The sequence below is a fragment of the Hemicordylus capensis genome, chromosome 1 (assembly GCF_027244095.1).
Source record: "Hemicordylus capensis ecotype Gifberg chromosome 1, rHemCap1.1.pri, whole genome shotgun sequence".
Lineage (NCBI taxonomy): Eukaryota > Metazoa > Chordata > Lepidosauria > Squamata > Cordylidae > Hemicordylus > Hemicordylus capensis.
In genome coordinates, this window is record NC_069657.1 from 315,156,873 (window position 1) to 315,445,230 (window position 288,358).

The 288,358-nt window shown below is 43.7% G+C and overlaps 4 protein-coding genes, 1 long non-coding RNA gene and 1 other non-coding gene across 14 annotated transcripts; 3 read left to right on the forward strand and 3 right to left on the reverse strand.

Annotated features, from left to right (window-relative positions):
* Positions 1–3,688: 3,688 nt before the first annotated feature.
* SLC35A1 (solute carrier family 35 member A1) lies at positions 3,689–32,904 on the forward strand. 3 transcript variants are annotated; one of them, XM_053287300.1, is made up of 9 exons: positions 3,689–3,973; positions 6,671–6,714; positions 13,380–13,557; positions 22,943–23,102; positions 23,982–24,134; positions 25,285–25,351; positions 28,052–28,228; positions 30,190–30,324; positions 31,803–32,904. In XM_053287300.1, exons 3-9 carry the CDS (start codon positions 13,421–13,423, stop codon positions 31,931–31,933), a joined length of 960 nt encoding a protein of 319 aa, XP_053143275.1. In that variant the 5' UTR covers positions 3,689–3,973; positions 6,671–6,714; positions 13,380–13,420; the 3' UTR covers positions 31,934–32,904. The 3 variants fall into 3 exon arrangements, with proteins under 3 accessions (XP_053143275.1, XP_053143274.1, XP_053143273.1); XM_053287299.1 differs by lacking the exon at positions 6,671–6,714 and having other exon boundaries at positions 3,699–3,973; XM_053287298.1 differs by lacking the exons at positions 3,689–3,973; positions 6,671–6,714 and adding an exon at positions 6,816–6,845.
* On the forward strand, positions 24,572–24,706 carry LOC128341381 (small Cajal body-specific RNA 24). The gene has a single exon (XR_008314386.1). It is a non-coding gene; the product is annotated as a small Cajal body-specific RNA 24 (non-coding RNA).
* A 1,403-nt stretch (positions 32,905–34,307) lies between the features above and the next one.
* RARS2 (arginyl-tRNA synthetase 2, mitochondrial) lies at positions 34,308–65,658 on the reverse strand. 5 transcript variants are annotated; one of them, XM_053287295.1, is made up of 21 exons: positions 65,464–65,658; positions 62,878–62,951; positions 61,054–61,155; positions 59,432–59,515; positions 58,639–58,736; positions 57,900–57,955; positions 54,758–54,841; positions 53,201–53,277; positions 52,143–52,301; positions 49,487–49,593; positions 46,959–47,045; positions 46,689–46,749; positions 45,563–45,639; positions 44,873–44,997; positions 42,910–42,977; positions 42,680–42,789; positions 40,020–40,118; positions 39,011–39,085; positions 36,098–36,161; positions 34,671–34,754; positions 34,308–34,445 (listed from the first exon to the last, which is right to left on the reverse strand). In XM_053287295.1, the coding sequence occupies exons 1-21, from the start codon at positions 65,492–65,494 to the stop codon at positions 34,359–34,361; spliced, it is 1,809 nt and encodes a 602-aa protein (XP_053143270.1). In that variant the 5' UTR covers positions 65,495–65,658; the 3' UTR covers positions 34,308–34,358. The 5 variants fall into 5 exon arrangements, 4 of the variants coding, with proteins under 4 accessions (XP_053143270.1, XP_053143269.1, XP_053143272.1 ...); XM_053287294.1 differs by having other exon boundaries at positions 61,054–61,159; XM_053287297.1 differs by lacking the exon at positions 61,054–61,155.
* A 56-nt stretch (positions 65,659–65,714) lies between these two features.
* On the forward strand, positions 65,715–149,276 carry ORC3 (origin recognition complex subunit 3). Of its 3 annotated transcripts, none has more exons than XM_053287291.1 (20): positions 65,715–65,909; positions 74,764–74,815; positions 87,037–87,134; positions 93,450–93,594; positions 95,127–95,231; positions 97,257–97,411; positions 99,531–99,667; positions 103,094–103,253; positions 105,261–105,374; positions 106,323–106,456; positions 112,490–112,553; positions 126,472–126,588; positions 128,901–128,975; positions 132,074–132,227; positions 135,729–135,808; positions 137,016–137,113; positions 137,764–137,905; positions 146,183–146,299; positions 146,768–146,841; positions 149,047–149,276. In XM_053287291.1, exons 1-20 carry the CDS (start codon positions 65,886–65,888, stop codon positions 149,150–149,152), a joined length of 2,151 nt encoding a protein of 716 aa, XP_053143266.1. In that variant the 5' UTR covers positions 65,715–65,885; the 3' UTR covers positions 149,153–149,276. The 3 variants fall into 3 exon arrangements, with proteins under 3 accessions (XP_053143266.1, XP_053143268.1, XP_053143267.1); XM_053287292.1 differs by having other exon boundaries at positions 65,718–65,909; positions 128,901–128,980; positions 132,094–132,227; XM_053287293.1 differs by lacking the exon at positions 87,037–87,134 and having other exon boundaries at positions 65,716–65,909.
* Positions 81,545–124,183, reverse strand: LOC128341155 (uncharacterized). The gene is made up of 4 exons (XR_008314236.1): positions 124,080–124,183; positions 100,587–100,757; positions 83,437–83,698; positions 81,545–81,677 (listed from the first exon to the last, which is right to left on the reverse strand). It is a non-coding gene; the product is annotated as an uncharacterized LOC128341155 (long non-coding RNA).
* Positions 149,277–154,595: 5,319 nt separating the features above from the next.
* Positions 154,596–170,656, reverse strand: AKIRIN2 (akirin 2). Its single transcript, XM_053287301.1, has 5 exons — positions 169,740–170,656; positions 158,048–158,188; positions 157,008–157,157; positions 155,854–155,925; positions 154,596–155,341 (listed from the first exon to the last, which is right to left on the reverse strand). Exons 1-5 carry the CDS (start codon positions 169,945–169,947, stop codon positions 155,331–155,333), a joined length of 582 nt encoding a protein of 193 aa, XP_053143276.1. The 5' UTR covers positions 169,948–170,656; the 3' UTR covers positions 154,596–155,330.
* Between the last annotated feature and the right edge of the window lie 117,702 nt (positions 170,657–288,358).

Below are 288,358 nucleotides of genomic sequence, written 5' to 3' on the forward strand. Positions count from 1 at the left end.
ACCCAATTGCAATGCGTACAACATCTGAGGGCAGGATTTAGCTAAAAATAATTTAAGTGCTGCTGGAACAAATTGAGCACCCACCTGATGAAAATAGGATTGAATAGCTGATGAAGATTTCCGTGCATTTGGAGAGACATACTGCAGATGTGCACTATGTCCCCTAGAGGCCTAGGTATTTAAAGGTCTTAACTTGTTCCAACTTATGCCCATCCAAAGACCAATTCAAGGTCTCTGGACATTTTATTTATTTATTATTTATTAATTTATTAAACATATTTCTATATCACCCAAAATGCACGTCTCTGGGTGGTTTACAACAAGATAAAACATTAATTAAAAACAAAAACAAGAAATTTAAAACACAACAATTTAATTATTTTTTTAAAAAACACACAATAATATTCTAGAACAACATTAGAAACAATCAAAACAGTATCAGTTAAAAGCCTGGGTGAACAGATGTGCTTTAAAGACTTTTAAAAGATTGTCAGAGATGAGGAGGCTCTTATTTCATTAGGGAGTGCATTCCAAAGCCTCGGGGTAGCAACGGAGAAGGCCCATCCCTGGGTAGCCACCAGACAAGCTGGTGGCAAATGCAGATGCACCTCTCCTGATGATCTCAATGGGCGGTGGGGTTCATAATGATGAAGACGTTCTCTTAAATATCCAGGGCCCAAGCTGTTTAGGGCTTTATAGTTATAACTAACACCTTGTATTTTGCCCAGAAACATATCGGCAGCCAGTGTAACTCCTTCAATACAGGAGTAACATGGTGTCTCCGAGATGACCCAGAGACCAGCCTGGCTGCCACATTCTGAACCAACTGTAGTTTCTGGACTACATACAAGGGCAGCCCCACATAGAGCGCATTACAGTAATCTAGTCTGGAGGTTACCAGCAGATGTACCACTGTTTTGAGGTCATCTATTGTTTTGCAAAAGCTAAGATTTTAGTCTTACTATAATTAATTTCTAGGGTGTATTCGTGGCCAAAAACAGCCAAGGAATGGAGCTCTCTATGAAGGCCTACAGGGGTCTGAGAAAAAATCGCAGTGTCATCCACATATAGCAAGATATTAACCTGCCTATTGGTTAGTTTTGGTGGATGGAAGGACGAATTAGCTATATAATCTACAATATAATTGAAATATTAATTGAAGAGAGCTGGAGCCAGAATACAGCCTTGCCTCACTCCCTGATACATGGGGATTTCTTTAGTGAGATTTCCAGCAGACCTACAGCGGACCTTCAGACATGAATTCCTATGTAGCTTATAAATCAAAAGAAGCAAACCATGGTCAGTTGTAGAATTTACTAACCTCTCCCATAACTTATCTCTTGATATTGAGTCAAAAGCCGATTTAAAATCAATAAAGGCAGCATAACGAGTAGAGAGATCAATTAGAGTATTTCTCTGCTAGGTACTGTAAAACTAATGCTTGATCAATAGTAGAATAACTGGCCCTAAAACCTGCCTGCTCATCAGCTAATGGACCAGGTTTCACGCTCCGTGAGACCCAGTTTGGGGCAGTGAGCGGGAAGAGCAGGCTAAGCCCGCTCTCCCTGCTCATGATTGGCCGCCCACATGATTGCCGGCTCCAAGACAGAACCAGCGGGGGCTGGGGAGCTCGGGGGCCATGCAGCCCCCGGAAGCCCCAGTATGCCTTGCGCGAACAGTATGCGCAGGGCATCCTGGGGAGGGCCCCGGAGCCGGGAGGTGGCTTTTCGCATCCCCTCCGGGGGTCTACTTGTGAGTACACACGGCGCAAAGCCACACCACGGCTACTAGTGATTTTGAAAACCAGGTTTGCGGAGCAGGGGTTCTTGAGCAGGTTACCCTTTCTACCTTCTAACTTCGGGAAAGTCATAGAACATAGATATCTCACTTTCCACTTCCTTTGATCATTTTATTTTGCAGCTTGAATTGATAGAGCTGAATTGATAAAAAACTGTTTTAAAAAACAACAGTGTATTTCCTCCCAGAGCTATTTCCATGGCTGTGGTGGAGTGGTGTGTGAACTGTGAGGGAATGCAAAGAGGTAACAATGGATTGTGGGAGAGAACTCAAGGTAGAGTGAATCCTTATGAGGAAGCACAAGCTGGTGGCAAGGGTCGCTACAAGCTATATGAGGCATTGCAGGGCAGGAGGGCAAATAGACTTGCGAAGGCATGGTATGGCAGCGATGAGGTGACAATTGTACATACCAGGGAATACAAGGAGAAGGTAAGATGACCAGGGTCTTGCGGTGGCATATATGGTGGTGCCATATAGCTTTTGAACACAGATGTTTTATATCAGATGTATTCTGCCCAAGAATGGGAAGACTCCACTTAACCAGCATGAGTAAGCTCTTTCCCATAATATCTAATCAGATTTTCCATTTTAAAATGCCTGAAAATTCTGTAATCCAAGAAACCTTTGGTTTAAGATGAGAGTTAAGATGCTTTACATTTTCACTGGTACTCTTAAAAAAATAGAAATTGCAAGTTAAAGTGCCCACCTTAACTTCCATGCCATTTAAGCTGTAAAGACATTCTACAATCTGGTATATGATGATGGCTTTAGAAATGAGGCTCCGTGCACCTACACTTTGCCTTGATCAGATATGGCATTAGGCAGCAGTTCATCAGGGGCATCTCTAGGAAGTGATTAGAGAAGCTGTACCTGCTAAAAGTATGCCTGGATGCATCCCTTCCCAGCCCAAAGTCCAACTGAAAGACCACAGCAGAGTGTGCGGGCATGGAGTCCAATTTTGAAAGTCATCATATACCAGACTGTACAAAGTCTTTACAGCTTATATGGCGGAAGTAAAGATGGGCACCTTAATTTGCAATTTCCATTCTTTTTAGAGCAGGAATGAAACTGTAAAGCACCTTAATGCTCATTCTAAACCGAAGGTTTTTGGATTACTGATTTGAACCTTGGTCCCCACTCTTCTTTCAATAGGAAGTTTTCCCCCATATAGCTGACCAGGAGTAGAGCAGCTGCAATCCGAACCCGCAGAGAATCATGGGCAAGAGCGGCTTTTCATCTCTACTAGATTGTTCTCTTTCGCTGGAGTGCTGCGGGAGTCAGAGAAAGCAAGCGCAGGTTTGATTGTTCCATTCCATAGACACATAAAACACGAGACTCTAGCGCCCCCTAGACTCCGATATAGAGTAGGCACGCCGTGGATCTGCCAAACACGTTTCTGCCTGAGCGTGGCCGGAGCAGGATTGTCGCTATCGGCCCCAGGCGGCCGTATTAGCCCGCCGGCAACGTGAAAGGGCCATATAACAATAGCAGTTAATAGCAATATTATATCGGGTTGCCAACGGTCTCGACCTCGTTCTCTCCCTTCCCGCCTGGGGATAACAACACGGGACCCAAGAGCAGAATTGTTGTAAGCAGTTCTCATCTTCTTAACCCAACAACTCCCCTCGAGGGCAGCAATACTGGGCAATTTATTTATCTCTTCTTAGGGCGGGGAGCATTTGCAGGGCAATTTTTTTTAACTTTTAAAAAACGGATAAATCACTTTTCCACAAAAAAGACGTGGATTAGAAAAAAATCATCAATTCTTTTGCTTCTGTTTTTCTGGGGTGGGGGTAGGGGCGGGTATGATGCAAGAGTAAAATCCTGGATGTCTCTTTGATCAGCTGCAACCCCCTCAGCCCCACTTTAATAAGAAGGGTCCTAACGTCAGAAACAACCAGGGCCTAGTAGGCAGCCAAAGGAGCTGTTCCTCTATCATGTTCCCTGCCGTTCTGGAGGACGATCTTCCTGCGTCATTTCCCGTGTCGACGGCCTTCGTCATTCCGGCGGAAGAAATGAAACGTTTCCTGACTTTATGGTTGAATCCTGCGAGTGCTGTCCGCTCTAGGCAGTCCCCACTATTCTCTCTATGCTGCGTGGGGAGGAGGTGAGGTGGCGCGGGCTTCTAAGCTCGCCGGCGGATTCCTTCTCCTGGATACCATGGCGCCTCCGAAAGGTGAGCTTGGAGGCACCTTGTTCCCTACTCCCCTTCCCCAGTCGCACCTTAAGGGGGGCGGGAGAGCCTCTCCTGGGAGTCGGCTGCTCCACTCATGCTTTCACGTGCGTTGCCCCTTGTTGGGAAATTGGGATTTCCCCGAGGCTCATAGTTGGGCTTCTCCATCGGGTTACTCTGACGGGGGAAGTGAAGTTCCAGCTCAGCCATAGAGCTTCTGCTTTTGCATGGAGAAAGAGGCAGGTTCAGTCCCTGGCATCTATCTCCACGGAGGGAGAGACTGCTGCCTGAGTCCTGTCGGGAGAGCTGTGGCCAGTCAGAGTAGATCCTACTGAGCGAGGTGGACCGATGGTGGTCTGACTGACCCGGTACAGTCTGATGGAGAGCTTCCCTAGCAACATGAGAGACCGTAAGAAGGTACAATCAAGCTTGATTGATTGAAACCTCACTGCCTGTGAACTACTCAGAGCAGAGAGGATATGAGCATATCAGTCCTCTTTTGCTAGTCAGAAAGGATGGGGGGCAGGGATAAGCCCCCCCCCCTCTGCACTTGAAATGCATAGCTAATTGGGGTATTGGGAAATTAGCTTCCATGAATCTGCTGAGAGGATTCATGGGCATCAGGGCAACAAATCAGTTACCCAGCCCAGTTTTGAGGTGGGTTGTGGGTACCCTTCTTGAAGCCTCATGAAGAATCCCCCTGGCCTTCCCCTCTTGTGAACCTGAGTGTCGTGTGACCCATGTAAGTATTGGACTCTTGAGAGAGACAAAATCCATCCATTAATCTAGGGGTAGCTTATATTAACTTTTCATAAAAGTAGGTCTGCACTTGTGCATGTAGATTTGTATCTTTTGTATGATTGTGTTAGTGCCTTCCCTTGCCCACCCTAACTCTAATCTGGAAGCTGATCACTGCCTCTTGTTTCAGGTACTGTACATATCTTGATCAGATCAGATCAAAAAGATGGAGCAGACATGCCTATATTACAAGTGTGTGTGTGTGTTGTGAAAATGTACTGTTAAAAGTAATTTTATAACCCGGTCTATCTTTGTGGTATTATTTGGTGGCTCGGGGTGGTTTAAAATTATGCTTCCTCCCCTTTTTGAATATTTGGGCCAAAATGTTATTTACATACAGGACTTGTTATTTGTATTGCCAAGGATAATGTATCTCTCTCTCTCTCATACTATTGTGTATATTCATACTTTTGTTAACATTTAACTGAATCTGTAACACAGTTGTTCTGGAATACCTTGTGGTTTGGGTTGATTGTGAATTATAGAAGGCTCAGGATCTTATTGACCTATATCTAAGCATCTCTCATGAAATTTATTTTTCTTTACACACTTGTGGAAATAATTTGTTTTTACTGCCTTTTCACTAGACAGATAATAGCCCATCAGCATTATTTGGTATTAATACACCAAATAATTCAGAAAGGTGCCTGTAGGGCTTTGAAACCACTGCTAGATTGTGATGAGAGTCATGAGTTATTTTTCTAGAGCATTTAGGGAAGGTATAATGCTTTTTGTGGGAAAAACTGCTGATCTCAATTTTGATTAAGTTCTTGTTTTCCTGATATTATGCTTGGAACATAAAGCTCAAAAGCCCTGTTCTTAGTGTGCACATCCTGATAACATCACTACATTTTATACTTAAACAAATATTAGAACAAATAGTTGATGTCCTTTAAGAATGAATGAGATTTTATCTCTACCAGGATGTGTTTCGTTTATTATCCAGGTAAGGCATAGGAATGCCTATATAATTAAGAAAATTAGGTTTTTCAGCATTCTATGAAGCCTGAACATTCTATTCATCATAAAATCAAGACAATTTGTCTTCTCTGTAGTGGATTTAGCATGGAAATCTTCTTGTGAATGATATAACCCCTGCTAACTTGGCAAAGAGACACCTTTTAATGTGGTGATTCTCTTTATTGAGCAGGGGGAGAGTAACTGGCACTATCCACCCTCAGCACAGTACCTCCAGTGACTGTTGCTGGTGTCTATCTTATGTTGTTTTTAGATTGTGAGCCCTTTGGGGATAGGGATCCATCTTATTTATTTATTTATTTTTTCTGTCTAAACCGCCCTGAGCCATTTTTAGAAGGGCAGTATAGAAATCGATTAAATAATAATAATAATAATAATAATAATCTGACCAGATTTGAGAATCTTCTGGTGAAGAATGGCTGAGTTATTGCAGTTATAAATGTTTGCTGTGAACCAGATACCCTCATCTTTACAACTGGTTTTTGCCCCCCAAAAACATAGTTTAAATTTCTTGTTTTGGCTGTTTAGATTGTCAAGAATTGAAGGATGTTGCAGGAATGTGCCTTTAACTAATTTGGTGACTCTCTGTGTGGCTGAAGTTATGATATTTTAAAGTTCTAATTTTAAGTCACTCCATAGTTAGTTACCATAGTTAAATAATTTACAGCTCGTGCCTTTTGAGCAGATTAAATTCACCTTTGTTGAACCAATTTCCAAAAATGAAAATGGCTGTCAATGGAGTGAGTAAGCTGCAGCACTATGCATTTTCAAATGGAGGGGTGTTCGTGTATGGTGTGCCTCTGCACTCTCTTACATGTGGTTTTCTACAGCATTTGTAAGTGTATAGAGTGGTGCTATCTGTGTGTGTATGTATGATGTGTTGCCACCTGTCTGTGCATGATGGACTTTCTCTTGGTCTTTCAGTCCCAATACTCTTCCTCGGCAGTGTTGAAGGGACAACTCTGAAGGTGAATCCAATGCAATATCAAGTTTAATATGATGTATGCTTTTAAATCTAAACTCTCAGTTTTGACAACCAGCCTCCTTCATAGTTTATCTTAAATTGCAGAGTGCAATCCTATGCATTATAAACAAAAACGTAAGTCTGCTTTTCAAAATTTATAGCTTGTTTTAATTCTGACAACCAGCTTTGTGCAAAGCTAATCTTCAGCACTAGAATCCAGTCTTGTGTATCTTTAATCAGAATCCAGAAAACTAATCATTTAAGCATGATCGGATAATCAGACTTGATCCACTGGTATATTTGCAATATCTACTTAATTCATTTCAAAACTGAGCTAATCTGCTGCAAAAGCCAATGGTTTGCATTGCAAATAGGATGTTCTGCGATTTCATCTAGGTAAAGTGTGCTGTCGAGTCAGTGTCAACACCTGGCGACCACAGAGCCTTGTAGTTTTCTTTGGTAGACTACAGGAGGGGTTTACCATTGCCTCCTCCCACGTAGTATGAGATGATGCCTTTCAGCATCTTCCTATATTGCTGCTGCCCAATATAGATGTTTTCCATGGTCTGGGAAACATACCAGCAAGGATTTGAACAGGCAACCTCTGGCTTGGTAGTCGTCACTTCCCTGCTGCACCATACCATCTTCTTTTTCTTGCTGACTTGTGTTTCACTTTATAAGACAGACACTGGTTGACATCCTGACTAACGAAGCACCAGCGCAAGAGGAGAAGCACTGGTGTAGCCCCAGTGTTTCTGAAGAATTCCAGACTAATGCAGCACAAGTGCTAGTCTTGGGGTGGGTGGGTTGGAATTTCAGCAATTTCTCCTTCCCCCCAAAAGCCCTCTGTGTCATCCAAAAATATGACCCTGAGGGCTGCACAACCCTCAGGGACATATTTTAGTAGCGCAGAGTGCTTCCTTGGGAAGGGGAGGTCAGCAAAACTTGCCTCAACTGCTTCGCCAGCAATGAAGCTGAATTAGTTGAACTTTTCAGAAGCACCAGTGCTTCATTAGGATGTCAGCTACTTGATCCAATGCCTGACTGTCCTTAGGCTTCTCTCTCTTTTTCTTTCTCTCTTTCTCTTTCTCTCTCTCTCCATAAATTAGCTTACCCCCCACCCCTACATGCTGTTTATTACAACTAATATATACCATTCTCTCTAACTTGCATGAAAACATATAAGGAAAGAAGGGGATCAGTGTGCAGTTAGGTGGCCAATGCCCCCATAGTTTCCTGGGCATCAAGAGTTGCCTCTCAAGTGAAAATAGCACTTAGCAATAGCACTTACATTTATATACCGCTCTATAGCCGGAGCTCTCTAAGCGGTTTACAATGATTTAGCATATTGCCCCCAACATTCTGGGTACTCATTTTACCGACCTCAGAAGGATGGAAGGCTGAGTCAACCTTGAGCCCCTGGTCAGGATCGAACTTGTAACCTTCTGGTTACAGGGCGGCAGTTTTACCACTGCGCCACCAGGGAAGAGGACTGGGGCTGAAAGACCAAGGGAAAGTACAATTTCCATGGTTTTTTGCGCATTGGTAAATTTGCAAGCACATTAACTCTTCTCATAAGTCAAAGTTCTGTTGGTTCTAGAATATTGCTGCAGTTGAGCGATGTATATACATTGTATCTTGGGGAATGTTTACACAGTCAAAAGTGTAAACTCCCATAAAGGCATAAAGTAAACTCCCATAAAGGCATAAAAATTTGCAAGCACATTAACTCTTCTCATAAGTCAAAGTTTTGTTGGTTCTAGAATATTGCTGCAGTTGAGTGATGTATATACATTGTATCTTGGGGAATGTTTACACAGTCAAAAGTGTAAACTCCCATAAAGGCATAAAGATGAACGACAGGGCTTGGTATTACACAGCTGTATAGAAGTAATGTATTATGATTCATGTATATTGTTAACTTGAGAGAGAGATAACTTTATTGAGATAAAGCAAATCGACAATCTCATGCAAAAAGTAATTATCCCCAGCTTGACAGCCAGATTTTTTGATGATGTCTGCTCCACTATGCGTCTCTCTTATTATTAAGCGGATGTGCCAGTCTTGTTGGTTCGGGGAAATGTATGGGTGTCAGATGAGGGGCCACTCTGAAAATATCCTATTAACAGGGCAGCAGAGGTTAATGACAAAGGGGCAGGGCTCCCAACACCAGTAGAAAGGCCATTTTTACTCATGGCTACATCCCATGAGTTAGGGATTGACACTGGGGAGAATTACTGAATAAGTTGTCCAGGATAGACTTTTGGGGTGAGTTGTGAGGCCAGGACCTCTCATATGGCCTTCTAAGGACAGTGCAAGCAGCTCATCCACCAATCACCCCTGCTAACTTGGCAAAGAGGCACCTTTTAATGTGGTGATTCTCTTTATTTAGCAGGGGGAGAGTAACTGGCCCTATCCACCTCCAGCGCAATACCTTCAATGACTGTTGCTGGTGTTGATTTTATGTTTCTTTTAGATTGTGAGCCCTTTGGGGACAGGGATCCATCTTATTTATTTATTATTTCTTTGTGCAAACCACCCTGAGACATTTTTGGAAGGGCGGTATAGAAATTGAATTATTATTATTCTTGTTTACACAGTCAGACAGGTGTTATTGACTGGTTTGTTTTATCCAGACATCGAGTCCTTCCCAAGGACCTGGGATGCCAGAATTTTATTGTCAATGGTTATAGATATCGTTGCAGAATATAGGCTGTTCCCAGTAAAGCTGCTTTTTGTAATTGGCTGATGGTGATTTCTGTGGCCCCTATGGTGTTGAGGTGCTCTTCAAGGTCTTTTGGAACTGCACCCAGGGCGCCAATTACCACTGGGATTATTTTGGTCTTCTTCTGCCAAAGCCTTTCAATTTCAATTTGTAGATCTTTGTATTTGGTGATTTTTTCTATTTCTTTTTCTTCTATTCTGCTATCCCCTGGTATTGCTATGTTGATTATTTTGACTTGTTTTTCTTTCTTCTCAACTACAGTTATATCTGGTGTATTGTGTGGCAGATGTTTGTCTGTTTGTAGTCAGAAGTCCCATGATATTTTTACATCTTCATTTTCTTCAACTTTTTCAATTTGATGGTCCCACCAATGTTTGGCTACAGGTAGCTTGTATCTTTTGCAGATGTTCCAGTGTATCATCCCTGCTACCTTGTCATGCCTTGGTTTGTAGTCAGTCTGTGCGATCTTCTTACAACAGCTGATCAGGTGGTCCACTGTTTCATCTGCTTCTTTACAAAGGCGGCACTTGCTGTTTGTTGTGGATTTTTCTACTTTTGCTCTGATTGCATTTGTTCTTAGTCCCTGTTCTTGTGCAGCCAGTATTAAACCCTCTTTTTCTTTCTTCAAGTTGCCATTCTTAAGCCATTGCTAGGTCTTGGTGATGTCTGATTTTCCACTTATATTGTGTAAATATTGACCATGCAGGGGCTTGTTTCTCCATTTTTCTGCTCGGTTCTTGACTTGTTCTTTCTTGTAGGCAGGGTGGATTTGATTTAAATCATGATTTAAATCACTAGCAGGGTGGATAAAAATTAAAAAAATCTGATTTAAATCAAAAAAATCCATTTTTTTTTATTTTTATCCACCCTGCTAGTGATTTAAATCGTGATTTAAATTAGTTTGATTTAAATCAAATCCACCCTGTTTGTAGGCCTGTTTTGTTTCATTGGTGTTGAATAGTTTCTCGTTATTGACCATTTGAAGTGCATCTTCTTCACTGTCCTTTATATATTCTTCAAGGCCTCTTTTCTCCTCCTCTACTGTTTGATGGACTTGCAGGATTCCTCTTCCACCTCAGCTGCGAGGGAGCTAGAGCCTATCTACATCACTGCGGGGGTGCAGAGCATGATTGATGGTCATGATTTTCCTGGTCTTACGATCTAGTGTCTCTAGCTGTGCCTGGGTCCAGTCTATTATTCCTGCAGTGTATCTAATAACAGGTATAGCCCAGGTGTTTATGGCTTGTATGATGTTCCTGCCATTGAGTTTGGACTTGAGGATTTTTCTAACTCTCCTGATGTATTCACTTCCAATTTTTCTTTTAACTTCAGTGTGTGCGATGTTATCAGCCTGGAGAATGCCCAAGTATTTGTAAGGTTCTTTCTCTTCCAGGTTCTTGATCTTGCTTCCATTGGGCAGTTCTATTCCTTCTGTTTTTGTTATTTTTCCTCTGTTCATTATTAATGCAGCACACTTGTCTAGTCCAAACTCCATTGCTATATCACTACGGAATATACAGACAGTGTTTAGCAGTGATTCGATTTCTGACTGGGACTTTCCATACAACTTCAGATCGTCCATGTACAGCAGATGGTTGATTTTACTGGATGTTTTAGATGTTTGGTATCCGAGGCTTGTTTTGTTTAGTATTTGTGAAAGTGGGGTCATGGCGATTACAAACAATAGAGGGGATAGCGAGTCCCCTTGGAAAATGCCTCTTCTAATGCTAACCTGTCCAAGTGCCTCACCATTGATTGTTAACTGTGTACTCCACATGCTCATTGCTTTTTAAAATAAATATCTGTATGTTTTTGCTGATACCATTTGTTTCTAAACATTTTAGTATCCATGTGTGAGGCAATGAATCGCAGGCTTTCTTGTAGTCAATCCATGCAACACTTAGATTTGTTTTTCTTCTCTTGCAATTTTCTAAAATCATTTTGTCAATCAGCAGCTGGGCTTTTGTGCCTCTGGTGTTCGGGCAATTTCCTTTCTGTTCAACTGGAAGCTGTTTGTTAGTTAATAAGTGTTGCATCACTTCATCTGCTAATATTCCAGTTAATAATTTGAACATGGTTGGCAGGCTGGTTATCGGTCTATAATTACTTGGAACTGCACCTTTTGCTGGGTCTTTCATAATGAGATGAGTTTTCCCAGTTGTTAGCCATTGTTCAATATCACCGCCTTTCATAATGTGATTGAACTGTTTTGATAGTTGTTTATGAAGGCTTGTTAGGTGTTTAAGCCAGAAGCCATGCAGTTCATCGTCGCCTGGTGCAGTCCAATTTTTAATTTTCTTTGCTCTTTCACTTATTAATTCTGGTGTTATTATTATATCTTGCATTTGTTGGTTACATTTTTTGACCTCTTTCATCCAGCCTGCTTTTTTATTATCTATTGGATTGTCCCATAATTTCCGCCAGAATTGCACTGTTTCTTCTTTATTGGGTGTTTCTACGTTTCTTGCAGTTTCTCCTTCTATGCTTTGGTAGAAACGTCTCTGATTCGACTGGAATTGGAGATTCTGCCTGTGTTGTGTAATTCTGGCTTCATACCTGCTAATCTTCTTTGACACTGCTGTTATTTGCTGCTTTATGATTTCCAGGACTTCTCTAATTTTCCTTGAATCGAGGTGGTATTTTTGGATCAGATACTGTTTGGTGTTTTCATTCTTCAGCTTCTTGTCTTTCATATCTTTCAATTTACTAGCATCTGATCTAAGCCTGGAGATTTTATTTTCTAATCTAATCTTCCATTTAGGTGATGTGCTTTCTTTTTTGACAGGTCCACTGATCTTATATCCGAGCTCTTGTGTTGTTATTGTTGCTGCACTGTACATTAGTTGGTTTCTTGCAAATTATTGGTTGTTACTTCTGCAAGTGCAGCATTGACATCTTTTAATGCCTGAGCAAGTTGTTTTTTGGCAACTGTTTTTAGAGCGGGAAGTCGTACCCTGGTGGTTGTTTGGTTCATGTGCTCAGTTATTTTTTGCTTTAGTTCTTGTTGCTTTTCTGTTAAACGGCATTTGGGTTTTTGAGGTGAAGGCAAAGGGGAGGTTGCCTGGTTTTGATTTTGAAACAGTTCAGCAACGGTGGTATCCTCTATTTCCAACACCTCCTCCATCTGCGCCTGAGCAACTGCTTCAGTTGGTGGTAATTCTTCTTCCATATCTTGAGCCTGTGTTGCTCTTTGCAGTTCTTCCAGCTCAACTCCTGTGAATACTTTATTTCTTATTATGAATCTTCTCTGGTCTGCTAGCCTTTGTTCTGTTATTTCTGTATCTGGATGCTTCTCTTTCCAAATTTGGTACATTCTTTTTAAATAACCTCTTCTAGTTGGACAAGACTTGTAATAGCAGATCATGATTTCCTTGTTGGCATTTTTCGTATATTTTTTTTCGGTTAAGCGACGTTTCTTCCAGTAGCTTTGCTGTCTCCAGCCCTGGTTGCTCAACTAAAGATCCTGAGTCCTGTAGCCCACTTGCCACCAGATGTCCAGGGACTATAGCACCTGGCGTGGTCCTTGTTGACCTGAGCGACGACCGATCCGGTATAGATTTATTAAAGTTACATCTCACCATATTGTTGATGGGAGAGGCATTATTATTATTATTATTATTATTATTATTATTAAATCTTGCTCCAGGAAAACAGGATTAAGGGAGGCTGGAGGAATTTTAAACAGATCTGATAAATTAATAACTCTGCCCTGCTTGACTCTTATAACATTGCATTATACAGTAATTGCTGCTGCACAAACCTTTACAAGACTACTAGTGATGCTTCTGCAGCAGGCCTTCCATACTTGGGGTCTAAGGACTCTGCAGCTTTCAAAGCTTTGTTTGTTTTCTAAGATCAGAATGGCAAATGTTGTGTGACTAAAACTATGCTGTCAAGATGGTTTTGTGTTCTTTGTCTTACAGAGTGATGCTTTTGTTTTTCAGAAAATGTCAGTTTGCTTTTTAAGTTGTACTGCTTGACGGTGATGACCTTGGTGGCTGCCACGTACACAGTAGCTTTGCGATACACAAGAACAACAGGGACAAACCTGTACTTTTCAACCACAGCTGTGTCTATTACAGAAGTTATCAAGTTAATCCTGAGTTTGGGCATTTTAGCAAAGTAAGTATGGAGGCTGATTGGCATCCTGTGGTTGGTAGTTTCTGTCTTTCTGAATTAGCTTATTTTCCATGCCACTTGCTATCTTTCACAAAGTTTAGGTTGGGGGGGGCAGGTAACACTTGAAGATACTTCTCTGAAAATATCCGTTTCAAAGCATGTGCAGGCATGCAAGTCTTAGTTTCTTTTTCCAAATCTCTCCTCTGAACAGCTCAATAGGTAGACGTAATGTTCTGTGTGTATTTTGGCTAAAGTTCAAAATGTCAGCATGGATTAAATACAAAATCTTGACTTGAAGTTATTCAGGTCAGTGTAGATATGATTCTTCAAACCATTCAAGAAGAACCTGTATTCTCACAAAAGGAAATAAAACAGTATAAACTAGGCACTGAAGGATGAGAAGGAACCCTCAAAAGCAGTTCTGCTACGCCCTTTCTATAACTTGCATATGATAGGAATTACTCAGAGTTCTGAGTCGGATGTTACCTGTGTCTCAACGGTAACTCATACAAAGTATACCCTTGGTATCCAAGGCAGAAAATTGAAATGGCTCCTTTCCCATGGTGGTAAAAATATAAGAATCAACATATTTCTGCCTTTTCATGGTCCCACAAGATCTCTTGCTTCATCTTGCCCAGTCACAGGGCCATACCTATGGTTTCACTGTGTCACTATTGTGCCATGGAATGCGAACTGGTTTTGCTACCGGAAATGGTCATTGCGGCATCATTTAATTTGGGCACTTTCATCACTAATCTCTGCTCTTGTTGTGTCATGTGGTATGATGGCAGTGGTACAACTGTAGCTAAGAAATTCTCCAACTTTTCTGACTCCCAGAACCCTGAGAAGTCCTCATGTTGCTTGTGAAACTATAGATTTGTCACACGGGCTAGAATTACATGTGACAGTGGCAGATCTTTGTGTTTATCTGTTCTGATTATGAATAAAGTGAGACAAGGGAGCAACGTCTGATTTTTTTTTTAAAGGCAAAAGGGGCATGGGGGTGCAAAAGCCTAACCGTCCATCCTGGCATGACTGGTTAAACCTGGTCTGGGACATGCTTGGATTAATCATCTATCTATTTATCTATCTAAATGTGTCCCGGCAGCCCAGCTGATTGGCTGAGCTGCAGAGGTGCCTGATTGGCTGGCGCACCCAGGAGAAAGGACAATTGGTAGGCCCGGCCTGGCTGCGATGGGTGGTGTGAGGGGCAACGAGGCGAGGAGGAGGACCGGGCGAGGAGGCGGCAGTGGTGGCGGGCCCCAATACTGCGGGTACGGGGAGAGGTGGCCTGCTGCAAAGACTGGCACTCGGCCCCGCCGGAGACTGAGGGGGGGAGAGGTAGCCGGCCCCAAAGAGCGCACAGATGCTCTGTGCAGGGTCGGCTTGTATTAATTAAACTGACAGATTCTGTCAGGATTCAAAAATGACAAGTAGATGACAAATGTGTCTATAAATTTATCATACTTTTATACTGCCTGATATGCACATCTCTAGGAGGTGTGCAAAATTTAACACAATATTTAAAAATCAGCACAGATTAAAATACATGAAACAAAAGTAGCATAAAACAAAAACAGTAGCCTGAAACAAATTATTAAAATTAATGTATCATATATAATTAATTCGCTAAGACGTACCAGTGGCTAATCCCATGTTTGGCAGCTCTTGTGAGGGTTTGTGAGTGAGCTGCTGGGAGTGGGAGAGGAAAGTAGTGGTGATGGTAAAGATAAGGCCAGTGGGCAGATGGGCGGGGAGAGAAAGCGGTGGGGTGGGGGAGGGAAAGCTGTGGGTGGCTGCAAAAAAAGGTGGGTGGGCGGTGGGAGGGAGAGAGGAAGTGGCAGGCAGTGGCAGCAGCTGGCCTGATGGCTGTCCAGAGAAAGAAAATGGCAAGCGGGCAGGGGGGAGAGTGCCCAGACAGCCTAGCTGCCACTCCGACAAGACGGGCCGAGCAGGCGGCAGAGAGGGTGGCGCAGCCTCCCTCTTGGGGCCTGCCTGCCAGCCAAATGACAGATCGGGCCGCACTGGGGCTCAATGAGGCCTCTCTGCGTCTGCACAGAGATTCAAGGAGATGGTGCAGCCTCCTTCTCCGGGGCGAGCAAGGGGAGGGAAGGACGAATGGGTGGCTGGTGAGAGGGTGTGGGGGGGAGCCAAAAGCTGAGTGCACTAGCCCACAGATGCTCTGTGTGGGTTCAGCTAGTTCTAATTAAAAGCCTGTGAGAACAGGTGAGTCTTGAGGGTCTTCCTGAAAACAAACAGAAAGGGAGATGCTCTTATTTCAGCAGGGAGCATATTCCAAAGCCCCGGGGCAGCCACAGAGAAAGTCCAGTCCTGGGTTGCCACCAAACAAGCCAGTGGCAACTATAACCAGATCTTTCCAGAAGATTGTAACAGGCAGCTGGGTTCATGGTAAAGGAGGCGCCCTCTTAAACACCCTGGATCCAAGCTGTTAAGGGCTTTATAAGTAATAACCAGCACTTTGTATTTCACCAGGAAACTTATTGGCAGCCAGTTTAGTTCCCTTAAAACTGGTGTTATGTGGTCCCTTTGAGTTGTCCCAGAGACCAATCTGGCTGCCGCACATTCTGTACCAATTGTAGTTTCTGGACAACATACAAAGGCAGCCCCATGTAGAGTGCATTACAGTAGTCAAGCCTGGAGGTTACCAGCATATGTACCACTGTTTTAAGGTTATTTACCTCCAGAAATGGACGTAGCTGTCGTATCAGCCAAACCGATAAAAAGCGCTTCTGGCCGCTGCCTCAACCTGAGAAACCAGGGAGAGCTTTGGGTCCAGGAGCACTCCCAAGCTACGTACCTGATCTTTCAGGGGGAGTGTAACCCCATACAGAACAGGCAGATCTAAACAATCTCTCGGGTCCCGACCCCACCACAGTCAGTACCTCCTCATTTGGATTCAACTTCAGTTTGTTATCCCTCATCTAGCCCATTCCCACCTCCAACCAGGCATTTAGAGAAGATATGCCATATCCTGATGAGGTTGATATGGAGAAATAGATCTTGGTGTCATCAGCATATTGATAACACCCAGCACCAAAGCTCCTGATAATCTCTTCCAGTAGTTTCATGTAGATGTTAAAAATCATTGGAGACAGTATGGAGCCTTGTGGAACTCCACACTTTAGTTCTCGATTTGCAGAACAGCAGTCTCCAGGCAACACCATCTGGAATCTACCAGAGAGGTGGGAATGGAACCACTGTAAAACAGTGCCACCCAATCCCACCTCCCTCAGGCAGTCCAGAAGGATACCATCGTCGATGGTATCGAAAGCCACAGAGAGCTCCAAAAGGATCAGCAGAGTTACACTCCCTCTGTCGATAGCCAGTTGGAGATCATCCATCAGGCCGACCAAGGCAGTCTCAACCCCATAGCCCACATGGAAGCCAGTTTGAAATGGGTCTAGATAATCTGCATCATCCAAAACTGCCTGGAGCTGAGAGGCCACCACCCTCTCAATCACCTTACCCAACCATGGAGGATTGGAAACAGGTCTATAACTAGCTAACTCTGAGGGATCCAATGCAGGTTTCTTCAAAAGTGTTCTAATAATAGCCTCCTTAAGATAAGGAGGCTTCCTGCCCTCCCTCAGAGAAGCATTTATAATATTTACCAAACCCTCTCTGATAATATTATTACCAGATGAGATAAGCCAAGTTGAACAAGGGTCAAGAGAACAGGTTGTAGGACACACAGTCCGAAGCAGTTTGTCCACTTCCTCAGGAGTCCCAAACTGAAAATGAAACCATCTAATCCCATAAGAGGAGTTGCTGGACACCTCTACATTAGCTGTAGAATCCAGCTCGGCCCGAATCTGAGAGATTCTATCCACAAAAAAGGCATTAAAAAGTCACAGCGAATGACCAATGGTTCCAAGTTTAAACTCAACAGTGAGGTTTTTTGGTTTTTTAAAAGTACATACTAGCCCCCTCACAACTCTAGACAGCTCATCTGGATGTGAATTTGCAGAAGCAATGCAGGCAGAAAAGAACGGCTTCTTTGCCACCTGTACTGCCAGAGCATAGATCTTCAAACATGTTCTGTGTTGTGCCCGATCAGACTTGCACTGAATTTTCCTCCACTTGCACTCTAGTCGTCTACCTCGCCGCTTCAGTTCCTGTAGTTCATCCGAATACCACTGGGCTGTCTTTAAAGCAGGTAGGAGGGGATGCTTAGGAGCAATTGCGTTTACCACTCTAGTGAGTTCATTATTCCACGCTTGCATCAGAGCATCAATGGAATCACTAGCAGAGCCAATCCTGAACTCTTCCAAGGCTTCTTGGAATCCTAATGGATCCAATAACCTCTTCGGGTGGACCAGTCTAAAAGGCCCTTCACCCCTACAGTGGTGGGTTGTGGCTGTAAGTTCTACCTTAACTGGATGGTGATCCGTCCATGACAATGGGGAGATTACAGGAGTCTCCACCCACAGAACACTACCCTGATTAGAGCAAAAGACCAAAATTGAGCGTGTGACAAGCATCATGTGTCCAGAGACCAGTTGGGATAGGCCCACAGTTGTCATGGCTGCTATGAACTCTTGAGCCACCTGACAACCCGGTCCCAAAATGAACATTGAAGCCCCACCACCACAAGCAACTTGGGCCGCTCCAATGCCAACTCAGCAACCAGGTCCGTCAGCTCAGTTAGGGACTCCACTGGGCAGCAGATTGGTATACCAGCAGAAGTCCTCGTCTATCCCTGGTCCCTAGACTCAGGTACACAAATTCAATATAGACCAAATCCATGGCAGGGATCCTGGTAAGGGAGATGGTATTCTTATAGACCACAGCCACCCCACCTGCCCACCCAGTGCCCATCACATCCTCTCACCTGCTCCACCATGGAGTAATCCTCTGGGAGAGGCTGGGTCCAAACTGGACCACTAGCCTCTCCCGACCAGGTCTCCATAATACATACCAAGTCAGCTCCTTCATCTATAATCAAGTCATGGACTACCTCAGATTTATTTCGAACCGACCTGGCATTACAGAGTAATAAGGTGAGGTTCTGTGGGTGGGTGGCATTGCTCTCCGAGGTCAAAGGTGGTAGGCCTGTTGGAAGGGGCAATAGCAATTAAATTTTTGAATTTCCTTCCTCTGTAACAGCCCATTGGCCTACTAATGCCGTATCTTCGATTCCCCACCACCATTGGTATAGCTGCCCCAGAGTCGTCCCCCACTTCCCCATCTCTGTTCAACTTAAGACACATACCTGTACCAGGCCTAACTGAGGACTAGATAACGATGAAGTGACTGCTTCCTTCCAGCAGTCCAAGACATTAGGTTGGCCCCAGCCCTCAGTCCCACCCCACAAGGCCAGCCCTCTTTCGTTGCCATGCCTTGGTGCTGCTTGCCCTTATAAGGGCCAGGAGTTCAAAAGCCTGACTGCTGTAGCTCTCACCTACTGTCAGTCAGGCCAGCCCTCCCAGGTGCAAGACATAACAGCACAATTAAAGTGAGCTAACACACCAGAGAGCAGCCTGCAAAAGGGTGAAGCACACAGGAGCTGTTGCCAAAAATCCTTCTTGCCCATCCAAGAAGGGGGGTGGGGGCGCAGATGAAACAGGCTGCTTAACCCCACAACGTGCCTTCAGTCACCTATAAATGGAATCTTTTATTTCTTAAGCCACCTAATGGCACAGCGGTAAATGACTTGCCTAGCAAGCATGAGGTTGCTAGTTTGAGACACCTATGTTGGACAGCAGCGATATAGGAAGATGCTGAAAGGCATCACCTCATACTGTGCAGGAGGAGGCAATGGTAAACCTCTCCTGTATTCTACCAAAGAAAAATCACAGGGCTCTGTGGTTGCCAGGAGTTGACACTGACTCGAGGGCACACTCTATCTTTATTATATTTCTTGAGGAATGACAAAGTACATAGTAATGCTCAATGATTTGTGTTAGTAGGTATAATTTAGATGAAGTAAAAAAATGAAATCTGTCCCTCTGGCACATACCTGGCTCTGTCTATAGCACACACCTGACTTATCTGTCACACCTGAAAGTCACTCCTGCACACCCTAACTCTTTATAAAGCTGTGTCTCTACTTTAAAGATGCTAGCCTACCTGGAAGACTCCATATTCTGGGGAGATCACTGAGTGGGAGGCTAACACTTAACACAAACCAATTGCCTGTTCAGAGCTCCACACACTCATTGTGGATGCACATGTCTGAACACTTGTACATGTAAGAAGTCCCAGGATCTGGCTGTTTGGATTAATAACCAGTGACTTTAGCCTGTAGGCATAATGTTTAAACATTGGTTGCTCACCTTAAACATGGTGAAGCGTTATATCCAAATACCTAAATCATGGTTAAAGATTGTGAAACCACGTCCTGAAGACAGTCTGCAAACCATGGTTTGCTTTAACCATGGTTAAGTGTGAAATCTGCACTGAGCAAACCATGGTTGCCAATTTCCCCACACTCTCAGCCTCTCAACTTGCAAGAGAACAAGTAGGTCCCACAGGTGTCTTTCTCACTATGTCCCTTGTGGGGAAATGATTTAGTTACTTTCTTTGTAAAGCCAGTAAAGAAATACAAGCAGCAGGAGGGTGGGGACTAGGAATGTGCACAAGCTGTTCGTGCACTCCCTTGTGGGGCAGGGAGGGGTACCTTTTAAGATGCAGGCAGGGAGCTCCTTATGTGCTCGCCCCCTCCCCCCCGCCGGTGCTCGTTTTAGGAGCAGCTGCAGTGCTGCTTCCTGCCACCCCGTGCGGTGTTGGTGCACACATGGCTGGGGTGCATGCGTACCAGCCATTTGTGTGGGCAGCAACACATGCTGACCATGCAAACGGCCAGCGCATGTGCACCCCGGCCATGTGTGCACCAATACCGCGTGGGGCTGTACGAAGCAGCACTGCAGCCTCGCAGGGTTGAATCTAAAACAAGCACCAGCGGGGGGAAAGCGGTGGGGTGGGGGTGAGCAGGTAAGGAGCTCCCTACCTGCATCTTAAAGGTACTCCTCCCTGCCAGTGTTTGAGCTTGTTTGGCACTTGAAAAGGGAAGTGCCGAACAGGCTCATGCTCATCCTTAGTGGGGACTGAGGGAATGCTTAATACCTGGGCTCTCTATGTCCAGAGTGAAGCATGACTCAATCCCTAAGTGGAATTGCGGGGCGGGGGGAGTTGGCCACCCCTTGCAAGTGACAACTGGCTTTTTTGTTGTTGTTAGTGCTTATTTCAACTCTGTAATCATTTTGTTCCCCCTGCAATTCTGGAGACATATGAAACATAGCATTTCTAGTGGTGTTGATTCCAAATACATAATTACTGTCCAATCAAAGTCAGAAATGATATACTGATTCTTAGAATTAAGTCTCAGAAAATTAGTTTGAACAAACACATGCAAGTTTGGGCCTGGATTTTTTCATATACAGATTGTGACATACAAATGCTGTCCTAATTACAATTACAAGAGCTGGACTTCAGCCGAAACTGCTATCTTGCTGTTCCACAATATTTTGCTGCTTGCACTTAACTAGTCTTTGGTGAGAGCTCATCTTCTCTGCAAACAGTTGTCTACACATTATATATTGCATGTTTTGAACTGTGTTTATTCAGCTGAACAAAGAAAATTCGTTGTCATAAAAGGAATGGGCAGAATGGTGACTGAGGACAAATGTTAAGTACAGCAGGACCCTGCTTGTGTTGAATAGATTAGAAGATGGTTCTGTCTCATACAAGACAAGGCTTTTTTGGTAGTACCATGAATTATTGCAAAGGTGATTGTTTGTTCCTCAAATAGGCAGCTGCTTCTGGAACATATATAGAAATGGGGGAGAGGAAGGGGGAAGAGCATCTGGGTGTGTGAGAGCAGAAGGGTGTGCATCTGTTCCCCCCTCTCTCCCTAGAGATATATTGTTCAATTGTTCTGTACATGCACCATTAGTCTGGATGTCAGTCAGTGTTCCACCATCTCTGTGGGCACTTGCATCAAAGGCATGGGAAGGGCATGTGCAAGCCTGGCTGTTTAGAGGGCCATTAGAGGGCATGACAGCCAATACCTCTGTTGGCCAAGAGGTGAAGGCCAGTGTTCCCTCTAACAAGGATTCCCAGATGTTGTTGACTACAACTCCCAGAATCCCCAGCTGCAATGACTTTTGCTTGCAGATTATGGGAGTTGTAGTCAACAACGTCTGGGAATCCCTGTTAGAGGAAACACTGGTGAAGGCTCAGGGTTTCAAAAAGGGCTCTTGGCCTAATCATGAAAGCAGCATATACATTTTGCCGTAATTCTCATTATACTATTAGAATCCTCCAAACTGAGCTATCAGTGTGGTTGAAATGTTTCTTGGAAACTCTACACCTTGCTCTTGTTGCACACTTCCACCAGTGCCTGGGGCTCATCTTATCCATCTCTGATTGAAAGAAGTGGAGATATATTAATAGCAAAAATCCCTATGTGTTCAGATTCATGCTACAATTGTAAGAAAATTATTTTTCTTAAATAAAAATTAAAAATGTCTTCTCTTCCTGGCTCATGTTGCATCCTAAAATTTCATATTCTAGTGGAAAAGCCTTTAATTTTATCTTTATATGCTGCCCAGCAGTATGTTTGTTTACATCTTCTTACTCTCACAGCAGCACAAGTATCTGTTGTTGGACTGTCAAGTATCCTGCCGTTAGGCGCAGAACAAGGAAGCATTTTGCAAAAGGCTAGTTCAAACGAACAACGGCCACTACACACGGTAATGTCAGAGGCGCAGCAAAAACACACCCATCCCGACATCAATAAAGGATGTGCAGGGTTTTGTGTCCATGTAGAGGGACAGGGTTTTAAACAGGGTTAAACATGGTTTTGTGTCCATGTAGAGGGACGATTCCAATGAACACCCCTCACCTGCAATTAAACCAGGGTTAAACAGGGTTAAACCAGGGCAGGGTTTAACCAGGGTTAACCAGGGTTTTGTGTCCATGTAGAGGGACGATTCCAATGAACACCCCTCACCTGCAATTAAACAACATGCCAAGATTGTGTCAGCACTTCCTCTAGTGATGACGGGATGGGTGTATTTTCACCACAGTCCCAACATCATCATGTGTAGTGATCTCTGTTCGTTTGAACCACCCCAGCATTCTCTTTTCCCTTCATTTGTTTTCTGTGTCCCCTTTCTGGAACTGACATTAGTGAATAAATTAGTGACTGGTTTAGGAAAAGCCGCTCTCAGCAAGTTGGCTGCTTTGTATTGAATGCAACTAGACGTCAACTCAGGCCTGCTTTTTTCCTGTGGTCTCACGGTGGGGAATTGTGAGAACAGGCTTCTCCGTAGGACTATTTCTAGGTAATTCCAGTTCTGTACTTACTGATTGCTAAATAGTAATGGTAATACTTGTCCTCAATTTTTTTGTTTCTTGTTTTTAGAGAGACTGGAAGCCTGGGCAGACTATTGACATCTTTGAAAGAAAATGTCTTGGGGAGCCCTAAAGAACTACTCAAATTAAGCATTCCGTCTCTTGTGTATGCTATTCAGAACAACATGGCCTTCCTGGCTCTTAGCAATTTGGATGCAGCAGTTTACCAGGTAATTGCTGATGTCAGGGTGAAAGCTGAGAAATCCTCACCAGTGGTTACTATTCGGGTGGGTTCAGTGTATGCGCTCATCACTCAGCAACTGCAACATCAAGTGATGACTTGCATGTGTTGAAACAAACAATGTTGCAGATAGAATTTTTATATTACTTGGCATCATTTCCAACACAGGACTTTTTAGTGGACACAGTTCACATTTTCAGCTGCAAGGCACTGAAGGAAAAGCCATCAAGTGGTGTGTGCGCACATGTGTAAATCTTTCCTGATTGCTGGGTGTTTGGGTCAGTAATGGATGATCTGGCAAGAAAGCTGCACTTCTGAAAAACAGTAGAGACAGGTTGACACTTAGCAACGAACTGACTGCATACCCTCACCCTAGGATTCTTTGCTCAGTTATCTTACAAAATTCATTCTGCAAAGGAGCTTTGCAAGTCTTTGATGTTGAGTATGTGGGTCTCTTAGACTGCTTTGAGGAAATGTCAGACTGATCATCTAACCTAGAGCCAAATATATGCTTTGGTTGCACTCAGGTGGACTGAGAGTCAATCTACCTATCTTCCTATTATAATTTCACATATGTAGGCCAGTCTAGACAGATCTGTTGTCATTTTGGATGGAATGGTCATTTTAGGTTTTGTATGGTTTATGATGTCCTGTTTTTAATACAGTGGGGTGGTAAAGACGCACAGGCATAACGCTGCTCATCCAACGGGACTGAAACCCTTTATGCGTATGGAAAACTTCTGGAACAGTGTGGCATGGGGGAGCTGTAGCAGGAGAGGGAGATGGCCTTGCAGGGGGCCCTCTGGATCTGAGCCAGCCCTTGTCTCTTACTGAATAAAACATGCCCCTTTTTCTCCCTTCTCTTCAGGTGACCTATCAGTTGAAGATTCCCTGTACAGCCTTATGTACAGTCTTAATGCTGAACCGCTCTCTCAGTAAACTGCAGTGGTTCTCAGTCTTTATGTTGTGTGGTGGAGTCACGCTTGTTCAGTGGGAGCCAGCTCAGGCGACAAAAGTTCAGGTAGGGGTTGTTCTCGGGAAGCTTTCTTCACAGCTGGCTTCTGAAATCCAAAATGGTTCTATATACACACACGATAGATTGTTTCAATTCATGATGATTGCGGAACCATCGACTGCATACTTACTTTAAACCTTCCAGCAGTAAAGAGTCTGTCGCTATGAGAGAGATGTCTGCTGAGTTATGGGGAAGTAGAGAGACTGGACTAATTTGTTGTGTCGCTTCCCTTCATCAACCTGAAATAGTGTGGAAGTGAGCAAGAAGAAAACCTAAGAAATACATTTGCAAGTCACAAATAGCTTTTGATAGACAGAATCCACATCAGCACAAATACGTATGTAAATGTGTACCCACCCCAAAGAGGATAGTTTTGTTACTGTATGTCTGCTTTTATAATTGCATGCTTAAAGATACGTCTGCTCGCTGCCATTTCTAATGTATGGATACTTGATGTTTCTTTCAGTGTTACCTTGTTTTGTGGTGACAGCTGAACAAAAGTATCCAATATTAACACAGGAGCTATCTGTTCATCCCTGGAGAGTTAACAGGGTTGGATCGTTCCACTTCTAACATGTATTTAAAAAAAAAAAAAAAGGGAGAGAGATTGAGGGTGAGGGAGGGCCATGGTCTTGCCTTCTTCTAATGTATGGTAGCTTTTCTGGACTGAGAAGTTCCAATATGTACATAATTTGTTGTGTGCTTCAGTTAATCGACTAAAAGTCTTTGCTTGGCTTTTAGTTGATGATAAATTAGGAAATATTGTCCTGTTAACAGTATATGTCCATAACCACTTTCTTCTTACAGCTGACCAGAGAGATAGTATTTATTGATTTTAATAACCAGACCTCACAATGCAGAGATGAGAACTGCACTTTAATTAAAAGAGGAAGAAAACAAGGAGAAATGTGGAAAATATGTGTGCTGTTGGAGATTTTTGCCTTTCTGGTTCTTTCCAGAATGATTGTGTGAGAGATTCCAAAACCATGGGTGCACAGTAAAGCAAATTCTGCAGTTCATCTTGCACAATGGAGGCAAATGAGTGTCTGGATGAAACAAGAGTTTTGTGGCCATAAGATGATGCTCTGGGTGGGCCTTTGGAAGCATCTAGTGCCAATGCAATTGCATATAAACTTCCTTTTTGTTCACTCTTTAGGTTGAGCAGAATCCATTGATAGGCTTTGGTGCGATAGCTATTGCAGTCTTATGTTCAGGATTTGCAGGTAAAATGCACTGCACAGTTATTTTCAGGAAGCAGGAATGTACCTATAGCTTTAGCCAATCTGGTGCCAAGTGTCCCCTGTTAATGACACCTTTGCAGTCTAGGAGCCACTGCTGCTCCGCTCCTTCCTGTGCTGTTAAGCTAACTCAAGAAGCTGTGGACCATCTGGGAAGAGCCCAAACAATGACTTTTCCCCACACCAGTGTCACTCCGCATACCTGACACTGGAGCAATGCTGGCATGGGGAGGAGTCAAAGTGTGGCCCTGGGCAGCTCAGGTTACCTTTTGTGGTGCGAGAAGGAGCTACACTGCAGCAGTAGCCATGCAGCCCAAATAACATAGAAAAGGAAGCTTCTCTCATGTTGAGCTAACTCTCCATTCCATAGAACAGCTGAGCTTGTGGAGTGCTCCATCCCCTGTTAAACAGATGGTTACTTGTTGTGGGGACTGTGGGAGAGGGAAGGAAGTAGGGATGTGCATGGAACTGGTTTGGAGGCCCTGCATGGGCCTCCGAACTGGTTCGATTGACCGGCGGTTCTACCAGTTCGAAGGTGGGGGGGGGAATACCTTTAAGGGCGAGGGAGGGTGCCCTTACCCCTCCCGCCACATTTTCCCCGCCAGTGTTACATTGAATAAGTCCCTGCCAGAGTGGCAGCGTACCTCCCTGCCACCCTGATGTGGTCCTCAGCCGAAAGTTAAAGGACGTACCAGGTGCGCACATTGCACTTGCTCGCACGTCGGGCAGGCTTGCTCACCGGGTACTTCCTTTAACTTCCGGCTGAGAAGGACACCAGGGTGGCAGAGAGGTACGTTGCCACCCCAACGGGGACTTATTCAGTGGAGTGCTGGCGGGGAAAATGCAGTGGGAGGGGTAAGGGCACCCTCCCCCACCTTTTGAAGGTATTGCCCATTGCCCACCCACCCACTCCGGCTCTGTGCACATCCCTAGAAGGAAGTGCCTCGGCTGAGGGTGAGGGAGCAGTGGGCAGAGGGGCTCCATGGGTGTAGCAGTGGGCTTCACCAAGCATGCCTTCTCTGTCCAAAAGAGAAAGAAAGAAATTTGAGCCCTGATGGTTGTGGAATTGTGTAAAGTGGATCTGGAAACCAGCATGAGGCAATTCTGTTCTGTGGGGCTTGTCATAATAAGTACTGGTTATATATTACATAGTATTTATTACTGAGTTAACCAGCAGTTTCTCAACATGCAGAATTATGCCATTATGTGTTTTTGTTTTATAAAATGTATTAATTGCCTTGACATTAAAAATGCCCAAATGTTCATGTGAGTTCCTTATTTATCACTGTAAGTGTAACTCTTACATGGTTGGACCTAGCTTCAGTCATTCATGCTTTACTTCAGGGGTAAGTCTTGGTTCTCCAGCTGTTGTTGAACTACAACTCCCATCATCCCCAGCCACATTAAATAGTGGCTGGGGATGATGGGAGTTTTAGTTCAACAATAGCTGGAGAACCAAGGTTGCCTATCCCTGTTCTAGGTACTTCTAGCTTAGATTCCTGTATTTCACTTTATATGGAATTGCAAGTTGAAGGCAAGTTCAGCTGATCCAGAATGCAGCTGCCGGGGTTTTCTTTGAGGCATGGGATCAGACTATATTAGGCCAATGCCACTGATTACTGTCAGTTTCTTTCCAAGCTTTATTCAAGGGTTTGGCTTTGACTTTTGAAGCCCTAAATAGTCTGGCACCAGGGTATCTAAAGAACTGCCTCTGCCTTTACAAGCCTACCTGAGGACTCTAGTCTGTCCCACAACTGAGGTCCTTCTCAGCGTTGCTCTATTATCAGAGGGAGGTAGTTATTCCCAATGGACAGGGCCCTTTTGTTGTGACAGTGGTAGAATGTCTTCCATGAACAGGTGTGCTTGGCCCCATCACTGCCCACTTTGAGACAGGTCATCAAGACTCTTCCCTTTTGGCAAGCCTGTCAGCATTAGGGATGTGCATGGAACTGTTTCGGAGGCCCTTTATGGCCTCCGGATATGACTGGAAGTCTCCAACATGCCTGCGCCCGTGCCAGTGAGTGCAGGCGCATTGGAGACTTCTGGTCATATAAGGAAAATGGGGGGCAACGGGGCAGCAGGGAGGTACGCTGCCGCCCCAATGGGCTTGTACAAAAATGGACGCCGGTGGAGGGAAAGCGGTGGGAGGGGTAAGTGCACCCTCCCCCACTCTTAAAGCAGCACCCCAACCGCCTTCGAGCCTCCATGTCGCAGTTGTGTGCACATCCCTAGTCCAGATTCATTGCATCTATGCAGTATATTTAAATCTGCTGCTGTCTTAAATGAAGTTGTTTGTTGTTTGTTTGACGTTTTGATTTACATTTTTTGTAAGCTGCCTTGATTGTATAAGTGTACAGAAAAGTGGGTAAAAGATGTAGAAATAGGGAATATTACAAAATGAGAATGAAGGCTTACTGAAAGTGAGGACTGAGAGATATCTGGCATGTTTTCTGCTTTGCAAACACTGGAAAGGATTGTATTCAGCTAGGCCCATTGACTAGGCCTTTCAGGTACGCTTACTTCAAGATACACTATGGAAGTCCTGTTGCCTTTCATAATCTAGCCCCAAAGCTTTGAAGCGTCAGAACCACCTTCTCTCTGTTCTTTTCTGCACTTGAAATGCTTGACTTATTTCTTCTCCTTGATTAAGGTTTTTCTCTCCCCCTGCCCTTACACTCTTTTTAGGTGTATATTTTGAGAAAGTGCTGAAGAGCTCAGATACATCTTTATGGGTCAGAAACATTCAGATGTATCTCTCTGGAATTGTGGTGACCTTGGTTGGTGTTTACGTGTCAGATGGACCTCAAGTAATGGAGAAGGGTTTCTTCTATGGCTACACACATTATGTCTGGTTTGTCATCTGTAAGTATGTGCAGTGTTTGGTCCTAAACTGTAGTTTTCTGACTCTTGGGCCAGGGGTGTGCGATGTCAAATTTGTTAACCTATGGGACAGAGCAGCACTTGTCTCATTTATAGTGGTCTCTTGTTCTTCAGTAAGTGGTTTGGAAAGGAAAATATTTTAGTTCCTCAGTGCTGTCCGAAAGGAGCATGTGATTTTCTGTCTGTTTCAAAAGTGGCTTTGGAAGAGCACAACACAAGTTGCTGAAGGGGCCAGTTTATATGTCAACCTGTTAGCCTCATGATGCTGGGTGCTTTAGTGCACAACTGGAAGTGGGAAGGGGAAGTCCTGGGACACTTCTTCATCAGCATTACAAAGCCAATTATGCAAATTGCACACAATCTATATTGGTCCTAATAATCTTCCCTATTGTAGTTGGGAGAGTTCCAATTAAGGTTAATTCTTTAGGTGTCTGTCAGCTTCAGGGATCTGATGGTGCTGTATAAGCACAACTGATCCCTGAAGTTAACCAGTGTGGTTCAAAATCATTAAACACTCCTGTTGAACACTTGCCCCAGAAATAATAATACTTCTAATGTACACCTTCTATGGCTCTCTGGTCAGTTCCCTCTAAAGTGTTAGGATGCTTTGTGGATTTGGTACTGTGGTGGAGTGGCTGTAATCCATAGGTATAACATCCTGCCCCCAATCCACTATGGATTGCAGTTGTAATCCTTAGGAATAATATCAGCCTTACTAGGATACCTATGAGAGAATCAGTACACATTGAAACTGTATCGAGGCCTCGGGACCAGGGAGAGATTGGCATTCTGTTGGTGTACTGAGTATCTTGCTGCCCAACAGAGTTCCTGGCCAGAGTGAGCGGCTGCAGAGTTGGCACTGGAGCCACCTAGGGGGTGGTGGTAGGACTTAAATGTCCACTTCAGGACTGGTTTGTCATCTGCAGCTCAGGATAATATAATACTCCTGGACCCAAAGCTTTCTCTGGTTTCTCAGGTTGAGGCGGTGGCCAGGAGTGCTTTTTATCAGCTTTGGCTGATTCGTCAGCTACGTCCATTTCTAGAGATGAATGACCTTAAAACAGTGGTACATATGCTGGTAACTTCCAGACTTGACTACTGTAATGCGCTCTACGTGGGGCTGCCTTTGTATGTAGTCCGGAAACTACAATTGGTACAGAATGCGTCAGCCAGATTGGTCTCCGGAACAACACGAAGGGACCATATAACACCAGTTTTGAAAGAACTGCACTGGCTGCCGATATGTTTCCGGATGAAATACAAAGTGCTGGTTATTGCCTATAAAGCCCTTAATGGCTTGGGACCAGGCTGTTTAAGAGAGCGCTGCCTCCTGTCATGCACCTGCCTGCCTTTTGCGATCTTCTGGAGAGGTCCGGTTGCAGTTGCCACCAGCTCATCTGGTGGCGACTCAAGACCGGACTTTCTCTGTGGCTGCTCCAGGGCTTTGGAATATGCTCCCTGCTGAACTAAGAGCATCTCCTTTTCTGTTTGTTTTCAGGAAGACCCTCAAGACTTTCCTGTTTTCCCAAGCTTTTAATTAGAATTTTCATAATTTGTTTTATATTGTTTTTATCGTATTTTATGTATTTTAACCTGTGGTTTTAATTTTGGGATTTGTACACCGCCCAGAGATTTACATATCAGGCGGTATAAAAATATGATAGATAGATAGATTAGATAGATATGTTAAGGCCAGCGCTAGGTTTGGAGGGGTTCTGGAGGAAGGAAGTGCCATTCTAGAACACAAACAATGTTCAGATGATGCTGTGGCCCATACAGCCCTAATATGCAACTCCTTCCATCAGCAAAACTACATGCAGAAAATGTATTTTCTTTCTCATTGTCTTAAATTGGCATGGCTGCAGCTTTCCATACCAAGCCATGGAAACAAGACAAAAGACATTTGACACTTTCTTAACAAGCGCCTCTCCTTTGCTTCCCAGTTCTTTCCAGTGTTGGAGGCCTCTACACATCTGTCGTGGTTAAATACACAGACAACATTATGAAAGGGTTTTCTGCAGCAGCAGCCATTGTTCTCTCTACGATTGCATCAGTCATACTCTTTGGCTTACAGATAAGTATGTGGCTTGTGGTTATGGTTTAAGTTGCCTTGTTGCCCCAGTTAATTGTTGTGGTCCAATCTTCAGAGTTTCGCTGGCAACCATGTTCAGGCTTGCTTGAATGACTGCTCTGCTGTCATATTTGTTTGGTAGTGTTTATGCTGGTTTTACAACCTAGTGAGGGCCGTCTGCTGGCACAACAATGTAGGCTAACCATGCTGGGATGGCAGCCACCCACTCTTGACAACTGTGGTAAGGTGAAAAAACCAAGTTGGAGGTTTAAGGTGCTAAGAATAGTTCTGCTGCCATCAGATAAATGGTGTTCCTACCCAGAAAGTGAAGATAGTCTGCATGTTAATACTTAGCTTAGGTTCTATGGCTGTAACTTATGTTTTAGCTCTTAGTATAATGTGTGTCCATCACTCCAGTGTCTAATACAAAAAAAGTACATTCTAGCAGAAGATCAAGTTTGCAAGTGAATCTCACACCTTAGGGTTTTTGTTTTTAAAAATTTGAGCCTTCATTGACATCCACACATGCTCCGTTTTCTTTTATTACACTGTGGGGAGGCAATAGAAAAACAAAGTTGACAGTGTTGTGGGAAAATCTGCTTAGTGGTATCTAGTATTAAGGAACATTCTATAAAGGCAGGAGCCCAGTCATCCAAAAGTGATATCTTATGTCTCTGTGAAGTAGTAGTAACTCAAAGCGATAGGTACTTGATTATATTTTGAAAATGTCACATGGGACTGAATGTAGTCTGAAATGGGCAGTTTTGCTCTTGACTGGGGATACCGCAGCAAATCTGAATGGGCCGTTTCCATTGTTAGTTGTGCTGGGAAAGATCTTGGGGTCAACATAATCTTAATGGCAATTATACATTTGAGCTGCTGTTGAGTTTCTGAGCCCAGAATATTTGTTTATCAAAAAGTCTGCAGTCCCAGGTAAGTAGGGAACCGGTTAACAATGGGGCTGTATGAACAGCTTTGGTCTGTGACATGTAAGCCTCTATGCCACTCAGCATTTCGTGACCCACAGCTGCCTTGTCATTGAAAGGTAGCTTGTTTGATTTGATATCAGATACAAAAGCTGCAGTGGTTGTTTCACACATTGCACTCCGAGTGATGGCTGTATGTGAACTCAGCATACAAGTCCTCATTTATTCTTCCTTAGGGTGTCTGTCATGTCCGAGATATTTTCACGCTTTGCCAGAATGTTGTATTAACCATATTCAGTCAAAATGTGATGGTGATAAAAAACAAAGCTGTTGCTAAATCAGAGGCTATTTCCTGTCAATTAAGACTCTCCCCTCTCCCCTCAGAAGTCTTAATACATCCATGATCTATTTGAGAAGTATCAGCTCAGTACATGCCAGATTGGCTCTCAAACAGATCAGTCACCTGAAGCAACAGAATAATTAGTCTTCAGAGTGAACACACTCTGAAGTTTTTCATTGGATTGGCGTGTGTTAAACTGTCCTTTATTTTCCCTTCTAGCTCTAATCTTCTCTCTTGGTGCCCTCCTTGTATGCATTTCAATATATCTGTATGGACTGCCTCGACAAGACACCACAAAAATCCAGGCAGTGGAGATGAAGGCGTCAAAAGAGAATCTTCTTAATGTGTGACCTTTGCGATCATGAAGAACAGAAAAGGCAAAGTAGAGAAGAAGTGGACATGAATGTCTTTGCTTTGCTTAAAAAAAAAAATTAGCCTTAACTGGTTATGGAAGATTCTTCTGCTTGAACTAATAGTGAAGCAAATGGTGAAAATAAAGGTTTACACTGGAGGATGGATGGTTCACTCAGCTGTGAAGCACTGTTTCTTGTAAGGATACGTCCCATTATTGGGTTGGACTATGAAGATTTGGCTTGCTAAAAAATGAAGGAATTGAATGTGTAGCTATAGATGTATATTATATATAAAATAAAGAGGGGATGCCATTGGAATCTACTTTGATGAACCATGTGATATGAATTCTCTTTGCAAGCAAACATGTCTGTTATTTGAGCTCTTGCAAGGAGACGAAGCTCCATTTACTAAACTGGAAACTAAATGTTAAATATATCAATGCGATACCTTTTGTGTTGCAAATAACACATTTTCCTTGTGAAATGTATGTGCCTAACCTTAAGATACACCCAGTTGCTGTAGTGCTCTTATGATAAACTACTTGTTGCAACGAGAATGTAACTAAGGTGACTGTAATAAACCAAGAAATGGGGGTGGGGGAGAGCTGTGCACACATTTTAAGTTGAAATGGATTCTGCGTCTGTAAACTTTAGATATGCTGAATCCATGACTTCAATAGCAGTAAGGGGGGAAATGCAGCTTATTCTTCTTTTAAGAGGAATTTTTCTATTGTGATAAGGATTTTTATAGTTTTTTGTATGACACTTAAGCTTTTGTTTCACATCTGAGAGTGCTAAATACATTTTTGCATCGATTAGGTAGTACCCTGTGCCATTTTGGTTTGTATTGTTATCAGATATAATTCAGGAAAGGGAACAATCACTACACTATCAACATCACTTATGTACATTTATTTTTTATCAATGTGAATCAACAGTGACAATAACAGGACAGTGTTTTATTTAAAGGTGTGAAGTTTTTCATTTAAATGTATGTGTTTTTCCATGAGGAATAAGTAGTTTGTGTAGCAGGTCTTCTGGGAGAGAACCAATTTACAATCACAACTGGGGGGAAAGGCAATTATTTCTAGTTAAGATTCACAGCAAGTATCTTGGTTATGGCTCTTACTGAACAAACAGCTATAGAACTATACTTTTCAACCCATTGTGAAGGGTAGACTGTAAAAGGAAGCAAAGTTCCTTTGAGTCAGCCAGACCCTAACCCTGTTCAAATCTCTGCAATTGCTGAACCTCTGCTTACCTCAGCTTTTTTTTTACCTGAGCACAGCAGGTCAAGTATGGCAGAGTTTGCTTTTCTAGGAGCTCTCTCTTTATCTTAAGACAGAGAGGCCCATGGCTGTCCATCTTTCTTCTAGCTTCCTTGGCTAGAGTCCGGCTGCACACTCTTGCTTTGAGCTGAACTTAGGGAGACTCCCTGTGACAAGAGTTTGAGAATGTAAAAGTTTTCTCTTTTACTGCTGAATTAGTAAAGGTTCTTGAAAAGGTTTTTCCTGCATTTCCATACCTTGAGAATTTGTGCTAACAGTAGTACATTTTAAAGCCCCTTCTTTATTGGCTCAGTTGCTCTCCCTCCTTCACTAGGGTTGAGGGGGAAAGCTGTCATGGCATGTACTTTGCTGGGCTCCTGTTATAAGACATTGTTGCTAGGTAAGTTCTGTTTCTCCTACCCAGCTCCCAAAAGGACAGTGCCCTAGGAAACTGATTTGCAGTGCTAAATAACATCTAGAAAAGAACTGCCCTTGCCACTTCAGTGGCTGATTTTCAGTGCCAAAATGAAGACTGGAGTCTTTGATACAAAGTAGCATAGCACCCTTAAACAGACATAGAGGTTTAAGGGCTGATTTTTCACATAGGGCCCTTGGAGCTTGTGATGCAGGAATGGCTATAGTACTCTGTGCATTTTGGTATGGAAACATGTCTCGTGAAGTAAAAGGTAGCAGCTTTCAATAGTGGTTATCTGGAACACTCATTCGTTTGGCTGTTCCCATTAGAAAGTACACTGTTAAGTGTGGATTTGTGTGTTGGAAAATATAACAAAGAAACTAGAGTTGCACTTCATGAAGTAGTACAGGTATAGAGGAAATAAGCCTGTGAATATAACTTCCAGTTTCACAGCAGATGAAATTCATCGTGGTTTCCCATCTATGTTGTGGTTCCACAAAGCCAGGTTTTTCATCTTAAGGGGTTCATAAATAGCAGGAGTACCAGCATTTTAATGGAGATATTATGGCACTGGTCATTAGTATAAACTAGAAGACTATTTCATAAATATCTTCTCTGAACTTTTCAAGTAATCCTTAAAGGAATGAAAACCTAAACAATATATGGCAGTGAGAACAGAACAGCATGACAATCTTCAAAATAATTTTATTTTCGAGCAGGCATGAAGGAGGTCTTTGTACTACATTTTATTTACAGGTGTGATTCCTAGAAGTTTCATTCCATTAGCCAGAACAGAGCGTACAGCCTGGAAGAGACAAATTCTTGCCTTCAAGAAAGGATGGGAAGATAACAAGAGAGAGAGAGAGAGTTAATATCAGCTCCCTTTTAAAAATAGCTTAAAGTGTGAGAAGTTAAAGATTTTTAAATGCATTTTAATAAAGGAGGTATAAAATGCTGAAGATTAAGAATAAACTTTTCACCAACAGTCATTTCTTATGGAATAATGAAGAAACTATCCACCTGTACATCTGTTTAAGTGTGCCTCACTTACTAGCCACATGCATAACTGGTAATTCTCATCACTGTGTGGGTTGCGTCCAGCATGCTGTCTCTCTGTATCACGTTTTTTCTGTCTCTGAAAATACCAGTTTATTGTAACAAGTGTGGTACATAAAGTGGATCAGGGGAATGCTACTTGCAACACCCACCTGCATTTCATGCATAGCTGTGTGTTAAAAGAACTGTAACAGATGAAGCAAGCCTGTCATATTCATTTGAATCTTAAGTACAAAATTGAAGCGTCATAAAAATGTTGACGTAAGACACCCAGATACTTGAGACACATACACAAAGCATTTTAACATGTATTAGGGGAAATTTCTTTTCAGTAGAGTTGCAATAAGTTTAATTGATTAATCTGCCAATTATATTAAAGTTTGAAGATATAATCCCAAACAGGCTAACATGATGCATATTCTAACGGAGCAGTAAAGCCACAATGAGGGTGATAAATGCCCACAGCTGCTGGGTTTTAAAAGTATCAGGGCTTATCTCACAGCTTTGCTGCTGCCCTACACAGAGCCTTACGGCTCCACTAGACTATGCAATCATGTTAGACACAATTACTAGAGAGTTAGCCCTCTTGAATAGAGACTTCTCGGCAAACATGCGTAGGATTGTATTGACCTGTAGGAGCCAATTTTTTTAAAGTCAGGTCTGAATGTTAATGATTCACTTATAAAATCTGAGGCTGCCTTGGTTCTGGTGTACTACTGAAATAATACATTCCGGAGATGGTATTTTCTTCCAGCAATGGCTCACAGACAGTGCAGTGAGCCACCTGTCTAAGCAGCAGACACCGTAGCACTTTAAACGCTGCTGGCATGGCTTGCAAAGGTGGAGTGGCTCCATGCCTGTCTTCACACTCCCACTGCCTCCCCCATTATTCCCCATGGGAGTAGCAGCGTGAATGCAAGGATACCTTCCTTAATAGCACGGAGCCTCCCTGCCTTGGCAAACTGTGCTGGTGGGGTTGAAAGTGCCCCAGAAGCTGTGAATACACTTCTCACTTAGACACGCGGCTCGCTGCAAGGCATACGAGTCATGGATTGGCAACTTTTTATTCACTTCTCTCTCTCACTTGCATATCTGCCCCACAAGGATACCTATGGATACCTGCCAGCCCCTGGCTTCTAGAACAGGCTCTTGATCGTTTTATACTTATGGAAATGGAAGATGCTTCCATTCTAAGCAATTCACTTGGTTTGCACTAGGGCTTTTTACAAAATGGTTTCATGGGGCAGGCACTTGGTGGCTGGATATAAAATGGTTGCTTTTAGCTGAACTTTATATTAGGTACCAGCCCAGAATCAGGAATAGATTTTAAAGTGAAAAACAGTAAGTCCAGAACTGACTCCTCCCCAGGTTGCACTGCTCAGGACTAATGAATTATATTCCAATGATGACTGGTTACATTACCTCTGCGAGTTCCGGAACACTGCCTTTCACAGGTAGCATTTTATGAGCTGCAGCTGCTAAATGGCTAAAACAGAAACAGGCAGGGTTGAAGCAGACTCTTGAAAGGCGGCAAACCAAAGTGTGTACTTCTGGGGGAGAAAGCCCCTGGCGCTCACAGGCTGCACTGGCGACAGGAGCCCTGCCCACGCTGCAGTGTGCACGTGCGGGTCAATAGTGTCAGAGCCGCTCTGCTGTGGTGTCAAGATGCACAAATGCAGTATGGGGCAATGGCTTTGTGGTAGAGCCTCTGCTCAGCATAGCATGCAGAAGGGCCCAGCTTCAATTCCTGGCAGCATCTCCCAGTGGGGCTGGAAAAGAGACTCCTCCCTGAAGCCCAATGTGCTGACTAGGGATGTGCACGAAGATCTTCGGTGCCGACTGGGGGGGTAGCACTTTAACGGTGGGGGAGGGTGTACTCACCCCTCCCGCTGCATTTCCCCTGCCGGCGCGCTGTCGTTTTGAAGCCCCTCGGGGCGGCAGCATTCCTCCCTGCCGCCCCGTTTCCCCCGTCGGCCGGAAGTGGCCGGAAGTCGCGAGCGTGCTTGCGCCCATCGTGCGTGCGCGCGTGCCCTTCTGCCATGTGCGCATGCACGCACGACGGGCGCACACGTGCTCGTGACTTCCGGCCACTTCCGGCCGACGGGGGAAACGGGGCGGCAGGGAGGAATGCTGCCGCCCCGAGGGGCTTCAAAACGACAGCGCGCCGGCGGGGGAAATGCAGCGGGAGGGGTGAGTACACCCTCCCCCCCACCTTAAAGTGCTACCCCCGTCGGCGTTTTGGCGCCGAAACTGCCCCCAGCGCCGAAACGTTTCGGAGGCCTTCATAATGGCCTCCGAAACATTTCGAACACAAGCCTAGTGCTGACTTAGAAGAAGGCAGCTGCCGACATTCCTACTATGGACAGCCTGCCCCACCACTGGGTTTGTGCAACGTTACAGCAGAGCGGCCCTGCAGCATGGGCGAGGCTCCTTTCACCCAGGCCGCCTTGTGCAGTCTGTGAGCCAGAAGATGAAGAGCTTTGGTTCTGGAAGAAGGGCAACAGCCACAGGCAAAACAGAGAAACACAATGTGATGGAATTCCTGAAGGCCTATGCCTCTAGGGCTGGTTTGACTTCCATCAACTATTAAAACAATAGCTTGAAAGCACTAAAGAACGGTTCCAGTCCCTCTGATTTTTAAAATAAGTTGTACATTAACAGCCTGTTAATAGCCATACAGTATCAAAGAGGACAGTGTTTCTGCAGCCTCACTTTTCAATTACATTAACACTATGTGCCATTGGCCTCAGTAACCAATCAGCCCATGAGAGGCCCCCAGGCAAATTGTCTGCGTTTGAATCAGATGAAAGACTTAACAGACCATTTAAAGAATGACAGGTTTTTCTTGTTCGGCTGGATTCAGATTCTAGAACAATGTGCTATGTGAGAAACGGCTCATTGAAATCTGGGGAAAGAAATGTTTGAAAGAAGGCACACCTCGAGGTTTTCAAGTCTGATTCACTTGACTAGGGAGCAAGAGGTTGCTGGTTCGAATCCCTGCTGGCGTGTTTCCCAGACTATGGGAAACACCTATATAGGGCAGCAGCGATATAGGAAGATGCTGAAAGGCATCATCTCATTCTGCACAGGAGATGGCAGTGGTAAACCCCTCCTGCATTCTACCAAAGACAACCACTGGGCTCTGTGGTTGCCAGGAGTCGACACCAACTCAACTTTACTTTAGTGTTGTAAAGTGGTTAAGAGAGTGGGCTACAAACCAGGACTTCCCTGCTTCAAATCCTGCCTCTGCTAAGTAGCCTCAGGCAAGCTACTTTCAGCCTCAGATGAGAAAACAATAAAATAATAAATATGAAGCACTGTACAAACCAGGCGCAGAGGGATGCCAGCAGTGGCCCAGGTTCTGCCTGCCGCCGCCCTAGCCCCACCCTCTGCACCTGACGCAGAGAGCAGTTAGCCACGCCCGTGTCCAAAGTCAGATGTGGGGGCGTGGTTTAGCTCCCAAACAGGGCCGCACAGCCCCATTTGGGAGCTAAATTGGCCAGTGCTGTGTTCACAGCGCGGCCAGAGTGGCTTTCCCTGCCTTTTAAAGGTGGGGTGAACCGCTCTGGGCTGCACTGCACAAGTGGTGCTGGCTGATTTAGCTCCCATGCGGCCCCATTTGGGAGCTAAACCACACCCCACATCTGACGCTGGACTCAGGGGGCGTATCAGGGGTGCGAGGCTTGGCCCCTAAGGTGCAGCGGCCTGAACCCGTTTGCTCACTGGTGGCTCTGTGCCTGGTACAGACACTAGATGTGATGATGTAGCATCCAAAGAAAAAAAAAGGTAATGCAGTGTTCAGATATAATGAATTCCTTGTGTCCTCAGTGAACTACAGATTTAGGACACAGGCTGGAGATACAAAAAGCAAGACCCATGGCTTGTTTCAGACTGAAGCTGAGAATTGGTCCGTATTCATTATTACATAAGGCTCCTTATGTTGAAGACTGAATTCTTAAAAATAAGAACTGAATCCTATTCAAACCATGTCATAGGAACATAGGAAACAGCCATATACTGAGTCAGACCATTGGTCTATCTAGCTCAGTATTGTCTTCACAGACTGGCAGCGGCTTCTCCAAGTTTGCAGGCAGGACTCTCTCTCAGCCCTATCTTGGAGAAGCCAGGGAGCAAACTTGAAGCCTTCTGCTCTTCCCAGAGTGGCTCCATCCTCTAAGAGGAGTATATTACAGTGCTCACACATCGTCTCCCATTCATATGCAACCAGGGCAGACCCTGCTTAGCTATGGGGACAAGTCATGCTTGCTACCACAAGACCAGCTCTCCTCTCCTTGTCCCCACCCCCACTCACCCTGGTTTGTGTGTGGCTCTCACCTGAGTGTAAGAAGATAGCTAACAATATGTTTGGGCTGAAGATCTTGAGAAGACTGGTAAAGAACCTCATCATATCTGAAGGGTGAGAAAAAGAAACAGCTGATAATGTTTCAATTAGAAGAGTTTGATCAAACAGCAGGCCTTCTTAAGATATATCTACACTACAAAACCTAGCATTCCAGTTCACCCGCCCCGAGGCCTGGGAACTGTAGTTTAGGGCTGTGCATGGAATTGGGTAGGGGTGGCTCAAAGGGGTGGTTGGGGGGGGTAGGACTTTAAGAGCGGGGGAAGGTGCACTTACCCCTCTTCCCCTCTTTGGCTGGAAGTACCGGGCACGCATGCGCACACTGGGTGCACGTCGCGAGCTTGCGCAAGGCTGTCTGCTGTCTGTGAGTGCGTGAGCACAATGTATGCAAGTAAGCTTGCCCGATACTTCTGGCCACTTCGGGCCAAAGAGGGGAAGGCGCAGCAGGGAAGTACACCGCCATCCCGAAAGATTTTACAGGACTCCAGCGCTGGCGGGGGGGAAAGCAGGGGGAGGAGTAAGTGCACCCTCCCCGACCCTTAAAGTCCTCTGATACCCGCTGATGAACATTCAAACCGGCCAGTGTTCGAACCTGTTCGGAGGCCCGTAAAAGAGCCTCCCAACAGGTTCGTGCACATCTCTACTGTAGTTTACTGAGGCAGTTGAATATTCTCTAGTATAACTATGAGGGATGTGCAGAATGTGCCAACTGCAGAAATTCCTAATCGCCTCCCCTTTCTCTTCTTTGCAGATGGCTCATTGAGAAATAGTTTCCCAAAATATAGCAGAAGCAGAGAGGGGAACTATAGCTCCCTATGCATGTGCGACAACCACTGGGGCAATCTTTTTGGGAGTTTTTAAAATAATATTATTTATACATAGAGGGGAAGAGGGAGTGAGGGAGGGGATTGGGCTATGTCCAAACTAAGAGATGGGGCGGCGGGGGTGGGGGTGGGGTGGGGGGTAGGGTGGAATCTCAAATACCTGAGAAGATGCTGAATCAAGGAAATAGCCTGTGGGTCTTGTAAAAAGGTAGTGTTAATGTGGGACACTTGACTGACCGTTCCACACACCTCTTCTAAACTGGGGGAAGAAAGCAAATGTTGCATCAGAAACGTAAACATCAGAACACCCATGAGTCAAGCTGCACAAGTAATTATGAAAGCTAATTGCACCAATAGTCAATATTATCATTTCATTCAACAGAATTTATATTTTGCTGAAACTGTACTGAAGGAGACTAGGAATCCTAATCCCAAGACTAGTAACAGTAGCTGGAACGTAAAGGGCTACTTTAAGTATGGCTAGATCGCTTGTGCTAACCCACTGGAATGTTTTGCTTTCATTTTTTTCCTTTGAACTGCAGTCCACCATGACATATCAAAAAGTGTGTTAGAAATTCCTCTAACTTTAAAAAGAGGCTGCACAATATTTTATTACAATTTACAATGTTTTTATCCCACCATTCATTTTGGAAAAAACACAAAACACCTGAAGAGGCTCACATCAATAACCACCACCTTACAATAAAAGTGAACATAACAAATAAAAGAAAGTAGTAACAGAGCATAAGGCATCTATCTATCTATGGTGGAGTGGTTAGTGCTGGACTAGGACTGGGGAGACCCGAGTTCAAATCCCCATTCAGCCATGAGACTTGCTGGGTGACTCTGGGCCAGTCACTTCTCTCTCAGCCTAACCTACTTCACAGGGTTGTTGTGAGGAGAAACTTAAGTATGTAGTACACAGCTCTTGGCTCCTTGGAGGAAGAGCAGGATATAAAAATGTAAAATAAATAAATAATAAACAAATAAAAGCAGCTAGACAAATATTAATAGTTAAGTAGCCCAACCGGAAACAGAATGGACTTCAGGTGATATCTAAACTACAGCAAAGGCAGGACAAATGAATCTCTTGGGGCAGGAATTCCATAATCTAGATGCAACAAAATGTGCACAAATAACCACACCTCAGATAGATGTGGGAATTGCAAGAGGCCCTCCCAAGATGATCTTAAGAGTCGGCAGGCTCATAGGGGAGAAAACAGACTTAAGTACCTGGGTTCACTTTGGGCTCTAAAGGTAATAATCAGCACTTTATTTACAATAAAGCGTGGAAACAAATCAGAAGCCAGTGAAATCGAAACAGGAGAGGAGTTACAGGCTCCAGAAAACTCGCTGCTCCATTCTGCATTCAGTGCAAACTCTTGAAGCTGGAGTTTCCAGATTAGGGGTGTGCACAGACCATATGGCTCAGTTCAGTCCAAATTCAAACCAGTCTGTTCCACAAACCAGCTAGAACCAGTTTGAAGCAGTTCACGACCAAACCGCTTAAACCAGCCCCGTCTGCAGCAGTCTGGTTCGCAATTGAACCATTTCTGCACATGCCTATTCCAGATGCTTTTCAAAGGCAACCCCACAAAGCACACATTATAGTAGCTCAAAATGGCCTGGGAATGGACAGGGAGGATTACAATCAAAAGTTCTCTCCAGCTTATAGAGCTAGTTGCATGGTTTTTCTGAATCCTCACCAGTTTTAGAATCAGAGCTATGACTCTACATTTTTGACAATTACAAAGAAAACAATGTCCTTTCAGTCATCAGTTTTAAAAGAGAGGCTATAGAGCATGAAATTCTTAAAATGTTTTGCAAAAGATAAATGGTTCATGTATCTGAAGTACAACTGACAATTGTCAACAATAAAACCAGCTTTGCCTCAACTCTTGTTATGTCTTCTGGGGGTTGTGTGTGTGTGTGTGTGTGTGTGTGTGTGTGTGTGTGTGTGCATGCATGCATGCATTTCCATGGTTGCGCAAGTACCCATGATGCAATCTGGACTTTGTCAAAGCCGGCTTTTAGGCATCACAACACGACTAAGGTGGGAGCTAAATGCTGACCCTTCCCTTGTTCCAGAAAGCAACTGCCTTGAAAAAAGAAAAATTGCCTGCAATATCACTCGCTAGTGATTGAGCAAGCCACTCATTAATTATGAGAAAATAGATATTTAGGAAGGAATTAATAACAGCAGCTGAACAACTGAACTCTGAAACTTCCCTCCTGATCCTATGCTTAACCTAAATGGGACAGGATCTCAGTTTAATGCCCTTATGCCTGTGAACGAACCTTCATCACCTTGTTGGACTGGCACAGCATGTAAATGCCAGTTCAAGGGACTTAAAATGATGTAGCTGCAGAAGTGCTTTAAGGTCACTCATGCCTTTGCACAACTTCCAACTAGGAGAAAGGATGTGGTATGGGATGGATGAGGCAAACAGCAATGTCAGGTGGCAACCTCATCCATATTCCCAAGTCCCCACCTTACATACTGAAAACATGCACATACTGAACACATGAGAGTTAAAACAAGGTTATATTTAGTCTCGGCTTAAAAAAAAAGGGGTGTGTGTGTGTCTCAGAATTATTCTAGAAGGTGCCAGAAATTCCATGCCAGATTCTGCAACCTGTATAAACTAAGCAAACGTGTACATTTGCTTTTGGGGGGGTATTTTTCCTAATGTGAGTGTATCCAATCTATCAAAGAAGGCCCATATGAAAGTGTCCTATGCAAATAAACCTTATTTGTAATTCTTTTGCATCCTTATTCAAGTTACAATAACAAACATTTGCTTCAAAAGCTCCTCTCACCTGTGCAGTCTGGCGTGCGTGTATTGTATGAAGACGCCCGTGTCCCCTCGGCTTTGGAGAACACGCTCCCAGCTGAACTGATAATCAGATGACAAGAGACCCCTGAAGTCCTGAAACAGTAAGTTGTGAGAGCATTACGTAGTTCCTTTTGTCATCATCACATAACATTTTCTCACACAGAGGAAGAAACAAAAACAAAACAAAACACCAAGCTGATATCTTTAACAGACCTGAATGATAAGTGCTGCAAGCCCAATGCGTTCAATAGTCTCAAGAGTGTTGTCCACTTCTTTGGTTGCTGTGAGGATGAGAGGCAAAAATGCACCATCTTAGTGTAAAAAGCATGCATGGGATGACGGCAGCACAGATATCAGAGGGTAGGTCCTTTAGTGGTGTAATAGATTTGTTAGGACTGGTGTAAAAACAACATTTCCCAATCTTCAAATCATGATTAAGAGATCAGGAATATTCCATCTGCACCAGCTCTTCAAAGCTCAAAAAGAGGATTTACAAATCCTCTACATGCTTACTCAGGAGTAAGTTCTATTGTGTTCAGTGGGGCTTACTGTCAAGTAAGTGTACATGGGATTGCAGCCAGTGATGAGATGACAGGAAGGGGTTAAATCCCATACTGAGAAGAAACCTGCAGCTGTGTCTAGGACCCCCCCTGGTGGAGACAAGCTGTTGGAGCAGCTGGAATCTTGAGAGTCATATTTGGCTGGTGGAGTGTGTTTTGTGATGACACACAGAGTGTGTGTCTGAGATACAGCCTGGGAGAAGGCTGGGCTGAGGCAAACCAGGGAAATTTCTTTAAAAATAAACAACAGTAGTAATTCTAATATATGAGCTCTGGGAAGAAAGTTAGTGTAAAACCAGACTCACAGAAGGTTTACAGCAGAAGTAACTGAAAGTAAACTATATTATCAAAGAAACTGTTCTGTAACCAAGCGCAAGAACTACTCTGCTTGTTAAGGAGAGAAGCATGCAAACCTCAGCAACTGTAAATTAATAAATCTTTATTGTTTATTACTGAAATAGCCAAGGAGAGTGTCTTCGTCTGTACCCCCATGCCTATAATGTTTTAAAATTTTAAATTGTTGCAATGTTTTAACTTTTTCTGTTATTTTGTTTTAACTAATGTTTCAACTTTTCTGTTGTCATTTATTTTGTTTTGTTGTAAACTGCCCAGAGACGTTAAGTTTTGAGTGAATACATTAAATAAATAATTAATTAATATATCACTGCGTTATCAAACCTGAAGACCTCTATCAAGAGAGTTCCTGATTATTAAGAGAGCATATATGGTTTCTTTGTGGAAGTGAAACAAGATCCTGTCGAGAAGATTAGAAAATAAAAACTTTAAAGAAACCTTAGAAAATACACACAAAATCTACCCCCTCTCATCACACAGCCTAAATGACTTAATTCTCAAATGGTGGGCTGTAGAAACATTTTGGATGGACTGTGAGGCAAGACCAGTAATGAAGAGCAACATTTTGCCTTATTTCTAGAAGATGCTTCACTTCTAGGACATGGATTTTCTGTAAGATCCCTACTGCCCATTAAGATCATAATCAGAAGTCCATTCCCAGGTGTCACCAGTTTGCCTGGTGGCAACTTGTGATCGGATCATCTCAGTAGCCACCCTTAGCTTGTAGAAGGCACTCTGCACAGGAAGATGGTTATCATCCCTGGAGGCCTTCAAGAGAGCAGTAAATACCCACTTTTTAGTTTGACTCTGTAGTATTTAAGTGGTTTAATGAGTTTTCTATTAATATTTTTAAGTGGTTTAAATTTTTATTGTGAACCAGCCTGAGCCAAATTTGGATGGGCGGTATATAAATGAAATAAATACATAAAGAATCTAGGTGGGCCCTGGACAAAAAAAACAAATCCATTGATGGATTGATTGTCTGCTTTTGCCTGTCTCAAATAAAAGCAATACTGACAAATGATGTCTGCATTTGACTGGAAAGAACTAGTATTTCCTTTCTCAGTTAGAAATATTTAAAAAATAACTGACACATATGCGTTCAGATACGTATCTAGCACATTAAAGGAGAAAAAATGGCTGGCTTTAACCAGGGATTGTGGGAAACACAGATTAGAGTATGTTACCCTGGGTATGGAAGAAAAACAGGAAGGCCTGACATTGCCATTTGCACAAGCATTCTGTTGATAAAAATAACTAACTTTTTGAAGAAGCCCTTTTTTCTAACACCATAGAGCAAGCTTCATCCAAAACATCTTCAAGGAAAACCACCTCTCCTTTTCGTGTCTTCATCCCTTGAACTCTCCCAAATGGCACATGCTGGCACCTACATCAAAGACAGATGGGGTCAGACACTGCAGTCATCCCATCTCTTCCCATCTTTTACCAACTCATAGCTCAATGATACCCCAGCCCTGATTCACTGTGCCCCAGCCTTCCAATCCTGGAAAGAATCACCTCACGCTTACAGCATTTGTCTGTGCAGACAAATACTGTAAATAAGTTCAGCCCCGGAGTGAGGCTTTTGAACGCATTAGCACCGGGACTTACAGGCACATTCTCAGGACACTATACTCAAGTACAGAATCCCCTTTAAAAACAAACAAACCTGAAGAGCACTCAAAACCATACCCCTCATTTTGTGCAGCACTAGGTTAACAGGAGAAGGGCTGCATATTCACAAAGCACTGTTCACATCCATGAGACGAAGATTTCTTGTGCGGCTCAGTGGGTGCAGAGGAAGGAGCCATTTCTAGTGGGGCCTTGCACAATGAATAAACTGCCTATCCTTGCATTCAGAAGACTGGCTTGTCAAAAATTGGTTTCCTTTCCAAGTTAAAAAAAAAAAAAAAGCTATCCTAGTCCTGTTTTGTTTAAAAGAAGATACCTACCTTTCCATCCATTCATAACCCAATAGTTTCAGTATCTGGAACATTTGTTGAAAATGAGGGGTCTGGCTTTTATCTGTCTTGGAGGAAGAAAAATAATACACTCAAGAAACAGTCATTAAACATACTAGTGTCAAGAGAGATAACACCTGCGTTTGTCATATCCAAGGGAGGGGCGGGGGATATGACATGAAAAGTGGACTCGTTTCACATATCAGAGAGCAATTTTCTAAAACAACCTTTGAAAAATCACTGATATGCAAGATCAGTGCTGAAAAACATCCAATATTCAAAGACTATCCAACATAGGAAGCTGCCTTATACCAAGTCAGATCCTTGGTCCATCTAGCTCAGTATTGTCTACTGTGACAGGCAGTGGTTCTTCAAGGTTTCAGGCAGGAGTCTTTCCCAGCCCGACCTAGAGATATGGGGAATGAATCTGGGGCCTTTTGCATGCCAAACAGATGCTCTGCCACTGAAATGTGGCAACTCTAAAAAATAAAACACACCTTAGAATGGCATAAGTGCCACCTGTTGGAACTGCAAAAGCCAACGTTCAGAGTTAGTTGAGTTTGTATTTGTTCATAGGTTATAATAAAATACAAAATATATATCACCACACAAATATGATGCATTATAAAAATCAATGGTCAGCATCTAGACTAATCCTATGTTTTCAGCTATCCCCTCTTCCCTCTGCAGTCACCTGTGTCTTGAAATGATTTCCTCGAGGGTCCCCCTAACCTTCATGGGCACAGTTTCGTGAGACATAGGCAGCTGCAGAGGGAAGCAGGAATCAATGAAAATTGTACCTTTCCTTGTGCAATGGAATACCCTGACACATCAACGCAGGTTTAGTCTGGCTGTTGGCCATCCATCATAACACACTCTACTACACATCTGGCTAAAAATGTTTGGAGTGCAGAAGCAGCACTAAGGCACAGATATAATTCTTTCAACTACATTCCCGTTTCTACTCCATTAGCAAGAAAGTAAAAGAGTTCCACATGAAAAACTGAACCATTTAGGCATCAGGCCAAACCACAATAAAGAAGCTTAAACATGGTCTGGTATAAAGTCTGAATCCATAGTTATTACAGAAGCTGTAAGGGGATCCTGAATTACTTACCACATATATCATAGTGTCAGGATTATATTTATTCATTCGGTCTATAGCAGCAGCAAGATCTCTAGAAAAGAAATATTGAAAAAGATATTTGGACTACTGCCAAAATGAAATGTAAATTCATCACTTGAAATAGCTGCTATAAATCCTCCTGCAATTATGATTAGCCACCAGTAAATGTTCTGTCATGTTCTACATGACAGAGATTCTGGTCTATAAAAGAGGCTAGAAGTATTAAAATATAAGAGCTGCTGCTAAGAGAAAAATACCTACCTTGTTAAGTAGAGTGAGGTGCCATCACTACGCATTACAGTACATGGGTCTCCTTTTTCAGAAAGGTAAACAATTCCTGTTCCTTCCCTTAAAAAGGTGAAGAAAAGGCACTGAAGAAATAATTTGTGACAAACAGCTGAGTATTCATTTTTAAAAATACCAATTTTGACAGCCACACTTGTTTGTCAGTAAAAATATGTAATAAATCCTTTGAAACCCAGACACCTTAGGAAATAGGGTTGTTCAGTGACTGACATGCAGACTAAGTTACTCAATAGTACTACACAGGAGTTACTCTAAGGACAGGGCCACCCTTCCATGAGGCAAGGTAGGCAGCAGGTTATTGGGTAAGGTTGCTATCTTCCCCAGATTTCTGGGTATTTACCAGATTTTAAACATGTTCCCCAGCACCCAGTTAGACCATTACCTTGCCTGGATTACCAGGTTTCATTAAAAAAAAAAAAAAAAAAAGCTAAGTTCTAGCCCTTGTAGAAGCAGAGTTAAGGAGCAAAACATGCCGTCACTATTCTGTTCAACCACTGGACTTAGAGAAAGGCAGGTGAAGCACAGGAGGCTGGCTGGGAGAGGTTTACACAATAAATAACCCCCCCCCCCGAATGTTGGCTTTGTTTTTTGTCAGTAGGGGATCTCTATAGGATAGGCGAGAGGATAGCTTGATTTTTATGTAAATCATTGCGTATCTTAGTATTGTAATGTTTAAGGTTTGTAGCTTTATAGTGCAATCCATTCTGTGCATACCTACTTAGAAGTAAATACCATTGGTTTCAATCAGATTTTCTCCCAAGTAAGTGTGTATAGGATTGCAGCTCAATGTATTTGTTGTTCTGTTGCTGCCATTAATATCGCAAACTTAGTTCAGTTTTTCCCCTTAAAGATATTATTTTGGTTTTGTGCTTTTAAAAAAAATATTGTTGGTAAGATATGCAGGGCAAATACAAATCAACTGGACAGTGGATCAGTTAAGTTGTAAACTGCTCAGAGATGTAAGTTTTGGGCGGTATAGAAAGATTTTAAATAAATAAATAAAGTAGGTTGCACCAATTTGCCTAATATGCAAATTATTTGCAAGCTAATTTGCATAACATGCAAATTAGGGTAGCCAGATTTGAAGAGCTTGAATATGGCAACTCTATTATTGGGGCAGCAGTAAGGTGGCAAAATGCCCTTCTCTCTCTCTCTCTCTTTTAAAAGAAGAGTGGGGGGTGGGTGCACACAAGGAATGTGGTATTTGGCACCCAGAGGCCTTAAGATGCCACTGCTAATGGACTGCCTTGGAGTAATTCAGCCTGGATGTCAGTCACTCTTCACAAACAGCGTCAAGCACTCACTTTCTCCAGCCAGGTCCTTGTACCGCAAGCTCACTCAGCATCGATATTAGCATTCCCCCATTACCACCTGCCGACAGATCCCCAGCACTAAGAGATTATAGATCACCACCTAATGAAGACCCAGAGTATCCATGGTCTCCCTCTGCTCAAAGATCCCAAGGGAATGCTCCGTGAAGGACTCCATCAACTTACAGGGAAACCTTGCTATTCGCAGAACCACCACCTGTGGGTTTTTTGTATCCACGGGTGTTTAAATTGACATCCGTTTTCATTGTCTGCAGATACGAAAGGGTTACGACCCATGTATCCGCAGTTCCTAGAGGGCCGGAAGTGACCACAGAGGTCACTTCCAGCTACCATTCTGTTTACAGGAGCCGTTTTGTGGCTCATTTCTTTCTTCTTTTTTTTTAAGAGAAATTTGATTTTCTGTGTGATTTGTGGGGGGCGCATTTTGAGCTTTTGTGGGCATTCCTGGGCACATGCAGACCCCACAGAGCACAATACAGTAAGCAATTTCATGTTTTTAGCTGGGTTTTTTAGCATTTCCCCTTCACTCTGGAACCTAACCCCACATTTCCAATTGGCATAATGCCCCGTTACTCATGGTAGTAATAAGGTTTGCCTGTATTTATTTTCTGGGCAGACTAGCCAGACAGCAAAGGTAGCATATGAGGAGGTGGATTGTTTACTATTTCTTTCAGACCTTTGGGGTTCATAAGTCTGAGGTGCTATTTACTTACATGGTAGAAGTATTCATAATACAAGCTTAGTTATCCAAAACAGTTGAAAAATCCAAAGCCAGCGTGGTGTAGTGGTTAGAGTGCTGGACTAGGACCAGGGAGACCCGTGTTCAAATCCCCATTCAGCCATGATACTAGCTGGGTGACTCTGGGCCAGTCACTTCTCTCTCAGCCTAGCCTACTTCACAGGGTTGTTGTGAAAGAGAAACTTAAATATGTAGTACACCGCTCTGGGCTCCTTGGAGTAAGAGCGGGATATAAATGTAATAAAATAATAATAATAATAATAAATAAAGCAGACAAGAGAGAATACTTGATAATGAAGTGTTATCAACACAACACTACTCATAGTACAATATGGGAGCTCAACCATTTTAGGAAAAGTGATAATGGAATATGGTTCAAAAGCTATACAGTAAGCCAAACAATCTGTTCATACTCAGTTTTTTTAAGGAATCCTTTTCGGTCCAACATCTTTAGAACTTCCTGACACTTCTCTTGATAGAATGATTCTCCAGAATATTCATCAAAGCACACTCCCAGACGCTGAAAGGTTGCACCAAGATAAGAGGAAATCAATGTTATGGCGAGGCAAATGCTACTCTGTTTCTTTCAGGGTCTGCATCACACAGGGGACTCTGAATGAAGCCAGGCAAGGTGGACATGTGAAAACAGCATTTTTATCTAGGTATATTTTATAAAAGAAAGAGAAGAGGTTCATTAGATTTAATCTGTTTCCATATGGAACATTTCACTCTCTGGTACTGGGATGCTGTGGTAATCTGCCAGATCAGATTTTCAGTGTGGATACTGTTATTCCACAGTGGACAATCCCTGAGACCACAAATTTCCCTTTGTGCCAGGTTAAAAAAACCAAAAGATGGCTGGATGTGCAAACTAAGGGAAGAGGAGAGGGAGCAGTGCAAAATAATGCATAGTGTGGGCGTTTGTTAGAATTGCATGTTTTCTGTACAGCACATGTATGGACGTACATTGGGATGTGTGTTTCCATCCACATTCTGCCCAACTGCTTTTTTCAGGGGGGGGGGATCCACTTATGCAGAAATTCTTCTAAAAAGCAAGGACGTCCAAGATACTCCATGGATAGCCAAGAGTTTGGGGAGGCAAAGTAGAAAACTATACAAGTAAGGGAAAAGTTTCTCACATCCCTCTTCAACTCTTATTGTATAGTACATATGCTGGTAACCTCCAGGCTGGATTACTGCAATGCGCTTTATGTGGGGCTGCCTTTGTATGTAGTCTGGAAACTGCAGTTGGTCCAGAATGCAGCGGCCAGGCGGGTCTCTGGGTCATCTAGAAGAGACCATATTACTCCTGTGTTGAAAGAACTACGCTGGCTGCCGTTAAGTTTCCGAGCAAAATACAAGGTGCTGGTTATTCCCTATAAAGCCCTAAACAGCTTAGGTATTTAAGATAACGTCTTCTTCACCATGAGCCCCATTGCATGTTAAGATCATTGGAGAGGTTTGTCTGCAGTTGCTACCAACTCACCTGGCGGCTACTCAGGAATGGGCCTTCTCCTTGGCTGCTCGTGGACTTTGGAATACACTCCCTGTTGAAATAAGAGCCTCCCCATCTCTGGAACCTTTTAAAAAGGCACTCAAGACATACTTAAGGCACTCAAGACATACTTGCCCAGAGATGCAAGTTTTGGGCAATATAGAAATTTGTTAGATAAATAAAAGCATGCTAGTCTACCCTGAACATTTTCCTCTGTTAACAAAGCTAAAATTCTTATCTACAGTCAAATTAGCTTTCCTTATAACTGTAAATGATCATGTATCATTTTATCTGAACTAAATTATCTATAGGTTGCAATATCAAGTTTCCTCTTCTTACTCATCTATTCTCTATATATGTATAATTATCTAAGGCATACCCATGGCTAACCCTGTGCGTGGCAGCTCTTGCAAGAGTCCGCAAGCAGAAGCACCTGATTGGGCAGTGCGGATTCCATATGCAGATAGGGAGGAGGAGCCTGTGATGGTTAAGGTCAGTTGGAATACAACTGTTACTGGTCGGAAGATGTTCTTGATTGTAGAGGAGAGGAATCTATCTATCTATGTAAAGATAGTGGGCAGGGGTCTGCAAAGAGAGAGGTCATGAGGGAGTAAAGAGCCCCTTCAGGAGAAGGAGGCTGCCATTGTGTGAATTAGATGAGGAAATACAATCTTTTAACTCAGGAAGGGAAAGAGAGAGAAAGGAAGAAAAAAAGAAAGCAGGGCAAGAAAGACAGAGGGGAAGACTGAGTGGAGGAGAGAGAAAGAAGGGAAGGGAAGAGAGGAGGAAGGAAGGGCAAGGGATGGGCCCAAGGCTGTCAGCAGCCTGAGGAGAACGAGTGGCCATGGTGGCAGTGACGGCAGCAAAGAAGGGTCCAGTCAACCACTGCTGCTGTTTGGGGATACCAAGGCCACTGGTGGAGGGAGGCAAGCAGGCATGGGACAGGCCCGGGGCTGTCAGTGGCCTGAAGGTAACGAGCGGCCATGGCGAAAGCGAGGAAGGGCCCAGTCAACCACGGCTGCTGCTCCTGTGGGGAGGAGCAGGAGTGGGGCTTGGGTGAGGGATAGGGGCTTCAGCTTGGCCAATAAGCACCAGCAGTGCTGCAGCCATGACCAAGAAGGGTGAGGGAGATGGAGTGAAGGGATGGTGGAGTGACCAAGAGGGGTGAGGGGGATGGAAGCAACCGGATGGAGGAGGAGGAGCAGCAGGAGTGCAGCTCAGGTGAGGGTGGAAAGATCTCTGAGGTGAGGGGGGCTGTGGCAGGGGGTGAGGGGAGCTATCAAGTACTAGCGTGCAGATGCTCTGCATGAGTTAATTATCTCTTGGGACTGCAGTGTCACATAAATGTAAGGCTCACATTTTGAAATGCTAGTGGGGTTTATGGCAAAGGCACATCTCATTCAGAATTTCAAAAATGTCAAGCTTTGCATATATTACTAATACACAGGTACAGATCTGCTTTGTCACTTATTAGTCATGTGCATAAGAGAGAGAATTGCTTTTTGTGAGAATCATTGTCACCTGAATACAAGCAATGGTTTATGATAATTGAGCGAAAGGATCAAAGTCTGCACCTTGTATATCTGGACATATTCTTCAATGCTAACATCTCTAAAATGCTGCCACAATGACACTTCTTGTTCTTCACGTGCCTCTAGTTTCCTAAAGAAATCTTGTGCCAGCTTTTTGATATTTTCATCTTCTGCTGATGCTTTGTTGACCTGTACATAGACCTAATATACAAGACCAATGAAAAGACCAATTAGTATCAGTTAACTTCAGTCGGTATGATGAGCTAAGTGCCCCCTCCCCATCAAGAAAGAAGAAAGAGCCATAGCTCAGTGACTGAGGACATCCCTTGCATGCAGAAAGTCCCAAGTTCAACCCAAGAATCTCCAGCTAAACAGCTCTCAGACAGCAAGACTTGGAAAAAACTCTGCCTTAGACCATGGAGAGCCATTTCCAGTCAGAGTAAACAATACTGGGCTAGAGAGATTAATGGTTTGATTCAGAATAAGAAAGCTTCAAATGTTCAAGATAAAGGGTTTCATTTAAAGTAGCATGAGTGTGAGGAAGCTCAAGAAAGCAGACTTTCACTTAAATGAAAAGCAGAAGGTTTTTCTGAGAAGATGACTTTTCTTTCCCTTAATCAAGATAAAAAGCAGTTTCATGACGTGCCCATTTCAACAAATCACGTAACAAAAGTTGAATGTGGTTGCATATAAGACTCTGAATATTGGTCCTTATAAAAACAGATTCCACACCCTCCTTCAGTGCTGGGAGGAGAGATATCTGACCTTCATTCTATGCACTGTAAGTAACATTTTCTGCCTTTACACAGGCACAAAATCTGACAAATTTTCCTAAATCTAACAGAGATTAAAAGGTACAAATAATGTGAGAAAGTTTATTCTATGAATAGAAATAGCAGTGATTCTAGCAATTCCTCTCTTTTTTTAAGCACCATGAAAGCCTTCCATTTGGGTCAAAGACTGATGGAATAAAAGTCCAGAGAAACTTTAAGGAAGTGCTTTAAGGCTTTATGGTTTCAAGAACAATAGTCACTCACAGTATACAAACATATTAGTTTGAAAGAGCTTCATTAAAACAATTTAATTAAACATTAACGTACCTCAAAGAGATGCTGTAAAGGATTAGATTTCAGCTTTTCTTCAGAGCCAAACCATTGGAAGCCAGCTCCCAACAAACCTAGAAAAAGAAACTATTTAATAGTCAATACAATTGTTGTTACAAAAAAATAAGAAAAGAAAGAAAGAGAAAGACTAGCATGAATTGCATATTGATAACAGTCCTTTTTGCAAGAAAAGTTGATTTAAAACAGAGATGTGTGTTTTCCAGACATTCTTCTTCCTCATTTGCATCAAATTTGCAAATTTTCCTGATGCCCGAAATAGAGTGTGATTGTGGTCTGATTTAGCATAAGTTGACCTATTTAACAGAAAAACACTGCCCCTGTGGGTCTGGTCAGGTGGAGGATATTAATCATTAGGTATTCTATTGCCCTTGGTAAAAGTCAATCTGATATAATACTTTAAGACAGATTAACTTTAGGTGTTCCGTTACGGAATGTTTGATATTTCTTTTGGCAGATTTATTCTCCTATGCCACCCAGCAGGTTGCTATTTTCGCCTTCTTATCCATGAAAACAAGGGAAAACATTTATCAGTAGTAGGCCCTGTCCTAAATAATAATTTCTGTTTCTTTAGGATGTCTATCTTGTGGTATATGGTGATTGTGATATGTACTTTTCCATATATATATATATATATATATATATATATATATATATATATATATATATATATATATATGAATGAGAGAAACCTGTGGTTACAACAATAAATATCTGACTGACAAATAGAAACACTCCACCATGTTACCCTCCTGTTTACCAATCAAATCAAGTGTGTGAGATTACTGCCTCACACACTTCCTAGGGATAATCACCCGAAAAACCTTAATTACAACTTCCAACTCACCAAGCTTATCTTACATTGTATTGGCATCCATTCACTGGGACTGAGAAAGTTAACAGGGCGGAGGACTTCACACAGTCTTAAGAGTGAGGCAACTAATGTCCAAGGAGGGAAATTCAGAGCAAGGAAATATGCAGGAGGAACAATCCAGGAGGAAGCAAGGCAGGGGCATTCTTAGAAACTAGATCATCAGTAAAGCACCTGACTAGCAGAGCCTATGTTCTGAATTTCCCTCCTTGGACATTACAGTTGCCTCACTCTTAAGACTGTGTGAAGTCCTCTGCCCTGTTAGCTTTCTCAGGAGAACCATCCAATATTCTCCCCATAAAAAGACTCAACAGGTCAGATCATAGTTGACCGAGTGAAATGAAGCTCCTGTAAGAGACCTTTCCCCACCCCTTCTCCCACAGGAGACTCCTGCAAATGCTATCCTGAGGAGTAGGGACCTGCAGGAAGAAGGTGGGATGGGGCACGGGGGAACCCCTGGAAACCAGGTGGAAGCACCTTCGGCAATACAGATTTTTTATGCAATGCCTACTTTTTTATGCAAAGTCTACTTTCGTACACCTGAAATAATCACTGGCACTCACAAAAAGCATATTTTAAAAATATGTAAGGAGGCTCACCAGTTCAAAATATGAGAAATCCAGACAGACTATAGCATAAGAGGAAGAGAGGGGGGAGAAACATACCAAATTGCATGCCCCAATCTCCAAGGTAATTTATTCTTGTAACTTGATGCCCAATTGCTTCATTGAGATTTGCTATGAAATTTCCTGAAAATAAAACACAATAATTATTGATCCCAGCAGTAAGCTTCTTCCAAATACTTTACACAATCTTCATTTCAGTTTTTTACATTTTTATGTAACCCAAACTCCTATTCATTCTCCATTATATCTAACAAACAGAAGTGTCCTATGAAGTGTTTTCTGATGAAGTCCTAAAGAACTAGATCTTCAAGAAAGATAATTCTTTATTTGTGTGTGTGTGTGTGTGTGTGTGTGTGTGTGTGTGGCTGTGTGTACACTGAAGATTAAAACTCTTCATTTTCATCAAGTTCTATTTATCCAAAAAGTACAATGACTTAATAACTCCAATCCTTTGTGAAGCATTCTCTTATCCCCAACTTAGAAACAAGTAAATGGCCACAAGAATGTTATTACTCATTTATTATATTTATATACTGCTCAGCTGACCGGAATCTTCGAACTGGTTTACGAAAAGATTAAGCAACAAGGTATCAAGGGTGGGAGGAAAGACACTGTATCTGTTGCTCACATGCAGCTGAAACTCAATATCACAAGAAATAAATAGGACAAATGGGAAAGGAGTGTTAGCACTCATCCTAACAGGGTGGGATGACCCTAACTTCTATTCTAACAGGGTGGGCTACAACAGTCAGATAAATAGCATTACTACATATAACAGATCCAATGCAGTTCTCTCTTTCTGGAATGCTTCATACTAGAATTGGCCTACATACCACACAGTAACTGTGGATTATTTCTGCACTGCCTGCACTGCTGTGGGCACTTAAAACAAAAGTTGCAGAACAGCACTACTGCACAAATGCAGAAAAACTGCACAAACACAGTTATGTGACACTATGGCCATTATTTCTAATTTTGTGTTAAATGCCTGCAGGAGTATAAGCAGTGCAGAAATCATCCATGGGACACTGCATGGTATGTGGGCAAGTGTGTCTAAGCATATATTTCAAATACACAATGCTTGACTGTTCCTAGAGCTTTCTTTTTGTGATATTTGCACTGGCTGTTGAGATATTCAAGCCAGCTATGAATGCATACATTACAGTTAGAAGGCTTTGTAGAACCTTCATATACCACCTAGAGATATACATATCAGGTGGTAAATAAATATGATAAATAAATAAAATAAATATAGCGCACCATCAGGAAAAGACAGACTTAAAAGACTTAAAACTGAAATTGAATCCGGATAAGACGGAGGTACTGTTGGTCAGTAGGAGAGCCAATCGGGATGAGGAGATTTTACCGGTTCTGGATGGGGTTGCACTCCCCTTGAAGGAGCAAGTACGCAGCTTGGGGGTACTACTGGACCCGGCTCTGCTTTTGGAAGCTCAGGTGGAGGCGGTGGCCAGGGGTGTCTTTGCACGGCTTCGGCTGGTGCGCCAGCTGCGTCCCTTTCTCGAGAAGGCAGATCTGGCCACGGTTACCCATGCCTTAGTCACGTCGCGGCTGGATTACTGTAACGCGCTCTACGTGGGGCTGCCCTTGAAGAATATCCGGAAACTGCAGCTAGTGCAAAACGCGGCAGCGAGGGTTTTATCCGGAGCTGCCCGTTGGGAACATATCACCCCCATTTTGAAAGAGCTGCACTGGCTGCCGGTTCGTTTCTGGGTCCAATTCAAGGTGCTGGTTTTGACCTTTAAAGCCCTAAACGGTTTGGGCCCGGGGTATTTGAGGGACCGCCTGCTCCCAAGGGTTGCTGCCCACTTGACAAGGACATCTGAGGGGGCCCTGCTCCGGGTGCCGACAATGAGGGAGGCCCGGCTGTCGTGCACTCGGGACAGGGCCTTCTCTGTTGCTGCCCCCAGACTCTGGAATGCTCTCCCAGTGGCCATTCGTTCCTCGGACTCCATCACGGCTTTTAGAAAGCTTTTAAAGACTTGGCTTTTTACCCAGGCTTTTACATGATCGTTTTCTACTGCGGCTTCTCTGTGTTTTTATTTGTTGTATTGTTTTTATGCCTGTTTTTATATGTTTTTATACTTTTAACATGATGTTTTTATTGTCTTTTTACTGTATGTTTTTAACTTTTGTAAACCGCCTTGGGGTTATCTTTTTAACGAAAGGCAGTATATAAATGCAAAAATAAATAAAAATAAATAAAAATAAATAAAAAGACAGAAAAGTCCTATCTTTGTGTGCAACTGGCCTTATCCTATCCTCCCATTACCAGATACAGTGTTCAATACATTTTTTTACTGCAGCTACTTCCTATAATTCACATCCCACTACACTGAGACTGCCTCGGAAATAGCCTGGCTCCTGACTGAGGTGTCACCATCCTGTATGTTATGAGGCAAGACAAGAGAACAAGGAAGCACAGGAGGAAGGCTCTGGCTTGTCGAACCTCAGAACAATTTCCAGAAAGCAGAATTGAGAAACAGAAGAGGAAGTGCAGAGGATGGAAGCCTTTCAGTCCAAAACCTATCGGCACCACCAATCCCATGTTGAACTTTCCATTTGGGTAATTACTAGCTGACCACTCCTCAGTTATTCTACAAAGCTGTTAGTAGCTTAACCAGTTGGAGAGTGATTGTCTATTTAACACTTTTAGTCCTGCTGTTTTAGTGTGCATTTCTTACTTCTAAATTTTTTGGGGGATGTCTTGTTTGAAATTGACTGTCAGCTGCCTTGGATGTTTTGGAAAGGTGGGTCATAAATCCTGAAAAGAAAGAAATATTTTTGGGCCCACTTTGCAGGCGGCTTAAGACGTTATTTCATTATGCCTGCTCTTCCCCCAATAAACTCACAGCAACTTACATGTGGTTCTCAGATGGTATTCCATTCCAGTAACTTACAAGGTCAACCCTGCTTAGTTTTAACAGTAGAATAGTGTCATGTGCCTTTAGCCCACTGTTGGGGCCTATTATTGATGTTTTGGAAAGTCATAAACCCATTGTTGGGGCCTATAATGGCATTGATATCTAAACCCCAAACCATCAGAAACAGGGGGATAAAAAACAGCCCCTACAAGCAGGTCAGTCATTTGTACTAGCCTCAAGATCGTCACCATTCTGGAATTTCTTTCTTTTTAAGAAACAGTACTTTTGTTATAACTTACCTATTATTGTAGAACGCAAATGTCCCACATGAAACTTCTTTGCAATGTTGGGTGAACTGCAACACATATCAACAGTTAAGAACTTGCTTATTTCCCTCTCATCCAAAGGCGGCACACATGCACAGAGTTATCAAACTGCCATCTCCCAAACAAAAGGGTGTTTATGTTCACCTCATGAAATTAAAAGTATAAAGAAAAACATAATGGACACACTAACCCATGAAAATAATTTAACGTAACAAAAAAACAGAACATTTCAAAAAATCATAAGGCTGTGGTTTATGAGGCTATGTAAGATATATTTTTATGAAATTGTGTTGCTGTTTATGTTATTGCTTGTAAGCTGCCCTGAGTCCTACGGGAGTAGGGAGACATATAAATCTAATAAATAAAATAAAATAAAATAAAATAAGAGCTGGAAGAGACCAATAATCAATCAAACCTAACCACCTGCTCTGAGACAGAAAACAAACTAAAAATCAATCTCTAGGCACAAGCACAGGGAAGTCAATCTGTGGAAAGGTTCTCACAGAGCACTCAGGTGACTTGCAGATAACTTGAGCCAAACCACACACTGTAGGGGAAAGAAAAACCCCCAATCAATTTAATCCCATCAAAGTCAATGGATCTATGTTGGTTTATAGCCAAAGACATCCGCATACCAGACTGCAGGCTGAAACATGAAACATCGAAGCCAATTTAGTAAAGTGCTTCAAAATAGCTAAGCCTATGAACTCACCTAAACTCAACTAGAATCTTTCTTTTTGGCAACTTTGAGAAAAGTTCACTTCTTATTCCATACTGTGAGCCATCTTCAAACACGTGCTGCAACACTGTCTTAGGAAGCAAGAAAGAATATACAGAGAAAAGTATTTGTTAACCATAAAGAGCCATTCTGGAACAAGTTAATGCCTATCAGTCTTGTTTGAAAGCGTATGTACTTTCCCCTTAAAAAGTTAACCACATTTCTCAAACCTGTCATTCAAACAATCTCAGAGGTATTCTTTCAGAATAGTGCTATACATACACTTAGTTCAAAATTTTAAAACTGGAGCTAAACTTTAGCATGCTTAAAATGAGGATTGCACTTTTTTCTTCACAAACACATAAATCTAAGCTTGTTTGCCACAAAAATTCAATTGGACAAGGATGAGACTCTGTATGCCTATGTGCACCAGGCATGTTCACTCATTCGAATTTAGCCAGCAAGTGAGCTGGTGCTTTGAGTATTTCCTGTTCAATAAAGACTATATTCTTATGTGAAATAAAGTGCCAATTAAGTCAGAGGGATTTTCTTCCAAGTAAATATGTAAGGCGTCAGTGGCCAACATCCAGAGCAGCCACTGATTGGGGGATGCCGCGGAGCTGTGTCCCCGCACAGAACAGCTGCTTTCAACTCAACTAGAGCAAGGAGCTTCTGCTACTGTATCAGAGGTTGGGATGTAACCCACAGAATCCAGATTTTGTATATAAATATTATCTTTTTTACATTCAGTAGCTACATTCCCCGTGAATACAACATTGGTTCTTACCTTTACTAATAATTCTCGATCTATTGTGAAGTTTACTGTTCCTTCACCTGTGCTGATTTCCTTCACAACTGTATCACATTTTAGCTAAAATAAAAACACACAGACTACAGCAGATTAGGCCATAAACAAGCAGCAAGATCTACTTGGTAAGAGGTTTTAGTACTGTAAGACTACCATTCATATTTGTAAAACCAAACTATTATGTATCGAGGTGATGATAGCTGTTTCTCCAACACAAGTAGATTTTAATTACATTCAAAGTGAGGTTCAAAAGTTTGTGTGGCACTTCAATGCATTGCTTAAAGATGAGAATGACATGTCCTTTACATGATTAACGACATGAACACTACTGGGCAAAGATAATGCTTTGTCCACCGAGTTTCACAATGAGCACTGGCTAGCATCCATAGCAGAATGGCACACATGCCGTTGTGTGAGTGGAAGCCATTTTCCCTCATCCTCTCTTATTGCTGCAGTCTCCCAGGTCACCAAAAAACCAAAAAGCTGTTCCTGAGGCCTGAGAAACTCTTGGGACAATCTCAGATTCTGCACAGGTGGTTATAATAGGCTTGAGCCTGAAATGTTTCAGAGCCCATTATAAAGGCCTCTGAAATGTTTAGGCTCCGGGGCCCATTTCGGTGCTTTGGCGCCAGCGGGGGTAGTTTTTTTAAAGGCGGGGGAGGGTGCACTCACCCCTCCCGCAGCATTTCCCCTGCCGACGCTCCATTCAAGCCCCTCGGGGCGGCAGCATTCCTCCCTGCTGCCCCGTTGTCCTCACTGGCCAGAAGTAGTGATCACGCATGTGCCCGTCATGTGTGTGCATGTGCACGGCAGATGGGCGATGCGCGATTGCTACTTCCGGCCACTTCCAGCCGATGAAGACAATGGGGTGGCAGGGAGGAACACTGCCGCTCCGAGGGGCTTGAAAAGAACAGAGCGCCGGTGGGGGAAATGTGGTGGGAGGGGTGAGTGCACCCTCCCTCGTCCTTAAAGAACTACCCCCGCTGGTGCCAAAGAAACTTCGGGCACATCCCTAGGTTATAATAGGTGTGTGGGTGGGTGGAATTCAGAGAAAAGGAAGGAGCTTTGCACTGGCAGAGCACTGGATGCCACCCATTTAAATTAGTAGTTTAGACTCTACTTTGAACACACCCACATACAGATCAGCGCAAGTTTGTTTAAGGGTGTGTGTTAGTAATGTGACCACTTCCTGGATTAACCACCCCGAGCAGTAGTGTACTGGAGGGGCAGGGTATAAATATCTTAAATAAATAAATTACAATTTTGTCTTGGTGATCCTAAAACCTATGTCAAGAACTGGGCAGAAAGTAGAATCTAAGGTGCATCAGTGCTAATATGTGGGTTTGCTAGATCTTCATCTGAGATACATGAATTGTTGTCATTAGTAAAGGAGTCTGGCTCAAACATCAGCCAAATAGTCTTACCAAATAGCCATCTGATCATATGCACCTACAAAGGTAGTTGCCTACAACCATTTTTCTGCTGTTTCCTTGAATGCATTTTAAAAGTACAAGAAGGAAAAAGTAAATTAGGAACCAGCCTTAAGGCTATGTTTTCTTCCGTTCAATCTCATAACCATCTTCTTCTGTAAAATTAAATACCTTCTCCGCCAGCCTTTCGGTTTGAAGTTGAATATCTGACCTTGAGTAATTGTTTGAGTTGGCATTTAGGACAGAGCTCACAAAGAACTGGAAATCACCAGACTGCCTAGGAAAAAATAAATAAGCAAAACTTGAGGGAAAAGCTTCAGAACCAGCTGTTCCTCTGGATCGCAGCAGAGAGTCCATTAAAGGTGGCTGGAGCTACTGGGGACAAGTTCAAAACCCAGAAGTCCAGAAATGGCAGATTATGTGTATGGCTGGTGATATGTTGGGCTGAGCTCAGCATCCTAAGATCTTCAGCCATCAGCTGCACTGCAGGCATTTGCTTGCCTACGGACACCAAAGAGAGCCACCCCATTGGGGGAGAGTCAAGGAAGGTTAGAATGAGCATGACAGTCTATAGGTGCCCAGAACACCACCAAGGAAGAGAAGGGCTGGGCACACCACAGGTTAGTGAATGCAAGAGCCTGATGAAATAGGGAACAGGAGGAGTGGGGAATTGTGAGCTGGGGGAAAGGAGGGAATGTTTGAACTTGGTTGGTTTTGGAAATTCTGGATAGTGCACAAACCAAGGCATTTTTATTAAAAGTGTGGGAAGAGTGTTAATGCTCAAGGCGATTGCTTTGTTGCAACTGCAAGACCATAAAAAGAAGAATAAAAAGAGATAGGTTGAATTTTGTGTATATTTAGACTGTGAGCCTCAGGGAGAGAGGCTAGTTTTTCACATTGTATACAGGCACCAAAACAGATCTTGAGTGGGTCATATTCCTTTTCTTCTAGGACAGCATAAAAGGAGAGAGCCACAACTTATTCTTATTTAAGCTTATTCTGAAACAAGTCTCACTGAGTTGAATGAGACTTACTCCCCAAAGTGTGCATAGGATTGCAAACCTAATCCTTGAAACCCAATCCTCTACAGAGTTAGGCACAAGACATGCCTAACTTGAGCCCTTTGATTTCAACAAGTGTAGGTATAGTAACTTTGCACAGAACTGTAATTTTGAAATGCAAGTCTATGTATCTTTTGTGAAATAAGTCCACTATATTCATTGGAGCTTCTAAGTAAGTGAATTCTAAGGATTTCAGCCTTAGTGTCAGATACAGAGAAGGCAATGTTTGCCTATCCAAATATACAACACTTATTTGTACTAGGCTTCACTCTGGGAAGAGCAGAGGGTTTCAAGTTCCCTCTCTGGCTTCTCCAAGATAGGGCTGAGAGAGATTCCTGCATGCAACCTTGGAGAAGCTGCTGCCAGTCTGTGTAGACAATACTGAGCTAGATGGATCTATGGTCTGACTCAGTATATGGCAGCTTCCTATGTTCTATTATATAGCATGCCACCTAATGGCACAGCAGGGAAGCAACCTGCCTAGAGAGCAGGAGGCTGTTGGTTTGAATCCCTGCTGGTTTCCCAGAATATGGGAAATTCCTATATTGGGCAGCAGCGATATAGGAAGGTGCTGAAAGGCATAATCTCATACTATGTGGGAGAAGGCAATGGTAAACCACTTCTGTAATCTACCAAGAAAAACACATGGCTCTCTGATTGCCAGGAGTTGACACTGACTCGACAGCACAACCTTTCTTTCCTTTCCTCTATTATATAGTAAAACATTTATTGTAATTTTAAGGTTTTGTTTACACACACACACACACACACACACACACACACACACACACTCAAGCACTTTGACTTAAACACTACCTTTGAATTTTAATCATCACTTTGTTCAACTAAATCCTGAATTCCTCCACTATTAAGCTTGACAAAAAGCTTTTAAACAATTCAAGTCATTAGATAATATAAAAGGTAAATGCACTACCTTTTTTTGGACACTGGAACAGCACTTATTGACTTTACCAAGTTTTCTGATGGCACCTCCAGAACACGTGAAAGCTAATTTGAAGAAAAGAACAAAATCAGTCAGAAAGAAAGAAATACATTTACGGCACAATGTCCTTTAAAATGTAAATCCCATGGAATTCAGTGGCGGACATCCAGAGCAAGGAACTGCATGTAGAAGGGTACTGCTGCGCTAGCCCAAGAGGATGTCTCAATTGCGCTAAAAACTGTGGTTCCACAAGAGTACTATTATGCTACAGGGCTCATGAACAAATGTCCCCCTTGAAATAAATTGGAGTTCCGCAGTGGTACAACTGTGACATAAGCACACTTGCCGTTGTGCAATACTACTTTGGCATGCCAGTTCCAGCCTTAGCACAACAGTTTTGTGCCAGTGCAAAGTCCTTCCACAAGCAGTTGGTTGCTCTCATGCAGGATTGCAGCCTTAAGCAACAACAATACTGTTTTTATGCATACTGTTGAGTTATCTAAATAATATTATTGCACAAGACTCTGAAGATTACAGTTGGGAAAGGACATTTTCCTCATTACTGTGCATTTTAAAATTATTGTATGTTATTTTAAAGTTATAGAAATTATTTTAAAATTATGGTATTGGTCACTTCGGGGATCTGTGAAAGAGAGCAAAAAGTGGGATGTAAATATGTAAATTGATAAATATGTAAATATTTTAATATGTTAATTGATAAATAAAATATGTATGCTGATCCATGCTGATGCTGCAATTTCACATAGATACAAGAGTTCTAATGCACATGTGCAACTCCCACTCCCACCTACAACTCTACAAGAGCTTTCCCATTCATTTCATCAGAAGGGACAACTCTTCCAATACATGCCTTTGTGCAAGTTGAACCAGAAAGCTTGTCTGCATGCAGTAGCTGTGTATGTGCATCAGAATGCACACAACTCTGGCTCATGAATCCATACTGCAATCAACATGCCTAGAATCATGCTGTATATCTAGAATTAAGTCCCACTGTGTTCAGTGGAATTTACTCCTAGTTATGTGTCCATAGTATTGAAGTCTAGAACTTAGAATTTTAGCACACCCTATACCCAAAGTCTGAAGATAGGAAAACTTTGAGGGGGAAACACAACCAACATATTGCAATGTCTTACCAAAAAATATGATGCTGCATAACATCATATTATTATCTGAAAGATTTATTATTTATTTATTTAATACCAGGGCAACTACGGAGAAGGTGCGCTGCCAGATGTGCCGGTGGCACCCGCAAATGAAGATAAGAGTACTAGCTTTAAGGAAGGATCTAAATGCAGTATTTTCATAGCAGTCATGGCTGTCCTTCGTACAACTGTGTTTGAGAAATTTCCTGTTCACAGAGAGCATGCAGTTGCATAAGAATGTTCTTGCACAACTGTGTCCACACTGTGCTACTACTCACAGTAGGACGCAACAGCATTGGCATCCGGCGGGGGCAAGAGGGTGGATTAAGCCAGCCCCACTGAATTCAATGGGTAATTTATCAAAGAAAGTTGGGTATAGGAGTGCGGGCTTTGCCCCCAACTAGAAAAAGTTCTGTGGATGCCCATGCAAAGCAGTTCCCACAGTGCCCTTGGCACCTGCAGGATGCTGCACAGCAGTGCCATATGTAAGCCACTGAATTGAATTAGCCCTATTCTCAAGCAGGGCAGCCCTTCTATGAGGCAAGGTGAGGCGGTCACCTCATTGGGGCACCAGTGAGATGCCAAGATGCTCACCTGTTTCCTATTTCAAGGAAGAGGAGGGTATGTACAGGGAGTGGGGCAGTGACATTTGACTCCCTACTTCGCACATGTAAAGGGCTCCAGCCATCACTGCTCTGAAGTAAGCTTGCTTAGGACTGAGCTCCGAAATCTGGACTAGTGATCCAGACAAATATCCAATAGTCCACGGGTAGTTAACCAGAGGCTCTCTAGCTGTTGATGAACCACAACTCCCAGTATTCCCAGTTGCAGTTAGACGAGTTGTAATCCAAGAACAACTGGAGAGCCTGTGGTTGACTACTCCTGGACTATGGGATATTTGTCTGGATCATTAATCTTGGTATGGCTGCCAGCAAAGTGACTTCTGCTGACCTCGAGTGAGGCTGAAAGAAGCTTGCCAAGGAAGGGCTAAACTCTGCCTTTGGTCCGTCCGCGTGCAGCACAATCATCTTTGTTAACTTTTCAATCCCACTGTGGTCAATGGGGCATGGGGCTCCCTCAAGAAAAGGGGGTAGGATTACAATCTTGAAGCTTGAGCAACTCAAGGAAGGATAAATGATCTCTGTGAGCCACGGCTTGGTCCAGTCTGGACCTTCCAAGATCTTTCCCCAGCCCTTACGAAGATATATATTGCAATTTGTGAAATGCATTTGGACTCTGCTGTTGTCTCTACTTCTCCCCCACCCTCCAGGCACTTCGCGCCGGGAAGGAACAAGAAATCTCATCCAAGATGCAAAGCAACCAGCTGGGCGAGCCCAACTGCACTTGGAGGACAAGGGAAGTGAGTCGTCAATCCGAACGGAGAAATACATTACTGGAAAAAGGGAATCAATACCTGAGCCGCAATGCTTCTCCGAAAACGACATGCCGCCATGCCTTTTATTAAAGTGGCACCCCCACACTCACTCCTCCTTCCACCTTCGCCCCCCCCGTTTGTTGCTGCTCACGGACCAGCCCACCCCTCCAGCCGCAAGTTGGAAACTACCAAGTTCCGTCTGGACTGGAAGGGGCAAGTGCTGAAGACTTTCCCCCGGGAAAGGAGAAGATTCACGTGACTAGGTGGAGCAAAGGGATTGGAGCATACGATATGACGGGACAGGAGGCTACGAGAGGAAGAAGACTGCTGTGCTGATGTAGTACACAATTGGATCCCGGAAGTGCACATGCGTTTGGTAGTGCCGGAAAAGCGGGCTTCTTGAGTCTCTTGCTGAGCTTTGGTCGGCTAGCTTGGTATGTTGTCGGGCTGAAGCCGCCGCCATGAGCACGTGCTCAGTCTCCAAGGTAAGTTAGAAAGGGGCGCGGGGGGGGGAGAGACTTCACGAAGTCCACGCGCGCACCTGGCTGTCGTGTGGGTTTGTATCGCCACGCGGAGAGCTCTCGCTGTTGCGTAGCCCGTTAAGCAGTAACTATTTTTACAGTTATTATGTCGGTTCCGCGAAGGGCATGCGCACATTGGTTCAGTGAAGCCACTTCCTCCCGTTTTCCCATTAAATGGGTTGAAGGAGCCAGTATCGGCATGATGATCAGCCTTATTTCGAGATGGGATAATTGCCAGACTCTCCAGATAGGGGTGCCGTCACCCGCCAGCATCCGCTCCTACATGCGACAGGCAGAATATTCAACAGTATAGCTTTTCCTTATATAAAGATGCAGTGATGGAATACTTCATCAGCTGCACATCTGGCTTGCATGCAACTACTAAAGCTACTGAGCCCTTTCCATGGTTTGTTTTTTAAAGGCAGTCCAGTTCACGAAGTAAGGTGCATTGTATCTGTCTGAAAACAATCCATGTGTTTATAACTCTGCCATTTTCCATCCTCATTTGGATACAAATTTGTTTCGATTGATAATAACACCCCAAATACAAAATAGGCTAGGTTAGGTGAGGAGGAAAAACAAGCAAGCCAGGAGTAAGGTGGTTTAAAATTCATTCTGCATTCAAACTGGTACAGACTGTAAAAAAGATCAATGAAGTCACATAAGTTCTGCTCTATTGTACAAGAACCTTTTCAGCAAATAGTACACATACAGAAGCTGGTGCATGGAAGTTCTTGTTTCTTGAGATAAATGACCTCAGAACAGTAGTACATCTGCTGGTCACCTCCAGATTTGACTACTGCAATGTCCTCTATGTGGGGCTGCCTTTGTACATTGTATGGAAATTGCAGTTTGTCCAGAATGCGGCAGCCAGGTTGGTCTCTGGGTCAGCTTGGCGAGACCATATCACTGAAATGTTTCTGGGCAAAATACAAGGCCTTGGTTATCCTCTATAATAAAAGCCTTGGGTGTGCGCCCGTGTCTCCCTCGGCTGTTCTGGGCATGCGGCCATGTTGGCTCCCGTCCGGGTGGAGGAGAAGCGGGGACCGGGGAGGGCAGATGCGGCAGCGGCGGGACCAGCCCTGCCGCTGAAACGGCCGCAGGCACCGGGAGGAGGAGAAGCGTCGACCGGGGAGGGCAGCGGCGGGACCGGCCCTGCCGCTGAAACGGCCGCGGGCACCGGGAGGAGGAGAAGCGTCGACTGGGGAGGGCAGAGGCGGCAGCGGCGGGACTGGCCCTGCCGCTGAAACGGCCGCGGGCACCGGGAGGAGGAAAAGCAGGGACCGGGGAGGGCAAATGCGGCAGCGGCGGGACCGGCCTTGCCGCTGAAACGGAGGAGGCGGCAACGGAAGAAGCCGGGCCCGAGTCGGCGGGGGAAGCCAGGCAAGGCGCTGCCGCACGGGGAAGGAGGCAACGGAAGAAGCCGGGCGAGGCGGCGACAGAGCCACCGCCGAACCGGGGGAGGGGAAAAAACTAACTGCCACCAAGTCCAGAACAGCCGGCAGCCCACATTCATCCCCGCAAGCCGCCATCTTCAAACCCGCCTGCCGCCGCCTCAGACCTATATTGTGCGGCCACACCCCCGCCGCCCGCCCTGGAACCTGCCACCCTCCTCCTCTTCCACACCAGAGCCCAGCTCCAAGAGCGACAGCCCCGGCCAGGCTCTGCGGTGGCCTCACACAGACCAGTAAGAGCTGTACGGCAGCCACCGTCGCCTCCCATCCCCTCAGGCTTTGCATCAGCCGGACGGCCAGCTGCTCCAATTGCTCTGCTCCAACTGCTCCAACACCTCCTGCTCCTCCTCTTCCTCCTCCTCCAGATCAGCCGCGGGAAGGGGAGCGCCAGGCCATGGGGAGGGGGGCGGATCCAGCCCGGGCGAAGGAGAACCATAGGCGGCGGTGGCGGGACCAGCCCGGTCCCGTGAGGGAGAGAAACGGCAGCGACAGGTCCGGCCTGGCCATGGGGAGGGGAGAGAGGACGGGGGCGGGGCCAGCCCGGGCGAGAGAATAGGAGAAGCGGCGGTGGAAGCGGCCCAAAAGTCCAAAACAAAAGTTTGCACTAAGCACAAAACAAAACAAAACACAGAGCCGCAGACTCTACTAGCACCCATTATTTTAACAGGCTTAAAATTACTAGTGACCTATAAAGCCCTAAACAGCTTGGGTTCTGGGTATTTAAGAGAACCTCTTCTTTGCTATGAGTCCCACCGCCATTGAGATAATCAGGAGAGATTCATCTGCAGTTGCCGCCGACTCATCTGGTGGCTGATTGGGTATGGGCCTTTTCCATTGCTGCCTCGAGGATTTGGAACACGCTCCCTGCTGAAATAAGAGTCTCTCCATCTCTTAAACTTTTAAAAAGGCAGTCAGGACAGCACCCAGACTTTTAATTAGATACTGTTTTAATAGTTTGATGGTTTGATTTCAATAGTTTGAAATTTTAAATTGTTTTAATAATGTGTTAACCTTTTTTCTTGTTTTTGGTTTTTTGTTCTAAACTGCCCAGAGACTTGTGTTTTGGGTGGTATACAAATATGTTAAATAATAATAAATATGTAGTTGATATTTTGCCTGAATCTGCTTATTTTATTTGTATACTGCCTTTCAGACCAAGGTGTCTCAAAGCAGTTGATCTACAGTTAAAAATAAGTTTTAAGTACGGTTAAAAACCAAAAGAATAATGTTTCTCACTGTAGCGGATGGTTATTCTTAAAACTGCAGTAAGCCTGATGTAAATAATTTTCAAGAAAATAGCCACCAGAAAGAACCTGGTAGCAGAAGACAGTTGCAGTGTCAGGGCTCTTCCTTTGTTGGACCACAGAGCTGTTCCTGGCTGCCATCTTCTCCATATCAGCCCTAAGCAGCAGCAAGGGCCGAGGTGGAGAAGATGGTAACAGTCCTCACCACTGCACAGATGTTTTAACCACTGTGGTAGGCCCCCAGGAAAAATCTACATCTGTGATGATCGTGTTAATCAGGAAAGGGGTGGGGATAATAAAATGATATAGCATCCAGTTTCTGATGCTTGTTCAGACATTCTACAAGGAAGGACAGTTGTAGTTCCCAGGAGGGCTGAATTTGTTCCTTGGGCCAAACTAGACAATACACTGGTTGTGGGGTTGGGGTCTGCTCTCTCTCTCTCTCTCTCTTTCTCTCTCTCCCTCCCTCCCTCCCCCCCATCTATTGATTAAGTGCCATCAAGTCGGTGTCGACTCTTAGCAACCACATAGATTCTCTCCAGGATGATCTGTCTTCAACTTGGCCCTTAAGGTGTCTCATTGGTGCATTCATTGCTGTCGTAATTGAGTCCATCCACCTTGCTGCTGGTCGTCCTCTTCTTCTCTCTCCTTCAACTTTTCACAGCATTATGAACTTCTCAAGGGAGCTGGATCTTTGCATAATGTGTCCGAAGTAGGATAGTTTAAGCCTGGTCATTTGTGCCTCAAAAGAAAATTCTGGATGTATTTGTTCTATGATCCATTTGTTTATTCTTCTGGCTGTCCAATCCTCAAAAGTCTTCTCCAGCACCAAAGTTCAAAAGCGCCAATACTTTTTCTATCTTACTTCTTCAAAGTCCAGCTTTTACATCCATAGAGTGTCATGGGGAAAACCATTGTCTGAATGATTCTAATCTTTGTAGGTAACAGACACGTCATGGCATCTAAATATCCTTTACAAGGCCTTCATTGCAACCCTACCAAGTGCTAGTCTGCGGCATATTTCTTGACTGCTGGATCCTTTGCTGTTGAAGGTCGATTCTGAAAGGCCGAAGCTACCCACTATTTCAATGTCTTCATTATCCACTCTGGGGCTGGTTGCTGTACCTGTTGTCGTTAGTTTAGTCTTCTTTACATTTAGTCGTAGTCCCATTCTTTCACTGTGCTCCTTGACTTTCATTACTAGAGCTTGCAGATCATCCACATTCTCAGCTATCAGAGTGGTGTCATTAGCATAGTGCAAGTTATTGATGTTTCTTCCTCCAGCTTTAAAACCACGCTCATCTTCTTCCAATTCAGCTTCTCTCAGTATATGTTCAGCATATAAGTTGAATAAATAAGGATACAGCCTTGTCTTATTCCTTTGCTGATCTGGAACCAGTCTGTTTCACTATGTTCTGTGTGGACTGTGGCTTCCTGTCCTGTGTATAGGTTTCTCATGAGAACAATGAGATGTTCTGGGACGCCCATTTTCCTAAGGCTGTCCCACAACTTGTCATGGTTGATACAAAGGCATTTCTGTAGTCAATAAAGCACATATTGACTTCTTTTTGGTATTCTTTGGCTTTCTCATCCACACACACACACACACACAGTAGCTATGGAGCGCTCCAATTCAGAAGGGACTGTAGCAGGGAAAGGCTTTAACCCCTTGCTTCTGCCATGGACCTGATCCGGAAGGGACATATTTGAAGCTGGCCACACAATCTCTAAGAAGAGGCGAATGCTGTAGTAGGACAGGTTCCCAACAAAAGCCCAATTCAGGCATCATAAAACTAGATAAAAGGTACCCATGGTGGGTTGAAAACAAAATCATGCCAAGTAACTCTTACTGATACACTCCTTAGCCATGCCCATATATGCTGGCATTCAGCGCTTGAAGCAAATGCTGAATTCAGGGAACTCCAGGAGTGTGGGACAGGGCTAGCTGATGTGCTCCAGTTTTCCACTATGCTGTACATAAAGCCACCTAATGGCATAGTGGGGAAATGATGACTAGCAAGCCAGAGGTTGCCGGTTCAAATCCCTGCTGGTATGTTTCCCTATATTGGGCAGCAGCGATATAGGAAGATGCTGAAAGGCATTCTGTCATACTGCATGGGAGATGGCAATGGTAAACCCCTCCTGTATTCTACCAAAGACAACTACAGGGCTCTGTGGTTGCCAGGAGTCAACACTGACTTGACAGAACACTTTATGCTGTACATAGTTCTGTAATGCCTGACTAGAGCTATAGTGTTGCCCAGAGCATTTTTCACATATGACTTATAATACAATTAATGACAAAAAGCACAGCTCTCTGGATCCATCCACACCCACATATACATCATGCCAGTGATGAGCAAAATGATGCCCCATATAATATACCAGTAGGTGAGGCCTGTTGTTGACTGGGCAAAGCAACCTTCTGTAGATTGCACTGATAGGAAAGCTCAAGAAATTAAATATATATTCAAGAAATTAAATATAGGAGAGCTGGTCTTGTGGTAGCAAGCATGAATTGTCCCCTTTGCTAAGCAGGGTTTGCTCTGGTTTACGTTAGAATGGGAGACTACAAGTGAGCACTGTTAAGATAGTACCCTTAGGGGATGGGGCTACTCTGGGAAAGCATCTCCATGCTTGCATGCAGAAGATTCCAAGTTCCCTACCTGGCTTCTCCAGATAGGGCTGAGAGAGACTCCTGCCTGCAACCTTGGAGAAGCCTCTGCCAGTCTGTGTAGACAATGGTGAGCTAGATGGACTACTGGTATGACTCGGTATAAGGCAGCTTCCTATGTTCCTATGTAATAGAATCTATCTGTCTTATATCTATCTATCTATCTATCTATCTATCTATCTATCTAATTCTCTTAAACGTACCCGTCATTAAGCCCATGCGTGGCAGCTCTTGAGAGAGTTCGCAAGCAGCTGCTGGACTAGTGATGGGGCCAGGGAGAAAATAGGGGCGGCGGTTGCCGGGAGCAGCAGCAGCAGCAGCAGGTGTCAAGGTCTTGACCGGACTTGGCTGCACGCTGTCGACATATAGTGATGAATGTTGTTTTTCAGCAGGGAGTAGCCGACTGACGACATGATATATAGTGCAAGCCACGAGAGCTCCCAGCTGGCAGGGATTTAAGGCTTATCAGCCCTCTGCGTTTGCTTTTCCTAAGAGTCTCTGATTGATCCCTGCGTCTCGTGACACGCCGCTGTTGGGGGTTCGGTGGGGGTTGGTTACATAGCTCTTCTTCCGATTGGTCTTTCACGATTTCTGCTGCCTCAGGTTGTTGTGCCTGCTCAGAGTCATTATCCACAGCTGTTTCATGAACACTGACAGCCGGGCTCTGCCCCTCAGACACTCCTGCATCGCCTGGAAAGTTGACAGCTTCCCCTTCCTCCTCACTGTCGGAGATCGAGGGCGTGACAGCAGGGAGCAGCGGCAGCAGGGGGCGGCGGCCTCCAGGAGCGGCGGCAGCAGGGGGCGGAGGCAGCGGCAGCAGGGGGCGGCGGCTGCCGGGAGTGGCGGCAGCAGGAGGCGGCAGCCGCCGGGAGCAGCGGGAGCAGGGGGCGGCCTGGCCGATGGGAGGAGGCGGCCACTGCTGGGAGTTGGGTGGGCGGTAGGAGGTGGCGGGCCAGCTTTCTGGCCAGTCTGCCAGCCAGAAAGCCAGGGAGGGGGGCGGATAAGGAGGAAGGAAGAGAAGTGGGCTGGCCAGCCAGGAGCAGGAGTTGGTGGTTGGCTGGCCTGGCCGCCAAAAACAGCAGGGGGCTGCTGCTGCCGCCGCCAGGAAGAGGTGGCAGTGGGCTAGCCTGGCTGCTGAGAACAGGAGGCAGTGGCCTGGCTGGCGCATGGAGGCAGTGGCCCAGCCTGGCTAGTGGGAGGAGGTGACCACTGCTGGGAGTTGGTGGTTGGAAGGAGGTGGCTGGCCGGCCAGCCAGAAAGCCAGAGGGTGGAGAAGGGCGGGGGAGAAGAGAAGTGGGCTAGCCAGCCGGCTCAGCTGAGAGCAGGAGTCAGTGGTGGGCTGGCCTGGCCACCGAGAACAGGAGGAGGAGGCGGCGGTTGCCGGGAGTAGGTGGCAGCAGGCTGGCCCGGCCGCCGAGAACAGGAGGTGGCGGCAGCCTGGCTTGTGTGAGGAGGTGGTGGCCCGGCCAGTGGGAGGAGGTGGCTGCTGCCCAGAGGTGGCGGGCCGGCTTTCCGGCTGACCTGCCAGCCAGAAAGGCAGGTGGGAGTAGAAGAGAAGCAGGCTGGCCAGCGGGCAGAATGTGGCGGGGGGAGGCAGCTGCAGTGGCGGCCTGTAGCACAGATGTTCTGCACTTGGCCCAGCTAGTTTTATATTAAAGTGCTTGCAAAATGGAAGTAAAAGAACAGATTAAAATTTGTAGGATTTCAACTTCAGACATTCATTTTATTGAATAATTAACCATGTGTAATAGTAGCGTGTTGTTTTTGTTGCTGCTGCTTTGTATTTTATCGTATTGTGTGTATGTGTTTTTAAACTTTAATTAGATTTGTATTTTTATATTCCATTTTAATATTTTTATTGTCTTATATTGTGTTAAACGTTTGTAAACCACCTTGGGATTTTTTTAATGAAAGGCGGTATAGAAAGTTAACAATAAAATAAATAAATATGAATCTGAGAAAGATCTTCTGCTTCTTTTGGGCATGATGTTGTTTTTGAGTTATTGATCTGATTAATTAGTGTTTAATAATCTGTTGAGAACAATAACAGTTAAAATATGGTGGCTATAGGCAGAATTTCTTCTTCCAAAAGTTAGCCTTTCGCCCAGCATATGCACTATACAAAGCAATGCAGTGAGCTACTTTAAACAGTGGCATTGTTTATGCAAAAATTGGTATCTGTAGGTAATTGTGCAGTATATGACTTTATTTTGCACAAATTCACAAACTCTTCACAAAATACTTAACAGAGATACATGTATGGTGAAAAACCTTTCTAGTTTCTGCAGCTTTAGCTGTTTAGAGTTTTCTTCTCGTTCATGCTTTGAAGCCTGTGTTCTCTCACCCTATGACTCCTGCATGGGAGCACAAATTAACATGAAGAAAACAGGAGCAAGCTTGCCACCCCACAGCAGCTCCTTCCCTGAATCTACATGATAAAATGGGGTATCATTTTATACAAGAATCATTTATGGGAGACCCCACAATTGGTACAAAATGTCTTTGCCACACTTTCAGTTATTTTGCGGGAAAGCTTACAATATTTTTTAAAAATCGAGGTGCTTTATCCCATAACTTCATACAGACTTTTAAAATACTGAAACTTCTAACAGTTTGGTGGTGTGATGTGAAGGTGTACAAATGTGTGGTTTTTGCATATGAACAGTTGCTCTCTGGGTAACAGAGAATGTCTGTTTTGAAGCACATATTGGGGCGCAGGAACACCCTTTGTGGGGCAAGCCTGCAAACTCCGTGGAAGTGGATGTAACCAATTTGTCTTTCTTACTCCCGTTTAAATCTCCTTGCTAATGTTAGGATAAAGCAACCATGTCAATTTTTCTCCATCAAATGTTGAAGATAATTATATTTAGTTTAATGTTATTTTCATGCCATCTCCCCAAAAGTCCACATGGAGTTCATACTGTTGTGAGCTGCTTTGAGCAGTAGTGTGCTGGAGGGGTGAGGTATACATCTTTTAAATAAATAAAACTCCTTATATTAAAATTATCAATTGATTCTGTTTTGTTGTCTTTTTGTTAGAATGTTAATTGTCTAAAGCCGAAAGGCAGAATTGTATATAATACAGTAAGTATAATACAGTAAATAAAAAATATAATACAGTAACTAACTAACTAGTTTATAATAGCATGCACATTGCTTAGTGACTCTGTGCAAAGTTGGAAACATCTTTAATCAAGTAGAGAATGGTGCTTCAGGTTGAAAGAAGACTAAACAGATCATTGTACTAGCATTTGCAGGTTGCAAAAGGAAGTGAAGCGTGGAGAAGCAATTCCACTTGGTAAATTATAATGGCCATCAAGGGAGTTCAGGGTTAATCCATGTTAGTTCAATATGGCATTCAGTTATTGTCTTATCCTACAGTTCCTTATGCCGATCTTGATATAATCAGTAGTGTCAGTGTTCTTCTTTTTCTTGCCACTCTTTAGGGCTGCTTTGTGTTCAAGCCAAAATCTAAGAAGAGAAAGACATCCTCAGCAGGTTAGTATATGTGGATGTGCATTAGATCCTCACTCTTTGATACTTCAGATTGCATTGTATAATGGCACCTTATTTGTTTCCCCTTCTGCTCTGATATCCTTTTATAATAGATAATATAACATCTCCCATGGTGTCTGGGACAAAGAGGCCCTGTAGTGGATCAGGTCACAGCATAAGCTGAAAGTCTAATGGAATTCTGCACTTCTCAGTTTCATTGTTCCCAATGTTAACAGAATATTGAAAAACTGTCACTCCCCCAGCTTCAGCCCTGTGAATTATTGATGAAGGTCCTTTTTAAGGCAAGGTCAAGGTAGACAAGTCATTCTCCTTTGGAATTTATTTTCAAGGCACAACATTCTTTCTCTGTGAGCAGAAATATCTGAGTGAGCCTGTGGAAATGCCTCTGTCTGCCCCTTCCTCATCCCATTCACTCAACTCTAATCCTGCACCCTTGTCTCAGCTACATGATCTTGTACAACATGACAAGTATGCTTTCAGCCTCAGCTTCCCATTCTAAATGAGAACTTTCCGTGAGCTAAGGGCTCATGGTGAGTGTTGAAGGATTTTGTTCCACAAACTTGCTTTGTGGCCTTGGGTGAGTTACTTTCGGTGAGCCTCTGTTCCCCATCTGCCAATGAAATAAGGAGAGTTGAAGAGGCAAACATATCCATTTTAAAGTATTTATTGGACATGTGGGCCATGTCAGTGCAGAAGGTGATGTTTCCTCTGTCAGGAACCTTCAGTAGCTTTCTAGGTGCATTTTTAGTTTTTTCCAACACCGATCTGCAAAAAGGGGCCTCTCTGACCAAAGGTTTACTTTCTCTGTGTTGCTATGGCTTCTCTATTTGGATTTACTGAATTATAATTAAGTATGCTGTATTATTGCCTTTTTCAGGAGCAGTTAAGTGCTATTATAGGATACTGTTAGTAAAGCATTTTCTACTTCAATCTGTTTCTTTACAAAATATTTTTGCCGGCGGGAATGGTAGAGGAAATGGAAAAGATAGGTGGGAGGGGGCTTCAGCTTACTAAGCTGGGGCAGGAAGTTAGAATGAGCTGGGTGGGTCACCAGTCACAACTATTTGTTCTATGGGGCAATTGCATTTTTCTTTGCCTTTCCTGTGTTTGCACAGTGGGGGGACTTCCCTTCCGTGGTCCCCACTACTTGCCCTAAAATCCAACCCATTGTAGAAGATAGCCATCTTTTTAACTAACAAGGATTCGACAGTACTTCTTCTTTAACCAAGGAAGTTTAAAAACAAACAGTTGTAGTTGTTGAATAGATTTGTCAGAGTCACTATTCATCATTATTCCTGTACTGAGCCTGTGCTCTACCCAGACCCAGTGGTGGCTGGTACAGGGAGATGAGGTGGGGCGGTAAACAAGCCTCAGGTGAGGCTCATACTCTTTTCTCTTGCCTGATTCTGGCTACCTTGTTGCGCCCAGTGTAGCATAATGTTCCCGGCCATGGTGTTATCCCCTTGCCCCATGGACTGGTCATTTGCTGGGTTGGAAAACTGGGTAAACAACCAGCTCATGGGCAAGGGGTTAATGCTGTGGCATACTGTATTTAACTATCAAAGATTAGGTTTTTTCCAAGTTCTTTGATGTTAGAAATCAGGGGATAATCTTAAAAATTCAGTGTCCTCTTCCTTTTGAGTAAATATTGTTATAGCCTGTATTTAACCTCTATTTTTTTTAAGAGGCTCGTCTTAAATTTAGAGTTGTCTTGTATTTGGGTAAATACAGTAGTTATTTGGTGCATAGATTCCTGCTATAATTATATCTAGATAGTCCAAAATCCCTTGTACTACCATCTATATTTTTTTGCACTTTATGTAGTTTTAATGGGAAATATTTGGCTATTTCTATCATAACCATTTTGGTCTTAGTTTTTGCTGGAACATGATATACTTACCCTTTCCAAATGATCTTAAACTATTTCTCCTCTTTATCTCATATATGAATTCCAGTTTGGGAACAAATAAAAAGGCAGAAGAATTACAGTAACTGTATGAAATTAGAAATATGCACATTTGTATTAGGAGCTACCTGGCTTCTTGTGGGAAGAGCTTCAATATAAGAAATAAAAGGGAACCAGATTGTCATTGAATTGGTATTCATATGTGGGTCTCTATCCTGCCTAACTTTTTGAGTTAGCTTGTTCATAATAACGAATTCTCGCAACTTCTCCATAAGAACAGCCCTGCTGGATCAGGCCCAAGGCCTATCAGGTCCAGCATCCTGTTTCACACAGTAGCCCACCAAATGCCTCTAGGAAGCCCACAAGTAAGAGGTGAGGGCATGCCTTGCCTTCTCTCTTGTGCTCACCTGCAACTGGTATTTAGAAGCATCATGCCTCTGTGGCTGGAGGTGGCCTATATCCACCAGACTAGTAGCCATGGGTTCATTGATTTTTTTGGTGGGTTATTGAGCTGTTTTCCACAGTCTTGCAGTGCAGCTCCTTCAGAGCTTCCTCTTGGCAGCAGTGTAACACTCAATTAATTTGTATCCCTCTAGTAGAAAAATGCATCTAGTAAATACAGGTGAAACTCGGAAAATTAGAATATCGTGCAAAAGTCCATTAATTTCAGTAATGCAAATTAAAAGGTGAAACTGATATATGAGACAGATGCATTACATGCAAAGCGAGATAAGTCAAGCCTTAATTTGTTATAATTGTGATGATCATGGCGTACAGCTCATGAAAACCCCAAATCCACAATCTCAGAAAATTAGAATATTACATGGAACCAAGAAGACAAGGATTGAAGAAAAGAACAATATCGGACCTCTGAAAAGTATACAGTGTACTGTGCTTGATTGGCCAGCAAACTCGCCTGACCTGACCCCATAGAGAATCTATGGGGCATTGCCAAGAGAAGGATGAGAGACAATGAGACCAAACAATGCAGAATTGCTGAAGGCCGATAATGAAGCATCCTGGTCTTCCATAATACCTCATCAGTGCCACAGGCTGATAGCATCCATGCCACGCCGCATTGAGGCAGTAATTGCTGCAGAAGGGGCCCAAACCAAGTACTGAATACATATGCATGCTTATACTTTTCAGAGGTCCGATATTGTTCTATTCTTCAATCCTTGTCTTCTTGGTTCCATGTAATATTCTAATTTTCTGAGATTGTGGATTTGGGGTTTTCATGAGCTGTACGCCATGATCATCACAATTATAACAAATTAAGGCTTGACTTATCTCGCTTTGCATGTAATGCGTCTGTCTCATATATCAGTTTCACCTTTTAATTTGCATTACTGAAATTAATGGACTTTTGCACGATATTCTAATTTTCTGAGTTTCACCTGTACAAGTGGTGATCTGGATTGTGGTCTGTTGCCATTTGTAAGTCTGGGGTTCTGCGCCTGCACAGGACCTCTCAGATGGATTCTACGAGCTCCTTGTAGAACCCATGCTCTGCCTCTTGCGCTCAGCACAGCTGTTTATTTTGGCAGTTTGGGCGCCCCCATTCCCTCAGTTCCTTTCCAAGCCCCTTAGCATTAACTTCGTTTGGTTTCTGCTGCTCAGTTTTTCAGTTAGGTTCTGTGAATAAAGAGATTGGATTGTTATTTTCTGGCTTTGTGACTTTTGACTGGTTTATGGCTACTCTTTTGCTTATTGGATGTCAGATTTTATCTGTTTTTTGGCTTATTTGTGGAACTGGTTATCCAAGTGGACACTAAGAAAATTTTCAAAAAATGTGTTGATTGTGGCGGCAAGTTGCCACTCACTGACCGCCACTATAGCTGTCTTTTTATGTTTGAGTGAGAAACATAATAACTCAACTTGTAAAATCTGTACTTCGTTCTCTCGCCAAACTCTGAAGAATACAGCCCTGCATCTTCAGGTTTTGTCATATGAGCAAGCACTTCGACCACCAACACTGACTCAATCTCCATTGATGTCATTGTCAACATTGAGATCAATGTTAGGGACAGTAGCAGCTGCACACTCTAAACCCTCAACATTGGGTGAGGCTTCAACAGACACAGTTTTAAGCGCTTGATGGACATACCAAAGAGCTCTTCCTCATCATCACAGGAAACAGAAGAAATGCAAGATGTCAGACGAAAACCAATCTTCTTCATTGCCAAAGAAACACAAGGAGAAGAGCAGTGCCTCGACCTCAAAGTCAATGGTCAGCATGCCATCCCCGACTGCTGTTGAGTCATCAAACTCGAGGTCGACATCGACACAGGACCAACTGCCCAATTGTCAGCTACTGTACCATTGTCGATGTCAAGATCTGTCAGCACTCCATCTCCGACTGCTGTACACTTGTAGACATTGACACCAGGAAGATCAACTATCCAGCCATTGACACCAAGCAGGGATTTGACATCTGTATCAAAAGAATGTCACTGTCGACACTCTTCATCCACTCAGGCACCTCATCAGTCTCTGTCACTGTCTGTGACTGGAATGCCTTGGCAATCCCCCTCAGCATCAAGAGAGGGCACCACTTGACACCATTGGGTTGATGTCTCCTATGGGCTCTATCACTGACATCATAGTGCTGAGGAGGCGTTGGACCGTGTCCACCAAGACATTCTTTTTCCTCTTGGATTCTACAGAGAGTACCCCTCCAATGTCTACCTTTTAAAAGTCTTTCTGAGTCAAAGCTTGGACATTGACTCTGATTTGGATGGAGGGGACATGTCCATCCCAAAGACTCTATCCATGTCTCCAGAACACTTTGTCTTCTCGTCCTGTCACTCATTTTACAGCTGTCCTCTAAGGTGGTGATGCTGGCAAGTCCTGTTTTCAACCTGAACCTCAATGCAAATGTATCCAACAATGGGGATTCTCAGTGAGTTATGATTACACGGCTGTGCCAAGGCTTCCTAGCTACTGGGAAGGCCATAGGGAAATGTGTGGCGCTACTTCCCCAGAACTTCCTTATGATTATGAGGAATATCGTTTGTGGAAGGCAATGGAAAAATTAGACATGTGCAATTTCATTCTGAGGATCCAGGAGCCTATGCTGTTTGACAGAGTTTCTCTCTTTAGAGCCCCGGCTCTGATAGCTAGCAATGCTTCAAGTCTGCCTCAGACTCAAAACTTCTCTCTCTCCAATTTTGACTTCCACTGCTTCAAGACTGCATGTGTATACACTTGTCTAACCCCATGCTCCTACCATTACACAGTCACATCAGCCACAGGATGACATAGCTAACCCAGCTTCACCTGTCACTGCCCCTGATGTGCAAGTGGAGAGCAGACTTCCTTTAGAGGATATCTTGGCTCTTCAACTCCGGAATGGAGTCAGCATGCACAGAACATCTGTCAGATCCTTCACCAGAGGAGAATGTTCAGCCTATGCCTTCAATGAAGAATTGAAGGTGTATCACCTGCAAATTTCTGAAACGGCTGAGGCCTTGGGCCTTGAAATCAAGAAACAAGGATCCTGTATATGACATTATGGCTTCCTCTCACTCTTCTCAACCAGTGGTACTCCCATTGTTGCCTGTTATGTCTAAGGTGGCACAATCTGCTTGGGAGGTGCTCCAGATGTCTACACCCAATTCTAAGCACCTAGAATGGCTGAATCGGGTATAGGAGACAGATTGCTCATTTCTAGTGAAGCAGCCGACTCCAAATTCATTAGTAATTGACTGTGCTACTTCTTCTAAGTTGGGTCGCCATCATGCAACTCCAGCTGATAAAGAGGGACGGACAATTGATGTCATGGGCCACAAAGTATATTCTACCTCTTGCCTGTCTATACAGATTGGCAACTATATTTATGGGAGTGTGTAGTGACAGGTCCCTCCTCTCCTCCAAAGAGTAACCAGAAATGCAGATCCTTGAGAGACAGGATTGCAGGAAGCTTGATTCTCCTCAGGCTCTGGGTGAGTTTTCAAGGAAAAGGGGATTTGGCATAGGGAACAGTTTGTTAGTCAGATTTTGCGTTAGAAACTTAAATTTCTTTTGTGTGTTTTGCATATTCCTGAAACCGTTCTATTATTGTTTACCTGTAGCATAACTAAGCAAGAAACACTAGATTTCGCCCATCCATCCAGGGTGTTGCAAAAGATTCTGTAAACTTTTAAAGGTGTTTTTGTGTTTTCTTACATCCATGTTCTTTGTACCTTTCTGAAGCCTTTTGCTGCCGAGGGGCGGCAGGGAGGTATCCTGCCGCCCCAAATGCTTACCAAAAAATGTGCACCAGCGGGAGAAAACTGGTGGGAGGGGTAAGTAACTCTCCCCCACCCTTAAAGGAACCCCCACCCTGGTGTTCGAACCGCCCCATGATCGGACCGGTCTGGAGGCCTGTAGAATGGCCTCCGGACTGGTCCGTGCACATCGCTGCTAATCAGAGGACTATAGGCCACCTCCAGCCTCAAAGGCAAGTTGCCTTTGAGTACCAGTTGCAGGGGAGTAACAGCAGGAGAGAGGGCATGCCCTCAACTACTGCCTGTGGCTCCAAGTGGCATCTGGTGGGCCACTCTGTGAAACAGGATGCTGGACTAGATGGGCCTTGGGCTTGATCCAGCAGGGCTGTTCTTATGTTCTTAATATGGGTGGTGGCAGCAGCCTACAAAGATACAGGAAAGTTCTGAGGAGATGCCTTGTTCAGAAAGCATGGAAGGGATGATTCAGCTTATTTCTTCACCTCACGTGGGCTTGCTCTGAGACTAAGGCTTGGCAATCCGCTACAGAGTGGTTATTCCAGGATGAGAAGAATTTGATACATGAAGAACTCAGTTTGCAAGTACATTTATTAAATCAACCAGCATTACATGCCAACAGCTGAGCACTGCCAGACATTTGTCAGAAACTGAGTCCAGAGCTATGTCAACTTCTGTCTTTATCTGTCGACGTGCTTGGCTTCACTCGTTAAACCTACAGAATGACATGAAGGAAAAGATTGAAGGATTGCCTTTTCATGGCAAAGGTATTTTTAGTGAAGAGACTGACAACTCCATGGAAGTGAAAACAAAATCTAAATATACAGCAAAATCCTTTATGTCCTCTACTATCCAGTCTTACTTATCATCTTGATTCAGGCCTTCTGGCCATCATAAATAAACCTGCAAGCCCAATGAAAGACGGGTATTTAGGAAGCCTTTCCGTCCATACCAACATAGGTCTTATGGTCATAAAATAAAACAGGAGTCACTCAGTAAACAACAGGATCGCTCTAAACTGTGTCTCTGATGTTTGAGCCAGTCTACCGGTTCCGACTTTACCTGCCACTTCCATCAAACGGACAAGCTGTGCACCTGCATGGCACCTTATAACACCAGACAAATGAGTTTTGCTCATTGTCTATATGGGTTATGCGATAGAGTTCAAATACCTTCCAGTTTATACAGGCATATGGTACACGCCTGCAATGACTACTTTGTTGGAGGAAGTGAAGGTTTTGTTGAAAAGGGTGCCCCTGTACGGTGGACATATCAGAGAGAAGGTTTCTACTATTGTTCTTTCCAAATTCCAAAATAGGATAGTGGGATCCTCTCATAATGGACTTGAGATGGTTCAACAAGTATGTCCATACCAGGAAGTTCCGTATGATAATGTTGCAAGAGATCCTTCTGCTTCTTTTCAAAGAGGAGTGTCTTGCAACATTGGATCTAAAAGATGCATATTTCCATATAGGCATGAGAACATAAGAAAAGCCTTGCTGGATCAGGCCCAAAGCCCCTCTAGTCCAGCATCCTGTTTCACACAGTGGTCCACCAGATGCCTCTGGGAAGCCCACAGGCAAGAGCTCAGGGCATGCCCTCTCTCTTACTGCTACTCCCCTGCAACTGGTATATAGAGGCCTCTTTCCTCTCAGGCTGGAGGTGGCCTATAGCCCCCAGACTAGTAGCCATTGACAGACCTGTCCTCAGTGAATTTATCTAAACCCCTCTTAAAGCCATCCAGGCTATTGGCTGTTAGGACATCTTGTGGCAGAGAATTCCATAGGTTGATTATACACTGTGTAAAAAAGAACTTCCTTTTGTTGGCCCGAAATTTCTTGGCAGTCAGTTTCCTGGGATTACCCCTGGTTTTAGTGTTATACAAGAGGGAGAAATATTTCTCTCTGTCAACTTTCTCCACACTATGAATGATTTTATAGACCTCTATCACATCTCCCCTCAGTCATCTGTTTTCTGAACTACCCCCCCCCCCAAGTTCTTTGCCTTGTAGGAAGGTGCTCTAGGCCCCTGATCATCTTAGTTGCCCTCATCTGCACCTTTTCCAGTTCTACAATGTCCTCCTTCAGATATGGTGACCAGAATTGCACACAGTATTCCAAATGTGGCCACATCATAGTTTTGTATAAGGGCATTTTAATATTAAAGGTAATGTGTGCCATCGAGTCAGTTTTGACTCCTGGCAACCACAGAGCCCTGTGGTTGTCTTTAGTAGAATACAGGAGGGGTTTACCATTGCCTTCTCCCGTGAAGTATGAGATGATGCCTTTCAGCATCTTCCTGTATCGCTGCTGCCCGATATAGGTGTACCAGCAGGGATTCGAACCGGCAACCTCTTGCTTGATAGTCAAGCATTTCCCCACTGAGCCATTAGGTGGCTCATTTTAATATTAGCAGTTTTATTTTCAAAACTCTTCCTAATGATTCCAAGCATACAAGAGGACCGCAGAAAGTACCTCAGATTCACCATGGGAACTGCAGTGTTCCAATACAAGTTGCTCCCCTTCAGATTATCAGCCTTCCAAGGGTGGTTACGAAATGCATGAGTGCCATCATTGCTCATCTGAGAGCAAGGGGCATGGCAATTTTTCTGTCCCTCAACGAGTGACCCATTGCAGCTCTGAACAAAGTTGAGTTACTTTCTCAAACTTGGGTATGTATTTTGTTGCCTCAATAACTTGAAGATTCATGTGAATTGGGCGAAATCCCACTTGGATCCTGTAAAGAGGATAATTTACATCAGGGCAGTTCTAGACATACAAACAAAAAGAGCATACTAAACAGAAGAATGCTGCCATCTTATAAGGGACAATTCACAGTTTCTGGACAAAATCAACACAGAGAGAACATTACATCCAAAGGTTACTGGGACTGATGGTCTCTTGCAACTCCGTGGTTCAATGTGACCATTTGTGGATGCACACCCTCCAGATGTGGTTCGTTTTGGTGTTCAAACCAAACATAGACAACCAGCAAAAGAATCTTCTTATTCTGGACTTGGCCCTGAGATCCCTAACTTGGTGGACACTGGAAAGGAACCTACGGGAGGGTGTGTCATTCCAGACTCCATCTTTGACAGTGTGGGTCACCACTGATGCTTCCCTCTCTGGTTGGGGGGCATACTGTGGGAAATACCACACTAAAATTCAGTGGACAGCACAACAAAGACAACTACATATAAACATCTTAGAACTCTTGGCTGAACTTCAAGTACTAAAATTGTTTCTACCACTACTGCAGGGATGGATAGTCCAGCTAGAACTGGACAACACCACAGCAATTGCTTTCTTGAACAGACAGGGAGGAACTGTCTTCCGGTACCTCTGTGCACTCACTATATAATTGTGGAATGGGTACATTGCTGATCAAATTCATCCAATTGCCTTGCATATAAAGGGCACGGAGAAAGCCCTAGCAGGCGATTTGAACAGATCAATAATGAGTTTCCTGCAACATGAGTGGGAAGTCAATCCAAAATATTTGTCCAAGATCTTTGATTTGTGGGGGACTCCTTCAATCGACATGTTTGCAACATCACAAAAGAAGTGCCTCAAGTACTGCTTTAGAGTGAGGCAAGGAGCCCTCTCCATGGGGGATGCTTTTCAGCTGTGTTGGGCAAAGGGTCTCCTCTATGTTTCCACTGTACCCTATACTGGGCAGAGTGATAGCCAAGATTCTAAGGGAGAAACATCACATTCATTCTGCTCACCCCCTGGTGACCATGCCAGTCATGGTTTCTGCTGCTACTTAGACAATCAAATCATGTGTTCTGACGTCTGCCACACTGTCCAGATCTTCTGTTCGCAGCACAGGGGGAATGTACTGCATCCCAGCCTAGAGACTCTGAAGCTGACTGCATGGAGAGTAGGCTTCTAGACAAGATATTTTTAAATGAGTGCAAGTAATCTACGAGACATAACTATTCTTATAAGTGGAAGCGTTTCAAATCCTATGCTAATCTTCAAGGCTTCAGACCACACAAGGCTACTAGGGATGTGCATGAACTAAAAATCTAACTAAACATGAACTAACTAAGCATGAACTAAAAATCCAATGTGCACCAGGGTGGCAAGGAGGTGCTGCCGCCCCGTGGGATCATTTCTAAACAGTGCTGGTGGGGGAAATGGGAGGGAGGGCTGCTTCTTAAAGGTGACTCCCCCCTCCACCATCGAACCAGCCACTGCCAGTTCTGTGCACATCCCTAGAGGCTACTATTAGACAGGTGTTACTGTACCTGGCAAGTTTAAAAAACACAGGTTTAACTAATGTGTCAGTGAAAGTTCATTTGGCTGTAATTTCTTCTAAACATTCTGGCTTGGATGGTAGAATTGTTTTCTCCCATCCTGATTGCAAGAGGTTTCTCAGGGGGCTAAATAATCTTTATTCTCTTGTCAAACAATCCATGGAGCAGTGGAGTTTGTCTTTGGTATAATCTACTCTGAGAAGTTCCCTAATTAAGAACTTCCACTTTGAAACTGGTTACTTTAAAGACTGCTTTTCTTGTAGGATTGAGGATGGACAAACCTTAAACTAGATTTTTTCCTGACAAGGTGCTAATGAGACCGGACCCTTCATTCCATCCAAAAATAGTTTCTGACTTTCACCTAAATCAGGACATTGTTCTGCCTACTTTAAAAAAAGAAAAAAAGAAAAAAGAATTCCATCTATGCTTCTTGAAGGATCTCTGTATGCTCTGGCTGTACGGACTCACTCCTGTTTTATTTAGAAAGGACTAAGCATCTTCATAAATGCAAACTGCTCTTTGTAGCCTATAAAGGCAGACTTAAAGACCAATCTATCTCTCATTAGCGTTTGTCTAGCTGGCTAGTGGAGTTGATCTTGTTAGTATATAAGATACAGAAGGTAGACCTCCTAGGACTACAAGGAAGTTCTGCAAGGTAGAACTACAAGGTTGACTACAAGTTCAACTAGGGCATATGCCACTTCTGTGGCACATTTATCAGGAATACAGATAGAAGATATTTGTAAAGTGGTCATCTAGACAGCCATTTGTGAAACATTGTGCTGTTGATCTTCGCTCTGCTGCGGAGGTGATTTTTGGGAGGAGTATCCTAAAGAGAGTATTGCAGTATCTTCCTTCTCCCTCTGTCTGGGAAATCTTGCTAAACTCCTGGGTTTATGAATGGTAATGGATCATGAGCCAGATAAACAGGTTACTCACATGGAACTGATGGTCTGGTAGTGATCTGTTGACATTCATAAGCCTGGGGTTGTGTGCCTGCGCAGGACCTCGCGGGTGGATTCTACAAGCTCCTCACGGCACCCGTACTTCGCCTCTCGTGCTCAGGGCAGCTGTTTATTTTGGCAGTTTGGGTTCCATTCCCTCAGTTCCTGAACGACCGCCATGAGAGACAATCATTTCAGAGGTTCTTGTCATAGGTAAGTACAGTCCTTATGTTGTATAGTTTGAAATAATAGATATATAAATAGCTGACTGCTGCAGGGAGGACACAACTGCAACTGATGATCTGGTAGTGATCTGTTGACATTCATAAGACCCTCCCATCCTCCCCATAGCAGTCAGCAAATGATAATGATAATGATAATTTATTATTTTTATTATTTTTATTATTTTTATTATTTTTATTTTATTTTATTTTATTTTATTTTATTTTATACTACACTACACTACACTACACTACACTACACTACACTACACTACACTACACTATACAACACAAGAACTGAACTTAACCTATGACAAGAACCTCTGAAATGATAGTCTCTTGCAGTGATCATCCAGGAACTGAGGGAATGGTGCCCAAACCACCAAAATAAATGGCCCTGCTGAGTGTGAGAGGCACAGCACGGGCGCCATGAGGAGCTCGTAGAATCCACCCACAAGGTCCTGCACAGAACCCCAGGCTTATGAATGTCAACAGATCACTACCAGATGTTTGGTTACAGGTGAGCAACCTATTTATTATTCTCTGCAAGTTTTCCTTAGTTCTCTCTCCTCAAGCATTCTCCTTAAGAAAAGCTCTATCTTACCAATACTGAGCCCTATTGTTATCTCTTTCTCCCTTGTTTTTCAGCTGACTATTTTAGTGAAGGCAATAATGACTCAGAGGACAGTGGGCTACGATTTGATACTTGTCAGTTGTTATGGAAACAGATTAAATGTGAAACAGAGGTGAGTGCTGTCACTTTTAATGGTAACTATGAGACTGGTTTTAAGTCGATCCTGTCTTGGCTGGAGCAGAGAGCGTAGAAAATGTTCCGTAAGGAAATAATAAAAATACTCAGATTTTTGCTTTTGTTTTGAATGTGGGTGGTGAAGCAGCAGCAAGACTTTGAGCTGTCAGCGTTGTAGGGCTGCACAACGTGGACCCTCCTGCAGATTTTGGCCTACAACTCCCATAATCCCTGACAATTGGCCACTGTGGCTGGGGATTATGGGAGTTATATTCCAAAACAACTGGAGAGCCAAAGTTGTGCAGCCCTGATTTACTTCTTCCAGTGGTACAAATGGTTAAGGCTGCAGTCCTAAATGTGAGTACTTGGAAGGAAATCTTACTGCCCTCAGTGGGAATTACTTCTGAGCAAACATGTTTAGGATCAGATTGCAATGCTATGCACTTATTCAGGAGTTGGTCTTACTGAGGTCATTGGGAATTGATTCCAGATCCCATAACAAATAAGTGTGAGCAGGTGAGGCAGTGAGTTGGTCATTTATGTGGGCATACTTGGAGGGCCTGGGAAAGATCTACTCGGTTTAAGCATTTCATAAGTTCTCTTGCATATTTCTGTTTATAATTCCTCCTAATGTCTAGCCTCAATCTGCCTCCTTGCAATATCAACCCACTGGTTTTACTTTTGCCCTCAAGAGCAACAGTCCTTATGTGACAGCCCTTCTGATACTTGAAGACAGCTATGATTTCTCTCCTCAGTCTTCTCTTTTCCAGGTTTGCATGTGCTTTCAAAACACGAATGAAGTCTTTTATCTAAAAAGAGGGTGGCTTTTACAGAAGTGAAAAGGTTTCTGTTCCTTTAAGAGCTGCACAGCTGGGCAAAAATTTAAGACACCCCCCCCCATCACTGCTATTGCAATTTTTAAAGGCAAAATCTATTGCTGATAAAGGCAGTGGGGTGTTCAATCCCTGATTCAATATTTCAGTACAGAATTCTCTGAAGCATGGCATGCCAGTCCAATTTTTAGTCAAAGCAGGCAGAAGTTTATTGATTAGTTTCTCAATACAAAATAGCTATATAATTCTGAACGAAAATATAATACTGGTACTGTATTTTACTTTAGTATCAGCAAGCTTGAATATTCCACACAATTACCAGAACTGTGGGACTGTCTTTGAGTGACCATAGCTTCTGTTCTCTGGATAGCTAATTTGGTGCACTGGGAAACCTGTCATAGCCAGAAGGTGCTCCTTGATCTTCATGATACTGACATCTTCCAAAGATCCTCTAAATAGTGTTCAAACTGTCTAACATGCAAAGCTAAGTCGTAAATTGTCATTCTAGACTATAGTTTTGCATAAATTGTCATTCTAGGTTATAATCTGACTTGAGACTGTTCTGTTCTGAGTCTGTACTGAAACACAATTGCTTTGTATTTCTTGATGGGAGTAGGTTTTTGCCTTAGAGTGTGAACTCCCATCTCAGGTTGTTTTAAGCTCTTGGCTACATGTTGCTCTCACCCCTGGCTGATAGAAGCAAGATAGATTCTGCTTGTATTAATACCTAATATCTGTCTAATAAAATAGATTATAATATTTCAGTGCTTCATGTGCTACTTAAATTCTCTTTTGTGGGGGAAACATTCAGACATATAGGAAATCTGGGCATCAGTGTTTTAATGCTTGTAAGTAGAGATGTGCACAAGACAGTTTTGCGTGGATTGGTTCAAATTCAAACTGACCTCAAACCGGAATGGGTATGTTTGGTTTTCATTTTGCTTGAAACCGCCCCCCCCCCACCCGCGGTTCAGCTCTAATTCGAGCCCAACTCGAACTGGTCCTGAAAGATTCTACATAGGGTATAATGGGGACTCTAATTGGCCCATTATTCCCTATGCAGAGCACCTAGGGGCACAAAACCAGGGTGGATGGTAGGCACCCTTGGTTGCTAACTACCATAGCAAGTCCAAAGTGATCGGACACTCCTGTGATTTTAAATTATTTTTTGAAGATTTTTTTATTTTTTGCATTTCCCCCATAGGGAATAATGGGGATTTGAGACTGCCCCATCTGCCCCCTTGGGGGTGCCTGGGCACCCAAAGGGGGTTTGGGGGCAAGGCAGGTCTGGCCACAACTCCTGGGAGCCCCAAGCTGGTGGGGTTCATGGGTTTTTAACTTTTTTCCCCTTTTATTTTTGTTATCTCTCCAGTGCATTCATACTCCATTAATAAGAAATCCAAACTGTGTGTCCTGACTTAGTGACTTTTGTGTGAACTCGTGGATGCTGTTCTGAATAGAATCCTATGAATGCATTGGAGAGATTGCAAAAATAAAGAAAAAAAATAATTAAAAAGAAACCATGAACCCCACCAGCTTGGGGCTCCTAGGGGGACTTGTGGCACAGACCTGCCTTGCCTCCAAACCCACTTTGGGGTGCCCAGATAGATGGGGCAGCCTCAAATTCCCATTATTGCCTATGGGGGAAATGCAAAATATAAAAACATCTTCAAAAAATCATTAAAAATCGCAGGAGTGTCCATTGCTTTGGGGTTGCTGTGGAAGTTGGCATCCATCGGTGCCTACCACCCACCCAGGCTTTGTGCCCCTAGCAGGCCGCAATCCAACAGACAGTGATGCAACTAACAGACACTAAGCCACAAACCAAAAAATAAGCACAGAGACAGACCTGCTTGTACAACTGCAAAACCAAGAACACCAAACCAAAGACTCCTACAGCCACAACAAACACCTGGCAAGACTCTATAGAATACAGCAGCAAAACCAACCCAGCACGCAAACTGCAAAGAAAGGGCGAGGCAAAAACATTGGACAAAAAGAAATTAAAATAATGCACGTTGAGATTCTTCTCCTCCTCGTTTCTTTGTGCATGCGGTGTATGCCTACAAGGAAAATCTGCCTCAGACTGGCAGGTCCACACATCTTTGCTGGAGGCCACTCAGGCCCCTGACATGTGTTGGCACCCGACCACTGTGCCAACAGTGCATCATTGGTAGTGCAAGTGTGTGTGTGTGTGTGTGTGTGTGCGTGTGTGTGTGTGTGCGTGCTCGAACTTAAGAGGGAAAAGAAAAAGGGGGGCCTACATACACATTGCACAAATACATTATATACAAGTATATATTTTACACACATCATCCATCTGTACGGAACACAGCTATACACAGACACCAACTATCTCTGCACAAACCAGAGTTTCCAAAGCACTATATGCATGTGCAACCACACACACCCTGCACAACACTTCTACACAACAGCAGCTATACAACATCGTGCTGCCTCCCCCCCGCAAGAAAGGTCACCTATGTACACATTCAAAAATCTACGTATTTACAAATTTACACATTTACAAATATACATATTAACAAATCTACACAGTGCCGCACTGGCACAACCGCCTAGTGTTTGTATGTCCACGGCCCCCCGAGTGCTGCTGGCCAGGTGGAATCGGGGGTGTTCAGCATTGGTGTGTGTCCAGTTGTTATGTCACAGCACTAGTGGCATGCTGCGACACAGTACAGCTGAAGAAAGAGGTGGGGAGGGTTGGGATGAGCAGAAGCTGTTGCCGGGCAGGTGACCAACAGCATCGGCCGACCATGGGCCAATCACTCGCTCAATATCCAGCTCGTGCCAGCTCAGCAGGGGGAGGATGACCTTGAGGAACACCAACTGCTCCACCAAGCCAGGGTCCAACCAGGACCGAACGGGTGTTACCACATCACTAGCACATGAAAACACCTGCTTGCTCTGGATGCTGGTTGTGGGGCAGGAGAGGAGGCGCACAGCCAAGGGTGTCCCTCACAGCCATGTGGAGCGTGTGTGCCATGAGTGGATGTTCACACACTCCATCACTGTTTCTACTGCTGCGGTGATGTTGGAGCCATTGTCTGTCACAATGAAGCCCTGGGTGAGGTGTGGCAACCCACCTATCCACTCCTCAGTTTGACGGCAGAGTACGGCTGCCACCTCCTCCTTGATGTGCTTGACATCCAAAGTCTCCACTTGCAAGATGGCCCACCTGAGCCAAAATGCAGTGTGGGATGCATTGGAGCCATAGGCAGCACCAGAGGTGCTGGGCCCCACCACTGAGCAATTAGGGCCACGAAAGCAGTGTGCATTCCACTCACACTGTTCCAGAGATCAGTGGTGAAATGCACACTGGTGCCGGCCGGCGCTGCATGCAGCATGGCTGACACAAGCTCTCTGTACTTCACATACAGGGAGGGAACCACAGTCCAACATGGTTCATGAGGGGATCATGTAGCCGGGCACAAGCATCTGGATAATCCGGTGGAAGCTGGGGTTCTTGGCCACCTGAAACAGTTGGTCCTCAGTGGCCATTATCTCCCCATGAGGTGGGTGAGGAGACGTGGGACCACATGACCAGGACGCTTCCTGCCCGACGCTGACTGTGTCCACCACTTGACTGGCAGCATGCCCTGCTTCAAGGAAGCCTTTGTACGCCCTTGTCAGAGCTAGTCACAGACACACTAGGGGCATTTGTGCTGCCCACGGAGTCAAGGAGATCTGGGTGACGCAGCCACATTGACAGCTCAGATCCCATCAGTGTATACTTGACGTTGGGGTTTTTTATCCCAATGAGCATCACTTTTCACTTGCCAACATTGAACTGCATTTGCCACTTTGTCACCCACTCCCCCAGTTTGGAGAGATCCTTTTGGAGCTCCTCACAATCCATTTTGAATTTTTTGTTTAATTTAGTTAATTTTATTACTTTTAGTGTATCTTGTGTCTATCTTATTGTTGTGAGCCGCCCCGAGCAGTAGTGCACTGGAGGGGTGGGGTATAAATATTTTAAATACATAATAAATAAAGAACTCATTTAGCTTCTCTGCAACCTCCATATCCTCCTTAATAATCCCTTTCACTCCCTTGTTGTCTAATGGTCCAACTGCCTCCCTGGCAGGTTTCCTGACGTATTTAAAGAACTTTTAAAATCTGATGTATTTAAAGAAGTTTTTGTTATTCCCCTTGATGTTTTTAGCTAAATGTTCCTCAATCTCTCCTTTTCGCCTCCCTTATTGTCACCTTGCATTTCTTTTGCTATAGTTTGTGTTCCTTTCTGTTCTCTTCATTTACACAGGCCTTCCAATTTCAGAAGGAAGTCTTCTTCCCCTTTATGGCTTCCTTGACTTTACCTGTTAGCCATGCTGGCATCCTCCTCAACTTAGTGGTACTTCTACTTTTGGGTATACAGTCTATCTGGGCTTTTAGTATTGTGGTTTTGAGCTCCATGCATTCTGGAGTGAAGTAACTCTCCTGATTTTCCCTTTCAGTTTTCTTTTCACCATACTCCTCATTTTGGAGAAGTTTCCTCTTCTGAAATTCAAAGTGTCTGTGTTAGACTTCCTTGCTGATTCTCTGCCCGCATGTATGCTGAATTTGACCTCACTATGGACACTGTTCCTTAAGGGATTGATGACACTGATATCATGCACCAGATCTTGGGTACCACTCAGGATTAAGTCCAAAGTCACCTTCTCTCTGGTTGGTTTCATGACCAACTGTTCTAGGGCACAGTCATTCAGCGTATCTAGAAATTTGACCTCTTTGTCATTACCTGACTGAATTTACCCAGTCTATGTGTGGGTAATTGAAGTCACCCATTATTACTGTCCTGCCTCTCCTTGATGCCTCCCTGATTTCTTTCTGCAACTCCCAGTCACTGTCTGCAATTTGATCCAGAGTGTGATAGCATGTCTCCAGTAGCACATTTCCTTTCAGGCCTTTCCTTTCACCACTCGTGCAATAGGGTCTGTGGAGTTACAGGAAGGATTCTTCCCGCTCACGGATGCTCACTTAGGAATTCAGCCAGTGTGTTTGTATTGTTTTAAACAAGTAGTTCTGCTGAGAACCAATCTATATATTTTCCTATCCCTACAACTGTTCCAAATTAGGTTCAGATCCGTCAGGCAGTTCACAAGTTAGCCCACTTGTGCCTCAAACGTTTACGTATCTGCCATCTTGAATCGGGGTGGATGGCATCATCACAAACTATGCCATTGCGGTGTCCTTATGTGTTCCTACAGCTGTACCCAATTTGGTTCTTACTGGTCCAGGCATTGTGAAGTTGATAGGGGCAGGTGAGACACACACACACACACACACACACTCTCTCTCTCTCTCTCTCTCTCTCTCTCTCTCTCTCTCTCTCTCTATGCCAGGTGACCACATAAGCTTACTTTCCTTAAGGAAAGTAGGCTAAAAATACACTGAAAGATGAATAAGTATCTTCAATTTGATATCTAAGCAAAAGCTCTGTGCCTATTATTTTTAAACAGGAACTACAAGATGACCTGAATAAAAAACTATTTGATAGTTTGATCAGATATTTGAGGCAATCTCACTCGGATTTCAAGGAGAAAAAAACAGAATGGGCTTGTCGGATGAAGTCTAATGAAGTTCCTACTGCAGCTCTTGTTCTAGGTAATGCTTAATCTAGCATTTTAATTTATTGTATATTAAATAATATTAGCTTTAATATTAGAATGTTTACCCAGCATTCTAGTATTTAAAAAAAGGAAACTGTGAAAGCCTAATAACAACTATTGAAGTCAAAAGTCATGATTTTTTTTTTTTAATGCTGAGCATGAAACTAGATGTGATGGTGGGAAACCAATGGGTTGTATACTAACCTTGTGCTCTGGGAACAAAAGCTCCTCCTGTGAATGGAAGAAGCTTTTGTTCATGGAACACGTGGTGGTGGTCATTATTTACATATTACTTTGAGATAACAAGAAACACTGGAAGTCTTATAATAGCTGTTGAAGTCAAAGCCGTTCACTGTACAATAAAAAAAAATCAATAGTTTAAAACTAATTTAAATCACAGAATCATAGCAAATGGAATGCTTTCTAGAAAAGAAATGTTCTGATTTGTCATCTAAAAATGGCCAAGGAGAGGGACAAGTGGATCTTCCTAGGAAAGAGTGTTTCACAAGGAAGGTGCCAGCATCAAGAAAGCCCTGTCTCTAGTGCCTGCCAACAAAATTTCTATCAGTGGTGAGCTCTTGGGCACTTCTGTGGCTGATCCTAAAACCTGTGCAGGTTTGTATAGGAGTAAACATGTTTTAAGGTAACCTGGTCCCAGATTATCAGGAGCGTTAAAAATTAAAACTAGCACTTTGAATCTAGACCACACGCAGATTGATAACTCTGGAGATTGTGTGTATTTTATAACTCTTCCTTACATTGTCCCTTTTATTTTTGGTGCCACCAGTTATCTTAGTTCCGCTCTAGGCATGGGATATAAAGACAGCAAGATAGATTACAACAACAGATCAAAAATCTAATGATCACTTATTAAAAAGAATATCTCATGCATATGATAAAATATTTACTTATTGCAGGATATAACTGAAAATTGGTTTGGTTCAGGCCTAGCTAAATAAATACAGCAACAAAGGAATGTGGTAATAATTCTGAATTAGGTTGCTCCTCTATGTCATATAAATAGCAAATTTCCTTACTCTAAACTCATCCCTTAGTGCTCACAGAACTTAGGTACATCTTGACATGAAGTCTTATGAGGACCATCCGAGCTTCCTCCTACACCAATTTATCTGACATAGAGATTGATTTTACTGTCAGAAAAACAAAATTTATAGAAGCATACAGTCTTTGGGTACATAAGCTGGATAGCTGAGGAAAACATCAGCTTTCTAACCTCTATAAATGCCAGAAAGCACACTTATATCACCCTTCATGTCTTTAAAAAATTATGCTACATATCAGCAGTTGGCAGCCATGGACTAAATCTGCCCCTCTTGAGTTGTACTGTTTATCACCCATCCCATTTCCAAGAGAGATTTAACAGCAAGGCATTGACTTTGGTATGATACCTTGACCCATCACCCTGGTCCTACAGTACCTATTTGATGGCAAGCAAGGTACTCTGTTCCCAACATTGATCCTCATCTTACATGGAGATAGCATAATTTTGGCACCTCTTTCTCCTAGGTGTAAATGTTACGGACCATGACCTAACATTTAAAGGTCTGTCAGAAGTTCTTCAAGATGAAGTTACTCCATTTGTTGTGTCTCTGAGGTCTAAAGAATGCCAAGGTAAATGTTGTAATAACTTGAAAAGGTGTTTTACTATCTGCAGTATTGATGTGAAGTATGTATTGCATATTTTTGGTTACTGGTCATTGACCATAATAAAGATTTTGATTTGATAACTTGAAGAGGCTTTTTCAGTTGATAAGTGGCATCAATAGGGAAATAGACATGGAAGGTGCTATATTCAGGCCTTTCCATTGTTGGTCCTGACAAAGATTGTTTCCAGTAATGTGTATTTAATGGCTGAGCATTTGATTGGACCCATCAATTTTCTGTGAGATTCTTATATCATTTACATTTGAAATAAAGCATGTGTGTATGTGTGTGTGTGTCTTTTTTAAAAAAGGCCTTCCAAGTTGCTGTTTCTTGTACTAGAATATACAGACAGTGTGGAGAAATATTTCTTTAGGAGCAAAAGTATATGAACATTAATTAACTTTGAGACATTCTTGGGAACATAGGAAGCTGCCAAGACAGACCATTGGTCCATCTAGCTCAGAATTGTCTACATAGACTGGCAGCGGCTTCTCCAAGGTTGCAGGCAGGAGTTTCTCTCAGCACTATCTTGGAGATGCCAGGGAAGGAACTTGGAACTTTCTGCATGCAAGCATACAGATGCTCTTCTCAGAGCAACCCCATCCCCTATAGAGAATATCTTACAGTGCTCACACATGTAGTTTCCCGTTTAATTGCAAACCAGGGTGGACCCTGCTTAGAAAAGGGGGACAATTCATGCTTGGTTTCTTCAAAACATATTTATAGTTGGTTTAGTGTGTGTTCATTCCTAGAAATTAACGGTTCTTTTACTTAGTTTGGAATGGAACAGCAGGGCAGTCTGATAGCTGAGTGATCATGCATGTCTTATCCCAAATAGAGCAGCCAGTGGCAGCTAATTCTGTTCATTCAGTCAGGCCAGCAACAATGCTGCTTTGGAAGGACTACTTGAACACAAAGGAGAATATTCTCTGTAAGCAGGGAGGTGGGCATGGGGAAGATGAAGACATGTGAGAGATGAAAGACAATTTGTACGTAGATATATAGATATCAAATATGTACATACCAGTAGCAGCCGATGAGCAGTGCTCCGGGGATGGGGTGGTGAGGGTGGGGAAATACTGCTGTAAACAGTGGCAAAGCTGCTTGTTGCCAACCTTATATCCGTGATGCTCTAAGGGATGTAGGTGCCCGACCTGGCATTCCATGGGCAGGCTGTCCTGCCCCTGCTTCTTCTTCTTATTATTATTTTATTTTATTTTATTTTATTTTATTTTACATTTATATCCCGCTCTTCCTCCAAGGAGCCAAGAGCGGTGTACTACATACTTGAGTTTCTCCTCACAACAACCCTGTGAAGTAGGTTGGGCTGAGAGAGAAGTGACTGGCCCAGAGTCACCCAGCTAGTATCATGGCTGAATGGGGATTTGAACTCGGGTCTCCCCGGTCCTAGTCCAGCACTCTAACCACTGCACCACGTTGGCTTCCACACATGAGCAAAGACCATTTGAAGGGTTAGTATGGCACAAACCTGTACTACACATTCCAGGAGTGGCAGTACCCTTAACAAAACCCTAAGGTTATCCTGACTAGGGCCTGTGCCATTCCATTGTTGCTTCTAGGGGTACATGTAATCTTGTAGCATTATTTAGTGTCTTTTCCCAGCCTCGCTACTTGAGAACTTTAGCTGGAGATACTGCAGACTGATCCTGGGACTTTAACAGGCATGCCATAGATTCTATCATTGAGTGATGGTGTGTTCAATTATGCAAAATAAGCCAATTTTATGCAGACCTGCCTAATTTGAACAATTCCAGCTGAAGAATTTGGCTTTCCTTTGTAGTAGGTTTTGTATTACTTTGGTTCCTGCTGATGGTTTGTTTGTTTAGTTTTGGGGATCCACATGTAAAATTTCACAAATGAACAGGTCCTAAAATTGGATTTTGCCTAGACAAATACAGTTCTCCCCTTTTCTCCTTTAGAATGATGAGCAAAAATTTAGAATTTTCATTATGGTTTATTTGTATTGTGAAGGTATAAAACAGCTGATGCAGAAGCTCATGACTCGACTGATGGGCTGCCATGTAGATGTGGACTCATCCGAAGAGGAGGAACCTTCTGTGATTTCTCCCAATAGGATACGCTGCTCTGTGACATTTCTTACTGATTGGTACAGAAATGTAACCAGGGTAAGCTACAACATTGCTAATGTGCATGCAATAGCAGTCTTCTGTTTTTTATCTACTCTGAAATTTCCCATCTTTCCCCCTTAGCTGAATATCTTTGTTCAGCACGTCATGGATTTCCAGAATGCATTCAGATGTTTTACCTAAGAAGAGAAATGTTTTGCTGGGTAGAGATTCAGAAATTCCTTTAGGGAATTGATTACATCCATATAAGTCTAAGAAGATGGAAGAGCCAATTCACAGAATTATTTTTTTAGCATTCCTTAGACTAAGATATTACAGGAAATTGATTTCTCATGGAGTTTAATAACACACACACACACGTGTGTGTGTGTGTGTGTGTGTGTGTGTGTATAAAGATAACGATAAAACTTAGGCATGTATGTGCATACATATGTGATGACAAATTCTTTTTGAAAGGTCAGATAGTGTTGGAATTTTAATTGGTAGTGCATAAATGTGCTTTGTTTAATTACTTTGGCTGACATCCTGACTAATGAAGCATGCATGCTTTGAGGGACTGTGGGCGCATGGCAGGAGCCCATGTTCAACGTCCCCTTTCCTCTGTTGTGCAAGAACTATTAGACTTTTGAGTGCTGCTCACACTCTTGAAGAGCTTGGCAATATCGGAAACGTGTCAGTGCTTGGAAGTCTAATGGCTCGTGCGCAACAGCACCCGTGCAGGAGGAAAGGGGGAGTTCCGTGAAGTGTTCCCTCACTTCAATAGTCGGGGTGTCGCTCTGTGTTTTGTTTGCACTTGTTGCTGTTCTGCAGCATTTAATAGCTAAAGATAAACTGATTATACGAGTGGAAGATGCAAACAATTGCAAAGGGAGGGAAAGGTATGCAAAAGTATTTTCTCTCTACAGGTAGCCCTCGTTATTTGCGTGGGTTCCATTCCCACCAATTTCAGTGGTTAACGAAACTGTGAATAAAGAAACCTTAGCCCTATGGAGTTAGGTTCCTAATCACAATGAAGTGTGCTGAAAATCACAAGAAAAGCAAGGGGAGCAGAAATAAATACAGTACCTTGCTCTCCAGCAATGCCCTCTAAACTTCCTAATCTTCCCATTTTTGTTCCTTTTTGAGGGTTTGTTTAGTTGTTGTTTTTTAATAAAAGAGCCACAAAATGGCTCAGCACTACAAAATTGTGGCAGGAAATGATGTCAGAAGTCATATCCAGCCACTCAAGAACCGCAGATAGGCAAAGATAACCCTATTTTCGCCCCATTAATAAAGAAACTGGGTCTCTATGACCCAACTGTGGATATGCCAGACCGCAGGTGCCGGGACCATGGGTAATGAGGGCCACCTGTATTTTCCTCTCCTGCACTCCTGCTACAAATCAATAATTGGATAATGAAGACTGGACTCTGAGAATAGCCGCATTCAGATATTATGTCGTATGTGTGCACAGTTGTCTGTACACACATGCATGTTTGGGGGTGAATGACTGTGCATGCAGTCATTTAAACATGAACCTGGGTATAAGCTCTTTAGAGTGCAGATTAGAAATAGGAAGTGTACTGCTGTATATGCATTAAACAATGTGTGAATAACTTTGTCTGTACAGGGTGGTATGTATGTACACACCCTATACACAGATTGTACAAGTGTAGAACTCTGTGTTCAGGAAAGGGGAAATTGCACGAGGGCTCCTGGTCTAGACAGCTGCATGCTGCCTTCTGCTGCTGGGGATATTCCCTGATATAGCAGGAGGTGAGCGTGTATGCATGAACATCCCAGCACCATTTCTGGGAGAGGTGAGGGATTGGTCCCATCCCTCACTGCCATTTTGCAAAAAGATAGGAGACTCATCGGTAGACTCTCCTTCCTAACCTTTGAGGCTCCTGGGATGTCAAAATGTGGACATCTCCCCTTACAGATAAAAAGAGTGATCTTTGATTGCTTCATGAGTCCAAACCATTATCTGTTGCTGCAGTCCATCCTGTTAAGGAAAAATCACTCTACTAACCATAGGAGGCGATGCCTCTATCGTGAGCAAGGTTGAAGTATGCACCTTCAGACCAGACCCTGGAATAATATTTTGGATAGGAAGTTCAAGATTTACTTACATTGTTCTCAACTTATTTTTCAACATAATTTTCAACATGATTTGAAGAAAACTGATATTGGTACTTCCTGCCAAAAAGGAGCATCTCCATCCAGACACTGGGAATCTCCTCCAGTTGTGGTTATTTTCAAGGACATGGAAAGTTTCACTACCAAAGTTCTGCAGGACTTTATAATTATCAGCAGGTAATATTTCTGGGGAGTGGAGTGGCGGCTACTCTGTTCTAGTACATGCTTTGTAGGAAATTAATTGAAAATCTTTAATTCTGTTTGCTTTGTCTTTACTGTTATCACAGTAAGTAGAAATGCAATTAGAACTACTTGGTTTTGCCTGTGAAGATTGTATTATAGGATGGGAGGGTTCAAGGGACAGTAATAGACATGAACAATTCAAGTACAAAAGTAGATGGACAACTTAATCCTATGCATTTTTTGTTTTAGAATCAAGCCACTAAATCCAATAGAATTTGTTCTCCAGTAATTGTGCATATAGAATTGTAGCCAGAAGATTGTTAAAATACATACACATACAGAGTGAAAAAATCCTGGTATCTGTGTACGCTATGGCTTGAGTTAAAGTGGGAGCTTGCTGAGCAGTGATGTAGAGATCAGACAAATAATAACTTATGAGAGAGAAATTGCTCATATATCAACATTTTAAAAATGTTTTAGTTTTGATGCATGACAATCATGTGGTACTTGGATGCTTTAAATCCGTTTGTGAAAGCACAAGTTTTCAAAACAGGTTGTGTTCATGGTCAGCAAACGTCCATAAAGAAATATTTGTTGCCCACTTTAAATGTCCCTTTTACCAGGGTGACAGGTACTATGTGATCCATATGTGAACAACACAAGCACAGAAATTAATTCTGAGCACAGAATTCTGTATCTTGAAAATCTCAGGTTTTGTTGTTAATAATAGCAAGTTTCTAGCTCTTAAGACTATGAAGATAGTTTTCAAAATACGTGGGCAATACTGGGGACATTCTCAGAGGCCAGAGAGTTGTGAGCAGCTTTTTCAGGAATAAGGGGTGGAGTTTCAGTCCCCTGAAAAATATGATTTGGATTGTGATCCATTGACCCTCATAAATATGGGGTTCTGCACCTGCGCAGGACCATCTGGGTGGAGTTAGCTCCTCGTGGTCCCGAGAACCGCCCGCTGCATGTGCCGTGCGTCCGTTGATATTGGCGGTTCAGTGCCATTTCCCTCAGTTTCTTTCCTACTGCCAAAGTGCTTGCATCTTAATAGCTGTTGCTCCTCAGGAAGTGATTTATTCTGTGAGAGAAACATAATAAAATCATTTCATTGACGTTTTGATAAATGACCTGTGACTGCTTTTAAACTATTGGAATTGGTGTATTTGGAATTGGTGCATTGTTCAAAGAATATTTTTGCAGGCTATCCACATAAAGGGGACAGACAACACTCTGGCAGATGCATTGAGCAGATCTCAAGTTCTGCTGCATCCGCACAAATGGTCCATGAATCAAAAATATCTCTTGCCAATTTTCAGAGCTTGGGGCACACCCACAATAGACTTTTTTTTGCCACCAGGGGAAACAAGAAATGCAATCATTAATGCTCCAGGGCAGAGATAGGTCTGGGTGTGAGAGGGGATACATATGCCTAGACACAACGTTACTTTTATATGTTCCCACCTTACCCTTTGTTGAACAGAGTTGTGGCCAATATACTACAGGAAATGGCTTGATTTACTCTGATAACACCATGGTTGCCAAGGCAACCGTGGTTTCCTCCAGTATTCAAACAATCAAAAGGCATATACTGCAGGCTGCTTCAGTACGTGGATCTTCTATCCCAAGAAGACGGGCTTGTGTTTCATCCAAATCTAAGAACAGAGCCACCTAATGGCGCAGCGGGGAAATAACTTGCCTAGAGAGCAAGAGGTTGCTGGTTCAAATTCCCACTAGTATGTTTCCCAGATACATACCAGCAGGAAATGCCTATATCGGGCAGCAGCAATATAGGAAGATGCTGAAAGGCATCATCTCATACTGCGTGGCAGATGGCAATGGTGAACCCCTCCTGTATTCTACCAAAGAAAACCACATGGCTCTGTGGTCACCAGGAATCAACACCGACTCAGTAGTGCAACTTTACTTTACTCTAGCTGCAACATGGTCTTCTGAACAGACAGTCTTAAAACATTATGCGCCATATCTTTGCTCTGCTGCAGAGGCAAACTTTGAGAAAAGTGTTATAAAAAGAATACTACAATAGCTTACTACATCTTCCCCTGATAGGGGAAGCTTGCTAATCTCCCATACTTATGAGGGTCAACAGATCATGATCCAGATAAACAGGTTGCTTACCTGTAACAGATGATTTAGAAGTGATCCGTTGATATGCATAAGACCCTCCCTGCCTCCCCGCAGTAGTAAGTGATATATATGATGCCACTGGTGGAGCCACCATAGTGCGAATGGGTCCGAATAAGATGGGCCGTCGCACTTCAGGGGCCGTGCCTTGTGCCCCAGACGTTGGGTGTGATTTTCTTACAAATGGAGTGTGTGGCCCCATTTGTGAGCAAACCACGCCCCCTGTGTCTGACATCAGACACTGACATGTATGGGGTGTGGCTAGGGGGCCATGGTGACAAGCTGTACCCAGGCCCCCGTTGGCCTCCCTCTGCACCTGTATGAAGTGCTACTTAGCTTTCAACTCACTGTTGGCTGTCACACAATTTGTCGGCTGTCAAGAAACCAAGGGAAATGGCCCCAAATCACCAATATCAACAGAAGTGTGGCACGTGGAAGGGGCGGTTCTCAGCGCCATGAGGAGCTAATGTACTCTACCCGGATGGTCCTGCGTGGGCGCAGGACCTAATACTTATGAATGTCAACAGATCACTTCCAGATCATCTGTTACAGGTAAGCAACCTGTTTTTAGTCCTCCTAACCCTAGCAGAAGCAGGGTTAAGATATGAAAATAAACTAATGGAAATTGTCCATCTTTACATGATTTAAAGAATTCTGCCTTTTCTGATGCAAAATATTAGCAGAGAATACATAACCTTGGTGGTAGTTATTGCTCTCTCAAATGTTTTTAGCCATGATTTTTGCTCAAGATCTGTCTCTATGGGGGGGGGGATTGTTCAGCATTTCCCCAAATAATCTACCTGTTCAAATATATACTGTTCAACTAGTCCAAGCCTATACAACTTATAGCCATCAAAGGTTATAAAGACCTAGCCCACTAGCCATGATATGGTTACCACCCCGCCCCCCAGCACTTGATAAACCTTTTTGTTTCTCTTCTGGAACTGCAAAAAATAAAAATAAGTATGTTGTCTTGCTGCTACCAATGCATTGCTGATGAACTGTGTTCAGTTTGTTAGGTTGTACAGGCATTAGCTTTGGTCAGGAAGATTTGTAAAGGCTACAGTCTATGGGAAGACAGAACAGTAGGTTTTACTTTTTGGATTCTCGAATGAAATTGCATGCTTCCTCATCTCATTAGTATTTTACCACTATGTTCATAAATTCTCTGAGCTTAGAGATCCGATTATAATATTTACATCTGATTCTTGGTTATACACAAGGTAGCTTAATTTGTTTTTCTTTCCTTTTTCCCTCTCCCATGTGTCTTAGTCAATGTATGTGTGAATTTCCACTGGTACTCATTTTTGGAATTGCCACCTCTCCAATGATTATACACAAGTTACTTCCTCACTCAGTTTCCTCTATGTTGTGCATAGAACTCTTCCAGTCTCTTTCCTGCAAAGAGCACTTGGCTAAAGTAATTGACAAGGTAATTGCCTTTATTTATGTAGAAAGAGAAATGTGTCATATTTATTACAGTACAGTAAAAGTCAAAACTGTCTATAGCTATTATTTGTTATAGCCTTTTAAATGACTTTGATATATTCAGAAGATTTCCTAGAGCAGTGGAGTGAAGAGCATTGTGAGGCCACACTACTGAGTTTGAACTGTCAGGGTAAACATCCATTCATTTCAGTGATTGCTGTAGAATCCATAGTTGCTGTAGAATCCAAATTTAGGAAATGGTAAAAATTTGGTGAAGAGTCTATCTGATACAGTGAATGCCTGGCAATATAAAATGCCAGTAAGATAAAATCAATCTCTTTTAAAAGTAGAAGTAAATATTTGTGGTAGATGTTAACTTATCTAATCGTTTGTGCTAATCGTTTACTGTCAGGTCAATCAAATTCGGTGGTAAACCGAAAGGGGTATAGAGGGCCATTTGTTTTATTTTTTAAATGGAAAGGGCCAGGGGCGTAACTATACTAGGGCAAGGGGAGACAGTTGTCTGGGGGCCCACTGCCCAAGTCACATGACTGACTCCCCCAGCCGTGCACCCGCCCGGGCTTCCTTCAGTTGTATTCATCCTCCGAAATTGATGCGAGTGTTAAGACCTGGAGCTACCAGAACAACATGTCTTTCTCTAGTACCATTAAATGACTTGCCTCGTCCTCAGTTTACAAAACCTTTAAAAAAATAATTTAAGATGATGTTCTATTGTAGCACATAGGTGTTATCACTATTCTTTACTTCATGAGCTGAGCTTCAGTGAGGGAGGGGGCATTTTAAAATCTTGTCTCTGGGCCCATTCCAACCTTGCTACGCCCCTGGAAAGGGCGATAGTGTCATAATAATTTGTTCTATTTTGTAAAAAGGCACTTTTTACATTTTTACATTGATTCAGTAGAAATATGAAGAACTGATGGGACATTAAAATGCTTAATTGTGTCTTTATCATACCAGTTTGTATGCAGTCTAAGCCTTTGGGGTGGGGCAAGCTAGATATTTAGGTAATATACTTTCAGATATAATTATTTTGCTTTCTAGAATATACAATAATTTACTCTTGCGATTCCATTTTAGCCTTTTCAGGAGAAGGCTTGTGAGATCACCATGTGTGCCTGCATGTGTATGTGTCTCTAATAACGGTTGTGTTTACAGTCAGATACAAACCAAATTTACAGTACATGGGAAGGGCCTTGCGGGACCCTAATAGGGGTATTTTTATTTTAGTTTACCTTTTTTCAAGATGATGGCCAATGGCCACTCAAGGAATAAGTACCACCCCTTTAGAACTCATGTATTTACAGTCTTGATACAAACCAAAATCATAGTACATTAGAAGGTACCATGCGGGATTCATTACAGTCCTCCATCTTGAAAACAGATGGCTGTCACACACACACAGCACCTCCCCTCAGAATTGTATTGCGGGAAAGAACACATTGAACAAACAAGTCTGATGTCAAGAATGGTGATCAAATACTAACAAATGGATTTCTTTCTAACCCCTCGCTGTAATTTGGATGTTGAAAGAAGCAGAAAATAGCTTCCATTATTTCTAATTAGAACTACTTGTGATACCTTGACATGGTCTTTCAAATGGACTTCATGGAATACTTTCCACATTGATTTGTCCACCATTGAACCCCTACATGTAACTGAGAATCTGGGGGCATGTTCTAGCACACACATGCACAACTTATATAGAGCTCTGGCCAGGCCTCTCGGGCCTCTCAGTTCCCCTCATTTAAATTGAATGTGTGCTCTAGAAATCTCCCTGTACTTCCTTGCACTTGTATATTGTATGCAGGGAGTTAGTGGTGGAATTCAAGGAAGCTTGTTTGCAATTTCTGAGCTTCTTGAGAAGCCTGTGATTAGACTTCTGAGGAATCCCAGGATTCCATGGAAAGTGGTTGGGAAAATGCTGTCCAACTGGATGTTGTATTCTTTTTGTGAAGATTAACATATTATTTCTTTCCTCTCCCTCCTTCAGCTAATTCTGACAAGCCAATTTCCCTTTAAACTTGGCGAGAAAGTTCTACAAGTGCTAATAAACATATTTTTGTATCATGATTTCTCTGTTCAGAACTTCATCAAGGGATTTCAGGTAAGCAGTGGGGATGGCAGTTAACTAACTTTAGAATGTGCAGAGAGGTGCTGCTTGTTCTGACCCACTGCAGATGACATCATAAACCTGTTTCTGGACTAGACTGCAGGTGGAGTGTCATGTGTTTGACTATTTATGTGCGCAGTGAAGCAGTCTTAGTGAATGTTCTATAGATTTGTGATCTATGATCAGCTATATATAGCCCCCTTTTCAGTTGCTTTTAAAGTTGCTCTTCAGTTATATACCCCCCTCCTTAGTTGCTTTTAAGGCCCTTCTCAAGATCTGCCTGTTTCGCCAGCCTTTGCCCTTTAATTTTTTTAAATTTTGTTGTTGTTGGTATTATTGTTCATCATCTTTGGAGGAGACGATATATAAGAAGTTTTTAATAAATAAAAAAATAAATGTTGGTTTGCCAAGTAATCCATCATCTTGACCTGAGTTCAAATTCCCATTCAGCCATGAAACTAGCTGGGTGACTCTGGGCCAGTCACTTCTCTCTCATCCTAACCTACTTCACTGGGTTGTTGTGAAGAGAAACCTAAGTATGTAGTAGACCACTCTGGGCTCCTTGGAGGAAGAGCAGGATATAAAATATAAAACAAACAAACAAACAAACATAAAAAAACAAACAGAATGTTTTATAGTTACAAGTCTGATCACCAAGGAAGCTGATTATGTATCATAGGAGTGGGGAAGGAAATGGAAAAGAGAAATGGTTGATTATTGGTCACTGAGAATAATTATTAATTATGTTTTCTTCTAAGGAAACAAGTGATTTTGCAACTTAATCTACAGCCATATTAAATTGTAGTGCATATGTTTCTGTTTCATTTTAATAATTTAGTATAATTGATTTATTTTACCAGTGGCTAATTTGGTTTGTTTTGAAAGTGAAACCTCTAAAATCTCAGAGATCATTATACAGATTGACTATCTTGTCTTTTACAGCTATCTCTTCTGGAGCATTTTTATTCCCACCCCCTCAGTGTGCTGTGCTGTGAGTTCCAAGAAGCTAGGAAAAGAGTAAAATGTTTATCACCAAGTCAATGTGAAAATATACGAAGGCTAACATCTTTTAGAAGGTAAAATAAGCTATAACCTACAAATCTGTTTTAGTTGAAATTCTTTTAGAATTCAAGTTTGTGAATGTGATGATAAGAGATGTAAAATTTTGAAATATTTTAAGGCTTATGTGGGGGGGGGACCCTGAAATTTTGGGGAAATCAAAATATTTGCAATACTCCTTTTGTATCATATTTACACTTACTCCTGAGCTTTTACTATCTGCAGTAGGCCTTTTGGAACATCTGCCCCCTTTGACCTTTTTTAAAAAAAAAATCTCTTCACATAATCAGCAGGGTAATAGATTGTTTATTTCACAATAGGATGATGAAAGACAGTGTCTCAGTTCTTTGGGTTGAGAGAATATCTCTAAGATCAATTGAGGCAAAGTCAGGAGGAACATGGGAGCTTAGGAAGCTGCCTTATGAGTTGGACCACTGGTCCATCTAGCTCAGTATTGTCCACTCTGACTGGCAGCGGCTTCTCCAAGGATTCAGGCAGATGTCTCTCCCAGCTCTATCTTGGAGGTGCCAAGGATTGAACCTGGGGCCTTCTGATGTTCTACCACTGAGCTATGGCCCCAATTCCCAGGGTTCTGAAAGCCCCGGGGACATGTTTTTGGGACAGCTGGTTGCAGAGGAAAGGGTAGATTGCTGATGATCCCCTCTATGGGCACACATTGAAGTGTTCCCCACACACAACTCTTAATTTGGATTTAGGCCACTTTTTCTTTTGCTTAGGAACACTGCCAGGCAGAGGGGCTAGACCAGGGATTCTCAAACTTGGGTCCTCAGGTGTTATTGGACTTCAACTCCCATAATCCCCAGCCTCAGTGGCCTTTCGTTGGGGATTATGGGAGTTGAAGTCCAATAACACCTGAGGACCGAAGTTTGAAAATCACTGGGCGAGACAGATGTTTTGGGAAAGGGAGTTGCATAATCTGAGCACCACAGTGGAGAAGGTCCTCTCTTATGTATTCACTGATCATACCTCTGATAATGGAGGGATATGGAGCAGAGCCTTCCTCAGTGACCTGAGCAGGCGGGCAGGTGAGAAGAGACAATTCTTTAAGTACCCTGGTTACAAATTATGTATTATTTCTTGTTTACACAGTCAGACAGGTGTTATTGACTGTTTTGTTTTATCCAGACATCGAGTCCTTCCCAAGGACCTGGGATGCCAGAATTTTATTGTCAATTGTTATAGATATCGTCGCAGAATATAGGCTGTTCCCAGTAAAGCTGCTTTTTGTAATTGGCTGATGGTGATTCCTGTGGCCCCTATGGTGTTGAGGTGCTCTTCAAGGTCTTTTGGAATTGCAACCAGGGCGCCAATTACCACTGGGATTATTTTGGTCTTTTGCTGCCACAGCCTTTCAATTTCAATTTGTAGATCTTTGTATTTTGTGATTTTTTTCTATTTCTTTTTCTTCTATTCTGCTATCCCCTGGTATTGCTATGTCGATTATTTTGACTTGTTTTTCCTTTCTTCTCGACTACAGTTCTATCTAGTGTATTGTGTGGCAGATGTTTGTCTGTTTGTAGTCGGAAGTCCCATAATATTTTTACATCTTAATTTTCTTCAACTTTTTCAGTTTTATGGTCCCACCAATTTTTGGCTACAGGTAGCTTGTATTTTTAGCAGATGTTCCAGTGTATCATCCCTGCTACCTTGTCATGCCTTTGTTTGTAGTCAGTCTGTGCGATCTTTTTACAACAGCTGATTAGGTGGTCCACGGTTTCATCTGCTTCTTTACAAAGGCGGCACTTGCTGTTTGTGGTGGATTTTTTGACTTTTGCTCTAATTACATTTGTTCTTAATGCCTGTTCTTGTGCAGCCAGTATTAAACCCTCTGTTTCTTTCTTCAAGTTGCCATTCTTAAGCCAATGCCAGGTCTTGCTGATGTCTGATTTTCCACTTATATTGTGCAAATATTGACCATGCAGTGGCTTATTTTTCCATTTTTCTGCTCGGTTCTTGACTTGTTCTTTCTTGTAGGCCTGCTTTGTTTCATTGGTGTTGAATAGTTTCTCGTTCTTGACCATTTGAAGTGCATCTTCTTCACTGTCCTTGATATATTCTTCAAGGCCTCTTTTCTCCTGCTCTACTGTTTGATGGACTTGCAGCATTCCTCTTCCACCTGAGCAAAAAATAACTGAGCACATGAACCAAGCAACCACCAGGGTTCGACTTCCAGCTCTAAAAACAGTTGCCAAAAAACAACTTGCTCAGGTATTAAAAGATGTCAATGCTGCACTTGCAGAAATAACAACCAATAATTTGCAAGAAACAAACCAACTAATGTACAGTGCAGCAACAATAACAACACAAGAGCTTGGATATAAGATCAGTGGACCTGTAAAAAAAGAAAGCAGTACATCACCTAAATGGGAGATTAGATTAGAAAATAAAATCTCCAGGCTCAGATCAGATGCTAGTAAATTGAAAGATATGAAAGACAAGAAGCTGAAGAATGAAAACACCAAACAGTATCTGATCCAAAAATACCACCTAGATTCAAGGAAAATTAGAGAAGTCCTGGAAATAATAAAGCAGCAAATAACAGCAGTGTCAAAGAAGATTAGCAGATACGAAGCCAGAATCACACAACACAGGCAGAATCTCCAATTCCAGTCAAATCAGAGATGTTTCTACCAAAGCATAGAAGGAGAAACTGCAAGAAACCTAGAAACACCAAATCAAGAAGAAACAGTGCAATTCTGGGGGAAATTATGGGACAGTCCAACAGATTATAATAAAAAAGAGGCTGGATGGAAGAGGTCGAAAAATGTAAGCAACAAATGCAAGATCTAATAATAACACCAGAATTAATAAGTGAAAGAGCAAAGAAAATTAAAAATTGGACTGCGACAGGCGACGATGAACTGCATGGCTTTTGGCTTAAACATCTAACAAGCCTTCATAAACAACTATCAAAACAGTTCAATCACATTTTGCAAGGAGGTGATATTGAACAATGGCTAACAACTGGGAAAACTCATCTCATCATGAAAGACCCAGCAAAAGGTGCAGTTCCAAGTAATTATAGACCGATAACCTGCCTGCCAACCATGTTCAAATTATTAACTGGAATTATAGCAGATGAAGTGATGCAACACTTATTAACTAACAAACAGCTTCCAGTTGAACAGAAAGGAAATTGCCCAAACACCAGAGGCACAAAAGCCCAGCTGCTGATTGACAAAATGATTTTAGAAAATTGCAAGAGAAGAAAAACAAATATAAGTGTTGCATGGATTGACTACAAGAAGGCCTTCGACTCATTGCCTCACACATGGATACTAAAATGTTTAGAAACAACTGGTGTCAGCAAAAACATTCAGATATTTATTTAAAAAAAGCAATGAGCATGTGGAGTACACAGTTAACAATCAATGGTGAGACACTTGGACAGGTTGGCATTAGAAGAGGCATTTTCCAAGGGGACTCACTATCCCCTCTGTTGTTTGTAATCACCATGAGCCCACTTTCACAAATACTAAACAAAACAGACCTTGGATACCAAACATCTAAAACATCAAGTAAAATCAACCATCTGCTGTACATGGATGATCTGAAGTTGTATGGAAAGTCCCAGTCAGAAATTGAATCACTGCTAAACACTGTCCGTATATTCAGCAGCGATATAGCAATGGAGTTTGGACTAGACAAGTGTGCTGCATTAATAATGAAAAGAGGAAAAATAACAAAAACAGAAGGAATAGAACTACCCAATGGAAGCAACATCAAGTACCTGGAAGAGAAAGAACATTACAAATACTTGGGTATTCTCCAGGCTGATAACATTGCACACATTGAAGTTAAAAGAAAAATGGGAAGTGAATACATCAGGAGAGTTAGAAAAATCCTCAAGTCCAAACTCAATGGCGGGAACACCATACAAGCCATAAACACCTGGGCTATACCTGTTATCAGATACACTGCAGGAATAATAGACTGGACACAGGCAGAGCTAGAGACGCTAGATCGTAAGACCAGGAAAATCATGACCATCAATCATGCTTTGCACCCCCACAGTGATGTCGATAGGCTATACCTCCCTCGCAGCTCAGGTGGAAGAGGAATGCTGCAAGTCCATCAAACAGTAGAGGAGGAGAAAAGAGGCCTTGAAAAATATATAAGGGACAGTGAAGAAGATGCACTTCAAATGGTCAAGAACAAGAAACTATTCAACACCAATGAAACAAAGCAGGCCTACAAGAAAGAACAAGTCAAGAACCAAGCAGAAAAATGGAAAATAAGTCCCTGCATGGTCAATATTTGCACAATATAAGTGGAAAATCAGACATCACCAAGACCTGGCAATGGCTTAAGAATGGCAACTTGAAGAAAGAAAAAGAGGGTTTAATACTGGCTGCACAAGAACAGGCATTAAGAACAAATGCAATAAGAGCAAAAGTAGAAAAAACAACAAACAGCAAGTGCCGCCTTTGTAAAGAAGCAGATGAAACAGTGGACCACCAATCATCTGTTGTAAAAAGATCGCACAGACTGACTACAAACAAAGGCATGACAAGGCAGCAGGGATGATACACTGGAACATCTGCCAAAAATACAAGCTACCTGTAGCCAAAAATTGGTGGGACCATAAAATTGAAAAAGTTGAAGAAAATGAAGATGTAAAAATATTATGGGACTTCCGACTACAAACAGACAAACATCTGCCACACAATACACCAGATAGAACTGTAGTCGAGAAGAAAGGAAAAACAAGTCAAAATAATCGACATAGCAATACCAGGGGATAGCAGAATAGAAGAAAAAGAAATAGAAAAAATCACCAAATACAAAGATCTACAAATTGAAATTGAAAGGCTGTGGCAGAAAAAGACCAAAATAATCCCAGTGGTAATTGGTGCCCTGTTTGCAGTTCCAAAAGACCTTGAAGAGCACCTCAACACCATAGGGGCCACAGGAATCACCATCAGCCAATTACAAAAAGCAGCTTTACTGGGAGCAGCCTATATTCTGCGACGATATCTATAACAACAGCAACAACATTGACAATAAAATTCTGGCATCCCAGGTCCTTGGGAAGGACTTGATGTCTGGATAAAACAAACCAGTCAATAACACCTGTCTGACTGTGTAAATAAATATTAATAATAATAATAAATTTATTTATTCATTTGATTTCTGTACTGCCCTTCCAAAAATGGCTCAGGGCGGTTTACACAGAGAAATAATAAACAAATAAGATGGCTCCCTGTCACCAAACGGCTCCCAATCTAAAAGAAACATAAGATAAGACTCCAGCAACAGTCACTGGAAGTACTGTGCTGGGGGTGGATAGGGCCAGTTACTCTTCCCCTGCTAAATAAAGAGAATCACCACGTTAAAAGCTGCCTCTTTGCCAAGTTAGCAGCGGAATTTAGCAGTTAGCAGGGGAAGATGCGGTGGATGTGTTTGAACTGGTATTTGGGGACTGTGAAGAGTTGGATGCGGGCTAACAAGCTGAAATAAAGTTGAGAAGACAGAGGATCTCCTCGTCAGGAGAACTGCTATTTTAGAGATGGTGTAGCAGCCTGTTCTTGTTGGGGTAGACACCCACCCACCCCGCACAAAGGAGCACAATAGCATCTTGCAGGGAGTCCTTTAATCCAGCATTACACCTGGATATCCATTTGTCTGTTGTGACTCAGGGAGCTTTTGCCCAACTTTGGTTGGTGTGTCAGTTGTGCCTGTTGCTTGACCAGTCAGAACTAGCTAGAATGATTCATGCCCTTGTTGCATCTTGATCGGATTACTGTAACGTGCTCTTCAGGGGCTGCCCTTGGAGACCCCCCAGAAATGTCTGTTCCAAACTCAGGATCAAGACTCTTAGACCATGCAACACTGGTTCATGGTTACCATATTGGTTACCAGTTCATTTCTGGGTGTAAGCATCTTGAGAAGCAACAGGCTTGGTACATAAATGTAGGATTCAGATCTAAAATATCATAATTAAGTGATTTCCTGAAGCAAGTCATTTTTTAAAATGTTACTGTATGCTTTTCCATTTTAGAAACTAGCTTTTCCTTTTCTTATCTTAGATTTGTGGAAAGCCAAGCATCAAACAAGCAGACCGTATTGTTGACAGATGATAGCTGTTTAAAGGTGAACCCAAATTGATTTGAGCTTGGAAAATCAAGCTCTGTCTCTGGTTTTGGTAATGTCTTGCCATGGTCAATGCTGTGTATGTCAGCCAAATCATTTGAACCTAAATTTACTTGCCTATCTGCTTTTGTTACCACAAAAATTTCCAGCTGTATTTATTACTATGAATTATTATTAGCAGTAGCAAGATTCCCTTCCCAACCAAAGAGTTTTCTGGAATAAAACTGCAAAAGTGAACTTGCCAGCTATTTCTGATGAAATGAACTCCTGATCCCAGCGATGTTAGTTGTGAACCCAGACCCAAATAATGACAGGACATGTGCAGCTGGAAGAAACTAGGGCCACTTTATTAAATAATTACAAACCTGCAATGAGGAATTGAACTAATGTGAGGGTATCATCTATGTGGGGCAGTCTCATAGGAGGTCTGACCACAGGAGGGCGAAGGACTGGGCTTTGATTTCTTTATCTGCAGTGGCTGACATTCAGCTCAGGCTAATGTGTGTTGTTCAGAACCACCTGCGCTGCTGCAGGCTTCTAAAACAAAGCCCGTGGTGTTTCCAAATGGGACTGTTGCTCTACTACGTAAACTTATTGTTTTCAATGGACATAGTGTCACACAGTTGTGATTGAGAATTTTGGAGGAGTAGCAGAACAGCCCTGTTCCACTGCACTGCAGGCATTGTTATAGCGCAAGAGGTTCAGAACCACCCACATTAGCCTGCATTAATGAGATCGGGTGGAGCTCACTCCCATATTGCATTGTACTTGGGACCTCCTGATTTGAGTGTTAACTTTCTGCATATGGTAAGCTGTGACCCTTGCTTGACCATTCAGACCTAGCTAGAATGATTCATGCCCAGGATCCTATGAGAGTTTTGGAGAAAAGTTAAAAAATTGTTTAAAACTGCCCGCTTGCCCACTTCTTTTGAGGGTTGGGTGGTAGGTAGAACCCATCATGCCCTACCACTCAACCTACTTTGGTGTCCCTAGAGCTATCCATGGGGAACAATGGGGTGTTTCAAGTCTCCCTATTGTTACCTATGGCTGAAACACTCGAAACATGTCGGGTTTTTGTCAAAACAGTCAGTTGGACCACTTATTTTGATGAAACATTTCAGTCCTCTGTGATTTGTTTCTATCACAAAACAAACAAACAAACAAAATGTTTTGTGCACATCCCTAGCTTCAAAGACTACTGATATTAACAACATTATTTTTAAAATCACTTAAAACCAGGGTTGACTAAAATAGATTAATAATAATAATAATAATAATAATAATAATAATAATAATAATCTATTTAAATTGGGTTTTTAAAAATCAGATTTTTTTGTTTAATTCAGATTTTTTAAATTTAAATTAACTTTAAAAAATTCATAAAGCACCTACGTCAATGATATCATCGTGAATATTAATCATAGCTTTTAATTATCTTCTATGAACATGTTAACAGCAATATATAGGGATGAGAGGTAACAGACCTCATCAGTTCTATTCTGCAGCTGGTGTACAGGCAGCACGCACATACAATCAAGTCCTTGCTTTCCCCCCAGCCAAAGACTCAAAGTGCAAAGACAAAGAAGGACACTGAATGAATACAGGATTTGGAGAGATGGGGTAGATCTGAGCAAGGAGGAGGAGTCTGGATATAAATGCACAGGATGGGTAGGATAGCGGAATAGAAAGTGAAACCAAAAGTGAACAGAACATATTCATGCAGTCCTGAGGAAATTTTTCCTGAGTGCATTGTGCATGGTAGAAGAGAAACACCTATTCATGGCAGCGGGCTGTAAGAGAAACCCCATTTGGGAATATTTTAATGAAGTCCCTCTACCTGTGGGTAGGACAGGCATGTGTGTGAAATGCAAACAGTGCAACAACAAACTGCAAGGCCTGGTTACCCAAGTGAAACAGCATTATGAAAGTATGTACCTATTATAGTGTGTACCTACCTTCTAAAAATGAAACCTACACCTATCTCTAATTATGTATTAGGTTATTAGACAACTAGAATGTACATTTATAGAAAATAATTATTAAATAGAATCTTCCTGACTAGTAATTTAAAAATTGTGATTTAATTAAGTCCTTCTGAGAAACAATTTAAATTGTGATTCAAATCAAATCAGCTCTGCTTAAAAATGGTGAAAGCAGCCTCCAGAGTGACATCAATTCACCTCTGGAACTTCCTTAATAGATTGGCAACAAAAAACTTAACATGCTCACTCAGAAATAAGCCTCACTGTTTTTGTTCATATGTAACATCAAACCATAGTTTGGTTCTATATTAACAAGTCTTGTGCTCCATTTGCTTTGATTTAGTGAGTTACTTCCTCTTTAGAACAAACCACAGTTTCATTGAATTCAGTGAGGCTTATTCCCTCCCCCCCATCCCAATTCAATAAGATTGTGCCATTCTTCTGAACTGCCATTCTTCATTCTTTAAGAATTTAGGAAATTCTAAAGCAAAGGCAAGGAGTGGGGGGAAACATACTCCAAATTATGCAGAATGACTAAAAATATTTACTTCTAATAGGCATAAAAATGTTGTTCTTCTGTTTAAGAAATGAAGGGTTCTTTTTGAAAGATCAGCTTGCTCCTTTAGGTCCACAGGGACTTGAATTCATCTTGACCTGCTGAAAAGTATTAATCTGCAGAAAACCAGGAGAGCAGCAGACAGTTGTAGTAAAAGCAATGATGATTCAGTGCCACATCTCTCCAACGTAGATAAAGCTTTCATAAAACTGAATTAAGTCTTCCTTCTTTGGGAACTGTCTCATTTTATTTGAAAGTTGCAAAAACAGTTGAACTTAATAGAAAAACCTGTCAAATAGAAGGCTGAAGCACAAAATGATCTGTCAGATGTATCCACTAAATTTAGAGGAACTGACAAACAAGTGGATTTCCTTCCTAAATCTGCAAGGGTGTGAAGCTTTCCAAAGTAAAATTGTGTGATGAGAGGATATATCCTCAGATTAGATACTTCTGCTAGAAGCCGAATATATGAATTGCCTCCTCAAAATACTAATATCCATCTGTGAATTACAAGACATTTTTGCCAGGTTGCTTTGCTATGGCACTCTGTCTTCAGTCTCCGCCAAAGATGTATGCAGTTTGTTGTTCCCAGTAGGATGAAGGGTATTAAGGGCTTGACTATCTGTGCACATACTTTTCATTTGTTTATCTTTACAGAAAGAACTATGAGGCCTATTGTAGCCAGGAAGAAATTGTGTTGAGTTTAGGATTTATCAGCTAAACTCAGGGCACAACTTATTGGTGTTAAACTGAGGATATCTTGGAAACAAATGATGTTACCATAGGATGCTGCTGTTAAATCTGTTGATTAATCTGTTTAGATTCCTCCTGCAATTAACTGTACTAGAAACACAGTCAAATAGAAGTAATTTTAGGTTTATAAACACAGAATCATTTATTTTAGTCAACAATTTTGGAAATCATTCAGTGTGAATTCCTCATACAGGTTGTGAAAATTGCTGCAAAATCCAGAGGTGTTTGGAATTGTGTTTTTCAGATATTTTAAAATTTGAGTCCTTTCTCCCTCAGGGCCATTGCTTATTGCTTCAAAATCAATAAATCAGCTCAGCACTATTAATATGTACTTTACAGTCCAATGGTGTTCATGTTACTTGGAAGTAAATCCCACTGAGTTTGGTAAGACTTGCTCCCAAGTAAATTTGCCTAAGATTTCAGCCTTTGAAAAAGCATGATTACTCTTACATTTAGAAGCTTTCATAGCCCACTTCAGATATTCTCTCCTGTTTAGGATAGGCCATTTTTCAAATAGCTTCTTCTATTTAGGACTTCATTCTTTTTGCCTTACTCAGAGTAGTAGGATTTTTTCAGGGTAGAGACTGCAGTGCTGTCAGGCTGGTATAAAATGATAACAGTAACAGAGTGTTATGTTCATTGTAAGCTTTCTGTTGGGCTTCTTACGTGTACCCGTGGCAGAATATATTTTAAACAATAGTACTTTCTTCTTTGTGTACATTTTCCTCACAGGTAAGTAGCATTCCATGAAGGATTTGGCACTATATACACATTGTTTTGAATGAATTTGAGAATGCACAAAATATTTAATTGATCACTCATGCTGACCATCTACTCTAAAGTATATAGAGTATACAGTATATAGATAGTGGTTTATTGTTAAATAAAATAAAATGCCAGCTGCATGGGGTCCCAGTTGAGATTGTGACCTTGGCACAGAGGCGGGTTGTTAAATGCTTATCCCAGCCCAGTTTCCTTTATTGTTCTTTTAATCAGTTGTGTGGATCCAAAGATCTCATTAGTGCTCCTCAGACATGTTAAAAAAGCAAGGAGCTATACTTGTGTACAGCGTTCCTACGAGCAAACCTGCAAGCCCCATGTAGTGATAGTCAGGCTTGAGAGAGGACTAGGCTTCAGTTAGAGTAACTGCTTCTCCAAATAAGGAAGAAAGCCCAGAAGAATCAACCCCCTTTGGCCCACTCCAGAGTGAGGAGCAGGGTTTACTGACAACATCCTACAGAGGAGTAGGGGAGGGGTGTGTTAGGTTCATTTCTTCTCTGGATACCTCTGAAGGAAGTCTGATCAGCAACTACTGTAGGAAAAGGGAAGTTTAACAGCCTTGGGCTGAGAATCAACAAGGAATTTTTACCTGGAAGTAAGTAGGAAGGATAGAGAGCAGTTTAGCTAGATGCAATGGGGAATTTATTTTGGTGCTTGGTTCTTATAGTTCCTGGGGAAGGGTTTTACTAATTGAAGCAGTGATTGTTGATACCTCTACAGTTTTCTTTATCATCCAATTATTAATAAATCCCTGTTATTGTTAGACAGCTCAGGAGGGGAGATTTTTTTTTTATCTGTCCCAACTACAGCAGAAGTGCACAGGTAAGGGATCACTGCTAATTAATAGTCTGGAGACATGAAGTTAAAGTTCCAAATAAAATAGTTTATTTACGAAATCCATCAAGGAGATAGATAACACCTACAAGCTTGGTTGCTAGCTTCATATAGGAAGTGTATCTGCAGAAGAGCAGAGGAGGTGTGCTTTGGCTCTTTATCATCTAGCCTCCTTTGCTGGACGGCGTGGAGTCTCTCAGCTGCCTCCCCCACTCTTGGTCTGCTGGCCGGGACAACTCAGACCAGCACAGCCCTGCTGCCTGATTGGGAACCTTCCTTCCTCCAAGTGCCTGAACTAACATCACCTGCAGGCACTGATGGATTATGTCAGTCTTGCCCAGAATCCTTCGTGAGAGGAAGGACTCTGGAGACTTTTTAAGGAAGGGGGCTGCTGCCGGCGGCACAGCCGGAGGCACAGCCGGCAGCCAAAGGGGGCCGGCCTTTGGTGCCGGCCTTCAGTGTTGGACTGAAGGTTGGGTTATACTATTTTCAGTTTTGCTGTTTGGAAAGTTGTTGTTCTAAGTGTGCCAGCTTTGTTATTGAGACTTGGTTGAAGTAGTTGTAATGTGTTTGGGTTTATCTGGAGATGGGGAGACAGGGGGCGCCTCCGTGGAATGCGGGGCAGCTATTCCGGTGGTGGTGGGGAATAGAAGAAGTAATGTTGGCTGGTCAGCAGGCCGTTTCAGGGGAAGGGGAGCCAGAAATTTAATAGCCCTTCCAGCTGCCCTGTCAGCTCTTTGACCTTGGGGAGCACTGCCAACAACCCGTATAGCCTTACCTTGCTCCTTTGCAATGCCAGGTCGGTCCAAAATAAATCTGAAGTCATCCATGATTTGATTATGGATGAAGGGGCCGATCTGATGTGCATCACCGAGACTTGGTTGGGGGAGGCTGGTGGCCCAGTCTGGTCCCAGCTTCTTCCTCCAGGGTATTCTGTAGAGGAGCAGGTGAGGGGACGTGGGTGGAGAGGTAGAGTGGCTGTGGTCTATAAGGATAACATCGCCCTTACCAGGGTCCCTGTTAGGGTATCGGACCATATTGAATGTGTGTACTTAAGTTTGGGGACCAGGGAACGATTAGGACTTCTGTTGGTGTACCGATCGCCCTGCTGCCCAACAGAATCCCTTACTGAGCTCATGGACTTGGTCGCGGAACTTGCATTGGAGTCTCCCAGACTCTTGGTGCTGGGGGACTTCAATGTTCATTTTGGGACCAACTTCTCCGGGGCAGCTCAGGAGTTCATAGCGGCCATGACAACTATGGGCTTATCCCAAGTGGTCTCTGGATCGACGCATATTGCAGGTCACACACTTGATTTGGTCTTTTATTCTGATCAGGGTGGTATTCCGTGGGTGGGGACTCCTGTGATATCTCCGTTGTCATGGACGGATCACCATCTGGTTAAGGTTGGACTTACAACTACCTCCCACCTCCGCAGGGGCGAGGGGCCTATTAGAATGGTCCACCTGAAGAGGTTATTGGATCCAGTAGGATTCCAAGAAGCCTTGGAGGGATTCAGTGTTGGCTGTGCTGGTGATCCTGTTGATGCCATGGTTGAGAATTGGAACAACTTGCTCACCAGGGCAGTAGACACGATTGCTCCTATGTGTCTCCTCTGACCCGCTTCAGATTTTGCCCCTTGGTATATGGAAGACCTACGGGGGCTGAAGCGGCAAGGTAGGCGACTGGAGCGCAAGTGGAGAAAGACTCAACTCGAATCTGACAGATTACAACATGGAGCACATTTAAAGATCTGTGCTCAGGTGATACGTGCGGCAAAGAAGCGGTTCTTTTCTGCCCATATTGCCTCTGCGAATTCACGTCCAGTGGAGTTGTTCAGGGTTGTGAAGGGACTAGTGTCTCCCCCCCCCAACCAGAATTTGGAATCATCAGTTACCTGCTGCGATGTGTTTAAAGAATTTTTTGCAGATAAGATCTCTTGGATTCGGGCCGACTTAGATGGAGACTCCGCAATTAATTTGATGTCTGAACTGGAGGTGTCCAACTATTCCTCTTATGTGATTCGACTGGGTCAGTTTCAGTTTGTGACTCTTGAGGATGTGGACAAGCTGCTTGGGGTGAAGAGGCCTACCACTTGTCCTCTTGACCCTTGTCCAACATAGCTTTCGATCTAGCAGGGAGGCTGTTGTAGGCGGCCTGGTGGAAATCATAAATGCTTCTCTGAGGGAGGGCAGGATGCCTCATTGTCTTAAGGAGGCAATTATTAGACCTCTTCTAAAGAAGCCTGCATTAGATCCCTCAGAGTTGAGCAATTATAGGCCTGTTTCCAATCTCCCATGGTTGGGCAAGGTAATTGAGAGGGTGGTGGCCTCTCAGCTCCAGGTGGTCTTGGAGAAAACTGATTATCTAGACCTATTTCAAACTGGTTTTCGGGCAGGCTAGGGAGTGAAGACTGCCTTGGTCAGCCTAATGGATGATCTCCAATTGGGAATTGACAGAGGAAGTGTGACTCTGTTGGTCCTTTTGGATCTCTCGGCAGCTTTCGATACTATTGACCATAGTATCCTTTTGGAACATCTGAGAGTGTTGGGGTGGGAGGCAATGTTTTACGGTGGTTCCGCTCCTATCTCTCGGACAGACTCCAGATGGTATCGATTGGAGATTGTTACTCTTCCAAATCTGAGCTTAAGTATGGTGTCCCTCAAGGCTCCATACTTTCTCCAATGCTTTTTAACATCTACATGAAACCGCTGGGAGAGATCATCATTACAACTATGGGATTCATTGGGGGGGTTTAGTGCGGGGTTCAGCAGCACCCTGCAGGAATGGCGGGTGCTGGCAGGTAGACATGATTTATGCTCATGTTGTGAGCATAAAGCCAGCGAGCCCAATGAGATGAGCGGGCAGAAAGAGGGGTGGTGTGAGAGAGAGAGCTGCTCTGACAGGAGGCCAGCCAAGCAGCCTCCTGGGCGGGCACCAAATATGCATGGGGAAGAGCATGCTGGAGCGGGCCGAGAAGTGGGCTCAGCCCTCCCACCATGACTGCGGAACACAAAAGAGCTTGAAGGCTGAGGCGGGGGGCGGGGATTTTTTGCGTGAACAGGGCCTGTGGGGGTGGGGCTGTGTGATTTTTAAAACATTTAGGGCCCCTTTAGAACATATGCTACAGCCCCCGCACTAGTTTAATCCGGCCCTGTCTGCTCCGCCTCCCTTGAACCAGAATTTGGAGTCATCAGTTACTCACTGTGATGTGTTTAAAGAGTTTTTCGCAGTTAAAATCTCTCAGATTCGGGCCAACCTAGATGGAGACTCCACAATTAATATGATGTCTGAACTGGAGGTGTCCAACAACTCCTCTTATGCGATTCGACTGGATCGGTTTCAGTTTGTGACTCCTGAGGATGTGGACAAGCTGCTTGGAGCGGTGAGGCCTACCACTTGTCCTCTTGATCCTTGTCCAACATGGCTTGTTCTATCCAGAGGCTGTTGTAGACAGCCTGGTGGAATTCATAAATGCTTCTCTGAAGGAGGGCAGAATGCCTCCTTGTTTTAAGGAGGCAATCATTAGACCTCTTCTAAAGAAGCCTGCATTAGATCTCTCAGAGTTGAGCAATTATAGGCCTGTTTCCAACCTCTCATGGCTGGGTAAGGTTATTGAGAAAGTGGTGGCCTCTCAGCTCCAGTCGGTCTTGGAGGAAACTGATTATCTAAACCAATTTCAATTCAAACTGGTTTTCGGGCAGGCTTTGGGGTGGAGACTGCCTTGGTCAGCCTAATGGATGATCTCCAATTGGGAATTGACAGAGGAAGTGTGACTCTGTTGGTCCTTTTGGATCTCTCGGCAGCTTTCGATACTATTGACCATAGTATCCTTTTGGAACATCTGAGAGTGTTGGGGTGGGAGGCAATGTTTTACGGTGGTTCCGCTCCTATCTCTCGGACAGACTCCAGATGGTATCGATTGGAGATTGTTACTCTTCCAAATCTGAGCTTAAGTATGGTGTCCCTCAAGGCTCCATACTTTCTCCAATGCTTTTTAACATCTACATGAAACCGCTGGGAAAGATCATCAGGGGATTTGGAGCTGGATGTTACCAGTATGCTGATGACACCCAGATCTACTTCTCCATGTCAACCTCTTCAGGAGTTGGCATATCCCCTCTAAATGTCTGCCTGGAAGCAGTAATGGGCTGGACGAGGGAGAATAAACTGAAGGTGAATCCAGATAAGATGGAGGTACTTATTGTGCGGGGTCAGAACTCTAGAGACGATCTTGATCTACCTGTTCTAGATGGGGTCACACTTCCCCAAAAGGATCAGGTTCACAGTCTGGGAGTACTTCTGGATTCACACCTCTCCCTGGTTTCTCAGGTTGAGGCGGTGGCCAGGTGTGCTTCCTATCAGCTTCGGCTGATACGCCAGCTGCACCCGTTTCTCGAGATCAATGACCTCAGAACAGTGGTACATTTGTTGGTAACCTCCAGACTGGACTTCTGTAATGCGCTCTACATGGGGCTGCCTTTGTACGTAGTCCAGAAACTTCAGTTGGTTCAGAATGCGGCAGCCAGGTTGGTCTCTGGGTCATCTCGGAAAGACCACGTTACTCCTCTATTGATGGAGCTACACTGGCTGCCAATAGGTTTCTGGACAAAATACAAAGTGCTAGTTAAAACTTACAAAGCCCTAAACGGCTTAGGCCCTAGGTATTTAAGAGAACGTCTTTTTTGTTATGTGTCCCACTGCCCATTATGGTCACTTGAGGAGGTCCGTCTCCAGCTGCCGCCAACTCATTTGGTGGCTACACAGAGACGGGCCTTCTCAGCTGCTGCCCCAAGATTGTGGAATGCACTCCCTACTAAGATATGAGCCTCCCCATCTCGTGACAATTTTAAAGAAACTTCTGAAAACACATCTCTTCAACCAAGCTTTCTCAGCTTTTTAAAACTTGTTTTTAAATTGTCTGGCTGTTTAATTGGTGTTTTATGATGTTCTAATTGTTAATTATTTTATGCAGTTTTACAATTTCTGTTTAATTGTTAATTGATTTTAATGGTGTTTTAATGTAAACCACCCTGAGGCTTTTGGAAGGGCGGTATAATTTTTTAAATAATAAATAAATAATAAATAAATAAGTGGGGAAGGGAGAAAAAGGAAGTCTCTTTCTCTCCAGGTGAGAGAAAGCATGGTCAAAGGGGAACTGCCCATACTGGCTGCCTCTCCTAATGCCCCTAGTGGTAAGTAGGGTTGTTGGTGCTAAGAGCTGATGCCATGCAGAAGCTGCATCTCCAACAGTTATAGAGTGTCACTCCTTATTGGGTTTTGCCCTAGTTACATGCTCTTGAAGGCCTAAGACTGGTCAAGCCTTTCTTGTAAGGAGGGGTTTTCCACTTTACTCTCCCAAAATATTCCCTTGGAATGCTGAATCTGCTCATATAAAAAGGTGGATGGCAGCCTAACCAGAACTCCTCACAAATAGAGGAGGGATTTTGTATATCCCCCACTTTGATCATTATACCCCACCTCCAAATTGATGTGCTCAGAAGTGTTACCAGAACCGCCCCAGAGCACTGGCTAGATGCTCCAAATATACTTTTGGCTTAGCATGGGAAATTAGCTTGGCTAGAGAGAGCAGTTTGGTTCCAGTATCAAATTTGAGCAAATGTGGTGTTTTGGAAAAGATGAGGAGACAGAAATACAGTTCAGAAGTTTTATTAAGAGTATATGGGGGTACAGAATACAAAAATTCAGTTAGGTACAGCAATAAATCTTAGCTGATATTCTAGGCAAGAATATGGCCAGCAGTAATTTAGCTTGAAGTCAGGGGCGTAGCAAGGTTGGAGTGGGCCCAGACACAAGATTTTAAAATGGGCCCGCCCCCCCCCCAAAGTCCAGGGCCTCCGCACACCCCAGGCCCCCAAGGATTTAAGTCTGATATTCCAAAATAAGTATGCTGCCTGCAAATACATTTCACTGAATACACACACACACATCACAATATATAGTGATATATATTGAGTACTATACATTTGTATTACTTTTAATGCCTAGAACACACTAGAAAGATGAATTATTAAAATGGGCCCCTCGCTGCAGATTAGCAAAGGAGACTTTCAACCATGCAGGGTGAGCCTATGTTTGTTTTCCCAGAATTCTGAACAAATTCAGTCAAGTTTGATTCCAGGAGGTTTTTCACATGGGGCTTTTAAAGCCTTTTAACAACACACCTCTCCTTTGGAATGGAGGTGCTGCATTCACATGTTGGCCAGATTTACCCTGAAGTCCCTGCAAGTTATTGGGGAGCAGTTCAGACACAAGAAAAATGAAATAAAAGCACCACACATGCTTCACAGTTCTCACTCAGACCTTCTGGGTTGCAAAACAACTTGAACATAAGTGCATTTATAAATGAATGAATGAATAAATAAAATTAATAAAATACTGTTCCAGAAGTTTTTGCAATTTTCTGCCATGAAACAAGCCACTTATAGGACTTTTTAGATAGTTTTTTTTAAGTCAGCAAATTTTCCAAGCTGTTTCAAAATAAATATTCAGAGACTTCTCGGTCCCTCCCCCCCCATCCAAGCCCTATGGCAAGCAGATCCCTATATATGGGGGGGGGGGGGCGGGAAAGGTAACCACAAAAAGGAGTTCACACTCTACCTGGCAAATGCTGGTCTGGGTTAAGCAGGGCAGCAGGGGGTCTTCTGCTGCAGAGAACACTCTGGCTGCCTCCTCCTTCCTGGCTGGCTTGGGCCCTACTCGAGTTCAGGCTTCACTGCGGCCTACACGGAGGCCTCAGTGGAAGCCCCGCCCACCCGCCGATCAGCTGAGAGGCGGGAGAAAAGGAGCTCTTTGCAGCTTGCCTGCTGCTTCGATTGTGGGCCAGCAGAACAAGCAGGAGAGACGGCGAAGAGGGCAAGTGGCTGAGAGGCTATGGGGCTGGGCAGGGGGCAATGGGGAGTCACATGAGGTGCCTCTGGGGTGCCCCTCCAGGCAGTGGGGCCCCCAGACAACTGTCTCCCCTTGCCCTATCATTGTTACGCGCCTGCTTGAAGTCCTAATTAGAAATCAGTTGGCTTGGCTAAGGTGCTTAGACTAGAGCCTGTCTTAAGGCTTGCTGTGGAAAGTACTTGAAAGCAAGGAGACTGAAGGGTGTGTGTGTGAGGAGGCTTAGAAGGGGAAGAGGTTAGTTTATCAGTCCTTCTTGGTTTAAATTGGTTCATTTGTTACACATAAGCAGAAGTTTCCTCATGAGGAACAAGCAGAGAGTCGGGGAAGGGAAGTGAAAAGCAAAGGGCTCCAACTCGCTAGTACGAGAGTCCATAAGATAGTGATTCCGAGATGCTGGGTTCAGGACTCTGAGGCCATGTGTGTTGCTAAGGGCAGATATACTCAAAATCATGCTTTGAGGCAGGAATTGAATTGATCAGGGTGGTTCTCCTTCCCTGTAGGGCAAGGAGAATCTTGCAAGACAATTGCCCCATGCTTTGCTCATGCTGAGCGACCAGCTGTGGGTCTTGCCAAACCTAGGCAGGTGAAAAGTTCACCATAAGGACCATGATCCCGTGGCCTTGGGCTGTATAGCCATCCAAAGTAATACAGATTATTATTATTATTATTACATTTATATCCCGCTCTTCCTCCAAGGAGCCCAGAGCGGTGTACTACATACTTGAGTTTCTCTTTCACAACAACCCGGTGAAGTAGGTTAGGCTGAGAGAGAAGTGACTGGCCCAGAGTCACCCAGCTAGTTTCATGGCTGAATGGGGATTGGAACTCGGGTCTCCCCGGTCCTAGTCCAGCACTCTAACCACTACACCACGCTGGCTCTAGATAGAGCCAGATAGATAGAGCTAGATAGATAGAGGGGTGCTCTCTGGGCTACCCTGAATCAGGCTGTTGGCCGACAGAAGCCCTACCCATCTGTTGTCCATGCTTAAGGCATTTGTCTGAACAGGCAAATGCTGAAACTGTGGACAGATTCATTCTGTGATCAAAAGGCTGGGAGATCCCAGGTCCTCTAATCACAGAAATAATTTGTCCATGTTTTCTTAAGACGATGCTGTAAGCATGGACAGTGGAGGTGTAGGGCTTCTAAGCACATCAGGATGGAGATGGGGCTTGCGGTTATGGTCTCGGGACACTGTTGCAAGCACAGCTCCCTGCTTTTAAAAAATCTGAATAGAGCTTGTGTGTGTGTGGAGTAAGCATCTGTGAGCATATGAAAGGTCAAATTTGTTGGATGTCCCCTGAATCTAACTGCACTCTTCTTGCCATATTGCATGCTGCTCTGGAGGGCCCCCGGGCCTTCAGGTGTAACTTCAGAGGATGCAAGGGGCTCCAATGAAATGAGGGGGAGGGGCACAAAAGGTCCCAGTGTTCTCAGGGAAAAGCCTTCCAGTCACAGAAGAGGTTTTGAAACCAAGCCATAATGCTTCTTATGGAAGAGTTCAGAAAAGTAATACTGCCACTTGTCTTATCAGAAGGCAACTGGTAGAAACCTTTGAGTAACTGGTCTCCATTGATTAATTTCATGAAGAGAAGATATAATCTTGGCATGAATTTATATTGTGTTTCTTGTTCTGTGAGACTGCAGTAGATTTTGTCTCTTATTCAACTGTGATGAGACAGTATTTTTGTGTGATTAATCTCTTTCTGAGAATTGGTAACTTCCCTTTTTTCTTGACTTTATATGTCTCTGTTTAAAATGCAACCTTTTTTAGCACTAAAAGCCAGAGCCAGGCTCCAAAACAAATATATCCTTGTACTGCTAATATCAGAGGATCATAATTGCATGCCAGGTTTCAGAAAGCATAAAATTTAAATTCATAATACATTTAGGTTAGTTTTTATTTGCCTTATAGCTTTTAACACTATTGATATATTTCCCAAATGTTTCTCTTGAGCACAATAAAGTTATATTTAAAAATGAAAAAAGAGAGACATTGCATATTCCAGCATAACTGTACAGTAATGCTGTGGACTCCCTGTTGTATGTGCATTCCTGCCGTGAGTAACAGATACATTGGGAATGTTTTCATTGTCATTTTAGGAAACAGTGCAAACATTGCTGCAAGATCTGCATACTTATCATAAAAATTATTTCCCAATTCTACGGTGTCTTCATGCTTTTATGTCTTCTCTTCCAAAGTACCCATTAGGCAAACAGGTATGTACATATTCCTTCCATACATTTTCACATCTGGATACATTTTGTACACTGCCTAGAGATGTACATATCAGGCGCTAGCGGTATAGAAATATAGATAGATAGATAAATTTCCAGACAGTTTGCAGACCTGCTGTTGCTTCTCCACTTTCAGGCCAAACACTATTACAGAAAGTCACCAAATTACAAACAGGTTGTGATCCAAAAGTGCAAGTTGCATGTTCATAACTTGGAACGCATATAGTTCCCAAGAATGATGACTTGTTTGTATGTGTGGCTTGGTGTTTATAAGGTGGGGACTTCCTTAATGTAGCATTTTATGGAGCTTTGTTTGTAAATATGGGTGTTTGTAACTTGGGGAGTGCCTGAATAGCAAATTTATTTTTGCTCCATGTTCTAATGTTAATACCATCCAATATATTATGTACATCCTATATATATCCATGTCCAGTTTAGTGGCCATCTTGACTCTTGCCAACGTTCTCCATAGTCTTAGGGAGCAGTATACTAGCTGCACCTTGCCTCGCATGGGGAGGAAATGGGAATGCGATCTTCATTTCCTTCCCCTCCCCACAAAAGCCCTTCCAGGAATATGTCTCTGAGGGCTGCATGACCCTTAGGGACATATTTCTGCCCATAAAGAAATATGTGGGGAGGGGGATGCATTGCCCTGCCTCTCCCCACACACTGCACAAGTCTACCAGTTCCCTGTGAGAACTCCACAAGTCGACCAGCTTCCTGTGAGAACTCAGCCCTTGTAAGACTGCAGAGAATGGTGGTCTCTGAAATTAACTTTGTCAGTTTTGGAGTTATATTATTCCAAATTGTAATTTAACTGTCTAGTTGCTTTGACTCCCTCCCAGAAGTATTATGGATTGCTAACTGGTTGAATGACAGAAAACAGAGGGTAGGTATAAATGGAGAGTTTTCACAATGGAGGGAAGTAAGAAGTGGGGTCCCCCAGGGATCTGTACTGGGACCGGTGCTTTTTAATTTATTCATAAATTATCTAGAAGCAGGGGTTAGCAGCGATGTGGCCAAATTTGCAGATGATACCAAACTCTTCCGGGTAGTGAAATCCAAAACGGATTGTGAGCAGCTCCAAACGGATCTCTCCAGACTGAGGGAGTGGGCGACAAAATGGCAAATGCGGTTCAGTGTTAGCAAGTGTGAAGTGATGCACATTGGGACGAAAAACCCCAACTTCAAGTTTATGCGGTGACAGACCAGGAGAAGGATCTTGGGGTTGTGGTGGACAGCTCGTTGAAAGTGTCGACTCAATGTGCGGCAGCTGTGAAAAAGGCAAATTCCATGCTAGGGATCATTAGAAAGGGGATTGAAAATAAAACAGCTAACATTATAATGCCCTTATACAAAACTATGGTGCGACCACACTTGGAGTACTGCGTACAATTCTGGTCACCAGATCTTAAAAAGGACATTGTTGAACTGGAGAAGGTACAGAAGAGGGCAACCAAGATGATCAGGGGCCTAGAGCACCTTTCTTATGAGGCAAGACTACAACACTTGGGGCTTTTTAGTTTAGAAAAAAGACGACTGCGGGGAGACACGATAGAGGTCTATAAAATCATGCATGGTGTGGAGAAAGTGGAGAGAGAGAAATTCCTTTCCCTCTCACACAACACTAGAACCAGGAGTCACTCCATGAAATTGATTGCCAGGAGGTCTAGGACCAACAAATGGAAGTACTTTTTCACACAACGCGTGATCCACTTGTGAAACTCTCTGCCACAGGATGTGGTGACAGCCAACAACCTGGATGGCTTTAAGAGGGGTTTGGAAGACTTCATGGAGGAGAGAGGGCATGCCTTCAACTCCTGTCTGTGGCTTCCATCAACATCTGGTGGGCCACTGTGCGAAACAGGATGCTGGACTAGATGGGCCTTGGGCCTGATCCAGCAGGGCTGTTCTTATGTTAAGTAGACACTGGAAATTGCACTTCTGCTAGAGGATAGGAAATCATAACCTAGGAACAGTGAGGCTTGTGTAATTTGTACTTTAGACCTACACATACCCACAATTGTTACTTTTCGTTACCATCATCTTCAGCTGAACTCATTTGAGAACTGACTCCTGGGCTACAATATTCCCCCCAACAACCCCACCCCCTTTATTCATAAGGTCTGAATGCTGTAAGAGTTAAGTCCCCTCCCCTTGAGGTCAATAAGTCTTGAGGACATGCAGTTCTTCAGGAAAATAGTCCAAGAATAACTTAGTCCTTTTTATTGTGAACTGATTAATGTGAAACGTAGTCTGTTCCGTGTTTGTAAAACATTTTATTTCATTTACAGATCAGAGAACTGCACTGTGCATGTTTAGAGAAGAGAGTGTGGGAAACAGAAGAATATGAGTCAGCCATTCAGCTGGTGAGGTAGCCTTCTTTCAGTTTTCTTCTTGTGTTTTAGATATGTAAAATCCCTCCATCTGCTATTCAAGAAGAACTTGAGGCTTTCAAGAATGTTGCCAAACAGGAAGCTTTTTTGTAACTGACCCTGTTGTTTCTTGTAGATAAAATGGATGTTTTGAATTTACATTTCTATCCTTTATGGTAGGCTTGCCAGCAAAAATACAGAGCCAAACTCGAATTTTTCATTCATCTTCTGAGGAAACCATTCAACTCTTGGATCTGTTCATTATGCTCAAATTATTTATTCATTCAGCCTTTATCCCGCTCCTGCTCCAAGGAGCTAAGGGCAGCAAATGTAGCTCCCTTCCCCATTATATTCTGGGAACAATCCTGTGAAGTAAGTTAGATTGTATCCCTGCCTGCACTGTATCTCATTGCACTGTGTGCTGTGTGGCTCTTCCTTCTAGATGTCGTGATTTTAAGGGGTTTTATAAAATGAATTTTGAACATTTAGAGGTGTGTGAGGGCTTGTGTCCTACCCTGGTGCTGCTTAGTAGTAGTAGTAGTAGTAGTAGTAGTAGTAAGTAGTATCAGCAATAATAATAAACTTTATTTGTTAGCCACCCTATAACAAATTGTTTTCTGAGCGGATCACAACAAAACATTAAAAATATGCAATAAAAATACATAAAACATGACAAACAAAGCACAACACAAAACAAAAATATACAATACAAAACATTTTTAAAACTTTCTTTAAAAAAACATCCATTTTTTTTAAAAAAACCACTTTTTAAAAATCTGAGTGAACAGAAAGGTCTTCAACTGGTATCTAAAAGAACAAAATGACGGTGCCAGGTGAGCCTCACTGGGGAGGCTATTCCATAAAAAGGGTGCCACCATCAAAAAGGCCCTCTGTGGGAAATAGCATTGCTATATGTGAATAGCCCCATCAGACATTGAAGGAAGGAAGGAAGGAAGTTGGTTACATGGCTGCTGACCTCAACCCACACATGCATTTGGCAGAACATGTGAAAGAGCGTCTACAGGATTAGGACCCTTTGCATAGGCAAAGTCCCTGATTTCACAGATGGAGTCTGCACATGTACAGTTTGTGTACATGTAGCTCTTTCACACCTTCACTCAAATAGGATAGGGCCAGTGGGCACAATTCCATTCCCCCTGCACATACATTAAGTATAGTGTGTGAAACGGGCTAGTGGCTTGTCCCAACCAAGAACCCTCTAGGGTAGAAGTGCTAGGTTGAAGTGCAGTATTATCACTAATAATATGTTGTGTAGCTTAGGAAAAATGTAGATATATCCAATACTTTTAAGTTGAGAATTGGTGATCTATCTTCTTCTTCTTAACTTCCTCATGATATTTCCACTAACTGAGAATGCTGCCAGGATGGATACACTTAAGAAAAATATTGATAGATATTTTTTTTTAAGTTATGTGACTAAAAGTATTTCATTTTAATGGTCTGAAACAAACCTGAAATAAAAATAGGTTCAAGTGTGTGCACACAGAGTTGTATCCAGACATTGCAGGAGTGGAAGGAAGCCCATACAAAGGAATTTTCTTGCTTCTTGCTTCCTACAGTAGCCCCCTGCAAAGCTTCTCCTGAGGGTCAGGGAAACTTTGGTGGTGGAACATAGGAAGCTGCCATATACCGAGTCAGACCTTTGGTCTGTCTAGTTCACCAGGAAGGTCCCTGCTTAGCTAAGGGGCAAGTCATGCTTGCTACCATAAGACCAGCTCTCCTCTCTAAACATAGAAAGCTGCCATATACTGAGTCAGACCATAGGTCTATCTAGCTCAGTATTGTCTACACAGACTGGCAGCGGCTTCTTCAAGGTTACAGGCAGGAATCTCTCTCAGGCCTATTTTGGAGATGTCAGGGAAGGAACTTGGAACCTAGATGCTCTTCCCAGAGCGGCTCCATCCCCTAAGGGGAATATCTTACAGCGCTCACACTTCTAGTCTCTCTTTCATATGCAACCACGGCGGACTCTGTTTAGCTAAAGGGACAAGTCATGCTTGCTGCCACAAAACTCACTCTCTTCCCATAGGGGTGGGACAGGACTCCGAAGCCTGTAAGGAGAGGGGGAAATTGCTGAATATAGGATTGAGGCACCTTCCATGAGCAAAGTGGAGCCCATGGAAGATCCATTTGCCCAATATTAAGCAATTTTTCTCTTCCTTCTGCAACTCTGCTTATCCCCATGTCTAATCCTATCCCATTCACAAGAATCCCCTGACTTTCAGGAGTAACTTTCAGGGGGCTGCTCAGAGGAGGAGGGGTTGGAAAAGCTCTATTGTTTGAACTTCCTTCTGCTTGTGCAAGGTCTGAATACAACTCCATGTGAACAGAGACTGTACATGTCAAAGCACATGTCTTTTCTGGAAACTACAAATAAATATAAGTGAACATAATTCCAGTTTAGGAAATGTTTTCATATATTTTCATGGAAGATGATAATCTGAAGCTATGATTTGATATGTAAACAAATAGATTTTAGATATAATACTTGCAGAGTTTGCCTTTGTTTTGTATTATTGAGAGTTTTGACTTTTCTGTCTTTTTTCCTTTAGTGTTTTAAAGATTATCCATGAACTCTGACCATTACATCAAAGCCAGTCCACAATTTTGTAATCTCAGTTACCCTGGAGAATAATGAAACCTGTTTTACAGTTAAAATGTGGGGTTGTATGTGCATGCATGCATGTGTTTTCATTTCTAAGATATTCAACAGTCCAAAAAGAACCAAAACATCTGGTAGCTTGAAACTGATGGATTTTCCCTTCATTCAGCCAGCATAGCGTAGTGGTTAGAGTGTTGGACTAGGACCGACAAGACCCCAAGTTCAAATCCCCATTCAACCATGAGACTCACTGGGTGACTCTGGGCCAGTCATGTATCTTTCAGCCCAACTTACCTCACAGGATTGTTGTGATGATAAAAATAACTCTGAGCTTCTTGGAGGATGAGCGGGATATAAATGTAATAAATAAATAAATTTGAAAAAGGCTAGAAAAATATAAATAATCTAGCATTTATTCTGCTAAGTGCTTCAGCGGGTGCTTTGGTTTTCTTTCTCTTTCTGTAATTAGCTGCTGTTCGTTTGTTTTAGAATGTTGGCCAAGGATGAACTAGTGGCCATTCTTGAAAAATGTGTGGAGATTATTGCATCCTCTTCTGCAACACATCTTGAAAACTCTGCAAAGAAATTGGAGGAGTACCTGGATCAATTTAAAAAATTTGAAGGTATTTGGCAATCTGCCAACTTGTATTAGAATTTTAACCTCTCTCTCTCCTCACCTGCATCATCAGTCTCATGAAGTGATTTGTCAACTTGAAGAATATGCTTAAATATAGAGAGCATTGTTATAAGAAGTGACTTTTTGAGAAGAAATTATTGGCAGATGTAGGAAATCTTGGCCTTTTTGTCACAGCTGAATTGCTTATGGCTCCTTAGACTACAACAGAGAGAGGGAACTAGGTAAGTGATAAAGACTGCAGTTCTACCAATTTTTCTGGACTGTGAATTGGATCCAGAGTTACAGGAGCAGAAGCGCACTCAGTGGGGCTTTCCCACCCCTCCTCCCCATTGCAGCCTTTTTCACTGCTCGAAGAAGCTTCTCCTGAGAGCCCTGGGATTCTCTGAAAGGCATGGGTCCTATGGGAAGGGGCGGCAGGGTGAGCGGGGATCACAAACAATCAGGCCTGGTTTGGGTGATCCCACACCCTTCTGAAGAGGCCCCCGGCCTGCAGGAGAGGCTTTTCAGGTGATGCAGGAGGTTGTAATTCGGAGGAAAGATTGGGAAAGCCCCATCACATCAGCAGACTTCCACTAACAGAACTCTGGATCTAACTCTACTTGATCAGCAGAGCTATTAATTTTAGAAGAGCAATTCATGAATAAGATTCCCACAGCTGTACAACTCTGTGATTTTTGCTATTTTTAAAAAGTGGGTTGTGGATGGGTCACATACAGATCTGCAATATGACAACTTCAATAGCTGTTATTGTCCTTTTCTTCATAGAGATGTGTGTATGCGGCGGGAAGCTGCCTTCCACTTTTGGGCAGACAGCCTATGATGAAACTGCAGACATCACTGCCCAAGAGACAAACTTTCATTCATTCATTCATTCATTCATTCATTCATTCATTCATACATTCATTCAAATATATTTGTATACCGCCCAAAATGCAAGTCTGTGGGAGTCTCTTATGCAAGAAATAAAAAGGTTTAATAAACATTATAATAAATAAAGATTTAAAACAACGTTAAAGCCATTAAAAACCATCAAACTCTTACAACAGTATCTAATTCAAAACCTGGGTGAACAAATATGTTTACTTTCTTTTTCAAAGTTGTAAGAGATGGGGAGGCTCTTATTTCAGCAGGGAGTGTGTTCCAAAGCCTCGGGGCAGCAATGGAGAAGGCCCGTCCCTGAGTAGCCACCAGACGAGCCAGTGGCAACTGCAGACGAACCTCTCCTGATGATCTCAATGGGCGGTGGGGCTCATGGTGAAAAAGATGTTCTCTTAAATACCCACCGCCTAAGCTGTTTAGAGCTTTATAGGTTATAACCAAGACCTTCCTTTTCCCAGAAACTTATCGGCAGCCAATGTAGATCTTTTAAGATAGGACTGATATGGTCTCTCCGAGAGCACCCAGAGACCAACCTGGCTGCCACATTCTGGACCAACTGCAGTTTCCGGACTACATACAAAGGCAGCCCCACATAGAGCACATTGCTCTAGTCAAATCTGGAGGTGACCAGCAGAAGTACTATTGTTCTGAAGTCATTTATCTCAAGAAGTGGGTGCAGCTGGCATATAAATCGAAGCTGATAGAAGGCACCTCTGGCCACTGCCTCAACTTGGGATACCAGAGAGAGGTTTGTGTCCAGAAGCACCCCTAGACTGCGTACCTGTTCCTTCTGGGGAAGTGTGACCCCATCCAGAACAGGCAGATCAAAATCATCTCCCGAGTTCCGATCCTGTACAATACTTCCCACATAATAAGTACCTCCGTCTTATCTGGATTCAGTCTCAGTTTTTTATTCCTCATCCAGCCCAGCACCACCTCCAGGCAGGCATTTAGGGAGGTTATACCTTCTCCTAATGATGTTGATATGGAGAAAAAAAGTGGGGTGTCATCAGCAGACTGATAACACCCTGCACCCATTCTCCTAATGATCTCTCCCAGCAGTTTGCTGTAGATGTTAAACAACATCGGAGACAATGGGAAGGCCACAACCTGGAGGCTAGAGACATCTGGAAGATCCCTGCCTGTGACTAATAAGATAGGGACCAGTTCAGTTAGTTGCGTGCAGGAAATTATTTTCCTTTATTGTATTGCTTGACTCTGAGTTTATGACAATGATGTCAAATCTTTATATAACGCTAACGCCAGCAGCAGTCACTGGAGGAATGCTGTGTTGGGGATGGATAGGGCCAGTTGCTCTCCCCCTGCTAAATAAATAAAATCACTTTTAAAAGGTGCACCTTTGCTCAGTTAGTTGCCTGGTTAATGAAAACTCATCTGTCTTAAAATCTGCTCTATGAAAAGACAGTAGTTCTTATTGCATACCTTTTCCTTTTAAATGTGATAATAAACTCTTGTTGGTGAAGTATGCTACTCTTCCTTTTTGAGTCTGCCTTAGTCACATGCCTTTGGAGGCCTAGGGATGCTTAGCCCTTCTAGGGAGGGTTTTGCCATTTTACCCCCCTCCCCCAGGAATCTTATATGGAGAAAGTGGTTTGTCTAATTAAAATCAAGTCAATGGTGGCAGCCTACTGTGAATCCTTTATGGTCAAGATTCACCCCAACTCCCCCCTCTGACTCTGTTAGGAGCTATGACAGTATGAAAACTAGTTCTGTGGAAAGACAACATTAATTAGGCAATCAATAAACATGAGATTTAAATAGATTAAAGAGCTTAATAATGCAGAAACCTCATAGTCAAGGGCTAAGGGATGCAAGAACAGAATTACAAATAAGGGGATATATGAAGAATTAGAGGAGAGTCACATTATTCAAGTTGATTTCGACTCCTGGCGCCCACAGAGCCCTGTGGTTTTCTTTGGTAGAATACAGGAGGGGTTTACCATTGCCTCCTCCCATACAGTATGAGATGATGCCTTTCAGCATCTTCCTATATCACTGCTGCCCAATATAGTACCAGTGGGGATTTGAACCTGCAACCTTCTGCTTGTTAGTCAAGCATTTCCCCACTGTGCCACTTAAGGTGACTATGAGGAAACTGTAACTGAGCTGTATTTTAGAAGAGGAGGAGAGAGCGAGAGAGAGTGTACACATACTTAATACCGGAAATCTTTGATGCTTGAGGCAGTAGGAAATAAGCCTCTTTTCTATCTGAAGATGTTATATATTCAGAGGGGGGAGAGAATTGGCAAAATGTGCTTTAAAAAAATTCATTAAGTGAAATCTCTGTAGAAAGCAATGTAACTGTGCTGTTCACCTTCTGAGAATGCACCCAATAAAACTTAGCATGAGATTAAGTGATGTACAGGGCTTTCACTGCCTTGCTGCATCTTATCTCTTCTTCTTCTTAGGACAAACTTAAGGATTTATTCAGTCTTTATGTAGGGGAGGAAAGGGGCTCATAAATATCCCAAAACATGGTTATCTGGCTACCGCTTCCCAAATGCCTATTCCCCCACCCTCTGTAGAAGGTAGTTGCAGCTGAATTCACCCACAGGTTTTTGTACTTGAATCTGACCGTTTGTTGCAGAAGCCAATGATGATCAAGCGGAGACTGTAACATCACTTAAAGAAATCCAGAAGAAGACAGACCTCTATCATCTTCAAAAGGTCAGGCCACTACATGGTTGGCTATTTAGTGAAGAGAAAATGTATTAATTAGTTGGTTGCCTGGCCAAATTTAAGGACATGTGTAGGCAAGTAGTGTTGCAGTAACACAATCCTGTTGCATTAGTGCTAGGACATTCGTAAAATAAGGAATGTTTGTTCCAGATGACTTCTTGCCAAAGATATTGGCAAGCTGTGCTATGCGTTGCATGAGACGTTGCAACTACCTCACATGTGTCCTGAAGAAGGTCTTCCACTAGCAGTTATACAACATCACACAGCACCACAACTTTCTGAACCTCCACAAATTTAAGTGCACACAACTTCTGTTGTTGCAAGAGCACAACACTAGTCTGGATGCCAGCCATATCTAAAAAATAATAATCCCTTTTTAAAAAAAAGATTTGGGCAATTTAAATCACCTAGATTTCATTCTATCCACCCTGCCAGGCCACAGAGGCTATCAGCTCACCCACCAATCCAAGTAATTGCCTTCATTCAGGCATCTGCTGCCACTCCATACCAAGAATGCTCATTAAGCTTATTTGTGGAAGAAGAGGAAGGAAATTGATGGAGTCATGTCTGCAGCTTATAGGCCCTGCCCATATTTCCCTGATTCCCTAACTCTGGTGATTAAGCCTTGCATTAGTATGCAACCAGGCTGCAAAGTTATAGCAGTTGCATCAGCAAAAATGACAGCAACCCCAGGCCCTGCGTAATCGGATATCTGCCTGTGGAAAGGCAACCATTTCCCCACAGCTCTGGACAGCCTGCTGACCAATCTAGTTACAAATCAAATCAAGATTGTACTGTACTGCAAATCAAACTAAACAAATAATGTGAGTTTCACTTGGTTGCTCAGATTCAGATACTACATTTGATCACATTGTAGAATTTTGTAACAAACTGATACATATTAGAAAACCAGGAAAGAGTAACATGGGATTTCTGTGTCAAGGGCTCATGAACTTGAGGTGTTCTAACTTGAGAAAAAGTCACTTTCTATTTCCATGATGGTTTTTGCTGCAAAAGAGCAATTTGTACCAGTTAAAGAGTGCAACCCTATTTGGTCATCACAGCTAATGCTCTTTATTAGTTATTGTGAAAAACCATTGTATAAGGGTTCCCTTTTAAAAGCCCAATAACCTTATTAACAGTGCCAAGTGGTTTATTAAACATAATAACTTGGAATTGCCTTTTGTTTTTTTAGACTCTGTTAGAGATGAAGGAATCAAGAAGATTTAAGAAACTATCCAAGTTTGAAATGCTCCGTTTTGAAGTTGTTGACTTTATAGACAGCCTTGTGAGGTAAACACTGCTTTCTTTTTGGCACAATACAAAATTGTACAACCATGACATTGATTTGGATCCTAATTTCCCTTCTATCAGTAGCTTTTCCACCCCATGCACTTCCTGAGGGTTAAGGAACTCTCTGGAACAGCATGGCATGTTATTCAGGAATCTTCAGCAGAAAGTGGGGGATCAGTGAAAAGGAAGTATTGAAAAGATAGAATAAAGATATAATAGGCAGAGAAGATGACAAGAGTTAAATAGTGCAGGACTCTGTAGGGCAGAAAGAGCAGATTCACCCTCCTGACCTTGAAGGAAGAGCACATTACTAATTTGAGATTGTCACATTTTTAAAAAGCCTAATGAGATGTGTTTCACAGTTCCAAATGTGCACAAGGGTTAGACTTTAAGAGAATATGTCTTGGAGGGATCTGAAAATGAGATGGATGGTGCCAGTAGAATAATTCTTTGCATCAAAATGGAGAAAGAAATGAACACTGCTGAAATTAAACTTTTTTTTTTTTTAAAGTATATGGTATATGTAGGTCATCTAACCCTGGTGCCCCATGATATCAAAGCTTGAGGCATTTGCTATTTGTTGAGGTTTCTGACTGAAGTAGGAATTAAGATCCTGATCTTTTAGCCTTTATTCCATGGTGCCTTTTCAGAAATCACCTTGTACCCGCAGAGATGCAGACACTGCATGAGGTGATGTATTTCAGTACAACCAATACTCTCCGGGAGCATTTGAATGCTGCTCCCCGTATTGCTCTTCACACTGCTCTTAACAGTCCGTATTTCTATCTGAAGGTAAGAACTAGGAAGCTTAGTTTGTGACCTACTTTTGTTAAGTGCTCCCTCTCTTGGGAGCTTTCTACATTTACAGCTGCACTTCACTGACTTCCCTCATTAGATTCTATGTGATGAGCCTTCTCTGTATCTCATCGTTTTAAGTGGTGCTTACTGGGAATCTTGAAAGTCCATGAGGGACAATTGTGAGGTGTGAAACATGTTTGATATATAATAACATTTTGAAGCTGTGTGTGTAAGGTTTAGGTCATGAGAATCTGTCATATGGAAGCTGTTTTAAATACTCGTTCACCATTTCCGTTAAAACATGTTTCTGACTTTGCAAACTGACTCATCCAGTTCCATTATCTCATTGCTTTGTCTTAGTTTTTGTAAGTTCCTGTAGGCTGGCTTGTCAACTGAGGTATTTCCCTTGTCTCCTGAAACACCAAAAAACATTAGAGCTATATGAAGTGCTTAAACTACCTGCCAAAATGTCCATCTCTGTGGTCTGCTCTCCCTGCATTCCTCGCCACAAATCTTCCAGTGAGGCACTTTGATGCACTCCTAAATATCCCTGTCTAGATGCTGGCAGGCAGAGTCAGGGGCTTTAGCAGGAGGATGGTATTTTTTGTATTAGTATTACAGCCAACTTAATTATATTTACTGCACTGAACCAAATAGCAGAATATAAATCAACAAGAGCAGGTTGGGGAAAGAATGCAAAATGTGTGTGTCCATTTTATTTATTTCATCTTCTTATGCATTTATCTGATTTTATAGAGACACCAGCGCTTAGATTAGAAGAACTAGCTTAATTCGATTTCCAATATATTTGTTACACAAGACCAGGACTTGGCTTTTTATCTGATGAATTTCTTATGCGCTTTGGGCAAATGCTTTTGGTATCTGTGAGCAGCAATCTCTCAGCTGTTCCAGTGCACTACTAGTATTTAATTGTGTTTTGAAGGAAAGAAATAATTTTTCATAGTATAAGCTCAGCACAGTCTGTTCTTTCATGAATTATAAAACTAGGATAAGAGTTGTCTTGATAAATATCTAGCTATAACTACAAAGAGACGCAAGGAGCAAAGGACCAACACATGATTAATAATATGGTACTGGTTCTCCTAGAGATGTAATTCAATTATTGATTAAGTCAGCCTCCCAGATAAGTACTAACAAAATGTACCAATCCTTGAAGAATATTATGCTTGTCCATTCTGCTCCCACCATCTTTCCTTTTGTGTAGCTGGAATGTAATCAGCTGGGCAGCATGTTAAGGACTTCCTGGCATATCACCCTCCAAGGCCAATCACAAAAAATGTTGCCCCCATCTTCCATACTGGTTCTGTAGATAAAAGTTTCTATTACATTTGTACCATTTGGTAACTCCTCCACTTAGTTGATCTCCATGATCTGAATCATGATCCATTGCCATTCATAAGCATGGATACTGCACCTGTGCAGGACCTCACGGATGGATTTTCTAGCTCTTCATGGTGCCTATGTTCTGCCTCTCATGCTCGGTGTCTTCATTACTGTGATGGGACGTATATAGGAGCTGGTGAATGAGTACGTGAGTGTTTGCAGGTTACCCTAGTAACCAGGCATGGAAGGTTCAGCGAGGGAGGGATTTAAAATAAAGGCAGGTGATGCCACGCCCTCGATCTCAGATAGCGAGGAGGAAGGGGAAGCTGACAGCTTTTCAGCAGATGCAGGGGTGCCTGAGTGGCAGAGCCCGGCTGTCAGTTCCCAAGGGACGGCTGAGGAAGGTCCGGCTGATGTTTCAGAGCAGGCACAGCAGTCTGAGGCAGCAGAGACAGCGACAGACAGACTAGAAGATGATCTGTGCAGGCAACCCCCACTGACTCCACAGCAAAGGCGTGTCACAAGGCAAAGAGCACAGCTGGAAACTATCAGGAGGAGTAAACGCCTCTTGCAGAGGGCTGGTAAGCCTTGGATCCCTGCCAGCTGAGAGTTATCAGCTTGGACTATAAAGCACGTCAACAGCTTTCTGTTAGCCGCTGGAAGACAACATTTGTCAACCCTCATGTCGACAGCTTTCAGCCCAAGCCTGATATAGAGAACTATTCTGAGCCGTGTTTCGTTTCTGCAGCCCAGTTTGTATTGTGGACTATCTTCCTGGACTTCCCTTCCAGGTGGCCAGATTGCTGACAGGTGAGACAGAGAGAGGAGGAGGAGAAGTGTTGGAGTTAGTTGCGTGGGAGTAGGAGGTGTTTTGGGCTGAGGGTTGAGTATTGGTTGGTGTGTTATGAACAGGAAAGATTGTTCAGGGGTGTGTGTGTGGAACATGAAGGGTGAATGTGTGGAGGCTGGAGAACCAGCAGTGTACTAGACAGCTCCTAGTAACAGACAAGAAGGTTTGGAAGAATTCACTAAGTTTACAAACCCAGTTTTAATTACCTCTGACCTAGTTATCTCACCCCGCCCCCATATAATGCATTTTATCCAAAGGAAAAGAAACACTCAGAGTTGAGCAGCTGATGTACCTAGTAACTTGGTAGAAAAGCTTGTGTGCCCTGCTTTGCAGAGATCTTTATTCTAATCAGTAAATAACAAACTCATGCTTGTTTTCATTTTATACCTCAAGTTTTGTTTCATTTATATCCTGAACATACGCCTATCCTGCACGCGAGAGGCTACGTAGCTAAAAGAGGTTGAGTACTGAGAGCAAGGTGACAAGAATTTATATGGTGGGAGCAAGGGAAAGGGTTTTTTGTTTTTTTTTAAAGAATAAATTCCCAGAAGACTAAATTGTCATAGGGAAATAAACAGATAGATAGATAGATAATAAATGGATTACAACTCCTCAGGGGATGGGTGCCACTACAGCCCCTTCCTCAGAGGAGGATTATTATTCCACCACAGACTTGGAGAGCGCGTCAGTCAGCACAGAGCAACCATCTGACCCGTCTTCTGATGTTCAGCCAAAACCATCCATATCTACTGACGAACTCAAAGCATAGGCTTTGGGCCTGGAGATTAAGAAGCAGATTGTGAACTTGAAAGATCCTGACTACAATTTTATGGCATCTGCTCAGCCTGCACAACCTGTAGCTCCGCCAGTGCTGCCTGTCATCTCAAAAGCAGCACAGTCCACATGGGAGGTTCTGCAGACTTCAGCTCCAACTTCTGTTTAGAGGGCCTATATAGGGTCCAGGAGGAGGACAACTCCTGCTTGCTGAAGCACCCTATTCCTAATTCCATTGTGACTGATTGTGCATTTTCCACAAAATATGGTTGCCACCATACCACTCCATCTGACAAGATAGATGTCTTAGGCCACAAGGTCTAATCTACTGTTAGTTCATCCATTCAGATTGCCAATTATGCTGCTTGTATGGCTAGATATAATCACTCTTTATGAGACAAACTGTTACAGGACTCTGCCACTTTGTCTGCTGAGTTTAAGCAATGCTTCAGTGACATTTATGGTGTCTGCTGCAGTGACCCAACAACAGCTTAGCACATCCAGACAGCTGGCTGAAACGGAGTCATGTTCTTTAGTGACGGCAGTCTCCATTAGAAGACATGTGTGGTTAAGATCTACCATATTGCAGCAGGACATGAGGGACAGAATTGAAAGCCTGCCATTTGATGGCAAGGGCCTCTTCTGTGAAAGCACTGACAGCACCATGGAGTCACTGAAAAAAATCCAAATTTACTGCTAAGTCATTCACTACAACTACTACTTCCTCTTTCTCTACTTTCAGCTTTGCATCTCAATACATACCGCCTCTAAGGTTGGCAACAACCCTCCTACAAATCACCTGATCACAAGCACTACAGTAAGCCTTATGGACCCGACCACCAGAAAGTTTATGTTCCCAAGGGCAAGAATCCGGGATCCCATTCCAACAAGGATCCCTCCAAACAGTGTATTTGATGTACGGATCAGTCCACCGTCACCAGCTCCACCACCTGCCAAGGCTCCTTCCATCAGCCTGACTATTGTCAGTTCCATCAAACTGGCAAGCCTAGCATAGCACCACATAACATCTGACTGCTGGGTGCTACACATTATTGTCACTGGCTGTTCAATAGAGCTCAAGGCTTTTCCGGCTTTCTCAGGCATAAAATATGCCCTACCTCAACAGACAGGGCAGGACTGTCTCCCACTCGCTGTGTGCTCTGAGCCTCCAGATATGGAACTGGCACATTGCCGATCAAATCCATTTGATTGCCATACACACGAGGGGCATAGACAATGTGCTGGCCGATAATCTCAGCAGATCTTTTCTGCACCTGCATTATCATGAGTAGGAACTCAACCACTAGTATCTGCTAGAGGTCTTCCGGATGTTGGGGACACCAAGGATCAACATGTTTGCCACAGAAATGCCCCAGTTACTGCTCAAGAGCAGGACACAGTCAAGGCTCCATGGGAGATGCTTTTCAACAAAGCTGGCTACAGGGACTCCTGTATATGTTTCCTCCATACTCCTCCTCAACAGGGTGGTAGCGAAACTTCTCAAAGACAATGAAAACTGCATCTTGCTCGCCCCCTGGTAGCCACACCAGCCATGGTTTACGTTGCTAACTCAGTTGGCAAACACATTTTTACACTTGCCTCATCATCCAGACCTACTGTCCAGGGACAGAGGGAAGATTCTCCATCCAAACTTGAAGACTGTGCACCTGACGGCATGGAGAATCAGCTCTTGAATGAGATCGTACTTAATACTAGAAAGCCATCCACTAGACACAACTCTTATGTAAGTGGAGGCATTTCCGAGCTTATGCTAAAGCACATGACTTTGATCCACATAGGGCGACCATACATCAGGTACTTCAGTTCAGTTCAGTTTATTACGATCTTTTATCAGATAAACAGATTACAACGCAGACCCAGATTAAAAGAACCTTAAGAGTACATATTAATACAAATATTTAAGCATATATATATACAGTATATGTATATGTATATGTGTGTGTGTGTATGTGTGTGTGTGTATATATATATATATATATATATATATATATATATATATATATATATATATATATATAAGCTATTACATCAGAGTATGTAATGAGACAATCTAAAATAGGGTGACCATACGTCAGTTACTTCTATATTTGACTACTTTGAAAAATGCTGGCTTGGCAAATGTTTCTATCAAATTTCATCTTGCTGCGCTCTCTTCTAAGCAGGTGGGTTGGGATGGTAAAACTGTTCTCCCATCCCTATTGCAAATGGTTTCTGAGGGGTATTAATAATTTGATTTCTCCAGTGCGAAAGCCTATGGAACAATTGAGCTTTTCTTTGTTGCTCTCATCTTTGACTGAGACACCATTTGAACCTTTTGCCACTATGTCCATAAAATTGCTTACTTTGAAAACTGCCTTCCTGGTGGCAGTCACCACTGCACGCAGGGTTAGCGAGTTAACGGCACTGCACATAAGATGCTCCTTATACCAGACTGTTCCCAGATAAGGTCTTCATGCACATGAATCCAGGTTTTCAGCCTAAAATAGTTACAGATTTCCATTTCAATCAGGACATTTTATTGCCTACCTTCTTCCAGAATCCGACGACTTCTCTGAAACACTGTCTGCAGGTGTTGGATGTCAGAAGGTCCCTCCTTTGCTACCTTAAGAGAACAAAGGACTTTTGTAAGAGTCAGCCTCTCTTTATAGTGTTTAATGGCAAGGCTAGGGTTGCCAACTGTCCTAGGCTGTGCAGGATGTCCCTCATTCCTGGGGAGAAATGATAAATATTTTTTCCTCTCCAAAACCTCATTTGGAGAAAGGTGGGGCTGAGAAAAGCAGGCTTTCACCGCCTTCTCTCCCGACTCCCTCCCTCGGTCAGTGATGGTCTGTCTCTTAGTAGCTCATTGGTGAGTGCTGCTGCTTGCTTTGCTTTTTCAGTCTTCAGTTCTTCAGTCAGCACGTGCACCATCCCTCCCAGCGAACCTGCTCCTGCTGCCCCACAGCCAGCCAGAGCAGCTCAGCAGCAGGTGGTAGGCAGCTGTTCACATCGTTTGGGAGGCGGGAGAGCTCTCTCTGCTGTCCTGCATCACCAGCGCTGTGGCGGCTTTAAAAAAACAACAGAGAAGCCCCACACCTAGGTGACCATGGCCATGGCCCCCCTCCCCCCAAGTCCCCCTCCCGATTGCAGCCAACGGAATGTTGGCAACCCCTAGCTAGGCAAGGCAAAGGGCCAAACTATTTCTTGACAACCTATGTCACAATGGCTTGTGGAGTTGATTGCATTGACATATAAACCAAGATGTGCAACCTCCACATACTATAAAAAATCATTCCACTAGGGCTTATGCTGTCTCAACTGCTCATTTGTCTGGCATTAAGATTCAGGACATTTGTGCTGCAGCTGCTTCATTCACACATTAAAGGTAAAGTTCACATACTAAAGGTAACGTGTATCATCAAATCAATGTCAACTCCTGGCACCCACACTGCCCAGTGGTTGTCTTTGGTAGAATACAGGAGGGATTTACCATTGCCATCTCCTGTGCATTATGAGATGATGCCTTTCAGCATCTTCCTATATTACTGCTGCCCGATATAGGTGTTTCCCATAGTCTGGGGAACATACCAGCAGGGATTCAAACTGGCAACCTCTGGCTTGATAATCAAGACATTAAGCATTTTATCTTCATTCTGATCTTCATTCTGTTACAGAGGTTAGTTTTGGGAGGAGTGTATTGAAGAGGGTGTTGCTGCAATTACTTCCTTGGTATACCGCACTCGCCTGTGGGGAAAGCTTGCTAATCACCCATGCTTATGAATGGCAACAGATCATGATCCAGATAAATAGGTTGCTTACCTGTAACTGATTATCAAAGTGATCCGTTGACATTAATAAGACCCTCCCAGTCTTTCCCGCTGCAGTAGACTGAAATGTTTGAAATATTTGGGGTATTATCAGTATTTTTTGTGTATTAAAAAACCCTCCTACTACTTACCAATAATTTTATTAGTGGGGTGATAGTCTATACATTCATTGGTCATCCAGGAACCAACAAAATACCGGGAACAAATGGCTGAAAGTAACAAACACACTGAGTGTGAGAGGCGGAATGCAGGCTCCACAAGGAGCTAGAAAATCCACCTGTGAGGTCCTGCGAAGGCACAGTATCCATATTTATGAATGTCGACAGATCACTTCCAGATCATCAGTTACAGGTAAGCAACCTGTTTTTGCCTGTGGCCCAGGAAGGAGTGAGGTGCATAAAGCATATAGAAGCTTGCTGCACTGGTTATTGAGAATGCGGAAGGTTTAGGCCTCTGTTTCAGCCCAATCTAGTTACCTGCAGGAGCAGCTCAAATAGAGAGTCTATGAGGGTTAGCAGGATAGGACCCTACAGCCAGCTGCTCCTTCCTGGGGCTGGTTATATACATGAGACTTGTTATCTTCCCTACCAAATTTCCTTTTCCAGCCTTGCCTGCCCGTGGATTGTAGGCAGAGAAAGGGATTGGAGCCTGTGTGGAGTGGAGACAGCACTGCCTGGCCAATGTGGCTCAGAATGCTCAAATATTGGGAGCTGCTCCAGTATTTACTGGCCAGTGGCAAAATTCAAAGCTGAAATAAAGCAAAAATGAACCGAGTCAGTATCTGCCATCTTGGAAACGTGTTTATAGAACTAATCCGTTATACATTTCCACTCGCAGCTGCTGGGTTTGCAGTAAGAGTAGGGCACATGTTTGCAGCTGAATGTTTTGAAGGGTTCTCTAAAGTTAGGGTGTCCTGGAATAGTGGCGCACCTTAGCCCTCTTCAGATATTAAAAAGGTGGGGTGGGGATTCTGTACTCATGTACAGTGTACCGGGAAGCCCCAACCTGGAGCTGACACGTCCCCTCACCCGTCTGACTGTCCATGCTGATGGCATTTGTCTGAAACCCTCTTCAGGCAAGAGCATGAGGAAGATTGTTTCCGTGCGGCTGGGGCACCCCAGCCTGCCAATCACTGAAACAATTTCCTTCACACTTGTGGTGCTTGCCTCTTGGGCAGCACGAGGGCGGGCGGGTGAGGCCTCAGGGTGGGAATTCCAGGCCTGCTCGTGGGAGGCTGTACATGTGTACAGTGTCCCCTGGCTGCCCCACTTTATTTATATGTCTGAAGAAGGCTAATACTGCAATGTCAAGAGGTTGCAGGTAGCCTTGCTGGGTGGGCTTGTGTGGCTAGAGCGGGGAGGCATTGAGGCAGGAACTTTCACATTATGTTTGTTGAAGAGGGTGGTTGCGTCATTAACATATAGATGAAATGTATGCCCATAACTGAGTTCTCATTATGAATTTGTTTTTTTCCAGAATGAAGCCTTGAAAAGTGATGTAGGATGCATTCCTAATACAGCACCAGATATCTGTATAGCGTATAAGCTTCATTTGGAGTGTGGCAGATTAATTAACCTTGTTGATTGGCTGGAGGTATGTGAACAGGAATCAATTTGGCTACTAATGCTTATCTGCTTGTTCTTTTTTACTCAGTCCTTTTGTCTGTTCTGACGGATGAATTCTCTTCCTTCATCTTATTTCAGGCTCCACAAATCATAAGCCATATAATTTCCCAGGTAGCACTGGGAGAGCCCTCTTGTCAGCATTCTTATCTCTTCTGTATTAAATCTTTTTGCTTTGTTTTACCTTAACTTGACTAAAGATCTGTGCACAATTCTTTGGATTTGAATGCTGCCCCAAAGGTGTGATAGATGATGTGACAAAAATGTTGATCAACACATTAAAATAAACAAAATCCTAACAAACATTAGACTCTACCCTTAATGCTGCTCCCACCAGTGATGACACCATACACCCTTTGCCATGTGCATGCTAATCTGTGTGTGCTGTTCTGCTGGACTTAGAAAAAGTAGTACATTCAATATGGTTATTTTCTTCTAGGCATTTTCAACAGTCATAATTGCAGCTGAAAACCAAAATTCTACAATCAAGGACCAAATGGACGATATTATCCAGTATCCTTTTCTGATTTCTTTTTATTTTTAAAAAATTATTTAAGACCAAAAAATGATTATTTATTTTTACGTTTATATCCCACTCTTCCTCCGAGAAGCTCAGAGCAGTGTACATGGTTATTAGGGATGTGCACGGTCCAGAGAAGTCCGGACCGGCACCGAAGGAGGGCCTTGTTTTTAGGGCGGGGAGGGCTTGCTTAGCCCTCCCGCCTCCTTGCCCCCGCCAGCGCCCGTATTGTACAGTATAGGGGCGCTGGAAACCAGCCGCCCCCCCCGCCGCCGCCGCGGCGAAATAACCCCTAAAACCAGCCAGCCCTCCCTCCCTCCCAGCTAGCTGCCCGCCCGCCCACCCACTCACCCAGTCGCTCACCCGGTCGCTGGATAAAAAGCGAGAGGAGCTCCGGCACAGAGCTCCTCTCGCTTGGAAGGCCTCCAGCAGAATGGTGGCTTGCGCGCGCGCACATGCGCGCGCCACAAACCACGCCGTTCTCCGGAGGCCCGGCCTACCCGCCTATACTGTACAATACGGGCGCTGGCGGGGGCAAGGAGGCGGGAGGGCTAAGCAAGCCCTCCCCGCCCTTAAAGACATACCCCCCACCCGGACCCGAACCAGGCAGGGCCGGACCGGTCCGGCAGTTCGGCCATTCTTTGGAATGGCTGCCGGACCGGTTCGGGCACACCACTAATGGTTATTTTTATCCTCACAACAACCCTGTGTGGTAGGTTAGGCTGAGAGTAACATGACTGGCCCAGAGTCACCCAGTGAGTTTCATGGTTGAATAGGGATTCAAACTCCGGTCTTCCCAGTCCTAGTCCAACACACTAACAAAAGGAGTCCAGTTTCATAAAACTGAGCTGATTTTGAAAAACTGTTCTATCAAATATTTCTTCTTTTGAATGGGAAGATCCCTGTACGGCATTGTTTACAGTGTTGTATGCTCAGATTTCTTTGTTCTGTAAAACCGAAAGCTTTGTTTCAAAATGTCCACCTTGTATTTATAATAGCCAGTTAATGCTCTGTTGATTCAAAAGAATAGGAGAGAAATTGTTATTCCAGGAGATGATGCCCTAATGATCTAGTTCTTATCAAATTTCATCCATTTTATAAGTCTGAAATATTTTCCCTCCCTTACCGTACAGTTAGGTGGGGAGAAGACCTCTGAAGTGTGAAAACCAATAACTTGCCTAATCAACATGTTGTTTATGTTTGAATTGGACATATATTCAATTCAGGGAGTAATCCTTTACCGCAGTTGTTTAGAATATTGGCTGCCTTTCCTCTGTCCCTTCCCCCACCCCTTAAAATGTACGATTTAAAATTTATTCCACATCATGCAATAGATTAGGAGTGTACACACAGTAGAATAGATGTGCATAGCTGCTATGAATTTGTCAATACATAAATAATCTATAACATAAAACAGTGCCTCAGTGAATTACCAAAAATCATTCCATTTTGGGAATGAATCTTAGGAAAAATGAAAGATTGTTCACACAGCTGCACTGAGGAGAGTTGGTGGGGAGGCAGGCTTCTACGTGCCTCCCTACACACGATCTCCCTTCCCCTCAAAGCTCTGCTGCTTGTGTGGAGGAGTCGGAGGAAGAAGTCCTCTGGCATCCCACAATGCACCATGCCAGGAGCATGATACATTGGGGGATTTCCCCACTGCTGGGCGCTCTTGAGGCCTGGCTTTCCTACTCCTGAAATGGGGTAGATATCTCTCACTATAAGCTCTGGTTAAAAAACAACAACACCCAGGCTGCCCTGGTGAAGCACACCAGGATCGCGAATCATCCTGGTGCTCCACGGGAGCAGCCCTTCTTGGGTAGGGCTGCTCATGTGAACAACCTTCTTGGATGGCATCCAGGTTCTGTTGCTAGGGAGCAAATAACAACTTGCTCTATCCAGACAAGGGCTGATATACTACTTAACATTGTGCACCCACTCAGCCTGTGCAGAAATGGTGCAAATGGAGCTGTGTGACTACACTGTCATGAAGCCCCATTTGAACACTGTTGCTCTTGTGCAACTGTGCAAATGTTACATTTCGGTGTTTGCATTGTTACACAATACGTCAGCCAAGCAATCTTACTCAGACTCCTTGTCCAGAGTAGGTGCCACCAACTATGTTTGGTTTGTGTGTTTTCCTTGCGGGGTGGGGACAGATGGGGGGCATGTACTTTTCCTTGACTGGCACTCCCAAGTGCTCGTTTCATTAGAGCTGTCTCGGAACTGGAATTCTTGGGCTTCATAAAGCCTACCAAGCAGAAGACTGATCATGTGGCAAGGCTGACCTGGGGCAACTGCTGATGTGCCTTCTCTTTTAGAAAAACCAATCTTTGAATGGCACTAATAACTATGGTAGCAACTGGGTTACACTGAAGGAGAAACTCCATTTTGCCTCTGACACTGACAATAAAAATACATACAAACAGCTGCCTACTTTTTGTTTATTTCTATTACAATAACTCAAAGCCACGGTTTTCAGGGAATAATGCAATCGACATGTTTTCTGGCAGGACGTGCACAATTCAGAAAGTAATACATTGATTATGAAGAAAATTTAAGTGCATTGGACTTCCCACCTGAAAGAGTGTACAAGGTGCTAATTTTTATAGGGCAGAGTGTGTGACTCCTTTCTGGTAATGTTTTAGCTATTGTGTTCCCTTCCTCTGACAGAAGGCCTAGAACATGGCTGCTCAAATTTGGCTCTCCTGCAGATGTTGACCTACAACTCCCATAATCCCTATTGGCTGGTGTGGCTGGGGATTATGGGAGTTGTAGTCCAAAACCAGGGGGCAGGTAATTGTGCAGGCCTGCCCTAGAAGAAAGGAACTAGATTAAAGCATGGCTGTGCTAGTATAACCTTGCCTGCATCTTTTGTGATTACAGCTACAGTGGGGTCATGCTAGGGCTGAAGCTTTCAAACGTCTCCCTTCAGTGGAAACTGCTGTAGGCTCTTAGAGTTGGATCCAAAGGTTCTTTTCTCCTCTTCTAGATAAGTGTTCCTGTTACAGTAAGCAAACTTTTGGGTAGCTGGGGGTAAAGTGTGTCATCGAGTCAGATTCCTGGCACCCACGGAGCCCTGTGGTTTTCCTTTGGTAGAATACAGGAGGGATTTACCATTGCCTCTGGGGGTGGAGAAGATATTTATCTACATGTGCTGCTGAATAAAATTGCATCCATTGGTTGTAGCCTAATCTTTTGCAGAGCTCTGCTGTATTGGTGGAAGCATCCACACTCAAGCAGAGCTGTTGAAGACAGAGTAGCACTCAGCAAAAAGGTTAAGATATAATCCTTTGCTTTCAGTATTGAAAGTATTTTATGCTACTAGTTTATAGTATAGGTACAAATAACCCTGTTGAAGGAAGCGAATGCAGTCACTAAAACTTGCACAAGCTGTTTTCCATCAAAGGCAGGCAGCTCAGGACCTGCCTACTGCTCCCTGAGCTCTATCTCATAAATGGGTTGTTTTTAAGAAGCCAGGAAGAACTTGAAATCTTTATGAGCTTCATCTTTCAGACATAATGAATAATCTGCTTTTTTGCTGAGCAGCATGCTGGGTTTGAAGCCCCTGTTCTTATCAAATTCTAAATCAGATAGTCCTTGAACATTTTCTCTTTAATCTTCACCTTTCCCTTGGCAGGATCTGTTCAGACAGATACAAATTCTTCAAATATTTTATGCTTTAAAGAAAAATAGCCCTAAGGCTTTTGTCCAAAAAAAAAAAAAAAGGTTTCCATAATTTAACTTTGTCTTTTAAAATCAGCAATTGGTTAGAAGTGAGATGGACCACCACAAATGTATAAGAATAAATCCTCTCTGCACTCTAGGTAGTGCTGCCTCTGAAAAGTGCTAGGGAATAGCAGTTAGTCCAGAATCTAGCTTATTAACTGGTAAAAACAAAAACCCTGTTAGTGCTTGTTAGTTTCCAGGTCCAACCCAAACTGCTGTTTTTGGCCTTAAACAGGCTGCCTACATGCAGGTCACTCTATTCTTTATATCACCCACTGGTAGGGGGTGAGGCATATCACAGAAGGCCCTGTCAAATAGTATAGGGATTTGTCCTTGCTGACTTTCAGGTTCTAACTCAGGTAGTTCTTTCGGAGCGGGGTGGGGTGGGGGGTCTAGAAATGTCACATCTCATTTCTGCAACCTTTTAGGCCTCCTGCTTTCTGCAGCTGTAATTCTCCCTTCATTTTGTCAGCCAACTTGTAGGTCAAAGGGGATCAAGTTTTGATACGTGCAGCTTAAGTGGCACAGCGGGAAAATGCTTGACTAACAAGTCGAAGGCTGCCGGTTCGAATCCTCACTGCTACTATATTGGGCAGCAGTGATATAGGAAGATGCTGAAAGGTATCATCTCAGACTGCGTGGGAGGAGGCAATGGTAAATCCCTCCTGTATTCTACCAAGGACAACCACAGGGCTCTGTGGGCACCAGCAGTCAACACTGACTTGATGGAACATTTTACCTTTACTTGCAGCTTTAACTATGTCAAATCAGAAAGCTGTGCTGTAAGAGAAACTGCACCATCCATTAAAAAAAAAAAAAATCATGTCACCCGTTCCTGCCTTTCTGATATGGGACAAGATTACATGAGAAGTGTTTCTGCTCAGCAGCTGCTTGAAGATGGGATTTCGAGGGATCTGCTAAGAGCAGTTGGCTCTTAGTAACTACTTGCATAAGCTATTCCAAACTAGTCAGCCTAACCACTGTTCAAGACAGTTTAGCAATATTAAAACTAGATTTGAGTTACTCTAATTCATTTTGTGACCATTTTGAGTAAATAGTATCTGGCCATTCAAGTTGTGATAGCTTTGATTGCTTGACTAAACCAGAATGCATTGAGCTTTAGCACAAATGTGAGGATCTAAATCCAGGTTCCAAGTATTACTATTTTTTAACTTTCAAAGGCAGACTATTTCTAATGTTACTCCAGTTCTATAACAGCAAATACAAACTAGAATGTTCCATAGCCTACAGATGATTGTGATTACATTTTGAAAGAAAGGGCTCTTTCCTCTAATCCATCTCACTTGTACACATTTCTTTAGTACACAGGAACATAGGAAGCTGCCATATACAAAGTCAGAGCATAGGTCCATGTAGCTCAGTATTGTCTACACAGACTGGCAGGAACTTCACCAAGGGTGCAGGCAGGAATCTCTCTCAGCCCTATCTTGGAGATGCCAGGGAGGGAACCTGGAACCTTCTGCTCTTCTCAGAGTGGCTCCATCCCCTAAGGGGAATATCTTACAGTGCTCACACTCCTAGTCCCCCCATTCAAATGCAACCAGGGCAGACCCTGCTTAGATAAGGGGACGAATGCTTGCTACCACAAGACCAGCTCTTCTCTCCAAAGGATTACACTAAAGATACTCATATAGCAGCATACTACCTATCTGTAGCCTGCATTTGAGGGGGGACAGGACTGTACCTAGATTAACTGAGATTAGTACTGAGAGCTTATGATTCCACTTGCTTGCTCCACTTGAAAATTCCATCATTTTCAAAGGAACACAAGTTTACCACAGGAAAGAATGCAAGATTTGCCAGTAACAGGGAATGGTTTTGCTATTCCATTCAGGGACACACAGTTCCTGCTTGCAAGAGTTATCCATATCCTGGCTACTACAGAGTGCAGTAGCCAACATTCGAGTAACTTTTCACATCAGTGATTAGTATATCACAAATTTTCATACCACCATCCTCCACCTTGTACCTAAGTTTCATACCTATACCCCACTGTTCCTTAGCTCAGAGCAGCTTACCTATGGCTCCCAGACCATCTCTTATCCAGATGGCTTATGGGACTAAACCCACTTTGTCTCAGCAGAAATGCATCACAGGCATTCACATCATCCAAGCTAAGTAGCATGAAACTGTTGCCATTTCCCCTCTATTCTAGCTTTTCAGTGTATCAACCTAAGCCTCACATATTTAAGAGTAAAATAATCAGGATGGGAATATGGCAGCCTTTCAGCAGAAGCCTCTCTGAAATCACAGAGATGCAACAGAATAGGAAAGATGCAAAATCCAAGCTTAATAGCAGGATGGCACTGCAAAGCAGTGTGGTTTCCAGAGGTGTCAGTGAGGAGACTCAGAAAGTACTTAAAATATTCAGACAAATTCAGAAAGCCCTTTGCTAACTTCAGTTGCATTAATAATGTTACATCAACTCAGATTTATTTAAAAGACAAGTGTAAACCAGCTGAACAAGGTATATCTATCTTTTTTCTCCTTAACACAAAAGTCATATGAGACATCTGCCCTGTTCAGATACAATGTGAAGCCATGTTTTCTTTTGGCTGTAGTGGTTCATTTGATCATCCAACCCAGCGCCAGTCCAAACTGGTTTAGTTTAGACCAAGCCAGCAGAAATCTGTTTGAATTTGGCTTCCTAAGCAGAGCTTTCCTTGACTCTGGATTCCAGTTCCATACAAACCCAGAGCCTGGTCTGTGCTATTCAGAGTCCTGGCTTGTTCCATCATTCTACCCTTGCAGCCCACTGCTAAATACAAAACCACTTTGGAGCTGCTTTGAAACAAAGGTGCTCCAGGTTGTAATCTCTTTTTGGCTCTCAGAAACTGCCTTCTCCCTTTGCCATAGCTCTTCCCCTTCTTTTGAAAAACCAAAATGGATCAGGAACATTTCATCAGTCTTAATCAGGAAAACAAAGTTTATTACAGTCCTTTAAAGCACTCCTGAATACACGCTTCTCTTTAAAATCTGCATCTTAACACTTCACAGTGTTAGCAAACCAGTTACTCATAGGTACTAGGTTAAAAAGACACACAATCACCTGGCAAGTGTTTGGAAGGAGGCAAAACAGGCCTGGAGATCCAAGGCAGCCAACTCTTGACTTTCACTGCCCCTTTCTTTTCTGGGTCAGTGGTAAGAGCAGCAATGAGAAAGTTTGACAGGAATTGGGCAGAACTGAGAATACAGAGATTTCCTGCAATGAACGGGGGCAAAGGGAAGATCCAAGCAAATGTACATTTGGCTAAAAATGGTGAAACAAGACTTAAACTAGGATTAAAATAAACTGGCTTCCCATTACGTCTGAATGAGCTCAAGCAGCTCTTGTGCACATGGCACACAGCTAACTCTTAATATCATTTTAAGTAGTCTGGATAAAAGACCAAGTGTCCAAGTTTACACAAAGCTTCTGCTAATTCAGTACAAATGCTGTAAGTGGGGGAGAAGGGGTTGTGAAATAGTCAAGGCTTTCATCCTCTTGAAGAAAAAAAGATTAAATCTCCATACAAGGACTTGGATCACATCAAAGTTTGACCACTTATTAATTGGGTGGGTAAACACACATATTTTGGACTTAGCAAGCAAGACCCTCCAGATGCTGACACAAGTGCATTTTCTCCAAAAAGGAATCTCACTCTTGTTCCAAAAAGGAATATCTTGTAACTTGTTCTATGTAATGAAGTTGTAGGTGAACTACTGGAGATATTTGCAAAGTTTCTCTCATGGCTTTGAAATGAGACAAGTTTCCAAAGATACATCAAGGCAGGTTTCTCTTGAAGTCCTTGCAATTTCATTGTGTAGGGAAGTAGCCTAGTTCATTTCTCAGTTTATTTTGTCACCTACACAATGCTAAGTCATGAGCTGCTGGTTGATTACACAAGTGTGCCTCCACAGAAGTCAGCAGGTCAGTCAAATTTAACTAAAGGGACTATCTCTCAACTTTTGTTAACAAATCATTAGCTCAGGAAGAAAATTATAAGTTTTCACTTCACACACTCAAATTCATTTTATTCAGATAGTGGCAAAAATGTCACCTGCATATTAAAAACAAACTGGTTAGAAGTAAATGTTTTATTCTTTCAACTAAATTCCAGTACTACAAGGGCAGTAAAACAATGATACACTGAAAAATTGCAGCAATAAACATTTGTTAAAGACTGATAGAATAAATAAAAACTACAAAAATGAGAAATTATATAAACCCATTCTTAATCCCCCAAAAAGTCATGGAATACAGAAATGCCCTCCTTCACTATTTCACAGGCAGTACTGTGGGCTATTTGCTTAAAAGTTGTCCAGGGATTACATTCTAATTTAACTGTGAATACAGCTTTGCAGTGCACAGTTATGAAAACCACACTAACTTCAGTCAGAAGTGTCATTCTACACTTTTATTTACACAACCAGTGAAGGGCAGAGTTCTAGTACATCAGCTTTAATCCTTTTACTTTTCAAACTTATTAACATAAGCCAAATTGTAATGATACAGCAAATGAGACCACTGGTATTAACAGGTAGCAAAGGTCCACATCCAGGTGGTACTGACATCAGGGAGCACTCCAAAACCAGTTGCTGCATAAGAGTGGTTGCCACTGACAAAAGCTTGAAATAACCAGTGTATACAGGGGGAGGGAGGGGGAAATATGGCATTGTTGCAAGTCTTTAAAGGACAGCTTGCAACACAGAACAGGGTTTCAGGGCTGCCCACATATGCAGAAAACATGATTCATGAAACATCTGAAAAGAGAAAGAAAGTATTAAGTCAGGGCTAATAGCTGACAATGCAATAGAAGATTTCTAACAATTACTAAACCCCGAGATTGTGGAATGCGCTCCCTGCTGAGATACGATCCTCCCCATCTCTGGCAATTTAAAAAAAACTGAAAACCCATCTTTTCACCCAAGCTTTCTCAGCTTCCTAAATTTTTTAGGTTTTAATCTCTGGTTTATTTTTAAATTGTTAAATTGTTTTAAGTTTTTGTATACTTTTAAAACTTGTTTTATGCTATTGTTAACCACCCAGAGATGAAGGTTTAGGGCAGTGTACAAGTTAGATAGATAGAATAAAACCTCAAGTTGCCTAAGCATACAAAAAGCAGATACAGTTACCATACTTTTTCAATACCTGCCCTGTATTAAAGGATCAAATTTTACTTGGAACATTGCTATTACATAAGAACACCACCATGCTGGCTTTCTGACAGCATTAACCACCAGGTGCAATAAAATGGCAAACTTAAAATACTTACAACTTGCAGGCTGTTCTCCGTATCGTCGCATGATCTGGTCATGCGTGAACTTCACAAATGCGTCATACTGTTCTGTGATCAAGAAATATTTCAAGTAAGTAACCATACATGACAAGCACATAAGCAGGATCTACAACACACCACCAGTAAAAGAGAAAGGAACCACTTCACATTAAGTATTCAATCCACCATGTCTATGGAGCTGCGCTGGCTCCCTCAGAATTGTACTAACTGCATCTTACTTCTCAACCACCTTGTCCACACATGGCAATTTTTTAAACACAATTTTGATCACCATTCAATTAACTTCCTTATTTGGAAATTCTGCTGAACTCTGTAAAGCACCTTCAACTAACAGAATACAGTAGTTTGTTGTTACTGAGGGGATCTGCAAGAAATACACACTGCATAGATGTTTATGTACTCCAGTTAGCATTTCCATGTAGTGAAGTAAAAGAATGTACTCTTTTCATAGAAAATAGCCAGGCTCCATCCTCCAATCCAGGCTCTATCCTCAGTCACTGAATGTCTTGAGTTGAATGTCCCGATTTGTTGCTATCAATCATGGCCAACAATACTGCTTAGGTTACCATCAACTCATACTTCAGTATTGTAAAAGCCTCTCACTGTACCTTTGTTATAATATAAACAAGTTACAGAAATTATCTGCCAAGGGCCTTGTGTGTTCAGCACATTATCAGATGTATAATCCCTATGCATTCTGCCTGTAGTTTGAACACTGAAGTGACATCACCACTAAACAGCAAGGTAATCAGGTACAAAAATATTGGCGATTTGCACAAACTGTTCACTAAAGCAGGGCTTCAGTTGCAGCCCAAGCCAAGTTACACTACAAGTTACTGGGAGGATGAATACAATTAATTTAGAAACCCATATATTCAAGCTACCTTTTTATCCACTATCCAGGAGAAGAAATAAAACTTGGTTAATGTTCATTTTACAGTCTTGTCACACCACAGTATTGTATACTTGTCAGCAAACTGGAACAGGACAAGAATTGCCTGCCTGCCTTCATAAGTAGCCATTTCATAAGAAGGATAGCCGAGATTACTACCCAGGAACTACATCTTTATTCCCAGAAGTCCATAGTTGACTAGGAAGAATCAATGAACTTCCATATGGCCCCAACATACCTGCAAGTTTTGTGGTCAAAATTTCTTCATACTCTTCACGGATTTTCTCTTCACGTTCTTTGAGCAAGCGTTCACAGATCATCCCAACTTGTCTGAGAGTAAAGAGAGGCTGTTCTTTTTTCAGTGGCGATGATGCTGCAGATGAAGTACCTATGAAAGAACACTCAGGTACATCAGTGATTAATGTTTCTGATTACAGATCAGTGTACACAGAACACCTGCAAACACTAAGAATCTTACTTTAGACTACACTAGAATGCAAAGCCTTGGCCTGAATCTAGATTAAGATCATTGCACTAAAGCCTCATTGATTTCAGTAAGACTTAAGTGTGACCCATTTTCTCTGGATAAGGGCCTTTATAGCACAGGTCTTTAAACTGAGCACCTGCCAACTTGTTAAATTCAGAATCTTACAGAAAAAGCATGAATATGCACATCACTGGAAGTACAGCAGTGAATTACCAGAATACATCCACAAATTATTTGTGTGAATAACCAAAGTACTCACAAGGGGATTTGTCTGCAAACATGCAAAATATGACTTAAGACCTCTATTTTAAAGATATATTTTTACAAATGTCTCCTAACCTTCTTCTGAGCACTTCTATGTTGGTGGGAACTCCTTCTGCTCACAGGAGATTTGTGCTTATGCAAGGATCCTTCCCACTGGCAGAGTAATGGCTTGCTTAAAGCACAAGTTTCCTTCCACAAGTGAAAGGAGCTTCTAACAACAAAATAGTGCTTTGCGAAAGATTAAGATATAACTTGAGGCCTCACTTATAGGAGGACTATTTTGATTTCGACTCAGAGCCTGATAACCCATCGTGTGATGGATGCCCTCCCCATACCTGGAAAAAATATGAGCACCTTTGATTAATATGCTTAATTTGGGTTTACTATTGCTCTGCTAGTAATATCTTCCCTCCTGCAATGAGAATATTTCAGCAAAATAGGACATTTATAGTGAAACACAATCAGGACGACACTCGTTTGGAACCCAAATGTTCAACTATCACACAAATTTATTTTAAAAACGTCACCTGGCAAAGCTGGTCCAGCAAGGAGAAATGCTGGTGACTGTGCATCAGTAGAACAACAGGGATCTGTTTGCTGAAAGTTTTCTAAGTGTCTCCTCTTCTGCATGCGTTTGTACTCCTGTTTTATGTTGTACAGAATTTGTTCTACAAAGGAGAGAAAAAAACTGTGTTTCTGCAATTATCAGACTGGTCCCATTTGAAATTTCAAGCATGTTAACTATACATGACAAAGGTGTATACAAGTTTAACGACTGCAGTAAACAGAGATTATCTGCAGTTCTCATTACACTGAAAAGCCCATCTAGATCACACATTTTAGCCAGCCACATTAAAAGCTTGTATAAATTAATTCATCCACATAAAATGAAAATTTGTTTTTTTAAAATGCCCAACACTACTACTTTTGTTCTACCTCCCAATTCTCAGAGGCAGAGGCATAGCTAGGGGAAAGGGGGCCCGTGTTCACCCCTCTCTCTAGCGGCCTCTTGGGGTGAGGGAGATAATGAAGATAGGGAGGGGTGGACCTGGGGGCCCCCCAGGAACTCAGGTTCTTTGAACCCATCTGCTCAATTATAGCTACACCCCTGCTCAGAGGACAGATAAGGCCTAAGAGAAGGCTCCGTTAGCACTCACTACCTGTCTCCTATATCTTCTGCCTTTTCATTCCATCACCACACCCTAGAAAACAGTGAGCTGAGGACTCAGTCATCAACTGTTTCATACTTGGCACTGGCAACTATATTCATTTCACAAACTATCACAGCCTAAATGTATGCCATCGGCCAATATCTGATACATATCCCCTTATTTTTGCAAATGTTTCCACCTTCCTATGTTATAGCACTACGTGCAGGTGATCTAAGTGACATTGAGTGTTTTGCACTTATTTGCAAACCCATCCTATGTACAAATCTCCCCTGCTTATTGAGCAAAGCATCTTTCAAAGTGCCGATTATCTTATACTTAGCAGGGACACAGCAATTGGCCCTATTCAAACACAGGACAGCATCTTTCCAGTGGCTATTGCTGGTGTCTCCTCTGTGTCATTTTAGACAGTTCTTTGACTAAGAATCATTTTTTTATTTATTTCTCTATGTGAACTGCTTTGAGAATTTTGGTTGAAAAGCAGTATATAATAAATCATAACAGAAATTGTACACGGCATGTGATTAGTATCTGCAAAAGGCTTGATAATCACAATCCACACTAAAAAGAACTTCCATGCTGTACTTATGATCATGATTTTCACTGCCACGGGTCCAGTGGTAGTATTCTCAACAGTTAACTTTACCGATCCTTCTGCAGCATCTCTTTACAGGGCTGCACTCTCTCTCCTGACACCCCCCTGGAAAGAAAGAAACCTGCAACTCTTGACCCACTGGGAGACTGCAGTGGTGCTGGCTGAATGCTCCTCATAGGCAGGCTTCCCTCAAGAGTGCGTGGGTGCACCAACCCCGAGGCCCCCATGCAGCAGGCTCTGGTGGGTGCACAATCTCTGCTGCGCCCACCACCGCTGCCCAACTGCCCAGCACCCCATTTCCCCGGCTGGGAAACACTGCCCCCCCCCCCAGCTGCGCCACCGCTGCCACCTCCTCCTTCCTCCCACCCCCCACTGGCCAGGCCTCAGCCGCCGACTCCTCCTCCAGTAAGGGGAGGACAGGTGGCAGCTCCTCTCCAGCAGCCCAGAGAGACTGGAGGTGAGGGTTCAGGGGCAGGAGGGAGGGCAGTGACAGCGTGACCCCTTCTTAGAATATGCTTACAATAAAATGCCATCAACAAAACTTTGCTTTGGCCTCACATGATCTCAAACACAATACTTTTCAAGGTAGTCAGTTTATATATTCATCCGCCAGTCACCAAAGCAAATTGCAGATGCTACCTCTGCTCCAACCTTCACACATTGATTGGGTCTTCTTCACTGAGCTGTGCATATATAAACTGTATCTATAATTTGTCCCAGCAAAACTGTGGGGCACAAATACAGAGAGAGCAAACACAGATCTCCTACATCTTAAACTCCAAATGCAGATGACCCAATCAATGTGTACGTGCCAGGACAAAGCCAGTGGGCATGATCCCTCTCTACCTTACTACAAGCACTGATCACCCCACCATTAGAGTCATTTCCATAGTGCTCATGGGAGCGGGGGGGGGACTCGTTTCCTCCCTCCCACACTCCTCCAGTATGTCAGGTTATTAGAGAAAGCTCACAGTTGCTAACACCAAGCACAATGCCCTACATTATGCATATGTCTCTCTTAGCATCATACCAAACTATAGGCAGTGTGTCCTGCTACAAAGTCCTCTCTCTCCTCATAATTTTCAGTGCCGACATTGGATAGACCTATCTTGTCTTAGCCACAACTTTGTCCTCCCACACAAAGCACTATATTGCTTCCTTGCCAATATCTAGAGTAATTCAGATTAGTAGGGATGTGCACAGAATGGAATACAAATGCCCAGAATGTTCTGTGCCCCAAGTGCCATTTTAGAGACACGTTTTCCCCTTTGCTGACTGATTTTGGCACTGGTGTCTGATTGGCTTATGATCTCTTTGCTTCATGGTTGGCTTAACATACATATCAAACAATGTGTATGATAACAAGTCAATCAAGGCGATCACAAACCAATCGGAAGTCAGTGCCAAAACCAGTCAGTGAAGGAAAGCAGCCTGCCCAAATGGTGCTAGAACACTGGAAATATGATGACTCAGAACAGGATCATTCTGTTCTGAGCTCGAAACAGGCCCTCCGTTTGAAGGGTGTTCCGTTTCAAGCTTGGATCAATCAAAACGACCCATTTCAAGTCAGAATGTTCTACATAACCCAACAGATTTGAACTATCAGCCCACTACTAGCAGGGTTGCTTTGATTTAATCACTTAACAGGAAGACTCAATTTTAATTATTTAAATCACCAATCAGGAAGATTCTATTTCTATTCTATCCAATCATAATTTTCTATAAAAGTACATTCTTGTTATCTAATATAACCTTAATACATATTCAGAGATAGATGTGGATTTCATTTTTAGAAGGTAGGCAGGCAGGCACACACTTTAATAATGCAGTTTCATTCAGGCAACCAGGTCTTGCATTTCACTGCTGCACTGTTTGCATTTTGCAAGCATGCCTGTCTTCATTAAGATTAAAACTTTATCAAAATATTCCCAAATGGGATCTCTTGCAGCCTGCTGCCATGATAGGTGTTTCCCTTCCACAATGCAGAATACACTCGGAAAAAGTTTTTTCAGGACAACAATATGAATATGTTCACTTTTGGTTTCATTTTCTATTCCCCTACCCTACCCTACCCTGTGCATGTATATGCAGACTACATCTCCTTGCTCAGATCTAATCCATCCCCACTCTATACATTTCTCTATATCTCTACCCATTTATTGACCTTCTTTGTCTTTGCACTTTTAAGTGGGAGGGGGGGCTTGAGTGAGTATATTTACACGCTGCATGTAAACCTTCTGGATTGATCAGGTCTCTTCTCATCTCCATATACTGCTGTTAACATGTTCATAGAATACAATTAGAAGTTATAGTTAATATTCACGATATTTGACCTAGGCTCTTGTGAATTTTTAAAAATATTAAAATCCAAATGTAAAATACATTTAAATTTCTAAAGTGGTTAGAATTTTTTTTTTAATCATTGATTTTTATCAACCCTGCCTATTAACCATGGGCAAGAAACAGAGCAAGAAACAACTGATTTCAATCCAGTTTCCCACAGATACTTCTCTACATGAACAATGGTGCAAGTCTGATAACTAAAACATAAGTTTACAATTCAATAGAGCAGAGATTCCTAAACTATGGTACTCTAGATGCTGCTGAATTACAACTCCCATCACCCCCCACCACAATTTATTGTAGTGGGGGATGACAGGAGTTGTAGTTCAGCAACATCTGGAGTGCAGGTTGGGAGCCCCTGCAACAGAGCATTTACATCTACAAGGGTATACTGCATGTAATTTAGATGATTTTTATGTTTATGTAATAGATATTTTCACTCATTGTGTCAAACTGCCCTGCATCTCCTTGTTGCACTGCTTATACCTGACACTTTTTCCTTTTTACACTGGAAAGGCATTTACTCTAGTCATGTGCACGGACTGGTTTGGAGGCCATTCTAAAGGCCTCCAGACCGGTCCGGTCACGAGGCGGTTTTGGTTCGGGTGGGGGGTTCCAATTAGAACAGGGGGGGGGGCTTTACTCACCCCTTCCTTCAAAGTCACCGTAATTTTTGTAGTAATTGGGTGGCAGGGTGCCGCCCGCTTCAATCTCCGCTCGGCTCCTCCATTTGTATACATAAATTATAATCGGGCGGCAGGATCGCTCCCAGTCCCTGCCGCCCCCTTCAAGCTAAGCCCCGCTCGGCTGGCGGCCACCCCCTGCAGCTATCAAGAGGCCCCTGCCGCCCCCCTGCCAAATGTCCCCCCCCCATTACAAGAGGCCGGCAGGAGAGCTCCCTGCCATCCGCTCGCTTTGCCAGCTGGGCTGCAAATGGCTTCTAGGAAGCCTTTTGTGCACACACGTGAAAGGCTTCCTAGAAGCCATTTGCAGCCCAGCCGGGGAAGGGGACGGCAGGGAGTTCTCCTGCTGTCCTCTTGTAATGGGGGGGGGACATTTGGCAAGGGGGCGGCAGGGGCCTCTTGATAGCTGCAGGGGGCGGCCGCCAGCCGAGCGGGGCTTAGCTTGAAGGGGGCGGCAGGGACTGGGAGCGATCCTGCCGCCCGATTATAATTTATGTATACAAATGGAGGAGCCGAGCGGAGATTGAAGCGGGCGGCACCCTGCCGCCCGATTACTACAAAAATTACGGTGACTTTGAAGGAAGGGGTGAGTAAGGCCGCCCCCCCCGTTTTAATTGGAACCCCCCACCGCAGTGCCGGACCGGTTCCGTGCACACCCCTAATTTACTCAAAATATTCCCAGATATTCTTTCCTACGTCCAGAAGCAATGACAGTTCTTCAGTGGCAAAATGTGGAAGCTGTGTACTGAATAATTTCTCCTCCCAACATGCACACAATTTTCCTACTTTATCTCCTTTCTTATATAGTATTTATTCTTAATTTATTTGCCTTGGCCCAGACCCACCACAAAACCATCACCCTACTATCCAGTCTGTGTCTTTGCACATGAAAAACAGGCTTAGAAATCAACTGAAAGCTCAGAAATTTCCAAATGCAAGAGCTGGTAGTTGCTAGGCCCTGCTGGACAGACTAGAGCCATTTTCATGAAATGAATGCCTCCAATTGCTAAGTAACTCAATGTGTGAGGAGCGTAATTCATTTTTAGAACACTAAATGTTGGTGCACCATGTTTGTGATGAGATTTTAATTTTAGCTGGGGTTTTTTAAACAAGAGAATTGAAAATTTAGTATTCTATTACACTTTTTAAAATCCTATTTAATATATATATGTTTTTAAATCATTGATTTTTCTCTACCCTGACAAGGAAGTACATAAACAATGTCCAGAGATGGAATAAATGTGAAACTTATGAAAAGTTCTCTCAACACACGATATGCAGGTCCCCATTCCCTTTTTTAACTTCAGAAGATTCAATGCATAGCTTCATGCATTCCAATGAACCCATCTAAATCTGCCCCTTGTGTACTCTACATCTATCCTGATTTTTAGAAGTCCATCTCTTGCTTCTGAGAAATGCCAGGCTGTAGGAATGTCCAAAGGAAGAAAGTCCCATAATCATGCCCTCCACTGTTTGAACAGTGCAGATAATATCAAGAGGTTATCTTTGTCCAACTAGAAAGTCCAAAAGGATGCAAGAGCAGGTGCAGTCTCAAAGGCAAAGCTAACTTCAGCTGTTTTGACTCATACCTGGAAGGCAAAAAGCTCATGAGGCTGTGGAGCACCGATACAGTGATCCTAACAGCCTGGTCTTTAAGTAATGGCACATATCTGTGGCCTTTGAACCAGTGTGTGCACACATGCATTCAAAGTGAGACTTTCCTGATTCAGCCTGAGTGGAATTCACTCTAACCCACCCCCACCCACTGCCACCCTGCACAAGCAGAATCCCTTCCGGTAGTACTAGGCAGCATGCTGCCTCATTAAGTAAACCACTTGCCAAAAATAAGTTACAAAATCATTATTTATGTCTGAGGTCTGAGAATTTGATTCTTAGGCTAGCAGAATCTTTTAAGAGACCAGTGGCAGCTGCTACAGCAATTGGAGGAGGAAGGGAATGTCCACCATCAAGCAACAGCAGAAGTAAGAAGAACTCAGGTAGGCGTGCTTCAGTCAACACACAGAAACACCTGGTTAACTAGTTAGTCACCCTCATTGATGTCAGCAGCCCATATTGGAGGCAGTTAGCTAATGCAACCATGTATTCAGTATTGACTGAGTAACTCCTGACTTCCAATGGTTACAGTAAAGGTGGGGACTCTGCCCAATTAACTGTCCTGTAGAAGCTGTTATTCACAAACCATTTTACTAGCTGCCCTTACAAAAAGCCCAGAGCAGCAGAAATGGCATGCCCACAGGATCAAATTCCAGGATCTAGCCAGCCTTAATTAGGACTGCAATAATCACCTTCCCCAGGAAAACCCCTCAAAGAACAACAGTATGAAGATAACCAATACTGGGAATAGTTTAAGTAGAACAGATTTGAGTGCCTAGAAATTAAAAGTTCACATTCAAATGCAGCACATGCACAGGGTTTCCTTGTTGAGATTTATCACCACTGCTTGGCTTGGCAATACTAGAACTTAGGAACTAGCTATTTTAAATGGTACTGCCAAAAGGAAAAGTGAAGCATTCAGGACAGCAGCCCTGGTCCAGTGACCCCACCTGCCACTAGACAGAGTTCCTGCACGATACAAAGGAAAAGGAGACCTTCCCCACAGTAGTGTCTCACATATTCAGTTAGGCAATCCATAGAGCTTTAAAGCATACAGCAATCCTTGCTCAGTATAAGGTGGCTAACCTTATGTCCAGAGGTTACAAGAAGTACAGAACTTCTCATCTAAGAATATAGTCTACACCCTCCAATATTTAACACATTAGCACTTCGAAGTGTGCTTCACTGCTAGAATCAAAGAGGCAGAAGAACACATTCCATACAGATTAATATGTGAAGAGCAGAGGGAACAGAAGTTGGAACACTCTCCACACCAGGAGCAGACAACAGGCAAGGTTCTCCGGAACAGCAAATCTTGCATTCCCAAAAAAGTTATTTTGTTTACATTCCATTTCCTCACTGGTTCAATGCATGACCTCTGTTAAACAATAAGACTGTGCATACAGCAATTATTGTTTTCTTTTTAAAGAGGGCGACATTACATTTGAAATGGAAACATTATTTTACTTATATTTATACGTATCTCTAGGCGGTGTAGACTTTTGAAATTAAAGGCCTGGCATTTCCAAGATACATGGCATAGAAATATAGGAAGCTGCCATTAGGGATGTGCACCGAATTGCTTCGGTGCACATCCAAGGGCAGCGAGGGGCTCCCTTAAGAGGAGACGGGCAGGTCCTGCCTACACATGCAGTGACGCCATTTACATGCCTGCATCCCATCACTGCCGTGCACTTTTTTAAAGGAGTAAGTTACCGCTTCCACAGAGGCATTTCTGTTTCAGCAGTGCCACAGCAGGGCGGCAGGGGCTTGGAGGACAGGCAGGTAGGAGCTGCCAGTTGCAGGCAGGAGACTCTCTCAGCCCTATCTTGGAGATGCCAGGGGAGGGAACTTGGGAACTTCTGCAGGCAAGCATGCAGGTGCTCTTCCCATCCCCTAAGGGGAATATCTTAGTGCTCACATGTAGTCTCCCATTCAAATGCAACCAGGGCAGACCCAGCTTAGCAAAGGAGACAAGTCATGCTTGCTACCACAAGACCAAATTGATGCAATACCATCCCTTCTTCATTATCCTTCCATAGTTCCACTAAATAGTGGCTGGATATAGGACACCAAGATTACTCTAGGAGTTATACCAAGCATTTGAGTAATTGCTGGTCACACCCCAATTTAAGGTGATGCTAGTGAGAGCCACCATAATTTTCTTACTAGTGAGAGCCACCATAATTCTCTTTTTATGGAATGAAAAGAGAAGTAAAACACAGATATGCTAATTAAAATAGGTCTTACTTTACAGTCTTGAGTTAAATCTGCATTGTAGATTATTGATCTAAAGATAGAGATGTAAGAGAGGATATTAACTCTGGCCTAGTTTTCACTGGGTGCTAAACCTATGTTTGACTTTGAGATTTATCACCCCAAGACTGAAGGAGGGGCTTTGAATGATCCTCCATCAAGCTAGCACACCAAAAAGAATGCTAGGCTAGAACCTTGTTCCTTGACATATTGTCTCTGCAGAGATTTGTGGGTGAGGAGTATGGAGGAGAATTTGGTCACTCAAAGCCCTACTAACAGTCTGTAGTTCTACAACTCAAACAGGTTTGAAGTTCACCAACAACTAGGCTCTAGTTTGCGGCCTCAACAGAAATCTTATATCAAAGCCTCATAATGACAGGCAATTTTATCTTTTTTTAATTAACTGACATTTATGTGAAGATGACTGCTAGAGTAGTCTGCACTAATATTAAACCTAGACTGTCTAGCCAAAGCTCTGCCACAAGATATTGAACTTCCCAAATAGGAACAAGCTTGTATTTCCCCCCCAAGAAAAATACTCTACTCAAGCTTTGTATAATGTAAATGCACTGCATACTGCAATTAAACCAGTCTTAGTTTTAAGATATACAATTACTAGAAGTCAGTTAAACATGAGACAGAAAATCAATAGGTAGTATTGAGAAGATAAGTCCGTTTGGAATGAAGAAACCTGAAGCAACGTTAACAGCTGTCCAAACAATGTTCAAAACTATTAGATATAATATTTACTCTGAATGTTTCTTCTCCACCTCCTCCCCCCACTGCCCCAAGCATAGCACCTATTTACCTACTGCTGCTTTATGTTTGATGCAGCGGGTGCCTCATTTTTAATGACATGCCCACCCAACTCCAAAACTAGACTTCAGATTACATTATGGTATTTGCCTCATTGAAGCCAGGTGATGCTCTGCCAAGGAGCAAATTTAACAGTGAATACTACAGGATAAGGGCATGTGTGTCCAGAACAGTTACAAGCTTTTTCAAGAGCTGTTTGCATAAAATTCATACCAATGGGTACTGAAAACAATGACAATCCCATTATGACAGCATTGCAACCACACCTTACATCACACCTATATAAGATGCACTGCACTCACTGAACAATTCAATATTGTTGGTCAGTCAGCAATTTACAGCAACATGTGTTATTATGCTGATTGATATTTTAAATCGTTTTGAGAGATATTACTAAATATTACTAAGCCATTTCTCTGTTAAGTTGTTGGTTTATAAAAACACTTACATTTTAGGCCCTGTAAATTAAAGCATGGCAGAAAGGAAGTCCCCAACTTACAAACAGGTTGCATTCCAAAAGTTTGTAAGTCAGATGTTCATAACTCAGAGTACATACAGTTCCTAAGAGTGATGACCCGTTTGTATGTCAACTTTTGTTGAAAAGCGGAATACAAATATTCGTAGTAGTGTATGTGTAGGTTGGCATTTAAGTTGGAGATTTCCTTCATGTAGTAGGTTATGGAACTTTTCAAGTCGGGTGTTTGTAACTAGGGGAGTGCCTGTACTTTGGGTCTCACTTGAATTTAACCACAGTTAAACACATGCACAGATACTTATGGAATCATTCTGCTGGCCTATGGCCATAATAAAGAAATTCATTCATTCTTATGAAATCAGAAGATTAAGAAGAACTGAAGAACTTGCTCAACGTTTACTGTAGGAGAATAAACCTAGGTTTTTGCAACTGAGCTATCAGAGAATTCAAACTATGCCATGAAATCAACAATCCCTGCAATACTGTAGTTACTTTGCATGCCCAGCTGTTCACATCATTAAATCAATTTTTAAATCTGTGTTTACATTAAATATTCATAACATGTATATTTCTACTTCTCAGTGAAGTCACCCATCCAAAATGTTACTATTTTAAATATGCAGGATGAAAGTAGAGTTATTTTGGACTTCCTTTCTGCATGTACTTTAGTCATTTAATGATTCACACTAAGCTGCAATCCTGAAGACACAATATGCTTCACTGACTCCAACTGAACTTGCTCATAAGAAAGGTGTTTTAGGAGGGAGCAATTCAACAACCAGTTTTAGAATCCGCTGAAATCAATGGTATTTCACTAGGGCTCAATATGACATTGCATCAATGTTCACTATAGTTCAGCAACCTAGTTTCACTACAATGGGACCATTTTAAAGCAACTTCTAAACACCAAAACGCCTAGCCAAAGTGCAAGATTGAAGGACCACTTCCAATTTGTTGCATGTTTACCATGCAACAAATGCAACTATTCTGTCACAGTGAGGCTGTCCAGAACAGCAACTGCAGATCACAGTATATGAAAACAATAAGGCAAGCTTATTAGAGAACTAATTCTACCTTCTGTTTGAGATGACTGTGACAACTGGCCCAGAAACCACACACATACATGCAGACTCAACTCAAAATAAGGGAAGCTGCATACTTAGAACTGGACTAATCACAGTGAGAGAAGAAGAACACAGTAAGAGTTCAATGGGACCCACTACCAGAAACTACAATGTAGCCTAACCCATGGAGATACCATCAGAAGTCGTAACACAGTGAACAGTGAGTCTGCCATTAATATGGGAAGAGGAGCAGAGATGTGCCCCTTTAATTCTGCCCGTTAAACAGCATAAAAATCCACTCTCTTTATCAAATGGTATTCGATTTGCTGCCTTAACACACCTTTATAACACTGAACTGAAATATCCAGAAAGTATTGATAATTATGGACTATATGCTGCTGTGTGTGTCGCAATTCTTTTGTTGTAGAATCGGCCCCGATCACTGCCACAGCGACCTACTGCGGGTGATTGATAACAGAGCCCGCTCCGCTCCGCTCCTCTCCTCTCCCTTGGTGTTTGAACTGGAGGAGGCGACAACGCTGCCGTCTCGGTTCAAGCAGCACACTCACACCCAGAGTTAATGGCTGCAACAAATCGATCGCCTGCAGTGGGGGTGGGGGTGGAAAGAAGGGCAAAGAGCCGCGCGGGGGGGAGGAGATTCTTCCCGGGCCGGATCCCGCCTTCCTCGCGACCATTTCCCAGTTCCTCGTTCTCTTTCTACCGCCCCCGCCCCCGCCCCCGGCCCGATTCCCAGTCAAGCCCCACAGCCAGCCGTCCCCACCCCAAGAGAAAGGAAGGTGCGGCGGAGAGCGACTCCCTCCCCCCACGGGCGCAGCCCGGTGTCGGAAGAAAGAGAGAGCAGCTCTCCCCGCCCCGCCTCCCCGCACATCTACCGGCTCAGCCCCATTATCAACCCCCTTCTGCGGCCTCTCCCGTATCTGCCACTTCCCCGCCCCCACCGCGGTGAGAGCGGCCATTTCCATTGTGCCGACTCCAAAGCGGGGCCGGGGGGAGAGGAAGGGAAGGGAGAGGAAGAGAGGGGAGACGGGCGAAGGGGGGAGCCGCCCAGCCTGCCCCGGCCCCGCCAAGCCAAACGGCGAGGGAGTCCCTGGCGGCGCCCCCTGCCCCGAGCCGGGCTCCAGCCCCTCCCGGCGCCCCCTCCGCGCCCGGCCCCACCCAAGCGCCCCCCCCAGCCGCTCTTTACCTGTAGTGAGGCGGGTGGACACTTCCCCGAAGGGCGAAGGCTCCATGCGCAGGTATTTCTGCGGGGAGGAGGCGAAGGAGGCCGCCGAGGAAGAGGAGGCGGTGGCCGCCGAGGCGGACAATGGGGCGCAACGCCGCCGCTTCGGCGAGGCCGGGCTCAGCAGTGGGTCGAAATCCAGAGTCCGTTTCAAGGTGGCGCCGCAGGCCATGGCCGAGCGGGGAGCGGGAGGCGAAGGAGGAAGCGGAGGGGGGGAGGAGAGGAGGAACGGGGGGAGGCAGCGACCGAGCCGGCCCGGCCTTCCGCACCGAGAAGGCGGCTGGGAGGCCGAACAGACGCGCAGGAAGGCCGGCAGAGAGCTTCACCCGCTGCCAAAGCGCGTCAGGCTCAGGGCCGCCACCGCTACGCGCCGCTTCGGCTTTCTCTCTCCGGCCGCCGGCTCCGCCTGCGTCTCCAGGGAGCGGCCCGGAGCTCCTGGCCCGGCTCGGCTCCGTTGGACTCCTGGGCTCCGGCCGCGGCAAATCCTCCCCGGGCCGTATCCGGGAGGGTGTCTAGGCCGGTGGGAGCGGCTCGACGGGAGGCTACCCGGCCTGGGGCCGCCGATGACGAGCGATAGCCGCGGCGGTAGCTGTGGTGCGTCTCCCTGTGACTCTTCCACACAAGCAATATGGCGTCAATAACAACGCCGCTGATTCAAAAAGCAGCCTAGGCCTACGCGCCTGCGCGGCACGGGGGTGGTGGCCGCCGTAAAGGATCTGGGGAAATGTGGTTTCTTCGCAACCATCTCCGGCGTTTGCCGTAAAGGCAGTGGAGGAAGGGTGAAACTACATTTCCAGCCGTGCGTCGCGCTGAAGACTTGACTTCCGGCGTAGAATTTAAATCCCCACAGAGAGGCTGCTCCTCAAGAATGCGAGTTACACTGGCCGAAGAAATGGAAGTGGTCGTTTGAATTCGTTAGGAAGAACTAGGCAGGGGGAGGAGACCTTATGTTTGCGGAAATTATAAGTGGCCAATGATATTTAATAACACCAGTCGTTACATCAGGGAAAGACCAAAGGGTGTTTCCATTCAGCTCAGCTGTGTATGTTAGGTAAAGTGGAGCGAGGAGGAAGATTAAAGGGGCACAAGAGTACCCTTTTAGTTAAGGTGAGGAGCAAAAAAAAAAGGAAAAAAGGTTCCACTATTATTTTTCCACTCAAAATTTGATTGCATATAATAAATATGACAACTGTTGAGCCAATAACTAGCAACTTTGCCAAGTCTCATGGAGATCTGATGATAATTGCCACAGCTACAGCAAGTTTAAAAAGTGCTAGAAATTGACAAACTGACTTTGTTTTGTCCAAACTGTATCCAGGTATATAATTATTTCTTTCACATTTTGGTATGTACCAAAGTACTGATGTACTCTGTTACATACCAAAAGTACTACCAGAGTACTGATGTACTCTACATCAGTACTCATACCAGAGTACTGATATACTCTGTCAGGCTTGTCAAGGAGGAGTGCTTTTTAGTGATATTTTGAGAAACAGTTATTAAGGTTTTCCTGCACCATTAAAATCTAAGGGTAACCAGTGCTGGCAAAGTTATACAGCACATGTCTGGTTTGACAATGGAGCTTGAATGCTTACACCTTTTGCTTGACATCAGCAGAGAGAGCCAAGCTAGTGGATTCTACTGCAAGTCCAATGTCTATTCCTTTAGTGATGGAAGGTGAACTCTCAGGGAAGGTGGGGAGGGGAGACATGGATGGACAGTTGGGGAAAGCCAGGTGAGTTGTTAGTACTGTAGCACTGTGGGGGTGGGCAAGCAGTTGTGGTTTGTGGGGTGTATGGTATGATTTTGAAAATTCTCACACATTCACACAAAGGTGCAAACAGAAAAGCAAACATACATACGCTGCACACACACACCAGACGTGCAACTCGAACATACAGGCATGCAACACAAAAAAGCACAACGCACAAACACGCACAACAGAAGTGCACAGACAAACAATTGCAAACAGCTGCAACACATGCACAAACACAGACTCAACACAAATGCAAACAGACACACAGATGCAACACAAACACAGCACAAGTGCAAACATGCACAACACAAATACACAGATGAAACAGATGCAAATAGACACAAACAGGTGCAACACAAACACAGATACAGCACAAAAGCAATGCAGACACAACGCAATGCAAATGCACCAACACAGATTTTTGTTGTGCAAAAGCAATGCCTACAGATGCAACACAAATGCCATCAAACACAGCACAAACAAACACAGTTGCAACAGAGAAACATATACAACTGCCTCCATGCACAGAGCCATGCAAACATCTGCATGCCATATACACAGGCACATGCCACATACACCACAGCTGCTCCAGCAGACACACACAGACAGAAACAGAAACACATGTACATCCACACAACAGAAACGTGTACACTCACACAACACAAACACATGCATACAAATGCTCACTGAGGTACAGAAACATGCCAGAGAGCAAACACTCTTGCACACAAACCCACATACAAAACATACACACAGAACCCCAAACAAATTTCCTTTTCACAAACCATGGAAATTCAATAGTTTTTTTTTTAAAAAACAAAAAACCCTGCCATTTTAAGACCAGAGTTAAGGCTATATCAATGTGGCTCAGCTCTACAAAGCCAGGAAACTGGAACCTAAGGCTGATGCTTTAACAGATGTGCCATGTGATCAGTAATGAATGTGAAATGAGAAGAGTTCTTGATTTATGAACCAGGTTTGGGACAATGGAAGGTCAGATTAACCATTTTCAGACATTTTTGTAGTGGTTTTACCTTTCTAGGCTGCTTTTCAACTGGGACACTGGAGTAGGATGTGGGGAAAACAAGAAGTAAAAATGCCATGTATGAAGAGCATCTCTGTTATTGATGGCCACATATTGAAGGGAATGCATTCTATTAAAAGCAGTAAAGATGTATGCCTTTAAATGCCTATGGTTCCTGAAACAGACACATTCAAATACATGTAAATAAATGTTAGAGCATATGAAAACTGATTTCTAAAAGGAATGTATAGATGAAAAACCATGTTATGACTGTTGACTAACTTACTGGGATTGTTATCCAGAAACAGCAGATAGAAACTTTTCACTTGAAAATATCATGCTGCTTTTGCTTTCTGTCTTCTAGTGCAAAAGTTTTTATGATCAGGGGCATAACTATAATAGGGCAAGGGGAGACAGTGGTCTGGGGGCCCACTGCCTTGCCCCCCCCGAGGCAAGTCACATGACTGACTCCCCCAGTCGTGTACCCGCTTGGGCTTCCTTCAGTTGTATTCATCCTCTGAAATTGATGTGAGTGTTAAGACCTGGAGCTACCAGTACAGCATGTCTTTCTCAAGTACCATTAAATGACTTGCATTGTCCATAATTTACAAAACCTTTAAAAAATAATATAGGATGATGTTCTGTTGTGGCACATAGGGGTGTGTGTGTGTGTGTGTGTGTGTGTGTGTGTGTGTGTATAACTATGCTTTTTGTTACCACTATTCAGCCTTATTTAAGATTTCTTTTACTTTATGTGCTGAGCTTCAGTGAGGGAGAGATGCATTTTAAAATCTTGACTCTGGACCCACTCCAGCCTTGCTACGCCCCTGTTTATGATCCAGGAATTCATGAGTATAGATATAGGAAAAGTTTAATTATGTGTTTTGCCTCCTCAGGCCTGAAAGTACCAGAGTTTAGCCATCAAAAGTACCAGGGTTCATCCATCAAAATGTGAATGTATTTTGCTTGATTATCCAGCTAAATAAATGTGCTCTTCCAGAAGAGATGTCTTTCAGTTTCATCTTATCCTGAATATAACCTCTGAATCCTACTCTGGATCCTTCGCCCAGGGAACATTACTTGCCCTCCAAATAGATTTATGTTGCAATTGTGACACCAGAAAAAGCAGCAGCATTTACTTCCTGCTTCTGGTAATCTATCTCAAATTTTGCTTCAAAACATAGTACAGTGGTCCCTCTACTTACGAAATTAATCCGTTCCGAATGCACATTTGTAAGTCGAAAAGTTCGTAAGTCGAAAAGCGGTTTCCCATAGGAATGCATTGGGAACGGATTAATGCGTTCCGGAGCCTAGAAAAAAGACCCAGACCCCCAGTAAGGCTTGCAAACTTCACAGGAACATTTCTTTTCAAGAATAAACAGGCAGTAAACAGGCAGGCAAGTCAAGGAAACCGCATGTAAAATTCGTAAGTCGAGGAAACCCCATCTAAAAATTTGTAAGTCGAAAAAACCGCATCTAAAACCGGATCTAAAACTGCCGTTTGTAACTCGAAAAATACTTATGTCGAGTAGTTCGTAAGTCGAGGGACCACTGTATTATGCTTTGGACCACTGTTCTTTTCATATTTTATGTTTGCATGTTCTGGTTCCTCTGTAACTCTAGATGAACTTTGAGCATGTGTAGCCTTTCTCTCTCCAAAGAACAACTCCAGCCAGCCATCCTTTAGATAAGGGGTGAGGGCTTAGAGGTCAGAAAGCGTGACTAGCTTGTGCTCCCAACATCTATATTAAAAAATGTACACATTCAGTGAAATGCCACCAAGAGCTTGGGGAAGCAAAACATAGTTTTTGGTAGCATCTCAAGTAATTTAGATGCCTGATAAAGGTGTTTTCCACAGATGGAGTGCAGCCACAGAGAAAGCCCTGACCAGGATAGCCATTTCCCTTACGTCTGAAAGTAAGGGCACCCAGAGAAGGGCCTCAGCAGAAGATCATGGGGCTGTTCTCACGAGCAGTGAAAATCAGGCTAGGAGAGCCTAGCCCGATTTTTGCTGCTTGTGTAAATCTCCGGGCTCGCAGCCGAGCCCGGTGGCTTACAAGCGGCTAGCCCACTTTTTTAGCCCTCCCCCAAGCCTGGGTTTGCGGATCGAGCATTCTGCAAACCTGGGCTTTCCAATCGTGAGTAGCTGCAGCACGGCTCCTCACGAGGAGACCCCCAAGGGGAGGCAAAAAGCCCCCTCCCGGCTCCGGGGGTCTCCCCAGTATGCCCTGCGTGCTCACGCAGGGCATACTGGAGCTTCCGGGGGCCGTGTGGCCCCCGAGCTCCTCAGCCCCCACCGGCTCCGTTATGGAGCCGGCAATCGTGTGGGCGGCTGATCCGGCCGCCCAGGGCTCCCTCCCTGCTCATGTGCTCCTGAAACCACGCAGCTCCTGAAACCACGCAGCTCCTGAAACCAGGTCTCACTGATTGTGAGACCCAGCTCCATAACTAGATAACTATCTTTGGAATGTAGAAGATCCAGAGCTGCATCCCTTTAATAAAAGGTTTAAGATTAGGCAGCCTGGCCTTAAATTATCTAAACACCAGTGGAGGGAGTCCTGATGCCCATGGAGGATGCCCTGCCTTGCTTCCTGTATCAATATTAAATATTCATCCAGGGAATCTCTGTCATGGTTACGCAAACAGAGGCTTAGTGAATTTCAGAGCTCCTGTCTTTTGCATTAGTGGCATTCCCCACAGAGCTCCCAGGGAAATAGAAGGCCAGGAGGAAATGTTACATATATGAGCCCTTGTCTGTCAGTGTGCTGTCAAGGTTGCTACACAAAGAACTCTAGTAAGCCCTTATATTATTGACAGAAGTTACACAAGTACAAACCTGCCTGATGAACAGTGCATGACAAAACAATACGCCAGTCCAGCAAGATGATACAGAGAGAGAGAGAGAGAGAGAGAGAGAGAGAGAGCCCTTTCTCACAAGCACAAGTGAGAAAGGGCTACCTAGTTTGTAGGGAGGAAGCCCGAAAGCACTTACCTCTCTACAGATGATCATTCCTCCATCCTTGGATGGATGGATAGCCCACCCAGATGAGCACCAGCTGCTGCCAGCAGTTCCAAGGGTCAGGATGCCAGGATGCACTGCTCCTGACCCTGCTGCCGCTCCCCCCCCCACTGGCATCTGTTTTTGTAAAAGCCCACCGTGGCAGCAGTGTACCTCCCTGCCGCCCTGTTGCCTGGATATAACTGGAAGTCCCCAGCGCACCTGTGTGCACCCATCGCGTGCGTGCCCATGCACGTGCTGGCACATTGGAGGCTTCCAGTTATATCCAGGCAACAGGGTGGCAGGGAGGTACACTGCCGCCCTGGTGGGCTTTTACAGAAATGGACACCAGCATGTGAATAGGCTCACAATGTTATAAATAAATCAAACCACAATGCTCCGTACAGAGAAATTGGGGGGTTGTGATATAGGGATGGAATAGGCTCACAAGGGGTGGAATAGTTGAATGTTTTGCATGCAGAAGACTGCAGGTTCAATCCCTGCCACCTCCTGTGCTGGAGGTTTTCAAACAGAGGCTGTACAACCATCAGTCAGGGATACTGCATCCTTGTACTGGGCACGGTGTCAGACTAGAAGTCCTCTGAGATCTCTTCCATCTCTTAAATTCCATGATATAATGAGGCAACATGTGAAATTGCATTTAATGTTTAAGAGACGGATATCCCATCCTTTCCATTTCAAGATACTGTATCTAAATACACAGACTTGCTCTTGATTTTCTCAGCAGCAACAGCACTGTTAACAAGTTTGTCTAAATCATATAGGAAGGTTTTTGAGAATTCATAGACCCCAGGCAACTAGGAATTCTGACAAGTTTCTGTTTCTCTTGTAAACAGCATAAGTAAATATCTACCCTACAAACTTAAACTAGTTTGACAACAATCACTTTTCAAAACAGAAACCTGGGGATAATCGTTCCTTGAGAGGGATGTCAAGAATGCTTGACATCCTCACAAAAGTACAAATTCTAAGGACATCATAAGATAGAACATAAGACGAGCCCTACTGGACCTCAATGATCTTCACTATTTGGGGCACTTTGGCAAGAACCCTTCAATGTAAGAGCCATTTTCTACTGCACGGACCTTTTCCAGAGCTGGGGATGAGCCATTTCAAAGAAACAGAGCCCAGCTGAGCCTCAGCACCATCTTGGAAGCTTTGCATGGAGTGCTAGGAAGTGTCATCCTTCCTGGAGCTTTTTTATTGAACTCTATGGGGAAAGTGCTCCCCACATGCTATCCAAGATGGTGCTGGGCTTAAGAGGGCTCTATCCACAGGCACTGGACAAAGTGTGGCACTGCATGCTGGGAACAATAACTTCTGCACAGTGCCAAGAGATTTTCATCCTACCTCAATCAACAGCTAGGCACAGCTGCTAGGAAGGACAAACCTCTCCTACCCAGCCGCTGCTTCCCACACAATCACACCCACATGATTGGTTCATGTAAACATGGACTTGGTTTTACACGTGTTTCAACTCCTGCAGTTAGGGCTAGGGATGTGCAAACAGGTTCAATAGTTTGGGGTCCAACTGAACCACCCCCTGTTCAGTCTGATCCTGGATGAACCTCCCCCATTTACTACCGTTAAGTGGGGTTGCAAGTCTTTTTTTTAAAAAAATTAGATCTTACTCCCTCCAGGAGGTCCCTCCCCCGCTGGCCTTCCTCATGCCAAAAATTGCCCAGTTTGAGTGTTCTTTGGCCATTTCTGGGCCTTTGTATGGTAATTTTGGAGGCCATCACACATGCGATGGGGCACCCAGGGGCACCCACAGCCCCTGGAAGTTCCAGGATGCCCCATGGAAGTGCATGGGGCATCCTGGAGAGACCCCCAGGGTGGGGAGGCTTGTTTCAGCCTCCCGGCAGGGGTCTCCTCGTATGTTGCTGCAGTGTGGAACCACGCTGCGGCAATGCACGATCAAATAGAAGGGGTTAGCGGAGCGCTCACTACGCTAACCTCGTCTGAGGGGAGGGCTTTCTAAGTGGGTTACCTGCTTTGAGGAAACCAGGCTCGCCTGCGAGCCCGGTGGTTCTCATGCTCTTTCAAAAGCAGGCTAGGCTCCCTTAGCCCGCTTTTGGCCAATCGTGAGAATCTCCTCATTGTCAGTTAAGATTTTATTGCCTCCTCACCTTGCCTAACCAATCTTTTTATTTTCCTGTACCCCAATTATCCCTAAATAAATCTGATTGTACCATATTCCTGTCTTCTCATCATTTCCAGATCAAAACTTTGCTCATATTGATACTGTAATGAATTGTTCTAATTCCTCACCTTAGCCCCAAAGCCCAATTGGAGTGTTTAGCCAGCACCCCAGAACAGTTTCATTAACACTCACCTCTTAATTTAATGTATAGCAATATATTTAATGTATAGCAAAATCCTTGCTCCCCTAATAACGTTCCTTGCCACCTTTTGCTCCCCCTGTTGCTCTAGAGCAGTGATTCTCAAACTTGGGTCCTCCGGTGTTATTGGACTTCAACTCCCATAATCCCCAACCAAAGACCACTGAGGCTGGGGATTATGGGAGTTGAAGTCCAATAACACCTGAGGACCCAAGTTTGAGAATCCCTGCTCTAGAGTCACCCCTATCTTGAGGTAGCATATAGACATCACAATTAGCAGCCACTGATGGACATGTCCTCCATCTATCCCTTTTAAAGCCATCTAAGCTAGAGATCATACCTACATCTTGCAGCAGTGAATTCTACATATTAAATATGAGCTGGGTGAAGAACGACTTCATTTGTCCATTCTCAATCTTCAGCCAATCAGTTTCATTGGATGACCCCCTGGTTCTTGTCTTCCAGCCATTAGTACTTGTTTTGCAATCTGCAAGCTAACACCTTTCACAAGATATGTGAACGCCTTCCATTCACATTTCTTGGATTCCGCCCGATGTGTATGCATTACATCTAGAACCTGAAGCCTGAATTTAATGGTGCTCTGGGGACTGCTGTAATTCAAATTAATACTAAATTAATTAGTTTTCTGTGTAATTAATTGCTTACCACATGGCTACAACTAGCATGTAATCCGTAAACCTTTCTCCAGATTTGCAAAAGCCTGATAACAATAATTGGGAAAGCATACTAGAATTGCCTCCCTGCCATCTTTCTTTCTTGATAAAACTGGAAAAGATTGAAAATATTTTAAACCACCACCCTTAGACGTTTCAAGCATAAATTAGGTATTTTTAAATTTTAAGAGGAAAAGGTTTTCAGATGGCTCTGTATGTTGGAAGTTGTGTCCCTACATTAATCAGCTCAGTCTGCTCTCTAGACTAGAACGGAAACAGCATTATATTGGAACAACTCAAGGCAACTTTTACTATAACTCAGCATTTTAAAGTATAACACTGGCAAGGACAGAACACAGAATTATTAGGTTGGCCTTTGCTCACACGGGTGCTTTTTGGAAGAGACATTGAGGAATGACTGCAAAAGCAGTCATTGGATTATATAAAATACAGGGTGAAAAATCAGAAAACATTTTATACATTTTCCCATTGTTAATTATGCCAGATGAAAGATGAAATGGGCTCTTGATTTGTGCTGACAAAGTGTTTTGCTAAGAATGTTTATGATGATAAGGCTTCAGTATGAGTGAACCGCTTCTATGAACTCAAAGTCCAACAATTGATTTGTCTGCATGGAAGTTGTGTTGCTTGTGTAGGACAACTGTTCTGTGTGTGCTACTCAAAGCTGAATGTTGTTGCATGCAAGCACAGTGGATCTATTTTCCTTGCATGCCAGCCATTGATCTGTGAGGGTATGCTGCCTGGTGTGGGCATGCAAATAAAAAGATACTTAAGTTGCTAGTACATGGGGATGGCCATTTGCATCCACATCTGCAGGTATTAAACCAGAATAATGTTGGAGGGCCTGTAGCCCAGTGATAGAGCACATGCCCTGCAAAATTCAGTCTGTGGCATCTCCAGCTAAGCTATCTTACATGAGAGGTGCTGAGAAAGGCCTCTGCCTGTGACCTGGGAAGCTAGTGCTGGTCAAGAGTACCAGCCTCTGAGTACCAGTTGCAGGGCAGTAATGGCAGGAGAGAAGGCACGCCCTCAACTCCTGCCTGTGGCTCCCAGCGGCATCTGGTGGGCCACTGTGCGAAACAGGATGCTGGACTAGATGGGCCTTGGGCCTGAACCAGCAGGGCTGTTCTTATGTTAAGAGCAGAAAGGGCTAGGTGGACTAATGTCCTGACTCTGTATAAAGCGGCTACAAAATGGGATCATAGGAACATAGCAAACTGCCATATACCGAGTTAGACCATTGGTCTAGCTAGCTCAGTAGATGTGCATGATTCATAGTACTATGAGTAGTTTCCCCATATGTCATAACTAGAGATATACTATATGTCATTGTGCATGATGATCTCTGGTTCAAGGCCTTAAATATGTTCTGTTTAAATTGTGATAATTCTAAAGAACATAAGAAAAGCCCTGATGGATCAGGCCCAAGGCCTATCTAGTGCAGCATCCTGTTTCACAGAGTGGCCCACTAGATGCCTCAGGTAAACCCATAGGTAGGAGCTGAGGGCATGCCCTTTTTCCTGCTGCTGCTCACCTGCAACTGGCATTTAGAGGCATCTTGCCTCTGAGGCTGCAGGTGGCCTACAGCCCTCAGTCTAGTAGCCATTGATAGACTTGTTCTCCATGAATTTATCTAAACCTCTTTTAAAGCCATCCAAGATATTGGCTGTCACCACAACTTGTGGCAGATAATTCCACAAGTTAATTATGCATTGTGTGAAAAAGTACTTCCTTTTGTTGGTTCTAAATTTCTTGGCAATCAGTTTCATCAGATGACCCCTGGTTCTAATGTTATGTGAGAGGGAGAAGAATTTCTCTCTATCCACTTTCTCCACACCATGCATGATTTTATAGACCTCTATCATGTCTCCCCTCAGTCTTCTTTTTTTTCTAAACTAAAGAGCTCCAGGTGTTGTAGCCTTGCCTCATAAGGAAGGTGCTCTAGGCCCCTGATCATCTTCTTTGCCCTCCTCTGCACCTTCTCCAGTTCTACAATGTCCTCCTTTAGATGTGGTGACCAGAATTGTACGCAGTACTTCAAGTGTGGCCACACCATAGTTTTGTACAAGGGCAATATATTAGCAGTTTTATTTTCAATCCCACTTTCAACAAGCTGTCCACCATGACCTCAAGATCCCTCTCCTGGTCAGTCACCAACAGCTCAGATCCCATCAACGTATTATACTTGAAGTTGGGTTTTTTCATCCCAATGTGCATCATTTTACACTTGCCAACATTGAACTGAATTTGCCATCTTTTTGCCCACACCCCCAGTTTAGAGAGATCCTTTTGGAGCTCCTCGCAATCTGTTTTGGATTTCACTACCCAAAAGAGTTTGGTGTCATCTGCAAATTTGGCCACCTCACTGCTTACCCCAACTTCTAGATCATTTATGAATAAGATAGAGAGCACTGGTCCCAGTACCGATCCCTGGGGGACACCACTTCCTACTTCCCTCCATTGTTAAAACTGTCTATTTTGTACATATCAGGCAGTATAAAAATACGATAAATAAATAAATAAATATTTATTTATTCCTACCCTCTGTTTCCTGTGCTTCAACCAGTTACCAATCCACACATAAGCCTGTCTCCTTATCGCATGACTGCTAAGTTTTCTCAAGAGTCTTTGATGAGGAACTTTGTCAAAAGCTTTTTGAAAGTCCAGGTATACTATGTCTACTGGATCTCCTTTATCCACACACCTGTTGGCATTCGCAAAAATCTCCTGGTACTTTTGATGGCTAAACTCTGGTACTTTCAGGCCTGAGGAGGCAAAACACATAATTAAACTTTTCCTATATCTATACTCATGCATTCCTGGATCATAAACAGGGGCGTAGCAAGGTTGGAGTGGGTCCAGAGTCAAGATTTTAAAATACATCTCCCCCTCACTGAAGCTCAGCTCATAAAGTAAAAGAAATCTTAAATAAGGCTCAATAGTGGTAATTTGATCTCCAATCAAATTCAGCATCCAAAATGAGGAGTATGGTGACAATAAGGGAGGCAAAAAGAGAGTTTGAAGAACATTTAGCGAAAAGTATAAAGGAGAATAAGAAAAACTTCTTTAAATACATCAGAAGCAGGAAACCTGCAAGGGAGGTGGTTGGAACATTAGATAATGAGGGAGTGAAAGGGATTATTAATGAGGATATGGAGGTTGCAGAGAAGCTAAGTGAGTTCTTTACATCTGTCTTCACGGCAGAGGATACTGAGCATATACCTATTCCTGAACCAGGCTTTTGGGGGATGGAGGCTAAAGAACTGAGTCAGATAGAAGTGACAAGAGTGGATGTTCTAAACTGTCTGAAAAGACTGAAAGCTAGCAAATCGCCAGGGCCGGATGGCATCCATCCAAGAGTCCTCAAAAAACTCAAATGTGAAATTGCTAACCTCCTTGCAAAAATATATAACTTATCCCTGCAATCAGGCTCTGTACTGGAGGACTGGAAAGTAGCAAATGTAATATCGATTTTCAAAAAGGGATCCAGGGGCGATCTGGGAAATTAGAGACCAGTTAGCTTAACGTCCTTTCCAGGCAAATTGATGGACAGCATCCTCAAGGATAAAATTGTAAAGCACATAGAAGAACAGGCCCTGCTGGGAGAGAACCAGCATGGCTTCCGCAAAGGTAAATCTTGCCTCACAAACTTTTTGGAGTTCTTTGAGAGTGTCAACAAGTGTGTGGATCAAGGTGATCCAGTTGACATAGTATACCTGGACTTCCATAAAGCTTTTGACAAACTTCCTCATCAAAGACTCCTGAGGAAATTTAGCAGTCATGGGATAAGGGGACAAGTACATGTGTGGACTGCTAACTGGTTGAAAGATCAGAAACAGAGAGTAGGGATAAATGGAGAGTTTTCACAATGGTGGGAAGTAAGACGTGGGGTCCCCCAGGGATCTATACTGGTTCCGGTGCTTTTTAATTTATTCATAAATGATCTAGAAGTAGGGGTAAGTAGCGAGGTGGCCAAATTTGCAGATGATACCAAACTCTTTCAGGTAGTGAAATCCAAAACGGATTGTGAGGAGTTCCAAAAGGATCTCCTCACAATCAAATTTGCCAAAAAATTTGCCAAAAAATGGCAAATGCGGTTCAATGTTGGCAAGTGTAAAGTGATGCACATTGGGACAAAACCCCCCAACTTCAAGTATACGCTGACGGGATCTGAGCTGTCGGTGACTGACCAGGAGAGGGATCTTATGGTTGTGGTGAACAGCTCGCTGATAGTGTCGACTCAATGTGCAGCAGCTGTGAAAAAGTCCATTCCATGCTAGGAATCAAGGTACAAGGTTCTTTATTTGCGACCCAAGGTCAGCATAACATAATGTAAACAAAAAATAACATAGAAAGATACAATTGGAAAAAGGAGATATGTAAATATAGATAAATATCCATGAATAAATAATAAGTAAAAATTTAAAATTAATCAAAGACAAGCTCGCTGCCGTAACAATACTGCAATAGAACAGAATTTGGCCACCTTAAAGATGACATCTAAAGTTCTATCCGCAAGAGGATAGGACACATAAAAATCTCCTGAGCAACCTGGGAAGGGTGTCAGAAGAGGAGTTAATAAGGAACATCTTAAATCTCTATATAATAACAGCGCAGCAAAACATGTTGGTTGTATTCAACTTCCCCCATACCACATGGGCATAATCTATCCTCCCTAGGAATCTCCAGAAACCTCCCCGAGAGCATCGCTGAAGGTAATATATCATGTCTTGCTCTGAAAAAGGCCCTCTGGTAACACATCATGCTCAAGGTATTCAAATAAGTTGCAGGCCCCCAACTAGAACTGCTCAAACCCAGCCTCATTTTAGTACAATCAGGGATTCGGGAGAATTCTTGTTGGATTTCAAAGTCCAAGAGTCTTTGTTTCAGGATCTGCCTAGCCTGGTCAACACTTAACAGGACCAGGTAGTCCACAGACAGACCCAAGGACACAATTTTGTCCTGAATAGCCTGGGCTCAAGTGGGCTGGAATACATCAGCCAAGATAAGAGAAATCCATCCCCGGGGGGGAAATCTGACTTTGAGCCAATAGGTCAAAATAGACAACCAGGCCCAGACCTCGATCTTCAGAACACCCAACTCTAACCTTAATAATACATTGGGGACGCATCTAGGTACTCTAAGTAGGGCCCTAAGGAAGTCATTTTGAACCACATCCATAGACTTGTATGAAGGAAAAGGACCAAGTTGCTCCCCATATAATAGCTGGCACCTAACTTTGGCCACAAATAATTTCAAGGTGGCCGAAATGATCTCACCTCTTTTAGAATAGAAAAATCTCCGGATAGCCAGAGAACTTATCCATGCCGTAAGAATAACTTGATCTATATGCACCTTCCACGAACCCCTTGCTTGCAGGGTCACACCAGAAATCTATATGTATAGACCTGTTTTAACTGTTGTTCCTCAATCGACCATCTTAACTGACAAGGTCTCCCTGCAAAAATCATTACCTTGGATTTCGAGTAATTGATCAAAATATGATTGGCTCTACAGTAGAGGGCCAATCTTTTCAATGCTCGCCTCAGGCCCACCAGGGTCCTAGCTAAAATAGCAGCATCGTCTGCATAAAGAAGAAGAGGAATGCACACACCTGCTGCAGATGGCGAATGTAGGCTGGAATCGGTTAAAAAAGGGGCCAAGTCATTGAGATATAAATTAAAAAGCGTGGGGGCAAGGATACCTTGCCTCACTCCTTTATAGGTAGGTATAGGTTGTGAAAGCTCACCTTTAGGATGACATCTAACCCTGATATTCGAGCCTGCATGAAGCTGTTGCATTAAAAAAAGAAGCCACTTGGTGTTTGTTTGGGCTAGCTTCTCCCAAAGCAATCCTCTAGATATAGAGTCGAATGCCGATTTAAAATCAATGAAGGCCACATACAAAGCCGACCCAGGCTTATCTCCATATTTTCTGATCAGATGATGGAGGATAAAGACCTAATCAGTGGTAGATTGTCCAGTTCTAAACCCGGCCTGCTCATCCCCCCAAACACTCTCATCCTCCATCCAGGCATGACGTTTGGCTAAGAGGTGCCTGGCATACAGCTTGCTGATTACACTTAACAGTGAAATAGGCCTGTAGTTTGAGCGGAGATTTCTTTCCCCTTTCTTATAAATTGGCACTATAACAGCCGTACTCCATTCTTTCAGAATTTGTGCAGTGGAGTCTATATAGGTGAAAAGCCTGGCCAGCACAGGGGCCCACCATTCAATATACAATTGGATAGCCTCAGGGTTAATACCATCAAATCCTGGGGCCTTACCAGTTTTCATTTCACCTATTAATTTTTCCACCTCCAGTACCGTAACTGGTGGCCATTCTGGAACTGAGCTAAAGTCCAACTTCCCAGAAGCTGAAGGGATCTCCCCGAGATGATAAAGATCACTAAAGTGAGTCACCCAGTCGTTCATAGGTACTGCACAGCTGGCATTGAGAGGATGAGTGCACCACTGTGCATTCACTAAGCACCAAAACTTAGAATCATTGGCACCTTTAACTGCCTCAAAGAGGTCCTTCCACAGGGATCTTAAGGCCAATGCTTTCTTTTCCTTTAGAAGGCCTTTATACTGCCTCTTCTCAGCCAGCAAGTTGTCCTTTGATATCATCCTAGGGTCCTGCTGAAAAGCTCTAAAAGCTGTAACCAGGTCCTTTCTAGCCACTCAGCAATCATGGCTGAACCACTCTCTGGACCTGGGTTTAAGAGAGGATCATGCTAGGGATCATTAGGAAGGGGATTGAAAATAAAACTGCTAATATTATAATGCCCTTATACAAAACGATGGTGTGGCTACACCTGGAGTACTGCGTACGATTCTGATCACCACATTGTTACAGACCAGGCCTGATCTATACACTAAACATGCTCATTAGCCAGTATATAAAATAGGTCTGGACCATAATGTCACCAATGTGACCTTGTTCTTTTATATTGATGACCACATTTGATCTGGATTGCAAAGAAGGGAGGAGATCAAACCACTCAAAGATTCAATGGGCTTTATTGAGTATAAAAGATCTAATCTAGCAAGGCAAAAAGCAGAACCCTCTATCAATTTTAGCAACAGTAATTAAACAGAATGTCCTAACCAGTACCAAGATTCACCGTGTACCTAACTAAATTATGTGTGTGTAATTAAATCTTCCTAGATTCTAATACATTTCAGATACAGGCAGAAAAGAGGGGTGGGTGGGTTTGAGAGAGGCTGGCGGGCATGGTTTTGGGGTGATTAGTGGGGGGGAAAGGAGGGGAGGAGAAGGGAGCAGGGAAAAGATGGAGGGGAATCCAAGCAGCATATTACCAGGATCAGAGGCTGGAGAGAGACGAATCACTTCAGCTGAAGGGGTGAGGCGCTTGGCGGAGACAGGAGTCATTGCAGTTGCTTCAGATCATAGCTGAGAGCTCCATGGCTGGGGAGCCTTGACTTCTCACTGCGCAGTGGAAGTCATAGCCTCTGAGCATGGGCAGAGTTCCTACTTAGCCCCGCGGCTTTAGCAGCAAACTCTGGGATCTTGTGAGCAGCCTTGCTGTAGGCAAAGATTGCTAGCTCTTTGTCTCAAAAAGCCTCATTCTTATAGTGATTTTCTCTTTGATCCTTGAATAGAATCTATTCAGTCAGTCAGTCTTTATTAATACAGCCAATGGCCAGAATTACAAAAATAAAATCATTTAGAATTAACAACCTCATTCCGAATAACACCACAAATATAACAGAATTTAGCAACATTGAGTAAGTTCTCCTCTTTACAATCCTTTAAAATTAAATTTAAATAATCAGTTTCAGTTAATCCTGGAAACAGGATAAGTTGAGGTGAAATGTATTTCTTCCTAATATCACTGTAAAATTGGCAATACAAAAGAACATGAGCCGTCGTCTCAACTTCTCCCGATCCACACGGACAAACACGGCAATGATAAGGAATATTTTGGAATCTCCCCTGCAGCACAGCTGTATTCAAGGCGTTACAACGGGCCAAAGTTAAAGCCCTACGAAATTTAGGTACTGTAAGAAGAGATACATATCTGGCTGGGGAATAGCTTACAGTTTCGACATTCAGGAAAACACCCCTAGGAATTAAACTCCTGTCAATCTGAGATTCCATATCGAGAATCCTTTCCTTAAGTCTGCCCCTAGCCTCCTCATAAGGCAAACTAAGGATGGCTGCAGGTGAAAATCCATAGTACTGCAATCTCGCTTCAATAGCTTCCAACCAGGCTGAGCGATAAGAATCTTGAAAAATCAATGAGACAATACCAATAGGCCTAAACATCAATTTGAGCCAATAGCTCAAAATGAAAAGCCATGCCCAGGCTTCAACTTTAATCAATCCTGCCTCAAGGCGCAGCACTACTCTGGGCACACAGCCAGGTACTTGAAAGATGTTTTTCAGAAAGGTTGATTGTATTGCCTCAACTTTCTCGAAATTGGAGTATAGCCCCAACTGAACACCATACAGTAGTTGAGCCCTTACCTTTGCATTAAATAGTTTGATGGCTGCTGGGACATACTGAGCACCTCTAGAGCGGAAAAAGGACTGGATCAAATTAGCACTTCTTCTTCCACTCTGGATAACATAATCTCTGTGCAGTAGTCGTGATCCAGTAGCAGAAAAAACAATCCCGAGATATTTGAATTGTTTCACTTGTTCAAGTTGGACTCCATTAAAAAACCAGCGATGTAAAATAGGACGTCTTGCAAATACCACAATTTTAGTTTTGGAACAATTAACTTCCAGCAGATTCAACTTACAATAATCATCAAGGGCACGCATAGCTCTCCTTAAACCCACTTGAGTTCTAGATAAAATTACCGCATCATCAGCATAAAGCAAAATGGACAAATGTCTTGTGCCTAACTTAGGTGGATGGTGATGCAGTTGATTCAAGTGAGCGATCAATGAATTAATATATAGGTTAAACAGCAAGGGAGCCAAAATGCATCCCTGTCTAACTCCTCTAGATACCAGTACTTCCTTAGTAAGATGCCCAACTCTAGAACAATGAACTCTGATCCTAGAATTATTATGAAGCTTGCAAATGAGGCATAGAAGACGACGATCAATTGTGGATTCAGACAGCTTAGACCATAATTTATCACGCGGGATCAGGTCAAATGCAGCCCTAAAATCGATAAAGGCGGCAAAAAGAGCAGCCTTATGAGCAAGCACATATTTCCCAACAAGATGTTGAAGGATTAAAGCCGGATCCAAAACTGATCGATCCGCTCTAAATCCAAATTGCTCATCCGATAGAATGTTTTCTCTATCGCACCAATCCACCAATTTGCCATACAGATGCCTAGCATAGAGTTTAGCAATAGTACTAAGTAAACTAATTGGGCGATAGTTCTCTGGGAGTCTCCTATCTCCCTTTTTGTAGATAGGAATAATGATTGCTATGCCCCAATCACTCGGGATCTGAGTGGTTCGGTCTATAAAAGTGAATAGGGAAGCTAAAACAGGAGACCACCAAGCCATGTTACTCTTAAGTATCTCTGCGGTAATATGGTCAATACCTGGGGCTTTGCCTGATTTCAACTGGGTAATAAGAGCATTGATTTCACTGCATGACACCGGAGGCCAGTCTGATGATGGAGCCGAAATGTGTGTTAAATGGAGGACTAAATCGTCCTCCTTTTGGAATAACTTCGTGAAATGTTGCTCCCAAACTAATGGGGGGATTACATAATCAAAAAGAATAGAATTGCATCGTAACTGACAGGTAATCAGTCTCCAGAAGACTGCAGAGTTTCTAGCTTTAGCTGCCATAATTAATTGATTCCAGTCAGCCATAACTGCTTCGCTCTTTTTGCGCTTTATAAGAAGTTTATAAGCTTTCTTCCTATCCATCGCCTCAGCCAATGAGGTAGAGGTCAGAGTAGTTCTGTGGACCAAAAGGGCAGCAGTAAGTTGGTGTTTAGCTTTGTAACACTCCTCATCAAACCACCCATGGGAGCTTTTTGAGATCCCACCAGCTCCCCCAGGCTTTGGCCGAGTAAGAATAGGTTGTAGGGTCTGTATTATTTTGTCATAAGATCTTAAAAAGTCTGGCCCAAGTTCACAACCACCAGATAGTATAACTGAGCGAAGCATATCAATGTTACGAGACGTCAGTAAGGAGTCCACCCTAGCACCCAAACTATCCGACCATCTCACCCGAGAGGGACAAACCTCCAGATCAGAAGTGGGGGTACAAATCACATCCAATTTAGGTAAAGTATCAAAATTTAGGAGTAATTCCCCCGGGAGGTGGTCACTCTCACACCGGATAACAATTCTAAAATTTACCAGCTGAGTAAAAAGCGAAGGTGAGATAGCCATATAATCAATTGTTGAAAAGCCAGCGCTAGACCAATATGTATATTCAGCTGGATAATCACCATACATTGCCCCATTAAGAATATGCAAGTTTAGTTCATCAAAAGTTTGTAATAGGCATAGCCCAGCAAAATTTCCCTTGGAGTCCTTAAATTGACGAGTTAACAGTGGGTATTGAATTTCCCCATCAAATGAATAAGATTTAAACATAGCAAATAGTTTTTGATTATTATCAGCCAGCCTAGCATTGAAATCGCCGGCAATTATCAAATGCGCTTGAGGATACAAACATTGGAGACCTTCTATGTATAATTTCAGTTTAGACCATATTGACTTAATGCAAACAATCCGATTCAAAGGTGGAATGTATACATTAATGAGTAATAGAAGCAAGGCCTTAGCTTTAACAAGAAGGGCCATAGCAAACTGGTCACAACTCGGTAGTAAAAGACATTCAAAATTAAGAGCAGTGTTAACTGATATGCAGAGACCACCAGTCGCTCTACCTCTATTCACTGGAGGAGTAGCTGCAAGTGAGAAGGTAACAAAACTATTCAAATACGGGTCCTCGGTCATCCAGGTTTCCTGCAAAAAAAGAAGGTCAGCGTCCACCAGAAATTTCCGAAATTCCAAATCCAGCAGTTTTGTCCTTAGTCCAGCCACATTCCACGAGAGACTTTTGAGAAAACGGCTCTTACAAAATTGTCAGTCAGAATGCTCAGTTACAATATTAGCATAATCCAAAAGTTGCCTGTGTTCCATATACGGACCAGTAAAATCAGCAAATGCCTGAAGGTCCTCCATCTCGGGCTGAAATGACTGGTCTAGCAGAGAAGGAAGAAGAGCTGGAGAACCAGAATCTTGCAAATTCATTAGGGCAGGCATAGGAGATAGTGCTGCCTTAGTTTGAATAGCTTCCTGCAAAGGTTGACGGGATGAACCTGTATTTAAGAGTAACATACATTGATCAAAATGTGGATCTGCAGAGAAAGGCAATACTTGACCCTCCAATGCAGGGTCCCTCTTGTCTTGGGATGAACTGTCTAATAGGATTGGTAATTCTGGCAAAGTATCCGATTTAATACAGATCCTCTGACTAGACTCCAGTTCCTCCTGCATAACAATTAATTGTTCATCTGTTCCAGAGGTGGAAGGAGAAGAATGATCAGGAAAAGAATTGATCTCTGATAAGGTCAACAGCTGGCTACTATTCAATTCATCCGGAGAAATATTAAGATTGTTTCCAGAATTTCCAGAGTTATTAAAGGACTCACAGTCCATCTTAACAGATAAACTTTGCAATTGATTCATAGCAGAATCAACCAAGGGGGAAATGTCCTGAGCAATATCCTGAGGGAACACAGAGCATTTAACAGCCGAAGTGAAATTCCTATTTGACACTTCAGGAGAGCTCTTCCTTTTAAATGTTTTAGAATAAACATCAGCAAAAACTCTTTGAGGTTGGATATTGTAGATAGCCAAAAAATCATGCATACGTAGAAGAGAAAGCGGAATTAAGGATGACTTGAATGTGAGGAGAAGCTTAAGAGTATTCGGTCTTCTGGTGGGTTGTATATCATATGACTGAAGATCAATAAAATTGATATGGAATGAAAGAAGTTGTGCAAGAGAGCGCTTAATTAAAAACCAACTAGACCATCGGCTTGAGTTCAAACGGTTCAAAGAGATTAAAAGAGAAACTTGCTTCAATTGTAAAACTTTACTAAGACGCCTATAGGGGCTGCTTTTTCATTGGGAGTCTCCTTGCAATGAGTAGAGGCCAGAGGCGTAACAAGGCTGGTGTGGGCCCAGAGACAAAATTTTAAAATGGGCCAGTCACTGATACACACACTTCACAATATATAGCACACTCACACTCACATCCCCATTATGAATATGGTGGATATTTATATAGTTATGTTTATAACTATATCATTATAAATATAAATATAACTATATACAGACCAAGCAAGTAAGCAAGATCCCTTCCCTTGAATCTCTTTTCTTGGTGAGTTTTTCAAAGGTGGGGGGGAACCCCTGTGGCACAGCCAATCTATTTCAACTGCATGAATCAGCTGCTGCACACTCATCATCCAACCAAGGCTGCATTCGGAGGGAGGGAAGGGGGAGCTGTCCTCACAGAAGGCTTCTTACCAGCTTCTCCAGAAAACTCCACTCCCCCGCTTTACCCCTCTGCTTGCCTCGTCCCTTCACCTTCGCCATGGGGAAGAGCGCTCTCAGCTCAAGAGTTGCTTCTGCAGACAAGGGCTTTGCTGCATGCATGCCGCCTTTGCTCCGAACTTGGGGTTGGCTTTTCCACAGCACCATTTCTCTCCCCAGTGGCAGCACATGCAGCAGAGCTGAGTTTCCCAGGCCTGTAGCCAGCTGCAAAATGTGTGTGTGTGTGTGTTTGGAAGGAGGGGGAATTGTAACCCAGCGATCTTTTCTTGCTCCTTCTGGACTTTTCCAATGCGTGTGAAGGGTGCTGACACCGTGCACCCACCAGCCAATGAGAGCCTTTCTGTGAGCCCTAACCAATACCAGAGAAGGCTGGCTGGAGACAGGGAAGGAGGAGCCTACAAGGAGGGAGGCAGGCAGGGAGGATCGAGAGACAGAGAGAGAGATACTAGCCAGGTCAAAGGAAGGAACCAGGATCATAATGAATGAAACTCTGTGAGTGTTGGAGAGGCATGTGACTTGCCTCTGGGGGGCCCCTCGAGGCGTGGGGGCCCCCAGGCAGCCGCCTCCCCTTGCCTAATGGTAGTTACGCCCCTGGTAGAGGCAAAATTAGAATTAACATTAGCCCAATCATCTGAGTTCACTTGACAAATCTTTTGAGATCCTTCAGCAGAATATAAGTCAAACTTCTTGGTCTCATATTTGGAGGAAGTTGAAGTTGATACTGAAGATAGTTTACTGACTGCAACCTTAAGTTCATCAAGCTTAGCAACAATTGATGACATACGCTGAAATAAACAAATAAGCGTCTCTGATGTAAGAAGTGAGAGTTTAAGGCATGGATCACTAGCCGTGCTAGCCAAAGGGAAAAATGACTCTTTAGTTGGATCAGACAGATTCTGTGCTTGAGGAGAGTCTGTAAGCAGAAAGGGAGTAGGAGTGGATAAAGATAGAGACAAGGAAGAAGCAAAGTTCTCTCTAACTCCATCTCCTTTCTGCCTTCCAGTCACATCTAATTCAGAAGGGAGAGTCTCATTCCCCAAGAACTTTAACTCTTGGCATAAAATGACTTCATCATTACTATCACTTTTATGAGCATTCCGTTGTTTTGATAAGAAGGTATCCAATTTAGTCTGGACAAAGGCATGCTTTGGAGATCCAGAGTTCAACCCTTGCTCTCGTGATTTAAATCTAGAAGATTTATTCTTAGTCATAACACCTCGAAGACCAGTCAGGAGATCTCTTTATAATAGAAAACAATCAGGTAGTCCTTGTTAATACTCAATGCTCAGTCTCCTTTCTGACGTAGTTTCTCAAATAGATATTAGCTCAAATAGAATAAAAACAAATTAAAACAAGCCAAACAGCAGCTGCTGTGCTTCAAGATTTTCCTCAGAGGCAGCTAGCCAAGTTGATAAAACGAAATAAACAAAGCTAAAAGATTAAAAGAGTAAGCTCACAAAAACGCTGTCCTCCCATCAGCGTCTTGACCCAGAATCTATTCAAGATCTCCTCCTTTCCTGGATGTCCAAAAGATGATAACTTGCTGCTACCTTCTGAACAAAATCTTAATTATTCAGGATATCAGCTAGTCCAGCGATATCTCTGGATCTCATCTTCCGTAAACAGCGTGCGCTCAGGAAGGGAGGGGTGGGGAAATCTGCATCTTAAGATGCTGCAAATTACATCTTGGCAGTCTGGTCCCCAGAAGGTGTTAAAATTCAGAGTTAGTAATGGAATTGTGGAATTGGTCCTATTTGGTGTGAGACAGCCATTCTTACTTCTTGTGTACCTCTTATCCAGTGTTTTTCTTGTAATTGAAAACAAGATAATATTTTAAAGTATACATGCATGTGTGAGACATTCAATACATTTAGCTAGGCAGAATCATCAGTGAGAGAATACTTAAAGCCTACAAGTATTTTCTCAGTATCCATTTGGCTATATTGAACTTCCATGGAGAACAAATACAAGCATTTAACACTGACTTCTTGTAGCAGGAGGGGGGGGGAATCAGCCCCCTGGCAGACTCTTCCATAGACATAGTGAGTCAGATGCATTTTGCATATGGATTGTAGCATTCAGCATTCAGGCCTGGCTATTGTGTTCTCTTGCATATCCCATTTTAACAACACAATGCCAGGTTCCTCCTCTCTTCGCAGAGCAGGGAACAGTATGCCAGAGTTCAGGTTTCATTTCATTTCTTGATATAAAATTGAGTCAGATACAGGCCTATATTTCTGAGTTGTTACCTTTGGTTCTGATGGGTTATGACCGTTCACAACAACATCTAAAAAGGACATTGTAGAACTGGAAAAGGTGCAGAAGAGGGCAACCAAGATGATCAGAGACCTAGAGCACCTTCCTTATGAGGCAAGGCTTCAACACCTGGGGCTATTTAGTTTAGAAAACAGACGACTGTGGGGGGACATGATAGAAGTCTATAAAAATCATGCATGGAGTGGAGAAAGTGGATAGAGAGAAATTCTTCTCCCTCTCCCATAACACTAGAACCAGGGGTCATTCCATTAAATTGATTGCCAGGAAATCTAGGACCAGCAAACGGAAGTATTTTTCCCCACACAATTCAAAATCAACTTGTGGAATTCTCTTCTACAAGATGTGGTGACAGCCAACAACCAGGATGACTTTAAGAGGGGTTTGGATACCTTAGAGGAGAGGTCTATCAACAGCTGCTAGTTGGAGGGCTAAAGGCCACCTCCAGCCAAAGGCAGGATGCCTCTGAGTACCAGTTGCAGGGGAGTAACAGCAGGAGAGAGGGCACGCCCTCAACTCCTGCCTGTAGGCTTCCAGTGGCATCTGGTGGGCCACTGTGTGAAACAGGATGCAGGACTAGATGGGCCTTGGGCATGATCCAGCAGGGCTGTTCTTATGTTCTTAAACATGTTGCTGCATCATGCAGTGAAGTCATTATAACACGCAGTGGCAGGTTGGCTGCCCAGAAGCAGTCGGCAGTGCCAGGAGTGGCAGGCAGAGGCAGCAGAGTGGCAAGGACAAAAAGTGGGCAGGCAGGTGGGAGGATGATGAGGACCACTCGCCTGCTTGCCTGCCCGGAGGACAGAGAATGCCCACCTACCCACCTGCTTAGACCCTTGTCCATGTGGGCAAAGGGAGTAGGGGCCATGCTTGGGGCACCAGCAATCCTTGGACTGGCCCTGAATATTCTCATTGTGCTGCTGCCATGTGCAGTCCTGTCTGCCGTGCATATGTATAATATCTGTTTAGTAGCAGCACAGACACAGCATGCAGAATACTATAAACTGCACAAACTCTATAAAGAGATGGCAAGAGCAAATACTGCAGACTGTTTGATGAGCCAGACTTGGTACTGCTCAACATGCAACATGCCTGAGTAAATATTACCGTGTAAGAAGAATTGATTGATGCTGACTGAATATCTTTTTGTGAAAGATCTGCAGAGAGTCAGCAGAATCTTAATATACAAATGTCAGGTAAGACAACAAAGAGGGGATAAGAGGAAGTGGTTGGCTTGAGCAATTCCATTTTTGTTGCTGTGTCTTGAGACTAGAAGCAAGACTTCTTTCAGAATAAAATATTATTGCCAACAATCTGAGAAGAGAGGATTATTTGAAGATCGGTTTTATTGGTATTCCTAAAATAGAGACCTGACAAAGTTAGTAAATACAGGTGGACCTCATTATCTGCAGTGTTTCCATTAGAACAGATTACTGCGGGGAAGGAAACCATGAATAATGGAGTCTATGGTTAGATTCTCAGACTGAATAACCCCACCAAAAACAACAAAGAACCCACAAAAATAGGCCAAATAAGGAGTCCTATCATGCTCTGTGGGTCTCCTGGCATCCAGCAATGCCCCCCCCAAAGTACAAAAAGGCCTCCCAAATTGTGGATCCCCCCCTGAAATGAGTCACAAAATGGCTCTCGTGGACCTCTTCAGTCACTTCTGGCCCTCTAGGAACCACAGATATGTGGGTTTTAACCCTTTTGTATCCACGGATATTGAAATTGAGTGTCAATTAATCACCTGTGAATATGCAAAACCACGGATATAGAATTCACGTATAACGAGGTTCTCCTGTATCTTTCTGTCTCATCCATCCATCCATCCTAGTTCTCAATTGTCTACCCTTAAACTTTTACTTTTTTAAATTAAAAGCAAACTTTTTAACTTTTAAATTTAAATTTGGTTTTAACTGGGTTCTGTTTTTAGCTAGTTTTTATTAATCTTATTAATTTTATTGCGTTTATATTGTTTTATCTGTGTTATTAATTTAGTGAGCCACATTGAGCAGTAGTTCACTGGAGGGGTGGGGTATACATATTTCAAATAAATAAATAATAAATATAAATACCCTAGTGTGACTGAGAAACACAACTTAGAATGGGTCTGTATAGTTAGGGGAGAGCTTGTTTTTCTCAGTAGCAATCAGTGCAGTATACAGAATGAAGTAAATAAGAAGTAGGAAGTTTAGGAACCAGGGCTGAGTTCAGAAAATCAGTCCTCCTGATTCTTTCTTTTGCTCTACCTATGCCAATAGCCTCAGTAACAGATGTGGGAGGTGAAGTAGAGAATGGAGTTGGAGGAAAATGGAGTTCTCCATCCCTCTCTGTTCTCTACCCCTCAAGACTGATGGTCATTATTATTATTTGTTTGTTTCAGTGTTTGTTTATCTATCATATTTATGTACCACCTGAAAGGGGTATCTCTAGGTGGTATACACAATTTAAAACATTTTAGTTGACTTATTTTTGTGTCAGAGTGAGAAAAAAGGCAGATGGTGCAAAACCATACTTTAAAAAATTTATTTCAGTGTAATCCTATGGACATGATCTGTGGCTGGAATTCCCAGCCTTTAAAAAAAACACATAAGTGTACCCCTTCTGTCTCAATCCTGCAGCTCAGGTACCCCATAGAGATTTGTGGTATTTTTACACTCTCTCTCTCTCTCTCTCTCTCTCTCTCTCACACACACACACACACACACACACACACACACACACACACGCAAGTATTACAATTATGGGTCAGTCTACTCCAATCACTGGCTCACCTCAGCACTAGGTTACTCATAAGCAGTCTTACTGAAATTAATAGGACACATTTTCTTGTTCCACTAGTTTCAGTGGGGTACTCAGTATTAACTTTCTGAAGCCTGGCAGTCAGGCTGAGTGGAGGGATATTCTGAGCTTCAGCACATAGCAAGTCAATCAGGAGGAGGAGAGGCAGGTTTCCCCCCTCTGCTTCTCCAGCAGACAAATAGCTGAGGACCAGCAATCCTCAGAAGGGGAACAAATAATGCAGCTGCAGTGTAGGGAGGTAGAAGGATTCTGGGTACCCCCTGGGAGCTCTTCAAGGTCCTCTAAGGATTCTAGTACCTCCTGTTGGGAACCCCGATCTATGGGATGACTCTAGAATATCTGGTATGAAGACTTCAGCCTTAGACTGCCATGGTATACCAAATGTGTTCACTACAGAGCTTTCCATAGATTTTTTGTATATGTTAAAGGCAGAGGAGGAACTTTTCAAATGCCAGGGATGTTTGCTCAGGAAAGCAGCAGAATAAATTTCCTCCCCAGGTCATTTGTCCATGGGTGACATACAACCTTTGTTTGCTTTGTTTGCTTGCTAGAGATAACCATTCACATCCTGATTTCAGCTCGGAAATGTTTTCTGTATGGTCTAAAGGACTGAATTAGTCCTTGTGAACTTTAGTATGATGTGCACTGTTAATAACTATCAGTGATGTTCATAGCTATAGGGGACTCTAAAGTGAATTTGGGTTAAAAAGTAAGGTTGACAAGAACTCTTGAGTAGCTTCATCCCATAGAGTCACTGTGTAAGCTGTCATGACCCAAACAGTGATTTGTAACATCAGATCTTTTATTTGTTTAATTTCATACCAATCCTTTAATAGCAATGATCAGGGCAGTTGACAGCAATTAAAATAATAACATAACATAAAATAAATATATAATGCTCATAAAAGCCCATATTAAAACAGTGAATTAAAAGAAGCAAAAGGATGTTAAGTATAATTAGATCTTTTAAAAGTTTCAGATGCTATGGTGGCATCACTTTGACATGGGTAACTTACACTAAATGACATGAGCCACCAAAAGTGCCCCAGAGCTTTCTGAGAGTAAATCACAATAATCCAAATGTCCTGCTTTCAAGCATGACTCAGGATATATCAAATGCAGTAACTGGAAACAAGAAGTCATAGGACCAAATTAGATGTGCTACAGAGCACATCTAATTCCACCTCCTCCAGAGTTAGAGTTTTAAAAAAACCAAAAGCAGCTTTGGAAGATCAGGAGCAAAAGATTGGCAGAAGAAAGGGAGGCTTAACCCCCTCCCCTCCTCATCTATCCCTTCAAAAATACCCCTAAGCTGCTTTTCAACCCACAGTGGGGTGGGTGGTAATTTTGAATGGACAAATGGCAGAAAAGGAGAGGGTTACTCAAACCTTTCCCCCCTATTCTTCCACTCCCAATGGCAATTTTCTGAAATTGTCTTTTATTTTAAAAAATGTTGGGTGAAAGAGAAACACATCAGAGATCGAATTAGGGTATAATTTGACCCCAAGTTGCCTTCAAAATGATTCTGAGGACAAGGTAGCACAAGTTTACTTAACTGAACTCTCAAGTTTCACAGTTCAGTATTGGCCATTGAGAATGCAGAGGTTGTGCATGGTTAACTGTAGATGTTGCAAGGGGATATAGGAGAAGCAGGTGGGCTCCAAGCCAAGATAACATGCAAAGCACAAAGTTTGGGGAAATGATTGCAAAGATTTGAGAACACTGATTAAGGAAAACAAAAGGAACAAAAGACATGATTGCTGTCCTAAACATACCTTCAGTATGTTTACCTTAAGTGGCACAGCGGGGAAATGCTTGACTAACAAGCAGAAGGTTGCCGGTTCTAATCCCCACTGATGCTATATCGGGCAGCAGCGATATAGGAAGATACTGAAAGGCATCATCTCACACTGCGCGAGAGGAGGCAATGGTAAACCCCTCCTGTATTCTACAAAAGAAAACCACAGGGCTCGGTGGACTTGATGGCACACTTTAGTTTACTTTACTAAACACACCCAAGTCTTCTTTGTAACAATGCAAATGAATTGCATTTGTCCTGTTGTAAAGGGGCAATCATAGAACAAATCAATCCAGAATTTTCAATCGAGGCACAAATAACCAGGCTCAAACTATCATACTTCGGACACATTATGCGAAGATCCAGATCCCCTGAGAAGTCCATAATGTCAGGAACAGTTGAAGAAAAGAGAAGAAGAGGATGACCAGCAGCAAGGTGGATGGACTCGATTACGACAGCAATGAATGCCCCACTGAGAGACTTTAAAGGCCAAGTTGAAGACAGATCATCCTGGAGAGAATCTATCTATGTGGTTGCTAAGAGTCAACATCGACTTGATGGCACTTAATCAATCAATCAATCAATCAATCAATCAATCAATCAATCAATCAAAGGGGCAACCATGGCATCAATACAGGAAGTGCTGCCAGCCTACATAATTGCATGAGTTATATTTGCATTAGATTTTCCAATCCCATATTGCATAAAAACTGGGGTGGGTAGTGGACAGGACTTGGACATCTGCTGTACCTACATTGTTTGCAGGAAGAGGAAGAAGAATCTTCTCTTGCATGTGATGTAGATATGTTATTTCTGAGATGTAAGTTGTATGAAGAACGAGAAACCTGTATAATATAGCATGATGGTTACCATGTGTGGAGCCACCGGTGTCCCAATGTGTTCCATGAACACGGGTCCATTGAGAAAATGTCCCTATCACCTGCTGTGGAGCCAGGAGCCCTGAGTGCTGCCAAGGACGGAGGTGAGTCCCGCGGCAAGGAAAGAAAGGGGATGGAGGTAGAGTTGCCGTGCGCCCTGGAATGTTGGGTTTCACCCAGATTTTAAGCATCTCAAGCAGATTGCTTAGCTCACCCAGATTCACCCGGATTTCAGCTTTCTTTCTTTTCTTTTTTTTAAAAGCTAAGCTCTAGCCCTTGTAGAGGAGGAGTTATGGAGCAAAACACGCAGTTACTATTCTGCTCAAAAATCATTTTCAAGCCAATGTATGTAATATGCAAATTAGGCACCTGGATTTGGAAAGCCAGAATATGGCAACCCTAGATGGAGAATGCCAACTGCATGCCACTTTAGAGCTTGCGGTCTAGGTTGGTGGCAGTGTGGGCATACTAAAAAACACTGCCAGCTTCTGGGCAGGAGCAGGGGAAAGAAGTAGCACAGGCAGGATCCAAGCCTTCCTGAGCAAGCTGTCAAGTGGCAGGGGGGATGGCAGGGTCAAGGAACGAAGTCGACGAGCAAGCCAGGGACTGCCGAGGCGGATCGTGACAGGTAAAATACAAAATAAAACATTTTCACAGCACCTAATAGAACCATGAAAAAAATATTGGGGGGGGGCAATATTCATTGATCCTCCTACTGAAGAAAACCGATCGTAAGCCAAACTTCCTAAACTGAATGTAATAAAGTTCACAAAAGTGTCGCAAAAGGATTCTGAAAAGTTCCACTTTTCACATCTGAAACCCACATTATTACAAGACCAAGGAAGAGCAAATGATAGAGGACTTCTGGGGCTGTGACCAGCTGACAACAACAACAACAACAACAAAATGGTTTCAAAAGATTAAAAAGATCTTGTCAGATTCAGAAGAGCATTTCCTGCTTTTTCACGATGAGTCATTTCTGTTTATAGGATGCCAGAAAACCCTGAGGCAACCTGGTCAGAAAGGATATGAATAAGACAATTATGTTGTTTGTGTGCAAGTTGAGGAACACCTGCTTTTGAAGGTATTTTAATTTCAGTGACAAGACATTTTGTTGTGGGAAAGAACCATATATCTACATATATCTACAGAACAGATTTAAACTGAGTTAACAGCCCTTCCTTCTCTCTCCAGGGCTCTGGGAACTATAGTCCTTTGGTGGGGAGAGTTCACTGACAGTATTTTTGGCACCCATACCAAACTATAAGTTCCAGAATTCTTGTAGGGAAGTGATCTGACCTCTAAGCAGACAAAAAGCAGGATATAATTGAGAACCTGCTTTTAACTCTGAAGGTCATGACTGCCAAATACTGGAGAGCTAAAGGCCCTTTCATAATACTGAAATGAATGAGAAAGTCTTTGAATACATCCAAGATGGATACATTGACTGCCCTGGGACATATGTGGGGAGGAAGAATGAACTCTTATAGTTTAATAGAAAGATGGAACCTCCTTGTCCAATTTTAGTATGTTTTTTGTAAACATCATCTTAGGGGAATGAATATCCCCCCCCCCATTTCCTAAGCATTTGATTTATCATAATGTAAGATGATATTTAATATTCTTATGAACTGTATTTGTATATTTGGGGTTGTATTATAAGTACTTGTGGTGGGAGTGGAAGAAGTTCCACTCACACAAGGGAAAGGAATAATTTTCATGGACCTTCTCTTTCCCCTGTAGTCCCTTGTGCCCTCTGTCAGTTGGGAGAGCCTTTTAGAATAGAATGGCATTTGGCAGGGGTGGGGTGGGGACTGGGGAGAGATAGTGGCAGGAAGGGGAGGATTGGCAAAAGGGGTGGAAATAATCCCTCGTCCTCATGCAAGCACAATTTCTTCCACTTGTGCTATGAGCGCTTTGTTTTTCAATGTAATCTATATATATAATTATCTAAGACATACCCGTGGCTAATCCCATGTGTGGCAGCTCTCACAAGAGTTCATGAGCGAGCTGCTGGGAGGAGGAGAGGAAAGTGGCATGCGGAGGGGAGAGAAAATGGTGTGGGGGGAAAGAAAGTGGTGGCAGAGGGGAGAAAGTGGCAGGTGGCTGCAAAAAAGGTGAACGGGTGGGTAGGTGGCCAGTGGCGGGAGGAGGGGAGAGGAAGCAGCAGGCAGTGTCTGGACAGGTGGCCAGGTGGAGAGAGAAGATGGCGGGCAGGCAGCCCGACCACGGCTGTCCTCTTCACTGGCCAAACTGGTGGCAGAGAGTGTGGCACAGCCTCCGGGCCTGCCTGCCAGCCAAATGACAGATCGGACTTGCACTGGGACTTAATGAGGCCTCTCTGCACCTGCACAGAGAGATGAGGAGACTGGCTGAGAACATGGGGAGAAGCACGCAGTGGTGGACAAACGGGCAAGTGGTGGGTGGGTGGGGGAATGAACGGGCAAGCAGTGAGCGAGTGGGGGGGAATGAATGGGCAAGCAGAGCGAGTGGGAGTGAGGAGGAACCGGTGACTGGCGAGTGGGTGAGGGTGGGGAGGAATGGTTGAATGGCGAGCGGGTGGGGGGGAATGAAAGGGCGAGCAGAAAGGGAGGAAGGAACAGGCAAGTGAAGTCTCTAGAGGGGAGGCCAAAGGCTGAGTGCACTAAGGCACAGATGCTCTGTGCAGGTTCAGCTAGTATAATATATTTCATTTATTAATTCATTACATTTGTATCCTGCTCTTCCTCCAAGGAATCCAGATAACACGATTATGTTTATCCAAGGATCCCAGAGAGTACATGTGCTGAAAGGAGTATATGAGCTCCAAAGAGCCCCGAGAATACATAATTATGTTTATCCTCACAACAACCCTGTAAAGTAGGTTAGATTGTTCCAGAGTCACCCATCGAGTTCCATGACAGAATGGGGATTTGAATGTCTATCTCCACAGTCCTAGTCCAACACTCTAACCACTACACCACACTGGGTATCATATAATAATAAAAACCAACATAAAATGAATAAGTTTGTAGTGTAGATATTGCCATGCTTAGAGTTTATATCTTTGCAACTAAATTTAAAACTTCAGCTGTTTGTTATTGGAGCTTTAAAACTGTTTGCACATATTTACTATATGGAACTAAGACTGTTTATGATCCAGGGGGGGAAATCGATATTGTCAAGTACGGTTAATAATTATTATGATAACATGAAAGGGTGTCATCCATGTGCAAAATGGGTGTGGAAATCCAGTTACTTTATAGACACTATTTATTTATTTCTAACAGAGTCTATATGAATTTCAAGGTGTGACTCATACCATAACTTTTTCCAGATTTTTGTGGGGAGTTGGGAAGGAGGAAGAGTTGCATAACATTTCCACTAAGAAGCTTTCCTTGGTCTACCCAAAACTGGCTTAGCTAATCTCATATACTATTTACATAAATAGTAAGAGAGGGATGGGAGAACCATTTCTTTTCCGTCCGGTCAGTTGCAAAGCAGATGCCATTAAAGCACAGCAACATCAGAAAAAGTATCTGGGGTCAAAGAAGAGACAAAGTATATTTTGAGGCAAGCTCTGTTTCATTTTGCTTCATTTCTTTTGGTTTTCATTTTTTATGTTGTTAAATGGGGGAGAGGGAGAAATGCAGAAAGCCATTTTTCCCGAATTCTGAAACAGTTTGAGTTCCAGCCACAATAAATAATCTGCTATAATGGGATACCTATATTCTCAGTTTGGGGGCATTAGCCCACCCTTTTCTCCTGCTGCTCTATCAGTGCTTTAAAGTACAGAAGAAACTCAAGAAGAAAAAGGAAAAAATGAGCTCTTTGGTACATTCCGGGAGGAAATGAAGAGACTATTTTCATCCCACCCTTCCTCCACAGACATCAGAGTGGCCTTTATGGTGTCTTTCCACCCTCATTTGATTCTCAGTCACAACTACCATATCAAGGAGCTGAGAGAATATGATTGGCCCACTGAGTTCCATGGTGGAATGGGGATTTGAATCTGGGGCTCCCACTCCAATCCTCGTTCAACACCCTAGTCAACTGTGGCTGGTGGGCAGTTGGTGGCAGCCTTTAGGAGCAACAGTTACAGGGCAGCCACCGCTGCCCTGGTAAGGAAAGAAGCTGTGCACTTTTGGCATGGACTCAAGAACATGGCGGGGAAGCACATACGCTGCTGGGGCAGGGGGCCAAACACAGGACTCCGCTGCCCTAGCTATGCCAGTGTGTTGGTTGCTTAAGTGAATTTTTGGGTCTGGGAGAAGGCAGAATTACAGGCCCCTCTACCTCCTTCCATCCCTTCTCCAGGAGAGAGCAACCGAAGAGGCTTGTGGGTATGTGGTGGTCCAGGGAAGCAGAGACTGTGCTTGCTCATGCTACTGCTGGGAGCATGGTAGGGGGCAAAAGGACAGAAATTAAGCTAGGTCTATGCTATTCCCAAGACACAATGGCCGCAACCGCATGCAACGTGGAACCAGAGTTGAAGGGGCCAGAGGCTACTGGACTGTTATGCTGAAATGCAGGCCTGGTTCCCGGAACTCCAGTTCTGTGAGGAGAGCAATCCAAGGTTCCACTCTCTGAACTGCAGTTTGTACCCTTGCCTCTCCAACCCGAATTTCACCAATCCAGCCCGAGGTTTTCTGCAGCCTGCATTATGTGCGGATGCAGAAACACAGGCTGTTTTAACTCCAACCAGAGTTGAGGGAGGAATAGGGTTGCCAACATTGCGCTGGCTGAAATAAGGACTCCGAGAGGGGGCCGGGGGTGGCGGAGTGGGGATGGTGGCAAGAGCTCTCCCACCTCCCAGTCTATGTGAATGGCTACTCTGGATGGGGCTGGGCGCATGCTCAGAAGCCTGAAATCGGCCCATCTGCCTCATTTGGGAGGAAGGCGGGGCCGGGTAAGGGACTCTTTCGCCACCTGCCATGCTCTCCATCCCTCCTGCTGGGAGTCAGTCAGTGGCAGGCAGTGAGTGCTTTCGGTTCAGCCGCAGCAGTGTGTGCCTGTTGCCAGCGTGCCTGCCCCAGCGAGCCCTGCCCCATCCAGAGCAGCCATTCACATCCTTTGGGAGGCGGGAGAGCTCTTGCAGCCGTCCCTGCTCTGCCGCTCAGTGACGACTTTAAAAGGTTTTTTTAAAAGGGGGGTGTCAAAAAGTGGGAGAAATTGAGTCCTGAATAGGACAAGCATTTCCCCACAGGAAGTAGGGACATCCCGCACAGTGCGAGACAGTTGGCAACCCTGTGGAGGACGCTCCTCCCTTAATCCATCTGTCATGGGCTATGCGGGCTGTTCTTCATGAAAGAAGGAAGCCCACACAGCCAGATCCCCCTCCTCTCTGCAGTCTCTGGGGCTCCTGGAATCCTCACACCCATTGTTCCTCCTGTCTCACTGACTGCAGAGAGGGAGCCCTCCCTTACTTCCAAATTTGGACAGGAGAGCAGGGGCAGGGAGGGGGTGGAGCAGATTGGACCAGCAATTCCACATTGCAGGCAGAGACACCATTAGTAATAGCATCTTGATGTGGAGTTCTTCCCCCTTCCCCTCAGTGTGAAGGAATAATCTATCTATCTATCTATCTATCTATCTATCTATTTTATATCCTGCGCTTCCTCCAAGGAGCCCAGAGCGGTGTACTACATACTTAGGTTTCTCCTCACAACAACCCTGTGAAGTAGGTTAGGATGAGAGAGAAGTGGCTGGCCCAGAGTCACCCAGCAAGTATCATGGCTGAATGGGGATTTGAACTCGCGTCTCCTCGGTCCTAGTCCAGCACTCCAACCACTACACCACGCTGGCTCCTGATGGAACATTTATGTCCTGATGGAACATTTCCCTGCCCTCACTAATGGCACTCCAGTGCTATCATATCACAACACAGGCAGTTTTCCTGTATAGCCTTTTGGGGTGCACTCACCTGTAACATAGAAGTATCATGTTATTCCGCCCTAAGAGTAAACACCTTACATGGAAAGAAGTGCCTCTGAAAGTTCACTGATGGGCCATATGTTCAAATAATATTTGCATTTGAGTGCCACACAACTCGCTTATTCACCTCAGCAAAGCTCTATGTTTTCCTGAACTGCATGCAAGTTATTTGAACTGCAAACCACTCTGCCAGACTCACATGGCAAATCCCTTTCAAAACTAGGCTGGAATTTCAAATGTAGTTTGTGATATGGTATTGTGTGGGAAGTCTGCTGTATCCCTTGGGATACTGGGGGTGCACACAAGCCACTGGCACACTGCGAGGCTTCACAGACAGGACTGTTACCCTGTATCTCCTCTGGAAGCGAATGTGTGCATTCACACACTTACTCTGAAGTCCTTGGAAGCACTCCACACACAAACCGGGCATTGTCTTCCAAATTCTAGCTTATCTGGATGTATTTCTGGGTTTTTTGAATGCTGGTTTTAAGTGAGTTTTTCTGAAAACTCCAGAGCAAGAAGCGAGAGGCACTGATGTAGAATCATTAACATTATAAGAGGGATACTCTCCTTAGGAATGCAGATATAGGCTTTAGAAAGCTCCCCCCTCTTTGGCTAGAAGGCAAACACAGAGGCATGTGATGTGAACCTGCACCACAAGAAAACCCGAGAGCAGAGGGGAGGGGCTGTTTCCCTCAATGCCACGAGTATAATCCAAAGTAGCTTCGCTCAACATTTACCCCGCAGCATGAAGCCATGTGTGAAAAACTTCCTAGGAAGGCTTCTGGATTGCCACCAAGATTTCTAGGATAAGGATGCAAGAGGCTTCCTTGATCGGACTTTAAGGGGTTGTCAATATGAATATGAACCCTATACTGTATGAATATGAACTCATTTTCTGTGAATTTATCTGAGGAAAGCTGAATATATTTTATCCTTTGTATTTAGTGGGTTAAAATAATCTTTCAAGGCATGTCCTAGGTTTGAAAATGACTGTTTCAACCACTATATCCCTGTTCCTTTTGTGCGATTTCAGGCACAATGCCCAAAGCAATGAAGCGAAACTCCTAACATCGCCACTTTTCACTCCCCCGTCAATATACCGCCCATGGAGAAACGCAAGAACCAAGTGAATTGTGTTGAAGGGATTGACGGTGGTGATTAAAGAAACAAGTTTCTTACAAGCAGAAAAAGCTATAGTTCATGTTACAAAGGGATGTTCATAAATTGTTACCATGCAACTGAGCAAGCAAGAGACTCTGGAGACAGTGGGAGAGACAAGAATCCGCGTAATGCAGATAATGTCATACAGTGCCAGTATCTTTGTCTTTCGATGATAGGGCTGCTGGGATAAAATACAACACATCAGTCTTTCCTTGGCTAGGCAAACACATTTGACAGAACTGAAAAGAGGAGGTCAGCATTTTATCAAAGGTCCACGCAGTACCTGATGAGGTCACGAGGGTGAGTGAAAAAAGTGTCCTAAATGCAATGCATGCAGCCTTTCCATATTATGACAAGTACCCTTTTAGACAATGAACAAGTGGAACAGATTGTCCTCTTTTATTTACCTGCAACTTTGTGGGAGAATTCCAGAACATCTTCTGCATAAAAAGGTAACACAGTATCGCAAGTCCTAAAAGACTGATACAGAATTCAGCTCCCCTGAAACCAGTGGAATTTAGTTCCACATAAAATATTCAGGACCAGAGTATATAGTATCTTATTGATACAGATACTCAAGCAGATACTCAATACAGATACTCAAATCTTGGAGACAGAACATAAATGTGAGGAAATCCTTGAGCTGCTCAGTTGTAGGGATGTGTACGGAACCAGCGGAGGGTGGCTCAAAAGTGGGGAGGGGCATAACTTTAAGGGTGGGGGAGGGCGCCCTTACCCCTCCCGCCATGTTTCCCCCGCTGATGCTCCATTTTAAAAGTATCCGTTGGGGCGGCAGTGTACCTCCCTGCCGGCCGGGGTCCTCTTTGGCTGGAAGTCACAGGAAGTACCTGGCGTGCGTGAGCATGCACACTCAGTGTGCATATGTGCTCATTGGGCTTATCTGTGTGCATGCCAAGCATGTGTGTGAGCGAGCATGATGTGTATGCGCACATGCACCAGGTATTTCCTGTTTCTTCCAAAGAAGACACGGGGCGGCAGGGTGGGATGCTTCCTCCCTGATGGACACTTTTAAAATGGAGTGCCGGTGGGGCACCCTCCCCTGCCCTCAAAGGTATGCCCTCCACCTTTGAACCGGCTGAACAGCCGGTCATTTGAACCAGTTTGGAGCCCCTTAAAAGGGCCTCCGAACAGGTATGTGCACATCTCTACTCAGTTGTGCCACTTTAATGATTTGTTTCTGATCTTTTGTGATCAGTGGCAGCTCAAGATGTCTTTGTACCTGAGGCAGGTACAATCTCTTGCACTGTCGGTCTCCTTGTGCTTTCCCTCATTTCCTGCAATATATATGAAGGAAGAGGTTTCACACCAGCAGGTGTGCCACAGGTTGCACAAGTACAGTACATACTCTTGCATTGTTGCAACCCTTGTCTGGAATGCAAGCTCCTGACTTTGTGGAACTAGCTAGCGCAATGCGCTACTGCAATGTGTTTGCACTAGTGCAGTGTTAGTCTGGATGTCAGTTACTGTTTTTTCACCCTATTGTTTGTTTGTTTATTTCTTTAGGGATTGCCAGCTGGCAGGAATTAGATGCAGTGCTTAATTATTGTGTAAGGCAGGGATTCCCAACGTTGGGCCCCCAGATGCTATTGGACCTCAACTCCCATAATCCCCAACCAAAGGCCACTGGGGCTCGGGATTATGAGAGTTGAAGTCCAATAATATCTGGGGATCCAACATTGAGAATCCTTGGTGTAAGGGATATACTTTTAAAAAAAATGATAGCAGTTAGCTACCATGTTGGTAAGTCTGTACACGAAATAATCTTATGATCAGGCCTAGGCTTCTGCCATGGAACCCGAGTTTGCTCTAAGTCAGAATAGACAGTATCCACGTAGTCCATGTGTCTAGTCAGCAGCAGTTGAAAACACCAACTCTGAATCAATTAACAAGCTATGACAGGATACAGAATCACATGATGGATACAGAATCACATGATGGGTGCTTGAAGATTGGTTATCTTCTCTCAGGAAATTCTGATTGAGCAGAAAGCAAAAGAGAAAATAAATCCCTGGTTAGCAGCTTTGTGGCTTAATGCAATGGCTTCTGGGTTGATTTTCCTGTATCCTTTTCAGCTGTACAAAGGCAGCAAAATGTTTTACATGTCTTTGGGCAAACATCTGAAAGCAAATAAATAACAACAACAACAACAACGTCTCTTCCAGCAGATACATTGTTGATGACAATATAAAAAATGAGGTCTCTTCGTTTTCACTCCTATGGGTGAAAAACTTTGTTCCACTGGGCTGCTTTCTGCCTGTACACAACCAATTTGAATTCAAGCTATTTCTCAAAATCACAGAGATCAATAAGGTAAAGGTAAAGTTGTGCCCTCGAGTTGGTGTTGACTCCTGGCGACCACAGAGCCATGTAGTTTTCTTTGGTAGAATACAGGAGGGGTATACCATTTCCTCCTTCCACACAGTATGAGATCATGCCTTTCAGCACCTTCCTATATTGCTGCTGCCTGATATAGGTGTTTTCCATATTCTTGGAAACATACCAGCAGGGATTTGAACCAGCAACCTCTTGCTCACTAGGCAAGTCATTTCCCCACTGCACCATACCTGCCCTGAAAATGAAAAGTGCCTCGTCCCCTCCAGCAGTAGAAGTGATGCTCCCTGACAGAGGGCTTGTGGTGATTATATTCCTACAGTTTAGGCCTAGGGTATGAACCATTACAAACCCTGCTGCGTATTGAGATCATCTGGGGAGTCTGTCTGTGGCTGCCTACCAGCTCATCTGGTGGTTACTCAGGGATACGCCTTCTCCATTGCTGCCCCAAAGCTTTGGAATGTGCTCCCTGTGGAAATAAGGGCCTCCCCATCTCTGACAGCTTTTAAAAGGGCTGTTAAGACACATTTATTTGCCCAGTCTTTTAATTAGACTTATAGAAGCTATCACTATTTGTAATCTGTGTTGTTTTATTGTAAACCACCCAGAGATGTGAGTTTGGGGCAATGTACAAATATACTTAAAAAATAAAAATTGAAACAGTGCTTTAGATAGAAAAGCCAGTTGGTGGTCTCCTGATCACATAACCTTGCCACAAATTGCAGTGAAGTGGGGTACCTGCAATCCACTGGTATTAACTATGCTGAAGAAAGCACACACTTTCATTGTGCTGTGCTACCTCTGCCTCTGAAAAGTGAACTCTGTGTGTGTGTGAGTGAGTGAGTGAGACACACAGAGAGAGAAAGACAGATCGAAGAATATATTGCATATAGAGAAGAAGCTCCTCTTCCCTGGTTACTGACTGCAGAATTTGCTGTGATTCCCTAGTACTGGCATTGAATACAAAAAACAAGGAGTTGTCAGTAATGAAAGTGAACAAAATAGGAGTTATGGAATGGAGTTTGACCTGAGTTATGGTCAAACTCTGTAGAATTAACAAATATAGTACAGTATCCACTTTCACCACAGGTTTCCTGAATAACATTATGGGAGTTCTGGAAAATGCTGTCCATACACATCATGGATGGTAATCTGAAAACCTCCCCCCAAGGAATTATCACACTGACGGCATTCCACCAATGTTCCAATTCCTGTTTCTGCACATTAATGCTGAATAAAATTGGAATTGGTTGAGTAACTATCTCTGTACCAGATGATAATGTTTGTTATTAAAGGAAGGCAATATCAAACACTGGTGACACCCTTTTTTCAATGATACCAGGCATTAAGCAAATACAATGTTTCTGTAACTGGTGCCTCTGCTAGGCGTGCATGCAATAGCCCTCACAACAGGACAGCATACTTGTAAAACAAGAGATACCAAATGGAAAATAATAATTTGAAAACTGGCTAATAACACCCTTTCTGTTTCACAGAAATGCCCGGCAGGAAGAATGCAGAACTTGTCATGCTATTGATTCACCTGCTCCTGTGTTGTCAAACTTGATTACTGAAATTTCTCTGAGGCTTGTCTTGATGGGAAAAGTAGTTTAGCTCATCAATATACTTCTTCAAATCAGGCTATCCAGGGACTGGGGGCTAGAGAACAACAAAACATAAACACCAAATAGAGGATAACCTAAAGGGGACCTAAAGCAAAAGATTTCCACAGGTACAATGTGGAGTGTACAATGCCATTCACCACACAGCTGCTTTAGTCTAGATCTCTTGAATAAATTAGGCCAGGAATATATAGGGCTTTCCTTTCCTTTATGTGTCAGCTTTTCAGATGAAGGCAGAATTGCACGCTGTAGCCTGTCATCTCTGTGGGCTACACCCTTTATTTAAGACAGTGCGATGGTTGCTGAAATTTCCCCCATTTTAGGTAAGCTGGGTGTGGTAGATGCATTACTGGCGAGTTTCCATTGCAGTCTTTAAACAAGGAGAGATCTGAGCAATCTTGCATTATTGACATGCCTTGTAGTCACTGGCCTCTTTTCCTTTAATCTATCAGGGCATCTAAACAGAGTTATGATTTAGTTCTGTTTCTGACAAGAGAAATGCATGCTCCTTGGGGCCCTAGCACCCCATTTCTCCCACAAAGAAGACCCTGATAAGATACTTTAATGTATGAATAGTTTGAAACAGCAACTAAGTATATATCAAAAGACTATGTCACTCTTTCTCCTTGCCCAGCTGTTGTCAAATTAGCTCACAAATGTTTCATCAGCATGATGCATGGTAGCAGCCCTATCATTGTTGGCTTCAATCCAGATATGATGGTGTGAGGCGATCCTTGCATATCTCAAGGCTGTTTTTCCTGGTTTTCCTGTTTCCCCCCTTCCTGGTTTTCCTGAAATTCAGCATCCCTCCCCAGGGTGCAGTAGATCCAGATAGGCTGATATTATAGATATAAAGGGCCAGATTAAGGGCAACTGATGCCCTAAGCACAGCCCAACAATGGTGCCCCCCTTGGCCCCTTCCATTGCTTAACTGACAAGACATTAAGACTCAAGCAATTATTTACTTATACCTTAATATTTATTTAAATTTTAAAGTTTTCTTCTAGATTTTTAAAGGCAAAACAAAACAGTTCCACTGCCTATAATTTCTTATAAATAGCCACAACAGAACAAATGACTGAGAAAAATATTTAATCTTCAAGGTCAGACATCATAACATATGACCATCTTTTATGTGAAGTTGTATCAATATTTTGTACTGCTCTTTACAGTAATCTTTTGCAAATCAATGACTTTTTACTTCAGATACATAGTTTAGTAGTTTCTTGAAACTTTAGCTGCTCACCGAGCCAAACACAATGTTTTTTTAACAATGCAGAGTAAAGTTGTACATGGCATATAAAAACAATTACAAAAAATCGACTAAGGTTGAGTGAGGCAAAAGAAATGCAAGGTGACAATAAGGGAGGTGAAAAGAGAGTTTGAGGAACATTTAGCTAAAATAATCAAGGGCAATAATAAAAACTTCTTTAAATACATCAGAAGCAGAAAACCTGCCAGGGAGGCTGTTGGACCATTAGACAATGAGGGAGTGAAATGGATTATTAAGGAGAATATGGAGGTTGCAGAGAAGTTCAATGAGTTCTTTGTGTCCATCTTCACGGCAGAGGATACGGAGCATATACCTGTTCCTGAAACAGACTTTTGGGGGATGGAGGCTAAAGAACTGAGTCAGACAGAAGTGGCAAGAGATTATAGCAATAGTAGCAATAGCACTTACATTTATATACCGCTTTATAGCCGGAGCTCTCTAAGCGGTTTACAATGATTTAGCATATTGCCCCCAACATTCTGGGTACTCATTTTACTGACCTCGGAAGGATGGAAGGCTGAGTCAACCTTGAGCCCCTGGTCAGGATCGAACTTGTAACCTTCTGGTTACAGGGCGGCAGTTTTTTTTACCACTGTGCCACCAGGGGCTCATTACAATGTTCTAAATTATGTTCATTATGTTCTAAACTGTCTGGAAAAACGGAAAACTAACAGATCACCAGGGCCAGATGGCATCCATCCAAGTGTCCTAAAAGAACTCAAATGTGAAATTGCCGACCTCCTTGCAAAAATATATAATATATCCTTGCAATCAGGCTCTGTACTGGAGGACTGGAAAGTAGCAAATGTAACATAGATTTTCAAAAAGGGATCCAGGGGCAATCCGGGAAATTACAGGCCGGTTAGCTTAATGTCTGTTCCAGGCAAATTGATGGAAAGCATCCTCAAGGATAAAATTGTAAAGCACATAGAAGAACAGGCCCTGCTGGAGGAGAACCAGCATGGCTTCCGCAAAGGTAAATCTTGCCTCACCAATCTTTTGGAGTTCTTTGAGAGTGTCAACAGGTGTGTGGATCAAGGTGATCCAGTTGACATAGCATACCTGGACTTCCAAAAAGCTTTTGACAAACTTCCTCATCAAAGACTCCTGAGGAAATTTAGCAGTCATGGGATAAGGGGACAAGTACATGTGTGGATTGTAGACTAGTTGAAAGACAGGAAACAGAGGGTAGGTATAAATGGAGAGTTTTCACAATGGAGGGAAGTAAGAAGTGGGGTCCCCCAGGGATCTGTACTGGGACCGGTGCTTTTTAATTTATTCATAATTGATCTAGAAGTAGGGGTAAGCAGTGAGGTGGCCAAATGTGCAGATGATACCAAACTATTTCAGGTAGTGAAATCCAAAACTGATTGTGAGGAGCTCCAAAAGGATCTCTCCAAACTGGGGGAGTGGGCAACAAAATGGCAAATGCGGTTCAGTGTTGGCAAGTGTAAGGTGATGCACATTGGGATGAAAAATTCCAACCTCAAGTATACGTTGATGGGATCTGAGCTGTCGGTGACTGACCCGGAGAGGGATCTTGGGGTCATGGTGGACAGCTCATTGAAAGTGTTGACTCAATGTGTGGCAGCTGTGAACAAGGCCAGTTCCATGGTAGGGATCATTAGGAAGGGGATTGAAAATAAAACTGCTAATATTATAATGCCCTTATACAAAACTATGGTGCTGCCACACCTGGAGTACTGTATACAATTCTGGTCAGCACATCTAAAAAAGGACATTGTAGAACTGGAAAAGGTGCAGAGGAGGGCAACGAAGATGATCAGGGTCCTAGAGCACCTTTCTTATGCGGCAAGGCTACAACACCTGGAGCTATTTAGTTTAGAAAAAAGGTGACTGCGGGGAGACATGATAGAGGTCTATAAAATCATGCATGGTGTGGAGAAAGTGGATAGAGAGAAATTCTTCTCCCTCTCCCATAACACTAGAACCAGGGGTCATCTCATGAAATCGATTGCCAGGAAATCTAGGACCAATAAAAGGAAGTACTTTTTTTTACACAACACTTAATCAACTTGTGGAATTCTCTGCCACAAAATGTGGTGACAGCCAACAACCTGTATGGCTTTAAGAGGGGTTTGGATAACTTCATGGAGGAGAGGTCTATCATCGGCTACTAGTTGGAGGAGTGTAGGCTACCTCCAGCCTCAAAGGCAGGATGCCTCTGAGTTCCAGTTGCTGGTGAGTAGCAGCACGAGAGAGGTAATGCCCTCAACTCCTGCCTGCGGCTCCCAGCAGCATCTGGTGGGCCACTGTGTGAATGCTGGACTTGATGGGCCTTGAGCCTGATCCAGCAGGTCTGTTCTTATGTTCTTATGTTCAGTTAAAGAGTTAAGGGCATGATAGCTAGGGGGGAAACTCTGTGGTGCCCCCTGCCTTCCCTTGATGCCCTAAGCACATGCTTGTTTTGCCTTATGGTTAATCCAGGGCTGTAGATACAGATGATATAGATATAAATATGATACTATATTTTAACATTCTGGTTTCCCCCCCACAAAAGTCTCATACTGGTTTACACAGAAAAGGAATAATAATAAGGTGGTCCCCGGTCCCCTGAGGGCCCACAATCTAAAAAGAAACACAAGTTAGACACCAGCAATATCTTAAAAGAAAGACAAGGTAGACACCAGCAATGGTCACTGGAGAGACACTGTGCTGGGGCTGAACAGGGACAGTTGCTCTCTCCTTGCTAAATTTTATATTATGCTTTTATATTAACATTGTATATTATAATACTAATAATACTGCTTTTATTTTATGTTTACAGCGACAAGACCTTTGGGCCAGTTCAGACAATGCGCCCACTGCCCCAGCCTCAATACATGGTGTGTGTGGGGGTGGGTGGGGGGTGGGGGAGGGCGGGTGCTTTCTCCCACTGCATCAACTGATGGCAGGGGGAGCAGTTCATCCAAACTGCCCTGAAATGTGCAAATTAAATACGACATGAATGTCAGAATTATACACTCCCTGTGCAATTAAGTGGCAGTGGGACAGTGCGCCAAGTATGTGTGTGAGGGGAGATGTATACACCTATACTCTTGCCTTCTGTTTAGGCTGGCAGGCATATCATCTGACCCAGTCCCTATTATTTTTCCTATGAGATAGGTGAGGCTGTTGTGATTCAGCCAAGATCACCCAATGAGATTGATGGTTGGCTGTGGGGATTTGACCCTGCGTTTCCCCATTCCTGGATGGACACCCTGCCCACTATATTATTCAGTAACCCCAAAACCTTCAGTTTTAAATGAGAGTTAAGATGCTTTATATTTTCACTCGTGCTTGAAAAAGAATGGAAATTGCAAGTTAAGTTGCCCATCTTAACTTCCATGCCATATAAGTTGTAAAGACTTTATGAAGTCTGGTATGTGACGATAGCTTAAGAAATGAGGCTCCATGCACCCACACTTTGCCTTGATCAGAGAAGCATTAGGTAGAAATTCATCAGGGGCATGTCTAGGAAGTGATTAGGGAAATTGCTCCTATTAAATGTCTGCCGGGCATCCCTCCTCAGCCCAATGTGTAACTGAAAGACCAAGGCAAAGTGTGGATGCATGGAGCCTCATTTCTAAAGCCAGCATCATATACCAGACCATATAGAGTCTTTACTGCTTACATGGTGAGGAAGTTAAGATGGGCACCTTAACCTGCAATTTCCATTCTTTTTAGAGTACAACTGCAAATGTAAAGCAACTTAATGCTCATCTTAAACCAAAGGTTTTTGTATTACCTAATTTCTAGGTGTTTAAAAAGGAAAATCTGATTAGACACTATGGGAAAGAGCTTACCCAAACCACAAGATAGAACTTCCTGATGCAGAACACCGAACACTTTGTAAACTTTGAACTAAGATAAAGCCACACTCCCTCACCTGCCTGAAAAAACACAATTAAATGGATTAGTGGATTTAGTAATAGTGACAGTATGATTCCAGCTCATGATTATTCAGCAGTGAATGACACAACAAGAAGCAGGTAATTTGTGTTCACTTTAAATCTGTACCTCATTTCCCCCCCTTAAAACACACACACAAACAACAATAATTAAAAATAACAAATGCTTTAATAACCATATCCCAAACGACAGATTCTCTTTCCAGAAATTTCCCATGAATATCACAGTTCTACTGCTTGATTTAATTTCCTTCAGGATTGTGTTATCAGCAAAATAGTGATAGGCCTTAAGTCAATCTGACTGAAATAGTAGGCCTTAATCCTCTGAATTGAACTTTCTGACCATATATAGTCACTCATACTCTGCTTTATGAGCAGTGGTATGCCTAGGTAATTCTGGAGCCTGGACCTGAAGGGCTTTGGAGCCCCCCCCCCGCCCCGGCTTGAGGGAGGGGGTCGTGGGCAAGTTAAATCTTTTTTAAAAAAACCTTTTTCAGCCGCTGATGTGTGGCGGGGATGTGGAGACAGGGGGCAGCCAGTGGGGTGCAGATCGAGGTGGTGGAAGCGGTGCTGGTGGCAAGAGCCTTCCCTGAATTCCTTCCCTGAGCCTACCTGCTGCCCAAATGATAGGTCGGGCTGCTTTCGGCCCATTTAGGGGCTCTCTCTCCAAAACGGTTGTGCAGAGGCCCCAAATGGGCCGAAAATGGCCAGACCTGTTATTTGGGCAGCAGGTGGGCTCAGGGAAGGAGCTCTTGAGGCCGCTTTCCCAGCCTCGGTCTGCACTCCACCATCCAGCCCCCTGTATGTGCTACCATCCTGCCATGCAGCAGGGGCTGAAATAATAATAATAAAATGATTTAACTTGCCCCCAACCCCCCTCCTGTGGGCAGTGACGGGGTGGGTCAGGTGTGGGGCAATGGGGGGGCTCTGTGGAGGCCCCCCAGAACATTTTGAGCCCCGCTGAGACAGGAGGCCATGGACCAGATTCCCAAGGTCCGTGGCAAATTGTGCCTCTCTTTATGAGCCCCCTAAAGAATAAAAATCCCCCAGTTATTGAAACCCCGTGTGCTTTCGAGCCTGACGACCACAGAGCCCTGTGGCTGTCTTTGGTAGAATACAGGAGGGGTTTACCATTGCCATCTCCCATGTTGTAGGAGATGATGCCTTTCAGCATCTTCCTATATTGCTGCTGCCCAATATAGGTGTTTCCCGTAGTCTGGGAAACATACCAGCAGGGATTTGAACCAGCAGCCTCTGGCTTGCTAGTCAAGTCATTTCCCCGCTGCACCATTAGGTTGCTCCAGAAGTAGTATATAGGGTTTTAAAAGTCATATACAAGTGATGTAGCCTATGAGCATAGATAGAGTAATTTTCTTCCCTTTAAGCCTCAGGCCTCCACTTAATGGGTAATGGCTGATAGGATACGGCTTACTCAAAGTAGTCTCATTGAAATTAAAAGGACATTAGGCATTCCTTAACACGCTCTTTTAATTTCAGTAGGATAACTTTGAGTAATGTTCCTCATTATGTCAGTCACCATCTCTTTCTTGCTGTGTTCTCTATAAAGTAGGAGAGGAGGGATTATTGGCATTTAAAAAAATATACTAACAGATCTTGTGCCCTGTGGGCTAATGTCAGATTCTTTTAGAACAATCTGTACACTGAGTGGGGTGCTGGCAGGCTTACCTCACAGGGTTTTTACTTTTTCCCCTGTTCACATCACATTTTTAAAAGGACCTTTCCATTATTCCTGCCCTCCTGCCAAAGACAATTTTTCAGGGATTGTTTAACAGTTTCCTCATTATATGGAAGCAAGTCCAACTGACTTTAATGGATTTTTCTTCCTTCCTGGTGTGCACATAGAATTACAGGTTCAGTTATCAAAATGCTGCTGGAAAAGGCATGTGTACTCCAGCCTAGCATCCTTTTCCTCACAATGTCCAGCTATATGCTTCCAGAAAGCTCCGAAGAAGTGAAGTAAGGAAATCCCAGAAACCATTCCCACCCAGTGCTAACAAATTATTACTGTGGTATAGACTTCCATTGAACATGGAATTTCTACATGAGAGCCTAACTGCCTGTGAATATGAAAGCTTCATTTCTTATTATGGACAAGTGAAATTCCCATATTTACTGGCAGTTTGGCTCTCCTGTAGAGCCTCCATGTTCAATGGTAGTCTATACCACAATAATAATTTGTTAGCACTGGGTGGGAATGGTTTTTAGGATTTCCTTGAGGTTCCTTCTTTGGAAATTCCTAGCATGGGTTCCTTGGTACTATACATTTTTACTCAGAAGTAAGCCCCAAAGAAATAAATGGGGTTCCCCACTCAGAAGGGTGACCCCTTCTATGCTTTGCTGAGGGGCTGGGAGGAAGGAAAAAAGAGAGGACCCACATTCTTGCCTAGGATCTTTGCTGGTCTTGATTCCTAAGTGTGTTTATTCAAAAGTAAGCTCCAGTGGAATCAATGGACTTACTTTCTAGTAATTTATTCTAAGCTCCCCCACTTTGGTGGGGGTGAGAGAAAGGGGGGCAGAAGGAGAAAATAAATGCCCATGAAAGGAAAGGGAGGGGGAGGAATGGCTGTTTAACTATACAAGTGCCAGAGTGCTCATAGACTGTTCTTGTTAGGCTCTTATATTCAGAACCAGGAAGTCTTTCATTAGAAATTGCCAGGAATTGCCCCTCCCAGCTATGTCTTCAGAATTCTCAATGGGCAGATTCAGCTATGCTCTTAGCTAACTTTCCCTTAGTTACTTTCCCTATTATTATGAGAATTTCAAACACTAATTACTCAAAAATCATTAGTTTGATATTTTTCAAACCAGCAAAAGGAACCAGTCCCACATAAATCTGAATTTGGGGGGAATGCTAAAAAGTCATGAAACATTTATACATATATATTATCTGTGCTGAAAAAGTGTTGCCAACACTTTGAAACTTCTTTTTAGGAGTTAGTAACCTAAACTGCTGCATCTCAGGCATTTTACAATGGATTTGTAACAGATTCACACCAAATTTGAAGGAGTGGTGTCTCTTGTCCTCTAGTAAATACAGTACGTGCATGTTTTCAGAGAGATTGGATGGATACTTTGACTTTATAGAATGTTCAGGGCTTATAATGGTGGAATGTTGAAAACATGCCGCATCTTAACTATACTGATATGACTGTGCCAGTATAATATTGGATTTAGGCTGATGCTCATATTACGGTACATTGTGAAGCATCTTAAACTTTTGCGCAGCATGTCTGCCATGTGTGTGGACATTTTCGTTGTACAAGACAGCTTGGACTGGCAGATCTCTGATTAATGAACCCTGAAAACCTATCTGTTTTGCCTGGCCTTCCAAGGTTTTTAAATTGTACTGAAATGTTTTTTGTTAACTGTTTTTAAATTTGTTTATATATCTATAACAGCTGATTGTTCTGAATTTTTTTTTGAATGTTTGTTTTTGATTGCACATCGCCCAGAGTCTTTGGATGGATACAGAAAGACATACATACATACATACATATCGACAGACTCCTTCTAATGCAGTGAAGTGAAGCAGACAACAGTTTCTATATTTGTCACTATCTCTCTATATATTTCTCCTGGGTGTGCCATAGAATGTGTGTCCCGGCAGCCCAGCTGACTGGCTGGGCTGCAGAGGCGCCTGATTGGCTGGCGCACCCAGGAGAGAGGAGAATTGGCTCGGCCCGGCGACAGGTGGTGAGGTGGAGAGGTGGCGGCGGGCCCGGTCCGGCCGAGAGCCGAGGTGGTGAGGAGGTGGCGGTGGGCCCCGATACTGGGGCAGAAGGTGGGGGTGGGAGAGAGGTGGCTGGCCCCAAAGAGGCTGGTCTCAAAGACTGGCAAGCGGCAGCAGTGGGCCTGGCAGGCCGCGGAGGTGACACTTGGCATGGTGGGCCCGGCTGCAGAGGCGGCACTTGGCCCGGTGTTGGGCCAGGCTGAGGAGGTGCTGGGCCTGGCCGCAGAGGCAGCTCTCAGCCAGGCAGTGCCGGGACCAGCCACCGAGGCCAGGAGCCCGTGGGAGGCTGGGGTGGGATGGAACCGGGCAGCAGGACTTTCCTATTTGCCACTCGGGAGGAGGAGCAGCAGCGGCAGCTTGGTAAGTAGAGCTTTAAAATATGCAGGGGGAGGGCAAGAGCGAGTGGGGCAGGGGGGAGGGGATGGGGGAGGGCAAAAGAGAAGGGGGGAGGGCAAGAGAGTGGGGGAGGGGGAGGGCAAGAGAGAGGAGCAGGGGGAGGGGAGAGAGGGCAGGAGAGACTGGGGCAGGAGGGTGAGAGGGAGGGGAGGGTGAGAGAGAGGGGTGGGAGGGGAAAGGAGGGCAAGAGAGAGTGGGGAGGGAGGGAGGGGAGGGGGCAAGAATGTGGGGCAGAAGGGAGGGAGGGAGAGTGGGGCAGGAGGGAGAAGGGAACAGCCAGCCCCGAAGAGCTGGCTAGTTGGCTAGTATTCTATATTTGGCTAGTTGGCTAGTATTCTATATTTGTCACTACCAAGATGCCTCCTTTTAACAACAGTATTTTGTGTGGGAACCTGTGTCTTTTATCTCTTGGGGAGAAAATTAGCTGGGTGGTGGGTGACTTTGCCTGGACAGATGTCTGGGGACTCTGCACCCTATGCATTACTTAACAACCAGCTCTTGTTTACTTCAGTGTTTACACAAAAAATAGCTCACACAGAATTCAGCAGATTTCCCTTGTAGTAAAGCAAAGCTATATATGAGAGTAGTAGATCTCTGCACTTAGAAATGGACCTGCCTCAATCATGTAGACAGAAGGGATGAGATTTGTTTTTAAGAGCAAAGAGAGGAGAGCAGAATCTTCCTCTTGCAGCCTGCTGCTTCTTTCCTCACCTACAGATCCTCTTAGCCCAGCACACTTTCAATACTGGAGTACAATTGAGACCCACAAAATTACTGGGGGAGGGGTGCTCCGACTGAGGCAAAGTCAGCATTGGGAGGGAGGCAGGCAGAGGCGTATCTAGGGAAAATAGCGCCTAGGGCAAACACTGAAATTGTGCCCCCTGTCCAAGCATCTGACACCCATCTTTCAATAACTTTACCATAATATCAGCTGAAAAATACAAGTCAAGCTCATTAATCTTTTAATATTTCAAAAACTATTTAGCAGTAGACTTAGCCAGACCAAAAAATGCTGGAAAACTACAAATTTCAGTATGTGGGGGCTCATGAAATACCCAAAAACTCTGTGGAGGTGTACTTGGAAAACTAAACAGAAGTGCCTGTCTAATTCTCTACTATGCATTGTAGCATCACCATTACATAAGTTTTAAAAACCAATGGAGAATTTGACTTTTCCCAGATACTCTGTAAATAATTAAAGGATATGCAGAGTAAACTGTGTCACTGCTTGGAATATATTCTAGTCTTTCAGAAAGACAGTTAAAATGAGAGAAAGAGAGCAAGAAACTCCCAGTGGGCCTTAATATTAAGGGTTTCACACTGATTCAAAGACAAACTCACCATTAATAGCCATATTAGCAAGACATCACATTTAACTCACTTATCACAAGAAGCAAAGTAAGAGCAAATGAATACAATCCTAGCTCTTAAGCGTCAGCTCAGTATTCACAAGTCCTGATTCTCTGTACATAGTGCCAATCTGAATATGTGTACAGTGTCATATTATATTATTATTATTATTTTACCTGTAGCCCCTTTGGGGGGCTTCCTAAAGGCTGGGTTTTTTTGCAAAGTTTCCCCCTCACCCCGATGGCCTCTAGGGCCTCGCAGGGACCATTTGAGCATGTGCAGTGGCCGTTTTTAAAAATAATCTTTTTTTTTTTAAAAAAGGCCACTGAAAACAAAATGGCCACCGCACATGCTCAAATGGCCTCTGCAAAGCCTGGCATGACCTAGAGCCTCACAGAGGTCATTTGAGCATGCATAGTGGCCATTTTGTTTTTGGCAGCCATTTTTTTTAAAAAATTTTTTTACAAAATGGCGCCCCCCTTCAAGTGGTGCCCGGGGCACATGCCCTGCCTGCCCTATGCCTAGATATGCCCCTGGAGGCAGGGTTCTTTCATGTTCTTTATTTCTTTGTTATCCCAACCTTCCTCCATGCAGCTCAGAGTGGAAGACTCTGGGAGAGCATTTCTCTCCCCCATCATGTTACCCTTACAGCAACTCTATGAGGTAAATTAAGCTAAGACATGGAGGCTTTACACACAGGGCTTCTAGCCTGAATCTCCTTCAGAAGAGAGTGTGTGCATTCACACACCAGCCAAACATACCCCAAAGTCCCTTCGAGGTCCGTGGACCCACTCCACACACAAGTCAGGCTTTGTCTTGCGAATTCTAGGTTATCTTGATGTATTTCTGGTTTTTTTAAATGCTAGTTTTAAGCTACTTTTTCTGAAAATGCTGAAGCAAATAAGGAGAGGCACTGACATAGAATCATTAGCATGATAAGAGGGATACTCTTTTTAGAAATGCAGATATAGCTCTTTAGAAAGCTCTCTCTCTCTCCCCATTGGCTAGAAGGAAAACACGGAGGCATGCCATGTGAACTTGCATCAAAACAAAACCCAAGAGCAGAGGGGAGGGGCTGCTTCCCTCAATGCCATGAGTGTAATTTGAAGTGGCGTCACTCAACAATTACCCTGCAGCATAAAGCTATGTGCGAATAACTCGGTAACTGTCCCAAAGTCAGCCAGTGAACGTCATGGCTGAATGGGGATTTGAACCTGAGTCTCTCAAGGCCTAGTCCAACATTCTAATTCCCAGAATGGGTGCCACAGTTCTGCACTCCTCATCCATCTGCCCCCTTTGCTGTTAAAAATGGACCCTGCCCCCTTTTCTATGTCTTTGGGCACACCTGCATTTAAGCATGCATGATTTAGATTTGATACTGAAGAACCCATTAATTAATGAAGGTGATTTCTTTTTAAAAAGTCCTTAATTCTTAATGTCAGAAAGACAGTGAAACAGGAAAGCAAATTATTATTAGAATGGTTCTGACAGTTAAAGGTAAAGTGTGCCGTCAAGTCGATTTCGACTCCTGGTGCCCACAGCCCCTGCGGCTTTCTTTTGATAGAATACAAGAGGGGTTTACCATTGCCTCCTCCCGCGCAGTATGAGATGATGCCTTTCAGCATCTTCCTATATCGCTGCTGCCCGATATAGTACCAGTGGGGATTCGAACCGGCAGCCTTCAGCTTGTTAGTCAAGCATTTCCCCGCTGTGCCATTCTGAGAGTTACCTAGTCCTTTATGCATGCTGGTCCTAGCAGTTTGTTTTTCCCTTGATAGCAAAGCTGACTCTCACACTGAAATACTATTAGAGAGAAAATGGAATTGATAGTAGTTGTAAAAATAACCCCTTTGGCTCATGAGTTGAGAGGCAGGCTTGGTTTGTGTTCTATGCTATGTCAATACAATAATCAGACTTTTCAGTGTGAAAAATTGGGTGGTTTTACAATGGAGAGAGTCATGAACTCCCTCGTTAGGTCACTCTGATTTGCCGTGATCCTTGTCTCCAATGAGGGCAATATGAGGAGAGGTGAGAAGATAATTAATACAGAACTGCTGGGTCCCCCGCCTCGTTAATACTTTCCGGCCTGTAGAGATAAAATGACTCAGCTGTTTCTTGCTTCAGCCCTTGAGGACAGAACTGATGTTCCAAATGCATGCTTAATTAGCTGGAGCTAAATTAAATTCACATTAACGTAAGTGTTTTGGATGTGAAAAATCAAGAGTTAATACAAATTAATCTAATTTCTTAGCAGCCTTATCATTCTACACTTGTTCACATGTTGCTTAAATATTTCAAGTATTCATAAGTCCACACATTCAGATCAGATTTTTTTTTAAAAAAGGTTTGTTTTGCTGGGACAAACTACATATTACACAGAGTTGCATGTTTCTATCCCCTGTTTGTTACTGAAAAGCAGCCTCCTAGGCTTACATTAGGGGGAGAAGAATAGCTCCTGTCTCCTTTATCCTTTGCTTCCTGCTGTTTGTCCATTTTAATGGCAGCCACCAAGTTTCTTTAAAAAGGGAGAAGAAATCTGCAGCTGCCTGTAGGGTGCAGTTTGGACAATAGAGCAAGCCTCTTTCTGATATAATAGCTAGAGACGCTGTTCTGACAAGCTTGAGCCAAGCCAAGGCTTAAGCAGCCAACCCCAGGCTTCGCTGCCCATGAGAACTACTGGGATCTGCACAGATCCCTGTGGCGCTGAACCCAGCATGGAAGCCTGGCTCTTAGCTGAGCTGAAGGGCACCCTTAACCTGGCTCCTGCTTGTAGCTCACACTGACACAGAGATGGGTGCCTAGAGCGCCCGTCCCCTGGGGGAATCGCACAGTGCACTGTGGGATTCCTGGAGGCCAGGACAATGAGTCTTGGCCTCTGTTTATCCACACTGCTCTCAGCAATGCTGGTCATGTGGGTGCACAGCTTGCATGCCGCAGGGGCTCAGAGCGGTCGTTGAAGGTAGGTTGAGCCCTGCCTCCCTCGCCATCCGTCTGACTGCACATGCGGGGTAGTGTGAATAGCCCAATGTTTTGCAGAATATGAGCATGCAGTGATGAGATAATGATGAAAGAACTGATTAGTATTGGCTAAGCAAGTGAAAGGTAAGCCAGCAAGTTCCTGGTTAGAATTTCAGCTCAGCCATGTCTGTAGTAGGTAGCTTTTTGCCTCTCAGCCTCAGGATCACAACTGCAATAACTCTTTCTATAAACGCAGTTCTCAACTTTCTATCATGCTTTAGCAAGCACGACTACGAAGTAGAACCCAGGTTTGGGCTACATAGATAGGAGCAGGTTTGATCATAAATGATTGAGGGTTGTCAGGGGCAGAGAGCAATTTAGTCCCCATACCCCAACTGTGTCCCCGGGGTGCACCTCTTTCCTTTCTCACATATAAGTGAATACTTGCAATTTACTTGTATGTGAGTAAATGTAAAGTGCTGCATATGATTGGTTGATTGATTAAGTGCCATCAAGCCGGTGTCGACTCTTAGTGACCACATAGATAGATTCTCTCCAGGATGATCTATTTTCAACTTGGCACTTAAGGTCTCTCAGTGGTGCATTCATTGATGTCGTATAACTGAGTCCATCCACCTTGCTGCTGGTCGTCCTCTTTTTCTCTCTCCTTTAACTTTTCCCAGCATCATGGACTTCTCAAGGGAGCTGTGTTTTTGCATAATGTGTCCAAAATATGATAGTTTGAGCCTTGTCATTTGTGCCTCGAGTGAAAATTCTGGATTGATTTGTTCTATGATCCATTTGTTTTCCTGGCTGTCCATCTTCTCCAGCACCAAACTTCAAATGTGTCAATACTTTTTCTGTCTTACTTCTTCAAAGTCCAGCTTTTGCATCCATAGAGTGTAAATGGTTCAGATAAACCATTGTCTGAATGATTCTAATCTTTGTTGGTATAGACACGTCACGGCATCTAAATATCCTTTCCAAGGCCTTCATTGCAACCCTACCAAGTGTTAGTCTGTTGCATATTTCTTTACTGCTGGATCCTTTACAGTTGACGGTTGATCCTAAAAGACATAGGAACAAAGGAACATAAGAAACTGCCATATACTGAGTCAGACCATTGGTCTATCTAGCTCAGTATTGTCCTCACAGACTGGCAGCGGCTTCTCCAAGGTTGCAGGCAAGAATCTCTCTCAGCCCTATCTTGGAGAAGCCAGGGAGGGAACTTGAAACCTTCTGCTCTTCCCAGAGCAGCTCCATCCCTTGAGAGGAATATCTTGCAGTGCTCACACATCAAGTCTCCCATTCAGATGCAACCAGGGCAGACCCTGCTTAGCTATGGGGACAAGTCATGCTTGCTACCACAAGACCAGCTCTCCACCACTTCAGTGTCTTCATTGTCAATTCTGAGGCTGGTTGCTGTACCCATTGTCATTAGTTTAGTCTTCTTTACATTTAATTGTAATCCTATTTTTTCACTGTGCTCCTTGACCTTCATTACTAGAGCTTGCAGATCATCCACACTCTCAGCTATCAGAGTGGTGTCATCGGCATAGCGCAGGTTATTGATATTTCTTCTTCCAACTTTAAAACCATGCTCATCTTCTTCCAATCCAGCTTCTCTCAGTATATGTTCAGCATATAAATTGAATAAAGAAGGAGAAAATATACAACTTATGAACACTTGCAGAAAAGGAATATCCTGTCCTCCAGCATTGGATGTCCCTGCCCACACTGACAGGTATCCTGCACTCCTCAGAGACCCTTGCAATGTACAAGTCTTCTCTTAAGACACATAAAATGATGCACATTTTGTTAGTAGGGATAATAATATACCTGTCTTACAATCTTGTAAGAGGATTACTTGAAAATGTGCACAAATCACTACAGAAGAGTTTATTATGATAATATTTCTACACCTGAAAACACTTCATAATCAAATCAACAGCAGGGGAAATGAATGTCTTCCTAGGTTAACATCACAACACAAACTTCTAGAGGAAATTCCACCCAAAACATTCCTTCCATAAGGGTTTGGCAGATTGATAAGGATTTTGTTTAAAGGGTGAAATTCTTCCTTAATTAACTGGAGGTATAAAAAAGGGAGGCCATTTTGTCCATCATATCAAGATCTGAGCCTCATCTGGTTGGGACACAGAAAATGACCTTCTCTGTAGTCACACCCAAATTCTGGAACTACCTCCTTCTTGTCTCCAGCCTTCCGTGGCTGGGCAAGGTAACTGAAAGGGTGGTGGCCTCCCAGCTCCAGATGGTCTTGGAGGAAACTGATTATCTTGACCCATTTCAAACTGGCTTTCAGGCTGGCTATGGAGTGGAGACTGCCTTGGTCGGCCTGATGGATGATCTCCAATTGGAAATTGACAGAGGAAGTGTGACTCTGTTGGTCCTCTTGGTGGCTTTCGATACTATTGACCATAGTATCCTTCTGGAGCATTGGGAGTTGGAGGTACTGCTTTGCGGTGGTTCTGCTCCTACCTCTTGGGCAGGTTCCAGATTGTGTCCCTTGGAGACTGATGGTCTTCACAATCTGAACTCTTGTATGGTATACCTCAGGGCGGCATATTGTCTCTGATGTTGTTTAACATCTACATGAAACTGCTGGGAGAGATCATCAGGAGATTTGGTGCAGGGTGCTATCAGTATGCTGATGACACTCAAATCTATTTCTCCATGTCAACATCATTGGGAGAAGGCATAACCTTCCTAAATGTCTGCCTGGAGTTGGTGATGGGTTGGATGAGGGATAGCAATGATGGGTTGGATGAGGGATAGCCACCTTAGGACTTTCTTAATAAAAGGCGGGGTATAAATTTAACAACAATAATAAAAAACAAACAAATTGAATCCAGATAAGATGGAGGCACTCATTGTGCGGGGTTGGAATTCAAGAGACGATTTTGATCTGCCTGTTCTGGATGGGGTCACATTTCCCCAGAAGGAACAGGTACACAGTCTAGGGGTGCTTCTGGATCCAAGCCTCTCCATGGTCTCCCAGGTTGAGGGAGTGGCCAGAAGTGCCTTCTATCAGCTTTGGCCGATATGCCAGCTGCGTCCGTTTCTTGAGGTGAACAACCTCAAAAGAGTGGTACATCTGCTAGTACTGTATTTTTCGGACCATAAAATGCACCTGACCATAAGACGCACCAAGTTTCGCCCGCCCGCCCGGATTAGGGGCCGAATCGGCCCAAGCTCCTTCCGCCTGGGAGGCGTCCTTTGCGCCCAAAGCACCAGTTCGGGCCGAGGCTTTGCATAGAGAGGAGCTCTGTTTGCAAGCTCCTCTCTCCTTCTCCTATTGCGGGTCCCTGATCAGCCCGCCGTGATGTTGAGGACTCGGGCAGCTGGGAGGGCGGTCGGCGGCCGCGGCGGCAGTAAGGTAGCTTGGGCCGATTCGGCCCCAATCCAGGCAGGCGGGCGGGCCGCGGCGGAAGGAGCTTGGGCCGATTTGGCCCCTAATCTGGACCATAAGACGCACCCTCATTTCCCCCCCCACTTTTTTTTGGGGGAAAGTGCGTCTTATGGTCCGAAAAATACGGTAATCTCCAGACTGGATTACTGCAATGTGCTCTATGTGGGGCTAACCTTGTATGTAGTCCAGAAACTACAGTTGGTCCAGAATGCAGCAGCCAGGTTGGTCTCTGGGTCATCTTGACCATATTACTCCTGTATTGAAGGAGCGACACTGGCTGCCGATATGTTTCTGGGCAAAATACAAGGTGTTGGTTATAACCTATAAAGCCCTAAATGGCTTGGGCCCTGGGCATTTAAGAGAACGTCTTCTTCGTCATGAACCCCACCTCCTATTGAGATCATCAGGAGAGGTCCGTCTGCATTTGCCACCAGCTCGTCTGGTGGCCACTCAGGGACGGGCCTTCTCCGCTACTGCCCCGAGGCTTTGGAATGCACTTTCTAGTGAAATAAGAGCCTCCCTGTCTCTGACAGCTTTTTAAAAGTCTTTAAAGACACATCTGTTCACCCAGACTTTTAATTAACATTGTTGTAATGGTTGTAATGCTGTTTTAAAATATTCTTTTAAAAATGGTAAATTGTTGCAATGTTTTAAACTTTTTGTTTTTGTTTTAACTAATGTTTTACCTTCTGTTTTTATTTTGTTATAAACTGCCCAGAGATGTAAGTTTTGGGTGGTATAAAAATATGTTAATAAATAAACAAACAAACATCCTCTTTTTTGTAGAGTTGTTGGCTGAGCAGAGCCTTCAGCTGAGGCAGGGATCTGGGTGGAGGCAAGAATGTCAGGATATATTTGAACTTTGGAAAGTTCTAAGGGGCAGCAAGAGTGAATCAGACAAGGGGTGTCAGGATTTTAAGGCTCTGAGTAGGAGAGGTTGATCTGGAAAGTAACACCAGAGTAGGTAACAGGGGCGTAGCAAGGTTGGAGTGGGCCCAGAGACAAGATTTTGAAATGCCCCCCTCCCAAGTCCAGGGCCTCCGCACACCCCAGGCCCCCAAGGATTTAAGTCTGATATTCCAAAATAAGTATGCTGCCTGCAAATACATTTCACTGAATACACACACACACGTCACAATATATAGTGATATACATTGAGTACTATACATTTGTATTACTTTTAATGCCTAGAACACACTAGAAAGATGAATTATTAAAATGGGCCCCTCGCTGCAGATTAGCAAAGGAGACTTTCAACCATGCAGGGTGAGCCTATGTTTGTTTTCTCAGAATTCTGAACAAATTCAGTCAAGTTTGATTGCAGGAGGTTTTTCACAGGAGGCTTTTAAAGCCCTTTAAGACACATCTCCTCTGGAATGGAGGTGCTGCATTCACATGTTGGCCAGATTTACCCTGAAGTCCCTGCAAGTTATTGGGGAGCAGTTCACACACAAGAAAAATAAAATAAAAGCACCACACATGCTTCACAGTTCTCACTCAGACCTTCTGGGTTGCAAAACAATTTGAACATAAGTGCATTTATAAATGAATGAATGAATAAATAAAATTAATAAAATACTGTTCCAGAAGTTTTTGCAATTTTCTGCCATGAAACAAGCCACTTATAGGACTTTTTAGATAGCTTTTTTTAAGTCAGCAAATTTTCCAAGCTGTTTCAAAATAAATATTCAGAGACTTCTCGGTCCCTCCCCCCCTCCATATCCAAGCCCTATGGCAAGCAGATCCCTATATATGGGGGGGGGGGGCGGGAAAGGTAACCACAAAAAGGAGTTCACACTCTACCTGGCAAATGCTGGTCTGGGTTAAGCAGGACAGCAAGGGGTCTTCTGCTGCAGAGAACACTCTGGCTGCCTCCTCCTTCCTGGCTGGCTTGGGCCCTACTCGAGTTCAGGCTTCACTGCGGCCTACACGGAGGCCTCCGTGGAAGCCCCGCCCACCCGCCGATCAGCTGAGAGGCGGGAGAAAAGGAGCTCTTTGCAGCTTGCCTGCTGCTTCGATTGCGGGCCAGCAGAACAAGCAGGAGAGACGGCGAAGAGGGCAAGTGGCTGAGAGGCTATGGGGCTGGGCAGGGGGCAATGGGGAGTCACGTGAGGTGCCTCTGGGGTGCCCCTCCAGGCAGTGGGGCCCCCAGACAACTGTCTCCCCTTGCCCTATCATTGTTACGCGCCTGGTAGGTAAGATGTAGTTCCCGCAAAGGTCTGGAGTCGACTGCCGGCTTATGTAGGTTGCAACCTCACCTATTCTCTCTTTCTCTCTCTGGAGAAGTTTCTGTAGATTAAATGGGCCTTGCTTCATTTTACTGCTGTAAACTGCTGGCATTGGGGGCTGGGGAGGACTCACATGTTGGGTCCTCCTCCCAATTTCAGGATGTGGGCAGAACCATTTCTTTGGACTGGAGGGAGTGCTGGAATTAACCCGGGGTGGATTAACTCTCTTGCTGCCCGTAGGCAGCCAAGGATTTTCCGCTGCCACATCGAGGAGGGTAGGGGTCGGTGGTGAGGATGAAGCTCCACCCCCATGGGCGGGGCAGCCAATGAGCAGCAACCACACAGCAGCTGCCGCCTGTGGGGCTGGGGAGCACCGGGGGACGAGAGGCAAGTCCCTCTTTTTCATTAAAATCCTGCTGCATCTGCGGCAGAATGCAGCAGCTTAAAGTGGGGACTGAGAGGGAGGGTTGTGATGGGGGAGGAAGTTCCCCCGCCGTTTTACCTTAAAGCAGCTTCCACTGCCTGGTTAAACTCATGAACAATGAGGGAGAGCTCCTTCCAGATCCCCTCCTCCCTCCCAAATGAGTGCACGCCTTGCCCCCCCCCCGATCCCTAACCCTAACCCCAACCAGGATACTTAATGAATTAACCTGTTTGTCTTATAGAGAGCCTAGCTGCCCCTGCAGCGTTTAGAAGTAAATGGGGGGGGGGGCTTCATCTTCGCCACCAACCCTTATCCTCCTCGCTGTGGCAGTGGAGTGGCTCTCTCGCCTCTGCCACCAGCAGCAGCAGTTTTAAATGTTCTTTTTTTTAAAGGAAACAACTTTTTCCTGCCCCAAGATCTGGACTGCTCCCAAAATTCACCGCTGTAGGCAATTGCCACTATTGTCTCTGCAGTAATCTGCCTATGAATTATGCTGTCTGGTTCCTCTCGGACTCCAGAGAAGTTGGGGTTTCCAGAGTCTGGATCATGGGTGCTCCCCTCTCTGACTCATCCTCTGAGTATTTTGTCTCTTCTCCGGATTTGGGAAGTATTGACTCCAGGTTGATGATACATAGGGAGGCTCATTTTGCCCATTCACTGTTAATTCTTTATGTCATTTTGCATAAACTGTTGTTTTACAGATGTTGAGTGTCATTTTTATAATGGGAAACGGTGGTAAAAATCATTTACAGTAGACAAACACATAATTGGACATGTGATGTAACTGACCAATATGCGTTGGATTTGTGGTTTAAGATTCACCCATATTGCAAAATAGATGTTTCAAAGACAAACTATCTTTGTCAGACAGTTAAACATGAAAGATTTAATAACATTTGTACCTACATATAATTGTGATTGCCCTGTCAGAGCCCTTGGACAATTATATGTTTATTGGCTTATTTTAGATATTTCTATTCCATATTTTGATCATGAAACAATGCTTAAAGCAGCTTACAACAGTTAAAACTACAATATACAAAAGCAAAATAAGAATAGCAGTCAAAAACAGCAATAGCACAGTAGTTAAAAGTGATATATTAAAACAGACACTGAGCAGTAATAAAATCATCTACAGATTAAAAACTTATCAACCAAACAAATAAAGCCGTAAATGGCTTGGATCGTGGTGTAGTATTTAGAATGCTGGACTAGGACCCGGGAGACCTGGGTTCAAATCCCCATTCAGCTGTGAGACTTGCTGGGTGACTCTGGGCCAGTCACTTCTCTCTCAGTCTAACCTACTTCACAGGGTTGTTGTGAGGAGACACTTAAGTATGTAGTACATCGCTCTGGGCTCCTTGGAGGAAGAGCGGGATATGAAATGTAAAAAAATAAAAATAAAAAAAATAAATATTCTTCATGAACCCCACCGCCTATTAAGATCATCTGAGAAGGTCCAGTTGGCGGTGACTCGAAACCGGGCTTTTTCTAGGGTTGCCCCGGGACTCTGGAACATGCTTCCTAATGAAATTAGAGCCTCCCCTTCTCTGTGTGTTTTTAAAAAGCCTGATGAAACATACCTGTTTCATCAGGCTTTTAGTTTATCAGTTTAAAGTTTTAGAGTTTTTAATCTGCATTTTAAACAGTTCTAATTGTGTTAATGTTTTAATTGTTGCGTTTTTAGATTGTGAACCGGCCAGGGACTTGCATATGGGCCGGTATTAAAATGTGTTAAATAAATAAATGCCAAATATTGGTGGGACACACAGGAGGACCAGTGATCTTAATAGGCACATTTATTATTTATGTATCATATTCAATTATTTAACATTAACATTATTTAATATTTATTTAACATTTAACACAGAAGGCCGGAAGGCTGTCTCTTCAAGTATCCTGCTCTCAAGTCACTTTAAAGTTTAAGATATAAAGGTTAAAACTAGCATTTTGAACTGTGCCTGGAAATGTGCACCACCAGTGATGATGTTGCAACAGCAGGATCACATGGTCCCAATAGCCAACATTCATCAGCAGTTGGGCCATTGTATTCTGGACCAGCTGAAGCTTCCAGGCACTTTTCAAATGCAGTGCCACAGAAAGTCCATAAGAGTAATCTAAATGTGATGTCAACAAGTTATGTTCCCTGGACAGATGCAACCTGTACTCGCTGCTGCAACAGTAACAACTGACATTCATACATAGGTGACCTACTTATAAAAAAATCCTTGTCTGTTTCAGTCAGAAATGCATATTCATTACAGATCAGACAAAATAATTATTCTCTTATCTTTAGTGAGGCTGTATCTAAAAATGTGTGATGAGAACTTCCACTTTGAGGTGATCTGCCATTGTTTTTGCACTGCAAACACATCAAATGGCCTTTTGCAGAAGCCTGGAGTGCTTTAAATCTCTGGAACAGCTGTAATGATGCCATCAACCTTAAAATGCACATAAGGATTTTTGTTACACAGTTTTACCCAATTTTAGCCTCTGTTATTGCTTATTTTTTGTCATTGTTTGTTTTCTGTTCTTATTGCATTTTAGTGTTGCTTTTATTATAAGCTGCCTCAAGCAGAAGTATTCTGGAGGCAGAGGCACTCTTACCTCTGGACTTTGGGCCCCAAGTCCAGGGTCTCCACAGCCCCTGGGAGCCCCCAAATCTTCTTTAGCCTGTCCTGGGTGGTGTGGTCACCTGGCAGAGTATAATGATGCTTAATTTGCAGGGGAGGGGGTCCTCCAAAGGCCTTTAGGTCCAGGCTCCAAAATTACCTAAGTGCACCTCTGGCTGGAGGGGCAGGGGTAGAAGTATTCTAATTAAATCAGTAAAAACAATTTATACCATACAAAGCAATTTCCAAGCGATTCAAGGGTAAATTATGATGCTGAAATCTAAGGGTGCTCCTGGATCCGAGCCTCTCCCTGGTTTCCCAGGTTGAGGCGGTGGCCAGAAGTGCCTTCTATCAGCTTCGGCTGATATGCCAGCTGTGCCTGTTTCTTAAATGACTTCAAAACAGTGGTACATCTGCTGGTAACCTCCAGACTGGATTACTGCAATATGCTCTATGTGGGGCTGCCCTTGTATGTAGTCCGGAAACTACAGTTGGTCCAGAATGCGGCAGCCAGGCTGGTCTCTGGGTCATCTCAGAGAGACCATGTTAGTCCTGTATTGAAGGAGCTACACTGGCTGCTGATATGTTTCCGGGCAAAATACAAGGTGTTGGTTATAACTATAAAGCCCTAAACAGCCTGGGCCCTGGGTATTTAAGAGAACATCTTCATCATCATGAACCCCACCGCCCACTGGAGAGGTCCGTCTGCAGCTGCCACTGGCTCGTCTGGTGGCCACTCAGGGATGGGCCTTCTCCGCTGCTGCCCCGAGGCTTGGGAATGCGCTCCCTAGTGAAATAAGAGCCTCTCCATCTCTGACAGCTTTTAAAAAGTCTTTAAAGATACATCTGTTCACACAGGCTTTTAATTAATATTGTTGTAATGGTTTTGATGCTGTTTTAAAATATTGTTTTAAAAATTTTAAATTATTGTAATGTTTTAAACTCATGTTTTACTTTCTGTTTTTCTTCTGTTGTAAACCGCCCAGAGACAGAAGTTTTGGGCGGTATAAAAATGTGTTAAATAAATTAAAAATAAGCCCAAAACAGAGAATCTGGATATTTTGGGATACTATTACTTTGCAAGTACTTTGAATGAACTCTTCACTACACTACTTTTCTTTTGGAAATATGCCCTTATGTGGTGGATGGAACAAATTCTCATGAAACCATGCCTAAAGCTGTCTTGTCTGAATAAGCATCATCCACTGAGCCAGAAAGGAAAGATATCTGATAATTTAATATAAGACAATGAAGCAATTGTTATTTTGTACTTTAGCAAAGTCTCAAGGGCTTCCTTTTTAAAAAATTGAAACACATTAACTGAAATGTATACACATTAATTTTGCAAGTAACAAATGGAGAGAGAGAGAAAGAGGGAGAGAGAGAGAGAGAGAGAGAGAGAGAATATTTGCTTAGTTTTGTGGCTTGCAAAGTGATATAGGCCCTTCCTTGAGTAATGGGTCAGCTGGGCCTCCAGATAAAGAGCAGGATTCAGACACGTGTGGTACTAGCATAATGCTGTTTCACTAGTGTAAGGATGTTGCTTAAGTATATTTTACAAAGGAACCTCTGTTCAAGATTCATCCTTGTGCTAATGGAAGATTTAGTACAACATGGGGCACTAGATAAATGTTGCACAACATATTGCACAGTATGTCACACAACCTTTAGTGCAACATGGTGCCTTAGCTAACTGTTGCATAACACATTGCACAAACTCCAGCACAATATGAAGTATCAGCTAATTGTGCACAATACATTTCATAATATGTTGCACAACTTATTGCACAACCTTGTATATGTTTTAGAAAAGCTTTTCCAGTAGTGATTGTGAAACATTGTGAAATAGCGCAAAACACTTAAGGGTTTTTGTAAGCATCATGTGTGCTGACCAAATCAGAAAGGTCTGAAACCTATAGTCCATACAGTGGCTCTACCAGCCCCCAGGGTGATTACTGCTATGTCAAATGGACCAGCACAACTGGAACAGAATGTTTGACATGGTAGCCAAAGCTCCATATTAGTTGGTATATATTGAACTCCCTTTTGTTTGGCATTAATGTCACTCGAGGAAGCAGCCTGTGATACATTGGGGGTTTCCAGATGGCAAGAAACTACAGGATCTGCTAACCTTTCGCACACATTCCAAGTGTGGTCTTACTATGCAGATGCTTATGTAGGTTTCCATGCTCCTTCCTAGAATGTTGATACTCTCAGTACACATACTGAGTTGGGGCCTTGCACAATGTTCACAGTGTCACCTGCCAGCCAGCCTTTGCATTCTGAGAAGAACCCATCCCTTTCCCCAGTCACCAGAAAAGCAGTAACGAAAAAGGTGGATCCTTCTTTGAATGCAAGAACTAGGCAGAGGTGGTGCTGTAAAAATTGTGCAAGGTCCCTACTTGGTGTGTGTACCGAGGATAAGATTGTGCTAGGAAGGAGTGAGGAAACCTTCAGGAGTGTCTGTATGGTAATATCGTGCTTGGAATTTGCTTGAAAGCATTGCAGATTCCACTTGCATGAAAGCGTTGCAGATTCCACATATTATTGCCATCTGGAACTTCCCATTGTTTCACCACACAACCTTGCTCAAAACTATGTATGTTCCTTAAGCTTGTCTAATTAAAGAGACTGGGTCATCTTGTTGTTGACTTAGCAAAGTTAGAACTGAACTAGATTGTTCCTGGTCAGCTCAAGGTTATCTAACTAAGGTTTTTGGGAGATGATGCTATTTTAAAAGTGTGAGTTGCTGTCAGTCACGTAGATGATGCACAAACCAGGTTAAATTTTAAAAAAGAATCATTTTTTATTTTTTTCACTGAGTTCATGTACATTGTTTGAGTGAAAGAGGAAGGAAAGTTAATGGCCTTGTGTTCCTTTGTTCCTGAAATGCTTTGTGATCAGTTTGAGAGGGGAGCTCAAGTTTATGTTGGAAGCATCATATAAAATGAAACTTTGCAGTACACCTGTGAACTAAACTTGAACTTTATATGTGGGATCAAGGGAAAATAAGCAGATGTATTTATAGTCTGTATGTCAGGATGTCCTTTTGAACCATTATGTTACTACATAGAGCTCATTCTCATGCAGTACTAGTGGTAGCATGGTGCAGTGGACAGAGTTTTAGGCTTTGACTGGGGATATGTGGTTCAGATCTCCACTGCAAAGCTCACATGTGACATTGGGTCAATCTCCCTCTGTGTAATCTGTCACACAGGGTTGTTATGGGAAGAAAACTACCATTGAATAACCTCATGGACAATGCCCTGAGTTGCTTGGAAGTAGGGTGAAATACAAATAATTCTTCTAATTCTCATTCTTAGACTCTTATTAACTTTCATATCATCTACCCCAGCTTAAAATCATTTATTTATTTACTCATTCATTTGTTAATTCATTCATTCATTCAGTTTCTACACCGACCTTCCAAAAACGGTTCAGGGCGGTTAGCTTAGTGTTATGACCAGTAGGATATGCATTTGTTTCAAGATAACAAGTGAAAGGTAACAAACAGAGCCATTTTCTTCTCTTTGGCATTCCTCTCAGCTTAGCGCAATTACCCATGGACCAGTCTGAAGAGAGCAGCAATCTATTTCAGCATTCAGGTCTGATCAGATCTATGTTGTTCCCTTTGCCTCCTGTTCAGTTATCACCTGTGCCACAACAATGAAGGGAGAGGGGGACAGAAAGAGAGATAGAGAGAGAAGAAAATTAAGTGTAAAGTTTCCAAGCTGAAGCTTAAACATATTCTCACCGATGTATCCAAGAATATGATTCAGCATCATGAGAAACAAACTTGCAATCACAATGATAGAGTGGCAAGAGGGAGAGATGTTCAGAAAAATACAGAGGCGCTCTTACCCCTGGACTTCTGGGTGGATGTCCAGGTTCTTCACACCTCCTGGAGCCCCCCCAATCCTCTTGAGTCTGTCCCGGGTAGAGTGGTCAGCACGCCATGCCACCAGCCCATGTGATGCCAGGCGGCCAAGCATAAATGTGACTTGCACCGGGTGGCTGAGTGTGACCCTGTGCTTTAGAGACAGAGGGGGGGAGTGGAGAAATAAATATTGTGGGATGGGAATATGTGAAGTTGTGTGTTGAGATGTTTCTGCTAATACATATTTGCATAAATGTACCTGTTCTATATTCTTACATTCTTGTGAGTTCAGTTGCTGTTTGTGCCCTCAAGAACCCACATGTTAAAAATACTACTTGTTTCATGGTGTGTGTGTGTGTGTGTGTGTGTGTGTGTAGGGGGATGATGCTTAACTTGTAGCCGGGGGTGGGTGGCTAGCAGGCTTCAAAGGACTTTAGGCCCAGGCTCCAAAATTACCTATGTGCACTTCTGATACCATCACTGCATTTCTCTAGCCCTGTTCAGGCATTCAGCTTGAATATGTCAGGGTGGGGGCATTCAAGTGCACCAACTAGCCACATCCCTGTGCTGATGTGTTTCTTGGCTGTACTCTCCCCTCACCCGGGCCAATGAACCTACCTTCGGCATTTGCCTCTGCAGACAAATGCTGAACATAGAGCATGGCCAAGGAGTATGTCAGTATGGGAGTGGCAAAGTGGTACTCTTCAGCTCTCTGTTTCCCCACACTCAGGCTGAATGCAGGGACAATGTTGATAGAGGATTTCTGAGTCTCATTCTTTTAAGCAGGCTTGTTTTTCCAATATCTACCATCCCAGATTCTTCTGTTTTACTCAGATGTTAGAGCTTGACTATAGTGTATGTGTGTCTTAGTGTGACTTTATCGGAAGCAGTTCATTAATCTGTTTTCTAGTGATCCTCTGCCCACCCCAATTATTTCTGTTGTTCCAAATGTATTAGGGGTTGAGTGTATTGTACTGTTTGTACTAATTGCCTTGGAGTCATTTATCTGGAAAAATTGCAAAACTCCCCCGCCTACAACAACAACAAAACCCCTAGTATTCCTTTCTTCCCACCTATTTCTTGTTTTTTCATATATATTTGGAGCCATATATATGTTTGTTCAATGAGGCTTGGTTTCCCAGGAGATTGTTATTTGGAAATCACCACACAGTTTTGAGCTTTGGGAGGTATATACTGTACCCTATTTAATATTGATTTACCATTAGTTTAGACAGCGGTTAGACCATGCCTGTTAGTCCTTTTCAATGTCGTGTGAAACAGTTCTCTTGGGGTCTATATGTCTGAAATTTGGAAGATGTGACCCCTTGGAGGGGTCCTCAAGTACCTGCAAATATCATGTAGATAGGCTGGAAAAGCAGAGTTATAGGCAGGTAAAATGAAGTTGGCCTGCTCATGAAAACCAGTGAGGAACAAAATAGACAAATCAGAGAATTAAAATAGGTGATTTCTGTGACCTATTGTGTGATAACTCATGGGCATACTCAGACACAAATAAGATCATTGCACAGAAAAATGAATAGGGACAGGAAATAATTTTTACCATGCACACCTCTAATGACTAGTCGCTCCATGTCTTAAAACTGTTCAGCAGAATTTGGAGTCTGGGATTTGTAGAAGACAAAACACATTAACGATACTGCTGACATACAATCCTGTGTTATCTGTGTATTCCTCAGCAACAAAAGTTATCACCTTGATTCCTTTGTCATACTATTACAGTACTCTTTGTTCTAATTCTAGCTTTGTACAGGCTTTCGGCAAAACTATGAGTGCTTTTGTTTAATCTTGATTCAGTTCTATTTGAACTGGACTCTTTCCACTGAGTTGTAAGTGCAATATTTCTCTAAGGTACTAAGTTAGAACCTTATGTCACCAAGAACACTTATGTCACCAAGGGACATTCTCTTAGTTGCTCTGGTTTGAAACTGTTCAATTTTACCCATTTTCCTTTATTGGACCAAATTATAAAGCAATTTTCCTCTGTGAAGTGTTTAATAAACATATCATTAATTATTTTTGTGCCAGACCACACAGAAGTCTTTTAACCTGGTCGATGGGTAAGGCCTTGATCTCTTGGCCCAGCACCGTAACAACAACTGGTTGTATGTAGACAATGTCTGTTTTAGAATATCAAGTAGCAATTCAAGCAATTATTGGTTTGAGGTTTCTTTTATTTTTCTAATATGTACTTAATATGGATTTTTAACTTTTAAACAATAGTGCAAGTGCAAAACATAATGTAGAATAGAATGAGTTTGGAACCTGATAACATTTTTTCCTTCCAGCTCTCTTCTATTTCCAGTTAATCTAAAAGTCCATCTAGTTCCTTTGGATATCCTAATAATTGCAAATAGTTTTGACAAGATTCCTTGAGGCTTGTACTGTCTTATTAGAACCTTTAAAGCTCTGTGTTGCAACAATGTGGTCAAAGAGGGGATAAAACATCCATACCAGCAAAGGCCTCCTCAGTACAATCTTTACTCAGAACAAACATGTCAGAGCTGTTACTTCTTTATCAAGCAAGGTAGCCATGGTGACTGTTTTCCTTTGAATTCTTTTTGAGTAAGTTCACAGCTATGTCTCCGTCATCCCATGTGACAAATCTGTATGTAGTTCCTGACATTATCGGACTGTTATGTCCCAACAGGACGGGACTGACCTGAATAACAGTTGAAAAGCAGTATCAGGAGGTGTCCCAGATGATGGGGGGTGGGTGGGTGGTGGCCTTTACTGCAGGAGGAAGTGGTGTAAGTTAGGACGAGTATGGACAAGAGTATATAAAATATGTATAAGTGTGCATAAGCAGAAATAAAAAAACCTGGAGGAAGTCTGGGCCATTCACATTGCTGCTTTTTATTGTGGTTGGTTATGATTAAGAACATAAGAATGCAATAAAAACCCTGCTGGATCAGGCCCAAGGCCCATCTAATCCAGCATCCTGGTTCGCACAGTGGCCCACCAGATGCTGCTGGAAGCCTACAGGAAGGAGTTGAGGGCATGCCTTTTCTCCTGCTGTTACTCCCCTGCAATTGGTACTCAGAGGCATCCTGCCTTTGAGGCTGGAGGTGGCCCACAGCCCTCCAACTAGTAGCCGCTGATAGACCTCTCCTCCATGAAGTTATCCAAATCATTCTTAAAGCCATCTAGGTTGTTGGCTGTCACCACATCTTGTGGCAGAGAATTCCACAAGTGCATTATGTGTTGTGTGAAAAAGTACTTCCTTTTGTTGCTCCTAGATTTCCCGGCAATCAATTTCATGGGACGACCCCTGGTTCTAGTGTTATGGGAGAGGGAGAAGAATTTCTCTCTCTCCACACCATGCATGATTTTATAGACCTCTATCATGTCTCCCTGTAGTCGTCTTTTTTCTAAACTAAAAAGCCCCAGGTGTTGTAGTCTTGCCTCATAAGAAAGGTGCTCTAGGCCCCGATCATCTTGGTTGCCCTCTTCTGCACCGTATCCAGTTCTACAATGTCCTTTTTTAGATGTGCTGACCAGAATTGTAAGCAATACTCCAAGTGTGGTCGCACCATAGTTTTGTATAAGGGCATTATAATATTAGCAGTTTTATTTTCAATCCCCTTCCTAATGATCCCTACCATGGAACTGGCCTTGTTCACAGCTGCCACACATTGAGTCAACACTTTCAATGAGCTGTCCACCACGACCCCAAGGTTCCTCTCCTGGTCAGTCACCGACAGCTCAGGTCCCATCAGCATATTCTTGAAGTTGGGGTTTTTTGTCCCAATGTGCATCACCTTACACTTGCCAACATTGAACCGCATTTGCCACTTTGTTGCCCACTCCCCCAGTTTGGAGAGATCCTTTTGGAGCTCCTCACAATCAGTTTTGGATTTCACTACCTGAAAGAGTTTGGTATCATCTGCACATTTGGCCACCTCGCTGCTTACCCCTGCTTCTAGATCATGTATGAATAAATTAAAAATCACTGATCCCAGTACAGCTCCCTGGGGGACCTCACTTCTTACTTCCCTCCATTGTGAAAACTCTCCATTTATACCTATCCTCTGTTTCCTGTCCTTCAACCAGTTAGCAATCCACACATGTAGTTGTCTCCTTATCCCATGACCACTAAGTTTCCTCAGAAGTCTTTGGTGAGGAACTTTGTCAAAAGCTTTTTGGAAGTCCAGGTGTATTATGTCAACTGGATCACCTTGATCCACACACTTGTTGACACTCTCAAAGAACTCCAAATGGTTGGTGAAGCAAGATTGCGGAAGCCATGCTGGTTCTCTCCCAGCAGGGCCTGTTCTTCTATGTGCTTTACAATTTTTTCCTTGAGGATGCTTTCCATCAATTTGCCTGGAATGGACGTTAAGCTAACTGGCCTGTAATTTCCCGGGTCGCCCCTGGATCCCTTTTTGAAAATCGGTGTTACATTTGCTACTCTCCAGTCCTCTGGTACAGAGCCTGATTGCAGGGATAAGTTATATATTTTAGCAAGGAGGTTGGCAATTTCACATTTGAGTTCTTTTAGGACTCTTGGATGGATGCCATCCGGCCCTGGTGATTTATTAGTTTTCAGTTTTTCCAGACAGTTTAGAACATCATCTCTTGTTACTCCTATCTGACTCAGTTCTTTAGCCTCCATCCCCGAAAAGCCTGGTTCAGGAACAGGTATATGCTCAGTATCCTCTGCCATGAAGACGGAAACAAAGAACTCATTTAGCTTCTCTGCAACCTGCATATCCTCCTTAACAATCCCTTTCACCCCCTCATTGTCTAATGATTCTTTACGGTTTTTCCAACCTTGGCTTGTTCACAGGTCAGGCTTCCTCCCATTCCATCCTGCCAATTTCTAGTCATTACGGTTGCAGAGGAGATGGGGTACACCACCTTCTGCTTCCAATGGATGTATTCACCTATGCCTGGGTAGGCATGGAGTATGTGTGTGTGCATGCATGATTTTTTAAAACTTTTTTTTTAAAAAAAATATTTTTCCTAACTGGCCTTGGAACAGAACATCTGCACCTCTAGTTCTCTCTTTTCTCTCCCACGTCCTTCTCCCCCCCCCCATTCTCAGCCCTCCACTCCCTCTCGGCTCTCTCCCCATTCTCACCCCCCATTCTTGGCCCCTTGTTCTTGGCCCTCCCCCTCCCCTCTTCCGCCCTCCCTCTTGGCTCCCCCTAGTTCTTGGCCCACCTCCCTCATTCTCGGCCCTCCCCTCCTCTCCTCTCCCCCTCAGCTCCCCCCCTTCTCAGCCTTTTTCGGGCCTCTCTGCACAGGCACAGAGAAGCCCAAAATGGGCCAAGGATGGCCCGACCAGTCATTTGGGTGGTAGGCAGGCCCAAAGAAGGAAGTTTTGTCCCCTTCTCTTTTGCCTGCTTGGCTGTCCTCCTTGTGAGTAGGCCAGTTGGAGGCAATGTGCACTCTCCCGCCAGCTCACAGTGGAGGCTGCAGGTTGGAGGTGGTGTGCGCTTCCACTGGACCTCCCTCCCCCCTGGCTCCCACATGCTCTGCCCCCTGCATGCTGTTTTCTCTCTCTAGCTGGCCACCTATCCAGCTGCTGCCACTGCCTGCCACTTCACAGGAACACAGGGACACAGGAAGCTGCCATATACTGAGTCAGAACATTGGTCTATCTAGCGCAGTATTGTCTTCAGAGACTGGCAGCAGCTTCTCCAAGGTTTCAGGCAGGAATCTCTCTCAGCCCTATCTTGGAGATGTCAGGGAGGGGAACCTAGTTGCACTTCCCAAAGCGACTCCATCCCCTAAGGAGAATATCTTATGGTGCTCACACATGTAGTCTCCCATTCCTATGCAATCATGGCAGACCCTGCTTAACTAAGGGGACACGTAATGCTTGCTACCACAAGACCAGCTCTCCCTCCTCTGGTTGTCTGCCTGCCCACTCACTCATTCACTTTTTTCTGGCTGCCTGCTGCTTTCTCCCCCCACCCACTGGCCGCCACTTTCTCTCCCCTCCTGCCTTCCTGCCTGTCTGTTCACCTGTCCATTCACCTTTTCTTCCTCACCACTGCTGTCACTTTCCTCTCCCCCTCCTGACAGCTCACACATGAACTCTTGTGAGAGCTGCCATGCACGGGATTAGTCATGGGGACGCCTTAGAGAATTATATATATAGATGGTGCTCTTGCATGAGAATATCTGCACACAATGGCAAGAATGTTCCATTTCCTATCTATTGTCATTGACCACAGGACTAAATCCAAAACACCAAATTGAAAACAACATTTGTGCTCTCATTGGGCAGGGGTGGGAAGCCCTGATACCTGATTTTGCACATGCCCACTTAGTGGTTCAAGGATATTGCTGCATAGCCCAGGGGGCTCTCAGGCAGTCAGGAACAAGGATTAGCCTATAACAAACCACACAGAGAGGCACTCAAGGATAATTTGTCCCAAGAGTGTCAGGGCAGTTTGATACAGGTCTCCCCACAATAAGCCACAAAATGACTGGAAAGCAGCCAATGTAACACTGATTTTCAAAAAGGGATCCGGTTGTCCAGAAAATTACAAGCCAGTTAGCTTAATGTCTACTCTAGGCAAATTTATGGAAAGCATTCTCAAGGATAATATCATAAAACACATAGAAGAACAGGCCCTGCTGAGGGAGAACCAGTATGGCATCTGCAAATGTAGATCTTGCATCACCAACCTTTTGGAGTTCTTTGAGAGTGCCAACAGATGTGTGGATAAAGGTGATCCAGATGACATTATATACTTTGACTTCCAAAAAGCTTTCGACAAAGTTTCTCATCAAAGACTCTTGAGAAAACTTAGAAGTCATGGGCAGTGTTCCCTCTAACACAGATTCCTAGATGTTGTTGATTACAACTCTCATAATCCCCAGCAAAAGGTCATTGCAGCTGAAGATGCTGGGAGTTGTAGTGAACAACATCTGGGAATCCCTGTTAGAGGAAACACTGGTCATGGGATAAGGAGACAAGCACATGTGTGGATAAAGGTGATCCAGTTAACATTATATACCTGGACTTCCAAAAGATTTTCAACAAAGTTTCTCATTCGTTCATTCATTGGATTTCTATACCGTCCTTCCAAAAATGGCTCAGGGCGGTTTACAAAGAGAAATTAAATTAAATTAAATTAAATTAGATGGCTCCCTGTCCCCCACGGGCTCACAATCTAAAAAGAAATGTAAGACAGACACCAGCAACAGTAACTGGAGGTACTGTGCTGGGGGTGGATAGGTTCAGTTACTCTCCCCCTACTAAATAAAGAGAATCACCACATTAAAAGGTGCCTCTTTGCCAAGTTAGCAGGGGTCATCAAAGACTCTTGAGAAAACTTAGCAGTCATGGGTTAAAGGAACAAGTACATGTGTGGATTGGTAACTGGTTGAAGGACAGGAAACAGAGGGTAGGTATAAATGGAGAATTTTCACAATGGAGGGAAGTAAGAAGTGGGGTCCCCCAGGGATCTGTACTGGGACTGGTGCTTTTTAATGTATTCATAAATGATCTAGAAGTTGGGGCAAGCAGCAAGGTGGCCAGATTTGAAGATGATACCAAACTCTTTCGGGTAGTGGAATCCAAAACAGATTGTGAGGAGCTCTAAAAGGCTTTCTCCAAACTAGGGGAGTGGGTTAGGGATGTGCACAAAACCGGTTTTCCCGGTCTGGTTCAAATTCGAACCTGCAGCTTGAACCTGATGGCTGGTTTGGTTCAAATTCGAACCATCGAAACACCCCGGTTTGAGTTCGAACCGGTTTGCACATCCCTAGAGTGGGTGACAAAATGGCAAATGCAGTTCATTGTTAGCAAGTGTAAAGTGATTCATATTGGGGAGAAAGCTCCAACTTCACATATACGTTGTTGGGATCTGAGCTGTCAGTGACTGACGATGAGAGGGATCTTGAGGTTGTGGTGGACAGCTCATTGAAAGTGCCGATTCAGTGCGTGGCAGCTGTTTAAAAAGGCCAATTCCATGCTAGGGATCATTAGGAAGGGAACTGAAAAGAAAAGTGCTAATATTATAACACCCTTATACAAATCTACGGTGCGGTCATCTTTGGAGTACTGCATACAGTTCTGGTCACCACAACTAAAGAGGGACATTATAGAACTGGGAAAGGTGCAGAAGTGGGCAACCAAGATGTTCAGGGGCCTAGAGCGCCTTCCTTATGAGGAAAGGCGACAACACCGGGGGCTTTATAGTTTAGAAAAAAGATGACTGTGGGGAGGCATGATAGAGGTCTATAAAATCATGCATGGTATGGAGAAAGTTGTTAGAGAGAAATTTTTCTCCCTCTCGCATAATACTAGAACCAGGGTCATTCAATGAAATTGATTGCCAAGAAATTTAGGACCAACAAATGGAAGTACTTTTTCACATTATGCATAATCAACTTGTGGAATTCTTTGCCACAAGATGTGGTGATAGCCAACAATCTGGATGGCTTTAAGAGGGTTTTGGATAACTTCATGGAGGAGAGGTCTATCAATGGCTACTAGTTTGAGAGCTATATATCACTTCCATCCTTAGAGGCAGGATGCCTCTGAATACCAGTTGCAGGGGAATAACAGCAGGAGAGAGGGCATGCCCTCAGCAACTTCCTGTGGGCTTCCCAGTGGGATCTGGTGGGCCACTGTGTGAAGACAGTAGAAGACAGCGTATGCTACTATGTTTCCACAACAAAATGCAGATGTGAATAGAACTGTCATTATTCAGACAGATACTACAAAACAGCTGTCATCCAGGGCAAGAAAGCACCAGTGCAGTGAGATAGGAGCAGACCAACAGCACTTCCAGACCAAATGCACAAGTGCACTGGGGAAGGGGAAAATGTTGACCATCTCTTCTTCCCAGGGAAGTTCTCAGGCCACCCAAAAAATATGCCCATGAGGGCTGCACAGCACCAGAATACAGCATTTAATTGAATAGATAGGCCACTAGTCCTTACACTCCACAACAGTTCCTGGTCTAGCTGATCAAGAGAGGGATGGTCCTGCTTTAGGGGTACAAGACTCATTCTAGGGTAAAGGCCAGTGATAAGAAGCTTGCAGGCTCCACCAGTCCCTATTTTCTGGAATCTGTCCCTGGTCAATCACTGTCCCCACTTTGTCTCTACTTTTGCCTCTTGGGATGCCTTTTTCTTTTTCTTTTTCTTTTTCATATGAGTTGTTAGAATGATCATGCTTCAAGATCCAAATTCCTCTTCAGAGTCTTTAGAAGTGGGTTGGTGGATTTATCATGTCTCCAGTGCACCTGCATGTAAATGCAGGTGCACAACACTAAGGCACAATGCAGTGTACATCATATAGAAGGTGAAATCCAGTCTTCAGCAATGTGTGATGGTGGGTTGGGGGTTGGGGCAGTAATGCTTGGCATACTTGGATGTTACAAGCATATCCTCATTTTCATCTCTGTATAAAATGTTGGAGGGTATACACTTGGCTCATCCACTTTGATAATCTGGAATAATGCGCTTTGCATGCACTTTATTGCCTGCTTTCCATTTGTGGCATACTTGTAGTCAGACTAGTACATCACATGTCCCAAATTGTTTGACCACCCCCAAGCCCCATTTGTAGGCATGTCCCTATTTTCATCAATGAAATGTTGGAGTGCTTGGAAGCTACTGCTCAAAAAGAGACACTGTCGAATTTCCCCCCTAATAATCCTAAGAGAAGAACATATGTTTCTGTTCAAAGATACAGAAGTAACAAATTATAAAATGACATTTGCTTAACATTATCAACTCTGTATTTATAATCTTAATGATCCTGCCATTAAACAATACAGAAAGTGCCACAGGACATTTAGACTGCAGAGTTCCTGTGTTTAAGATAAGCTCACATTTGACATTTGTTTTCTTTATCAGGATAAATACTTGCTCAATATTGTGGAAAAAACCATTTTGAAAATCCTTGGATTTTTCAAACAATGGGATGATGTTGAAAATGGATTTTTAAAGAGAGGGGAGAAATATGAGACTTTTTAAAAAAAAACCCAAAACCCAAAGCAAAACAAAACCTAGCACTGGATATTTCTAATGAGTTATGGTAATGCAGTTCTCTTCTAATGTTTCCCAATAGATGCCCATTCTAATTTGGGCCTAATAGAGATAGAAAGTTCAGAGTCAGACCATCCAGATTATTGAACAGCTCACACTTTCCTAGTACCTCTACTGTTTTATTTATCACATCTGTATCCAAGGAGCTCAACAATGCAGTGTGGTACGATACAGAGGGCGGATTTTTGCTGCCCAAAGGCAAAAAGGCTTTTGCCACCCTTTGAAAACAAAAGCTCTGGGGAGCGGGGAGCATGAGAGGAAAATTCCCCCCTTTTACTTTGATTTTTTAAAAAGCTGCGACGGCAGTAGCTGTGGGGGGGGGATGAGCGAGGGGAAAGTTTCCCCTTTTGCCCCCTAAAGATCACTGGTGTGTGTGGGGGGGAGAGTGATGATGGTGACTGGCTGCAGGGGGGGCAAGGAGGGGAGAGTCACAGTACCCCCCTTACCTCTAAGCCCACTGTGCAGGGCAGTGGCCCATGGAAGCCGGAAATAGGCTGCAGATAGCAAAGCCCATGCAGTCCCCTGGCAGGAGGGGAGGAGGAAGGAGCACGCTGCTGCAAACACAGCAGGCTCAGACTCACGCTGTGACTCTCCCCTCCTCGCCCCCACCCTCATTACAGTCAGCCGCCGCCATCGCTGCAACCCCCGCCAGTGGCAGCAATCTTTAGGGGGCAAAAAAGGGGAACTCCCCCCCGACCCAATCACCTCCTCTCCCTGCAGCTACGGCTGCTGCTGCCACCATGCTTAAAAAAAAATTAAAGTAAAATTGGTGCGTGTGTTTGGAGGAGGACTGGGGGACTTGTGCACAGACCCCCTATTGCATGGCCCCAGAACCTCCTAACACCCATGCTTTGCTAGTCAGCTAGTACTCTTAAGCACATACAGCTTTAACTGCCCCAACATCTCGGCCCCTGCTCACTGAGCAAAGGGACACTCTTTGAAGTGGCAATTCTCTTGTATTTAGCAGGGGGAGAGTTACTGTCCCTATCCATCCCCAGCACAGTATCCCTCCAGTGGCTGTTGCTGGTGTCTACCTTGTGTTTCTTTTTAGACTGTGAGCCTGCTGGGGAACAGGGGACTATCTTATTTATCTATTATTTATTTTTCTATGTAAACTTCTTTGAGAACTTTGGCTGAAAAGTGGTATATAAATATTTGTAGTACTACTAGTAGTTTAGCTCAAGCAGGATGGAGAATCATTTAGACTAAGCTCAACTTTATGCACCAACACAACACAACACAACACAACACAACACAACACAACACAACACAACAAACAGTCCAAATCTGTCTTGCTAGCAGCTTCAGAGCTTTGTGTGAATGACCTAAAACCTTTTATATAATGTACTTTCGCCATCTCAGGTTTCGGTTGATATGGAGTTTGTGTAAATTGGCATCTGCTGTCCTAACATTAGTAGAAGAGAACATTTAATTTATTTCTACAGAAAGGCTAGAAGGTTGTTTTAAACTGAGACTTTTGATAGTAAAAAATCAGCATTAATTATTTAACAAAGCACCTACAATGACAGAAAACACAGGCTCCACAGAAGTGAGTTGGAGGCATGTGTACAGAACCGCTCTGGGCAGTTTGGTCCAAATTTGAATTGAATTTGAACCGAACAGCCAGTCTGCAAGCTGGTTTGTTAGGACTAAGCTGGGAGCAGTGATTGTGTGGAACTGGCTGGTGGTTCGGTTCAGCCAGTGTCGAACAAAGCAGCTCGCAGTGTTGGTATCGACAAACCAGCTTGCAGTGTCGGTGGTTCGGACAAGTGTCCTATCCAGGTTTGGGAGTTGTGTGTGCTCTCAGTTTTTGATTGTGTGGGTGCAAACAAATAGGTAGGAGGAGGGAGAAGTGATTGTGTGGAACTGGCCAGTGGTTCGGTTCACGGACCTGAAGTGAGTTGGACTGGTTCGGTGTGCTTGAGAAGGGGAATCTGGTAAGGATCTCCCTTCACAAGCAAAGGGGGATCCCTATGGAGTTGAGAAGGGTGGGAGGACCCTTTACATGCAGCGGAGGCTCCTTGGAGGCAGCAGCTCTCCTGGACCCTGCTGCACTCCTCCCATCAGCATGGGCCAGCATGGGCCACCTCCATGCAAGTGCAGAGGCCCAACCTGGGCCACTTCCCACCCACCCTGATGGGGGGAACACCAGCTGGGCCTAGGGGAGCCACTGCTGGGCCACCACTGGGCCACTGTGGTGCATAAGGTGACCTCCCGCCCACTCCGCCACCTGCCCTTTTCAACCCCATAGGGTTCCCTCTTTGCTTGTAAAGGGGAATCTGTACTGGATTTCCCTTTGCAAGCATGCCAAACCAGTTTGATCTGAACTAGGCCTGGTTCAGCTTGGACTTGGACCAGTCCCACTTTTTTTGGGGGGGGCGGTCTGGTTTAAGCTCGAACTGGTCAAACTGGGCCAGTTTGAATTGGGCCCACTTTGATTTGAACTAGTTCTGCACATCCCTAGTGAGTTGGAGGGAAAGGGGAAAACATTGCACTAGCAGGGAGAGAGTAAATGAAATAAAAGGTTTTGGAGTCATTCACACATCCAAGAACTGGGTAGGATAAGTGTCCTACCCAGCTTTGGGAGTTGTGTGTGCTCCCAGATTTTGCTTGTGTGGGTGCAAATAAATAGGTAGGAGGAGGGAGAAGTGATTGTGTGGAATCAAGGTAGGAGGAAAAGCTGGGTAGGATAGCTTTATCTTCTGCCTTGGTCAAATGCTGGATATGAATCCGTCAACCTTGATTCCACACAATCCCTTCTCTATCCTCCTACCTAGTTGTTTGCATCCACACAGCAACAATTTGGGAGCACACACAGCCCCCAAACCTGGGTAGGACATTTATCCTAACCAGTTTTCAGTTGTGTGAATGACCTCAATGTCTAAGATAGATAGGCTAAGATAGGGAAAGAAGAAAAATGTCAAACAGAACATTAAGAAGGAAATGCAAGGTAGAAAAGATAAGTTTTTAATAATTTCTTAAAGGGAGACAAAGAGGAGACCAGTTGAACATTTAAAGGCAGAGTTATATACAACCTTGAGAAAGAAAGCTCAGAGGCAAGAAATAGCATAAGGGAATGGAGATTTAATGAGATTTATGATTGATGAACAGAGGGACTGAGAATAGAGAGAAAACAGCAAAGATACTCAGTTAAAGCAAGTATACAGAGTAGGAAGAGGACACAGTTAAATCTATGTATCAGCAGCAGTAGGGATGTGCACAAAACTGGTTTGCCTGGTTCGGTTCGAATTTGAACCAGGTTCGAACCAGGAGGGGGTGGTTCGGTTTTGGTTCTGCTCGAACCTCCCCCTGGTTCGGTTCAAATTCAAACTGGTTTGAACCGGTTCAGACACCCAAAAATTGGTAGGATGGTAGCTGGCACCCAGGGGTACCTGCCACCCAAACCCCAAAGCAATCGGTCACTCGTACGATTTTTTTATGAATTTGTGGAAATTATTTCTATTTTTTTCTCATAGGATATAATGGGACTCCAACCGTACCATTATTCCTTATTGTGGAGCACCCATGGGTGCCAACAACCATGCAAACCCTAAAGCAATCAGACACCCCTATGATTTTTTATGAATATTTGAAATATTTTTAATTATTTTTCTCATAGGGTATAATAGGAACCGAACCAGCCCATATCCCCTATTGTGGAGCACCTAGGGGCACAAAAGTGGGGTAGGTGGTAGACAACCAGGGGTTCCTACTATCCACAAAGTTCCAAGGCAATCAGACACTCCTCTGATTATTGGTGAATTCTAAAATTATTTTGGAATTCCTCATAGAGAATAATGAGGATTGCAGCAAATGTATAGCTTCACATCGGGGAGAAAGGGGTGTCCTAGAGTGGAGTGTGGTGGGTGGTAGTTCCCAAGGTGGGCAAGGAAGCTATCAGAATTATTTGAAAGGAATTGGGCAAAAGGCTGATTTTTAAGTGATTTTTGAAGTTTACGCGACTTTAAGGTTTTTCTCCATAAAGAAGCATGGAGGTGTCAGCAAATGTATAGCTTCACGTCGGGGGGAAAGGGGTGTCCTAGAGTGAAGTGTGGTGGGTGGTAGTTCCCAAGGTGGGCAAGGAAGCTATCAGAATTATTTGAAAGGAATTGGGCAAAAGGCTGATTTTTAAGTGATTTTTGAAGTTTACGCGACTTTAAGGTTTTTCTCCATAAAGAAGCATGGAGGTGTCAGCAAATGTATAGCTTCACGTCGGGGGGAAAGGGGTGTCCAAGAGCAGAGTGTGGTGGGTGGTAGTGCCCAAGGGGGGCCAGGTAGCTATCAGAATTATTTGAAAGGAATTGGGCAAAGAGCTGATTTTTAAGTGATTTTTGAAGTTTATGTGTCTTTAAGGTTAGCAATGAGAGTGGATTCATAGTTTGTCATAGTGGATTCATAGTTTGCCACCCCAGCACCCCCCAAGTGCAGTTATGGGGCTGCTGAAACCTCCATTCTTCCCTATGGAGAAAAACCTTAAAGCCACTTGTGGGGTGCTGGGGTGGCCCAGAGTGAGTGGTGGTCTAGTGCAAAGAGGGTGCCAACCACCCCCATGGGTTGCTAACCCATGTGGTACTGGGTTTTGTTGTTTCAGAAGTGTTCTGAGTGTAGATTCTTTGGTAGCATATAAGATTTTCAATGACAAATCATGAATCCACTCTCATTTCTAACCTTAAAGACACATAAACTTCAAAAATCACTTAAAAATCAGCCCTTTTCCCAATTCCTTTCAAATAATTCTGATAGCTTCCTGGCCCCCCTTGGGCACTACCACCCACCACACTCTGCTCTAGGCCACCCCTTTGCCCCTGACGTGAAGCTATACATTTGCTGACACCTCCATGATTCTTTATGGAGAAAAACCTTAAAGACGCGTAAACTTCAAAAATCACTTAAAAATAATCCCTTTGCCCAATTCCTTTCAAATAATTCTGATAGCTTCCTTGCCCACCCTAGGAACTATCACCCACCACACTCCGCTCTACGACACCCCTTTCTCCCCGAAGTGAAGCTATACATTTCCTGCAATCCTAATTATTCCCTATGAGGAATTCAAAAATACTTTAACAATTCACCAATAATCAGAAGAGTGTCCAATTGCCTTGGGGTTTTGTGGGTGGTAGGCACCCCTGTCTGTCTACCACCCACTATGCTTTTGTACCCCTAGGTGCTCCACAATAGGGGATACGGACTGGTTCTGATCCCATTATACGCTATGAGAAAAATAAATGAAAATATTTCAAATATTCATAAAAAATCGTAGTACTGTCCAATTGCTTCAGGGTTTGCATGGTTGTTGGCACCCATGGGTACTCCACAATAAGGTATAATGGCCTGGTTCGAGTCCCATTATATCCTATGAGGGAAAAATAGAAATAATTTTCAAAAATTTATAAAAAATCGTACGAGTGACCGATTGCTTTGGGGTTTGGGTGGCAGGTACCATCCTACCAATTGTTGGATGTCCTAACCAGTTCAAACCAGTTCTAACCGGTTCGAATTGAACTACCCCCTGGTTCGGTTCGAATTCAAACCTGCAGCTCGAACCTGATGGCTGATTCGGTTCGAATTCAAACCTTCGAACCACCCTGGTTTGAATTCGAACCAGTTCAAATTCGAACCGGTTCGCACATCCCGAAGCAGCAGCACTAAGCTGGCCTGACAAATATTTAACTTGCTTTTGGAACAACATTTCATTTTTATCCTCTCTAAGGGGTTAAATTATTATTTCATTTTATTAAATATTTCAGCCAGAGAGACTAAGCTTCTGGCCTTGGATATATTGGTCTTAATATGATGATGATGATTGATTGATTGATGATGAGTATTATTACAAGAATACTTTTTGGGGGGATGATATGATAGGGTGTTAATTTAAAATCACATCATTAGAGTTGATGAACAAGGCACAGTGTTAATTAGTGATATGACTGTGCTTCCTTCATCCACCTCCCATACTCCTTCATAACTCTCCAGCTATGTCTTTCCTTGACTATCAAAATCTGATCTTTCCCCCCTTGCAGTCATTTCCTATTATTATTAATGTATGTGCCATCAGTGTGCATGCTGCTTTATAGAACAACAAGGAGACAAATGCCTGCCCCAAGGAGCTTACAATGGGTGGGTTCAGATGATCTGATGAAAGTCCAGCTCCCAGGAAACTCCAGTTCCCGTTGGGCATGTCATCTGAATCTGCCAGCCTCCATTTCCCAAGCCTTCTGTCTGACATTTGCCTAATATTCTCTACCCAACTGTAAATGTAGGTTACAAATGGACAGATGGGCCACATTTGCATATAACACGGAACCAAGGGTCCAATGGACCTGTGGTCCACCCAGCCCCACATGCTTACCAGCACGTGTTCAGAAGGAATGGACAGGAATCAAATTGCAGTCAGGAAGACTGTAGAGAGGAGGGGAACTGGCTGTGCAGTCTTCCTTCTGGCATGAAGGACAGCCAGTCATGGACAGAAAGAGGGAGGAGCTTCCTCCCTCAACTATGATTACAGCCATTGCAGCCTGCAGTTCAGCATTTGGATGTAACACTGGCAGCTACAAACCTCAGGTAGGATAGCAACACTCACTACAACCCTAGGTTTCAAATTGGAGTTTGGGAAGGGAAACCTCAGAGTGATTTTCTGACAGGACTGAGGTACCATATATGTCTGACGGGACTAGGGTATCATGTATTAGGGTGTCCAAGAAAATCAACCTCTGGCTCCTTCACCGCCAGTTTTCCATAGCATGCAAATGCAGCCAGAATGTCAGGCAAATGCAGGGGCATATCTAGGGAAAATAGCGCCTAGCGCAAGCACTGAAATTGAGCCCCTGTCCAAACATCTGACACCCATCTTTCAGATAACTTTAACATAATATCAGCTCAAAAATACAACTCCAGATACTTTCAGGAGAAACAGGTTGTAAGCAACACACACATGAATACACACATACAACCACACATGTGGCACATATGTGCCAGTCACCTTCCCAAGGAGACACAGCACATCCGTGTGCTGGGCATGCCTCCATGGATCTAAGCAGTGAAAGCTCTCTTTAGCAAATGTTCTGCCACCTCAGCACACCTCACTACAGGTTGCTGCCTCCAAGAAATTCAGGGATGGGTTTTTTTTTTCTGTCCAAACAGCTTTTGCCTTAATGGGAGATGGTTGCAATGGGAAAGCAACAGGCAGACTGGACAATAAACTTTATGTCTAGTTTATCAAATGCACTAGTCAATCAGAATCACAGCATGACTATTCAATGTGTCTTTTAAAAACAATTGTGTTCAAAGTAAAAAGGAAGTTGCATTGGTGTTTTTTTTTAAAAAAAAAAGACATTCTAAAATATAACTTTTTTAGAAGGCAAGGAAACTTGAGCAAATCTACTTGAGATGCACAGGCAACAAAAACTCGAGTACAATTCAGCTAAATTGAAGGGAATAATTTGCAGCATATTAACCACTTATTTCAAAAGACAAGCCATTTATCAGTATGGTAAAACTGCACAACACAGGGATGGCAATACATTGCAAATGCAACATTTCTGGGTGTGAATTCTTATAGCAGTTTTTTGTGGGTTTTTTTGTGTGTTTTTTTAGCACCGCACAATTCAAAGGCAGGCACTTTCCAAGTTTGAAATCCCACAAACCTTATAAACAGATTGCTTGACAAATATGCAGTTAAAGATAGAGCTCTGTATAGAGAATTAAACAGCATGCGAGTGAATATTTCCATTTTATTCCTTGCCTCCCCACCCCTTCAGTTTTGCCAGGTATTTTACAAGGTATTAAACCAACATTATCTTTTTAAGGGATGTTTTGTCCACTTACTTTTGTGCCATATATATCTGTTTTTTAAATGCTCGGGTCCATTGCATTCTTCTGACTCCCTAGATCAGGGGAAAAAACTATACTAAGGCCTCGCAGAGGCCATATGAGCATATGCGGTGGTCATTTTAAAAAATAATGGCCACCGCACATGCTCAAATGGTCCCTGAGAGATCTTAGGCCTTGCCAGGCCTTGCAGAGGCCTTTTGAGCATATGCAGCGACCTCCAAAATGGCCACCACACTGATCTTTGTAGGCCTGAACAGGCCTGAAATCAGACTGGGATGGGCTGCAGCAGTGTTCTAAGAGGCCGGTGGGGGGAAGGGGAAACCTTTGCAGACCCCCCCCCACCTTTAGGAAGCCCCTCGAAGGGGCTACAGGTTAATAATTTTTTTTTAAATCATGAATTGGGGAGGGGGGTGGGGGTCAGCATGGCACTGGCACCCCCCCCAAGTGTTGCCTAGGACATGTGCCCTGGTTGCCCCCCCCCCTAGTTTTGCCTATGGGCAAATTTCAGGTGGAAGACTTGGGAACCAGATTTTGGTGAGTGCAGAGACCAGAGCTGGTCCAGGATGTCAGAAGAGGTTGAATCAAATTGCACACCCCTATTGGCAAATAGACACTTGAAGCGTTAGGCAAATTTATTCGCTTTGTGTGGAATAGAAACCCCACCCCAATCCAAGAGGGGAAGCAGGCAGTTACAGCAGCTGGCCACTTGGACCCCTTTGCATGGCCCTTCCCCCCACCCCTATGGGGCAGTATCCTGTTAAAACACTTGGCCAGTCTACCCTTTGGATGCTACAAAAACCATACCAGTTACTATGTTGCAAGTAATGCCCCTTACATAGTGCACTGGGTGCAAACAGTAAAAAACACATAATTTTGCACCCAGCAGCAGAACTTCCAGCTACAGGGGTGCTTGTAAAAACATCAATTTATACATGGAAATGGAAATGCCCAAGAAGAACATTTTTGAAGGTTTTTGTGAAAACAACTGTTCACCAACATAGTGTGCAGCAACCACACACAACAATGGCTTAAAGAACAGAAGTGCAGTAGTGCATACAAAATGGATCTTTAAGTCATGATGCAAAGAACTTGGAGTAAGCATTTTTTCAGAAACTACTCCTCCACATGTGTGCCTTAATCCTGATCCAAGGTTGAGGAAGAATCATTTGGACGTTTGCCACCCACCATTGCTCTAATGTTGTCCTTTCCCCATCCTGCAACCTAGGCAGGAGTGTGGGTGTGAATCCTTGAATTTCTACAAAGTGGGTTTTTTCCTGGCGAATGTGTAGGTGGTCACACCATGCTTTGTATGACACATGCATGTTCCTTTTCAGCCATGCTTGTTGGGATTTATGTGTATATATATTGTATTTGTTCTTGCCACTGATGTATTGTCTGTATATCTGTGCATAGGCTTGTGGTAGAGTTTAGAATGTTCATATCAGTTATCAATTCTGTAGACTGAATGGAAGGAGAAAAATTATAGGATCACATAGGCTCTTTCTTGGGAGTGTTGAAATAATTGAAGAGCAAGATATAAGATAGCTTGAACCAGCCAAAACTGGGCTCTTTTAAAATACTTTGCCTAAGCATTATGAAATTATTATTAAATTCCTGCAAATAAAGGAGAATGTGACTTTAAGTTTTGTACAAGAACATTAGTTGAGAGAACAATCTGAGAGAAAAAACAGAAAGGGAAGAAACAGTCCAAAACCATGTCCATAAACTTACTAATAGGAGGCAATGTTTTTTGTGTGGAAATACTTCACATTTAAAAAGTACATGTCCTAACAGAGAACAGGAAAAATATTTCCAAGAGAGTCAGAAAGATAAGGATAAATTTCAGAAAGGTGGATTTTTTAATAAACAGACTTCTGCATGTAAAAATGAAAGTAAAGGAAAGAAAGTTGTGAATAATAGAAAGCTGTGTAATGCAAGAGAAATTATTTGCAGAATGAATACAAACCTGAGTAAAAACCAGATATTTGTAGACAGTGGAACAACTTCACATTTCTTTAACAATCTACAGTATTTCTCAGATATTGATATGAACTATAAAGTTGAAATGTTATTGGCAAATGGTCAGTCAATTTCTGCGGAAAGAAAAGGCACAACATTACCTTCTAAAAGGTAATGTTGGAACAGGTGAAATAAATGAAGTAAGCATTCAAGATGCCTATTATGTGCCATGATTGCACAATGAGTGTGAAAACAGCTACAAAAAGGGGCTGTAGAATTATTTTTAGAAGTTGTTGTTTTGTGTTTAAAGGAGAGTTATTACTTAGAGTTAAGTTAAAAGACAATGAGCTTTATTAAGTTAATTGTAGAAGAGAGTTGGCAAATTTAGCAAGTGACTGTGTATACAAGGACTGCATAACTTTATAACTTGTCCCCTTAGCTAAGAAGGTTCCACCCTGGTTGCATTTGAATGGGAGACTACAAGTGAGTACTGTAAGATATTCCCCTTAGAGGATGGAGCCATTCTGGGAAGAGAATCTAGGTTCCAAGTTCCCTCTCTGGCATCTCCAAGATAGGGCTAAGAGAGATTCTTGCCTGCAACCTTGGAGAAGCCACTGCCAGTCTGTGTAGACAATACTGAGCTAGATAGACCAATGGTCTGACTTGGTATATGGCTGCTGCCTATATTCCTATGGCATCACAGGATGAGTCATCAAAGTAAAGATAGCATCTTCAAGTTGGAAAAGAAGCAGTTAGTCAGATATATAGCCATGCAAGTTTGAAAGCAGGTGCATTGAATGTGTTAAAGCAAATGCTATCAGAAATACATACTCTTCAAACATGGAAATTCAGTCTAGTGAGGTCTTTGGCTTAATCCATAGTGATGTTTGTGGTTGCTTCCCAGTGAAAACATCAGGGAGAAATTTGCATTTTCTGACTTATATTGAAAACTTTTCTTGCTATATATATATATTTGCTAAGGGCCAAGTACTGATGAAACTCAGAGAGTATGTTGGCAGAGTCACTAACAGTTTTGGGGAACAAAGACTTTGCATACTGACCATGGCAATGAATATTGTGGAAATGACGTTGAGCAGTATTTAAAAGGAACAGGGAATGAAGCATAAAAGGACCATTCCTTATACTCCAGAACAAAATTGAGTAACTTAGAGGAAAAATAGGACTGTACTTGAAATGTGCAGAAGATGCTACTTGATGCAGGACTAGAGAATAAGTACTGCAAGGAATAAGACAGTATTTTCTACAAAATAGATTACCTGCTAAAACCAAAGATTTAACTCCTTTTGAACTGTGGAATGGAAGAAAACCAAGGTTAAAGCACCTCAAAGTGTTTGGATGTAAAACATATGCATACTTCCCCAAGGAGCAGAGGGGAAAATTGGACTGTAGAAGGAATTTTCATGGGATATGAATCAGGCAGTAAAAAATATAGAATACTCAGCCCTGATACAGACACTATCAAGTTGTGTAGTGTTGCTTAGTTTGATGAGAAAACAGAAATCTAATGTCAATATAATGTCTAATTGTGACTTAGTTATTCCAAGCGGTGAAGAAGCTGAACAGAAACTACAATGTCAAAATAAAGAAGTAACCATCAGTCTTGATGTTGGTGAGAGATCTGATCAAGAAGGGGTGACTGAACCACAATAAGAGGTGAGATGTTAAAACAGGATTAATAAAAGGATTCCACCTAAAATATTTTCTTCTTGAGGCAAAAGAGGAGAAAATACCTGAATCCATAGATTGGCATAAAATAAAAGGAATACCCAGTTCGGATACACATAAGCCATTTTGGAAGGGTGGTATATAAATCAAATAAATAAATAAATAAAATAAATAAGTGTATACAGGCTGCTAAGGAAGAGACTGGTTCACTTCATAAGAATAAGACATGGACATTCATAAAATTACCAGAAAACAGAAAGGCTATAGGATGCAAATGGGTGCTTACCATTAAGCGTGATGAAAAATGAGACATTCAAAGATATAAAGCCAAGTTGGTTGCCAAGGTGAGGACTATGGAGAGATATGGTGAGGACTATGAAGAGACCACTGCACCAGTAGTTAAGTGCACGTCTATTAGACTGTTACTTGCAATTGCTGCATCTAAGGGAATGGGTGTGCATCATCTAGATGTAAATACTGCTTTTTTATATGGTGATATCAAAGAAGATATTGTGTGTGTGTGTGTGTGTGTGTGTACACACACACACACACACACACACACACACACACACACACACACACAGAGCAACCTCCAGTTTTTGAGGAGTTAGGTAAAAAAAACATCTTGTGTATAAACTACAGAAAAATATATACAGACTTAAGCAGATTGGTTCTGGAAGAAGGCTTTAGACAGGGAAAAGCTGATCCTTGTCTGTACACTAGAAATAGAGATGGAAGACGGACATACATTCGTATACATGTAGATGAACTGATTATTTATTATCAGGATAAGAAAGATTATGATGAGAGAGTGAAGAATCTAAATAAAGTAGAAAAAGATTGGAGTGAAATAGCTTATTATCTTGGGATATAAATAAAAAGGCGAGATGATGAAAGTTTTACACTCAACGAGAGGCAAAAGATAGTAGACTTAATTGAGTGTCTTGGTTAACAGAGGCAAATGAGATGAGTATTCCAAAGGAAGTGGGTTTCTTACAGGAGAAAGAATCCCATGAGTCTCTGGAAAGCAATGAAAACTGCAGAATGGGAATTGGAAAGTTATTGTTTATTACAACTGTATCGCAGCAGCAGTTGGAATATAGTATAGGAAAATGAATTCACCAACAAAGGATGACTGGATTGCACTTAAAAGAGTTGCATAGTATTTAAAGGGCACAGCACATCTGGAATCAGTACTGCCAGCATGTGAGCAATCCAAGTTGTTAGGATACATGGATGCCAACTGGGCTGAAGACAGAGAAGACAGAAAGTTAACTAGTGGCAATGTATTTTTCTATGGAGGAGGAGCAATCTCATGGTTAAGCAAGAAACAATCTCTTGTCGCTCTATCTTCAACTGAATCTTAGTATATAACTGTGGCACAAGCTTGGCAAGAGTTTATTTGGTTGCATAAACTTCTAGAAGATTTTGGAATAGTTACATTGAAGTCTACTATAATGTATGAAGACAATCAAAGTTGTATTATTGTGTCACAAAGTGTGAAGGTTAATCAGAGAAGTAATCAGGGAAGAGGGAACATCTTGGCAGGGCAGTGACTGTGTTTGGGCTTCTGCCCCACCTCTTTCTCCAGGTGTGTGCCATCTACCCTCAGCCTCTGTGGCTTTAAAGCTGGGGCTGGGCCAGGGACTGAGGAAGGGAAGAGGGAACATCTTGGCAGGGCAGTGACTGTGTTTGGGCTTCTGCCCCACCTCTTTCTCCAGGTGTGTGCCATCTACCCTCAGCCTCTGTGGCTTTAAAGCTGGGGCTGGGCCAGGGACTGAGGAAGGGAAGAGGGAACATCTTGGCAGGGCAGTGACTGTGTTTGGGCTTCTGCCCCACCTCTTTCTCCAGGTGTGTGCCATCTACCCTCAGCCTCTGTGGCTTTAAAGCTGGGGCTGGGCCAGGGACTGAGGAAGGGAAGAGGGAACATCTTGGCAGGGCAGTGACTGTGTTTGGGCTTCTGCCCCACCTCTTTCTCCAGGTGTGTGCCATCTACCCTCAGCCTCTGTGGCTTTAAAGCTGGGGCTGGGCCAGGGGCGTGAGCCTCTTGGCGTGAGCCGAAGGGCTCTCGTCCTTGTGGCTCTCAGCCGTGGGGCGAGCTGCCTGGAGCCATGAAGACCTTTTCCTCCTGCCTTGACGATCCATCTTCCACCAAGCAAGAAGTCAGCAGGGACTGTATGAGTCTGGTCTTGGTTTTAAATTAAGCCAAGTAGCCGTGGTGGAATAGTCTGGGGAGATGTGTCTGGGAGAGGAAAAAAGTGGGTCTGGAGTGGGGGCGGCAATATCACGGGTAGCGGGCAGAGGGAGGTATGGCGGTGGGAGTTGGGCAGGCCGTTACAGGGGAAAACGGTCCAGGCAATTGAGGCCTGTTCCTTTTTCCGGCCCTTCCCCCAACCCTCTGACCCTAGGGAGCTCTGAGAACACTCCTTCGAGGATTAGGGTGCTGCTGCTGAATGCCAGGTCAGTTAACGCAAAAACATCTCTCATCCACGATTTGATTGTGGATGAGCGTGCTGACCTGGTATGCGTGACGGAGACCTGGTTGGATGCGCTGGGCGGGGTTGGTCTCTCTCAGCTTTGTCCTCCAGGTTTCCAGATCGTGCAGCAGCCCCGCCTCGAGGGTCGGGGAGGAGGCGTTGCGGTCATCTTTCGAGAGACCCTCCCCGTTTCCAGGTGCCCGGTCAGGCAATCTCAGAATTTCAAGTGTTTGTCCTTGAGGGTGGGCCTCCGAGATAGGCTGGGGATTCTGCTGGTGTACCGACCACCCCGCTGCACTTCAGTCTCCCTACCTGAGCTGGCGGGGGTGGTCTCGGAGGTGGCCTTGGGTTCCCCCAGGCTTATTGTCTTGGGGGACTTCAATGTCCACGCTGAGGTCCCCTTAGTGGGTGCGGCTCAGGATTTCATGGCCTCCATGGCAACCATGGGCCTGTCTCAGTTGGTATCGGGCCCTACCCACGTGGCGGGACACACTCTGGATCTGGTTTTTGCCGATCGGGAAATAAATGATCTGGAGGTGGGGGAATTTGAGATCACTCCCTTGTCATGGACAGATCATCACCTGGTGGGGTTTAGTTTGACTGTTCCGTCTGCCCTCTGCAGGGGTGGTGGGCCGATTAAGATGGTCCGCCCCCGGAGGCTTATGGATCCGCTTGGATTTCAGACGGCCCTCGGGGAGTTTCCAGTGTCCAGAGCTGGTGACCCTGTCGAGGCCTTGGTTGATCTCTGGAATGGAGAGATGGCCAGGGCTGTTGACACGGTTGCCCCCAAGCGCCCTCTCCGGCTTGGTGGAGCCCGTTCTGCTCCTTGGTTTTCCTCGGAGCTTAGGGTGATGAAGCAACTCGGACGACGGCTGGAGCGACGCTGGAGGAAGAGTCGTCACGAATCCGATCGAACACGGGCTAGAGCCCATTTTAGGGACTATGCCGTGGTGGTGGGGGCGGCGAAGAAATGTTTTTTCTCCGCCTCCATTGCGTCTGCTCAGTGCAGGCAAACAGAGCTGTTTCGTGTGGTGAAAACATTGCTCCACACATCCCCCCGGACAATGGGGGAGGAGTCATCTACGGCTCTTTGTGATCGGTTTGCCTGTCGCTTTGCAGATAAAGTCGCTTGCATCCGTGCTGACCTGGACTCCAGAGTTTTGGCAGTTCCGGCAGACGTGCCTCTGGTACCATCTGGTCCCGTTGTGTTGGATTCTTTTCGGTTGGTGCGGCCTGAGGATGTGGACAAGATCCTGGGCAGTGTGCGGGCGACTTCGTGCGCTCTTGACCCTTGCCCTTCATGGCTAATAAAAGCTGCCAGGGAGGGGACAGGTAGATGGCTGGAGGTGATCGTTAATGCTTCGTTAAGGGAGGGCAGGATGCCATCATGCCTCAAGGAGGCGGTGGTAAGACCTCTATTAAAAAAGCCCTCCCTTGATCCCTCCAACCTGGACAACTATAGACCTGTGTCTAACCTCCCCTTTTTGGGCAAGGTGATGGAGCGTGTGGTGGCGTCCCAGCTGCAGAGGGTCTTGGATGATACGGATTATCTGGACCCTTTTCAATCTGGCTTCCGCCCCGGGTATGGGACTGAGACTGCCTTGGTCGCTCTAGTGGATGACCTACGCCGGGAACTAGACAGGGGGAGTGCGTCCCTGTTGGTTCTGCTGGACCTCTCGGCGGCGTTCGATACCATCGACCATGGTATCCTTCTGGGCCGCCTCTCGAGTATGGGAATCGGAGGCACTGTGTTGCAGTGGTTCCGGTCCTTTCTTGAGGGGAGGGTTCAGAAGGTGGTGCTGGGGGACTACTGCTCGGCCCCGTGGCCGTTGGCCTGTGGGGTCCCGCAGGGATCGGTCTTGTCCCCCATGCTGTTTAACATCTACATGAAGCCGCTGGGAGAGGTCATCCGGAGATTTGGACTGAGTTGTCAGCAATATGCGGATGACACTCAGCTCTATCTCTCCTTGTCATCTGATCCTAGGGAGGCGGTGGATGTCCTGAATCGGGGGTTGGAGGCCGTGATGGGTTGGATGTGGGCTAACAAACTGAAACTGAATCCGGATAAGACGGAGGTGCTGTTGGTCAGTAGGAGAGCCAATCGGGATGAGGAGATTTTACCGGTTCTGGATGGGGTTGCACTCCCCTTGAAGGAGCAAGTACGCAGCTTGGGGGTACTACTGGACCCGGCTCTGCTTTTGGAGGCTCAGGTGGAGGCGGTGGCCAGGGGTGCCTTTGCACGGCTTCGGCTGGTGCGCCAGCTGCGTCCCTTTCTCGAGAAGGCAGATCTGGCCACGGTTACCCACGCCTTAGTCACGTCGCGGCTGGATTACTGTAACGCGCTCTACGTGGGGCTGCCCTTGAAGAATATCCGGAAACTGCAGCTAGTGCAAAACGCGGCAGCGAGGGTTTTATCCAGAGCTGCCCGTTGGGAACATATCACTCCCATTTTGAAAGAGCTGCACTGGCTGCCGGTTCGTTTCCGTGTCCAATTCAAGGTGCTGGTTTTGACCTTTAAAGCCCTAAACGGTTTGGGCCCAGGGTATTTGAGGGACCGCCTGCTCCCAAGGGTTGCTGCCCGCTGGACGAGGACATCTGAGGGGGCCCTGCTCCGGGTGCCGACAATGAGGGAGGCCCGGTTGTCGTGCACTCGGGACAGGGCCTTCTCTGTTGCTGCCCCCAGACTCTGGAATGCTCTCCCAGTGGCCATTCGTTCCTCGGACTCCATCACGGCTTTTAGAAAGCTTTTAAAGACTTGGCTTTTTACCCAGGCTTTTACATGATTGTTTTCTACTGCGGCTTCTCTGTGTTTCTATTTGTTGTATTTGTTGTGTTGTTTTTATTCCTGTTTTTATATGTTTTTGTACTTTTAACATGATGTTTTTATTGTGTTTTTATTGTATGTTTTTAACTTTTGTAAACCGCCTTGGGGTTATCTTTTTAATGAAAGGCGGTATATAAATGCAAAAATAAATAAATAAATAAAGTAAACATATTGATGTGAAATATCATTTTGTAAGAGAATTACAAGAGAAAAATATTATTGATATAAAATATTGTGCTTCAGAAGAAATGGTTGCAGACATACTGACAAAACCATTAACCAGAAAACAGTTTCAAAACCTGCAGATGGCAATTGGGCTTATAAATTAAGGGACAAGACAATGAGAAGGGAAGTGTTGGGATTTATGTGTATCTACATATTCTATGTTCTTGCCACTGGCGTATTGTATGTATATCTGTGTATAGGCTGGTGGAAAAGTTTAGAATGTCCATGTCAATCATCAGTTCTGTAGACTGATTGGACAGTTTATATTTCTTATTGGATGCTTGAGATTATTATCATTCTGTTAGGGTGATCTTTCACTCATGGTAGGACTGTGGTTTATGATTTGGTAATGGTTAAGTAATAAACTTTAGTAACTTTGTTCAATAAACTTAACAAGCCTCAGTTTCCACTCTGTTACACTCTGCTACAGTGCTCTGGGTTTGGGGCGGTGGATGTTGCAGATCTGGTACTTGGGGGTGGGGCATGCTACATTGGCTGCTGATATGTGAGTCCCGAAGGCCCTTGCCCCACCTGGGGTTGCGTGAACGGTGCCTGCATAGACTGCAGAGGTGCCAAGGCTGGGGAGCCTTGGGCTGGACATGGCAGTGCTGGCATGTAAGGTGCCTGCATGAGCACCTGTGGCTGGTACAGTTGCTGCTGGTGGGGAGGATGAGCTGGTGCCTACTTGACTAATCGCACAATTGATTCAGCCATCCTCTCAAGGTTGGGCACGTAGTGTGCAAATCGCCTCTCTGATGCAGCATCAGAGTGCTCCATGGCCCTGATCACTTCCTGCACTGCATGTTTGGAGACTTCCTGGAAGCTCCTCCTAGCAGATGACAGGAGGAGCTTCCAGGTATTCAGTGTGGTCCAGTTCTTAGAGGCGGACACATGTGGCCTGTGGCCTCTCCACTTCTGGGTCCCAAGGTCCCTTGCAAGCTGCAAGCAATCCACACACTTCCTGCTCCTCAGTTGTGCTGCATGCTCCATGATGGATAGTGGCCTTCTAGGTGCAGACTCTTCTTCTGGAGCTGCAAGATGAGTGGGCACATCCTCCTGTGGCAGCTGTTCCCTGGGGCGGGGGGGAGGGACATTTCCTAGTGAACCTGGAGGGAGAATTGTGGAAAAGGAGTTGAAGACTGTTAAGAACCATAGCTTGAACATAGCTTGAAGTGAAAACGAAGCCGTGGTTGGGTGATAAAACAGCAACTTCACGCATTTGGACTATCACAAACTCCAACCTCTGGCACACTTATCTCTGGTTTGGCATTATGTCTGACCGTGGCCTATGTAATCTCCTGCAATAAACTAGAAGCTGGAGAAGAATGACCTATAGCTGAGGGTACTCACTTCTAAAGGTGGAGGGGCAACCAAACACCATGTCTTTGAAACTCAGGCTTAGATTTGCTAGATACAGGTAGCCAAAGTAATGGTTCCCTTCCCTCCATCTGCCCACCATATAAGGTTTTGACTCACACAATGATCTTAACACCTCATGCTTAAGGTTGTCTCAGGCACAGTTGTGGGGAGGGTTGCAGGAGGTGGGCAAATGCTGGGCCTCTGACACCCACAGGCGCCACCCTGCCTCTCACTGCCATCACCCTCCCTCACCCTGCTGCAGCATGCTGTTCATTTCCACCTCCTTTTCCTGCTGGAGTACACCTCTTTTTCCCCCTCCCCCTGGCTTGAGCTTGGAACACCCCTACTATTACTACCTGGCTTGGTGGCACTGTCCAAGTGCTTGAGTTTTGGAGCTGCTGCTTTTGCAACATGGCCTGAGAATGCTGGGAAGAGAGGTAGCAAGCATGACTTGTTCCCTTAGAAAGCAGGGTCTGCCCTGGTTGCATCTAAAAGGGAGACTAGAAGTGTGAGCACTGTAAGGTATTCCCCTCAGGGGATGGAGCCACTCTGGGAATTGCATCTAGGTTCCAAGTTCCCTCCCTGGCTTCTCCAAGATAGAGCTGAGAGAGATTCTGCAACCTTGGAGAAGCCACTGCCAGTCTGTGTAGACAATACTGAGCAAGATGGACCTTTGGTCTGACTTACAGTAGTATATTGCAGCTTCCTATGTTCCTATGCTGCTATGCTGAGCACCCACTTAAAGATGTCCTTCACCTCAGGAAGCAAACGGCCTTGTACCATCCCTGCAGAGTGTACTCCCTGAAGAACATCATCCTCTGTTCAGGTCTCTCAGTTATAATGCTGTTGACATATTCAATCCTTTTAATTCCCTAGACTCAGTTAGGAAGGATGTCCTATACACAGATAATAGATCATAAGTAGGTGGGTTGACCTGGGTGCACCTTGCAAGAAAGACCTCTGTCTAAAATATTTTCCTCTACTTCAAAACATCACTGATGCCCTTTTTGTTGTTTTGATTGTAGTGACTAAAACATTCAGATAATACTAGGACCCACCATCTCCAACTTTTGGGTTTAAAAGTGTGCAAGAACAAAGAATTGGGGCTGTTTTGAAGAAAGGCCATGAAATTTTTACTCCGACTAGAGATCAGGCGGCATAAAAATGTGATAAATAAATACATATGGAAATAAATACAGTATTTTTTAAATCAGATCATTTTTTCTCTAAAAACAAAACAAATTATTTTCTAAGATCATTTTTAATCCAGCCACTAGAGAGCAAACTTCTTCTTTTTATCAAGCTGTAATTTATATGAGAAAGGAAAAGCAGAAGAGGTTGCTGCCTGCGTGTACAATGCTTCATGCTGGAAAAGCTAAAAAATGAAGAGAGAGTTTGGTTGACCCAGAAAAAAAAAAGATTTTTTTAAAAAAATAGGGTGGTCTAATTTTCAGAAGGAGAGCAAAGTAAACAACTATACTCTGGCTTTGTAGTTTGCTTTGAGAATACGGGCATGAGGAACAGTCTAATCTAGATTCTATTCTAATGTCCCCTTTCTTCCTCCAGACACAATGCTTATTCACTGATAGGTATGGCTCTCCATGGGAATATTGCTGAAAATATTTATTGATTTTAATGCCTAAGGTTCAGACTGGCTTTGTTCACTGCACAGGAAAGCTCCAGTGACTAATCAAATATTGTACGGGATTTCAAAGTGAACAATTGGTGTCCACAGCAATATTTTAATATGCCTGCCAAGCTTTGAAAATCACAGAGGGCAAACAAAGGTTCCTCCCCTGATGTAGAAGTCCTTGCTCTTTATGCTACTTTACCAGTATAAAACCAATAAAGGGGGAAAAGCCTGAAGATAGCAAATGAGCTGACATGGAATAAAGGATGACCAACAAGAACAAATAGTTGTTGTGGATCTGCACTTTTGCAACATGACCACTTCTCTAATCTCTTTCCCTATTCCTTTTCCTAGAAGGAAACCTGTGCAATAATCTTTAATGGGCACACGTCTGAGAACAGAAGTTCATAACCTTATTTAATATAACTGGGAAGGGGTTTGATAGCATGGGAATAGCAGTGGGTTTAATGGCATTAAGCTACATGGACCAATGGAGCTTAGTATATTATTGTTATTGTTATTTACATTTATATCCCGCTCTTCCTCCAAGGAGCCCAGGGCGGTGTGCTACATACTTAAGTTTCTCCTCACAACAACCTTGTGAAGTAGGTTAGGCTGAGAGAGAAGTGACTGGCTCAGAGTCACCCAGCAAGTATCATGGCTGAATGGGGATTTGAACTCGGTTCTCCTCAGACCTAGTCCAGCATTCTAACCACTACACCACGCTGGCTCCCATATCAGGCATTTGCATATAGCCAGGGATGTCTCCTCACCTAAAGGGGCCTAACATGCCTTGAATGGTTGAGTGACAAGTGATTCACCTCCTCCCATCATAGTTCTCCCTTCAGTGATAGACTTGACAACTTTGATCATGCCTTTCCTCTTCTTTGCCATTTACCAGCTCAATCCCTGTCTAAATATCCCCATATTCTTCACACATATCAACACTGTAATCAGAATAACATATGGCAGTTACAAGCATGCATGTATTTTCCCCCCTCAGAGCACAATAAAGAGGCGAGTCTCACGATTAGTGAGACTCGCCGGAAGCGGGTTTGAAGACGATCGGAAGGCAGCCCTGGTCATCCGGATCAGCCGCCCACATGACTGCTGGCTCTGTCACGGAGTTGGTGGGGGCTGCAGGGATCAGGGGCTGCACGGCCCCTGGAAGTTCCAGGATGCCCCACACAAGCGTGCGGGGCATCCTGGAGAGACCCCCATGCCAGCGGTCTACTCGTGTGTCACCACGTGCCACGGCAGCACAGGAGCAAAAAGATGCCAATAATGGAGCGCTCGCACCATTAACCTTGTTTTAGGAGAGGGGTATTTTTGAGGGCTAGCTGCCGGCAGCTGCATGGCTCCCGTTGCAGCACACGACTGCCAAAAAGTGGGCTAGGCTCCCTTAGCCCGCTTTTGGGTGATCGTGAGAATTGCCTCAAAGATTTATGCGACACATTGAGGCTATTCACACGAGTGTGCAAAACCGGGCTAAGCAAACCCAGCCCAGTTTTGCACGCTTGTGTGAACCACCGGCATCAGACCCAATCCCGGAAGCTACACGGTGGCAAACCTGCCTAAGCAGGCTCCCTCTTAAATGAGGATAAGGCAGTGAGCGCTCGCTTAACCTCATTTTTTGATTGTGCACTCACACGCTGGATTATTGGAGCTCTGCAGGTTAGGGAAACGTGCAGTGCCGTGTCCCCGCACCCCGACCCCAGGAGCCAGGCCCGTAGCCAGCTGGTGGCATGGTGTGAATGTGCTACACCAAAAAATTCTCTTTCCTGCCCAGGCTCACTGACTGTTTTCACTGAACATTTTATAACCTGCCTCTCCTGACTTCTGCAATCCCCCCCATTTTTTTTTTGAGTCTGGCTACAGGTCTGCTGGGAGTTGCAGTGGGAGCTGCAAGGATGAAGAGCTGCTCAGCTGCATGAAGGGTGAGTCAAATCCACTCTCCCCGCAGACCTCCATGGCGCTCTACTCACTAGTCGTGAGAGAAGAGCTCCATTATTTGGCCAAATTATTTGCTCTCTGCTTTGGTCTCCAAATGTCTCCAAAATCTTTCCACAGTGAATGTTGGCTATACCCACTGGGTCAATTTAAGACGTTCTCAGACAGACAAAGCTTAAAATAAAAATAGCCACAAGGCAACGTAAATGGAGTATCCATTGTCACAGCAGCTGCACAGCCAGATCCCTTTGTTCTGTGATTAATTGCACAGTCTAAATGGTGTCAGTGTAAATTCAGCCCAGGCAGCTGGCAAGCAGGTTGCAAACACCTCCGCACACTCTCTAACCAGCACATCTTGCTCACGAGGTCTTGTTTACCTGCACAGCAGGTGTTGAGGAGAGATGTTGCTCTAAATGCTGACACCAGCCAGAGGCAAAAGCTGTTATCAGGTGTAGGGAAGGATGTGCATGGTATGCACTCTCTTCATGGAAGAAGCTTGGTTTTGATCATAGCCGAAGTTCACTGTCAAGCCTAGCTAACCCATGGGATAGAATGGAGTGGACACTTTAGTATTCTTAGTCACAGTTGTGTCTGATCCTTCCTCCATAGAGCCCAGGGTGGTATATGTGTGGAACTATGGAATTCAGGCTCCACACAGGCGCTGACAATTGAACTAGTTTATTAACAGGGATCTATTATTCATACTGTGTCTGAAAAGTTTAAATGGTATTTGATCTTCAAAAGAGACTTATGAGGAAGCTTTTCTGAGAAAAAGCAACTTGCCCAAGGATACTAAGGGAGCTTCGTGGCTGAACAGGGATATGAACCTGAGTTTCTCACATCCAAACACTCAAGTCACTACATCACACCGGCTCTCAGAGAGATAGGCTTGTATTCATTCATTCATTCATTCATTCGATCAATCAATGTATATACTATCCTTCCAAAAATGGCCCCCAAATTGTAGAGAGCCACATAAAGCCAATTGCTGAATGCTCTCACTGCTCCCTTCTCTTCCTTCACTTGGAGGTGGAGAAACCATGTAAGAAAATTGTCCAGTGTTTCTCCTTAGGAGAAACCCTGAATTTCTCTTTCAAATTCCACCTTGCAGAAATTTCAGTTCCAACACTCAGCCACTCTCCAGCAATTTTGCTGCTTGGTGGGCACACATGCTTCCCCTCACCCCTGCATCATCATTGCCCAAACTGTTGGGAATTCTCTCTGGTAAGAGATACCCTCCTATTACAGCAGAGTGCACAGAGTGCACAGAGGCAAAACACAGCGGACTCTGCCCAGGCATGTGTGTTTGCTGAGAGCAAAAGAAACTTGGAGCCAGTTCATAGTTTCAAATCAATATGAGGAGTCTTTATTGGAGAACTCAATTCTAGATAGGAAAGTGGAGAGATAGTATCTCTAATTTATCTAGCTAGCTGGATGGCAGAGAGATGCAGTCTGTATCTCTGCACACATGGTGCAGAGAGAGGGGGGCAAGCATGTGTGTAAGAGAGAAGAAGGGAAGAAGAAAGGAAGGGAGGTAGGGAGGAAGGAAGTCTCTGAGAGTAGCAATCTACATATCAAAGGGATAGTGTCAGAACAGTAGAGAGGAGGAATGACCAATGTCTTGACTGCTTTAGCCTTCTACTAATCTGTCCCCCTCTCAGAGGCGTATCTAGGAAAAATAGCGCCTAGGGCAAGCACTGAAATTGTGCCCCAGTCTGAACATCGGACACCCAGAGGGAATGGTCACCTCAGGATGTACCCAGCTGGGCTGTTCTTAAAGTTCTTAAAGTTTCATCTTAACATTTGTATGAGCAACAGAGCTAATGAGCTATCAATTGCTTCTTTCAAAACTGGGACTCTCTTGGGGCCAAGTAAGGTGCAATGCCACTGAATTCCTATGAAGTTCAGTACAGTAAAGTATAAAAAGAAGCTGAACTTGCCCATTTAGTAAATTCTAAAAGGGACATCATTTTCCTGCCTCTCATGTCTATCCACGATTAAAAGAAAAAGGACCTAGTCCAGAAGGAGCGGGTACATAATTTTGACTTTTTGCTTCACATTTGTATGTTCCAAGAGTGATCAATGTTCAAATGTAATGAAAATACACAGATTCTCCTGAAGTGTGAATAGCCTTCCTTTCAGAAAGAAAAAGACAAAACACAAAAACAAAAACCACACACACACAGCAGTTTTCTCTTGTAGTCTACTGATGCATTAATATTTTTCAAAATCTAGTGTCCCCATCTAACCAGGATTTTTTTCATAGACTTACAGTTTGTAAAATAAATTGACTTGTTTGTTCAAAGCCTGAAGCATCTGGCAGTGCATCACTCATTCACCATCTCAAGGCATGGGGTAAGTACAAATGCACTCTGAGAAGAGAAACCAAAACAATTCAGCATACCTTATAAACCCTGACCTAGAATCTAGTGGCATGAGCTATAACATGGGGAATGGCCTTCATGTTATAAAAGGAGACAAGAGCTGAACAGCTAGACTGCTATACAGTATCTGTTCAGAACCAAATATGCTAGTCCATATCCATCCCATTGGAAAGACATTAAAACCCTATTAACATAAAAATTGCCTTGCTAGATCAGACCAAAGGTCCATCTGGCCCACCACTCTAGATAGGGTTCAGAGTTACATAAGGGATGAACAAAGGTTTGCATACTCCAAATGGGATGATTTCAGCATTAAAAAAAACGGGGAACTCACCTACCCACCCAGCTGTCACAATGCTATATCATATAGCCTTTGAAAGTCTCTCCAATTTCAAAAGCAATTTATCATGTGATAGGGGGTTTGGCTGCTCTTCAAAAAACACAACCAGCCTCTCCTAAATGACTCCGAAGAGCTTACTCAGACTCTTTGGAGCTTGAGGCCACACACCCTTTGGCATCACATGCAAAGGGTGTGTGGCCTCAAGCTCCGGAGCTTGAGGCCATGCCCCCTTTGAGATCACATGCAAAGAGGTGTAGCCTCAAGCTCCGAAGAGCCTGAGCAAGCTCTTCAGGAGTCATTTCAAGCAGGGCTTCCTGCCTGAAAGCATCTATTCTTCCTTTCTCCCTCTCTGGAGGGAGAGAAGGGGGAATAGACACTTTTAGGCAGCAAACGGTGCCTGAAATAAGTGGCAAGTGCTCGCTGGCGGGGACACCTCTCTGGGTGGGGGCGGGGCATGGCAGACACCCAGGGCACGTGCCCTGCCTGCCCTACCCTCATTACGCCCCTGCCCCCTCTGTCATTGAGGCGTGAGGCAGTGCAGAGTCCTTCACTTCCAACAGAAACTACTTGGGAACTCTTTGGTGGGCAGTCCTGAACTGACCACCAAAGATGCAATGGGAGGGTTAATATGAAATGACTGATGGGTTGAGGAGTGGACTCATAGGCTCTGCGTGTGTGTGTGTGTGTGTGTGTGAGAGAGAGAGAGAGAGAGAGAGAGAGAGGGAGAGAGAGAGAGAGAGAGAGAGAGACTGGTATATATATTCAAGGTGCTGATTATCTTCAATAGCAATGTCTCATATTTCTGCAAAACGGTCTCTCCAGTTGTCTGTCCATGTTCTTCTCTTTTGTAGGCATGTGTGTGGAGGGGAGGGGATGTCATCCAAAAGCCAAGAGAGAGTAGACAGTAGGCTCAATTACATTATGAAAAATAGTGTAGGAAAAGCATCCAACCCAATTTCAGAAACTGTGCACGTTCCCATTTTCTGCTTGTATGTGAAAGTAAACAAAGTAGGAGGTCCTGGTAGTGATAGTCAGCTAGCCTCCCACTGGGTAGGAGGACTCCATCCTACCGAGCAGCTGTACCCAGCTGCTGAGTTAAGTAGGAAGAAAAGCCCTCCTACCCAGTGGGTGGCTAGCAGACGACTGCTGTAAGCGGCTCCTATCAAAATGTTCAGCTCTTTCCAGACCATTCTTTCTCACACTAGCTCAGCAAGGCACTCTTCTCAGAGTCCACCCCTACAGCTGAATTGCCCATTCAGGTTACCATCAATTGTCATTAAGAAATATGCGGCAGTCTGGATAGTATGTCTGAGCCAACCTGCCTACTGCATGATTAGGGATTATGTGTAGTACTGCATGATCAAATACCATTTTGATGTGGTATTTAGATCACATGTGAGGCTCCTCATGTGGTTAGATAAGGGGAACAAATATGGGGGGAGGGAGGAGGTGGAGGAGGACATCTCACACCCCTAATTGCATGGTAGGTGGGCCGGGTTGGATATATAGTCTGAACCAGCCCATTGACTTTTTTGTCACTGGCCCTTGGCTGCTCATTTACAGTGGTCGAGCCAGGCAAACTCATTGCAATATATATATCAGCACAATTGCCTGACCAGTAATGTTATTAAGCTGTGTTTATGGGCTTGTGGAAATCCCACAAGCTTTGGAATCTATGTTAGCCCTGAGGCTACAGCAGTAACCAGGATGTATTTCAAAAATTATACTTTGAGCATCTTGGGGATGATGTTCTTTGCTCCAACTCTCACAGGGAATAGATAACAATGCAAAATCTGCTTTGTTGGCTGAAGCTGATTCTGTTTTCTCCTCCTCCTTCCCTTTTATCTGGCTGCATAGTGCATCCATTTTCTTAATTCCTCTGTCTGTCTCCCCATCTGAAATCAGGCAGCTTATTTCCCTTATCTCTTCTGAGGGCCACAATGCCATAGGATGAATACAACAAATATTTATATACTATCGTTTACGGTGGCTTATCTTCTCTTTTCCTCTGATTACCCACCCCACCCCCCAGAAAATGTGACTTGTGAGACACTTTTGAAGTAAGGGAAAAGAAGATAGATAAACCACTGGTTGTAAAACTGCTATCTTTTGTACAGTTCTGGATAGTAATGGGCAATCACTTTACCCTTGGCTTTTATGATATATTATCTTTGTACACATTCCCAGATCATATTAACACAGTTTCAGTTGTCTCTAAATCACTACCACTGAATAATGCAAAACTGTATGAATGAAGTAAGGCAAACCCTCTACTTACTATACATCCCCACATGTTTACTGAATATGGGGTGTGGGTGTGGGGGGGAGCAGGACCACACCTCCTGGCTCTCCCTGATGCTGATCCATGCCTGGTTTGACACTGGCTATGCCTCCTACAGACCACACATCTGGCATTAATAAGAAAGGGGACCCATCCCTAATCCATGTGAATGGGAACTCTGGTCCATCTGGGTTTCTGCTCCCATCAGAGACATAGCTATCAGTGTACACCTCTATTCTGAAAACATGGACCATCAGGCCCCCAGGAGTCACCAGGGCCCTGCCATCCACCAGGGTCTCCCTCCAATGTCAATTTGTTGTTGCTGTAGTTGCCCTTACTGCCCACTACTGCTTGCCAGGTGGCTCATGTACCCTCCATTCCCAGATAACTCACAGGCCAATCAGAAGCAAGAAGGCCCTGTTCCTCTCTAGAAAGAGGAGCAGGGCCTCCAGCTTCTGAGCAGTTTGTGAGCTGACTGGGAAGTGGCAGCAGCCAGCAGGGGTGGCAGAGGCAGCAGCATGGATGGCAGGAGTGGCAAGGGTACTGCCTTGATGAATCAACAAATCAAATTGATTTGATTGCAATTTTGAGGCCCGTTTCCCCAGGAAAAATGGGCCTCAAAATGGTGCTTTCACCCGGGGAGAACTGGTCTACCGATTGGGATTGGCTGGTAGATCAGCTCTTTACTCCGGACTTAGTGTGTCAGGCCACCTTGAAGGACCAGCTCTCCCTGGAAAAATGGTGCCATTTTGAGGCCTGTTTTTCCTGGAAAAATGGGCCTCAAAATGGTGGTCAGATCACTTGAATCGATCTGAGTGATTTGAAGTTGATTCATTGAGGCAGCTGGCCAAACTGGCTGTTTTTGACAGATCAATTTGAGTTTTTGCGATTGGATTTGAGCTCGAATCGAATCACAAAAGTTGATTTGTGCACACCCCTAGTAAGAAGAGGGCTACTATGATATTCCCATACATAAAACACACTACAGTTTCATGTGCCTAATTTCCTGTTCATATGATGTCAGCACACTTATGATGAATACAACAAATATTTATATACTGCTTTTCAACAAAAGTTCCCAAAGCGGTTTACATATAAACAAACAAACAAACAATTTAAAAATGGCTCCCTGTCCCCAAAAGGCTCACATTCTAAAAAAAGAAGCATAAAGTAGACACCAGCCACATCCACTATGGGGATGCTGAGCTGCGGCTGGATAGGGCCAGTTGCTCTCCTCCTGCTAAATTAAGAGAATCAACACTTTGCTCAGTTAGCAGACTTGGCACTCTTCTACATTAGCATGGAAAACAAAAGCAAAACCAGTGCAAATAGATTGGAACATTTGAGAGAAGCAGACAGATACTGTGTTGTATTGAGGCACCATGAATTAACTGTGCCCTGTTCACTTAAGTACAACCCACCATCCAGGCTCCTTGCCTAAACTTAAGAAGCCCTGCTGGAGGCCTGTGTTAAGAGCTCGGTCCGAAAGCTGTATAGAATCCTGCTAATGAACAATTAATTTACCAGCACATGTTTGGAGCCTGAATTCAATCATCAAGATTATCAATCAACCGCACAGGTATCCATAAGGAACAGCCACAGCTTCTTTTGAGGATCTTTTTTCCTCACAAAAATTGACCCTAGCCCTTTTGAAAGAACTACAAAAGTAGGCAGGCTGTCTAGGATAATGGTCAAGATGCTCAAGCCTTTTGTTTTGACTCAACATAGTACCCTTATTACTGCATATTCCATGAAAGAAATATCCAATATATCTTGGCTATGATAACAAGAGATATTCCAAATCCCATTAAGGGAAAAAGCTCAGGGTAAAAATCTTTCTTTTTATCAGTATCCGCAAGTTCATCAGTTCTTACTGCAAAAACCTGAGAATTAATAGCAATTTAGCAGATAATAGAAAATGTCCCTATGAATAAAGGATTGATTTTTTTAAAAATATAGTGCTACTTCATACTATAAAAGGAGAAACATAAAAATAAATGAATATCAGGCTTTTGTACTTTAATAACAGAAGATGACTGGAAAATGGTATATGATTTCACTAGGTAATCTTCATTGCCACTAAATCTGAGAGAGAGAGACAATATAAAATTATGTATGAGTGGTATTTAACTTCACAAAGATTCAGTAGCATTCATAAAATGACTAAATTCAAATGTTGGAAATACCAGCTTAGTGATGCGGGTTTCATGCTTATGTGGTAGCATATTGCCCATTGGTTAAATAATATTGGAAAGAATGGTGGCTTATTAATTTATTTATCACATTTTTACACTGCCCCAAACTTCTGTTTCTGGGCAGTTTACAACAACATAAAACAAGTTAAAACAGAAATAAAAACCTTAAAACAAATGTAAAACCACAGTCTAGTTAAAAAACTTGAGTGGAAAAAAATGTGTCTTTAAAGACCTTTTCAGAGTTGTCAGAGATGGGGAGGGTCTCATTTCAGCAAGGAGTGTATTCCAGAGTCTCAGGGCAGCAACAGAGAAGCTGGTGGCTGGCAACTGCGGACAAACTTCTTGAGATTATCTCCATGGGTGGTGGGACTCATAGTGAAGAAGATGCTCTCTTAAATACCCTGGGTCTAAGCTGTTTAGGACTTTATAGGCTATAACCAGCACTTTGTATTTTGCCCAGAAACTTATTTATAGCCGGTGTAGTTCTTTTAATATAGGAGTAATATAGTATCTTCAAGATAACCCAGAGACCAACCTGACTACTGCATTCTGTACCAATTGCAGTGTCTGGACTATGTATAAAGGCAGTCCCACATAGAGCTCATTGCAGTAGTCAAGTCTGGAGGTTACCAGCATATGTACAACTTTTCTGAAAGGGAGTAAGTCAAAGTTGGACCTTTTTGTGATGTCTGAATGTGTAAAACTGTGGTCTTGGGACAAATGTGACCTCCATGTTGCCTTGTCAAACGCCAAATTGAACCTTCAGTTATCACTAAGGTTTGCTGCTGAGACCTGAGGTTTGGCCACCAAAGCATTACGTGCGACTCTGGACACAGCTGTTACTGTGGTCTCGCACTGATTTTTAAACCACAATCATAGAGGCAGCAGCGCAGACCCACACAAGGATGTGGCTGCTCCATGCCTTCAGCACTTGCTGTCTGCCTCTCAGAGAACCAGCCCTGGCCCTCCTGTCTGCTATGCAGCTATGGAGTTGCCAGGCAACAGGGACGCTGGGACACCCCATCCCAGACTTGGCCTGCCAAGCTGCACAGTTGCTTGAGGACATTCCCTCTTCCCACTCTCTGCCTTGCTCCCCCCACCTGGCAAACAGGAGGAAAGGGGATGGGATGACAGGACAGGCACTAAGTTCTTTGCTCCCTGATAAGGAAGCCACAGAGGTGTATGCTCACAAGCACAAACACTTGTGGCTACATAAGCAGGGCACCCCATCTCAGCACTGGGAGGGGAGCATAGGGCAGGGGAGATGCCCAGGGTCAGCTCCAAAAGGCAGCGGCAGGCAGGGATTCTCGAGCAGCCAAGTTCTATTTTTTCACAGAAAGTTGGGAAAGTTTTGGGGAAAGACCCAGCCCCTTCCCCTTTGGGGTTATTGGTCTCTAGGCTTGCTCATGAGAAGAACCATCTGTGAGGAGAAAGAAGAGGGTACTCTGAGATGCCCTTGTGGCATGCCCAGACTCCCACGGATTGCTCTCTCATGAGAGTAGCAGAAATGGGGACTCGATATCAAGCCAGGATTATTATTGTTGTGGTGGTGGTTGTTGTTGTTTACACAGTCAGACAGGTGTTATTGACTGGTTTGTTTTATCCAGACCGAGTCCTTCCCAAGGACCTGGGATGGCTGAATTTTATAGTCAATGTTGTTGCGGTTGTTATAGATATCATAGCAGAATATAGGCTGTTCCCAGTAAAGTTGCTTTTTGTAATTGGCTGATGGTGATTTCTGTGGCCCCAATGGTGTTGAGGGGCTCTTCAAGTTGTTTTGGAATTGTACCTAGGGTGCCAATTACCATTGGGGTTATTTTGGTCTTTTTCTGCCACAGCCTTTCAATTTCAATTTGTAGATCTTTGTATTTGGTGATTTTTTCTATTTCTTTTTCTTCTATTCTGCTGTCCCCTATGTCGATTATTTTTACTTGTTTTTCTTTCTTCTTGACTACAGTTATATCTGGTGTATTGTGTGGCAGATGTTTGTCTGTTTGTAGACGGAAGTCCCATAATATTTTTGCATCTTCATTTTCGACAACTTTTTCAATTTTATAGTCCCACCAATTTTTGGCTACAGGTAGCTTGTATTTTTTTGCAGATGTTCCAGTGTACCATCCCTGCTACCTTGTCATGCCTTGGTTTGTAGTCAGTCTGTGCGATCTTTTTACAACAGCTGATTAGGTGGTCCACTGTTTCATCTGCTTCTTTACAAAGGCGGCACTTGCTGTTTGTTGTAAATTTCTCTACTTTTGCTCTTATTGCATTTGTTCTTAGTGCCTGTTCTTGTGCAGCCAGTATTAAACCCTCTGTTCTTTTCTTCAAGCTGCCATTCTTAAGCCATTGCCAGGTCTTGGTGATGTCTGATTTTCCACTTATATTGTGAAAATATTGAGCATGCAGTGGCTTATTTTTCCATTTTTCTGCTCAGTTTTTGACTTGTCCTTTCTTGTAGGCCTGCATTGTTGGTGTTGAATAGTTTCTCGTTCTTGACCATTTGAAGTGCATCTTCCTCACTGTCCTTGATATATTCTTCAAGGCCTCTTTTCTCCTCCTCTTCTGTTTGATGGACTTGCAGCATTCCTCTTCCACCTGAGCTGCAAGGGAGGTATAGCCTATCTACATCACCGCAGGGGTGCAGAGCATGATTGATGGTCATGATTTTCCTGGGCTTACGATCTAGCATCTCTAGCTCTGCCTGGGTCCAGTCTATAATTTCTGCAGTGTATCTGATAACAGGTATAGCCCTGGTGTTTATGGCTTGTATGGTGTTCCCACCATTGAGTTTGGACTTGAGGATTTTTCTAACTCTCCTAACACTTCCAATTTTTCTTTTAACTTCAGTGTGTGCAATGTTATCAGCCTGGAGAATGCCCAAGTATTTGTACGGTTCTTTCTCTTCCAGGTTCTTGATCTTGCTTCCATTGGGCAGGTCTATTCCTTCTGTTTTTGTTATTTTTCCTCTATTCATTATTAATGCAGCACACTTGTCTAGTCCAAACTCCATTGCTATATCACTACTGAATATACGGACAGTGTTTAGCAGTGATTCAGTTTCTGACTGGGACTTTCCATACAACTTCAGATCGTCCATGTACAGCAGATGGTTGATTTTACTTGATGCTTTAGATGTTTGGTATCCAAGGCCTGTTCTGTTTAGTATTTGTGAAAGTGGAGTCATGGCAATTACAGAGAGGATAGTGAGTCCCCTTGGAAAATACCTCTTCTAATGCTAATCTGTCCAAGTGTCTCGCCATTGATTGTTAACTGTGTATTCCACATGCTCATTGCCTTTTTAAATAAATATCTGAATGTTTTTGCTGACACCAGTAGTTTCTAAACATTTTAGTATCCATGTGTGAGGCAATGAGTCGAAAGCTTTCTTGTAGTCAATCCATGCAACACTTAGATATGTTTTTCTTCTCTTTCAATTTTCTAAAATCATTTTGTCAATCAGCAGCTGGTCTTTTGTGCCTCTGGTGCTTGGACAATTTCCTTTCTGTTCAACTGGAAGCTGCTTGTTAGTTAATAAGTGTTGCATCACTTCATCTGCAGAGCCCCTGGTGGCGCAGTGGTAAAACTGCCACCCTGTAACCAGAAGGTTACAAGTTCGATCCTGACCAGGGGCTCAAGGTTGACTCAGCCTTCCATCCTTCCGAGGTCAGTAAAATGAGTACCCAGAATGTTGGGGGCAATATGCTAAATCATTGTAAACCGCTTAGAGAGCTCCGGCTATAAAGCGGTATATAAATGTAAGTGCTATTGCTATTGCTCTCTGCTATTATTCCAGTTAATAATTTGAACATGGTTGGCAGGCAGGTTATCGGTCTATAATTACTTGGAACTGCACCTTTTGCTGGGTCTTTCATGATGAGATGAGTTTTCCCAGTTGTTAGCCATTGTTCAATATCACCTCCTTGCAAAATGTGGTTGAACTGTTTTGATAGTTGTTTATGGAGGCTTGTAAGGTGTTTAAGCCAAAAGCCATGCAGTTCATCGTCACCTGGCACAGTCCAATTTTTAATTTTCTTTGCTCTTTCGCTTATTAATTCTGGTGTTATTGTTAGATCTTGCAATTGTTGGTTACATTTTTCGACCTCTTTCACCCAGCCTGCTTTTTTTATTATAATCTATTGGATTGTCCCATAATTTCCCCCAGAATTGCACTGTTTCTTCTTTATTCTGTGTTTCTATGTTTTTTGCAGTTTCTCCTTCTATGCTTTGGTAGAAGCGTCTCTGATTCGACTGGAATTGGAGATTCTGCCTGTGTTGTGTAATTCTGGCTTTGTATCTGCTAATCTTCTTTGACACTGCTGTTATTTGCTCCTTTATGATTTCCAGGACTTCTCTAATTTTCCTTGAATCTAGGTGGTATTTTTGGATCAGATACTGTTTGGTGTTTTCATTCTTCAGCTTCTTGTCTTTCATATCTTTCAATTTACTAGCATCTGATCTAAGCCTGGAGATTTTATTTTCTAATCGAATCTTCCATTTAGGTGATGTACTACTTTCTTTTTTTAAAGGTCCACTGATCTTATATCCAAGCTCTTGTGTTGTTATTGTTGCTGCACTGTACATTAGTTGGTTTGTTTCTTGCAAATTATTGGTTATCTCTGCAAGTGCAGCATTGACATCTTTTAATACCTGAGCAAGTTGTTTTTTGGCAACTGTTTTTAGCGCTGGAAGTCGAACCCTGGTGGTTGTTTGGTTCATGTGCTCAGTTATTTTTTGGTTTAGTTCTTGTTGCTTTTCTGTTAAACGGCATTTGGGTTTTTGAGGTGAAGGCAAAGGGGAGGTTGCCTGGTTTTGATTTTGAAACAGTTCAGCAACAGTGGCATCCTCTATTTCCAACACCTCCTCCTCCACCTGCGCCTGAGCAACTTCTTCAGTTGGTGGTAATTCTTCTTCCATATCTTGAGCCTGTGTTGCTCTTTGCAGTTCTTCCAGCTCAACTCCTGTCAATACTTTATTTCTTATATTATTATTATTATTATTATTATTATTATTATTATTATTATTATTATTATTTTATTACACAGTCAGACAGGTGTTATTGACTGGTTTGTTTTATCCAGACATTGAGTCCTTCCCAAGGACCTGGGATGGCTGAATTTTATTGTCAGTGTTCTTGCTGTTGCCCCACTGCCCACTGAGGTTGTTGTTGTTGTTATTATTATTTGCACACCACTCCAAACATTTTTCTCTGGGTGGTTAACAATAGCATAAAACAAGTTAAAAACATATACAAAAAACTTAAAACAATTTAACAATAAACCAGAAATTAAAACCTAAACATTTTAGGAAGCTGAGAAAGCTTGGGTGAAAAGATGGGTTTTCAGGTGTTTTTTGAAAATTGCCAGAGATGGGGAGGATTGTATCTCAGCAGGGAGAGCATTCTACAGTCTCAGGGCAGCGACCGAGAAGGCCGGTCTCTGTGTAGCCAACAAACGAGTTGGCAGTAACTGGAGATGGACCTCCTCAGATGACCTCAATGGGCAGTGTGGCTCATAGTGAAGAAGATGCTCTATTAGATACCCAGGGCCTAAGCCGTTTAGGGATTTATAAGTTACAACTAGCACTTTGTATTTTGTCCGGAAACCTATCGGCACCCAGTGTAGCTCCATCAGTAAAGGAGTAATGTGGTCTCTCCGAGATGACCCAGAGACCAATCTGGCTGCCACATTCTGAACCAACTGAAGTTTCAGGACTACGTACAAAGGCAGCCCCATGTAGAGTGCATTACAGAAGTCAAGTCTGGAGGTTACCAACAGATGTACCACTGTTTTGAGGTCATTGATCTTGAGAAATGGGTGCAGCTGGCGTATCAGCCAGAGCTGATAGAAAGCACCTCTGGCCACTGTCTCAACGTGAGAAACCAGGGAGAGGTGTGAATCCAGAAGTACTCCCAGACAGCGAACCTGTTCCTTTTGGGGAAGTGTGACCCCATCTAGAAAGCCTCCGAGAGATCCAAAAGGACCAACAGAGTCACACTTCCTCTGTCAATCCCCAATTGGAGATCATCCATCAGGCTGACCAAGGCAGTCTCCACCCCATAGCCTGCCCGAAAACTAGTTTGAATTTAAATGGGTCTAGATAATCAGTTTCCTCCAAGACCGACTGGAGCTGAGAGGCCACCACTTTCTCAATAACCTTGTCCAGCCATGAGAGGTTGGAAACAGGCCTATAATTGCTCAACTCTGAGAGATCTAATGCAGGCTTCTTTAGAAGAGGTCTAATGATTGCCTCCTTAAAACAAGGAGGCATTCTGCCCTCCTTCTCCTTCAGAGAAGCATTTATGAATTCCACCAGGCTGTCTACAACAGCCTCTGGATAGAACAAGCCATGTTGGCCAAGGATCAAGAGGACAAGTGGTAGGCCTCACCGCTCCAAGCAGCTTGTCCACATCCTCAGGAGTCACAAACTGAAACCGATCCAGTCAAATCGCATAAGAGGAGTTGTTGGACACCTCCAGTTCAGACATCATATTAAATGTGGAGTCTCCATCTAGGTTGGCCCGAATCTGAGAGATTTTAACTGCGAAAAACTCTTTAAACACATCACAGTGAGTAACTGATGACTCCAAATTCTGGTTCAAGGGAGGGGGAGCAGACAGGGCCAGATTAAACTAGTGCGGGGGCTGTAGCATATGTTATAAAGGGGCCCTAAATTTTTTAAAAATCACACAGCCCCCCCCCCAGGCCCTGTTCACGCACAAAATCCCCGCCCCCCGCCTCAGCCTTCAAGCTCTTTTGTGTTCCGCAGACAGGACGGAGTCATGGTGGGAGGGCTGAGCCCACTTCTCAGCCGGGTCTTGGCCTGCTCCAGCACGCTCTTCCCCACGCATATTTGGTGCCCGCCCAGGAGGCTGCTTGGCTGGCCTCCTGTCAGAGCAGCTCTCTCTCTCACACCACCCCTCTTTCTGCCCGCTCATCTCATTGGGCTCGCTGGCTTTATGCTCACAGCATGAGCATAAATCATGTCTACCTGCCAGCACCCGCCATTCCTGCAGGGTGCTGCTGAACCCCGCACTAACCCCCCCCCCATGAATCCCATAGTTGTAATGGTTGCTATGAACTCCTGAGCTACCCTGGACAGGTTGGTCCCGAAATGAACATTGAAGTCCCCCAGCACCAAGAGCCTGGGAGACTCCAACGCAAGTTCCGCAACCAAGTCCATGAGCTCAGTAAGGGATTCTGCTGGGCAGCGGGGTGATCGGTACACCAACAGAAGTCCCAATCTATCCCTGGTCCCCAAACTCAAGTACACACATTCAATAAGGTCCGATACCCTAACAGGGACCCTGGTAAGGGAGATGTTATTCTTATAGACCATATCCACTCCACCTCCCTGCCCACGTCCCCTCACCTGTTCCTCTACAGAATATCCTGGTGGGAGAAGCTGGGACCAAACTGGACCACTAGCCTCCCCCAACCAAGGGTTTAAAAGGCTGCCATAAGCAGGGATTGTGGAGCTGCTAAATGCTCAGGGGGATGTTCTCTCCCTAGGCTTACTCATGAGCAGGGCCAGGAAGCAGGATCAGCATTACTCCAGTGAAAGGAGCAATTCCTCCTACTGTATGTGATGAGTGCAGATGCCGACCCAGGTTGGGCTGCGCTCACTCAAGAGAGTGGCAGGCTGTGGGGGCACCCCCACACAACTCACGAGAAGAACCATCGGAGGGGAGGAGAAAGAATTGCCTAGCAAAATCTCTAATAATGTGTGAAGACAAAATATCCCTGTCTCCCATAGACCGCTCCTTCACAAGAGTGTCAGGGAGCTCTAAATAGAGCCAGGTTGCTGTGTTGAGGAAATTGGGGCCCTAAATAAAGCCAGGTTGCTGTGCTGAGGAAAGCCGTGGGGAGGGGTACCCCAGAGACTGCTTTCTTTGTTTTGGTGGTTAGCTGCTGCCAAGCTGCTGTGGAAACATGCCCCCTGCCAGACCATCTGCCCATATGGACATGTGCACCCTTGTCTGTGCCCCCGAAGGGCGACCCCGCCATCCTGGAGCAGCTGAAAACCAGGGCTCTAATCTCCTCCAAATCCACACACCTGCAGATCTGCATATGGCACTATGCTGGCCCAAACCTGGGAATTTTGAATGGGTTTGAAGGTCTGTCCCTCAACTCAGTGTTTCCCCTGCAACTCCTTTGGGGACTTGACGCTCATGGATGGGTGTAAGAGGCAGCCCCAGCGATACTTGATAATCAAAGTTCTATTTTTCACACTGAAAGGTTGGGGAAGGGGGCCCCAGCACCTTCCACTTTGAGGGTTTGCGCTCCCTATGCTTACTCAAGAGCAGGGCCAGTCGCCAAGGTTAGTAGTGCTCCAGTATGTGGGAAGATAGCTAAGAAGCTATCTGCTGAGAAGACAGGGCCAGCTGACCCGGAGCTCACTGCCAGGGCCGGCTCTGGGGGGTCTGGCGCCCAGATGCAACATTCTGTTGAGCGCCCTTAGTTATCATAAAAAATAAAAAATTGAAATACAATTAGTGTGCATTCAAAATTTAATACACAAAGATTTTATGTAATTATGTACATAACACTGTATATAATATAATTATGTATATAATATATGGACTTTGAAAAGCAAGGTAGAAAAAGCATTGATGCTTTTGAACTTTGGTGCTGGAGAAGACTTTTGAGGACACCATGGACAACCAGGAAAACAAATAAATGGATCATAGAACAAATCATAGAATTTTTATTCGAGGCACAAATGACCAGGCTCAAACTATCATACTTCGGACACATTATGCAAAGATCTAGCTCCCTTGAGAAGTCCATAATGCTGGGAAAAGTTGAAGGGAAGGGAAGCAGAGGACGACCAGCAGCAAGGTGGATGGACTTGATTACAACAGCAATGAATGCACCAATGAGACACCTTAAGGGCCAAGCTGAAGACTTCTACCTTATCCTGGAGAGAATCTATCTATGTGGTCGCTGAGAGTCGACACCAACTTGACAGCACTTAATCAATCAATCAGAACACATAACACATTAAATTATAGCAGGCAAAAAGGGAGAAAAGAAAATACAAAATACAATACACAACAGTTTAAAAACTCATTTAAACTCAGGTCTCTGTGATCAGAGCTCAGCGATCCTCTTTACTGGCCCTAACTGCTTGTCAGTGATCCCATTACACACTTAACCCTCTTGACTAAAGCCTGGCTTTGTATTTCTCTATCTAGAGTGGAACTTCAGATTCTCCGCCACAGTTAACCATTGGAGGCCTAGGCAAATAAAACCCCAGGAAATTAAACTGATGGATAAATAACACAGGGCAACATGACGGAGCATTGGGGGCCAGATACAGAATACAAAGGGGAAAATGAAGTGGGGATTTTTTTTTTAAAAAAAATGAAGCTTAACCCCCTGTTAAGGCAGGAAGGGTTTGCAACAACTCCTCAGATGCTGTTAAAATACAACTCCCATCATTCCTAGCAACAATCGCCAAAGGCTGGAGATGATGGGAGCTGTAGTCCAACAATTTCTGGGGACCCAATGTAGAGAGCACCTGAGTTAAAGAGGATCCAGCAGATGTTCTGAGCATGAACATAAAGTGGGGTGTGCTTTTAGGCTCAGATTAACAGGCATTGGCGGAGCTAAGTAAAGAACCAAGCACAGAAAAAGCAGATGGGTCTGAGTGGCCATTATATAAAACGAAGTATGGGGGAAGAAGAACCAAGTTGAATGGGGTGGAGAAGTTGCTGCAGGCTGCAACATAATTATTTCAGCTTTTTCAAGCAAACAGCCTAGGCTCATTTTTGTGCTAGCTTGCTTTGGGAGAGAGGCTGTGTACCCTGGCTGCTCCTGCTCTCTCCAAGAACAGAAGGGCAGTCAGGTTCCAATCTCTAGGGAAGCTAAATACGGATAGCAGCCTAGCCAGAGTACTTCTGAAGCAGCCTTCTGCCGAGTCAGACCCTTGGTTTTCTGGCTCAATATTGTCTACTCTGATGAAGCTGCCCAAGGCTTCAGAGAGGGCTTTCCCCCTACCCAGTTTGGGAGATCAGGAAAATCTTCGTTTTTCCTCACACTTCGGGGGGGGGGGCTCCCAGTCCCAGCTCCTTCACCCAATCCCACCTCACTCACGCCAGCACACACACCTGTGTTCTCAGCTCCTCAGGGCACAGCTCCTCCACAGCTTCTCTACTGGACACACACTGTCACTGATATACCCGGGCTCAGCAATGCTCCTCCCTCAAGAGGGAAAGGGGAACGGATCACAGGAAAACAGGCTAGAGAATTGTTTGCGTGAACTAGGTGCAAAACGAACAGATCAGCTAATGGAAATGCATCTGCTTTCCTTTGCAAAATTCCTTTGCTTTTGCAAAAAATCTTTTCCTTTGCAAAAATACAGTGGTGGTTGTTTACCTCATCCCCAAGCTATTGGAAATGCATCCCTGTAAGCTCAGGGGAGTCAGGGCCAGCATCCTTTCAGCCTGTCATCTCCACTCCACAGACAGATGCGCCGAGAAGATGAAGGAGGCACGGACAGGGCTCCTTTTGCGCCAGCGGGAGATGCATGAGGCATGCATGCATGCACCAAAGAGATGCACATGAGACACAGCACGATCAGGTTGGACACACAGTATGAAGGAGTCCAACCAGCGCGCACAAAGGAGTTGCTTCTGTCGCTGGAAGCTCGGCACAGAACCCTCCAGTGGGCAGAGCCTGACACCCTCCAGCAGTTGGCGCCCCGATGCAATGGATCACTTGCTTACTGGGATGAGCTGACCCTGCTCACTGCTCAATAATGGGAATGTAAGGCCATGGGGACATCCTCTTTCAGCTCATGAGAAGAACCGTCATTGGTGACAAGAGAGAGAATTGCTGAGCAAATTCAGTTATGATGCTTGATGGCAAAACATTCCCTTCTCCCACCAATTGCTCCCTCACAGGAGTGTCAGGCCACTGGGGCTCTATGTTGAGCAAGGTTACAGCATGAACGTAGGTGAATCTAGGGTGGGACAGCCAGGGCACGTGCCCTGGGCACCACTTGGGGGGGCACCAGTGCCCTGCTGCTCCCCACCCCCTCCCCAATTCACTGATTTTTTTAATTACATTTTTTTTAAACCTGTAGCCCCTTCGGGGACCCAGGGCTGAGTTGTACTCGGGTTTTTATTGCCTTTGCATCCCTAGTAGATTTGCTCAGGTTTCCTTGCCTTCTAAGAAAGTTATATTTTAGAATGTCTTTAAAAAAAAATCAATGCAGCTCCCCTTTTACTTTGAACACAATTGTTTTTAAAAGACACATTGAATAGTCATGCTGTGATTCTGATTGACTAGTGCATTTGATAAACTAGACATAAAGTTTACTGTCCAGTCTGCCTGTTGCCTGCTTCCGTATTAAACAAAGGAGGTGTAACTTATCCAAGGCACCATATTTGTGTGCCTACTTGGTTCATTTAGCCACCCAAAGACGTAAGTTTGGGTGGGGTATAAATTTAATAAATAAATAAAATAATAATAAATAAAATAACTTATGGCAGAGCTCACTTTTGAACGGGTTGTAATGCTATGAAGGTGGCTGGTGTCCTCCATCCAATACACACCTCACAGGCCATATGCTCTTATTACCTTAGTATCTGTCACAGCGACAGATAGGAAATGGAATATGCGTGCAATAGAATTGGGTTTTTTGTTTTGTTTTTACCTTTAGACCCAGGAAGCACATTGAATCAAAGGCAAAATTGCATCTATGTTTGCTCCTGGAGCAGAGTTAGGGGAAAGCTGGCTGATTGGTTATGAAGTCAAGTAATTTGTCTCCTTTTAATTTATTTCATTGGCCATTCCAGAGCCAAACACCTTTCCCTTGGTGCGCCTTCCCCCTTTCTCAGCCTGTAGCTACTTTGCAGGGAAGACATCTTGATCTAACTGGTAATATTTTTCCCCTCTGCATGCCAGGCAGAACTTCAGGGGCAGGGGCAGGGGCAACCTTTTACCAAACCTTTGCAGTGAAGCAGAGACAGAAAATTGGTGACGATGATGCAGGGTAGATTATTGTTATAAATTCTCTCTCTCTCTCTCTCTCTCTCTCTCTCTCTCTCTCTCTCTCTCTCACACACACACACACACACACACACACACACACACACACACACACACACACACCAATTTTCTGATTCAAATATCACACTGTTTTGTTGTTCTGTAGCTAGTTGCAACTTCCACCTTCTTTCTGATCAGGCTGCTGGATCCAAGCCTATTGTAAGCTGCTGGATAATTTCAGATTGTTTGGGGCCCCTAGGATTTCCCATTGCAACCATCTCCCTTTAAGGCAAAAGCTGTTTGGACAGAAAAAAACCCCACCCCTGCATTTCTTGGAGGCAGCAACCTGTAGTGAGGTGTGCTGAGGTGGCACACCTCAGCACACAGTGATTTGCTAAAGAGAGCTTTCACTGCTTAGATCCATGGAGGCATGCCCAGCACATGGATGTGCTGTGTCTCCTTGGGAAGGTGACTGGCACATATGTGCCACATGTGTGGTTGTATGTGTGTATTCATGTGTGTGTTGCTTACAACCTATTTCTCCTGAAAGTGTCTGGAGTTGTATTTTTGAGCTGATATTATGTTAAAGTTATCTGAAAGATGGGTGTCAGATGTTTGGTCATGGGCGCAATTTCAGTGCTTGCCCTAGGTGCTATTTTCCTTAGATACGCCTCTGAGTATGAAGTCATGTGGAGGAGTACCCTGGAGGCTGCTTTCCTTGTGTTGGTGGCTGCTGGGTAGTAACTGTCAGAGTGTTCCCCCTCCAAGCCTGTCTGCACAGGTGGACATGTGCACCCTTGCCCTGAAACAGTGACCACACTGCCCCAGAGTCCCTTGAAAATGGGGCCGCCCTTTCCTGCGATTCCTGAAATGACAGACCTGCGTACGGTGCAACACCAGACCTTGAATTCTGAATAGGTTTAAAGGTCCATCCCAGTGTATCTCCACTCTGAGCATGTGGCCAGGCCATGGCACATGGAGTGCCTAGATATACTTTGGATGCATGCAAGTCTGCACAGGGAATAAGAGTGGGGAACTTTTTTT

Excerpts from the sequence above, each read along its gene's own strand:
- SLC35A1 (XM_053287298.1), top strand. Across the intron at positions 25,352-28,051 it reads CTTATGTTCAGGATTTGCAG|GTGTATATTTTGAGAAAGTG; the intron begins GTAAAATGCACT and ends CACTCTTTTTAG. Across the intron at positions 28,229-30,189 it reads TTATGTCTGGTTTGTCATCT|TTCTTTCCAGTGTTGGAGGC; the intron begins GTAAGTATGTGC and ends TTTGCTTCCCAG.
- RARS2 (XM_053287294.1), bottom strand. The coding sequence starts at position 65,502 with ATGGCGGCATGTCGTTTTCGGAGAAGCATTGCGGCTCAG. Across the intron at positions 42,978-44,872 it reads AAAAAGGGCTTCTTCAAAAA|CAACCAAAGAAGTGGACAAC; the intron begins GTTAGTTATTTT and ends TCATCCTCACAG. Across the intron at positions 40,119-42,679 it reads ACGCACGCCAGACTGCACAG|TTTAGAAGAGGTGTGTGGAA; the intron begins GTGAGAGGAGCT and ends TTCTTCCCCCAG.
- ORC3 (XM_053287291.1), top strand. The coding sequence starts at position 65,886 with ATGAGCACGTGCTCAGTCTCCAAG. Across the intron at positions 137,114-137,763 it reads TTTATAGACAGCCTTGTGAG|AAATCACCTTGTACCCGCAG; the intron begins GTAAACACTGCT and ends GTGCCTTTTCAG. Across the intron at positions 137,906-146,182 it reads GTCCGTATTTCTATCTGAAG|AATGAAGCCTTGAAAAGTGA; the intron begins GTAAGAACTAGG and ends GTTTTTTTCCAG.
- AKIRIN2 (XM_053287301.1), bottom strand. The coding sequence starts at position 169,947 with ATGGCCTGCGGCGCCACCTTGAAACGGACTCTGGATTTCGACCCACTG. Across the intron at positions 158,189-169,739 it reads GTCCACCCGCCTCACTACAG|AACAAATTCTGTACAACATA; the intron begins GTAAAGAGCGGC and ends TCTCCTTTGTAG. Across the intron at positions 157,158-158,047 it reads TGCTGGACCAGCTTTGCCAG|GTACTTCATCTGCAGCATCA; the intron begins GTGACGTTTTTA and ends GTTCTTTCATAG.